The sequence below is a fragment of the Crinia signifera genome, chromosome 4 (assembly GCF_055691185.1).
Source record: "Crinia signifera chromosome 4, ASM5569118v1, whole genome shotgun sequence".
Lineage (NCBI taxonomy): Eukaryota > Metazoa > Chordata > Amphibia > Anura > Myobatrachidae > Crinia > Crinia signifera.
This window is the reverse complement of record NC_139220.1, coordinates 18,381,258-18,603,130: the sequence shown is the minus strand read 5'-3', so window position 1 is coordinate 18,603,130 and position 221,873 is coordinate 18,381,258. Positions and strand designations below refer to the sequence as shown.

The 221,873-nt window shown below is 45.7% G+C and overlaps 2 protein-coding genes and 1 long non-coding RNA gene across 8 annotated transcripts; 1 reads left to right on the top strand and 2 right to left on the bottom strand.

The window, feature by feature from the left end:
• Positions 1–11,743: 11,743 nt before the first annotated feature.
• On the bottom strand, positions 11,744–123,230 carry ATXN10 (ataxin 10). Of its 5 annotated transcripts, XM_083181296.1 has the most exons (13): positions 123,038–123,170; positions 119,179–119,266; positions 112,608–112,729; positions 109,692–109,877; positions 106,872–106,954; positions 77,806–77,902; positions 76,017–76,181; positions 58,687–58,767; positions 55,496–55,661; positions 54,293–54,401; positions 51,752–51,921; positions 34,209–34,272; positions 11,744–12,121 (listed from the first exon to the last, which is right to left on the bottom strand). In XM_083181296.1, exons 4-13 carry the CDS (start codon positions 109,871–109,873, stop codon positions 11,940–11,942), a joined length of 1,299 nt encoding a protein of 432 aa, XP_083037422.1. In that variant the 5' UTR covers positions 109,874–109,877; positions 112,608–112,729; positions 119,179–119,266; positions 123,038–123,170; the 3' UTR covers positions 11,744–11,939. The 5 variants fall into 5 exon arrangements, with proteins under 5 accessions (XP_083037422.1, XP_083037424.1, XP_083037419.1 ...); XM_083181298.1 differs by lacking the exon at positions 112,608–112,729; XM_083181293.1 differs by lacking the exons at positions 112,608–112,729; positions 119,179–119,266 and having other exon boundaries at positions 109,692–109,898; positions 123,038–123,227.
• On the top strand, positions 123,074–131,184 carry LOC146073815 (uncharacterized). Its single transcript, XR_014473315.1, has 3 exons — positions 123,074–123,473; positions 124,169–124,319; positions 131,017–131,184. It is a non-coding gene; the product is annotated as an uncharacterized LOC146073815 (long non-coding RNA).
• Positions 131,185–147,796: 16,612 nt separating this feature from the next.
• Positions 147,797–211,854, bottom strand: FBLN1 (fibulin 1). Of its 2 annotated transcripts, XM_083181290.1 has the most exons (17): positions 211,697–211,854; positions 190,487–190,595; positions 186,232–186,370; positions 181,913–182,066; positions 181,695–181,757; positions 180,027–180,128; positions 178,748–178,885; positions 177,147–177,284; positions 175,633–175,776; positions 175,191–175,319; positions 174,908–175,033; positions 171,880–171,999; positions 169,547–169,678; positions 166,229–166,352; positions 156,645–156,781; positions 156,223–156,357; positions 147,797–150,901 (listed from the first exon to the last, which is right to left on the bottom strand). In XM_083181290.1, exons 1-17 carry the CDS (start codon positions 211,752–211,754, stop codon positions 150,762–150,764), a joined length of 2,088 nt encoding a protein of 695 aa, XP_083037416.1. In that variant the 5' UTR covers positions 211,755–211,854; the 3' UTR covers positions 147,797–150,761. The 2 variants fall into 2 exon arrangements, with proteins under 2 accessions (XP_083037416.1, XP_083037418.1); XM_083181292.1 differs by lacking the exons at positions 147,797–150,901; positions 156,223–156,357; positions 156,645–156,781 and adding an exon at positions 160,259–160,703 and having other exon boundaries at positions 211,697–211,853.
• Between the last annotated feature and the right edge of the window lie 10,019 nt (positions 211,855–221,873).

The following is a 221,873-nucleotide window of genomic DNA, read 5'->3' as shown; positions in this document are numbered from 1 at the left end:
AACATGGCAACTGGATGCATGTCAACTTTTTCTATGTGTCAATCTTTTCACTGTTGACCAATAGTGGTCAACCAAATGGCCGCATACCTGGTTAGGAAATTGCGGGCTTCAAAGAGGAAAGCTAGATATGAAATTAAAACAGATAATTAACAAGTGCGGCAGATGGCACCCCCTTGCCCTTTTGCGCTGTGAGCGGTGCAATACACCGCACCACCCTACTTACAGCCCTGACTCTAACATAAAATAATAAGCGATAATACAAATATAACATGGAAACGTTTATAGAACTATTTTGCCTTCCAGTACACACACATTTTGGGATATCAAAAGCATTTAATAACATCCCCTTTCCAATGAAAAAGGCAAAATACCAGACCGCTAAACGGTTTGTATCACAGACCGCAGCAATAGGAAGGGTTAAACGGCGAGTCCTTGCATCTGGAAACGACAGACGATGCTGGAGATAAGATCCCGCCACAACTGTGCCTACCCATTATCATGACTCCCTAAAATCTCATTTTGGGAAGGGGGGGTGTCTATTAATCAAATAAATAGAAAATAGTCCAAGTGATATATGAATCCTACATAGCCTGGAATCTATATAGATGAGAGGAGACGACTCCCAGACGGAAGACATGGGGGAATGAAGGAGAGAGAGGCGATATTAGCATTCCGATGCCTGTGGCTGGACCACGGGGCTATTACTAGAAATTCTGCTCATGGCAAAATCACTGGGCTCCTCTTTTAAGGATCGGCGGAGCTTGCCAAGGGGTACATCTGGAGCGCAGAGCTGCCAGCCTCCCATGATAAGTATGATGAATCTGATGCTGGTGGCTGCATTACTATAGGATGATGACAGTCCTCTGCGTGTTCCCATAAAATATGCCTTCTGGTTACACGAGTTTCCAGTATGGAGGGGGGGGGGGTGTCTTGAACTTATTAGGTAATTCTATAGTGGCGGCGGAAGAGGGAGCCTGGTTTGGGCAGGGCGGGTGTGTTCTCCACAGCTACTGAAGAAGCACGGAAAGTGATGTAAATAAATATATGTTTATATACTGTGTGTGGGTGTATAGTCAGACATCATAAGTGTAATGTACAATTGTGAAGCCAGAAACAGCACTCTAGGAGCCAGGCAAGAGTTGTGACCCAGAGGATGTGTGGAAATATGCTAATTGAGCAGCCGTTTTGCATAGACACGCCCACCGGAGTCTTGGCAGCAGCCAGCAACTGTGTGCACCTTTGCAGCATCACCACGGATGTTCAGGAGTTCTATTTCACATGTGATGTTGCTATGGGAAACCAATCAGAATCTATTGCTTATTTATTTAGCACCCTTTAGACATCAATGGAGGGAAACCTATTCTACATCGGTCACAAACCATGGCCGATTTTAAAATCATCGATGGTCGATGTCCATCCCTAACGTGAGCCTCTGAATCGCCGAGTGGGTCTCTCCAACCACGCTCGCTGAGAAGTTAGCCACAGTCTGCCTACCACCGATGAGGCGGTGGAAGACCATCTGAGATCACCGCGGAGAAGAAAGCTCCGTCACCTACGACAATGACACAGTTGGAATAAAGAACCAACTTCAACAACTGGAAATATAACAAAGCAAAACTGACTGGAGCACCAGCGGGGTCCTTCAATGAATAGAGAATTCCTAAGGGGCATTAACTAGGTTGTACCTGCGGGTTTACACATTCCTTGAGCTGCCAGCGTAGACGCTTGTGCCCCCCAGCAGCTCGTTCCCATGGCGGACACAATAAAAGCTATCATTTATAAGGAGAAATGACCAAGGCTAGCAGAGTTCAGGAGACCGCGGACTTCAGACACAACTGAGACTGTGTATAATGGAGCGCACCTGTTGGCCGATCCCAACAATGGTCTAACTGGGACGTTTAAATGTGATGGACGGGGGATGTAGAAATACAAACAAAAGCCTGTTCTAAGCTCATTACTTGGAGCTGCCGCTCAGTGTGACTGGTTAACACTGACCTCTGTCCTGCAGGGAGACGGGGGCCTAGGACTTATCCTGCAGGAGTGTTGTGCTGAATGCTGCCGCTGCCGCCGCCGCGATAAGCACTTCTATAGCCGAGGTGTCAGATGTAATCATCCCGCCACAAAGCGAAGTGCTGTAATAAAATAGTAATGGCATGAATATAAATAAAAATAGTGGTAGCTGGGAATCGGCGTTCTTGTGCACTGTGATAAATACGTCTCAAGCAGGGAGATACAAAGATTCCATAATATTTATGGCTAAGGGGGTTATGTACTAAGGGCCTAATTGAGAACCTGTTTGTTGGGATGCTAATTTGCATAGCCCTGTGATCAGGTGTACGCCGCTCCGCCAGAGTGAAGTCCCACCGCGTGCAAGCCTGCGAACTGCTTAGCAGGGCTGGTGAAAATATTGCCGGCCTGCAATTAGCTACAAATCCATTATCAAGCTCACTATCTAATGATTCCCCAGTGTGCGCAGTCTGTGCGTAGCCCAGGACTTACACAGTAGCTGCGAATACGGCTGATCGGGGGCGGAGCTGATGTCACATGACTTCCCCTCACACACCTGGCCACGCCCAGATAACAGCCGTGCACCATATAAGGATTCCCAAGTATGCGCAGTCTGTGCGTAGCCCAGGACTTACACAGCAGCTGCGAATCCGGCTGATCAGGGGCGGAGCTGATGTCACATGACTTCCCCTCACACACCTGGCCACGCCCAGATAACAGCCGTGCACCATATAATGATTCCCAAGTGTGCGCAGTCTGTGCGTAGCCCAGGACTTACTCGGCAGCTGCAATAGGGTCAGGCTGATCGGGGGCGGAGCTGATGTCACATGACTTCCCCTCACACACCTGGCCACGCCTGCGTATTCCCTGACACTCCCAGATAACAGCCGTGCACCATATAGTGATTCCCCACTGTGCGCAGTCTGTGCGTAGCCTAGGACTTAAGGCCCCCATACACTAGGGCGACTTGTCCTTAGGACAAGTCGCCCCCGACTTCCCCCTGAGCTTCCCCGGCTGCTCCCCGGGGGAGCTTGATTAGACTGGCACTTGATGTGCCATTTTTTACATGTGATAAATCGTCTCGATTTATCACATGTAAAAAAACCCGGGGAGCAGGGGGGGGGGGGGGGGCTGGGGACTCTGTGTCCCCCGCTGCTGGGGACGCTGCGGGGGACAGCGTCTGTGTCCCCCCAGCGTCTGTGCGGCGAGGCGGTAGAGGGAGCAGGGGGGCTGGGGACGCTGCGGGTGACACGTCTGTGTCCCCCCAGCGTCTGTGCAGCGAGGCGGTAGAGGGAGCTGGGGACGCTGCGGGGGACACGTCTGTGTCCCCCCAGCGTCTGTGCGGCGAGGCGGGAGCAGGGGGGCTGGGGACGCTGCGGGTGACACGTCTGTGTCCCCCCAGCGTCTGTGCGGCGAGGCGGTAGAGGGAGCGGGGGTGGCTGGGGACGCTGCCGGGGACACAGGCGGCATAGAGCCGGGCAGGGGGAGCCGGCGGGAGCTGTCAATGGTAGAAAAAAAAAGCCTATACAATGAATGGGCTGCCTGTGATTGGCTGAGCGCTCTCTCAGCCAATTGCTGACTGGCTGAGAGAGCGCTCAGCCAATCACAGGCTGCCCATGCATTGTATGGGCTTTTTTTTTTTTTATTCAATACTGACAGCTCCCGCCGTCTCCCCCTGCGCGGCTCTATGCCGCCTGTGTCCCCCGCAGCGTCCCCAGCCCCCCCTGCTCCCTCTACCGCCGCACTAGGTCCCAAGTCGGGTGGTCGGACGTGCAGCAGGTCCGACCACCCGACGCAGATCCGATGCGCACGGGACCGCGCATCGGATCTGAGGGGACATCCAAACTAGCCGATTTTGGTCCGATTTCTGCCAGATCCGACTGATCTGGCAGAAATCTGACCAAAATCGGCTAGTGTATGGGGGCCTTTACTCGGCAGCTGCGATAGGATCAGCCTGATCGGGGGCGGAGCTGATGTCACATGACTTCCCCTCACACACCTGGGCAAGAATGGGCTTTCCCTGATACACCTAGAAAACAGCCAGTTACCAACCACAAATGCCGACTTCCTGTCAATCAACTTGCCTATGACCAGTGATATAAAAAAGTAGCAAGCTTTTATTGCAGGATGGCCTCGCGCAGTCTATCGATAATTTGCAGCTGTGTGCTAAGGGGCCAAATGCACTAGGCTTCAAAAGTGATAAAATGGAGAGCGATAAACAGCCAGCCAATCAGCTCCCACCTGCCATGTCACAGACTGTGTTTAAAAAATGTCAGGCAGGAGCTGATTGGCTGGTTGTTTATCGCTCTCCATTTTATCACTTTTGAAGCTTAGTGCATCTGGCCCCAGGTCTGATTTAGACCCAAAGAGAGATAAAGTACCATCCAATGGGATTCTAACTGTCATATTATAGGGGGTGCGGATCATGAGGTAGAGTGCAATTAGGTCAACACGCACAAGGATGGGAAAAAAAAAGGTAAACACAGAAATGGTCAACGCGGAAACGTTTAGAACAGATGATCAGAACAGGGCTAGACTGCTCTACAATCATAGCACATGCACACTCTAAGGGATCAACCAATCAGAGCATTAGATCACTGGCAGAGTTCAGCCAGCCAATCATAGCATCAGATAGTCCATCAGGCTTGTGTGTCTGGTTACTATAAAGGTTGTGTGAGATGTCAGAGGACAGGAGTTATAGCTGAAATGGCCTATGAGGAATTCCCAGCCTAATAAGGCTGTAAGAGGTGTATATAACACAGGGTGGTCTCCAAAAATGACTCCAGGCACCTGGTTTTTGGAAGTCATGTCTACTGTTATAAAGGTTGCGCCTCTTCCTGGGCTCCGGAAACGATTCTTCCGGCTTTTACGCCTTCACCTCTTAATACTACATTATTTTGTCCATCCCTGGATTTAACGAATGAACTGCAAATGTGTTGGCTATTTTCCCACCAGAACCATGGACAGCTCTACATACCAGGTTGGCCCGGGCTAAAATGTATTTACAGAGAGATGTGTGTGGTGTGGGCCGATTCAGTCCTGCTCGCACAGGTTCGAATTGGGCCCATCGTCCCCAAAGGTGGGGGAGTGTGCATGCGCCTACTGTAAGTGTTACTGAGCATGTGCAGACCGCTGCAGCGAGCTCGCAGCCTGATTGACAGGCAGAGGGTGTTCTGGGAAAAGTCATTTGATGTTGAGCAACCGTTGAAGGATCTTCCCTCTGTGCAGGCGCTTGCGAGCTGATGTGTAAGCGTGCGCATCCGAAGATTCGCGGTGTGCGTTCGCTGGGGCTCCGAATATAAGCAGCTTAGCGAGCAGGTGCGAATGTACAATGGGCCTGATTCAGACTCGATCGCTGGTCTGCCAGTCCGCAGACCGAAGGATCATCGAACAACTGCGCATGGGCACGGTACCCAGTGTGTGCGTATGCGGGGTCCCCCTGCAAAGTGAAGCAAGCGAGGGCTTCCCATCACTGGCCGTTCACAAGGTAACGGACAGCCGTCAGACGTTTATGGGCGGCACGCCAGCGTTTTCTATCAGTGCCTCGGAAAATGCAGGCGCCGCCCATCTGTTGGGAGGGTGGCTGACATCAGCGGCGGCCTCCATCTCCCCATGGACACCGCAGCGCTGTGTAAGTCTAGACATACTTGGCGGCAGAGAACAGGGGGAAAAGCATTAGATGGTTAACGGTAGTGAATGTTTTTTTCCCGGTGTGCTCAACTGCGAACGTATTCGCAACCGCGCACAGGGGCGGGGGGAGATTGTGGCGGGGTGGTCATGTCTAGTGTCTGATTGTGTCTCCGAAACACTGCAATCTGTTGGCAGCGAGTGAAACTACATCTCTTTCTCTCTCACACACATGCACAAATACAGAGGCAATCCCAAGGTAGCAGACTAGCTTTCGAAGCATTGGCTTACAAGTACTGTATATCTTTACAAACTGCAAATACTGCGAGATGCCTCATCGTTTTATGAACAAGAGGTCTGTCTCCCCCTCTGACTAGATTGTCATCTCCTTGGAGCAGGGCCCTCATCCCTCCTGTTCTCACAGCCCTCTCTCTTCCCCAGCGACTGTCTATACTCGCAGCTCTTCCCATAATCATTCATCTCTGCCAGCAGCCATCCCCGGTAGTACGCAGACACCTCCTCTGTTGCCCTACATCTCAGCTGTGTTGAGAATTGTCACCTGGGCTCTGTTTTAGATTTTCCACTTAGCGTAATGTTTGTGTTCTCTGTATTGTTCTACTGTGCGTCCTATGTACGGCGCTGCCAACCCCTTGTGGCGCGTTATAAATAAAATGTAGTAATAACAAAAACCAGTTAACAATTAGCTTTCATGTGATGAGTGCAAGCAAAACAATGAAAACAAAGCTTTGATTGGTTGCTACGATTTTACTGCAGCATTTGTCCAATTTTATTTCAGCACTGTTTTCTAGATGGTTCTCATTGGCATACATTTATTTTCACAGTCCTGAAGGACTGAGAATACGTTGATGTTGCTACAGTACGTTCTCCTTTGAGGCTTCGATAAGGCCTCCTTTTAATAGGGGTGAAGTAGTAATCCTTTAGCATGTAAAGCAAGCATTGAAGGCTAGAGCAGTATAGTATTGGGGGGGGGGGGCAGTTGTTCTGTAGTGGATTAACCGGAGAGTGGCTCTAAAGCCACTCAAAATAATCAGCATGTTTGTAACGAGAAAGGCCGACATTTTTTCGTTTAGAGAACCCTGAATGCTATTCCTTTCTATGCCGTAGTGGAAGAAAACAGTCGCTTTAAGTGCAGTTATCTAACGTACATGTCTGTGGGATGCTCACCGTACCGTGGCCAATCTGTCATCAATACAGACAATACTTCTGGTATGCTTCTAAATGACATCTCGATATGGAATTGATGGTCCAGAATGCTTAAAACTAGGTAATCCATATAGAGTTTTTCATCAAAATTCCAAAAATGGCCAATGTACAGTTAAAAAGGACCTTGCTCCAGTTTTTCCTCAATTCCCCTCCTGACTTCCCCCATAATTTATTTGCAATACCCCTCGATTCATTTAAACACGAGTCCACTTGGGGAGGGAGGAAGTGTGGATATAGGCTACAATTACAGCTCCCTCAGGCTCGTAGATTTAGGGTAATTCAAATTCCAGAAGTGCGGGGCAGAATCGGACCAAGAAGGGGGCAAGTTGTGATACCCTTCTCGAAGTTAAGCAAATTGTACCCATAGGGCCTTATTTAGTTGGGAGTATGTCAGTTTTTCGGGGTGTACTGTACACAGTTCCTGAAGAGGTCAGATGCCTCTCTATTGAGCCCTTGTAATTGGCCATTTGTGTGTTGAACCCTACAGCAGACTGTACTAAATGGCCAGTGACCAAGGTACCTGAAGCAGCTTCTGGTTCCATATTGTCCCACCCGATTACTACGATCTGCAAATGAAGGAATCTTAGCGGCGCCTAGAATCTCCCCATATTCATCTGGAGGTCGAGTTTTAGCCAATGCGGCTCTGTCTTTAGGCAGCCAGCTTCCCCGCACAGTGCGAGAAACCCCCACTTTAGAATCCTTTCAACACAGACTCAAGAATTTCCTGTTGAACATTTTTTAAATTTTTCCTTTAGTATCTCCCTGCTCTTTGTATTCTATAAAAGCATTTCTGTACTTTATTGTTCCTGTACTGTATTACATTCATTCTATCCGTTAAGCACATTGAGTTTTATTGGAGAAAAAGCGCTATATAAATAAATGTTTTTGAAATATTAACCCTTGTGCAGAGCATCTCTTTGGCATGACACCTGCACGCTTGTGGCCGTCGTTATCAGCGCACAATTCTATTAGCCCTATCTCAGGTGCAAAGATCCATCTGAACACAGGCGCTTAGGAAATGTACAGGCAAATCCGCGTAGCCCGCAAGTCCATGGAAAGATGGAACCTGACTCAGAAGGTGGAACTGCTGTATATGTCTTATGGACGGTATGCACTAGGCCGAAGGATCCATCCAATTTGACTATTGGTAGGTGTATTATTAATATTATCGATATTTATATGCTCCACAAGGGTTCCGCAGCACCTAAAAATACATTAATGAGCAAAAAACAAATAATGACTTGCAGTGCAAGACAATTCTAGGACAAGTACATGGTAAGAAAAGAGTTGTAGGGGGGACATGACACTGAAGCAATATTTTTGGTGGCAGAGATATAGGGGGATAGTCAATGCAGGGTTATGACTGTTTGGCTGGCCCGACATCCGTGACTCTGTCCCGTTCTCGGCCGGCTCGAGACAGAATTGGCAGACGGGCTTCAATGTCCCGCCTGCAGAGAAGGGGGTGTGGCCGCATGAAGCTTCCGGCAATTGTATCGCTGCGGCGGGGTGCTCGTCAATTCCCGGCAGAACACGGCCGACGGCTTGTGAAGTCGAGGATGTTCTGCCGAGATTCCCTGTTTAATGCGGTCGGGGAAAACAGCATTGAATAGGGCCCGGCCGCTCTTTCCCCCTTTGGGAATAGCGACAGGATATTGAATATCCCCAAATACTAACAAAAGCACATGAGGAGAGAGGACCCTGCTTGTGAGAGCTTACATTCTAAAGGGGGAGACAGACACTTACCAATCGTCTGCCCAACGTGCCGTGCCTGACATCACAAATGTGTTTACATGTGCCCACCCAGTTGTGATGTCAGTCAACAGCGGCCTCTGCTGGAAGTGTAAGGTCGGCAGTGTTTGATCACCACACTTCAGTCCAAAAATATTTTGAGAAACACATATCAACCTTTCCATGTGTCATCTTTTAACTATGTCGACCTATTAAACGTCTACCTATTGAGTATTGACCTACCATCCAGATACCTTCTCAAAGGTCTAGTGCGAACCGGGGATACAAACAGAAGTTTGCACCTAAATTGCCAAAAATTCTAAACAGCATCTGCCGCCTTTATAATACATGTGATGTAGTTATATAAGTAAACAGAATTCACCTGCGATACAATTATAGTAACACGTTGTATCTTCAGCATTGTGCTCTTTGGCCGGTAAAAGGTTTTAAGTTGAAAATATTTCTCTGGCTCAAATTAGCAAAATCCCTGATAACAGCGGTTTAAAACTTCTGGAGTTTAAAGGTGGAAACAAAGGGCCTGTTTCAGGTCGAATTCCCGCCCCCTCCCGCATCCCCTCGCTAGCATGCAAGGGTATGTGTAAGAGAACAGCCAAAGGAGAAAGAAAGAAATTATTCGATGGTCACCCACTGTCTGATGGGGTCTGAATTAGGCCCTCTGAAGTCATTACATATTCTCTGTCCATCTGTGAGGATAGCAAAGGAAAAGGATTACAGCAGCTTCTAAGGTAAACAAGACAGGTTACAGACATTATAGGCCAGGGATACAATACGTGTATATTTCAGAAGCGCTCAATGCAGAGAAACGTGGAGAATTTCCCCGCTCCTTTTATTCCACGGTACATTCCGTACAGCTTGGGTTCACAAACAATATCAAAAATGAAGAGGCAAGGGACTCCGTACTTCAGTGTCTCTTGAATTAATGAACTGGAAATGAGTTTTGTCAATGTTTTGGGAAGGCAGCGAGAATGAAAAGAAAGCCACAGAATTAATCACAGTGAGAAACGAGTACTTCAGTGACCCGCGGGGCCCTGAAAATGCTTGTCTGGGAAATTCTTAAAGAAAAACAGGCGTTATAGGCGACTCCCCAGTCCAAAAGAGGTTTAAACTTAAGCCTGGCCTCACACAGAGCTGGTGTATACTAGAACATAGTTTCTCAGCTATTGTACATGCAGTAATCTGGGTACCGTGGACAGATCTCCAACCTACATCAACCAGTTCTAAATAACAAAAACTAGTCTTTAATAAATTAGAGCACAATAAAACCTATTTAAAAATAAAGTGCCTCACCTATTAGAGCAACAATCCCAAAATTAGTTGTCTACAAATATTAGCATTTTACATTTTTCCTTGGTTTGTTTCTTCAGGCAGCTAGCTATGAAAGATTTATAGTTCTGAACATCGTCATGGCTACCACAGTTACATGTAGTGAACAAAGAGGCTTTAAGACCACACCTCTGAACTTAGCTGTCCTCTTGGTGTACTGTAACCCTCTTTAGGAAGCTATTTAATATTTATAGTTCTGAATATCGTCATGGCTACCACAGTTAGATGCAGTCAACAAAGAGGCATTAAGCCCCATACACACTAGCCAATATGTTCTATGAGCGATATCGACAGTGTCCACAATATTGAGCATACACACTGAAGGACATCGGTGAATGATATCATTCAGTGACATCACTGTGACCCGCTAAACATGCAGCCAAAATTGACCTGCATGTTCAGCCGACAGGGGGGATATTGACTGTACACACTAGACAATTTTGTTTTAATCGATATCGTTCAGAAGGGCCCTTCTGAGCGATATCTTTGGTATCTTTTATAATCTTGTCTAGTGTATACGTGGTTTTAGATCACTCCTCTGAACTTGGCTTTGTCCTCTTGGTGTACGGTTTACCCTCCCTCCCCCTCTAATATTATATTCCAAGTTCATATTACCACCTTTACCCTGGAGAGATTTTGAAAAGGAGATCATTTCTATTTGAAAATGAAACAGTTTATGTGGGATTGTGGCTTTTAATAAACAAAGAATGTGACAAACACCAGAAATGTCAATTACACTTTTGTATGTTTGAATATTTTTCACATTAAATGTATTGTGAGACCTGACTTTCTAACACTGCTTTCCCAAATTTGCAAAACTGCATTATCTGTTACTCAGTAACCCAACACATAATGCCTTAAGGAGATCTGTCTCATCACAGTGGAAATGGTTTACAGGGAGCTACAGAGCACAAGGCAAGACCGGACAGGCCTTGTGTATTAAAAAATATGTAAGTTCAATACGGGCAGGTTTGTCTGATTTTCTCCACTGATCCGATCAGTTGGCCCAGTGCTTCCCAAATGTTCTTGTACCATGGTGCCATAGAGTATCGCCATTTTTTTTTTTTTCAAAGCTCTCCTAGGCCAAAAGTTTTGTCATGAGTAATTCAGGAATATTATTAAATTACACTGTGATGATGGACTTGGTCGCACTTGTTTGTCTACATACTCTGGTATTGCCTATGACACTGGTCACAAATCATTTGATTTGAGACTGGAAGGCCAACCCATGTCAGCACTGCAACCCTGGCACCCCGCAGCAAAAATTGTCTTAAGTGCCTAACCCTTCCTACCTGCCGACTATCCCTAACCTTCCTACACCGCACCCTAACTTCCTCTTCTAAGTGCCTAACTAACCCTCCAGCCTAGCCCTCTTTTACCCCCCTCTCCCCGGCCTAACCCTAACCTTGCCCCCCACCCCTACAGCCCAACTGGAAGTATCCCTCTAGTACCTTAACCTCTCTCCCCTGGCCTAATGCTAACCCCCCCCCCCCCCATACCTATGTTTGTGATGGAGGAAGACGAGATTCCAACATCAGAATTTTCAATGATGTCAGGATACCAGCGTAGGTCTTGTAGTCACAAGTTAGGCTGCTGGTGTGGGTATTCTGACTGCAGGCATCCAGTCCACCTGGATATTAACCACATCCCGAATAATTACGTAGAATGCAGTGTCATTTGTTTTTGTTTTACAAAAAGTCTTGTACTGCAGTGAGACCGGTCACAAATGAATGCTGGAATCAGAATTTATTCACTCTAGAGACTAGGAGGAACTCTCCAGCCATTGGTCAGCTGCAGAATGAATAGCCAGATGGAGGCAGTTGCTAGGCAACAATTTTAGCAACTATATATATTTTAATTCGATTCATTTTAGAGCTTACATAGGCTCTACTATCATCACATCCAGGATCTGATCATGTATTAACGTCCACGTACAGGAAAGAATGTGTCTGCTTCATCCGATGAGCAGGAAACCACCCACGTAATGTTCTGCCTGGATGTTTGTTACATCACTTTTTCTTGAGAGATCTCAGAATCAGTTTGGAATCCCGTTCCTCGACGTGCAACCCCATACTCTCCAGTTGCGAGGTGTCGGCAAGACCTTGCCGCTCCATGCTGGCGATCAGTTCCTGATTTCTCTCGTTCTGTTCCGTGAGGTTCCTAATGGCGTAAACCGCCCACTGGTTTAGGACTGGAGTCCACATGGTTAAGGAATATACAGAGAGAAGAAAATACATATAGGCTACATTACATTCTCATAATTATCTTCCCCCCAGTTAGGAAGCAAACTATTGGGACAATAGTATTTATCACATCAATAAAATAAAAAAAAAAGGAGAGATTTGTGTATAAAAATCTATTTAGAAGCTACTGGAGGGTTGTAAACTTAGCCAATTAGGGGTCAGCAATAGGCCACTATGATGGCTTTTTAAATACCAGCGAGGGTACCCTACATCATACCATGTGCATATTAACTCGCAGCTAGTGGTGGCTTTACAGGAGGGGCTACAGCTCCGTTTAAAATCAAATAGGGAAGCCACGCCAACTGCCACTCCAAGCGGATTCACTGCCAGTTGGCTCTCCCATTTGAATTTTGAATTGCGCTGCAGCCTCTCTGAATCCATTTCCTGTCAGTCAAGCTCTGGTCACTCCGCGTTTACAATCTATACGCATTTTCTGTCCCTCTTCAGGCTCGCGTATGAGCAATCATTCGATAATCGCTCCATTTGCAAATACTATAAATTAGCGATCAAGTCTGAATCGATCCCAACATATGGTTTCTGAACTTTTTTTTTTTTTTTTTAAAGCAAGGGCGTTCTTAATGGGCAAACCACACAATTCACATAATAATCATTTTGAAATTCAAGGAAAACCAAAGCAGTGATTTTTATTTTCTTTTGAATTGAATTGAATGTAGATGTGGATGGAATGTCCATCGGTAGTATAACCTCCGGTCGGAAGTGGTGGAACCTCACCGTCACGTGAGAACATGGCAAACGCAGCAAAATGTCAAAGGATGGCGAGGGTAGGATTCGGTGCACACTATTGTTAATCTACCCGCAACCTGCGTAGTTTCCATAGCAGGGTGAGAAACTGTTCAACTGTAAAGGGAAGATGTTGGAAACACGCAGTGATGTCACACCAGTCATAACGAACAAACGGCTAAATCGCCCTAACAAACTGCTACGGAAAGTCCCAGTTTAGGTTTACGTTATAATTCAAACAGCAAACGGAAAAAGGATGTTAGCTGTAAATGAAAGAAATGAATTTAAATCATCACTGGCTGGACAACACCCTCCCCCCCATCCTAGGAAAAGAAAACTAAACGCGCCTAAGGGTAAAAAAGTAATGTATAATTAAGATTTCAACCATTCTTCTACTGAAATGTGAACACATAGTAACATGTTGAAACAATGCGTGCCGGGTTGGCGTGAGCATGGGGTGTCGCTAGCAAGGTGCTGGCTTTTCCTTGCTGCAAGAAGTTCAGAATTGTTAAAGGATTAAATGTTTATAAAATTACAGATACGTTGTCTGTGTTCTCGGCTCGTTAAGCCTTCAGCGACACACAGCACCTGACTCATCCGTGTGCTCCGAGATTTTTATTTTTTTAAACCGGTAAAAATGTGATTTGTGATCAGCAAAACAATTATTTGTGGAGGTAGATTTACAGTTTGGTAGAATACGCACCCGGTGGCCTATATATATAAGAACGCGGGAAACCGGCATCGAGACAGCAAATTGTTGGTAAATTTCATATAAGGCGCTCAACGTACCTCCTGGCCACGGCAAATATCTTCCGTGCTATCCATTTTTGTTGGTCACGCAGTCTAAACGCCTGATTGCAAGGCAATGTGTGCGCCACAAGCGACCACCTCTCAGTGACTGGGATGCTGATAGCGGCAGCAGGAGGAAGCTCAATTTTATACATACACTGATCATCTGTCATTCACTGCACTGGTATTATAAGGAGACTGGAAGAGGACGCGCCAGTGTGACGCATACACCAAACTACTCGCGGTCACTTTGGTGTATGTCTCACAAGTGCAGTCACTATCCACAGCAATCACCCATGAATCACTGCACTTATAACACAACAGCAAACGCAAGAGGAAGCACCAGTGTGGAACGTACTCCAGTCAAATATCCTGTTGCCCGGGGGAAAAAAATTCCGGTTTTCCAGAAACCACCGTCCTCTGGGCAAGTGTCTCAAATTATGACAATAGCAATGAAATATATGATTACTAGAACTACTGACACATCATGCAGTGGAAGGGACAGAGCGGAGCTGCTTCACATGTCCCGTGTGGTAGCAGCTTCTTCTACCAAGTTTGCTGTGTGTGATTTGAGTTCTCAATCAGTGCACTGGACCAGAGAGCAGCTAAGAGATAGGAGCCTTACCATGAGGTGGGAGAACGTGAGCTTAGAAAGTGGTACTGGTTCTATTATGTTTGTGTATTTATTATGGTCAGTTTAACATTTTCCTTACCATTTATTTATAGTATAGAAATATTTGATACAAAATATACTATAGACCACCTATAGTGTTAGATCTCGATACTGTGGGGTAGATGTATGAAGCAGTGGTAATATAGGAGAAGTGATAAAGTGCCTGGTACTTTATCACCGGCCAATCAGCACCTAACTGTCCCTATTTAAACCCAGCCTGTAACTTAACAGTCAGGAGCTGATTGGCCGGTGATAAAGTACCAGGCACTTTATCACTTCTCCGCCCTTATCACTTTTTTATACATCTACCTCTGTATTTCATAAAGTATCCAGTATATAAAAAGACCAATGTCCAGGGTCGTTACTAGGAGGTAGATTTATTAAGCTCGGTGAAGTGATAGAGGGGGAAATTTACAAAATTTACTAATAGGTGTATTTGTATCCAGAAATACACTTATTTTTGACATTTACTATCCCGAAAATACGGCAAATAGTATTCGTATTGATAGCACATCAATATGAAAACGAATTGCTGTATTTTCGGGATAATAAATGTAAAAAATTAGTGTATTTCTGGATACAAATACACCTATTTTTTTTTACAAATTTCCTTAAGTAAATTTCCCCCAAAGTGTCTGGTTATTATCACTGGCCAATCAGCTCCTACCTGACATATTTCAAACCAAGCCTGTAACTTCACAGTTAGGAGCTCATTGGGCGGTGATAAAAACCAGACACTTTATCACTTCACCGAGCTTAATAAATCTGCTCTTAGGTTCTTCTACTGCTCCCCCGCAGTGTTCAGCAGAGAGGGAAATTTGGGACTGCAACTGGACTACAACTGGAAACTCCATCTAGAAATCCTGCTTTCACCGGCCACCGCTAAATTACATCTGATATTTCAGTGATGATCAATGTTCTTCTTAACATACTACATTGCCTTACCAAGCACAAGGCACACCCCTATTCTTATCCAGATTACAAAACGTCATATTTAATACAATTACGCCGGGCATTAACACTGTAATTAGAAGAAAGGGAATAGAAAGGGAAAAAACACAGAAGAGGGAGGATGAACACATAAAGAAACAGAAGCACAGTAAGACTTGGCTAGCGTTCCGCAGACATAGGGTCCTGATGTCCGTTAATTGACAGTGACTGCTCTACTCTGCTGTGTTCCGCTACCCGCCCAAGCTGTATGCTTTTTCCTATCATCACAGACTCATTTCCACGTCTTCACCAAAAGAATCCTTTAGTTTCACCATAGCCCTGGTCCTTCAGTAGTAACAAATACATTAAAACTATAAAGACTATTTTGGTTTCTGTGGGATGTGGGTGGAAGATGCCACCTACCACTGTTCATTTAACAAGAAAATAATGAATACAGTTGGGGGAAAGGAGCGGAAGGAATTGTAAAATATCCACACGTTGGTGCGTATAGGTAATAAGCGGAAACCATGGCCTTAACTGTGCAGAGTTTATTTATTCTCCCTGTACTTGCATGGGTTTCCTCCGGGTACTCCGGTTTCCTAGCACAGTCCAAAAATATACTGGTAGGCTAATTGGATCCCAACAAATTAACCCTAGAATGTCTGTGTGTACATGTGTTAGGGAAAATAGATTGTAAGCTCCACTGGCAGTGGCGTAACTAAAATTTTTGCGCCCCCCCCCCCCTGCCGATAATGACATCGCCGCCGCCCCCCCCCCCCCCCCCCCATAGCCCAAGTAGAAAAGTAAAACACCCCCCTTACCACTCCGCCGATTTTAAGGATGCTAGAGGAGGCCGCCACCTCCTCTAACATTCCTAAAAAACTGCTGTATGGGGGCAGCCATTTTTTTTGTCGTGTAATTTTTCATTAGAACTGCAGGATACGGAGCCAGGAGGATATCTGTGGTGCCGGACCTGGAATGCGGCGGCGCGGGCGGCTCTCAGCAGGTGCTAGGAGACTGCCTGCCCTGATGAGTCCCGGCGGCGCCCCGCTGGCACTTGCTCCCCCAAGCAACCGCGGTGGCTGCCGTATGGTAGTTACGCCACTGTCCACTGGGGCAGGGACTGATGTGAATGTTCAAATAATCTCTGTAAAGCGCTGTGGACTATGTGTGCGCTATATAAGAAACGGTACTTGTGTATTATCTGGGCGCCCGATTTTTTTCATCGCACCTTAAAATCGCGTTGTATCGCATCGCATACAATCATATTGCATACGATGCGATGCAACGAGATTTGACCCGATTTTTATATGTACAGGCACCCGGATGCCTGTTTCATATGTGAAATGGCCCCCAGACCCTATTTTTAATTGTATACCCACCCCGATGGCTAAATGCCCCCCATTGTTAACGCCACCCCACTATCAACGCCAACCCAAAGCGTGGCGAGCGGCGGCGGCGGTACGCGTCCTCCGACCTTTTCATACCCCCACTATCCACGTCGGTGTGGAGTTGATTCTATATAGTATGGCGAGCCCGAAGCGTGGCGAGCCCCGCGTGGGGACGCGAATTACATGTGAAGTAATATGCGTGCGCTCGCCTCGCTGCGCTCGCCACACTATATAGAATCAACTCCACGCCGATGTGGATAGTGGGGGTATGAAAAGGTCGGAGGACGCGTACCGCTCGCTGCGCCCAGATAATACACAAGTACCTAAGAAACTGTTAATAAATAATAAATATGGTGTTAAAGTGGGGAGTGATAAACAACCAATCAGCTCCTAACTGATGTTACAGGCTGGGTTTATAAAATTAAAGGAGCTGATTGGCTGGTTGTTTATCACTCTCCAGTTTATCACTTTTTAAAGCTTGATACATCAGGCCCTAAAGCTCCAACACCAGCATCCAAAAAGCTCGGGACCAGGAGCATTTCGGATAGGGGATTATTCCGGATGTCAGAATATCTTTTTTTCATACTCACCTGGTCCTCAGGTGTCCCCTGCGTCCATCTTTTGAGGCATGATACATTGCACCGGTGACCTCAGGATGTGTCATAACGTCACTGGCGCAATGCAACATTGGAACCAGGTATGCCTCTAAAGACGGACGCCACGGGACCAGGCAAGTAGAAAAAAAAAAAGGTTCCTAAGCCCTCGTATCCTGGTTATGATTTGTGTTCATTTAATGGGGAATTTGGACAAAGAACTCATTACATTGTCCATAACTTTGATTAACCAGTGGGGTTTTGTTTGCATGGTAAGCACAGTATCTTTCAAGGCCAATAATTACATCTCCATACATGATAAGAAAGGCATGTGTAGAGTATTTGGATTGGTCAGTGCATAATAAGCATGACTTCTCTAGATCAATGATCGGCCAAGTCTTGCCTCTACGTCTGGAGTACCAAATATCTAAACTTAAAAGGCAGGCGTAAAACGCGTCAGTCTCTTTCCATTTTGGTAACTGGGAGGCTGGCAATTTTTTAATAAAAAATGTACCTTTGCGTTTATCTTTTTAAAAGGTGATCAGATGACATACTGTACCTGGCTCTCATCAATGGGTCTAGCCTAGCCTATTTTTAGGACCCCAATACTGAACGATGCCATCGAAAACCCTGCAGGACAATAGAATGATATAAATAACTAATGCGGAGACACAATATGGGTTAACAGTGGTCCTTTCTGGTGCCGGCAGAATCTGCATTAATACTTGTATGGTCCAGAAAATAATTAGTGTCGTCTAGGATTTGGGAGAACCACACTATTAATCATTTTAGAGAGTTGGCAAAAAAAGACCAGGCCAAGTAACAAAAAAATAATCTAAAATACTATAACTCTTATTAAAAATGGCACGGACCTCTGCACCAACACCCACAGCCCTCTTTTAAAAATATCCAACGTTGTTTACCCTAATGAGATTTGAAACAGACAAGGGGGACCAGCGGGGGGCCGGGAGTGTTCCCCTTTAATTTCTGGTTTGCTTGGAGCTGGTAGATAAATTCGATATACATAATGGGAGAACAAAGATCTAAAAATACTGCCTGAACATTTTCCTCTCCCTCTAATTATTTTGTCTATTTATTCTGTTATTGTTGGATAAGCCTATTTGCTTAAAAAAAATAAAAATGAATATTTTCCTCACTTCGGAACCGTTGCCCCTTGTTATTGTGTGGTATGGACGCCCAACATTTCCTAGGAAATGTTACACGGTGTGATTTGTCCTATGTCGTTGTGGTTAAACTCATTTATTTTTCTCTTTGCTATAGTTTCCTGAAAAATTACTTTTAAAGCGGAAGTGTCACTCCTGGAAATGATAGGACGTTGGCGTCTTCCAGGTTATTAATACGAAGCAACTGTTGCGTTATAAAGGTGTTAAAAAAAAAAAACACCATAACTGCCTATAGATGACAATATTATAATAACGCCCCATCTCTATCGGGACTATAAACTTAAATTATATTCTAAAATAAACTGGCAGCATTGTAATCAGTCATATCACTATACATTGCTCATAATGCAATACACAGAGTAATTCCGGCTAAATTCTGATGTCATAAACTAAAAAACAACATCTGCTATATGAGTAATTGCTAATACGCAATTATCAAGGCTATAAGAGGTCACCTTGGATATTCTCCACTCTAAAATAAATCAGGGCGGAGTCTTAACTGAACACTGGCTGTTCAAATTCATGAGCGTACAATCAGTTCTGAATCGGGCCAAATAGTCCTACCCCCGGGGTTAATTATAAGGAAAGACGCCTGAGTGAAGGGGATCTATAGAGATGCTCTAGGGCACGGGTGTCAAACACAAGGCCCGCGGGCCAAATCCGGCCCGACAGACCTCGTCATGTGGCCCGCGCAGCAGCCGCCAGCCTTCATCTTTTATTCTCTTTTTTGAGAGGTTTTTTTTGCACTGCCGGCGGCCATGTTCCTGTGGTCTTTTAAGATGTCTGCGGCCACAGGAACATGGCCGCCAGCCTCCACGGCTACGTGGAGGAGGCCCCGGCAGCCTGTTCCCTCTTATCGAGGCAGTGGCAGACGCTGGGTGGGGACGTCATGACGATGACGCCTCCCACCCACGCATCTGCAGAGAGGAAGGAAGGCAGGCCGAGTCGGCGGGCCACAGCAGGACAGGCCGCGGCGCAGAGAGTGGAATTGAAATTACTGGAGCCGCAGCAGCAGTAAAGGAGCCTGAGGGATAAAATACAGTAAGTTACATAAAAAAACAATATATCTGGTGGTGGTGTCATGGCATTACTTTTATATTATACAGGGGGAGCAGCCTGTGGTGTCATTATTATTGTACAGGGGGAGCAGCCTGTGGTGTCATGACACCACAGGCTGCTCCCCCTGTATAATAATAATGCCATGACACCACAAGCTGCTCCCCCTGTATAATATAAAAGTAATGCCATGACACCACAGGCTGCTCCCTCTGTATAATAATAATGCAATGACACCACAGGCTGCTCCCCCTGTATAATAATTTGTGTCATGGCATTACTATTGTTATATTATACAGCGGGAGCAGCCTGTGCTGTCATTGCATTATTATTATACAGGGGGAGCAGCCTGTGCTGTCATTGCATTATTATTATACAGCGGGAGCAGCCTGTGGTGTCATTGCATTATTATTATACAGCGGGAGCAGCCTGTGGTGTCATTGCATTATTATTATACAGCGGGAGCAGCATGTGGTGTCATTGCATTATTATTATACAGCGGGAGCAGCCTGTGCTGTCATTGCATTATTATTATACAGCGGGAGCAGCCTGTGGTGTCATTGCATTATTATTATACAGCGGGAGCAGCCTGTGCTGTCATTGCATTATTATTATACAGCGGGAGCAGCCTGTGGTGTCATTGCATTATTATTATACAGCGGGAGCAGCCTGTGGTGTCATTGCATTATTATTATACAGTGGGAGCAGCCTGTGCTGTCATTGCATTATTATTATTATACAGCGGGAGCAGCATGTGGTGTCATTGCATTATTATTATACAGCGGGAGCAGCCTGTGGTGTCATTGCATTATTATTATACAGCGGGAGCAGCATGTGGTGTCATTGCATTATTATTATACAGCGGGAGCAGCCTGTGCTGTCATTGCATTATTATTATACAGCGGGAGCAGCCTGTGGTGTCATTGCATTATTATTATACAGCGGGAGCAGCCTGTGCTGTCATTGCATTATTATTATACAGCGGGAGCAGCCTGTGGTGTCATTGCATTATTATTATACAGCGGGAGCAGCCTGTGGTGTCATTGCATTATTATTATACAGTGGGAGCAGCCTGTGCTGTCATTGCATTATTATTATTATACAGCGGGAGCAGCCTGTGGTGTCATTGCATTATTATTATACAGCGGCCCTTTGAGGGTGACCAGAAGCTGATGCGGCCCCCGATGAATTTGAGTTTGACACCCCTGCTCTAGGGTGTCTGATAATATTCTTCCGATGTCCAATTTTATGTGTATATTATTCGTTATGACACACCGGGATAGTAGAACGAGGAGATGTAATAGAGACAGACCATCATACTATTTTGTATCTGACAATGAATGACCCGCAGACACGGAGAATAGAAGCCCATTGATAATAAAGTTTTTCTTCTTCCAACACCATCCAGTCTGTGTATCGTGTACACACACACACACAAACACACACTCTCTTATAGGTCATTGTGGCCAGTAAAGGTGCTTCTCAGCTATTGGCACACTTAGCGCGGCTCTGGTCAATGGGGTGTGATTGGGGAACACAGCCGGCACTCACCCTTTTGTAACTCGTGACTCTACCCGAATAAATGTGCGGAGAACAATTGGCTTGTACAGGGTTCTCACTGCCAGAGGGATTTGGAGTTACTGAAGTTCCATAACAAGTGGATTACAACGAGTTTAGCTTCCATATTATACACTGGGCTGCATTCAAGCACCGGCCCTCCACTTGACAAAGAGGTGAATGGTTTTTCTGTTGCTTGCCAGGGCCTTATCTGTTCACATGAAATGAAAGCTTGAAGGGATGGAGTTTGCGAATTGTATCCGTAACTAATACCTATCAACAATTCAAGGGGACCATCTCTCATGTGCACAAAGAGACGGCAGAGACCCCCGGCCGGCTATTATCTCCCCTCTCCATTGGGAAGATCCCAGCGGCATCAATGACTTACTGTGTGCCGTGTGACAATGCGGGGGGGGGGGGGGGGGGGGGGAGGAGAACGTTGCTTATTCTTAAAGTGCAAATAAAAAAATAATTGCTTTTACAGAGTAACGTATCAATGTGATTTCCATAGTTCTGGAAAACTGATGACAGCAGAGCTTTGGTCTATAGGTAAGGAGGCCGCTGGGCTTTCTAACGTTCTAATAAGCATCTGATAAGGGTGGGAGGTTTAGGGAAGGGAGGGAGAAAACATCCTAAAGAGGAGAGGTTGTCCATAGCAACTGTAGTCAGATTCAACTATTATTTATCGACACCCTTACCACCGCACTTGTCGGCTAAACCCTAATCCAACCCGGCATACTTTCAATTGGGATGCCAGCATAGTCACCGCCAGCAATGGGAGGATTGTGACGGTGCAGTTTCAACCACCGGCATCCCAACAGCATCCTAGAATCTGATTGGCTGATGTGGGCAATTTCTATCTTGGATCCACTTTAGGAGGTTTGATAAATCTTCACCCAAGTTAGAAAGTAAAATCCATTAAAAGCCATAAGCGAAATAAATACAGTCTACTATAATGAGAACACATGAGTGCATTGTGAATATAACAAATCGGTCTGATGTTAAGGGGGGTATTAAATTCCGGATTCTGACAGGAAGTAGACAGTATTCAATGTATCGACTGTCGAAAAGTCCTCAAATCGGCAAAAAGGGCCGTGGATTCAACAATCTGCAGATGTTTCCGACAAAACAGATTCAACTTGTTTTAAAGTCGGATCGGTTTTGTCGGAATCTGCCTTCAAAGCTGTCGGTAACGGCAGCATTGAACAGACGACCGCCACTATTCCCCCCCCCCTCCAGATGAAAATAGTGTCCGGGATTGAATTCTGCCCTGAAGGGTAAACATTAAAAAATTTTGAAAATAATATTTTAGAAATATAAAAACCTGAAATTGAATCGTGTACAAAGGTGCGTACACACTATGTGATATGTTAAACATACATTTATATATCACTCATTTTGCCCCTTGTGAGTGATATCATTTAAAATATCATCCAGTGTGTACGGTACCTGGCAGGGAACCGATGATGTCACTGAACAATATATGATGTAAGTTTTTTCTGGTCTCCTCACTAAATAAGTAAAATGAAAAAAAAAAAAAAAAAACTAGCTCCACCTGTAGATCTGTTAAAATGAGTCAGTAATTAATACACCTGTGTACCTGCTGGGTGACCTGGAAAATGTGAATTATTTGGGGTCCTGACAACCGAGTTTGAGAGACAATGGAATAATGCAGAGGCTTAGCTGTGGTTGCTGTGCAGGGTTATAATGCTGCTGGTGACCGATGTGCTGCAGCGACGGCTGTATGTGGGTAATTCTGTTATAGAGCGGTACATCGCATCTGCCGTACACACGGAAATACATCATTACATGTTGCACTGCCTGTGGAAATCGTCTCGTTGACTTTCATGGCATCCAATGGGAATATTCAATGAACAACAACAACAGATGGGTGGTACACACTATACGATGTGTACGATATATCGCTCCCATTTGTATCACACAATATACAGTATATTATGGTGTGCCCCTCTTATTGATCAGAGAATCCTGACTTCAGCGGAACATTTGCTGGGACCTTTGTAACCAGGAGCGGCGACACCAACGGAGAATGCACTAACTACAAGGTATGGGGAACAGAATCCAACAAGGGGGTCCATTGCCTGGGTACGAAACTGGCACCCCCTCTTCCCGTGAGGCTTTAGCTTCCATCCACACCCACTCTGGCCTCTGCTATCCACTTTTTTTTTTAACCCGCTTTTCAACATATTGTTATATTGCATCCAGCACCACCCGCAACGCCTTAATTAATCTGTGCAATTGAGCTGTATTAATGTCCCGTAACTGGTCTGTAATTACCGCTATCCCCTAATAAGATTGTCTTTTGAAAAACAAAACAGAGATTTAATCCGCACTAAGTAACCATGATCGGCCTCGTTCTAATCAATCCTTCATATGTCTCCGAGCCAACGATGTACTTACAACTGGCGGCTATTAGCGTGGTAGAGCCATAAACCCAAAGCGGCAACAACTGTTTCAGCCTCATTTGGTCACATCAGTGTTCACAAAGATACAACGATGGTTACAATGTAGATCAGGGGTGGCCAAACCGGTCCTCGAGATCTACCAACAGTCCAAGTTTTCCAGGTTACCTAGCTGGTGCACAGCTGTAGTCATTACTAACTGCCACATTTTCAAACCTGCTGCATTCATTCCTGCTATAGATCCACAGGTTGCCTGGAAAACATGCACCGTTGGTAGATCTTGAGGAGGTTTGGCCACCCCTGATGTAGTGAATTCTTTCCTGTATGTTGGCGGTGGCTGCACACAAACCACTCTAGACCACCACCAAAAAGCACCATTTATAAATCATTCTAGCAGCCTGTACCTTTCAAAGCCCGTGCAGTTCCTCTTCCCTGCTTGGGGCGTCACTCTCTGCTGTTGTGCTTTTAGCACAGGTTGATCTGTATTTCAGCAGATATACAGACCAAGCTGTGCTAGAAGCACAAAATCAGATATTTTGAAAAGGTGCAGGCTGCTAGAATAGACCACTATGGAAGAGCTGATATAATGTGCCTCGGGAGTGTAAGACACGCTACCCGTCTACTGTACATGATCAGGAAAGGTGCCCCTGAAACAAACAACTGCTTTGTCTAGTTCTTTTTTGGACTATCTGGGCACCCAGCTGCGTTGGTAAACAGTGCCAAGCACAATACATCTTTGCCATTGGAACGGCATTTTACAGATGTCAGGAATACACTGGCGAGGGGGAAAAGCCACATATAACAACGCTAAAGCCTCCCTGTTCTATGTAAATGAGTGCGGGACGTTTCCACTGCATAAAAATAGCACAGCAACTGTAGTGGTGCATCTCAGGGGACGGCTGGGAATCCAGTACAAATGATTTGGATCGGATTCTGTGTTTATCATCAGAAGACCCCCCCTAGTTCCACTCCTCTGGTTTTGTCTTGTAATAAAGTCAATTGGAGGATGAAAATGAAGTTTAATGAATAGCTAACAAGCGCCTTGCACTATGGACTTTCAGCCCAGCTTGTGGTTCCGTTTGAAAGTCAATTGGTGGCCTCAAAAAGGCTCTAGTGTATTGCTGTCCACATCACACAAATACCACGCATAATCTGGCTTGGCTAGAGGGTTGTTCCACCCCCCCTTTTCTTTCTTTCTCTGTGGCCAAAACAGAGACTGTGACTTTACAATTTGTTGTGTTCTAGCTGAAGAGGCTTTTTACAGCCTTACGTTGCCCACTCAATTAACAGGTGCTGAGTTATGGGATGTCAACTTACCTACGGTCACCATCCCAACCACCATTGGCTAACAATCAAAACACCAACATTCATTACGCGGACATGGTCAAAATGCCGGCACGGTCAAAATACTAAAACGTAATACGTCGACAGGTCAAAAAAGTCGACATGAGTATTTAAGGATTTCTACTTTGAAACCGACTTCTTCATACTTACCATCCCAGTTGACGTGGAGGGAGAATATAATAGTGGCACAGGCACACTTATAGGGTGCCCATATCGAAGTAGGTCACCATAGAAACCAGAAAAAAAAAGTAAAAAATAAAAAAAAATCAGGTCTACTTTTCGACCGGTTGACATTTTAAATGACCATCAGGCTTTTGACTGTAGGTAAACCATACTGAACCCTAGATTATTACTTTTAATAATCTTCATTTGTCCCTAGAAATAAAACAGATTATGCAATGGAAAACGCAGCAGCACTGTTTTTCGCACAGGCGACTACTACTGGGGTGATAAGTAACAGAATAAAGATCCCAGGAAAGTTGTTTCTCATAGAAGGACTAGGACAGGCTGGAAACCGCACTTTCGATTTTCTTTGAGGGAAAAAACAAATCATTGATAATAGGCAGCCATTCTCCTGGTTACCCATCGGCAATAGGAAAAGGCCACTTTACAACCGTGCTTTGCTATGTGGTGGGAACTAGCCCTAGTGTAACGGATTAAGGTACAGGATTACCAAATAGGCATAGTAGGCACCGGCCTATGGGCTCAGTTTAATCTGGTATGATGACTGTAAAGTCAATCAATCCATTGACCCCTTCAGTTGCAGTAAGGAGAACCCACAGTAGCAACAGCAAATGCGATTGGGTATTGGATGAATGTTCTGCAAGGGCTCCACATTCCAGTTCACCAGATTTTGCTAGTATTGAGGTCATACACGGATGTAGAGTCCCATAACAAAGACCAAGCTGAGGGTACTGCAGAAAAAACAGAATTATCTTGTATGGGGCTATCTAGATGTATATAGTCTATGATACTTTGGACTGCTGAAAATGTGGCCTTCAAATATTTTTACGTCCTAGTACGGATGGTGTAATGGTTAGCATTACTGCCTCACAGCGCTGAGGTCATGGGTTCCATTCCCACCATGGCCCGAACTGTGTGGACTTATATTCTCCCCGTGCTTGCGTGGGTTTCCTCCGGGTACTCCGGTTTCCTCCAACAAGCCAAAAATACACTGGTAGGTTATTTGGTTCCCAACAAAATAAACCCTAGAATGTCTGTGTGCGCGTGTACATGTGGTAGGGAATATAGATTGTAAGCTCCACTGGGGCAGGGACTGATGTGAGTGTTCAACTATACTCTGTATAGCGCTGCGGAATATGTGTGCGCTATATAAGAAACTGTTAATAAATAATAATAATAAATCATTATATTAATAAGATCACTGTATAGAACTTTCAGAAAATAACGCATTTTAAATAAGCAATAAATGTTTTTCTCCATCAAGTTCTACTTCTATTGTAAACAATGCATCAAAGCACACCCTTAACTTATTCAGAGCGGAAGCAGCCATTTTGAAGAAGGGGCCCGAACGCTTAGTCATTTGTAGTTTGTGACGTCACCATTTTCTTCCGGACCCAAAATGGGCGCTTCCGCTGTGTGGAGGCAACAGGAAGTTTACAAATGAAGAGGCATGGAAACCAGACAAGATGTTGGCAAACCTCATATGCATGTTCTTTGGCTTGTAAAATATACAACCACAGATCTTTGTAAACAAGATAGAAAGAATTGACCAAAAACTAGCTACGAACACATCGTGTGGGACAAGGTCCGGACTGCTGCCACGCAGGGGTTAATGAGAAGGCCTGCAGATGTGAGCTTACTTTCTGTTGGACAATGTATCCTACTTTCTGTTTTTACAGTGTGGTGACAGAAATGACATACATTAGACCTCCGTACACCTCTGAAGTGGTAAACCATGTTGCTGTAGAGCATGAAGATGTGGTGAGCAGACCACCCACATGGAATGCCAGTGGAACCACTGAGTGGGCATCACACATTAAGATATCTATATATTGAATCACACATTATAGTCCATCCGCATTTACAGGCCACGGACATTCCTTAGAACCGTGTTGAAGAACCAAGACTTATTATGAAAACATTTCCTGGCTATAACAGTTTTTAACCCACCACAACGTCCTCCAACACTCGCCAATGCCATCCAACGTTCTAAACACCTGCAGTGGAGGATAATATGTTCCTTGGAGTACAGAATGGAGCTCATAACATATTAAAAACACAGCGGCACAGCAACAGAGGCTACAGAAGAAGCTCCTGTAAATGGGCCTGTAGGGATCCTTGAAGCAAACTCTAGGGGAAAGGGTCTGAATGGGAACAGTGGACAAGTCAGGGCCTTGGGGCTGTTGTAGGGAGTGAACGCTTAGGAACAGATGGTGTGCGGACCATCCGGACGGATTTGTGACTGGTAATATTGGTTTATTGAGCGCTATGCAAGTTATGTCATCTCACCATGTTCCTAAGTAACTTCAAAGTTCTCTATGATGGCTGGGTGGACAGACATGAAATCAGGAGGGATGAGACAGATAATGATGCTGTAGAGGCCCAACTGGGTAAGAGCCAGCACCGGCGACTAGATAGGTACAGCGCAAGTCAAATCTTAATTAAGCAAACTTTAAGGAAAATGAACAGATAGTTATTGAGCGCTCACCTAGTGTGGGTGGTTATGTGCACTGTAACTGACATGAATTGTGAAGAAAGAATTTAATTTTAATAAAAATTAAATGCAAATTTACAGAAAGTGGTGAATACCTGGACGTGTTGACAGGTATGTACAGTCAGTCTGACCGGAGATGAGCCCCTTGGGGAATGAGGGTATCAACGGACCCCTTTAAACCATAAAGCCCTAAGGGTTTATGTCTCATAACAGGTAACTGTGCTGTGGCAAGTCAATAGTGTGCGTACAAAATGTACTAAAGTCAATGGGAGTGAGGCAGTGTAGCCTGAGATGAGCCCCTTGGGGAATGAGGGTATCAACAGACCCCTTTAAACCATAAAGTAAACCATGTGGGTTTATGTCTCATAACAGGTTAAAGCTGTGTAAAGTAAATGGGTGGGTGCACGGTAGCACTGATGTCAGTGGGAGTAGGATGGTGCACTCCTTATGGGGTGAAAGAAAAGTCTTGAATAATGTGGGGGAAATGAAGGTGGCAAGGAGCGGCGTCCCACTCATTTGCCTCTTTACCCTTAGAATGTCTGCAGAGCTGCGCAGTGGTATTGGAGGATGGTGTCTCACTGCAGAGATGTTCTGGGTGCTGCGCACCCACCGTGTGCGGTGCCGTGGATGTGGCCACGATAACAAGTACTGTGGATCTGTTACCGGCTGCACTCTGAATGTCCGGCTTCACAGATCATGTGTCCCGGACGCGACTTCCGAGTATCAGCGATCACGTGACCCGGAGTGACGTCACGGGGATCTGTGGGCTCAACTCTAGATGAGGAGACTATGCCTTAGTGGTGGGATGTCAGCGAGGAATGTCTTAGGGGTGTGCCCAACGCGTTTCAGCTTGTGAAGGCCTTTGTCAAGGGATTCAATGTCCCGCCTGCCGATCAACGAAAAGGGGGCGTGTCTGCATTAACGGCCATGGATTGTCGAGATTCGTCCGTGAACGCGACAATTCACAGCCGTTATCTGCAAAATGGGCCCAACAGCTTTTGAAGTCGAGCCCGTTCTGCTGATCTGACCCTTCAATGCTGTCAGGAAAGACAGCATTGAATAGGTGTCCGCTGCTATTCGAAAATAGCGGCTGGGACTGAATAGCCCCCTAAAACTTCGTCGGTCTTCACCTTGGTCACCTCCACCAGCGGAGTCTTAAATAAACAGTTAAGAAACGGACAGCGTTTCAGCTACAAGCCTGTGCTGGGCAAAAACTGGCTACACCAAGTGAAAACGAGAATCGGCCGTCACAGGGATGGTGCCAGTCTCTGGGGGACTGATGCTATTGTGTTTGCACTGTGTAGGGGCAAAACAGGTCCTATGAAAAGTATAATATGTGACCAAGGGCCTGAAAGTTTTTTTGCAGTTGAGCGATTATCTCCTGACTTTGCATGCATCATACCCCTCCATACCCTCCTGCAACGAGTCACAGCCGATCCCCCTTGAGCCGCCCGGGAAGCTATATATATCCCATGCGGTCCTTTTGGATGTAAAATATTTTATTTCATACAATTGTTGGAGTGTAATTTAGAACTTTATACAAAAAGACAGAAGCAAATGACTAAAAAGTCAACTAAAGCTTCTCTACGGCATATTTGAAATTTTCACCCGACAGGTAAAACCACACACTTGGTCTAATCAGTCGGTTCCAAAGCACTGCCTGTAGAGGGTCAAAGATCATCGATTTTAAGGATAAATCCTATGAAAATAGAGACATTATTCACTGTTAACCAGACATTCCACTGCACTGTCAAGAGAGTCAATTATTACTTCCCTACTCAACTATAGACAGCAGAAGGTAATACTACATCTGTGTCTGCAGTCATTTGAGCTGCAGTGACATCACTAGGCCTGCCCAGAGCTGGATTTTCCACAAGTCAACCTAGACGACTGCCTAGCGCCCAGGAGGTCGCAAGGGGCCACAAAGATATCATGGCCTTTCGAAACGTACCCAGAGGAGGGAAGCATGACATTATGACATCACATGGACCTGACCACACTCCCAAGTGTGTGGGCGTGCTAAAACAACTTTGCATCGCTGCGTGTCAACCAGAACAACCTCCTAAATCTGCCACTGGCCCCGCCCCAGTGTTTGTATCCACCCTGTTCATTTCGGTAAAGCATATCTGCCAAGTGGTCAGTCACTATCTTTTTTTATTCCCAGAAACATGCTCCGCCTTGCACGGAAGTGGAGTAAGTAAGAGAGTGCAACGGACGCTGTAATAAGTATGAAAACCCTCAGTTGTTACAAACACGTCACTGGCTGTAAAATGAAACCACATCTTAACGTACAGTAGCTATTTATGTGCAAAGTATACAACGAATATCGTCTGGGGCGATGCGTTAGGATTCTGTTGTAGGTCGGAAAGAAGAAAAGACCGAATGAAAGAAAAACTATTATCCGCGCCTTTTTTCGTGGATCTCTTTCCACGTAATCCTACTTTTTTTTCTGCTATGGTCTGCAATCTTAGGGCCAAAATGTAACTGGATTAAAAGAAAAAGAGAAAAAAAAATAAAAAATAAGAAATAAATAAAATGGGTCCTCATATTGTCTTTCCTGGCATGGCACGAAAACAAAATGCCATTGTTGTAGACCAGAGCAACTGAATTTGGATTTGTTTGAGCTGAAGGTTTTCCTAAACCACAATTATACGGGCAGCTGCCAGGCATCCAGAAGGATCCTCATACAGGCTTTTCCAGATTTTCACAGAGTAAAAAAAAAAAAAGGGAAAGTATCCGAAAATGTGTTTATATCTTTATTCTATATATTCCTGCTCGTTATATAAACAGTAGTCCTGGATGATAACATCCACCGTGACCGCGGGGAAGGGAACAGCCAAACCCAAAGGCAGGTGATGCCAGGCTCCGATGCCGGCGTTTGGTGGGTTGACGTACTCGTGCATGCATGGCGATTTGCCTTAAAGGAGAATTCCCCCCCCTCGAGAATGTAAAATGTAGTTTAGGGTGAAGTTCACAAAGCGATAATAAAATACAGTTCGGTACTTGTTTCCTAGCACGGCCACACCGATTTGTATCGGGGTGATCGTGTCGAAAAAATCGCGTTCGTTGCATCGCATGCGATGCGACCGACGCAATCGACCCGATTTTTACATTGAATCAAATGTGAATAGGGCCCCTGGGACCCTATTTTACATTGGATTCAATGTAAAGTATTCCCCAGACCGCCAATTTTACCCCCTCAATGGCACCCCACGATTGACGCCAACCCGAAGCGTGGCGAGAACAGCGAGCCCGCGAGGGGCGGCAGTGCGCGTCCTCCGACCTTTTCATACCCCTACTATCCACGTCGGCGTGGAGTCGAGAATATAAAGTGTGGCGAGCGCAGCGAGCCACCGAGCCCGAAGCGTGGCGAGCCCCGCGAGGGGACGCGTATAACTTCACAGGCATACGCGTGCGCTCGCCACGCTTCGGGCTCGGTGGCTCACTGCGCTCGCCACACTTTATATTCTCGACTCCACGCCGACGTGGATAGTAGGGGTATGAAAAGGTCGGAGGACGCGTACCGCTGCGCTCGCCACGCTTCGGGTTGGCGTCAATCGTGGGGTGACGCTCACAATGGGGTTGCGTAACCCATGACGGGGCCATATACAATGTGAAATGGGTCATATTAGCCCATTTCACATTGTTTCCTATGTAAAATGGACTTAATCAAGTCCATCTCATCTTGTGCCATTATAATGGCACAAGACAGACGCGATGCTCCCGATTTCAATGTTAAAAATATTTTAACATTGAAGCCTATGGCAAAATCGCGTCCATCGTGTCGGGGGCCATGTTAATGCACGCGACCGACGCGATGCCCCCGATTTTGCCTTTGCCGGCAAAATGGACCTAATTTCAAAGGAAATCGGGTCCATCGCGTCCATCGTGTACCTTAACTTTAAGGTACACGATGGATGCGATTGTGGCCGTGCTAAAAAACAAGTACCTACAGTTCTACTTACCGGCAGTGTGACAATCATCCAATCCGATCGCATGCAAGTGAAGGGTACGGCCCTTTGGGATGATTGCTGTGACCGAGGTACAACAATACTCTGCATGTTCTCAGGATTTACTTAACTGCCACTAAACCGAAACGTTACATTTTTCATTAAGACCAAGGGGATTATTCAGACCTGATGGCACAGCTGCGATTTTGTAGAGCGGGCGATCATCAATAGACTGCAGATCGTATTTCACATGCGCGAGGCCACACACAAAGAGATTGACAGGAAGCTGGCATTTGGGGTGGTGACTGGCCATGTTCTGGGAGTGTCCGGTAAAGCGCAGGCGCGCCCAGCCATTCGGAAGGATGATCTGTGACATCAGCTCCAGTCTGGTACCAATCCCTTAGTGCTTTGAACTCCATATATAAAAATTCAGATGGTCAACAAATTGTTATTTTCATTTCTTCTTGTATGCAACATCCAACGAGAGGTAACGGGTGGGACGAACCCAAGCATACACTTACCCGGACATCAAGCCAAAGATACCTTTATACACTTGGAGCAGTTAGTTTACCAGTGAGTATGGAACGCATCCATTCATGATCACTAGGCTTAACAGTTGGTGACCCCTGGATGCATGTAAAGAAACCTTTACACATACATCTTTTTATATGATGCGTGAGTGAGGGTACGCATTGTGGTACCCACCCTCTTGTGATGCTCATTTTTGTAGACTGTCTACATATTGTTATTTCTCATTTTTGACATGCAACATCCACTCGAGTGTTATACGCAGGTGACGGACCCTTAATGGATCCAGCTGCATGCCCGGCTCTTCATCGCCCCCGGTCTACTTCACGTGACAGGTGCAGGAAATAGGTTACGGATGCCGTGTAGTATACAGGTGCAGGAAATAGGCTACGGATGCCGTACAGTACACAGGTGCAGGAAATAGGCTACAAATGCCGTGCAGTACACAGGTGCAGGAAATACGCTACGGATGCCGTGCAGTACACAGGTGCAGGAAATAGGCTACAAATGCCGTGCAGTACACAGGAGCAGGAAATAGGCTACAAATGCCGTGCAGTACACAGGTGCAGGAAATAGGATACAAATGCCGTGCAGTACACAGGTGCAGGAAATACGCTACGGATGCCGTGCAGTACACAGGTGCAGGAAATAGGCTACGGATGCCGTGCAGTACACAGGAGCAGGAAATAGGCTACAAATGCCGTGCAGTACACAGGTGCAGGAAATAGGCTACAAATGCCGTGCAGTACACAGGTGCAGGAAATACGCTACGGATGCCGTGCAGTACACAGGTGCAGGAAATAGGCTACGGATGCCGTGCAGTACACAGGTGCAGGAAATAGGCTACAAATGCCGTGCAGTACACAGGAGCAGGAAATAGGCTACGGATGCCGTGCAGTACACAGGTGCAGGAAATACGCTACGGATGCCGTGCAGTACACAGGTGCAGGAAATAGGCTACAAATGCCGTGCAGTACACAGGAGCAGGAAATAGGCTACGGATGCCGTGCAGTACACAGGAGCAGGAAATAGGCTACGGATGCCGTGCAGTACACAGGTGCAGGAAATACGCTACGGATGCCGTGCAGTACACAGGTGCAGGAAATACGCTACGGATGCCGTGCAGTACACAGGTGCAGGAAATACGCTACGGATGCCGTGCAGTACACGGGTGCAGGAAATACGCTACGGATGCCGTGCAGTACACAGGAGCAGGAAATACGCTACGGATGCCGTGCAGTACACAGGTGCAGGAAATACGCTACGGATGCCGTGCAGTACACAGGTGCAGGAAATACGCTACAGATGCCGTGCAGTACACAGGTGCAGGAAATAGGCTACGGATGCGGTGCAGTACACAGGTGCAGGAAATACTCTACGGATGCTGTGCAGTACACAGGTGCAGGAAATACGCTACGGATGCTGTGCAGTACACAGGTGCAGGAAATACTCTACGGATGCTGTGCAGTACACAGGTGCAGGAAATACGCTACGGATGCGGTGCAGTACACAGGTGCAGGAAATACGCTACGGATGCCGTGCAGTACACAGGTGCAGGAAATACGCTACTGACGCCATGCAGTACACAGGTGCAGGAAATACGCTGCGGATGCCGTGCAGTACACAGGTGCAGGAAATACGCTACGGATGCTGTGCAGTACACAGGTGCAGGAAATACGCTACGGATGCTGTGCAGTACACAGGTGCAGGAAATACTCTACGGATGCTGTGCAGTACACAGGTGCAGGAAATACGCTACGGATGCGGTGCAGTACACAGGTGCAGGAAATACGCTACGGATGCCGTGCAGTACACAGGTGCAGGAAATACGCTACTGACGCCATGCAGTACACAGGTGCAGGAAATACGCTGCGGATGCCGTGCAGTACACAGGTGCAGGAAATACGCTACGGATGCTGTGCAGTACACAGGTGCAGGAAATACGCTACGGATGCTGTGCAGTACACAGGTGCAGGAAATACGCTACGGATGCCGTGCAATACACAGATGCAGGGAAATCCAGCATTGTCCTGCACATGCCAGCCTACTGCTTCATGTGAACGGGAGAGCTGCTATATGCGATACTGAGGTCACTAGAGGGTAAGTTACCTTTAACGTCTGGCACAGATCACAATGTACCATTGTCTGCTGCCAATCATTGCTCTGATGTGTAACAGTCATACACTGAATGAAGGATACACGGATTGTTGTCATCAATGCTGCAGTTATCCAGGATGAGGGGGATCCCTTCTAGCCGATAAATCTGCAGGAATACACAGAAATCAGACAAGTCAGACATCTACAGACCAGGACGATGGTACTTTCCTATCAGCAACAGATCTATGGTAAAACATTCTGCTGAAACGTCAGTTGTCAGTAGAGATGGAAAACCCACAGGGATCCTCATGGTTCTACGAATTTCGATTGCATCTACACCAATGACCAAAAAGGCAAAATTGCAGTGGAGAAATCAGGTTTATTTCTGGAACTATTTGGATCAGTTGCCCGAAGCAATGGTGTTTAATAGGAGTCATTTAATCATAGATGGCACTCCTCATTAGGACAGTGCCCTGCCGGATACAGGTACAAGACAATACAGTCATTTGGGGTATTCTGATAGATCTCTGTCCCTGGGTATGAAGGCTGGGTACACATCATAAAAACAAACTGGCGTTGTGCCAACAGAGCGTGTATTTGGTAAGATAAACACACAATTAGATGCTCAATATGTCGAGCCAGACATCACAACTGAGAGGGCATTTAAGCGTGCAAACACCTCCCCCCCCCCCCCCCCACACACACACACACAAACACTCACTCAGGCTCCCAATTGGCTGTGAATAATCACAAAGCCTCTCAGTGGACAGAGGATAGGCCGATCTTCTCAGAGCAATAGTCCGTCAGTAACTACATTGCATTTCGCTTAATTTTATTTGCTCAATTTTGACCAACGCAGCAGTTGCGGACCTTGGTGCCACTTCGATTCATCCATTAACTAGAATCTATGACATAGCAGTTGATTTAGGATTTTTCTTTTGGTAAACATGCATTAAGGGTGCGCCCCCCATACAGGGCTGCTGCGTTTTAATACATTCCTCCTTTTCATTTCACATGTACAATCAAGTTCATTAAAAAAGGGGGACGGATTGTATCTGGTTGGTCAAGAATCCAAGCTTGATTGGAAACACTCTGTCAATGTCACTCTATAAACAGCCAGTGACCTGTTTCTCCGTACCCCTCCATAGCGACAGACATCTGAGGTTCTTCAATCACCTGAGGCACAGCGAACGTTTACTTATAGAAAGCTGGGAAGTGACTTCTCAAGTGTTGTCCAAATACCTGAACGAGGGATTGCCATCCTCCCAAAAATGTGAAGTGCGCAGAGCATTGTATGAAAAGTCACCTCCACCCTTCGCTCAGCGGTGAACAATCCCGGCCCTTATACAGGCGTTTCAAGTGCTACACATATTTTCAATTAGCTCGGAGATTGGTTTCTGCACAACGGTTATTAGGCTGCTCCACTTTCAAGACTGTTTGAAAATAGTGCAAAAGAACACTCCTTGCATTATAATCTAGGTATTGGTTCACTAAGGGGTCAGGCAGGGGTATACCGCTTAGGGGGGTATTCAATATGGGATTCCCGGGCCGTTTTCGCCCAGCTCCACAGAGACTCAACATCTGGTATTTAACATTCTGGCTGCCGAGTGTCAGAAAGTGGGAGTGTCTGCGAAAACGGCCAACAGATTGTCGTAAAAGGGCTGTGAATTCAAAAATCCGCAGCCGTTTCCGTCAAACCGCATTCGACTTCTTTTAAAGTCTGAGCTGTTTCGTCAGAATCCGCCTTCACTGCTGTAGGAAATGGCAGCACTGAATATGCCGTTGCCGATGGAAATAGCGTCTAACATTGAATACCCCCAAAATAAATTAAAACGAAGACATTTCAGGAATTGCTGTTGTCCCTTTCACTCGCCGTCAATAAAAATATCAGTTGCCAAACGAGTTACATTTCGGTGATCGGCGAAACGCGTGTAGGCTAATTACTTGGAAGTACGTCAGTGGTTCTCAAACTTGGTCCTCGGGATACCACACATGCTATGTTTTCCAAGCCGTCGTCAGGTGCACTGTATAACACCAACTGTCGCATTTTAAAAATCCACAGGTGACCTGGAAAACATGACCTGTGTGTGCGGTCCTGAGGTCAGAGTTTGACAACTTGTGGTCTACACAATAACAATAACGTACTGAAGTGAATAGAGATTCCACCAATGAAATCTGGTGAGAGCAACTACGGACTAGATTACTCTTTTGAGTGCTAAAAGAGGTCATAACAGAAAGTGAAAGCACAATTATTGCAGGGACACTGATGTTTCATACTTGCTGGATATGGAGAGAGGGAACTGTGAAAACAGAGATTGGAGGTAGGAACAGCTAGGGACTGGGGGTGCGTGTGGAGAGTTTGTGGACTAAAAACGGTCACCGCTCAAAGTGAAAGGAAAAACGGTCACCGCTCAAAGTGAAAGGAAAAACGGTCACCGCTCAAGGTGAAAGGAAAAACGGTCACCGCTCAAAGTGAAAGGAAAAACGGTCACCGCTCAAAGTGAAAGGAAAAACGGTCACCGCTCAAAGTGAAAGGAAAAACGGTCACCGCTCAAAGTGAAAGGAAAACCGGTCACCGCTCAAAGCGAAAGTGAAAACGGTCACCGCTCAAAGTGAAAGTACATTGCAGAAGCCATGATTTTGACAGGCTTTTAGCTAGTATAAAAATAAAAAGTAAAATACCTATGTTAGCATTAACGATTGCATAGTGCGCCTGCATCCTCCCTTTCTGCATCTCTCTCTCTGATCCAGAAATAACGATGACTTCATAAATCCACATCCCTCATAACGCCTTGAGAGTAACCTCAAGCAGCTCCCAAGACCTGAGATATCATTCTGACACTGCACACTTGATCAGCTTTAAGAGTAGCGGTTGTCTGCGCACAGCGCAGGCAGCCATTTTGCCGGCTCCTCCCATAAGTATGAGAACCCAGCTCATCAATTACACTAGGGACGAGTGACATCACTGAGGCACTTTGCCTCATATCTGTATAAGTGATGTCACTAGAACCTAGTGACACGATAGGCTTAACGGCGCTTCCGCCATTAAAAAGGTGTGCAAGACGCAAAAGAAGCCATTTTCCCAGTGTCTTTTAATGTTGATTTTTTTTTTTTATCATTTTGATCAGCCGTGCCTGTCCTGCAACCTTGATGGATGGGTGCTGCCAAGGAAAATATGCTATTGATAATATAGAACAAATATTATTTTTATTACGCTCGCAGCTTAGAAGATTAAATTAGCTGCATTAAGCACATTCATTCCTACAGCCAAAAGCACACGTCGTTGTACAGACTTGCTCTCCAGAATAGTAGCAGCGAGCGGGGCCCTGCGCTGTCAATCTGCAGTGCAAACACGATGAAAGGACGTCTCCTGCCCCTGTGATGTGCAGCCCGTCACACGCAGCAATCTCAAATTAGGCAATCTGCTATTTATTTAGAAATTCTAGAGCAAATCGGCTTCCGCTCCACCCTGGGACTCCTCTCCCGGCCAGAAGGGCGCTTCAGCAGCAATCCAGTATGATGGATGATGCAGTTGGGTGGTGGGAGGACAGTGGACCTGGAGCATAGCGCCGGGGTGGTTAAATATTCCACAGCTGCGCTGTCACGTCTTGGCAGAAGCGGTGGAGGTTTAGAGAGAGGGCACCGATCCATTAGGCCTCGGGATACGAGAATCAAGAAGTGCCCGACTGCCAAAGCCCAACACTGCGTGTATCCTTAGCAGCTTAAAATGCTGACGGATGTGATCAGCTCGAGCTCGCGTCTGTATTGTCAGACTATTTTAGGTTTTTCTTAACCCCCCCACCGTTGAGTTCAACAGGCCTGAGGGGGGATACTGTGCGGCCATCGCCTTTTATATTATAGATAAATGTTGCTCGCTTTGCGGTCATGAGAAATTTGTGATGTTACTGCCCATTAAGTGCCTTCGCCTATGGTATTTTTGGCAGCCATCGTAGAGTAATCAACCACCAAAAAAGATACCCTTGTGGTCTTCGATTAAAAGTTTATTATTTCTGCACGCCATACTTCGGAGTCTACCTCACCTTAATGATCAGCAGTTATTGCAACTTACCGATAACGCTGAGACAGCTTAACGCTAGATCACAACCACGATTCTGAGCCCAACATTGAAGCATCAAGTTCACCAACAGCAGCTCTATAATTCCCACCCATTGATCCACCGCCGACTGAATTTACATGTCACCCACTATGAAACGACAGGGATTTAGAACATTTTTGTCATTTGCAAGAACATTATATCCTTGTAGAAGAATAACAACTAGCGGACGTGTCCTATAGGCAGAAGGTTTTGCTGGGAGGAACATTTTATCCTTTTATTTCACCCCCTTAGGAGTCGAATTTTGAAAATCGCTGCTTAGTGGGAGGCTGCAAATAACGGTCACAGCTTCGGCAGGTCACATGCTCCAGGCCACCCGGCAGGTGCACAGGGACAGTTCACAAATGGGCACATTTTCCAGAGCACAATGGTGATGCATTATGAATACCAGGCAAATCCGGAACGGAGAATCCAATTATTTTTCTGCAAAGCTTTCATATGGCGTGGCGGGAGAATAAAATAGTGTGTTGAGCCATGCGAGGGGAAGAGGTACACTTTTACGGTGTCCACGTCAAATATTGGCTGTCAACCTTGCCATTGTCGACCTAATGCCTTTGTCAACCTTACAACCCCGTCAACCTTAGCCATGTCTACATATTTCAGATGTCGACCTTAAGTCTGTAGACCTTCAGTGATCGACCCAATGCATGTCGACCTAAACTGGCTCAACCCAATGACCCATAACCATAAAGACATACACGCAGCAAACCTAAACCAACACACCGTATTAGCACACATCCCCCTATACACTTGGCATTAGAATACTGTACAATGGTAACAACAAGTGACATTTGCATGACTGGATAAAACTAATTAGTAATCAGTCACCTTACAAGCTTTCACGGGTACGGTATAACGTACCGAAAGTCGTATAACTTCCAACGGTCATTTCCCCGACATTGGAATTCCGTCATTGATGCCCATTGCGTGCTCACCACCTATTCTCTACTCCCTCTATGGAGGCTGTGGACCCCCACGAAGAAAAATAACCTGTGTATGTCGGGCTCCCGACAGCCGGGATTCTGATGTCAGAGGAACGACCATTTTAATCCCGACTGTCGACCACTTAGGTCGACAGTCGTTAGGTCGACATGGTACAAGGTCGACATGGTTTTTTATCCGAATGTTGACACAGTCGACATGGACACAGTTGGAAGTCAACCGCAGCCCCTCGCATCACTCGCTACGCTTGCGATACTTTGGGCACACTATTTTATTCTCCCACCACGCCCTACTGGATGGTAGGGCATGAAATACCGCCTGTCGGCACATGTCGGCTCAAAAAAAACTGTAAAAAAAAAAATAACCATGTCGACCTTCCGACCTGTCAACCTAACCCATGTCGATCCAACGCTGTGTCGACCTAAAACCATGTCGACATTTACCCATGTCGACCTAGACACCTGTCGACCCAATGGTGTCGACCTAATGACTGTCGACAATACGACCGTATCCCTTTCTGGTAGCCCTACCCACAGAATCTACTCCTTCCCCCAAATAACACTTGAGTATGGTGAACCGCTGGGATTTAACATTTTAGTACTACTGCGGAATGATTAGCGGAACTGGCCTACACTCACTTTGGGCCGACCGCCCAATTCTGCGCCTGGTCTCGCTGCGGGCAGCTCTCCTTTGTGGCTAACGCACAGAAACTTGGTTCCATGCATCGCTTATTACCGGGACAGGTTTGCGGGATAGGGGTTGTGTTTAAACGGCTGTTTCTTTAACGGCGCTGTCCTTTAGATAGATATTATATGACAACAGGGGTGGGGGGATATTAACGATACACAGACACGTTAACGATATTGAGCACACACGCTCGACCATATGCGCAATATACGTTTATCGATATCGGTATCATGCAGATCATTAACAATATTCTGGGGTTTTCCCAGCAATAATGAGATTCCAAAATTCCCATCCACACAGAATGGTCATAGCTCACGAGAGCCGGAATTCCCGAAGCAAACATCCGTAAGACATCGTACCACATGTTTACCAGCGTCGCTAAGCAACGTCCACCCCAGTATCCTCCGCTGAGGCCAAGGAGCAACACATGGTCTTATCTCAGCTGGAGAGATTCCTCCAAGGAAGACTAAACTTCCTAAAAGTGAGCAGCAGTAAATCTTCTGCCGGCTTGCCGAGATTAAATCTGTGCGATATGTAAGGGAATCATCTTTCTCAATTCCTGCGGTGATTTATGCGGTTAGCCAAGACATTTTTTGTCTCCAGATGATGGATAACTAATGGTGGGGGGGGTGGGGGGGGGGCAGAGGCAGCCGTTCTCCCCTCCCGATCACCCTGGGGCTCTCGCAGTAAGACGAGCTCCCACATGATCCCTCCGCATTTGGGAAAATGCCCCAAAGACATATATACAAGCTATTTTATCAATGTAACATTCAATTATTGCCAGCTCCATTTTTTACCAGCATGGCAGAATGTGAGTCAACGATTGTGGAGAGAACAGACGTACAGTAAAATAGAAGGAATTTATTCTCAGGGAGGATTCAAGGAGACAACCTGCTCCTCCCCCCCCCCCCCCCCCCCCCCCCCCCAGTGCCTACCCATAAGACCTGCTCCGGACACCGTGTAAGCTCTTCAGAAGTTTGTGAATTAGAAGTTGTCTACATCCACGAGCTCAACTCTATGACGGACGCCATGTCTGTGGTACGTGTAGGACAGGTACAGTATCAGTCAATGATGACATCCCCCCCCCAAGGACTAATTCTATGACCACTCTTAAGTAGTATATTCTGATCCCATCCCAGAGCTGGCTGCTGGCCCTCGCTCCTCCCAGCAGCCACGTGTATACATGGAGGGGGATACTGCTGAGAGTTGAAGACTGGGTGTCTTGTTTCAGCTATGAAGCTATCAGCGAACACTTTTTTTTTATTTACCCTGCTACAGTACTGTATACTGTATATTGATGATATGGTATACTAGACTAAGGGGGGAGGGGGGGGTATGCAATCCCAGATCACAGCTGTTGACCCCTCCTGATAGCCGTCGTCCAGGCGGGATTCAATGTCCCGCCTGCCGACCAGTGAAAAAGGGGGCGTGTCCGCATAAATGGCCATGGACAGAAAGTGCCCAACAGCTTTTAAAGTCTGTCTCGTTCTGGAGATTGCAAAAAATATGACTGAGTTACGTACGATTCATATCTCTCCAGATGTTGTATGAATAAAATAAACACACACACAGAAAATTGCTAATCCCAAATTAAAACAACACTAGCAGAGTCCCCCGTGAAATACAACTGTGTACAACAATCTATACTGAGAAGTCCTGCATATTTAAAAGATACCGCTAAATTCAAATTATGTCGAAAAATCTGTGGAACCAAATTTAAGATTCTCAGGTTAAAAAATCTTTAAGAAAACCAGCTGTGAAAGGAGACTTTCCTTTAATGCACGTCGGCGTGATGATTGGTCTGTCTGCACTTTGTTACCCCGCGTGGATTAGATATTGTTAGCGAGTCGATTTCAGATCCTCCATTCGAAAAGCAAGTCGTGCAACACAAACCGTATGAATGAAAGTGCAAATAAAGTGAAATTGACAGCACAGACAAACACACACACACACACACACACACACACACACACACACACTGGTTTCTGCACCTCTCAGATCTTCAGACACAGATTCCTTTTCTTTCCTCATGTACTGTTATAAAGCAGAGCGCCAGCGCCTCCTTTGGGCAGTATGAGTAATGGACCAAGAGTGAGGGCCAGAAATCAAGGTCTCTTTATAAAATCTATGGGGGGCCGTCCACTGAGGTGCAAATGGGGCCCTGGGAGCCGTTCTCTCACTGCAAATGTCGATTCCAAACCTGTGTATATTTCTTAGATAGAATTAGCGTTGTTTTTGTGCGCACTCATCGAGCAGGTGGACAGTTACAGTATATCTTTATTCCAACGTATAAATGTCAGAAATCAGGTCCTGGTTCCAAAAAGAAGGGCAAGGACAGGAGAGCCCAGCGCGCGCGGACGCGACAGGGAGAGCCCAGCGCGCGCGGACGCGACAGGGAGAGCCCAGCGCGCGCGGACGCGACAGGGAGAGCCCAGCGCGCGCGGACGCGACAGGGAGAGCCCAGCGCGCGCGGACGCGACAGGGAGAGCCCAGCGCGCGCGGACGCGACAGGGAGAGCCCAGCGCGCACGGACGCGACAGGGAGAGCACAGAGTGTGCGGATGAGAGAGGGAGAGTACAGCAGGTGCAGATGCGACAGGGAGAGTACAGCAGGTGCAGATGCGACAGGGAGAGTTCAGCAGGTGCAGATGCGACAGGGAGAGTTCAGCAGGTGCAGATGCGACAGGGAGAGTTCAGCAGGTACAGATGCGACAGGGAGAGTACAGCAGGTGCAGATGCGACAGGGAGAGTTCAGCAGGTGCAGATGCGACAGGGAGAGTACAGCAGGTGCAGATGCGACAGGGAGAGTACAGCAGGTGCAGATGCGACAGGGAGAGTACAGCAGGTGCAGATGCGACAGGGAGAGTTCAGTAGGTGCAGATGCGACAGGGAGAGTTCAGCAGGTGCAGATGCGACAGGGAGAGTACAGCAGGTGCAGATGCGATGGTACAGGGGTTACGGTCAATTTCCCGGCAGTCAAAATCCCGACGCCGGAATCCCGAAACGTTCTCCCTCCGTGGGTGTCCACGACACCCATAGAGGGAGAATAAATTAGCGTGCTGAGCCTGCAAGGGGGGGGGGGTGTATTTCGGCATCGGGATTTTGACCGTCGGGATTCCGACCGAGTACAGCACGTGCAGATGCGATGGTAGAGTACAGAGGAATTTTGCACTGTACAGATGAGAAGTAATAGTGGGTATTCCAATGCTGTACAAACTTGTATAGAAGCACCCGAAATACCCCAAAATGCAGTACAAACTTTGATTTGATGAAAACACTGCGCTTGGGATTTCGCTTCACCTGCCCCATGCGCCGGATTATCATGGGGTAATTCGCACAGGTCCGAATTCGACTATTCCTCGATGGTGGGGAACGGCGCATGCACGATAATGCGCATGTGCAAATCCCTGCAACAAGTTTTTCACGCCAAGTTCTTCACTCGCCAGGGCGTTCTCAAAATGATTAACAGCCAGGGGGCGATCTCTGAGCCCAGCGTTCCAGTGGGCGGACAGAAGAGGTCACATGACGTCAGCACCCGCCCCCAATTCGCCCATCATCGTGCAGTATAAAAGTCCTGGCTTCCTGTTATACGCGAACAGAGGAAAAATCATTTGATGGTAAGTGACCATCGAATGATTTTTCCCCTGTGCGGGCGCATGCGAGATATGTAAGCGTACACATTCGTTCGCAGCATAGCACGTGAATCGCACACAAAAATATCTTCTCCTCCTTGGGGGGGGGGGGGGGGGTGTCAGAAGCAGATCAAGACTTTTGAGAGAACTTTTCAGATCTCTGCTTAATGTTCCTGCCCCTAATTATCATCCAGCAGGTAATCAGGGGATTAAGCCTCCCCCTTTGATGTACAGATGTTCCCTAGTCCGATCCTGCTCAGAATGTGCCCGCACTCCCTCACGCAGGACTCTTTAACCCCCGAGTAGCTGCTTCAGGCGTCCGGCCTATCGCATCAGACCTAGCGACTGGGTTACATAGAAGTTCAGCAGCAAATGCTGCAGAGTAAATCAGAAGCATTAGATGAATTAAGTGACCTTAATGCAACATAAGCTTTGTAAAGGACTTGGATAAGTGCAGTTATCCCGCAGGCAGTGGGCTGCTCAATGATGACGATAGCGTCAGGTTTCAGCAAAATATCACACAACGTAATAAAACAGAATTTACTGCAAGGAAACAATAGTGACTGACCCAATGACCATTTATGGTCTATTCATATATAAGTAGTGATTGCAGGTCATTAAGATGCGGCTGCTCCTGACCGCTCTATCATCCTGCCCTGCATTGTTATATACCCCCTCTATCATCCTGCCCTGCATTGTTATATGCTCCCTCTATCACCCAGCTCTGCATTGTTATATGCCCCCTCTATCATCCTGCCCTGCATTGTTATATGCCCCCTCTATCATCCTGCCCTGCATTGTTATATGCTCCCTCTATCACCCAGCTCTGCATTGTTATATGCCCCCTCTATCATCATGCCCTGCATTGTTATATGCTCCCTCTATCACCCGGCTCTGCATTGTTATATGCCCCCTCTATCATCCTGCCCTGCATTGTTATATGCTCCCTCTATCACCCGACTCTGCATTGGTATATGCCCCCTCTATCATCCTGCCCTGCATTGTTATATGCTCCCTCTATCACCCAGCTCTGCATTGTTATATGCCCCCTCTATCATCCTGCCCTGCATTGTTATATGCCCCCTCTATCATCCTGCCCTGCATTGTTATATGCCCCCTCTATCATCCTGCCCTGCATTGTTATATGCCCCCTCTATCATCCTGCCCTGCATTGTTATATGCCCCCTCTATCACCCGGCTCTGCATTGTTATATGCTCCCTCTATCATCCTGCCCTGCATTGTTATATGCCCCCTCTATCATCCTGCCCTGCATTGTTATATGCCCCCTCTATCATCCTGCCCTGCATTGTTATATGCCCCCTCTATCATCCTGCCCTGCATTGTTATATGCCCCCTCTATCATCCTGCCCTGCATTGTTATATGCCCCCTCTATCATCCTGCCCTGCATTGTTATATGCCCCCTCTATCATCCTGCCCTGCATTGTTATATGCCCCCTCTATCATCCTGCCCTGCATTGATATATGCCCCCTCTATCATCCTGCCCTGCATTGTTATATGCCCCCTCTATCATCCTGCCCTGCATTGTTATATGCCCCCTCTATCATCCTGCCCTGCATTGTTATATGCCCCTCTATGATCCTGCCCTGCATTGTTATATGCCCCCTCTATCATCATGCCCTGCATTGTTATATGCTCCCTCTATCACCCGGTTCTGCATTGTTATATGCCCCCTCTATCATCCTGCCCTGCATTGTTATATGCTCCCTCTATCACCCGGCTCTGCATTGTTATATGCTCCCTCTGCCTTTGTTATTTTTGCTGACAGCAGCACATCCCCGCCTCACTGACAGCAGCCCATCCCCGCCTCACTGACAGCAGCACATCCCCGCCTCACTGACAGCAGCACATCCCCGCCGCACTGACAGCAGCACACTCCCGCCTCACTGACAGCAGCACATCCCGCCTCACTGACAGCAGCACACTCCCACCTCACTGACAGCAGCACATCCCGCCTCACTGACAGCAGCACACTCCCACCTCACTGACAGCAGCACACCCCCCGCCTCACAGACAGCAGCACACTCCCTGCCTCACAGACAGCAGCACATCCCCGCCTCACAGACAGCAGCACATCCCCGCCTCACAGACAGCAGCACATCCCCGCCTCACAGACAGCAGCACATCCCCGCCTCACAGACAGCAGCACATCCCCGCCTCACAGACAGGATTATTCACAATAATACCAGAAAACCTATGAAACCTTGCTTCTATTGTCAATGCTATTCTTTTAATTATATCTTATGTTTTTCCCAAGTGTACTCCCATTTATCCATTTGCACTATGTATAATGACAGTTAGGAGCTTTCTCCTGGGCTCAGTACATCTCCTACCATGTCTGTTAGAATCTTCCAGTCGTAGATTCAAAAATGTGCGCACAGTGAAAACATGGTGCTGGCATAACCACCAATTAGAGGTTTGCTTTCATTTTCTAAACTGCAATAGAAAAACGACAACTAGGATCTGATTGGTCCCACCTGGCAACACCTCAGTTTTGAAGAGTGATTTACACGGACAGTCTGCAGCGAGAGATCACAGCGTTGAACATGAATCGATAACCTCAGCGCCAGAATGTATTCACCGCCGGTCTTCAGAAATAGAAACGCTCTTTAGAAGATTTCTATTTTCACCGACTTGTCTGATACCAGAGCAACAGATGAGGTAAGATTTATTAATACTAACCCAAAATTATATATAAAAAAAGTGAAACATGCTAAATCTTGCAGAAGACAATCTGGCAGAATGCATCTTACACCGTCGCTGCAAAACTTGTGCAGGAAACGAGAAGAGACACGAGACAAAAGGTGTGATTCACGCTGGACCGTAGCGCACACAGCTCCAGGGTACAAATGTTTCCGGGCTTCTGTAAACCTGGCAGACACGCTCTCATCTCTGATTCATTCATTCTTCCACCCCTGTAGAGATGCTTCCGTGACCGGCAACGTCATTTATCATGAGAGACTGGGTTGTAATGGCAAGTGAGGGGTTTCTGGGAAAAGCTACAGGCGGGGTGAATTTCAGGGAGGGCTATGCGGAATGGCCCCTCCGTCTGAGCTCTAACTGGGACCCAAAAGGAGACTCGATAAAGGACGCTGACACTTTACAACGTGAAAGCATTCTGCCCAATCAAAGGGCAACTAGACACGATACAGATGTCTGTAAACAGCATCATCTTCAATCTCTACATGCAAAAGCAGCCAGTACTTACCCTGCATGTAAAAAATTGGGAATGATCCGTTGGCATAGCGAATTCATAGGACTATCAAAATATCTAGAATCGGTTATAATAATATTATAATGTGGTGTGGCTCCAAATTCATTACATGGCTAAAATGCTATGCCATCAACCAATAGTGACAGTATTAGTAGGTGACGCAATGTGGTCCAGGTACTGAGCCCTCCTGAGGACCCCTTTTTATGTTCTACTAAAAATAAGTAGCATATGGTCTGTTTGGGGTAAACTGTGAATGCGAAGGTCCAAACACAGGAGATCAGAGTCCTGGGGTGGTGGATTGGGGAGGATTGCGAATGCCATTACCCATTGGAGTACATGGTCACAATCATGGGACCAGCCGGAGATGACCTGAACTTTGAAAAAAACAAATCACATTGGTCCCCACAGGTAACAAAAATAATATACATTCGCCCGCATATAAAAACAAGTAAACTCTAACTCTGGTGGCATGCTTGAGAACAGCTCAAGGCAAACAAGTGTGCCAGAGCACAGTGGCTAAAAAACGCTGATTTAGAAGATGAGTAAACTGTGGTTGGCACTTGTGTAATTTCACGGCGCCACTTATGTAGTCAGCGTAGTGTCCCTGTCAGCATCAGCGCAGCCAGTGTAGTCAGCGTAGTGTCTGCGACTGTGTGTACGTTTGCGGCTAACCGGAGCTTACACAGTTAGCGTAGTCAGTTAGCGTAGTCAGTCAGCGTTACGCAGTTAGCGTAGTCAGTCAGCGTTACGCAGTTAGCGTAGTCAGTCAGCGTAGTCAGTCAGCGTTAAGCAGTTAGCGTAGTCAGTCAGCGTTAAGCAGTTAGCGTAGTCAGTCAGCCTTAAGCAGTTAGCGTAGTCAGTCAGCGCAGTCAGTCAGTCCTAAGCAGTTAGCGTAGTCAGTCAGCGTTAAGCAGTTAGCGTAGTCAGTCAGCGTTAAGCAGTTAGCGTAGTCAGTCAGCGTTAAGCAGTTAGCGTAGTCAGTCAGCGTTAAGCAGTTAGCGTAGTCAGTCAGCGTTAAGCAGTTAGCGTAGTCAGTCAGCGCAGTCAGTCAGCCTTAAGCAGTTAGCGTAGTCAGTCAGCGTTAAGCAGTTAGCGTAGTCAGTCAGCGTTAAGCAGTTAGCGTAGTCAGTCAGCCTTAAGCAGTTAGCGTAGTCAGTCAGCCTTAAGCAGTTAGCGTAGTCAGTCAGCGCAGTCAGTCAGCGTTACGCAGTTAGCGCAGTCAGTCAGCGTTAAGCAGTTAGCGTAGTCAGTCAGCGTTAAGCAGTTAGCGTAGTCAGTCAGCGTTAAGCAGTTAGCGTAGTCAGTCAGCGTTAAGCAGTTAGCGTAGTCAGTCAGCGTTAAGCAGTTAGCGTAGTCAGTCAGCGTTAAGCAGTTAGCGTAGTCAGTCAGCGTTAAGCAGTTAGCGTAGTCAGTCAGCGTTAAGCAGTCAGCGTTAAGCAGTTAGCGTAGTCAGTCAGCGCAGTCAGTCAGCGTTAAGCAGTTAGCGTAGTCAGTCAGCGCAGTCAGTCAGCCTTAAGCAGTTAGCGTAGTCAGTCAGCGTTAAGCAGTTAGCGTAGTCAGTCAGCGTTAAGCAGTTAGCGTAGTCAGTCAGCGTTAAGCAGTTAGCGTAGTCAGTCAGCCTTAAGCAGTTAGCGTAGTCGTCAGTCAGCGCAGTCAGTCAGCGTTACGCAGTTAGCTTAGTCAGTCAGCGTTAAGCAGTTAGCGTAGTCAGTCAGCGTAGTCAGTCAGCGTTAAGCAGTTAGCGTAGTCAGTCAGCGTTAAGCAGTTAGCGTAGTCAGTCAGCGTTAAGCAGTTAGCGTAGTCAGTCAGCGTTAAGCAGTTAGCGTAGTCAGGGATTACGTGTACCGCTGCGCTCGCCACGCTTCGGGTTGATGTGGACAATGGGGGTTTGAAATGGAGGCCTTTTCCAGTATGTAACATGGAGCACTGGCAAATGTGTCCTTTATTGTGCATGAGACGCACTTGCGCCCGCACCCCCTATTTGTGCGCGAGACGCACACATGACCAAACCCCTAACCCTGACCGTCTCCCTGAAGCGGACACGGGCAGGGTTGCCATACCCTGCCGCACAAATTACTGAGACACACTTGCGTATGAGACGCTCGTGCGTCCCAGGCAGATGGAGCGCCTCTCCGCCAGGGTAAGCCGGCGTCCGCCAGCGCAGGACATTTGGCGGTTACCGGCGCTGTATGAGAGGCGCTCACTAGGCTTGTCAGGGACCCAGGGGACAGAGCTGCAGCTCGCGGTGACAGTACGGTGACTACGCTGCCTGATGGGGACACTACGCAGGGCTGCTGCGGGGACACTACGCTGACTACTCTGATGCTGACAGGGACACTACGCTGACTATGTAGAGTAACGTGGCGCTGTGAGAATACCCTTTGGTCAATTAGATTAGAAACACTACTTAAGTAGGCTATGGCATTTTAACAATGCCACCGGTGTAACAACGTTAACGGACGTACCCTTGCCTTCCTGTACACTTGAACCGGTCTCCTCTGACCTCTCTCATTGGCCAGGTCTTTTCACCGAGCATCAGTCGCCTACGGGCTTCCGTGTGGTTCACATTGTGGTTTTAGTGACCTCTGTCCCTAGGCTCGGTTAAAGTTTAAAAATGCAACGTTCTATCAAACACCATTAAATTCTGTGTGGGACTCGGAGTTATGGAGACATTGGCCATGATCCAGAAAGTGCATTGCGAGCAATTGGAAGCTGCATCATGACAATGCACCAAGCCACACTAGTCAATGACTACCTGGTCCGGAATGGCATCGGAATGCTTCCCCAGCCCCCCCTCTACAGTCCTGATCTGGCCCTGGCTGATTTTTCCTGTTCCCCCGAGTGAAGACAGCCCTCAAAGGGCACCGCCGTGGGACCGTAGCAGAGGTCAAAGCGGCTTCCAAGCGCTGCTTGAAGGACGTTCCGGAAAAGGACTTCTAGAGCTACGTCCAAGCGTGGACAACTCATTGGCAGAAGAGTATCGACGCACAAGGGTTTTATTTTGAGGAATTTTAATTGTTTTTAGCGATATCTTCAATAAATATTTTTTTCCCGAATTTGGTCTTTTTATACAAACCCTGTATAGTATATTATATGGGGAGGGGGCTTATCCGGAAAAACCCAGAGACCCAGTATTTCCGGACACTAAATAAAATAAATACAGCTACGCTATGCCTTCGAGTCTGATTTTCCATCTTGTCAGGATATACAGAAATGCAGAGGATTACTGTCTATCACCAGAAATACCTATTCTACCTCCGCAGGCTCTGCAATATATACAGGGAAGTTTATATAGATAAATAGACTGGGGAGGATGGGGAGGGGGGGCATTTGTACATATAACTTTTTTCATTGCTTCATCATGAAATATTTGACTAATTGGGATGGGCTTCTGGTGCTCTTAGGGTCTTTGAAGGTCTAAGTGAACATCGGCGTAGGAGAGCACTCAGTATATTTACCTAATCTCTCCTGCCCCTCGAGCGCTTTTCAGCGGGATAGAAAACCCTTCACCGGTTTAAAGGGGCTTCGGATACAAACTCCCTTCAAGGAGACCGGCTGTGATATGATAAATCCCTGGCAAACAATTATGAAATTTGCCATCAAAAGACTTTGCTGTGTAGAGCAAACGTTGAATCAGTGTTTGCCTTCCGCAGAGAATTAGACTTTTCAGGTCAGTTTAGTTTGTGACCCAGCAGAAACGCTGGCAGGTATCCTAAGATAACAGGGCTACAGCCACCTGTGCCGGCGCTGTACAGGAAATCTCTACACCTGACTTACCTCAGGGATCTGCAGATGTGTCGCACTACAAATACCAATGTTCAGGAGGGGAGCTGTAGTAAAGCCATGGTAAGAGAGAAAGTAGATATACACCTTTTGTCATTTTGACGACTGTGCAAGATGAATGTCAGAAGCGGACTGGAGCGTTTTGGAAACTTCTTCCATTGATCGCTCTCCAAGTCCTGACGCATTTCCCCTTCTGTCAGCCAATGATAGTTCAGCACTGATGGGGCAGTAAATACCTTTAGACAAAGACAGACGAGGTCTCACCTTTGGGAATGACATCCCACCGAAACTTAGCAGCGGAAGGGGATCCACGAGACACGAAATGCGCCATCATATACCCTAAAATTGCCACCTTGACCTAATCTCAAGGTTTATCAGAGGGTAATGTTGGCAGGTGTGGTAAGTACCTTATAAATCACCTATTACCAGGGCTTGAAGTTGTCCATGAGAGGTGGTGGAACTCCTTTCCCCTAACACCGACCACCTCTCCCCCCCCACCTCCCCTCATTGGGTAGAGCCTAGGCTAGTGCCAAGGAATTTGTGCCCTACCTCCCATAAAGGGATAATGGTCCCACAAGGGGGAAGAGGTGTGGTCAAACAATAGTAACACCAATAAAAATTACAACACATTCATATTAAATCCCACAGTAGTGCCCCTTATACACATAATGTCCACAGTTGTGCTGCTTATACACATCTGTCTCAGTCACTCCAGCAGCTCACCGTCCATGTCCCTCAGCAGCTTTATGCCCTGTGTCCCTCCAGTAACTTCCCCTTCTTTTGAGTCCCTCCAGCCCCCTCTCACCCTTCGTCTTCAGCATGCATGGAGCCTTCTCCTCTTAGTGGCTCAGCGGCAGTGATGGCATGACATCACATACGCCGTGCCAGAAGAAAAAGCCACCGGGACAGGCTTTTCTGTTGGAATTACTGTTCAGGGCTGTGGTAGAGGGGGAACTCCGTTCCCCCTCACTTTAACCCCTGCCTATTACAGAGGGATCCAGCACTCAGACTAAGTTCTGCCCCGACACAATCAGCATATTCCCTTCATGCCAGGTAACCAACCCCCTACTCCTCTCTAGAAAGAGGTAATTATGACACCTGTGCTGCAGTACCCAATGCTACCTTCTGACTAATGGATACACCAAGCAGGGAATCAGATTGTAAATGAAGAGAAATGCTGCTAGATATAAATTTAGATACTGTAATATGTGTACTCCTAATAAAGCAGACATCGATCTAAATAACTCTCCTACCTTATCCTGATTTTCCTTATTTCGGTAGCACAGATTTGCAATCAGGCGAATGAGATGAGCTTTGAACCCCACGGCGGCGTGAGTCAGGTCCTCTCCGAGAGACGGGGTGTGAACGGAGGTGAAGACGTTCTTGCTTTGTTTTCCTGCCAGATGGGTAAGACGTAAAGTTTCTGGAGGAGGCAATTAGAAGATGACAATCAGCAGAAGGCACCTGCAGGAGATCACTGCACATATAACAAGTAACCAATACGCTGGGGGGCTGCGGGCCTATTGTTACCCGCTGCCGGCTGCCTCCACTTAATGCCGCCGCCGGTACCCGCCGCTGTGCCGCATCAGTCTGCGGTCCCGGTTCTCCCTGCTCATGAAAACTGACACTTAGAAAATGACTGCCCCCGTACTGCAGACCATTTTTGAGAATGCTAGAGGAGAGGCGCAGGCCTCCTCTAGAATCCTTAAAAACAGTCTGCCGTATGGGGGCAGCCATTTTCTATATGTCAGGTTTCATTACAAGGGAAGGGGGGGGTGCTGCCAAAATGTGCGGAGGGGGGAGCTTAATTAATAGTTACGCCACTGCATTCAGCCTGTAACTGGGATGATATACTGACTTTAAGCTCTCCCCATTAAGGGTTACTGGTGATAATGGTCTTGCATTTTGCACCATTAATATGTCAGTAGTTAATGTTTGCCCCTGTACTGTCTGATTGTCACTGAATGCCTTTCTGCCGTCTCATCTTGGATGTCCGCTCGCCACCTCAAACTGAACATTTCAAAAACTAACTATATTCCCCCAACCAATAGCAGTTACCGACCTGATATCTCTATCACTGTTGAGAACTTGAGGATCCACCCTACCCCACAAACTCGCTGCCTAAGGGTCATCATTGACTCTGAACTGAACCTTTGTCCCACACATTCCATCTGTCTCAAAATCATGTTCCATACATCTAACAAATATATCCCAAATATGCCCATACCTTACATAAGACACTGCTAACACTGTAATACTGTAATCTCCATGCTCCCATCATCCCCCGCAGTGATTACTGCAAAAGCCTCCTTACTGGTCTTCCCCAATACAGACTCTCACCACTACAGTCCAACATGAATGTAGCTGCGGGGCTGATATTCCTCACTAGATGTTCATCTTCTGCAAAACTGCTCTGTCAGTCCTGTATTCTACTTACACTCAAGGCCATACACCAAACTACACCAACATATCTCTTCTCTGATCTCAAAATATCTCCCTACTTGACCTCTCTTCACTCCTCACAAGACCTACTTCTCTCATCCACACACATTACCTGCTCCCACTCACAATTGCAGGACTTTATTTGGGCTGCACCTACTCTGTGGAATCCCCTCCCACATACAATAAAACTATCCTATAGTCTCCAAACCTTCTAGTGTTTCCTGAGAACTCACCTCTTCAGGAAGCGTATCATATTGCAGAACCATTCACATAACCTTCATAAACCTTTCCTTTCCAATCACATCCCCGCTGTACAGTCCACACATATCCTCACTTATTTTCCCTCTCATCTTTCCATCCTCCTGACCCCTGGCCAACATTGTTGGGTGAACAATCACCATATCATACAGCCCACCTATAAGCTTTGCAGTCTTGTGGCCCATTATGTAATAGGTGACACCTATCCTTGTGTGCAGTGCCTATTTCCCTATACAGTTTTAAGCTTACGAGCAGGGCCCTCCTACTGACCCTACAGAAGACACTCCCCTCCATCCGCTTCTACAGAAGAGACACTCCCCTCCATCCGCTTCTACAGAAGAGACACTCCCCTCCATCCGCTTCTACAGAAGAGACACTCCCCTCCATCCGCTTCTAGAGGAGAGACACTCCCCTCCATCCGCTTCTAGAGGAGAGACACTCCCCTCCATCCGCTTCTACAGAAGAGACACTCCCCTCCATCCCGTTCTACAGAAGACACTCCCCTCCATCCTGTTCTACAGAAGGCACTCCTCTCCATCCCGTTCTACAGAAGACACTCCCCTCCATCCCGTTCTACAGAAGACACTCCCCTCCATCCTGTTCTACAGAAGACACTCCTCTCCATCCCGTTCTACAGAAGACACTCCTCTCCATCCCGTTCTACAGAAGACACTCCTCTCCATCCCGTTCTACAGAAGACACTCCTCTCCATCCCGTTCTACAGAAGACACTCCCCTCCATCCGGTTCTACAGAAGACACTCCCCTCCATCCGATTCTACAGAAGACACTCCCCTCCATCCGGTTCTACAGAAGACACTCCCCTCCATCCGGGTCTACAGAAGACACACTCCCCTATATCTGGTTCTACAGAAGACGCTCCTGTCCATCTGGGGGCCATAATGAATGCAAGCCTAAGGACATATTTTACGATTTTCCAAATATTTCATTATACATATAATATGGAGATTCCTCTTCCCCCTCAAGATAACCAATAACGTCGGACGGTGACTATATGAACAGTGGGAGCCATATTATACAGTATAATGAAGAATTCACTGACATAAGGCGAGCCACACTTACTTACAGTACCTACCTACAACGGTGTCCAGTAAGCCGGGGCAGCTCTGCAAACAGGTGAGGTGCTCGTTGTCGGACGTCATCTCACATAAGAGATCCAGGAGTCGGATCCCAACCAAAGCCTCCTGCGGAAACACGACCCCTGTTAGGTGCGCGCTGAGGATGAAGGTGGAAATTTACCTAGATGGGAGGAGTTCTATTGAAGATGAGATGTTGCCCATAGCAACCAATCAGATTATCCTTCTTATTCATTTAGTACCTTCTAGAACAGTGATTTTCAATCTTTTTCAACTCGCGGCACACCAAACAAGATTTTAAAACTGCCAAGGCACATCATCCAACCACACATGGAAAACACATTGGCCCCCACGGGAAAAAAATCCAACCCATTGGCCCCCATATGAAAAAAAACAACCACATTGGTCCCCACAGGTAACAAAAATAAAATACATTGGCCCTCACATGAAAACAAGAGACCAGTGAATAACAGTTGAACTGGTGGTGGTGGCTGTAAGCAGGTGTGGACATCTGTAAGCTCTGGTGGAACACTTGAGAACAGCTCAAGGCACACTAGTACACCAGGGAAAAGTGGTTGAAAAACGCTGCTCTAGAAGATTATATATAGAATCTAATTGGTTGCTATGGGCAACATCCCCAAAATAGAACTCACATCTTTGTAAAGTCACCCTGAAGTCTCACATAGATCTTCGGTAGAGTGTGATGACCAGCAAAACACTGGAGGTAACATACTCAGGTATTTCTGGACACATAACAGTGCAGTAGAGAAATGATAGACACAATCTGATTGGTTGCTATGGGAAACATCAACTTTTTTTCAATTTTAGAAGCTTTAGTAAATTTATTCCAGAATGGTTACCAAGTGCGTGCAATTTGGATGCCCCGGACATTGCGGTCGTAAAACAAGGGATAAAAATGTAACGTTGTCCAGGTTATTGAATGAGAGCCAGGCCATGGAACACAAACGTACATGACAAAATCATGTCCCCCACCTTGGTCATATCACAAATCAGTCTTGTACTGAGGCATATGTCAGATCATCTTATGAACAGTGTGGAACCATTGGAAGACTCTGACTTGTTAATAAGGGGGGCAGGAAGGAGAGGCTACAAATGATTAGGCACGGACAGTACAAGCTGGAAACGGAAGTTATGTTACGTTTACTCCTACAGCTGCCAATCAGATCTCCACGTCAGGTTACCTGCTGGTCGCAGTCCCCGGGACCGGCCAGTTTCAGCACAGATCGGCACTGGTCCTGGAAGCGGTCGCTCAGAAACTCTGCGATCCTCTGCAGACTCATCACTTCCGCCTCAGACAGAGGACTCTTCTCAGTCACTTTAGCCAGGATAAGCTCCAAAAGAACCACCCTGCGGATACCAACACAGACCTCAGTAGTAGCTACCATCATATAAGTGCTCAATGTGTACTAAGCCAAACCGCTCTCAGTGTCCAGCCAGAATATAGGATTCAGCATAATATACTGGGCGACATATTGTGTGGTGGCGAGGACAGCGCTGCAATGATACACGAGGAGTGGCGGGATCCTGGTGGGACTTCCTCCCTTTAGTACCCATTGCATATTAGTCTTTATTCTAGAAAGGTGATGCTTAAAAAGCTAGAAGTAAAACACTGCCGCTAAATACCGATAATGTATAATGCACCCGTACATTATAAGGATATAAGTAACCAAGGGATTTTATGACCGTTTAGAGAACACGAGGACACAGACAAACGCTTCATGTAATAAACACTTTGTATGTATAAAATAATAGTGTTCTGCTGTGATTCCGTGCACGTGGGTCCATCCGTACAATGGGAAATGCAGTCTCTCTGGTCACTATCCAGCTCCATAATGGGCAATGCGGTTTGTCAGACAGCTACCTACGGGCAATGCTTTCGCTCAGGTAATGGCCTAACTATATAATGGGAAATGCATTCTCTCAGATTGCTACCTAGCTGTATAATGGCCAATGCTTTTGCTCAGGTTGCGGCCCAACTATATAATGGGCAATGCATTCTCTCAGATGGCAGCCTAACTGTATAACAGGCAATGCTTTCTCTTATAATGCTACCTAACTGTATAATGGCCAATTTGTTCAGATGGCTACATAGCTGTATAATGGGCAATGCTTTCTCTCAGGCGGCTACCTAACTGTATAATGGGTAATGCTTTTGCTAAGCTAGCTGCCTAACTGTATAATGGGCAATGCTTTCTCTCAGGATGCTACATAGCTGTATAATCGACAATGCTTTCTCTAAGGATGCTACCTAACTGTATAATGGGCAATGCTTTCTCTCAGGATACTACCTAACTGTATAATGGGCAATGCTTTCTCTCAGGATACTACCTAACTGTATAATGGGCAATGCTTTCTCTCAGGATACTACCTAACTGTATAATGGGCAATGCTTTCTCTCAGGATACTACCTAACTGTATAATGGACAATGCTTTCTCTCAGGATGCTACCTAACTGTATAACGGGCAATGCTTTCTCTCAGGATACTACCTAACTGTATAACGGGCAATGCTCAGGATGCTACCTAACTGTATAATGGGCAAGGCTTTCTCTCAGATGGCAGCCTAACTATAAAATGGGCAACGTTTTCGCTCAGATGGTTACCTAGCTGTATAATGGGCAATGCTTTCTCTCAGGATGCTACCTAAATATATAATGGGCAATGCTTTCTCTCAGATGGCTACATAGCTGTATAATGGGCAATGCTTTCTCTCAGGATACTACCTAACTGTATAATGGGCAATGCTTTCTCTCAGGATGCTACCTAAATATATAATGGGCAATGCTTTCTCTCAGATGGCTACATAGCTGTATAATGGGCAATGCTTTCTCTCAGGATGCTACCTAGCTGTATAATGGGCAATGCTTTCTCTCAGTATGCTACCTAGCTGTATAATGGGCAATGCTTTCTCTCAGGATGCTACCTAGCTGTATAATGGGCAATGCTTTCTCTCAGGATACTACCTAACTGTATAATGGGCAATGCTTTCTCTCAGGATGCTACCTAGCTGTATAATGGGCAATGCTTTCTCTCAGGATACTACCTAACTGTATAATGGGCAATGCTTTCTCTCAGGATGCTACCTAGCTGTATAATGGGCAATGCTTTCTCTCAGGATACTACCTAACTGTATAATGGGCAATGCTTTCTCTCAGGATGCTACCTAACTGTATAATGGGCAATGCTTTCTCTCAGGCGGCTACCTAACTGTATAATGGGCAATGCTTTCTCTCAGGCTACCTAACTGTATAATGGGCAATGCTTTCTCTCAGGATGCTACCTAACTGTATAATGGGCAATGCTTTCCCTCAGGATGCTACCTAACTGTATAATGGGCAATGCTCAGGATGCTACCTAACTGTATAATGGGCAATGCTTTCTCTCAGGATGCTACCTAACTGTATAATGGGCAATGCTTTCTCTCAGGATGCTACCTAACTGTATAATGGGCAATGCTTTCTCTCAGGATGCTACCTAACTGTATAATGGGCAATGCTTTCTCTCAGGATGCTACCTAACTGTATAATGGGCAATGCTTTCTCTCAGGCTACCTAACTGTATAATGGGCAAAGCTTTCTCTAAGGATGCTACCTAACTGTATAATGGGCAATGCTTTCTCTCAGATGGTTACCTAGCTGTATAATGGGCAAAGCTTTCTCTCAGGATGCTAACTAACTGTATAATGGGCAATGCTTTCTCTCAGATGGCAGCCTAATTATATAATGGCCAATGCTTTCTCTCAGGAGGCTACCTAACTATATAATGGGCAATGCTTGATCTCATTAAGCTTTCTTTCAGCAACTAAGTCTTTACAGTTTCCTGCCTCACCAGTGCTGGAGTAGGTATTTGAGGAGACATTACCCAAACCTAATGGGACCATGGAAGAACCCCCATCTTTCTTTTCATATATTTGTATTTCAGAAACGGTGAATGTTCTCTTTAACACATACCGTACATTTGTTCATAGCCATGTTACTTATAATTGTTCTGCACTAGCTTTTCGATTTTTTTAAAGACTTCTGCAGAATTCCGAGTACGGACAATCTGGAAATATTAACATTCCGGTATTTGCAAGCACTTCAATTCGCTTCGGCCCAAGCCGTCAGGAAAGGGGGAATTGTACTTTAACTCCGCTAAGACTCCTCTACAGTTATGGTGCCAACCTGGCTCCTGTGATCTGACATACATAGATGCCAGCTTGTGGTTGAGAAATAAATGTTAACCAACCAATTTAAAACCATTACAGACATGGAAACATGTATTTAAGGAATCTGTGCCAGCTTCGAAACCACACTGTTTTTAAACCATGCCAAAAAGGGTGCACATTGTGGGATGCTGAACGTACACAGTCAGATTGGCTAATGCGGGATTACCTGTCGGAATGGCTCTGCACGGCAAACATTTGCTTTATCATCTCCGGGCACCTCAGGAAGCGGTCGGTTACAATCAAGTGTCTAAAAGAGGAAACAGTTTGGCTTAATGCAACAGCAACGGATCTGCTTAATAAATCATATTCTAGGTTAAAGCAACACTTTGAGATACATTACTGATTTTTAAAGGGTGGTGTGCGATATTTAACCCTAAAGGTCCATACACACTGGGCGACTATGCCCAGCGTGTATGGACAGCGATGATGACTATCACCGGGCCATACACACTGGGCGGCTTTGAGCTGAAAGCTGCTCAAACCTGCTGTTTTGAGCGACTTTCAGCTCAAAGTCGCCCAGTGTGTATGGGCCTTTAGACCAGAATTCGCTTCACAGTCGCCGGGTTACATCGATTTTTAGGCAGGGATATGGAAGCTTCCCTGCCTGCGCCGGACACTGTGAGGGAGAAGGAGGGCTGGCGTGGACACAGGCAGCAGAAGCTGCCACCCCGGGAGAGCTGGCAGGGTAGGCGGTTGGGGGGAGCGCTGCGCTGGTCCCGCTCGTGCATATGTAATGAGTGGGACAAGTGCAGTGAATAGCTAATGAGCGAATCCCTGCCCCCCCCTGCTGACGTCATGTAAAAAAAAAAATATTTTTATATAGATTAATGTGATTCAAGTACATGAATCCAAATAACATGTCCCTTCACATAATAAAAGTACTGATTTTGAATCACAGTGAAAACCCCTTTGAAATACATCAGCAAATTGCAGTGAGCATGAAACGGACAAAAGGTTGCTATGGGTTACAACACCTTGTTGCACCATGTTTCCAAATCTTCTATAAATATGCGATGTGGAATTTTTTGCTCAAAAAAGGAAGGATCTTTGGATACTGTATTTCTACCAATGTCAATGGTAACGATAACAATTTTATTTATATAGCGCATTTTCTCCAATAGGACTCAAGCCGCTCAACGGATAGAATGAATGCAATACAGTACAGGAACAATAAAGTAGAGAAAAGCTTTTCATAGACTGTACTTATTTAAGTGCTTGAGTAAACAGGAACGTCTTGAGTCTGTTTCTGAAGGATTCTACAGTGGAGGTCTCTCTGTACCACTGTTGTGATGCAGTGATTGGTGGAGGATATTAGATTGTAAAAACCACTGCATCTGGGGATTATATGAATAAGTAAACTATCTACTGCAAAGTGATGAACAACAAAGTTGGCGTATTATAAATTAGGGCTAATGACAAACCGCCCGATTCAGTGGTACTTTAAACATTGTACTTTAAACATTGTGAAGTGGTTTGTAGTAGAAGTAAAAGTCCACCAGTATCCAGGAGAACCAGCCGACCTAAATAGCAAGGGTTATTCAGAGGTGGACGATCCCAAATCAGCTGTTTACCAGCAGCTCCCGGTCATCTAGGACAGATCTGTAATGCTGCCAACGCTCCCTGGCTTGTAAAAACTTGGCTTTAAACCTATGCTATATAAAGTGATGTCATTTTCCAGTGCGTTACCTTATGTGTTTGTATACAGCGTTGTCATGGTTTGCCGTTACAGCTATATATACATACAGACACACACAATATGGCGTCTTCCTTCACCGCAGCCACCTGATTTACTAAAAACTTCTCTGAACAAAAATATTTTCTGTAGCGGTATAACGGCAACAATGGAAGCGGGAAACCGTTGCATATATATGGAAACCGTGATGGATGGGGTTGGGATCATTTGGTCTACAGCATGATGGTCGACAGCCATTAGGTCGACACCATTAGGTTGACATGGGAAAAGGTCGACATGGTGAAAGGACGACATCGTGAAAGGACGACATGGGGAAAGGTCGACACAAGCATTAGGTCGACAGTATCTAGGTCAATAGTCAAAAGGTCGAAATGGGGTTTTCCATCCGAATGTCGACACAGTCGACATGGACACAGTTGGCAGTGCACCACATCCGCTCGGCACACTATTTTATTCTCCCACCATGCCCTAGTGGATGGTAGGGCATGAAATACCGCCTGTCGGCACGTCGGCTCAAAAAAACCAGTGAAAAACCCCATGTCGACCTAACGACTATCAACCTAGACACTGTCGACCTAATGTTTGTGTCGACCTAATGCCATGTCGACCATCATGCTGTAGACCAGGGGTGGCCAACCGGTCAGAGTTAAAGAGCCCAAAAATATATGTAGTCAAGCTAAAGAGCCAACAACATGCGCACGCCTTCACCAAAAAAGGGGCGTGGTCTATTTGGACCCCTTGGGTGGTATGCCCGGACATTTTCCGGGCTCAGCTGCGCTGCCGCAGCGGGCTGTCCCGGAAACTTTCTGGGCATACCACTAATATACCACCTGTAGATCCCCCCTCCGTCGCACGCACGCACACACACACACACACAGCCCCGGTCTCACCATCACCTTTACTCCGGCATACGCCGGAGCTCCCCTGACCCGGCCACCATGCCGCCAGCTGCCACTCATTTTACAGCAGCAGTGACGTCGGCAGCAGGATCGGGTATGTTCGGCGCGGCTCAGGGGGACTCGGGAGCGCTCATGCACCTGAGTCCTCCCGAGACGCCGCAAACATCCCCCAGCCTGCCGCCGACATCACTGCTGAATGTGACAGGCGGATAAGGCAGAGGGGACAGCGGCGGCAGGGAAGCTCCGGCGTAAAAACGTTGGAGCGAAGATGAGTGGGGGGGGGGGGGCTTCCAACATCCTGTGGTGGGTTTTGCTGGGGCAGGACAAACCAGCCCTGGTAGGTTTGTCCTGCCCCAACAAAACCTACCACTCAAGGGGTTAATGTAGGAGAGGGGAGTGGGAGCAGGAGCCACACTTTAACAGGAGTAGAGCCGCATGCGGTTCGAGAGCCGCGGGTTGGCCACCCCTGCTGAAGATCAAATGACCGCATCCAATTGTAAGCTATTGGAATTCGGCGGTGTGTGCAGTCTGAGGGAATTGTCTCAGCAAAGAGAGGCAATTGCTTTTGAGAGCCGTGAGTAAGAGGTATGGGGTTTATTTTTGGAGATTTTTTGTTATAGCCGCAAAAAAAAAAAAAAAACTTTTAGAAAGTGCTCAGCACTTTTCGGCAAATGTTCATCTTAAGGCCGATTGTGTCTGCTGCAAAAACTTTACTTTGTAAATATATCACAGTATGTACTGTACTTCCATTCAAACATGTTCCATTGTTTTGACGAGCTGGGAACTAGTATGGCCGTATTCAATGAGAATATTCGCCGTGTTCCGGAGCCTCGCTGTCCCCCCTATTCAACGTCGTAGGGGCTCGCTGCCCCTGACGGCGAGTGTGAACCCCTGCGGCGGAGCCTGAGGACGGTGACAGGCAGGAAGATGGAAGTCTCCCTGCCTGCCCCAGAACGTATGTGGGGGGGAGGTGGGCTCCCAGGAGCCAGGCAGCACAGGCTGCCCCCCAGGAGAGCCAACAGGGGACCAGGTATTCACTGCACCCAATCGTGCATATGTAATGATCGGGTGCAGTGAATATATGAATATCTAATGAGCAGCTCTCGGCCCCCTGCTGGCTATGTGTAAAAAAAAAAAGTGTTTTTTTTTTAAATTAAATATATATTCATGTGCTATAAGCACATGAATAAAAATAGCATGCCCCTTCTCAGAAAAAAAATTCCTGATTTTTTGACACCAAATGTAAAACAACAACAACTTTATTTTAAAAGTTCACTTTCCACTTCACCATGAAAAGATGGCGATTTGCTACACGGCGAAAATCACTTAGAAAGACGGCGAGAAGTGCACGTTGAAAAGGGAGATTCACTTTCTGACCCAAAAAAATCACCTTCCAACGTGAAAATAGCACAAATTCGCTGTGAAACAGGGCAAATTATCCTCATTGAATACTGCCCGTAGAATATATTACACTAACCACTCCATCCATACATAATACCAGTCTATGGCAGGTGAGGCAGTGCCTCACCTGGCTACCTTTTCGGCACATGTGTATAATGCCGACATGTACACCATGGCCCATATATTGTGTGCGAATCTGGCTCTGGTACTTGCCTCAGCCATTTACCTCACCGCACGTCCCTGCATAATACTGATAAATTAGATGAAGGTCTTCAAGTCAACAAATCTATATGTAAAAGTCTAACTACTCCTCACCTTCATAAAAGGTGAAGTACCGCCAGTGACCACTCGACAGAACAAATTACTACTTTGTGTGCTAAAAGTGGTCATAACAGAAAGTGAAAACAAATTTTGCAGGGACACTGGTCTGTTTCAAACTTGCTGGTTTGGAGAGAGGGAGCTGTGAAGACAGAGATTTGGAGGTAGGGGCAGATAGGTAGTGTTCCCGCTAGGCTGTTTTAGCGGGGCGCTGCGCCCTGCCCGATTTTTCAAGGGCAAAATGCGCCCTGCCCCTCTGGCAGCTCCCCGCTAAAACAGCCTGCCTCCTCCTCCTATCGTGATATCGGGGAAGCCCGGTGCCGCAGTATATAGCGGTGCCCGACGCTTCCCCGGCAGCGGAGAGCCTTCGGTGCGTCCAGGCCTGCCCCCTTCAATGACAATGCTGGCCGGGCCTGCCCCTTTTCGTCATGACGCGGCCCGGGCCCGCCCCTTTTCGTCACGAAGTGGCCCGCGCCCGCCCCTTTTCGTCACGACGCGGCCCGTGCCCGTCCCTTTTGTGACGTAGGCGGCACGGGACCGCCCAGAACAGTGACGACGGCGGGCCCGGTCAGCCCCCTTGACGATGCCCCCCGTGCAGCGGCGCCCTGCCTGCCCCGGTTCCTAGAAGGAACACTAGATAGGGACTGGGGATGGGGAGGAGAGTTTGTGGGATAAAAACTGTAAAAAAAAGAAATAAAAAAAAAAGGAGTAATTTGGGCCTCTAGTGGTACTTCACCTCATAGTTAATAAACATATCAATTGATTAGGTGTCTAAATACTAGAAAAATAACCATTGTAGACTCATTCATGCCGGATGCACTGCGGCATTTATAAAATTGCAATGACACATTTTAAAAAACATTACCATGGTCCCCACTTCTCAAGCAAAAACAAAAAGCAGACAGGTTGCACGTATTTCACATCACGGGTCAAATGTAATAGGGTTTGAGAATCAGAAAGTGAGAGATTTTGGGAGAGTTTCTCCATTTTTTTTAAAGCGCCAATCATTTACACATCCCTAACAATTCTGATTATTTGCTGAAGAAAGGATATGGAGGGTAGGCCAATATTCAAAAAAAATATGGCACCACGCAGTGAGCAACTAATTTTACTGATTGAAAGGCGATGTTTTGGCATTGGAGGAAAGGCTACGAAATTGTTCTCTAGCCTTCACAGCTTAATATAAGGATACTTTTAGTGACTACGTCCAATACCAAATGACGTCCCCTGGAATAACTACCTGCAGCTTAAAAGCACCGGTGACCCCTATAGGGAATGGAAGTAACTATGAAGTGGTGACATATTACGCCAAGGGGGAAAAAAGGAGTAAAAATGTGCTACAACCCTCAACACAAATAATATGCTAAATATATATATTCCTCGCAAAAAGCTAAATAACCATTAGCTGTATTACTGGTTCCTCTAAAGCTGCATAAGTTTTGTATTTACCTCAATCCCTAAACGTCACTCACTGTAAACCTTTTACAAAACCCGGACTTAGCATCGTAAATGGTTATACAGCCAGTTTGAGAGCGTAAGCTCTTAAGCCCGGCTGAACAAACGAGAAGTACAGAGCGAGAAAGAAATACTTACGATTTAGACATTTGTGGGGCTAATAAACTTCTAGCAATGTTAGGAGACAAATAATAACACGTTTTTCCGCCTCCTCTTCATGACGCGAGACATGTCTGCGCTATTTCATCATGAACAAAAGGCGAGTGTACAGTAACCTCCAGCCTCGGGGATGGCTAAGTATTCAATGCAAGCTGGGGCTGCATGTCTCACAGAAAAGAGGAAAACAGACTATATATAAATATTACGCGTGCCGATGGTTCGTCAGAGAGAGATGAAAGATTTCCATAACCTGTAGGAGAACAGCGCCACACTGTGACCTCAGTGGTAGAACGTTTGCATTAAAAAGGATATTTGAGATTAAAAACATCCGCCACACCAGTGGGCATTTAAATCTGTTTAGATTCAAATTTAAATGCCCACTGGTGGATTTTAAATTTAAATTAATGGAAAAACAGTCAATCCACCTAAATCAGGGTCCATCTTGGCCTATTGCAGATGCCACTGACTCAGAGAGGCCAAAAAGGACAACTGTGTCAATCTGATGAACCGGTCTGGCTTCAAGAGGTCAAGACAATGATTTTATCAAGTCTCAACTGGACCATTTTTGGGCAGGTTTGTAAATCTGGTTCGCAGTGTTTTATGGGTCCATGGCTGACTGATTTTTAACAGATGGCAGGCATACTTGATGACTTCTCCTGCATGAAGTCCAGGAGAGGTCTGCAAGCCAATGGTCCATGTGCAGTGGAGGATATGTGGTGTCCACGATGAAGCGTTTCACCGCGATTCCCCACCAGGACTGCCGCCCACTTTACTGGGAATCAAGGACTCCCAGGTATCCAAAAGAACCTCATGGGAATTCAGGAACCACACAGACATTTTGGGAGAGTAGGTTGATGTATGATGTATAGTACAATTTCACTATACATAAAAAGTTGGGTCAGAAGGTTTTCAGGTAAAAAGTCATCCGGTTTCCAAAAATTATAATGTTGCGTAGAATGTGGATTCACCTGGTCACAGTCCAGTACGGGCACCGACACCTTTTCTTCAGTTATAAATACTCTAGTCTATTAATGACAATGGAGTTGAAGCATCAACTTCTCTATTTGACGTCTATGCTGGAGAAGTTGACCAGTGGAGAAGTTGGCCGCAACAACCAATCAACTTTGATGTAGCATTTACCAAATACATTCTATAAAACGAAAGTGGATTGGTTGCTACTTCTCTTCTTGTCCTCTTCTCTGCGACTTGATAGATCAAGTCCAACGGCAACATCTTACATACCGGGCAAGGAGCATGGCCACTTTGGGAGAAGAACTAAGCCTTGGAGATATAGTGATATAGAGTACAGAGATAAAGTACCATCCAAATCGGATCCCAACGTCTATGTTACCGACTTTTTTTGAAAAGTTTCAGTTGATTGGCTGGTACTTTATATATCTCGCCACTTCATCACAGTCCAAGGCTTAGGACATCGGCCCCTGTGTTTGTAGAAAACTTTTTGACATCCTCAATAACGGAACATGGGTTAAGAGCTGCCTAACATTAGATATTCCTAACCTGCGTGACATGGCCCGCCCCCGATTCAGAACCACCGGGGACTTCCCTCATAACTTCGAATGTCAGGGGAGGAACATGCCATATTCTATACGGATCAAATTCCAAAAGTCTACCCTTTTTTACGGTACATGTGAATGTATTTATTGTTCTGGAATGACATGAACAAGCTGATGAATCAAAAAGTGCAATCTGTTTTAAAGCAAACGTTTTATTTTGTGGCTAAACAAGCAACGAGTAGACAAAGCCATTTGTGGGTGAGTTTAGCTGAAGTACAGGCACGGGTTCCAGATGCTGCCGATAAGCCGCCCTGTAACTGTGATTTACAGCACCAGGATCCATATTTGCTTCATAGAGAAATAATAGGTCCAACCGCTTATGGGGTTTCTAGTAGCTTTGAACTCAGTTTTGGCTATGAACGACTAGTGGAGAAGTATAATTAAAATACAGAGCTCCTCTATTATAAAGATCGACCCATCCATGACAATGAGAAGACTTGTGTAAATCTTTCGGGGCCCCACATCCTGGCTTAACCCTGTTTTTGCCTAAAACGCAGATAATAAAAACATAATTTTTTTTTTAGTGTAGTTGTTGTTGCACTTTGTTCTTACTGATGTTAGCGTGCGTGGCAAGTGACGTACAGTATACTAGAAATCTGTACATAACATGAAGGTAATATAATGCCAGTCACAGGTTTATATAATACAGGTCGGGTCTCCCTTATCCGTGTATTACAAAAAAAACGGTACTCTTTACCTAGAAGGGCGCCAGCGATGTTGATCGTGGGCATCGTGAGGTAAAAAATCGCGTCGGTCGCGTCGTATGCGGGCTAAAGATGCCCGGACGCGACGCGACCAACGCGATGTCCACGATTTCCCCATTGAAAACCATGTTAAACATGGACATCGCGTCGGTCGCGTGATGCCCACGATTTGCCATAGGAATCAATGTTAAAAGGCCCGATGGACACGATTTTCATGTTAAATGGCTGAATGGACCCGATTTTACCATAGGAAACAATGTTAAATGGGCCTTAGAGCCCAAATAGTTACCCTGAACTCTGAAATGGCCCCCCCAAGATCAACGTCAACCCGAAGCGTGGCGAGCGCAGCGAGCCCGCGAGGGGCGGCGGTACGCGTCCTCCGACCTTTTCATACCCCCACTATCCACGTCGGCGTGGAGTTGAGAATAGAATAGTGTGGCGAGCGCAGCGAGCCACCGAGCCCGAAGCGTGGCGAGCCCCGCGAGGGGACGCGGATACCTTCACAGGTAAACGCGTCCCTTCGCGGGCTTCACAGGTGTCCGCGTCGCCATGGACACCTGTGAAGCCCGCGAGGGGACGCGTATAGCTGTGAAGGTATCCGCGTCCCCTCGCCACGCTTCGGGCTCGGTGGCTCGCTGCGCTCGCCACACTATTCTATTCTCAACTCCACGCCGACGAAGATAGTAGGGCATGAAAAGGTCGGCGGACGCGTACCGCCGCCCCTCGCGGGCTCGCTGCGCTCGCCACGCTTCGGGTTGACGTTGATCGTGGGGTGGCGTAAACAATTGGGGGGGCCATTTCAGAGTTCAGGGTAACTATTTGGGCTCTAAGGCCCATTTAACATTGTTTCCTATGGCCACATTGGGTCCATTGAGGCATTTAACAGTAAAATCGCGTCGGTCGGGCCATTTAACATTGATTCCTATGGGAAATCGGGTGCATCGCGTCGCGGGCATCGCGGGTACATTTATGGCCGGCCGCGACGCGACCGAAGCGATTTCCATGTTTAACATGGGTTTCAATGGGAAATCGCGGGCATCGCGTCGGTCGCGTCGCGGCCAGACATAAATGTACCCGCGATCACCACGACGGGCGCCCTTCTAGGTAAAGAGTACCAAAAAAACAAAATATTCCGAAAACCGTGGTTTTTCAGAATATTTCAGGGTTTGTTTTTTTTGTTGTTTTTTTTCCGCCCCCCCTTTTTTTTAATATATATATTTACCTCATCCCCTGCTGTCCACGGCGGCCTCCGCGATACTCTCCAGTGGCATCTCCGGTTCCAGGGGTGCATTCAGCGAGTGCGTCGGACAAGCATGGTTTTGCCTCGTAAATGATTGCCGCTTTAAAATAACATCCAAGATATATATATCTATATCTCTATATCTATACTGTATATCTTAATGCTGGTGGTATTGCCTTAAACTTCCCAGACCTTGAGGCCTGTTGGCTGATGACATCATTGAAATCGACCCGACATTTACTCCCCGCACCAAGTCCTTCGTCCAATCCAGTAGTCTCTTTGCAACTTTGATAATATCTATCCAATCCTCTTTCTCTGCATGTTACCAAGACCTCTCTCTGGTAATCCTATCCCCATCCGCTCACCATTCCCACCAGAAAACAATTCAAGTTCCTTACCCACACCTAGAAAATACTCTTGTACTCTCTATGACCAATGACCACAGCCTCACCTTTTGGGACACGTTTCTCAATCATTTTTTTACTAAAATAACTTGAAAACTGAGGTTTTCACTCACTCATCGTATTATTTAACTTCTACTCATTTTTAGAGGCAGACCTTCTAAACGAACGCCGATTCCAGATGATGTTAGCGCAGGATTTCCTCCATACTACTGCTGATGGAACTACCTTTTGCCACTTTGCTGCCTGGTTCCATAGCAGACTGTTCCCTCCTCTTCTCCACCCCTTTGGTCTGCACTTGGCCAATCCTAAAACGAATACCTTCCCCTAACACAGCCTTCCATGCCCCCCAAAATGCACATTATAGTGTTCATGCTAGCACCCTGCACATGTCACATCCTGTTCAGTTCCTCCGTCCTGCCTCGGGTATCGATCTATGCTCGGGTGATTCTAGCCCACTGTGGTCTGTATCTAAGCACTGAGATACAGACCCGAGTGGGCTAGAAGCTGGATTGAACACTCGATTAGGAGGAGATATACACATAGCAGAAACAAATGCCCCCCCCCCCTCCCTGCTGCACACAGCATGCGAGACGATGAAAAGAGAAATGGTCGCCGGTGTATTAAGGCTTCTCGACACATTAGGTTTTGCCTACAACCTACGGCCACCACTATGCACTTTACAGATCCTCCAGTGAAACAAGCCGTTCTCCCACCAACATTTAACGGGATGGTGATACATTTGAAAACTTGGATAACTGTCGCTCATTCAACAATGTTATTTACAATCTCCACACACACAGATGCAAGCAGAGTAAACAGGCTTCTGATTAAGACCAAAGAGAAGATGACAGACTAAGGGGACTCATTGTGTCCATTTACCCCCGGACAAGCCAGCACTTGATTTTTAGGCTTGGGTCCAGTTCGGTATAATACAGCCATTGTGCCCGTCTCAACTTCAGATAATGCCCGAGAGGAGTCAGTGGGATCTACAACTGTGCGGCGTTCTCGCCAAGTACACAGAGAACGGACCAATGTTTTCCTGGCTCCCACAAGGAGGAACTTGGAGAGCAATCTCTCCGATCCGTCAGACAAGCACCCTTCCTCGTCCTTTCTTTCTGTGTATGGAGTGGGAGGAATTTCTCCTGAGCGAGCCATTCATTCCGTGAATCACTCCACTTATATGAGATTAATTCTCCTTTCTATCTCGGTTAAAGCATTTCGCAGGACCGGCTGGAGGTCTCAGTCGTAAGATGGTTAAAGCCACATTCTTGTAAAACAAATGACCTCCCAAATAAAATAAGTAGCAGTAACAGGAATGAATGGCAGGAATTACACTTGTATGCAGAGAAACATCTGTTCCATCTAAAACAACCCAACAAACCTTTGAAAGGCTTCTCCCTGTAAGCCGATGTTTTTCTCTGTTTGGGCATCTGAGCTGGCACAGTGTCAACAACAGCATAATGCGCCGTATGTTAGAAGAGGGGCCGGACATTGGCCGATACAAGGACGGACTGTAAACAAGCTGGGAACAGGCATCTATATAAATGTGTATAATACGCTTCAGGTTTACAATCTATGAGCCGGCTCGCCTAAATCTACAGAAACCTCAAACAGCCAGTTAATACGCTGCAATTGCTTTAGATTGACAGGCGAACATTAAAAGGTGGTAATGGGACAAAGACAACGACAATGGACCTCTGACTGCAGAGTTTACACATAGCAAAACTTCTGTCAAAACGCAACTAGTATTGCCACTATGGTGGCCAATCCCGGGATCGAGATCTGGGGAATCCCGGGATTTGGCCCCAAAATCACTGAGGTTCGAATCCTGGGATTTCGGGATTAGACTGCGCATGCACAGTCTAATGCCGGGCAGCGTCTCAATACCTAATCAGACGCTGCCCGGCTTCTCCCTTCGCCGGCATGCGGCTCTGCGCAGCGCGACTTGATGTCAGTAGTCACGCTGCGCAGGCCGAAGAGCTCCACCGCCACTCCCGGACCCATGATTCACGGCCGCACCACTCCATCTCCACTGCTCACCGCCTCCTGACCACACAGCCTGTCTCGCTCCCGCACACCGCCTGCCCGACTCTGCCGCACCACCGGGGACATTTTTTTTAATTTTTTTTAAAGGAAGCCAGTGCTGGGATCCCGGAAATCCTGGGATTGAGCATTTTTCAATCCCGGTATTGAAAAATTTCCCCGGATTAGATAACATCGGATTATGCTTACCGATAATTCCTTTTCTTCTTAGAGACCATGGCAGCCTACACATTGGGATATCTTTCCCTTCCTCGTAGTTAGACAGGTTACTTTTTTCCAGACCCCTCCCTCTTGGGTATAAATCCCTGCTCCTCCCCTCTCCTGGTGTTTTTTCGAGTGTCTCCTTCCGCTCTGGGAAAAAAGAAACATAAGGGAGGGCAAATAACGGCTGCCATGGTCTCTAAGAAGAAAAGGAATTATCGGTAAGCATAATCCGATGTTTTCTTCTACGATCCCATGGCAGCCTACACATTGGGAAATACCAAAGCTAAAAATACAAGGGAGGGCCAATTTCAAGTTCTTGTAATGATTTTAATCATCTATTACACTATGTAGAACTTTTCCTCCGAATCGAGGAGCAGACACATTAAGCTCATAGTGTCTTGAAAATGTATGACTTGAGGACCAAGTAGCAGCGTCACATAACTCCTTGATCGACGCCTTCGCCTTCAAAGCCCATGATGTAGCAGTGGCCCTGGTGGAGTGTGCCTTGATGATCGTCGGGACTTCTTTTCCTTCCAATTTATACACAAACGAGATGATTTCCCTTATCCATCTTGCGATAGTCTGCTTGGAAGGCGTAAGTCCTTTCCTGGCCCCGTCCGGGATTACAAATAAACTTTTCACTTTCCTGAACTCTTCTGTTCTTTCTAAGTATGTCGTAATACTTCTTTCCACATCTAAATTATGTAAGGCCTCTTCTTCCTTGTCCTTGGGTTCAGGATAGAAAGTTGGCAGCAAAACCTCCTGGTTGAGATGGAACTCGGAAACAATTTTTGGGAGAAAATGTGGGTTGGTTCTTAGAACAATCCTGTCTGCTAGAATCTTCAGATAGGGTTCTTCCGCCCAGAGAGCTTGCAGCTCGCTCACTCTTCTTGCTGACGTGATAGCAACCAGAAACACAGTTTTCCAGGTCAAGTATTTCTGGGAAATTTCCCCTAATGGTTCAAACGGAGACTTCATCAATGCTTTCAGCAACAGATTCAGGTCCCAAGAGGCCACAAGAGCCCTTATTGGAGGTCTCATTCTCTTTATTGCGTTACAAAATCTGATGACAAGTTGTTCCTCCGCCAGCTTCCTTTCTAATAGAATACTTAAGGCTGAGATCTGTACCTTCAACGTCGAGTTGGCCAAGCCATCCATAAACCCTTTGTGTAGGAATAGTAAAACTTCAGAAGTTGGGACTTCCCGTATAGATTCTTTCGAACCTCTCCAATTAATAAAAGTACGCCATACTCTGTAATAGGCCGTTGAAGATACTTTCTTTCTTGCTTGGAGCAAAAGCGTGATTACTTGTTCCGAGAGACCCTTTTGTCTCAAATGGCTCCTTTCAATCTCCACGCCGTCAAAGCTAAGGCTGCTGGATTTGGGTGCCACATCCGCCCTTGCAATAGAAGGTCTGGAGTTATTGGTAGGGTCCACGGCGCTTGTACTGCTAGCCTCAGTACCGTCGCAAACCAGGCCCTTCTGGGCCAGAATGGAAGGATAATTATCACTTGAACTCCGTCGTCCATGATCTTCTTTAGTACTTTGGGAATCAAGGGGAACGGGGGAAATACATAACCCAGTCTGCATGTCCATTGTATGGAAAAGGCGTCCACCGCTGAGGTCTGTGGCAGACAAAACCTTGAACAGTAAGTCTTCACCTTTCTGTTCAGATGGGTGGCCATGAGGTCTACTTCGGGTGTGCCGAACCGATCGGTCACCTCTTTGAATATTCTCCTGTTCAGCTCCCATTCTCCCGGGAGAACCTCGTTCCGGCTGAGGAAGTCTGCTAGGAGATTCTGTTTTCCCGGTACATAAATGGCTGTGATCGAATCCAAATTCTCCTCTGCCCAGGTTAGAATTTTCGCAACCACTTCCATGATAGACTTGCTTCTGGTACCACCCTGGTGGTTTATATATGCTACCACAGAGGTATTGTCGGAGAAGACCCTCAAGTGTGTTCTCTTGAGTCTCTGAGAAAAAGCCCTCACCGCTCTCCAGACCGCCTCGGCTTCTCTCCAATTTGACGACCTCACGCTCTCTTCTTTTGACCATACCCCTTGTGTCGTTTCCCCCTCGCAGTGGGCCCCCCAACCTAACTGGCTCGCGTCGGTGGTGACTACCCGAAACCTCGGTGACTGTAGGGGAGTTGCTTGGTCTTTGAACATACTGCTTGCCCACCAGGAAAGAGACTTCTTTACCCTTAATGACAGGTTTACTTTCTGAAACTTGTTTGTGTTTTTCTTCAGAAAAGGAAGAATTGTCCATTGGAATGTTCTCATTCTCCATTGGGACAACGGAACAACCCCTATGGTGGAGGACATCATCCCTAATAAACTGAGACATCTTTGTAATGAGGTTGTCTTTGATTTGATCAAGGAAAGGGAAAGGTCTTTGATCTTCCCACATCTCTCTTCTGACAGGGAAATCTGAAATTTTACCGAATCTATGATAACCCCGAGGAACTTGATCCTTTGAGTGGGTTTCAATTGGCTCTTCTGTAGGTTCAATATCCAACCATGCGTCTGCAGGAAATTGACCACTAGTTGTAGGTTTTCGCATAGCACTTGCTTGGATGATGCTGCAATGAGAATGTCGTCCAGATAAGGCCAGAGAAGAACACCCTTCTTTCTTAAGACTGCTATTAATGTAACAAGCACCTTCGTGAACACTCTCGGGGAGGAGGCGAGCCCAAAGGGTAGGCATGTGAATTGGTAATGTTTTTGTTTTATAGCGAACCTGAGGAACATCCGATGTTGAGGGTGAATCGGTATATGATAGTAGGCGTCCTTCAGATCGAGGGATACCATAAAATCCCCTTTTCTTATGCCTGCTGTTATAGATTTCATTGTTTCCATGCGAAATTTCTTCACCTCCAGGTATTGATTTAACTGTCTTAGGTCTATAATGGTCCTGAACCCCCCCGTGCTCTTTTCTACCAGGAACAGATTGGAATACATTCCCTTCTCCTTCTGGTCTTCTGGAACATGTTCTATGGCTTTGATAGCCAGGAGATTGTTTACAATCTTTCTCAATTCTCTCTCTTCTAATGCAGATCTTGGTTTCCTTGACCGTATGAAATAATTGTTTCTGGGAATTCGGCTGAATTCCAACAAATAACCGTCTCGGACTATTCTTCGAACCCAACTGTCCTGGATTACTGTATCCCAAACTTGTGGGAATTGCAACAATCGGGCTCCCACTGGGGGCATACTTTGATTGTCATTGCCTTCCGGACCTCCTATAGTTTTGGCGAAAGGACTGCCTGGAGTTCGCAAAGGTGCCTCTCTGACTATATGGCCTACCAGGCCTATAAGACTTGGCTTCTCTAAACATCTGTTTTGGGTTCCCTGGACATGGGAATTTATTCTTCTTATCTTGAGGGAGTTTCAGAGACTTCCCACCTGTCAATCTGTGTATCAGAGCTTCTAGCTTGGTGCCGAACAGAAAGGACCCCTCAAAGGGCAAGGAAACCAGACGATTTTTGGAATTTGAGTCTGCCGACCAGGATCGTAACCATAATGCCCTCCTAGTCGCTACACCTGCTGACATTGCTCTTGCTGCGAATGAGGTTACATCTATGGTCGCCTCACACAGGAATTCCACCGATTTCTGAATGACCTCTAGATTTTTCAGTATATACTGTCTTGAAATCTTTTCTTCAATATCTGTATGAAGCGCATTACACCACATTCTTAAAGCTCTGGCCACCGAGGCTAAGGCAACCCCTGTCTTAAGGGATACTGCCGTAGAGAGATGCAGCTTCTTTAGGGAACCCTCCATCCTTCGATCCATAGGATCCTTGAATGAGGCCCCATCCTCAAGGGGCAGCGTTGTGCGGGATGTCACCTCCGCTACTGCCGCGTCTATTTTTGGAATCTCACACCATTTAAGGAATTCCTCCTCTTTTATAGGGTACATTTTGTCTATTCGAAAAAGTCTCCCCTGTTTCTTATCAAGGTTTGACCATTCCTTCGCAATAGTATCCTTCATAATACGATGTACAGGAAAAAAACGACCCTTCTTGGATCTATCGTCAAACAATAAATCTGCCCCCTCAGCGGGCGTAACAGTCTCTTTCACCTTCATAGACTTGTAAATATGTTTTAAAATATATTCGACTGTGTCAAAGTTGAATGCCCTGACATCCTCTTTAATTTCTCCGGGCTCATCAGAGGAATTATTTGCATCACCATCATCAGAAGAATTGTTTAAATCATATGCGAGTCCTGCTTGGTCTCTAGATCTCTTAGCCCCTTGGCTCTCCACAAATTATTCTTTGGATACAAAGGATTGCCTCATCCAATCCATAAGGTCTTTCAACATTTTAGCATGACTATCCTGTGATTCTGTCTGAGGCTCACACTCTTCACATATAGTTTTGCCCAAAGCTGCATCTATAATTTTATCACAGGCCATGCACTTTACAGTAGTATTCTTCTTTTTTGTTTTTTTCTTAGCTCCAGTAGGCACACTAAGACAACAAGAAAATAGGAAAGCCTATTACTAACACTGAAATAAAATTCCTATACTGCCTCAAGAAAATAAAACACAGGCTCACCTCACAGGGGCACTATCATCTCTAATGGGGGAAGGCAGCTCCATTTCAACAGCATCAGACATCTGTATGAACAAAGCCCATCAATAATCCGGCCAGTATGTAAGCAATGTAAGGTAAAAACTCCCAGTGTCCTACCATTCCGCCGTCTTCACCTGGATAAACGCTGCTGCACTGCCTCAGAAATGACAGTCTCTGGCAGCCTTTTAAACCCCATAGCAGAGCGCGCTGGGAAGCGTGCAGACGCTATACCGGAAACCGGAAGTGCCCGTCTCGGCGCCAAGGATTCTGGGAAACGTAGTCCTGAGCCCCCCGCCGAACCCGGAAGTGCGCGCAAGCGCTATGCTTCCTGGATTCTGTAGTCCCGCGACTGCCTGTAATGGGGGACTCTGGCGCGCCGGCTGCTGCTTACTGCGTCCACGCTGCTAGGTGCTTTGAATGAGAAGCGGAGACTTACAGAAAACCATGCTCCCATTTGCTCCGCAGCCCACATGGACAGAAACTCTTACAGAGCCACGCTTCCATGCTGCAACCACCCAGAGTGACCTCCTGATTCTAAAGGTGAGCCCAAAGTAAAGTAACCTCCTGCCTCTAACTAAACAAGGAGACAGGAAAAAAAGACACCAGGAGAGGGGAGGAGCAGGGATTTATACCCAAGAGGGAGGGGTCTGGAAAAAAAGTAACCTGTCTAACTACGAGGAAGGGGAAGATATCCCAATGTGTAGGCTGCCATGGGATCGAAGAAGAAAGATAGATAGATAGATAGATATATAGAGGACGGTGAGCTCCTATGGAGCTTGCTTTATAAATGGCAACACAATTATGAAAGATCTGAAGTACATACAACCATTCAACGTCTGGCCGCTTGCTGTAGGCAGTGATGGTGCTTAATGCAACGCTGAGGTTTGCTTGATCCTCGAAGTCGGCCATTTTGTCGTCTCCCATACAAGTGAACAACACCATGGAGCTGTAAGCAGACACTTTGTCATCGTCATGCATCAGACAGTTCCTGCAACAGAAAACCAACAAAGAGTTTGTTAACACACATTTTCATCTGATGCGGATTTATGCCGGTGTGTTTCCATGTGGGAGGAGCCGACGCATCCAAATGTGCCATACTATATGCAAATTAGGCTTTATGTGACACTTGCTCCTGGCTACTATGGCTGCAAAGAGGCGACAAGACAGACTGTGTACTTGCCCGTTAGTTTCACAGTCAACAAACTAGTTAAAAGCCCATCAAAATGACTTTGAGCTGTGACAGTTTTTAGTCCACAAACTCTCCACCCCACCCCCAGTCCCTATCTGCTCCTACCTACAATCTCTGTCCTCACAGCTCCCTCTCTCCATATCCAGCAAGTTTGAAACAAATCAGTGTCCCTGCAAAAATTGCTTTCACTTTCTTTTAGAACACAAAGGAGTAAAGAGGCCTCTAGTGGTCAGTGGCAGTACTTCACATCATAGAGGTGAGGAGTAGTTAGCCTTTTATATATTTAGATATGAAGGTTATTTTAATCCCCAAGCCATGACTGACTGCAAGTCTGTTCATACTTGGACAATATCCGAGAAGACTCCTTCCACCCACCAATATGAAGACCACACTGTGCAGAGCTCTTAAACACAGGCCACTCCCCGGAAAGACTTTCTCAAACAGCTAAAGGGGCCTGTATGGCATCAACTCCAAGCCTCAATAGAATTAGGCAACTTACTAAGGAAGGGGCTTAGAGTAGACCTTTTTAATGCAATCCTGGAAGGACGCACCATCTCGCCACCACGAAAGATAATGGCCTCATTAACGCACCCTGATCGAGTCAGATTCAGCACTTGTTGCCTGGTGGCAGATAGTACCAGAAACTCCAACCAACTCCATGAAACTCCCAACTCGGTTAGCGTCCTTGGATACAGTGAAGGCTTCCAACACTTTTCACTTTATACTTCATGTTCTCTAAAATGTCCTAGATTCAATGGCCTTAAACAGCTTTTGCTCCTTCCTACCTTTTTCTTTTATCAGTATGTACAATTAAGACTTTACTAAAACTCCTTTGCCATTTCCGTTCAATATCCCACCCCACGTTGACGTCATTGTGCAAAGATATTTTACTAGTACATATGCGGCCATGGAACTACCATGAACTTGGCTTGGAAGTAAAATATTGTGGAGACTCTCCAGCCAGAGGAGTGGGAGAAAATCTGTGAACGAGTAGGACAACGATGTGTGTCCGAATCAATGAAGGGAAATTAGCCTCTTTGGCGGTGGAACGTGGTGCCACCACGCCTACAAAACTGTAACAGCAGGGGTATCATCGGGCTGGCGATAGCCGGATCAGAATGAGAACTGCATAATAGGGTAAAACACACTCATTTTTGTTTTTTTGCATGTTTTTTTGTAATAATAAAGGGGATTTATTTATAACCTACACCCGCTGCATTGTCTGAGTGCCCAAAACCGCAGTATGGTACAAATAATGCTTATGGTTGTAAGAATTCGTTCTGGGTTATCTCCGAACATAGGAACTGAATAAATCTTATCAATGAAGAGCAGTTGGATTACAAATTGTGCCCGCCACAAAATTGCTAACTATAAGACAGGGGATTTAGTGCATAAGATGGAAAAGCAGCTGGTTCATACTTACAGGAAGAGATGCGGAAAAGCATGCTTCCAAATACTATTCTGGGAACCCTGGTTCCCTCCTGCAACATTGCCAAGGAACTGAAGGCCGCAGCGGAAAGCTGAAGATGCAAAGAGAAAAATGTATTTCATTACAAATAATAAAATAAAAAAACATATATAAAATCTTATTATATTCTATAATAAAGAGGCAGACGATTTATAAGCAGAGAATAATTCTGGGTCAAACTGGATGGAGTTGCAACAGTACCCATGAGATCAGCTGACTTATAACCCTTTCAGACCGCAAATGCCGGGTCTCCAAGCACTGCCTCCTCCATAGTGTGAATGGGACTGGGGGTTTGCCCCTTTACACTGCACCTCAGGTCAGAGCCGTGTTCAACCCTAGTCATGACCAGGGTTGCTTGACTGAGGAAATGGTTCTGTGGCACTTTCAGACCGCAGATCAACCTGGGATACTTTGTCAATAACCCGGGTTGATTTGGTAGTCTGAAAGGGGTATTAGTAGAATGGCAACATCAAAGGATTACAAGAACGCAGTTAAAACCACTAAGTAGTCAGAAGAATGCTCACAAAAATACGACAGTGCCGATCTTGGCAGCATGGATCCAATGTAGTGTCATGATGTGAGGAGGGGAATGGAGGCAGCAGGAAGCCACAGACTGAGAGTTATATAGTGGGAGGAGCAGGGTCCCCAGCAGCATAGAGTATATCAGGAGATGAGTGATGTGTCAGTGAGGACAGGACAGCCTGTGACAGGGGCATTACTATTATGTGAGGAGGGGAATGGAGGTGGTAGGAAATCAGAGTGGCGTTCCAGGTCGGTCTTTGTAAACCACAATCTCCCTCCCCAATCAGCTGGCCAAAAGAGTCTAAATAGATCTCATTTGATCTATCCTATTTTGTTCTACTTGTATAAAGAAGCTTAGCGCAAGACATACTAGGCCTGCAGTGAGCAAGTGGAATTATCCCATGATAAAAAGCATTGCAAGCTGAAGAGGGAGTGCAACTGGCGGCGCCCGCCATGACAGCGAATAAGCAGCCGACCTGGAGAAGTGTGGGGGAACTGCATGTTCAGTCAAACGTATCCTTCCATCGAGCAATCTGATCATTTTGTAAGTGGGTAGTTTTAATTTTAAATATATATAAAAAAAAAAAGTACAGTGTGTGGTAGAACAGCCTATCTTTATCCTGCTGGTAAACCACGGCAGAAATTATATGTGGAAGCAAGCCTTTACAGAACAGGAATATGTATTTAATGGGCAATAATCCCATTAAAAACAAATTGTGCACAGAGGCATAATTGCTATAAACAAGTAACTACTTTACCTCAGACCCCAGATCGCACTTTTGACAGAATGCAACAGATACCAGGTTTCTATATTTAATCTTGAAAATTAAAAAGTCCAAAAAAGAAAAGAAAACCCCAAAAGACAAATAAGCAGCGCTTTGTAGGAATAAACTGTCGCAAGGAAATCTGAGAGAATGCTCAGATTTTGAAAATGTAGTGGTCATTTGCAGGTCTATGGTGGTAGCGCATGTAGTGATTCCACGGCACAGCATGGAAAGAGTTTGGTATTTTCTTTTTGTGAGCAAATACAGGTAAGGTCATCAGATAAAGCCCTGAATGCCACAGTGTTACAGCAGATAGAGCCAGGTACAGACGGGGAGCTGGGCAATGCCACAGTCCCTCAGACGGGGAGCTGGGCAATGCCACAGTCCATCAGACGGGGAGCTGGGCATTGCCACAGTCCATCAGACGGGGAGCTGGGCATTGCCACAGTCCATCAGACGGGGAGCTGGGCAATGCCACAGTCCATCAGACGGGGAGCTGGGCAATGCCACAGTCCATCAGACGGGGAGCTGGGCAATGCCACAGTCCATCAGACGGGGAGCTGGGCAATGCCACAGTCCATCAGACGGGGAGCTGGGCATTGCCACAGTCCATCAGACGGGGAGCTGGGCAATGCCACAGTCCATCAGACGGGGAGCTGGGCAATGCCACAGTCCATCAGACGGGGAGCTGGGCAATGCCACAGTCCATCAGACGGGGAGCTGGGCAATGCCACAGTCCATCAGACGGGGAGCTGGGCAATGCCACAGTCCATCAGACGGGGAGCTGGGCAATGCCACAGTCCATCAGACGGGGAGCTGGGCAATGCCACAGTCCATCAGACGGGGAGCTGGGCAATGCCACAGTCCCTCAGACGGGGAGCTGCACAATGCCACAGTCCATAAGACAGGGAGCTGCACAATGCCACAGTCCATAAGACAGGGAGCTGCACAAGGCCACAGCCCATTAGACAAGCAACCCTGATTCATCAAAAACGGGATGAATATTATTTTACAAGGGATTTGCGAAATTACTATTTATTGCTTTTTTAAAATTAAAACAAGTTTAATTAATTCTGCATATCTGTTAAGCCAGGCTAGGATTCGATTTGGTGCCCCACGCAATAATGAAAGACCCACTACATTTTATTTGAAGCGTATTACGGTACTGCTAACGTGCCCATCCAGTCTCCCAGATACGGAACGTGCAGATATTATGCGCAGGGCAGGAAGTTGTAGCTGCTCTGCCAACAGACTGGTCACTGGCCTTTTATGTAGGCCATGGTGGCACTTTAAAACCTCAGCGCTTAGTGGACTCAGCATCTATAGTTTGACTACTGTACAGGATACAATTGGAGGAATTCTAAGTCTAAGCCACCTTTATACTTTTGTTTCGAACACACTGATCATCAACATAACGTGTTTAACCATGGATGCATTAAAAACATGTGTTAGAATGCACCGACCAAAACACACACGTGATTTCAATGCAGCTGCCACCAGTTAAATAGACCACAAAGCTGAGGATGTGACAGGACTGTAGCCGCTCTCAGATCTGCTGTTGTCACAGCTTAATGTGCCAAGAAGGTCAAAGCCCAACTGTTGCAGTTAGTATGCAATGAATAGTCTAGTCCTCATTCTAGATATAAAATGATACTCCATGGAAGATCTGTATAAAAAATAGGATTCCTTGCTCTCTCATTAGATTACCAATCCCTAATCAGGCAGGTTATCTTGACTCCTGACGATTCAGTCTCCAGTAGATGGCGCAACAAGACAAATACTACAAACAATGGTTACGCACTACATGAGTATATATATCACGGTCGCTGGTCATACAACCTTTGGATGTTGGGTTAAGTAGAAATGGATTTTTGATCTTAAAAAAGAGATTTGTTTGATTAAGTGAATTTATATTGGACTAATCAGCACAATATTAAAACGGCACTGTCGTCTTTTGCAAATTGAATTGCGCTGAGCAGTAACAGACCTGTGAGTAAATTCACAGGCAAAGTGTAGTCTTCATTAACTCTGCAAGTTAAATGCAAAAAACCAGAGAGAGAAAATAATGTCATAATATTGTACAGTAGTTAACATTTCAGCACTAAGCAAAATTGTCCAGGAAACCCCAAAAACCAGCAAGAATATGTCAGAAAGGGCTGCCACCCACTGTGAACATACAAATGATGTACTGCCGACCGGCGGTACGGAACTCTGAGCGACCGACATGGGGAACCCATAATTTATATGAAACCCACCAACACTGACACTTACATGAAGCTATTACACTGCCCATCACGCCTCATAAAGGAAAATCACAGGCTTCACCTCAACTGTATACCTTGTAGGAGTAGATATAAAGGTTTCTAAGCCTGGGCAGCTTAAGATATTTATCGACGTGTGGTATCCACCCACGCGAAGGAAGCATTTATAGCATTTAGAGTACTTTCCACGTTTCCATAGAAAACCCTCAGCAGAGTAAAAATTACAACCACGTTCCCCACAAGGTCATGTGATCGTAAAATGTCTTGAGTTCACTAAAGGTATAGAGGTGACTGTAAATAGCCTGATCCCTGCTTCAGATGTTAAAACTGGCCCGAGCAGAACACTAGAAACATAACTTATACAAGTAAAAACGTTCAAATAAAAACAATGAACGTAGAACATTATTTACTAGCTCTGTATTTCATAAGCCAAACGAGCGGCCAGCCCCAGATTTTCATGGGAGTGATTTTGCATCTACTACAACCTATTTTCGATTTCCCTCTTGGCATAAAGGCGATGCAATTTTTTATTATTTTGAACTAAAGAGCTCCTCATAACGAGACGTGTTGACGCCACAACAGATACATTTACTATGGGTGGGCACCTTGTATACACTCACGCCGGCCAGCAACGCATGCGCCTTTGATCGCGCCGCGCAATAGTGGAGCCAATTAAAGAGAAATTGGCGGACCTAACATCATCACTGCTTAGCTCCTTTTTGTCAGATTAATCTCCATACCACTTCTGATCAGCAGCCACCAGCCTTGGGGAGCGGGCAAAGGGACAGTAGGGATGGTAGCTGAGGCGGAGTAACCGATAGGGAGAAAGGGGGGGGGGGTCAAAGGAACACACAGGGGAGGGAAGGGGATAGAGGCACAATTGTGGAAGCATTGGTTAGAGGCATTCATTGGGACAGGGGCAGTGGTAACATGAGATGGAGAGAGGATTGGTGCACAAGGGGGGTTATTCTAGTCCATTCTTTCTGACAAAATCCTTCTTAGATGGACAAAACCATGTGCACTGCGGGTGGGGCAGATGTAACTTGTGCAGAGAGAATTAGATTTGGGTGGGGTTTTTCTTCAAAGTGAGATCTATATTGAAGTGTAAAATCATGCAGTCAGTATTTTCCCTGCACAGAAACAAAATAACTCACCCAAATCTAATTCTCTCTGCACATGTTACATCTGCCCCCCTGCAGTGCACATGGTTTTGTCCATCTAAGAAGGATTTTGTCAGAAAGAATGAACTAGAATAAACCCCATAGAGAGGTAGGTGGCAGAGGCACTCATGAGGATGGGGGGTCAGAAGAACACTTGGGGAGGTAGGGGGTACAGGCACTTGTTATAAAGACTTTTGCATATTACGGATTACTCATGGAAGCAGGTGGAGGAGCATTACAGAGAGATGGGGACAGGACATATGTGATGATTGGAGAGTCTGAGTTAGTATTAATGCAGCAAATTGTTTTAAGACAACTTATTTTTAAATATAATTAACACAATTTTACGTAGCAGTCACTTATGTTTTCGTTGCATAACTTCGATTGCATTGTTTTGTGCAGTGATGTGATCTGCCTGAGGAAGGCGTTATCAGTATATAGTGGCGCCTATCAGGGGTTTGCTAGTCTGGAATAAATGGAGATCGGCTTCTTCATTGCCCAACTAGATGACTTCTATACTTGTAATCATCTCACTTGGATTTTGCAATTTGTTTTTGTGACATTCTTAAATGTCCCTTTGGAATCTATTTACTAAGCAGTGAAAAAAAGATAAAAGTGTGAAGAGACAAAGGGTTTGATTCTGCAAGACTTGCTAAGCAGCTGTTGTTTAACCCCCCCTATATATAGTGCTGGGCAGCAGCACTATAATGGCGTTTACAATTGTTAACATTGTTAACGCAGGGGGTGCAGTGGCGGCAAGCAGTCATCTATGGAGGGGCAACAAGCATATATATATATATATATACACACACACATACATACACACACACACACACAATATATTCACACACACACACACACACACACACACACACACATGTACTGTGAAGTAATAATAAAGAGGCTATGCGCGGAACCAGCCACCAGCCCACTGAATCTGGCATGTAAGGATCGGGTTTCTGAAGCGGTGACCTCATTCCGTGCAGTGGAAATCTTACAATGAATCCCAGCTTGGGACGACCAGACTGCACATGTAGAATTGTTGTCCACCCCTCTGTGTTTTTATAATGTGTTATAAATAGCCCTTTATAAAAGTCATCGGTATCTGGAGGGTAGAAATAACATTTATCTTTCTCTACCTCTAAAACATTGGACAAGATCTGACTTTCCAGCCACTGACCAATCTGGCAAACGAGCATGAAGATACTCCTTAAATTCAAAGAATTTAGGAGGATTTTAGGTCTGAAAACAAAATTCCTGGTGATGGAGTTTTTGGAATAAGCTTTTCCACTTCTATTTCCTTCTGTATACCGCTGAGATTTTTTTATTTACCAATAAGAGACAAAATGCCCCTAAAATACACCGTGTGTGAGCCTATCAACTGGATCCTTTTCCCAACTTTGTCCTGACTTTGAAACGGGCCCCAAAGAAGATCTCTCCGAGAACAATGTGACCTGTTTTAGCCACATTGCCTAAAACAGGTCACACACTGCCCCCCTCCCGCTCCACCAAACTCATCCCCAACTGCCTCGTACTCAAACTGCCACAGAAGATGGCAATATTCACAATGTTGATATTATGTCATGCCGACAGTCAATCTTATCGGTTGCTATATACAACTTCTCCACTCCTTAAGATACCATGATACAGTACATGTGTTTGTTTAAATTACACGGTGTATAAATGATTAATAAGTAGTTTGTGTGAGTTATGGGTTATTCTGTGAACCATACTTCAAAATTGCCCCCCATTCGTACTTTAATATAGATTGTACTATAATTTCGCCAAAGCAATTAAAAGGATGACCTCAACAATGATTTTATCTTTAAATGCGTGAATAACTCCACCCCTCCCGCCTTCCCCCACCAACGTGCCAATATAACAAATTGTGACACCGTCGTTCTAACACGTAGCCGGCTTTACCCTGTCTTGGTGGGCAATGATTTTTTTCCAAGACTCAAAATACAGAATAATTCCCGCCCCACTCAAATGATAAAGTGTATTGGTCAGCACTACAACCGAATGGGATTGGTACTAAATCGGAATCCCGGCGTTCAAAATCCCGATGCCGAAATCCCGACAAGGGGGGGGGGTGTGTGGATCGCCCCTTGTGGGCCCAGTGCCTCGCTACGCTGGGCACACTAATTTATTCTCCCTCTAAGAGTGTCGTGGACACCCATGGAGGAAGAAAGTGTCGGGATTTCGGCCGTCGGGATTTTGAACGCCGGAATTCCGACCGCCGGGATTCTAACTGCATCCCCAACCGAATAGCACATCTGGAAACATTGTTGCTGATTCTGTTACACTGTGCATGTGTCACAGTAGCAGGAATGAGGTGGGCGTTCCCATCTAAAGGGGGAATGCCGCTAGGAGGCGTGGCTTGGAAACTTGAACTTTCGCATATTTAACCCTGACCTATAGGAGCTTATATCGAATACGATTTAAAAATAAAAAAAAAGGGAGAAGAACAAAACTCTGATTTTCTTTCTTTATTTTTTGCAGTCATTAAGAGGTAAAACGGCCGAGCCGGGCCAAGAGGCCAAAAACAACATCAATAACTCAAATGAATAAACATTACAAAAAAAAAAAATGCATGGTTAAACTTATATTACGTTTTCAGGAGTATAATATATTTGTCACACTCCCATAATTATTTCCTGAAAAAATAATAACATAAATACTCCTCTGACAGAGTAATTACAGCCTTGTCTTCAGAAGCGGCAGAGCGGACCTGGCTTCGTACGCAGCAATTCTTTAAAATGAGGAAAATAATATACTGCATAAAACAAAGAGAGCACAGAATATAAAATCAGCAGTGGATATATACATACAAATATATTATTTCACAGGAGCGGGAATATAAAAGTGCGAAACGTGTACTTGTCTATTCTTGGCAACCGGTATGGTACGGCGGAATCTGTATAATAAATCAGGACAGGAAGCTCACCCGATAGGCAGCGCTAAAGCGGACAACGTGGAAGGCGTTGGCAAAAATGATTACGTGCAAAGCTGAAGTCTTTAGAAGTAGCGCCAGACTAACCGAACGCTCAAGAGTTCATAGGGAGTCCAGCCGATTGCAGAGAATTTCGGATCCCGCAGTGATTAAACGTTTCAGAAGTCATCAGTTCACAGCGGATCATTTTCCAACGTCTTCGTCGTCATCGTGTAGGTCCTCAGTCCTGCCTCGCATCACTGCTCCAGTTTGGTATACACTGGTTAAAATACATTTCTGAATATTCCTAAAACACGGATAGATTATACCTAGGGCCGGCTGTAATGTCATTTGCCAGCTGAACGCTGACTTTTTTTTTGAAAGGGGCAATCACTTACAAGGCAAAACCGTGCCTTGTAAATGACTGCCCCTTTAAAAAAAATAAAAAACGCAAAGTCCAGACAGCATTGTACAGTGCCGCTGGAATCACACCGGCATTACATCCGTCTTCTTTTTTTATGATGGACAGAACATATTTCTAACATGTTATTTTACTTAAACTGCAAGAATGGGGAGACACAGGGGTCTTTACTACTAAGGCGTTTTAGCCAGAGAAGCAAATGTGACAGAGGGGGTCACACACACTTCCAATTATCATAGGAGTAAAGTTGCGTATATACAAAAAGTGATAGATCGGATGCTTGAGCGGCGGACCCACCAAATCCTCCGCTCTGTTGTCGTTTCCAGAATGTGTGTGAGCGATATATAAATAACGGATAATAAATAAGAATGAAATAATAACTAAGAATATAAGAAACAAAAACTCCAGTTTCCTCCCACAATCCAAAAATATACTGGCAGGTTAATTGACTGCCTACAAAAAAATGAACCCTAGAATATGTGTGTGTGTGCGCGCGTGTACATGTGGTAGGGAATATAGATTGTAAGCTCCACCGGGGCAGGGACTGATGTGAGTGTTCAAACATTCTCAGTAAAGCGCTGAGGAATATGTGTGCACTATATAATAAACTGTTAATAAATGAGAAAAAAAATAGGGATGCATGTAAATGAATAAAGAACATTGGAATTAATAGATATTTCTGTATCACAAGAATTCTCCTATATGTAATTTCCTACTATAACACAGAAGGCCATCTTTATTTTGTCCAACGCCAGATAAGGAGCACTTAAACAACTATCGGGCAGATGTGCTAAGCCTGGTGAAGAGATAAAGCGGGAAGTGATATAGCAGAAGCCAAATCAGTTAGGAGCTGATGGGCTGCTGTGTTAACAGAAACAACTTTAGCACTTCACCAGGCTTAATACATCTGCCCCAATGACCGGACTATCAATTAAAATGTCTTAACGGATGGAATCCTGTTTGAGCCAAGATAAATGTTTTCTTTTTTGAAAAGTATATTTATTGGGTTTTTCATACTTTACAATAAATTCAACATAAATACAAATGTCATATCCACAGAACGTACGTTACATTTAAGCAAGTCTCAGTATACATACAAATATGGGTACTTATGTAGTATCTGGGCTGCCGATTTTTTGATTGTATGCCTTAAGTTAAGGCATACAATCAGATGCGATGCGATGCGATATCGCATCGCATCGCATGCGACCATCGGATGCGATGACCCGATTTTTCCATAGGAATCAATGTTAAAATGGACTGAGTCCATTTTAACATGGAATTCAATGGGAAAAAGGGGTCCTTTTCATACCCCTACTATCCAAGTGGGCATGGAGTTGGATATAAACCTGTGGCGAGCGTAGCGAGCCACCGAGCCCGAAGCGTGGCGAGCGAAGCGAGCCCCGCGAGGGGCCGGTATTCTGTGTCCCCTCGCGGGGCTCGCTACGCTCGCCACGCTTCGGGCTCGGTGGCTCGCTACGCTCGCCACAGGTTTATATCCAACTCCATGCCCACTTGGATAGTAGGGGTATGAAAAGGACCCCTTTTTCCCATTGAATTCCATGTTAAAATGGACTCAGTCCATTTTAACATTGATTCCTATGGAAAAATCGGGTCATCGCATCGCATCGATGGTCGCATGCGATGCGATGCGATGTGCCCGATTCGACCCGATTTAGAAATCGGCAGCCCAGATACTACATAAGTACCCAAATATGTCTTTAAACTTGAACTTTTCTTGGTATACCGGAAGTTTAGGAGGTGATGAGTGAACGATGAGGTTAGATGTAAATGCGTTTAAGTCCGCTCACACGTTAAGAAAATGAGGTTCCATGGGAGAACAACCAGCATTCCCCCACGCATTTCGTAGAAGATTCCGTTGTTTTTCAAACATTGACTGTCATAACGTTAATGTGGTTTCTCATTTTAACTGATTAACTCAAAACGTGGATAAGACTAGCTCAAACTTCTAAATAAGGGAGGGGGGGGGGAAGGTGGGGTGAGGGGGGGGGGGAGAGGGTTATGAGGGGGGGGGGGGGGGGGGGATTAGAGAATGAGTGAGACACTCCTGATACATTGTCTATGAGAAGTCTATGCATCTTAGCAACAATAGTCATAATATTATGTTACCAACACATGTTTAGCTTAGCCAATAGGAGGGGGGGGGGGGGGGGGAGAGAAAGGTTAGCCGGGCTAAGGGGCATATGATTGTCTTCAACTCTAGTTCACAACTCTGCCTGTGTAATAGTGTATGTCCAAAGCATTCAACAAGTTGTCTTGATCGACTTGTGGTTTTGTATGAATGTAAAGCTCCCACTTTCGCAGGAATGTGGTGGAAATCGATTGGCTAGAGTGTATGGAGTTATATCTATCAAATGCCATATAACTATTCAGTAATTCTTCCACCTCGGCTAACGTAGGGGTATGGCGAGTTGTCCATGCCTTTAAAATGGCCTTTTTTGCCGCAGTAAAGAGGATTGTGAGGAATGGGATTAGGTGATTCTGGGAGGGGGGAATTTCCCATTTCTCAAAATTGAGGAATAGGATCGGGGCAGGTAGGAGGCTTAGTTTCAATGAGAAGTTTTTTTCCACAAAATACAATATTTTAAACCACAACTTTTTTATATGTCCGCAGGTCCAGAAATTGTGGGCAAAAGTAGCCGAGTGGTAACCACATTTTAAACATTTGCCTGTTTCGTCGGTTACAAAATGACTTCTCTGTTTCTGCGACATATAAGCTCTGTGGACTACCCGAAAATGAACCTCCTGCAGAGTGGATGATTGGAGGATTCCCATCGAGGACTCATAATGTTGAAAAATATCTGCGTTTTGTGTCAATGGGAAATCCCGCAGCCATGCGTCTTTTATTTTGTCCTGTAAGGTTAATAAAGTGCTGTTCTGGAGAACTTTGTATATCATTTTTGGTTTGAAAGATACATTGTAAATCTTGTCTGCCCAGGAATGCAGGAGGGATCGGGGGGCCTCAACAATATTTTGTGGGGATAAAGAGGTCACAAAATGCTGTAGTTGGATTATTGAGAAAAGAGCATTGGGGGGGGAGATCATATTGGTCTCTTAATACAGAGAAGGGGAGGATTTTACCCCCAGGATCAAACACCTGCGATATCAACTTCAGTCCCTTGTTTTGTAAACGTTTAAAGGTAGGATTATTGATTCCCATTGGGAACAAGGGGTTTCCACATATGGGCATCCATTCTGAAACGGAGGGGTCTATGCCTGACTTGTTGCACACCGTGTGCCAAGCTTCGTGGATGTCTCTAAACAAGGGGTTTTGGTAAATATGAGGTGGGATCTGTTTTTTCCTTAGGTGGATGAGTGCAGCTGGTGAGTAAGGATGTAGGAGGGCACTGTCCAGGTCCAAGAGGGAGTAAGCATCTATTTCTCTCATCCATCCTACCGCGAAGCGGGCTAGTAAAGAGTTGGTGTAATTGCGTATGTCTGGAAGGCCAAGTCCCCCATCAGCTCGTGGTTGTTGTAATTTGGCCAAGGAGATTCTCGGTTTCTTATTTCCCCAAATGAATTTAGTGCATGCTTGGGTCAGTATCTTACAATCTGCTTGATTAATTTTAATGGGGAGCATCTGCATTGGGTACATTAGTCTAGGGAAGATTACTGACTTTACCACCTCTACTCTTCCCAGGAGGGACAGAGGGAGGGTTTTCCAGTTGGTGAGGGTGTCTATTATCTTAGTGGTTACTGGGGGGAAATTACGTTTATATAGGTCAGATAGTTTACAAGGTATTTGAATGCCCAGATACTTGATTTGTGTATGTTGTATTTTTATGGCTTGGAGGTCAGTGTTTATCGAGAAGTTTGGGGGAGGTCCCCGAATGGGTAGAAGTTCCGATTTATCTATGTTTACTTTGTAACCTGAGAATGTGCCGAAGTCTAGTAGGATCTGGAATATTACCGGGATGGCATGTTGAGGGTGTGATATGAATAAGAGCATGTCATCCGCAAACAGAGACACGCGTAAGTCTATGTTGCGAATTTGGATGCCCTGGTATTCTGGGGAGTCTCTGAGTGTGACTGCAAGGGGTTCTAATGCAAGGGCAAATAAAAGGGGGGACAGGGGGCATCCCTGCCTTGTTCCTCGTAGGATAGGAAAGGGATTTGACAAAAGGCCATTGCATAGAATACTAGAGGAAGCTCCTCTGTAGAGGGAAAACACGCAGTCTATAAATTTCTCCGGGATTGAAAAACGTCTCAGTGTGTTATGGAGGTGATTCCAGTGCACCATGTCGAAGGCCTTTTCCGCGTCCAGCGATAGTATTGCTCTGGGGGGCCCCGACATGGTGCCCTGGGATGCAAATATAGCGGACAGGACTCTTCTTATGTTTGTGACCGAGTTTCGCCCCATCACAAAGCCAGTCTGATCTCTGTGTATCAGTTTAGGGAGTATTTGTTTAAGGCGTTCAGCTAAAATTTTCATAAGTAACTTATAATCGATGTTAAGGAGCGATATTGGCCTGTATGAGCTCGGTAAGGACAGATCTCTCCCTGGCTTTGGGATTACGCGTAGTGTGGCGGAATTGAAATAATCCGGGACTGAATTGGAGGATAAGATCTTATTAAACACTTTGGTAAGGGTCGGAATTAGTTTTGGTGCTAATAATCTATAATATTCTGGCGTCAGGCCATCTGGGCCCGGTGCTTTACCCAGTTTAATATTTGTTAGGGCTCTAGAGACTTCCTCTTGGGTGATCTCTTTGACCAGGCTTTCTGAGTCAGTGTCTGTTACCTGGGGCAGAGTTAGGTTCTCCCAGAATTTGGCGGATTTAGTGTAGTCCGACATGGGATCTGAGTATAGGGCTGTGTAATATTCACAAAGAACTTGTGCAGTTTGGGCGTTAGATGAGGACAGAGAGCCATCTGATTTGCGAAGGGGGCGAATAGTGGCTGGGGGTCTCTGGCCCCGGAGAAGGGAGGAGAGTAATTTGCTGGACTTATTTCCATATTTGTGAAAGCGTGACTTTTTGTTGAAGGAGTACAACATTTGTGCTTTTTCTATTGTACCTTCGTAAGAAGCTTTAACAGCTAGATATTTGGCTTTCGTGGAGGGTGAGGGGGAGCTCCTAAAGTTCCGGAAAGCGTCAGCAAGGGAGATTTGAGCAGTCAGTTGCTCCTGCCTTGTTTTCTTTTTTAAATAGGCCATATGGGAGATCAGTTCTCCCCTTATGGTGGCCTTTGAGGCCTGCCAGAACAGTAGGGGATCAGCCTCAGCCGTTTCGTCATTATTTTTGGCGTAATTATCCCATGCTTTTTTAACTTGTTCTCTAAGGTGGGCTGAGGAAGCTAATGCTGGTGGACATCTCCAGGACATGGAGGAGGGCTGTTTTTTGGAAAGGTGCAATTTTAGGTACTTGTGAGTTATCCGGGCTCCCGATTTCTAAATCGGGTCGGATCGGGCACATCGCATCGCATCGCATGCGACCATCGGATGCGATGCGATGCGATGACCCGATTTTTCCATAGGAATCAATGTTAAAATGGACTGAGTCCATTTTAACATGGAATTCAATGGGAAAAAGGGGTCCTTTTCATACCCCTACTATCCAAGTGGGCATGGAGTTGGATATAAACCTGTGGCGAGCGTAGCGAGCCACCGAGCCCGAAGCGTGGCGAGCGTAGCGAGCCCCGCGAGGGGACACAGAATACTGTCCGCTCGCCACGCTTCGGGCTCGGTGGCTCGCTACGCTCGCCACAGGTTTATATCCAACTCCATGCCCACTTGGATAGTAGGGGTATGAAAAGGACCCCTTTTTCCCATTGAATTCCATGTTAAAATGGACTCAGTCAATTTTAACATTGATTCCTATGGAAAAATCGGGTCGTCGCATCCGATGGTCGCATGCGATGCGATGCGATATCGCATCGCATCGCATCTGATTGTATGCCTTAACTTAAGGCATACAATCAAAAAATCGGGAGCCCGGATAACTCACAAGTACCCAATTTTATATAGACTACAGCATGATCAGAAATCACTACTGGGGCCATTTCGGCTTGTTCTACTTTGGGGAGGAGATAGTGGGAGATAAGGACGTAATCTATTCGGGACATTCTCCCTGTGGCTGCTGAAAGGCAAAAAAAATTAAGCTCGGTTGGGTGGAGAGTTCTCCATGTGTCCAGCAAGTGTAATTGCTCACACAGTTCCGGAATGCCTAATTTGGGGAGTTTCCGGTGGAAGGCTGTATGGCCTTGTCTGTCTAATTGGTTAGAGGATGCCAGGTTCATATCCCCACCGAAGATTATAGGGAGATGGGAGAATGGGGCCAGAATGGTTATTAGTTTCCTAAAGAAAGGGGGGGAGTATTGGTTAGGGGCGTAAACATTCATGCAAACCAGTTCTTGCTGGTCATATTTTATGTGACACAATAAATAGCGACCCTGTGGGTCAACAATTTCTTTGACCACTTCTATATCCAGGTGATTCTTGGCTAGAATTAATACACCCCTTGCTTTTGACGAGTATGACGCTGAAGCTAGGAGCTTCCATCTTAACATGTTCAGCTTAACTACCTCTGGAGGCATAAGGTGGGATTCTTGTATGAACACCAAGTCCATCTTTAGTTTGTTTAGATAGACAAGGATCCTCTTTCTCTTAACCGGCGAGTTAATCCCTCCTACGTTCCAACTGGCAACGTTAAGTGCCATATTTTACATCAAGAGGGGGATAGTCCCAGGCTGCGCATGACTCAACATTGGTACATATAAATTCTGACTTTCTAGTGCCATCAAACTCTCTCTCTGGGGGGTGCGAGGGAATGGGGAAAGGGGGGTCACAAAAAAACTTAACATAAAATAATCATATATCTAATTAGCCATAGTGGCAAACTTCCGTCTCTCATATAGAGAGAATAACACATCTATTAAATATAATCGCGGTAGGCTCCTGTGCCTCCCGGCCCTAGTAGCTAACAAGTAAAGAAAGAAACCAGCGCAACATTAGTGTACCGCATTGGTGTACAGTCCCAGGATTCCATTTTCACTTGGGATGGGGAGGGGGGTCTTGAAACAGTTCTGTACTTTCAGCAGGAGTCCTGGTTAACCAAGTCACAGGGTATCTCTTCTGTGTAGAAGATCGATGCTGCATTATAATGGGGGGAAAACCTTCCACAGTAAGTTCAGTGGGCATGTAAAGAAAACATAGGTGGGGAGTAATCAACCCTTAACCATAATTAAGGAGTCAGTCACAATCGGACATGTGGTCCGTCTGCTGCCCGGCGCCATGTTCCTCCATGAGGTACTGCTCAGCGTCACGTGCTCTTAGGAAGTCCTTATGTGAAGCTCCATCAAATATTCTCAGTCTCGCAGGATAGAGAAGTGCAAATTTTCTCTCCATCTTAATTAGGCGTGCACAAACTGGGGAAAACTCCCTTCTTTGCTTGGACAATTCCGCGGTATAGTCCTGGAAGATAAGAATGGGGTGTCCCTCCCAGGTGAGATCCCTGGTCCTGCGTGATGTGGACCATATTAACTCCTTATGGAGATAGTTAAGAGTCTTGAATATGACCGTTCTCGGTTTGGAGTCTCCCTGTGTTCTCAGGGGTCCCAGTCTATGGGCACGCTCTATGACCATGTCATTACAGCGGTCTTGTATGCCTAAGATCTCAGGTAGTTTTATTTTAATAAATTGTGCCAAGTCAGGGCCCTTAATCGACTCCAGCAGCCCCACAATCCTTAGGTTTTGTCTCCTGGACCTATTCTCTAGATCTTGTACCTTATTATAGAGGTATAGGAGGTCCCTGGATTGCTGTTTAACGATAGGTTTCAGGTCTGCCATATCTTTAAAGCACTCTCCCACCCTGCATTCAGCCTCAACCACCCTTTGCTGCAGTTGAGCAATCTGCTTGTTAATAGTCTCTGTCTGCTCCAACATCAACGGAGCCATTGCTGCTCTTATTGCACATATCATATCCCCATACGTGACGGGGTCGTCCGCATGGGGGATTACCTTGTCCAGGCGAGGAGGAGAAGGTGGTCGGGTCTCTGGTGTGGGAGTATCAGATGCGGAGGTAGGAGAAGCCTTCTGTCTCTGTGGCAGGGGAGAAAGCTGTGGGGCTGCGGTGCGCGTCTTTTCGGCGCTCAGCGCCATCTTGGTAGTGGCAGGCGGCGTGGGTTTCACTCTGCTGGTGCGGGCTCTGGAACCGGGCATCCCCTCCATAAACTTATCCATGCAGGTCTGGGGGTCTCCTGGGAGAGAAGGTGGATAGCGCTGCTGTAAGTAGAGGCTGAATCAGCCTTGTAACGGGTGTAAGGGCCGGTCTGGCAGCGGAGCTTCTCTCACACGCAGCTTCACATCCCGCTGCCGGAACCGGAAGTCGATAAATGTTTTCTGCTGGTAATAGTCATGGAGGTGAAAGACACAGGTCAGGTTTGGGATTTTAAGGTTGGTGGATTTCCAAAATATAGAGGGCACCATACATCCACCCTTAAGCTAGACTAGTGGAACTAAAGTACTTCCAGGAGGGGTGTGGGTATACAACCGAATTCTATAAAACCCAACGATCCTAGTACTAGCATAGAGTGCGGTGCCACGTTGTACGCATTTCACACATATCTTCACTTGCGCCAGAAGCTGTACAACAGGGCGCGGTTATGTAGGAGGGCGTGCCGACGGAATTGTGGGTCAGTGCAGAACAGAGGTTAGGGGAGGTTACACCAGAGGAAAGTCACATGATTCGTGTGTGGTCAAATAGTGGGTGATGATGAAGAGGATGGCAGCCAGTACTCGCTCGGGATTGGCTGTTTACGTTATGTTTGTTGCATAACGGAGCACTATGCAAAGCTGTCCTCAATGCCGCTCATCTGCTGGTATAACCAGCAGATGAACAGCTTTCCCGGCGATGAGCGATGCTGCGCACTCCCGCATCATCGCCGGCCATACACACTGGGCGGCTTTGAGCTGAAAGCCGCTCATACCTGCTGTTTTGAGTGGCTTTCTGCTCAAAGTCGCCCAGTGTGTATGGGCCTTAAGAGGAAGAACTTCACCAACTATAAAACATTTTTCAGTTCCGTACCAAACACTATAAAATACAGACATTTGTACTCCATAACCCTGGCAGACAAGGTTAGTGAGATCACTGCGGGTTATATAAATACAGTACAAGAAAGGACAACAGAGACCACGTAGGCTTACAGACAGATGAGAGGAGGAAGATAAAAGGTGTAAGTGGTCAGCGTCCTGGGCAGGCTAAAGCGACGCAGATTTCTCTCTCCTCTTAATGACCAGCTATAGATCCTTTTTCAGTGCAAGTCCGCTCTGAGAGATTACTTGTTTCGAGGTGCAATCGGGCAATTTTTATCTGCGAGTTACATGATGTAATGCGATGGTTGGAAGAGGACGGGAAGAAGAGAGACCAGCATTTTTCAGTTGCCATGAAGACACTGGTGTGTCAACTTATGGCGACGCACATCTACAAAAGCTCTAAATACAGCTAATTGGACTGTATGTTCAGATGACAGATCATTAACCCCTTCCTGACAGAGCCAGTTTTTGCGTTCCTGACAGAGCCCTTTTTTTCAAATCTGACATGTATCACTTAAGTGGGGATAACTTTTTTTTGCTTTTACTTATCCCAGTGATTTTGAGATTGTTTTTTCGTGACACATTGTACTTCAAATTAGTGGTAAATTTGGGTCGATACAGTCTGTGTTTTTTTGTGAAAAATACCAAAATGTCGTAAAAAAATGGAAAATTTAGCAATTTGCAAAATGTTAAATTTTCTGCTTGTGAGACAAATAATCATACCACTCAAAATAGTTAATAACTAACATAGACCATATGTCTACTTTATGTTGACATCATTATTTCAACTTCCTTTTAATTTTTTTGGACACTAGGAGGCTTACAATATGAATAGCAAATTCTCAAATTTTCAAGAAAATTTCAAACACTGATTTTTTTAGGGACCAGTTCAGTTCTGATGTGACTTTGAGGGACTTGTATGTGAGACACCCCCATAAATGATACCATTTCAAAAACTGCACCCCTCACAGTATTCAAAACAGCATTTTGGAAGTTTGTTAACCCTTTAGGTGTTTCACAGGAATTAAAACAAAGTGTAGGTGAAATTTCAAAATTTCATTTTTTTTGCAGATTTGCAATTTGAATACATTTTTCTAAGGAACACAGTACATTTTACTAGAGAAATGTGACTAAAAATTGATTCCCCCAATTCTTTTGTTTTCATAAATATCCTATATGTGGCCCTAGTGTGCACGTTGACCAAACCACAGGCTTCATAATAGAAGGAGCACCTACTTGATTTTGGAGCCTCCTTTTTTATGAGATTATTTTTTAGGCACCATGTAGGTTTCTAGGCACCATAAGATGCTAAAAGTTAGGAACCCCCCCACAAGTGACCCCATTTTGCAAACTACACCCCTCAGGGAATTCATCTAGGGGTATAGTGTACATTTCAAACCCCCAGGGGTTTCACCAATTTTGATACAACTGGGCAGTGAAAATGAAAAATTACATTTTTTTTACACAAAAATGCAGTTCTGGCTCAAAATTTTTCATTTTCAGAAGGTATGAAGGAGAAAAAGCACCCCAAAATCTGTGCCCCAATTTCTCCCGAGTACGGCAATGCCTCACATGTGACCAAAAAATACCAGTTGGGTGCATGGCAGGACTCAGAAGGGAAGGAGTGATTTTTGGATTTTGCAGCACAGATTTTGGTGGAATGAATGGTGGGTGCTATGTTGCACCAATACAGTGGAACCCCCCCACAAGTCACCCCATTTTGCAAAGTACACCCCTCAGGGAATTCATCTAGGGGTATAGTGTACATTTCAAACCCCCAGGGGTTTCACCAATTTTGATACAAGTGGGCAGTGAAAATGAAAAATTACATTTTTTTACACAAAAATGCAGTTCTGGCTCAAAATTTTTCATTTTCAGAAGGTATGAAGGAGAAAAAGCACCCCAAAATATGTGCCCCAATTTCTCCCGAGTACGGCAATGCCTCACATGTGACCAAAAAATACCAGTTGGGTGCATGGCAGGACTCAGAAGGGAAGGAGTGATTTTTGGATTTTGCAGCTCAGATTCTGGTGGAATTTTGGTGGGTGCTAGGTCGCATTAGCAAGACCCCCCAAGCACCAATACAGTGGAACCCCCCCACAAGTGACCCCATTTTGCAAACTACACCCCTCAGGGAATTCATCTAGGGGTATAGTGTACATTTCAAACCCCCAGGGGTTTCACCAATTTTGATACAACTGGGCAGTGAAAATGAAAAATTACATTTTTTTACACAAAAATGCAGTTCTGGCTCAAAATTTTTCATTTTCAGAAGGTATGAAGGAGAAAAAGCACCCCAAAATCTGTGCCCCAATTTCTCCCGAGTACGGCAATGCCTCACATGTGACCAAAAAATACCAGTTGGGTGCATGGCAGGACTCAGAAGGGAAGGAGTGATTTTTGGATTTTGCAGCACAGATTTTGGTGGAATGAATGGTGGGTGCTATGTTGCACCAATACAGTGGAACCCCCCCACAAGTCACCCCATTTTGCAAAGTACACCCCTCAGGGAATTCATCTAGGGGTATAGTGTACATTTCAAACCCCCAGGGGTTTCACCAATTTTGATACAACTGGGCAGTGAAAATGAAAAATTACATTTTTTTTACACAAAAATGCAGTTCTGGCTCAAAATTTTTCATTTTCAGAAGGTATGAAGGAGAAAAAGCACCCCAAAATCTGTGCCCCAATTTCTCCCGAGTACGGCAATGCCTCACATGTGACCAAAAAATACCAGTTGGGTGCATGGCAGGACTCAGAAGGGAAGGAGTGATTTTTGGATTTTGCAGCTCAGATTCTGGTGGAATTTTGGTGGGTGCTATGTCGCATTAGCAAGACCCCCCAAGCACCAATACAGTGGAACCCCCCCACAAGTGACCCCATTTTGCAAACTACACCCCTCAGGGAATTCATCTAGGGGTATAGTGTACATTTCAAACCCCCAGGGGTTTCACCAATTTTGATACAACTGGGCAGTGAAAATGAAAAATTACATTTTTTTACACAAAAATGCAGTTCTGGCTCAAAATTTTTCATTTTCAGAAGGTATGAAGGAGAAAAAGCACCCCAAAATCTGTGCCCCAATTTCTCCCGAGTACGGCAATGCCTCACATGTGACCAAAAAATACCAGTTGGGTGCATGGCAGGACTCAGAAGGGAAGGAGTGATTTTTGGATTTTGCAGCTCAGATTCTGGTGGAATTTTGGTGGGTGCTATGTCGCATTAGCAAGACCCCCCAAGCACCAATACAGTGGAACCCCCCCACAAGTGACCCCATTTTGCAAACTACACCCCTCAGGGAATTCATCTAGGGGTATAGTGTACATTTCAAACCCCCAGGGGTTTCACCAATTTTGATACAAGTGGGCAGTGAAAATGAAAAATTACATTTTTTTACACAAAAATGCAGTTCTGGCTCAAAATTTTTCATTTTCAGAAGGTATGAAGGAGAAAAAGCACCCCAAAATCTGTGCCCCAATTTCTCCCGAGTACGGCAATGCCTCACATGTGACCAAAAAATACCAGTTGGGTGCATGGCAGGACTCAGAAGGGAAGGAGTGATTTTTGGATTTTGCAGCACAGATTTTGGTGGAATGAATGGTGGGTGCTATGTTGCACCAATACAGTGGAACCCCCCCACAAGTCACCCCATTTTGCAAACTACACCCCTCAGGGAATTGATCTAGGGGTATAGTGTACATTTCAAACCCCCAGAGGTTTCACCAATTTTGATACAAGTGGGCAGTGAAAATGAAAAATTAAATTTTTTTACACAAAAATGCAGTTCTGGCTCAAAATTTTTCATTTTCAGAAGGAATGAAGGAGACAAAGCACCCCAAAATGTGCCCCAATTTCTCCCGAGTACGGCAATGCCTCATGTGTGACCAAAAAGTGGCAGGACTCAGAAGGGAAGGAGTGATATTTGGATTTTGCAGCACAAATTCTGGTGGAATGATGGTGGGTGCTATGTCGCATTAGCAAGACCCCCAAAGCACCAATACAGTGGAACCCCCCCACAAGTGACCCCATTTTACAAACTACACCCCTCAGGGAATTCATCTAGGGGTATAGTGTACATTTCAAACCCCCAGGGGTTTCACCAATTTTGATACAACTGGGCAGTGAAAATGAAAAATTACATTTTTTTTACACAAAAATGCAGTTCTGGCTCAAAATTTTTCATTTTCATAAGGTATGAAGGAGAAAAAGCACCCCAAAATCTGTGCCCCAATTTCTCCCGAGTATGGCAATGCCTCATATGTGACCAAAAAATACCAGTTGGGTGCATGGCAGGACTCAGAAGGGAAGGAGTGATTTTTGGATTTTGCAGCTCAGATTCTGGTGGAATGTTGGTGGGTGCTATGTGGCATTAGCAAGACCCCCGAAGCACGGTGAAATGATGAACCTAATAATCCATAGATGTGTGGTATATTTTAAAACACTCCTTTATACATAGGCCGGGTTTGTTGGGGCAAGTTTCACAGTGGAAAATAGTTTCCTTTCTTATTCCCTTTTTATAGCAAACTTTGCACCTTTTTTGTGTCCTGCCCTTTCTTGCAGTGGAGGGGATTTCGTTCGGAAAATGCTGCCCTGGTACAATACGGGGGCCAGTACTAGAAGTACTGGGGCCCTCTGCCTGCTGGTTCCCAAATACTAGGCCCTTTATGACTTCCTCTTGAAAGTGCATAAATATCCCCCTCTGGCCGGTAGAACGGAATAGCACGTAAGCGTTATACAGTGCCATCTGGATGATATACACGGCCAGCTTCTTGTACCAGATTTTTGTTTTCCGCAGGGCACTGTACGGCTTCAGTACCTGATCTGAAAGATCCACTCCGCCCATGTACCTATTGTAATCCAGGATACAATTAGGTTTTGAGGTGTGGGTACTGGTACCTCGTACAGGGACGGAGGTGGTACTGTCTCCGTGAATTGTTGTCAGTATAAGGACATCCCTCTTGTCCTTATATTTGACCAACAACATATTTTCGGTGCATATTCCCCTGCTTTCACCCCTTCTCATTACTTGGGCAATGTGCGTTTTTGGGAGGCCTCTTTGGTTCTTGCGCACAGTACCGCAAGCTGCTGTACCTCTTGAACCAAGGGCCTTAAACAGGGGGATGCTAGTGTAAAAGTTATCCACATAGAGGTTATAACCTTTATCCAGGAAGGGGTGCACTAAATCCCAGACAATTTTTCCACTAACACCTACGAGGGAGGGGGGGCATTCTGGCGGTTCAATTCTTGAATCCTTCCCTTCATATACCCTAAACCTGTGAGTGTACCCTGAGGTGCTTTCACACAGCTTATACATTTTTATGCCATACCTTGCCCTCTTACTGGGAAGGTACTGGCGGAATTTAACCCTTCCTTTAAAATGTATAAGGGACTCGTCTATGCAAATGAATTTATCTGGGATGTACATCTCTTCAAATTTGGCACTGAAATGATCAATGACCGGCCTGACTTTGAATAGCCGGTCAAAGGTGGGATCATCTCTGGGTGGGCACTGTGCATTATCGTTGTAATGCAAAAATTTAAGGATCGTCTCAAATCGAGCCCGGGGCATGGCCATACGGTAAAATGGGGTGCTGTACAGAACATCTGTACTCCAATATTGCCTAATTTCTGGCTTTTTTACTATGCCCATATGAAACACCAGACCCCAAAACGTCATCATCTCTACTGCATCTACAGGGGTCCACCTAGCAAATGATGACGTGGGGTTTTGAGCAATAAACTGCTGGGCATATAAATTAGTTTGGTCCACCATTAAATTTATAAAATCATCAGAGAAAAATAATTTGAAAAGGTCAATTTCTCTGAGACCTGTGGAATCAAATTGGATTCCTGGCATGGCCAAAAACTCAGGAACCTGGGGCTCAAAATTGTCTGGTGGTGGGGTCCATACGAGATCAATTATTGGGGGGGGGTCTTAGCTGCTCTACGGGGGCGTCTTTGAGGGGGTCCCTCATCACCAGAGGAGGAAGAGGAGCTTAAGGCGAATCCTTCAAATTCCCCGCTTGCATCACTGGCTGTGTCAGAGTCAGAAGCAAGCATGGCATATGCCTCCTCCACTGAATACATTCTTCTGGATGACTGGGATGACATTTGGGATGACATTTGGGATGCCATTTTTATTTTTGTGTTACTGGTAGTGAAATGTTTCAACACGTGTATAGTGTAGGGGGGGGTACAAACTTTATTTCAACCAGGGGGGTATGTAGTGTGTAGTGTGTATGTAGTGCAGAAAAAAAAAAATACTTTATAAAAAAAAAAAAAAAAAAAATGAAGGGGTTAAAAAAAAAAAAAAAAAATTGAAGGGGTTAAAAAGAAAAAAAAAAAAAAGGTCCTGCGCCAAAAATTGAGCACAGATGTTGGTCAGTAACGTCCGTCACTGAACAGCGCTCAAAGGCAACAGGAATTTGATCAAAAAAAAAAAAAAAATAGATCAACCCTGTGCCGAAGAAGATGATCAGTGATGTACGTCACTGATCAGCGCACAGCGGCCACAGGACACCCCCAAAATCACAGTGTGTGTAAAAAATAAAAATTAAAAAAAGACCCCACAGCACACACAAAAAAAAAAAGGTGATCAGTGATGCGACACTGATTACCAGTGAGGGGCAGCAGGTGCACAACCTTTGGTGCAACTGACAGTGCAACTGGCAGGTATATAAAAAAAAAAAAAACCTCTGCACCCCTAAAAAGTTGCTGATCACCTCAGATATAGTGATCAGCACAAAAGGCGGGGGCAGCAGACACAAAATTTAGCACTCTCTATCACTCTCTGTCACTATCTCTCTCTATCTCTCACTATCTATCACTCTATGACACTGCAGCAGCAGCACTGACAGTTATATATATGAAAAATAACCCCTGCACCCCCAAAAAGTTGCTGGGGGTGCACAAAAGGGGGGCAGCAGACACAAAATATAGCAGTCTCTATCACTCTCTGTCACTATCTCTCTCTATCTCTCTATCTCTCACTATCTATCACTCTATGACACTGCAGCAGCAGCACTGACAGGTATATATATATATATAAAAAATACCCTGCGCCCCCAAAAAGTTGCTGATCAGTTAATTTATACTGATCAGCACAAAAGGGGGGGCAGCAGTCAGTTATATAAAAAAATATATAGCACGATCTGTCACTATCTCTCTATCTCTCTCTCTCTATCTCTCTCTCTATAACTCTATTACACTGCAGCAGCACAAAATATAGCACTCTCTGTCACTAGGCCTCTCTATCTCTCTCTCTCTATCTCTCTCTCTCTCTAACTCGATGACACTGCAGCAGCACAACACAGCACAACACAGCACAGGATGTCACAAGATGAAGCAAGATCCCAAGCAGTGATCAGGTAAGTATTGAGCAAGGTTCTGGTCAGTAAATGGCGACAGCTGGGCACGGTGACCGCACTGCACGCTATTCCAGACCGGAATGGCGTCTGCAGTGTAGTCCCCGTTAGTTTAAACCCCCCTCCATGGCTGTGATTGGTCCGTCGGTCCGACGGACCAATCACGGCCTTTGGGGGCGGGGTGAGGTGGGGTGACACCAGTGTCACCCTTACACCCCGCGGTGATTGGTGCTGTACTTTACAGCACCAATCACCTCCGATCCCGTGTCACCGGCGAACGTTATTCGCCGGTGACACAGAAAACGCTGTAATTGGCTGTTCACACTGAACAGCCAATCACAGCGATCGCCGACGGGGGGGCTGCATCGCAGCCCCCCCTGGGCATGCAGGGACATGTCTGCTGTCAGGGACAGCAGACATCGTCCCTCTGTCACTGCGTCTCTAGACGCAGTGACAGTTAGAAGTCATGACGTATATATACGTCATGTGTCGGGAAGTACTTCCCGGCCATGACGTATATATACGTCAAATGTCGGGAAGGGGTTAATAACCAGCGGGAGCGCACATTGTTAACGATACAGTGGGTACACTCTAAACGATAAGCATGATAATATAATTAACATATCATTCAAAATGATCTGATAGTTTGAAAACACAGCTTCATTTAGTTTCAGCGCATGGTGCGAATACCGAAGATATCGCTAACAATATATATTGGTAATCGTCTAGTGTATAAGCTAAATGTCATTAACGATACCCCCCCACCCACCCCATTGTCTGTAGATGCAGCTCAATGTTGACTATATATAGTCAATGATGCAAGTACGGAGAGAGGAGGGGGGGGGGTTAGACACTGACCAACATCGCTCAGTTTATACGTGCTATATCGTCTGCTCATGGCATCACCAATATAGTTTACAATATAGGCTGTGCCCGAATCGGCCATTGTGTACCCACCGTAACGGCGGCATTCAATGTCGGGCGTAATTTCCGACAAGGGAAATAGCAACCGCCACCTGTTCAATGCCGACGTTTCCGACAGAATTGACGGCGGATTTCGACAAAACCGAGCAAACAAGTCGGATCTGTTTTGTCGGAAACAGACGCGGATTGTCGAATTCACGGCCGCTTCTCTACAATCCACGGCTGTTTTCCCCTGACACGCCCACTTTTTGACACTCGACTATCACCGTCTCCATGGTAACAGTCCTACTAAGCCTTGGACGGAGATACACTGGACAGATATTTAAGTACCAGCCAATCAGCCTAACTGCCATTTTTCAAAACCAGCCTGTGACATGGCAGTTAGGGGCTGATTGAACGGTACTTTACCGCTTTATCTCAACGCAAGGCTTCGTAAATCGACCCCTTGATCACTGTGCTGCAGAAACCTCCGGACGACATCATGCAAACGGGGAACTGGATGACACATTTAACTTAAACCGAGCTATTAGCATGGAGGAGCATTGGGAAGCTGGTTTTAATTTCCTATAGCTAATAAATCACTGTCTATTTAATGACAATGCTGCCCCTTCCTTCAGTGGAATATATACTTGCTGGAGACCGCAGTGCTAGATGTTGTGCCAGCATTTCCCAGCATCTCACGCCCTATAGCACATACAGCGCTGAGCCCTCACCGGCAATTACTAGGCCACAAGAACTCACAATTCTGTGTAATCGTTTGCTCTGCTTGCAGTCCGTCCTGCGCCATTTCCCCGTGGTAATACCGGTCGCTAGGTGCAATGGCATTACCGTAACTAACAAGAGGGGCCCGAAATATACAAACCCTGGTTTCATTTCGGTAAGTTACTTGGAAGTACAAAAGGCCTCTCTCTCTCTCTCTGTAATATATTACACAAGAAAGAGGTCTTCATGGATGCAGCAAAAGCTATCCACAAATTGTAGGTTTAATCACAATGATGACACACACACACAGTGTATCCACTGCTGTCGATCTGCATAATAAACCTCAAAATCAGGAAACAAAAAAAACATGCATACACAATATTTATAGTAGCTGATTGCAGCTATAGGAAAATCGCTTCTAAATGACTCACAAAACGAGACCAGTCATTCTCCGCTGTGGAAAACTGCAGCTGACAGGCTGCCAGTGACTATGGGCAGAGTGCCTCCTATACACTGGGCAATGTCAGCCTGCCTGGGATGCTTTCGGTTATGATGTGGGAGAGGATAGAAGAAACTACAGCCAATCACATTGCCGCAAGGTTTAAAGAAGCACAGAGAATGGTATGCTAATGTTTTAGGGAGAGAGACTGTGGCAGTGATGAGAGGAGAGGAATGGAGGCAGCAGGAAGAAACAGTCTGAGAGTTATATAGTGGGAGGAACAGGGTCCCCAGCAGCACAGAATATATCAGGAAATGAGTGATGTGTCAGTGAGGACAGGGCTGCATGTGACGGGCTGTGACATGACGTGAATAGGGGAATTGAGGCAGTAGGAAGAAACAGATGCGGTTATATATATTGAAAGGAGCAGGGTCCCCCAGTAGCACAAATTACAGTACATCAGTAAACGAGCGATGTGTGGGTCCAATTGCACTGGAAAAAGATGTGTGATGCGATCAGAGTAGATGATTATTTAAATGCTTCTGATAGAAAGATGTTCCAGAAGAGGGTTATTATCCCAAAAAACGCAGATTAACAAGATACAGCAGCTTATGATAAACACCAAGTGTCCTGTCAAATAGACACTCAAAAGTTGTGACAATTTGTGCAAAGATAAAAACGGTGAAACCATATAGCGCTACCCTTGTATGTTTGATAAAATCACATAACTTATATTGAAGGGATGATCCAAAGATTTTTCACGGTTCTCTGGGCACCTGAAATGATAGTACAGGTCGAGTATCCCGTATCCGAATTATTCCGAAATACGGACATTCCAGAAAGTGAAAAAAAAATTTTTTTTTGCTAAAAACTCACTGGGGACATTTTTAACAGCACTACTGAGGACATGATATGTAACTGGCACTATATATGTACAAGAAAATGATTGCTTGGCATTCAAATTCAGTGCTGAGATAGTACACACATTTTGTTTCACGTTTTGAAACCTTGTTTTTTGAACAAATAAAATATATTTGTGTGTATTTTATGTGGTAATAAAATATATTTGTGTGTATATTATGTGTTTATACAGCATAAATGCAAGATACTTCAAAATACATCATTGAAATATTAAAATATTCCGAAATACGGAATAATCCGTTATCCAAAATTCTCCTGGTCCCGAGCATTTTGGATACGGGATACTCAACCTGTAATGATATCCCCTGATCCCAATTGAATGGGATTTTTTGGAGGTCGGGGTATATCACCAAAAACAGCTCATTGTGCAGTATCCAAAATGAACATAATTTTTTTATTTATACACAGGAAACTCACAAGAATAATTGAAAAAAAAGGCATATAATCACATCCTTATGGCACGGCTGCAGAAACGTCCATCCAGTCAGATCCAGGACTTTAGTTGTTCTGATAGAGGGTCCAGGCACCGGTATCCCCAGTCCTCAGCAAGCCCAGAATCACTGGAGGGTCGCAGCTCTGCCACAGGGTATTTACAGCATGTATCACACTTAATGCATTTCAGACTCCTTTGTCCTTCGTCAGAAGTGTGAAGCATGCTGGTATAGGAAGTCCTTATATCCCCCAGCCAGTTACAAATGCACTAACCCCATTGGTGGTTCAAAATTGTTAACATGTGTCCGCAATTCTCAAGGCGTCCTGGCCGCGATTACCGGAAGTAGCGGTCCGCGTCACTTCCGCCCGCACCTCCGTGCGTACCGCTACTTCCGGTAATCACGGCCAGGACGCTTTGAGAACTATGTTTCATTTAGATTATTGCGGACACATGTTAACAATTTTGAACCACCAATGGGGTTAGTGCATTTGTAACTGGCTGGGGGATATAAGGACTTCCTATACCAGCATGCTTCACACTTCTGACGAAGGACAAAGGAGTCTGAAATGCATTAAGTGTGATACATGCTGTAAATACCCTGTGGCAGAGCTGCGACCCTCCAGTGATTCTGGGCTTGCTGAGGACTGGGGATACCGGTGCCTGGACCCTCTATCAGAACAACTAAAGTCCTGGATCTGACTGGATGGACGTTTCTGCAGCCGTGCCATAAGGATGTGATTATATGCCTTTTTTTTCAATTATTCTTGTGAGTTTCCTGTGTATAAATAAAAAATTTATGTTCATTTTGGATACTGCACAATGAGCTGTTTTTGGTGATATACCCCGACCTCCAAAAAATCCCATTCAATTGGGATCAGGGGATATCATTACTATCATTTCAGGTGCCCAGAGAACCGTGAAAAATCTTTGGATCATCCCTTCAATATAAGTTATGTGATTTTATCAAACATACAAGGGTAGCGCTATATGGTTTCACCGTTTTTATCTGATAGAAAGATTACACAATTGCATATGTTGGCAGTGTACCCTTTGCAATTAAACATAATTCCCTCATTCACCAAAATCTGCAATCACTAAAACAATGATGAACTTGAAGATTGCGTACCCATTAAACAGGACTCCTGCGATGTTTCGGAACTACTGATGATGTGCAGAAGAGACACAGACTCCTCGATCAATCCCACGTTTCTGTTATAAAGGATTTAAAAAACAAAGTATATAACATTTCATATAAAGTTTTTATTGCATTTATCTATTATCCATTCATACAATTATCCCCCCTATCAACTATGGATGATTCCATTATTAACCCAACAGACGCATTGCGGTGCTTAGCATTTGGGCCAGCCAATGAGAGCGGCAGATAGAAGTCGTACACTAGCGGACACACCCGATTACTGTAAGTGTGAACAGGAACACAAAAAGGGGTGTAAGACCTCATATCACTACAGAGTATATTGTATGGAGACACTATTTCTACCAGTTTAAACCATTATCAATTTTACAATTAAAGGGGATTTCTAGACCCCCCCCCCAAATATGTCCATGCTATGGCACAAATATAAAAAAAGGTGGGAGGTGGAACATAAGTAAGTGTCACTAATCTGTGCCCTCTGGTTATGGTATAGAACAGGGGTGGCCAAACCTGTCCTCAAGATCTACCAACGGTGCATGTTTTCCAGGCAACCTTGGATCTATAGTAGGAATGAATGCAGCAGGTTTGAAAATGTGACAGTTAGTAATGACTACAGCTGTGCACCAGCTAGGTGGTCTGGGAAATGTGACAGTTAGTAATGACTACAGCTGTGCACCAGCTAGGTGGTCTGGGAAATGTGACAGTTGGTAATGACTACAGCTGTGCACCAGCTAGGTGATCTGGGAAATGTGACAGTTAGTAATGACTACAGCTGTGCACCAGCTAGGTAACCTGGAAAACGTGGACCGTTGGTAGATCTCGAGCACCGGTTAGATAGGACAGTCATTACGTTGGCCTCAGATGGTCAACACGTTGACATGCCAATAGTTTCCAAAAATGTCGACACAATTAGTGCAATGCGTGCGCTCGCTTCTGGTTATGTATATCCAGCAAGTGCACTGGAATTGTGGCAATGCGTTGCTTCATAACCCCCCCCCCCCACACACACACACACACACATCACTGCCAGGTTGACTACTCCGCATCAAACATTCCAAAACAAAATTGTGATGGAAAGGAGCGGTTTCCCCCCAGGTACTTTGGCTGCGCCCCTCCCCTCGGATTACCTCATTTCACCCCAATAAAACCTGGAGGAGGTCTCCTGATTGGTTGACGTCAGATCTCTTCCAATCAGGATCTGACAGTCATATTGAATCTGTGTGTCAGATAACTGTAACTTCACATGAATGCTCCTCAATAAAGAGCCTCAGCTTCAGGTGGTCAGTCGGATGGTCTCCCCCATAGACCATTTCCTGTATGTACTGAGCACCAGTTTCTCCAGTCCTTGCCGTGGCATCTGCTCAGCAGCTCCCTAAGCTCTGTGGTAAGTTTATGCAAGCTTTCCCTACCTAATTAAAGGGAGAGCATTCAGCCCCACACAGTGAAACCGCACGAACATACAAGTATTTTACACAGGGCACTGCGTGCCAAGCACCGAGAGCACACATTGTGCTGGCTCAGGGCTTTCCTTTAACCTGTACAGTATCAGGGACAAGCGGTTCCCCTCAGGGAAACAACCTTACAGCAGCAGATTCTGTGACGTTTTATAATGAGGCTTCCGACAGCACCGGGACGGCCGCAGAATCTCAGCAGAACAGGTGGTAGAACAATACAAGTGTCTTCAAACTTGATCTGCCAGCGGCTACTCAGGCCTGTCTGTGATCAATGTATTTGGGGGTTTCAAACTTTTTTTATAACTGAAAGAATACTTTCTTTGAGCTGTGACAGTTTTTTAGCCCACAAACTCCCCACCCCAAGTTCTTATCTGCTCCTACCTCCAATCTCTGTCTTCGCAGCTCCCTCTCTACATATCCAGCAAGTTCAAAACAGATCAGTGTCCCTGTAAAAATTGTTTTCACTTTCTGATAGGACATCTTTTAGCATACAAAAGGAGTAATTTGGTCTGTTGAGTGGCCTCTAGGGGTCACTGGCAGTACTTCACCTGAGGCGAGGTATAGTTAAGCCTTTTATATATTATAGATAGTAATAATTTTCTAATTTCTTCATGGCCATTTATTGCATAATAGACATTTAGGGGGGTATTCAATTACCCGCAGCCATCTCCTGTGGGGGGAGGCGGCTGCGGGGACCTATTCAATGCCGTCTTCCCCGACAGCATTGAACAGGGGATCTCGGCAGAATGAGCCCGTCTTCACAAGCAGTCGGACTCGTTGTGCCGAGAACGGTTGGGAAGTGACGAGCCTCTTCCCAGCCGCAGCTCGCGGCCATGCCCCTTCTTGTACCACTGCAGACGGGACATTGAATCCCGTCTGCTTTTTCTCAGTCGAGAACGGGACAGGGTCATGGCTGTCACGCCAGCTCGACAGCCATGGTCCATGATTGAATACCCCCTTAATGGGCCCCTGATGGAGCTATTCAATTGTTTTGCCAACACGGCATTACTTTTTCACTTACTGCGCTCAAATGCACCAGGTTTAGGCTGACCTGTGCAGAGTCCTGGTTAGCACAAAATTTATGTTCACCAGCGCAGCAGGACAGAGGTAGAAGTCCTGCAATTGGGTCCAATTGGCAAAACAATTGAATAGCTTTATAGGGTGCCCAAAAAAACAATTGAATTCCTACCTCACCGCTAGTGTCACCCCTGTTGATTGATTGGTTGTTCATCCATAGCTAACAAAGCAATTAATTAAGTGTGAAACATCACCCCTCCAGAACAAAATTAAAAAAAAACTTGTGTCTTGCTATGAAGAGTTGCCATCTAGCACCTACCTGCTCGTATCCTGATTTTGGGTGCACTGCACGCAGGCATTTCTTAGGCATCGGAAGCATTCCGCCAGCATCTCAAACCAACGCCCTAAACAAGGGTCATTGGCTCCAATTTGTGCCCGAACCTCCTGTGATCCTCTAGATAATATCGTTAAGATCAGCTTAAATATCCGCTCATCGGCCATCTCTCTGCAACAGAACACAACAGTACTAGTTAGCTGGATTATTAAAAAAGTCAGTCACTGGGATTGTAGCGTATATTGTCAGAAGTCCCAAGGCAATAAGGTAGAACACCCAACCTCACAGACCGGGGTAAGATAAGGTCTTATACACCATCAGCTGCTGAACTACAAGCTGGCTGAGCATCATGGGAAAGGACAGGGCACCAATGCTTCTGTGCCTTGGCAGCTCTACAAACCCAGCACATAGCCACAAAGAACAAATGTATACATTTACTCCGGACGTATCTGGAAGGACGCCACAATACGGATTATGTGAAGGGATATGGTGAGCTTGCAATCATTGTTAGCCGCCTGTACAGAAAAGGAGGACACATTTTAGGGATATACGCAACCGGAGATAATTGTATGACTACATCTGGCAGTCGTGTACTCACAACACAAATTCAAGATAGAATTACCCTTATCCCAGGTGCAGGCAAATGATTAAATGAACCACCCACATGTCTATTATTAGTCAGATGTAACTAATGAAGTACAACCAACACTCCATGCCTTATGGATTTTCTTAGTCAGACCTATTTCAGCGTTCTTATGATCATTATTATTATTATTGTTTATTGTAGCGCCACTAATTAAACAGCGCTGCTCTGATAATACTGTAATGAACAGGTGATATAAACATATTGGTCTTGGATGGCCTACGGCTATGTAGCGCTTCCTGCAACAAATGTATTTGTGGCCTAAAACTATTTTCTACTCTGATCCTTCATTCTATCTGAAAGAATGCCCACTGCAGTTGTTCGGGGATCACCTAAAAAAAAAAAACTGACACTTTTTTTTTTTTAAATGTAGCACAGCTGAAGTGACCAACATGCTGCCACCCAGCTGTGGTAGAACTACACATCCCAGCATGCCTTGCCACAGTTTTAGCATTCCCTAATACAGGGGCAGCCAGACTTTTGGACTCTGATCAACTCCAGTAACTGAAAAGCTTCAGTGATCTACCCAAGCAGGCACATCTGTGTCGTCAGTCCCGTCCCCCCCCAAAAAAACAGGAGTGTTTGCCATCCCCTCACTTCAAGTGGTGTAGTGACTGTCCTGACAAAATCACACACTGGACTCCACAGGAAAAAATAAAAATGCACATTAGCTCCCACAGTAAATAAATGAATTGGCTCCCACAGAAAAAAAAAAAAAAAACTAAAACAAATACACTGTGCCCCACAATGGGGGAAATTCAATAAGATGGGAGTTCCATTTCTAAATCGGACATTGCTATGGGCAACCAATCTGATACTATCGATGATCTTCTAGAAGGTGCTAAATAAATAAATAAGTAAATTTTTGATTGGTTGCCCATAGCAACATCCTATGTGAAATATAACTCCCACCTTAGTAAACTTTCCCTATTGTGTCTGCAGATGCCTCCACACTTACAGTACCAGCCTTTATAAAAGTCCAGGGTAGCGGCGTCAGCTGCATTGCAACCCATATGGGCAAGACACCATCAAGGCTTCCCGCTGGCCCCCTCCCCCTTTAAATCCAGCCTCATTGGCGCAATGGAGGCAGTTTCCTGTCACTGCCTCAGCCAATGAGAATCAGCCTGATCTGCTATGCTGTCACGGTGGCAGCTGTCAGAGACAGTTAGCTATGATCAGTTTTTATAATGGTCTTTTGTGATATGTAGAAAGCGAACAGATGACGACTATCGATTATACTATAAGTAATATCAGGGGAAGCCCCAGTTTAGATTGACTGTATCACGTCCCATGCAGATGTTTCAGAGCAGTAGGTGGTTCTAGCCCTGATACTTATCCCGCTATGCCATGGTATACATCAATGCTGAAAATATGCCACCCTAGTCTGACAGTGTAACGCAACCGCACAGCAGCAGCGCAGCAAGATGGAGAAAGCATATGGCACAGCTTAAATCATATTTATAGACCGAACATTATAAAAATATATACAAGTACTTAGAAAAAGGAAAATTAAGTTGTTTTTTTTTCACCTGAGCATCGAGCCCAAAACCCCCGCATTTCGGAGGCAGCTCTGCTGAAACACTCTAACGATGAAGGCATTCGTGGTGAGCCACTGCCCGGCAAGCAACACTCAATTATTTCAAACAAGTTAAACAGAAAGGAAACATTGCCCAATAAAAAGTATATAGAAATAAGCAGTAAGCTACTATGCAGCAAAGAGTAATTGCTCTTCTGTGCCAGATATAATGCCATCGCTGAGTTTATTATAGGACACACTATACTAGCTTGCTGATGAAATATCGTAGACTGGACCGCTCTGAAATATTTCCAAATAAATGACGCAACGTGGACTAAATCCAGCAAGATTAACCAGTCGTTCACATGAAGGAATTCTGAGCGAAGGGAAGAGATGGGTGAGCGGGAAACAAGACTTTTATATATACAGGTAAACCACATTTTGCAGGGTTCGCCTACACAAATCCACGGTAACTACGGTCCCCTTTTAACAATGACCAACAAGTGCTTAAAATATTATGGAGTCAATTTCAGTCAGGCGGACTGCAAATAGTGAGTATTATGGTATATACGGGTATGTTCATTGTCGGGTGCATTGCCCGTTTGCCGTCAGCTCGCCAGGCGGATTCTCTTACGCCAGGCCAATCATCCACCTATTCAGAATGATTCATTTGCGGAACGCCTCCTGGAGAGAAAAATACTAATGAGGCGGAAAAGGAGCGTGTACTACTTCATCTTCTCACCTCAACTGTGTTTGTAGCGTGCTTCTCCACCATTTTCATTACCTGCAACACCGACAGGTGCTCCTATGTTTTGCTGAACTTTGGTTTTTGTGCACGGTTAGTGAACAAGCTTTTGGGAGTGACTGTAAAATGAGGGAACAGAATCCTATGTAAAAATATGTATCAACTGGGTAAAACACTGCAACATGGGTAGAGTGGGGGGGGGGGGGGATGAAAAAAAAAGAAACTAAATATTTTCATGTGGCCAATAAAAACATAAAAATAAATATTTACAAACAAATTGGCAATAAATGACATAGATCCATGAAAAAAAAAAAATTAAGGTACTTGTTTCCTAGCACGGCCACACCGATCATGATCGTGGGCATCGTTAGTAAAAATCGGGGGCATCGCGGCCATCGCATGCACTAAAAAATTGGGTGCGATGGTACTGACGTGATGCCCGCGATTTCCCATAGGGAACAATGTTAAATGCCTCAATTTACCCACGATGCCCCCGATTTCCCATAGGAAACAATGTTAAATGGCTCAATTTACCCAAATCATCATAGGGATGTCCCCCCAAAAGTAGTTTACGCCACCCCACGATCAACGTGAACCCGAAGCGTGGCGAGCGCAGCACGCGTCCTCCGACCTTTTCATACCCCCACTATCCACGTCGGCGTGGAGTTGAGAATAGAATAGTGTGCCGAGCGCAGCGAGCCACCGAGCCCGAAGCGTGGCGAGCCCCGCGGATACCTGTGAAGCCCGCGAAGGGACGCGTTTACCTGTGAAGGTATCCGCGTCCGCTCGCCACGCTTCGGGCTCGGTGACTCGCTGCGCTCGCCACACTATTCTATACTCCACGCCGACGTGGATAGTGGGGGTATGAAAAGGTCGGAGGACGCGTACCGCCGCCCCTCGCCACGCTTCGGGTTCACGTTGATCGTGGGGTGGCGTAAAACTACTTTTGGGGGGACATTTCACTGTTCAGGGGTGTTTTGGGGGTTCCCTATGATGATTTGGTGAAATTGAGGCATTTAACATTGTTTCCTATGGGAAATCGGGGGTATCGTGGGTAAATTGAGGCATTTAACATTGTTTCCTATGGGAAATCGGGGGCATCGCGTCTGGACCATTTAAGCCTTTTTTAGCCGCCTACGACGCGATTTTGACTTTTTTCAATGCATTTCAATGGGAAAATCGGGGGCATCGCGTCGGTCACGTCGCAGACCACTAAAAATTACACCCGATGCCCGCGATTGTGGCCGTGCTAGGAAACAAGTACCAAAATTAATGTTAGACTAGTCCAGACAAAAAAAATAAAAAATGTAAAGTTCAGGTTGTGTAGAGTCTGACTGAAAATGGGGCACGCGGCAGTGGGGACCAGCTCCATCGCTTCTGGGGGGGGGGGGGGGGGCGTGAACGTCCCCTGGTGATGGAATTGCCAACCCCTGGCTAAATGACCTCCGCTCCATCTGTAGCACTCTTTCTCCAATAGGACTCAAGGCGCTTACCAGATAAATGTAATACAGTAGAAGAACAATGAAGTACAGAAAAGCTTTCCCGAAATGATACTTAAGGGAATTATGGAAGTGCTTGAGTAAAAAGGAAAAAGTCTTGATTCTGTTTTTGAGGAATTCTAGAGTGGGGGCCTCTTGAACTGTGCGGGGAAGTGAACTCCATAGAGGCAGAGCCGCATGCAGAGATGAGGAGTAAATGGGGAGTAGAATGTGTTGCTATGGGCAGCATCCCCACTTCTAAAAAAAAAAAAAACCTCACTTTAGTACCTTGACTGGACTCACAACTCTCTGAAATGGAACTTTGGTTGCCCAAATACAAGAAGACCATTCCACACTCCAGGTATGGGAGGCCCTACCAGTCTCGAAGCGGACCTCTACCACCAACACCAATGGTGGTTTTCCAGAGATATTCAAGGGTCATTTATAAGGCAACAGGGGGAATCCTAAGACAGAGAACCCAACTGACTTGTATTTGCATGGGATCACATTGGAAGATGGCATCCTGGAAGTTAAACCTTCTACAATATAAGAAAATGATAGCTGAATATATTGAAAACACTCTTTTTCAGTAGAACGTCATTAATGTGGAATATCAGGTCATCTTTACGGATTGGTCATAAAAGATAACCATATAGTTAATACTTTAGTACATTACACATCCTAGACCAAAAATGGAACAATAACAATTTGTTTATGAACAATACTGTTTTCCTCTATATTAGTTACAGAAGACATTATACCGCCCATAACACATTCTTTCCCATGGCTTTGAGCTTCTATAATACCCCTTTCACACCGCCCACTCGGCAATTACCAGGCATTTTTCAGTGCCGGGTCATTTTGCCGGGTGCAGTCTGACCCCAATTCACACCACCAGCAAACTACCGGGCTAAAGCTTTGCTAAAAATCCCGGGTTTTTCTTCAGTGTGAAAGGGTCTTAAATCCCGGGTCACCAAGCCTGGTCAAGAGCAGGGTCGGCAACCCAGAATTTAAGAAACGAGTTGACCTTTTCACACCAAAGGAAAAACCCGGGTTTTTCAGCAACTTCCCCGGTTGAAAAGCTTTAACCTGGTAATTTGCTTCTTGGTGTGAAATGGGTATAAAGGAACTTTGCCATTTATTAACCCTAGAATTGACACATATATCACGTGGTTTTACACACAAATACTCTATAGCAGAGTTTTTAAAAGTATTACAGTACAGGTTTTGAGGATATCCATGTTTGAGCACAGGTGACAACTAGAATCTCAGTCAGGTTTCATGTAGTCAAGCACGGAGAGCCTTAAAACTTGTAATGGCGGAGTTTGGTAAGCTCTGCTCAACGGATCGCATGTAGCGTTAATAATAATAATGTTATTTATATAGCACTTTCCTCCTAATAGGACTCACTGTGCTTGCATTAGCTTGTATCTCCTCGCTCGCTGCCATATTTAAAAAAATTCTGTCACCAGACAAGTGACCGATTTGGGTTTTGCGTATTATACACGTTTGTGACAAAGAGAAGAGTAGAACTGACAGGTGGCGCTCAGGTGGTAACTATGTATAGAGGGTGATAGACCTCAGGTGAAAATAAAACGTATATACAATAAAAGAGGGTTATACAAAACCAAATGGGACTTCTCAATATCGCACAGAGTTTGAGAAGCGTGGATGATTTCAATTGTTCCACAAATGAATTCTCCCCTATTGAATATAAATGGGAAAAACAATAGGGAGAGACATGGTGCAAATCATTATGGTAAAAAAGGATTTAATACATTAGATACACTCACAAGGTGTTGCAGATAAAATGGCGTGTAACAAAGAATCCAAGGCAATGCAGCAAACAGTTATTGTAAACAATGTCCGGTTTCCCTGTGTATACCCACTACACACACAGGTAGATATCCTATATGTGAGAACGCATTGAGTAATCAAGTGGAACGCAGCCAGCAGTATGTTGGAACGCATAGCCACATTGATAGGTGTTTAGCGCGCTCACTTCCGGCAGTTGGACCGCATGAAGTGACGCATTTCCGGTGTATGGAACGCACCACCATCTTTGTTTCACACGGAACCCGGATATTGGACGCCGAATAGCGGCAGCTGTAATGTATTGTTTTAATGGCAAGGGGTATATATATGCCCACTTGGGGACTTTACAAACACGCTTCTGAAGAAGGAACATAGACTTCCGAAACACGTTAAGCGTGTCCCGTTCATGCTTGGACATTGGATCTCTGGGTAGCAGCATCTACACCGCAGGAAGACCCTGGACTGAGCCCCCCTTGATTCCGGACCAAGGGACCCTGGACAGGACTCCTCTCCCGATTAACATCACTGTGTTTGCTGCATTGCCTTGGATTCTTTGTTACACGCCATTTTATCTGCAACACCTTGTGAGTGTATCTAATGTATTAAATCCTTTTTTACCATAATGATTTGCACCATGTCTCTCCCTATTGTTTTTCCCATTTATATTCAATAGGGGAGAATTCATTTGTGGAACAATTGAAATCATCCACGCTTCTCAAACTCTGTGTGATATTGAGAAGTCCCATTTGGTTTTGTATAACACTCTTTTATTGTATATACGTTTTATTTTCACCTGAGGTCTATCACCCTCTATACATAGTTACCACCTGAGCGCCACCTGTCAGTTATACTCTTCTCTTTGTCACAATTGTCTATTTGAGTAGTTAGAGGTGTATCTACTCTGTGGTTCTGTATGGTAGCTGCACTGAGGTTTAACTGCGCATTCACACAGCTTAAACTACTGCATTTCTACTTATACACGTTGTTGCCACCTTCAGAATACATAGCTCAACAGACCTTTGGCTACAAAAGGACATTTTTTTTATAACACAGAAGCTCAGTAGATTACATCCATCCCTCTCCTTTTATAGACCACAGAGCTGACCATTGTCAGAGCAATGCCAGATAGTTACCGCTGAACATTATACATACGGCTGACTTAAGCTTTTTCCCTCCAAGAGCCATGAAGATTGCCGAATTTTAATAGAACTATTTTCATTTTTGTGTTTAGTCGGAATGATAGCGAGCTATAAAAAGAGACTCATTCCTCCAAAACATCATTAAGTCGCGCTATTTGCAGAACGCCGCAGTATGACATAATCCCGTATAATCCCGGTATTACCATGTACAGAACATCATTACTCACGTCAGCCGTTGTACACAGCATGGAAGACGCAGAGCAACTTGTCTATAGGTAGCCATTCTAAATCACACTATATGTCAAAATGTTGACATACACAGTGTCGATACTAGTAAAGTTGACAGGAAGTTGACATATTATTTTAAAGTTAGGGTTATGGGGCCTACACGCATATCAATTTATGGGCATTCTCTAACCTATCATACTAGATCACTTAGAAAATGCCCCTATATCACTCCGTGTGTAGGGGGGCAAAGAAAAGATCTTCTGCACAACAGGACAATTATATTATGTATAAATTATCAATTTGGGAGTGCAGTTATGGTTTGATTTAGTTTACGCGCAGTTATATTTTATAATATAAAATCCTATTGTAAACTTTTGACATTCACAACAGTTAGACCATGTAGACATTATGCTGTTGAAATTCTGACTGTCGACATAATACATCACACCTTTCAAATGATCAGACTATGCACTATAAATAATTAATAATATTGTTATTACATTTGTGACCAGAACTTATTTTGTTTTTAATTGCTTGATAACATAAAAATATGTCCTTGCCAAGGGCAAAAAATTTAAAAAAAGTAATTAACTTTTTGAGCACCAACTGTGAGAGATCCTCAAAATTTCCACTAAAAATGCCAGCGCCGCTCACAGCGACTGCTCTTTTTTTGGGGTGCAATATTTGCCTAACCTTCAATTAATTGACTTAGCTGTCGTTGTATTTATTTTGAGTATCTCTCACCGCAACGTTGCCGCTCGAAGGGTTCAAATATCTACGTCACCTCCCACTGGTGAGATTGGGGGCGGGGTGGGGCGGGGAGCGGATAGGGATGGAGCAGCAAGTGTTGCTGGGGGGGGGGGGGGTTGTGAAAGGAGAGAGGGGCGGAGACTTGGGTGACCTGTATATGCCAATTAGGCCACTTTACAGCTGACAAGAGCATCACACACAGGCTATTACAGACAACTATAGTCCATGATATAAAACCGTTGAAGACTAGTGCATAGCCTCTGTAGGCTGCAAATCAGAAGTAATGATAGCCTTGAGAAAACCAGATTTCATATGTATAAAACATGAACAATGAAAACTTTATACTTAAAAAGTTTGCCGTAGCCCGTCTCCCAACTGAAGCCTGAGAGTGGAGGATACGGCTAAGCTATGTACGTGCACACACCCTAAGGGATCTGGGGTTAAGAGACTAATTTCAGTGAGCAGAACTGTTCCTTATCCCTCTCCAGCTCTGGTTTACCACATGGGAGAGGCTGAATACTGACACAGCTGTAGCGAACGCGGAGCTACGACACGGCCGGCCAAACAAATATAAATATGCTGGCAAGCTCAGCGGGGCAGATGGCAGGAAATGTGGAGCGATCATAAGATACTTATTAAGGGAACAACGGATAAGGTCAGGACAAGCTAGGCAGCCACAGGTTGGAAAGTGCAACGACGGAACAGCAGAGAGTCTGCACACGTAACCTTAGCGAGGACACTGAAACAGGAGAGAATGATTTGCTGGTGTTACCAAATTACTTGGTTATTGCTGTACCGAATGCAGGCTAACGGGGGAACAAAGAAACGCAAGGGGCGTCAATAGTACCCAGATTATCTTTAAAAGCATCTCTAATGTTTGCTGGGAAAGACAAATGTAAAACCGCAACAGTCACATTTTAGGGCAGGCATGTCCAAACGATGGGCCTCCAGCTGTTGTTAAACTGCAAGTCCCATCATGCCTTGCCACAGTTTTGCTATCAGGGAATGCTAAAACTATTGCAAGGCATGCTGGGATATGTGGTTTCACAACAGCTGGAGGGCCATAGTTTTTACATGCCTGCTTTAGGGAATATTGTGATAACTACTGTATAATAATGTATTCCTATAGATTGTAAGCTTGCAGCAGGGCCCTCTTACCTTCATGTCTGTCTGTGGTTACTCAGTTTGTTCTATCACTGTCTACAACTGTAAACGGCTACGGAAGCTGCTGCGCTATATAAAGAGACTGTAAATAATAAATAAATAAAATACATTTATATAGCGCTCTTTCGTTCCATTAATAAGGAACACAAGGCAGGTCCCATATTAGTTGATGGTGGAAGTTAAAGTAGCAATGATTTATGTACTGCACGGGTGCTGGGATGTACATTGACTTCTACGGTAGCCCCAGGCACCCAATCAGATGCACCAAAAATGAGTGATTCAGAAAACCATGGCTGTTATGGATCACAGCAGCTGGAGTAGTGAAGCACGGGGCAGCTTTCCTGGAGGAACTTTCCTTTTTTTTTGGTATGATTTTGGCTGGTCAAGATAGGTTCTACAACATACTCCTGGACAGTATCCCCACTGATGAACACAGATGACAGATTACTTAATAATTAGCTATCTGCTGCACAGCACACTAGTGCAAAAAGTTTGCACAAGCTTTGCTTAAATGAGAAAGAAGTGTGTGTGTGTGGGGGGGGGGGGGGGGGGGGTACTATGGATGGGATCCTTGATTTAAAGGCAAGGTAATACATAATGTTGCACCTTTGCGGTAAGAAAAGATCAGCCACAAGCAAATGACCCCTTATGAATCAAGAACCCGGCAAACATTGATGTGCTCAGCTCAATAATGCGATAATTTAATGTAGAATGATAAAATCAGTGGTGTCAAACTCATGGCCCTCCAGCTGTTGTGGAACTAAACATCCCACCATGCCCCGTCATAGATTTTATAGAATGGATTGCTAAAACTGTGGCAGGGCATGCTGGGATGTGTAGTTCCACAACAGCTGGAGGTCCACGAGTTTGCCACCACTGTTGTAAATAAAATAAAGTAGCCTCCTGTAACCAACACAATGAGGAAGCATGTGTTCACCATTTTTTAGTTTAACTCTTGTCATGTGACCAGCTCAGCCAATGGCCAGCCTTTCCTCTTACAGTCAAGCTACTTAAACCTGCTCAGTGCCATACCTTTGTCTTACCTGCCTGCCTAGATCTATCCCTGGGATTCTGTGCATTGTCTAGCATTGCCATGGGCGTCAGTGTACTTCCTGGTGCCTTGTACATTCCAGAACTACGAAGTATATTCTTAATGGCAGCTGATCTCTTGGTGTCTCACAGTTCTTCCGGTACATTCTCCTTTACAGCCGACTTACAGGTGCCTTATGCCTCACAGTACGTTCCCCATTATAGCTTGCTTCCTGATGCCATGTGCCTCACAGTATTGGAGATGTATTAACATATATTTAACATTTTGTAATTATCGGGTCCCCTTCCTCCTGCAATACCATGGAGAAGTGGGCACCCTTTTCCCCCTAATGCATCATTATCTAGTTCAGGCCTGTCCAAACTGTGGCCCTCCAGCGGTTGTGAAACTACACATCCCAGCATGCCTTGTCATAGTTTTAGCATTCCCTAATAGCAAAATGTGGCAAGGCATGATGGGACTTGTGGTTTCACAACAGCTGGAGGGCCACAGTTTGGTCATGCCTGATCTAGTTACTCGTAATCTGTCAACACATCTGTCCTCTGGGCCGAAGGCTGTGTGGACTCTTTTTCCCATAGAAAATGAAGAGAGAAAAAAACGCGTCTTGACTTTAATGTAAGGTTTTGGGACAAGATACTTGAGCGCAGATAAATACCAAGGATAAAAGTAAAGAAGGCCCATACACACTGGGTGACTTTGAGCTGAAAGTCGCTCAAAACAGCAGGTTTGAGCGGCTTTCAGCTCAAAGCCGCCCAGTATGTATGCCCCAGCGATGAGTGGCGAGTGCTGCTGTGCGCTCCCGCATAACATCGCCGGGAAAGCGGCTCATCTGCTGGTAATACCAGCAGATGAGCGGCTTTGAATAGCTCTGTGCTATGCAAAGCCGTCCTCCCCCCTCTGTCGGCACCGGGCAGGGGGAAAGCCGCTCAGTGTGTATGCACTGAGCGGCTTTCCCCCTCAGCGGTGATTGTCATCATCGCTGTCCGTACATGCTGAGCATAGTCACCCAGTGTGTATGGACCTTAAGTATCGATATACTGCGTAACAAATGAAACAATTTCATAGGAAAGGTGCCAGCCCATTCACCTACCAAGCTGCTAATGAGTGGGTAAAATTGTCAGATTTGTTTATTGGCGGCAGAAGCCGTATGAAATTTTCTATTGAGCTTTAACACCATCAGCAGAATTGATAAACCGATGCTCATTAAATCTGCACCAAGGTCTATTTCAGGCAGCATAATCAGACACACTAAGGGCTGTTTCACACAGTACGGTTCCTGCCGCACGGTGAAATCCCGTACGGCCAGGGAGCCGTGCCGCACTCAGCAGTTGTGAATGGACACTATTGTGTCCATTCACACGGGACGGCCACGGCCCGGCCGCACGGCTGCAGCCGGATCCCCCCACTGGAAGGGACGGCTGCCGGGCTGTGGCCATCCCTGCCATTATAAAATTCTGAGTGCGGCGCGGCTCCCTGACCGTACGGGATTTCACCGTGCGGCAGGAACCGTACTGTGTGAAACAGCCCTTAAGGAAGGAGTTCTACATATGGCATTGGAAGCATCGCCCCTAACTGAATTGGCAACATTGGGGATGATTCAGACCTGATCACACAGCTGCTCATTTTTGGAGCGCTGCAATCAAATTGCATTGCACGGCTTGTGAAAATATTGCAGGCCTGCGAACAGCTGGAAATCCATTCACAAACTGCTCACCATCAAATGATTTTTCCAATGCGCAGTCGGCGGCTGCGCTAGAAACAGGCCGATCAGGGCCGGAGCGGAGGCCACATAACTTCCCCTGAAATGCCTGGCCATGCCTACATTTTCCCTGACACTCCCAGAAAAAGGACAGTTATCACCCCCAAACGCCGGCTTCCTGTCAATCACCTGGCGTACAGCCTAAAAAAAAGTAGCAGATTTATTGCAGGACGGTATCGGGCCTGCATACTGTTTCATATGCATACACAGACTATTGACAATCGCCGGCCTGTGAATTTACAGCTGTGCAATCGGGTCTGAAACAGGCACATGGTCTGAGACACCTGGAAACACAAATGTTGCTTGTTTAATGTATAATGAAGCCTATCTTGACAAGAATTCTCATGACAGTCGCCAATAGTCATCAAAAAAGGTGTTATTCCCTGGGCAGCGGGCCAAGCGGCGGCTTGAGGGGAGTAGGTGAAGGGTCTCTGCAGAGGTCTGGTCATCTGCATGAAATCTGCTGAAAATGGCCCTCTAAAAGTGGCAAATCCCTTGGAGGAGACTGATGTTAGAGGTCCTCCTGGACGAGCGAAGTGGAGTGGAGCGAGCCACCGTGCCTGAAGCGTGGCAAGCGAAGCGAGCCCGCGAGGGTCCGTTTGGGACCCTTCTCCCGACCTTGCTCCTCCTCTCTCCACCCCCTCTCCTCCCCTGTGACATCAGAAGGTCCTTTAGCCCACTACAATTTAGACCTACACGGCGGCTGTCACAGTGAAAACTGAGCTCAAGTATGGAATTTCAAAGCACCTCTGCTCACCGTGTAATTTGCCGTGCTGCCTGTCGCCATTAAGCTCAGTTATCACTAGGACATCCTTCCCTCATTTTACCGCCTCTGCCATTCCATAGCATGAAGAGAGCCCTGGCAGCCATACTTGAATGCCTTACAAAGCCATATACCCCAAACCTCTCTTGCCTATGGGGCAGTCCAAACAATAAACCTGTTTCTCACCAGCTGTTGCATTACTAAAGGTCCCAGTAGCGAGGCATGCTGCGCTGAGCGTTGTAGTTCCACAGCAGCAGAGTATGGAGTAAGTAGGAGGACTCACCTGTACAGCTGCTGCCTGAACAGCTCGGTGAGCCGCTGCACCCCATCTGTCCCGGCTTCCCCCCGCTCCAGATCTTCCCTCACCCATCTTTCTATCTCTGTGCACACTTCTGTCAGGCGATCCATGGGCGCCGCCATCTTGCCAGAAAGCCCGCCCGTCCGCTGTCATAGTAACCGGGCCGAGGTAGAGGAAGTCCGCGGCTTATTGGAGAACGGGATCAAGAGACAAGGGATGGGATTGGGTGGATAGGGGGCGGGCTCTGATAGGATGTGCAGTGTGTCTGTCCCACTGTCTGTCATACTGTAAGGAGCAAATACACGTGGCTGTGTGTTGTGTATACTACTCTGCTAGCAGAGGATCCCGTCCCGTGTAGCTGGCCTGAGCGGACATGATAACATGATGTAGTGATCTGCAAACTGCACAGCCTTCTATCCATGTACACACATAGTTACAATGATGTGCTGTGAATTTGTGTGTGTGCATACCTCCCAACATGACCCTCTCCAGGAGGGACACAATGCTCTGTTCCTGGACTTCCCCCTGAATATATAATTGCCATCACCTGTGTTGAACCTGGTTAATTGATAAGAAAGGCGTTTCATCACAGGTGATGGCAATCATACTTTCAAGGGAAGTCCAGAAACAGAGCATTCTGTCCCTCCTGGAGAGGGTAATGTTGGGAGAGGTGTGTGTGTGTTCCTGTAGTAGCCATTGCAATCTTCCGATCCAATGCGCACGTTACCCTGGATCTGAATCAGAACTTTAACACACGCAATTTGAAGCTTTTTACACAATTTATTGGCCCAATGCATCAAAATTGGTTGAAAAGGGCCCAAATCGCCCCAGTGTATGTCTACCTTAAAAGACTAAAAGATTGTGCTATTTGGAACTGCCCCATACCTGCAAATCACAGGCATTTTCCAGTCTTGGGATGGGGCCTAATGACAACAGTCACCCAAAGTGCTGTGAGTGAGCCAGAGATGCGTCACTGTTAGGGATTGGCTGCTATTAATGAGGCAGTGATGCGATTATGTCAGTGAGACGGTGATGTGACGCTGTCAGCAAGTCAGGGATGCACTGCTGTCAGTGAGGCGAGCATACCTCCCAACTGTCCTGGTTACATTTTTGCAGCTGTGGCGGCATTACCAGCGGCTTTGTGAGTCTCCGAGAATAGACGCTGTGCGCATGTGCAGAGCAGCGGTGATCTCTGGCTCCCGCCCACGAGACATTGCCAGCCGCGAGAGAAACAGCGGAACAGTCTCCAAATAGCGGCACTTGGAAGGTATGCTATTATCAGGGGCGGATTGGGACTTGAGCGGGGGGGGGGGGGATGTGTGGGCGTATGTACTGCGCGGGGGGGCTGGAAGCGGTATGTAATGCGCGTGGGGGGTGGCAGTATGTAATGCGGGGGGGGGGGTGTGCCGGTATGTAATGTGCGCGGAGGGGTGGCTCACCTGCTGTTTCTTTCTGAAGGCCCAGGGAGGTGCTGTGCTGCTTGAAGGCCCTGGGAGGTGCTGTGCGCAGCAGCCTCCCGCGGCCATTTTGGATTTGGGCAAAGTGCTGCGGCCACAGCCCAGGGGGGAGCACGACCGGCCCCTTTTTAAAGAGTTTTGGGCCGGCCCACTGGGAAATGGCCCGGTTTCCCGGTGGGCCAATCCGCCCCTGGCTATCATGCAATAGATACCACCTATCCTTGTGTTTAAATGCCTATATCCCTTTAGATTGTAAGCTTGCGAGCAGGGCCCTCCTACCATTTTCACTGTCTGTAACTGTACAGGGTTTTTATCCCTATTTCCAATTGTAAAGAGCAACGGAATTTGCTTTGCTGTATAAGAAACTGTTAATACATAATAATAATAATAATAATAAGATGGCATGTTGCTATGGCAACCAATTACCGGTATATTGTATCTACTGTATCTTCTAAAAGTTCGTAAATAAATAAGAAGATTCTGATTGGGCAAACTCCCACCTTAGTAAAACCCAGAAGAGTGCCTATACTGCACCACCGGAACATCAGAGATTTAGTCTTCGTATGTATTTTAATTAAGCAGCAATATAAAATACCACATGAAAACACTGGAAAGGGCATCAAGATGGAAGTCTGATCTATTCTGTGCAATAATGAAATATCTGTAATCTTTCTGTCGCTGAAAGGCTTTCAGTGTTTTTCCAGTGCTGACTTGATAATTGCTCCTAACCCAAATCTGGGGGATTTTCCCTGTGACTCCATTGCATTTATCTCTCACCCCATCTCACCTTTAGAATAAAACAAAAAAAGCCCTGTGATAATGTTAGATATTTCAGCAAAGTGCAATTAATCTCTGGAGACGCTCGCTGTGGTGCAGCCTATTGAAGGTGGTGTGGGATTGACTGACAGCCCTTAAGGCTGTTTCTGTAGCTCCTGTCAGATCTCTACTCATTGTCGCCCTTGTGGTTTAAGCCATTTCTGCAGAGCAGGTGTTGAGTTTCTCTAATACTCATTTTGGGAAGAAGGGGGGGGGGGGGGGGGGGGGGTGGTCTGCCTTACTATTGTTTACTATAAACACATCACGGCCCGTTCTGCGATAGACTTCAGACACCATAGTCACTGCAATGGCTGGCCTATGAGTGTTAAGGTGCATACACACTGGGCGATTTTGCGCTCAAGGTAGCTCAGTTTTCCCGTTTTGAGCTAGTTTTACCTCAAAATCTTGTATGTGTATGGCTGCTGCCATCCGTCGGCCTGTTTTACCAACTTTCACTTTCCACGGTCTCCACGTTTTATACTCCCCATAAAAATGCTGTCCGTTTCCCTGAGAACGTAGGCGGGCCGATACCTGATTGGGGCTGGCTGCTGACATCACATGACATCAGCAACGCCCTGATTCGTCCATCTTCCTTGGAAATAAAAGCAGGGTTGCCGACCCTCCCGGAATTACCGGGAGGATCCCGAAAATCGGGTCCTCCTCCTGGCCCCCCGGAAAGGTGGGCAGCCCTCCCGGATTCCGGGGGACCCCCACGCCACCCCCGATTGCGGGGTCTTCCCCCATACGTTTGGATTGAATTGCATCAATTCCCGGGTCTCAGAGGAGGGGGCGGAGCCAAAATCGCGTCATTTTAGCCCCGCCCCCTCCACGCAGATCCGTGAATTGGGGGGTTTTATCATCATGGGGCGGGGCTTAATGATGTAAAGCTCAAGACCCGCCCCCCGACCTGCAGCTGGAAGTCTCCTCTCCGGGCTTCTCCCGGAGAGGAGACAGAAAAAGTCGGCAACCCTGAATAAAAGCCAGTTTAGATTGACTTTTATTTGCGAACAGGGAAAAAGTCATTCAATGTCATTTTCCTAGAGAGACACTACTCAAAATAAAAACATAAAAATAGAAATTAACAGCTGCCTTCCTAGGGACATCCCTAGCACGCATGCAGCGGCAGCCATTTTATTAGTGATATTTGCAGCTGTGCATGCCAACGTAGAGTTGAGTATAGTTAAATGGGTGCAGGTTGTGTAGTGTGTGGGCCCCGCTGGACAAGGGGCCCGTGTGCACTGCACATTTGCACCCATTATAGATACATCAGTGGGTGGCAGCCATCTTTTGTACTGCACTGGTACACAGCAGCCTGCCTCACAGCTGTTTCAGACCACAAAAATGGCTGATATACCACAAAATGGCTGATATACCTCACATAGTGGCTCAGTGACATCGCTTAGTGATTTAATAGACTGTATTCTCATAAATATTGATCCAACCACAGAATGGCTGCCTGCCTGCGCAGTGTCAATACTGTTCAGTGGCCAGACAAACAGATGAATTCTTGAGGCTGACTGGTATATGCATTCTTACCCACAAGTACTTCATTACTCCCCGGAGGGTCTAATGACTAGATACACGTCTTACTTCCTCCACTTTAAATTATAAGATGACAGGCCGTTAGAGTTTCTGGGAATACCTGTCTGCACCATAAGTGCCAAACTTTTACAAAGTACATTACAGAGCATGTACAGTCACTATGATATTCCAAAAATGTTTGAGAAAAAACACTTCTAAAACACTTAGCTGACTTTTTCTAAAGATACTTGACTATCAAATAGAACAAAAGAAATACCAATGAGTTACTAGCATCTGTAGTGACATCTAGTGGAGAATCTGGCGATAGCAATTTTAAGGTAGACCTAGAAAAGCAGTCCAAATCATCATACTGTATGTTATTTCTAAAAGGGGGATTTTTTGGGGGGTGAGGCTCCCTTTTTCTCCCTTCATACTTAACCAAAATCGATAAATAAGGTGCCATTTGAAAGATTCCGTTCTCCCCTCCTGACAAATTATTCATTTACAATTGCACATTGTACTGTTTGTTTACAAATCGACCTTAATTACGGTGTTTGGGTGCCACATACTTCCTCATCGGAATTTTGCGTGTCCCCATGCATCGCATAACATGAGGAAACAATACAACCATTATAACGTGTGAAATCAGTGAAAACATTTTTAGATTTCACAATCTTCAGCTCCCCACCCATTGATGCTCTGCCTCTTCCCCCCACAGCTTCCACATAGTTAAGGCCCTATGGGGGGATGCACTAACATCTGCCACCCCACATCACCCTACTCCACCAGCGACTGCATTCTGAATAATCGCATATGAACTAACATATGTGATTTTTAACGCAAAGTACAGCACTTGCGATAAGAGCTGTCCTTCGCGATGAGGCTCCAGTGCTGGACGTTCGGGTCTGAGAACCTGGAGTCCCTCTGCACATGCACAGAGAGAGATGGACCGGCAGCGGGGCACGCTAGGAGGATGGATCCCTCACGCAGCGCTGCGGAGAGAAGACACAGGCATACCTCCCAACTTCTGTCCGTATGAAATAGGGCCACTCGCGCGGCGAAGCCGCGCGAGCGTCCGAAAAGGGGGTGGGGCGTATGCAAATGAGGGCGCGGCTTATGCTAATTAGCCGCGATCTCATTTTCATACGAGAATAGACGCTGTGCGCATGCGCACAGCGTCTATTCTACTAGATTGGGGGTCTCCCAACTGCCACCCCCCGCAGCGGGACAATGCCTGCCGTGGGTGGGACAGCGGGACAGGACCCGAAAATCGGGACTGTCCCTCTAAAATCGTGACAGTTGGGAGGTATGCACAGGCTTCTATAGTGGTGCCCCAGTTTGCGGGTTTTAGTGCATTTGAAAATGCCGTAAAAACCCTGAAAACTCTTTTTTTCATGCGATTGCGGGGATCAATGGCATGAAAAGCTCCTAAATACCCCATTCTCACTGCCGCAAAAACCCGGGTTACAAGCAGTAATTTCCCGTGTTCTGTCTCAGTGTGAAAGGGTGTTAGAGAAATTCCCGGGTGTAATGCCCCGGGAATTACACACAGGTTTTTTGCAGGGTTATTCCTGGGTAATACACAGGTGTATGGCAGTGTGAACAGGCTAGACCTGGGTTTTTCTCATAAGATACAAAAAAGCAAGTTCATTGCATTGCTCAAAGCTGCTTTTTAAACAGCCAATCAAAGATACTTTTTTAAACAGCCAATCAAAGCTGCTCTTAGATTCCACACACTTGTTGGTAGGCAGTGTGAACAGGGCAGACACAGGAATTTCCCAGGTCTAAGGTGCAGTATGAATGGGGTCTGTAGAGCTGAACTGATCTGTGCCCCTGCAAAAACCCGGGTTTTTGCAGGGGCGGCAATGAGAACGCAGCATCAATGACAGTAGGTCTGATGCGATGCGTGATCCTCTGTGCGTCGCACCTGCCGCAGCAGTGATCTGTTGGATCGAATCCGACGCGTGCAGGCTTTGCTGGGATTGCATGCGATATATCATATGCGAAAGGACTCTGTATGATATATCGCATGCAATCCTGCCACCTAAGAAGCTCAAGGGGGATTGCGGGCCTACGTCTCCACTCGAAGAATGGGGCCTTTACAATAAAATACAGAAGAAAATATAATTTTAACCCTGTGAGTGCCAAAAGAATTTGTCAAAATAGGTGTGAAACTTGCCGAGCAAACATTTTCATTCATCATAATGACCTTTAGTGTTACCTTATATAGGAAATATAATGTTTTTTTTTTCTTTACATAACATTTTTAAAATTTGAATTAATATAACAAATGTGAACGACGCCGGGATTTTTAGCCGATATTTTTCACATCTCCCACAGAGATGCTGCCACTCAATGGGTTAAGCACCTGACTGGCCAAACAGCAGCATGCGTTGGGATGAGGAGAGTTGCAGCAGCTGCTGTTTCCAGGTAATGGTGGCCCCACCTCCATTGGACCTGGGCTCAGGTAATTAGCAGCCCTCCCTTCTCGGCTCCACTGTCTGGCTTGTTATATTTCTGTGAATAGAAGTTTTTTTCCTGCATCTTCCACCGTTACTTCACGGGATACCATCGGCTGGGTGATTTTAGTTTTATCACTCAGTCAGATGGGACTTCGGATAGCAAATATTTGTCTGGAATTGCAAGCATCCAGACTAGAACATTGATTACAATCTACATCAGTCTGATATAGAAATGAGCTTAAACAACCATGATATATGTACTTTTGTGTGTTTCAGAGACACTGGCTTCCTCCCGGAGGGAACAGCCAAGTTCCTCTGAAGGGGGAGTGGAAGAGACAGTTGGGGGGGTTATGAGATTGCATTAACGTAGCCCCGCCTCTGGTTTTTAATCACCATATTACAGGCATTGTAAAGCGAGGGGCGGGACTACGAGGATACAATTTAGCATGAATTGCATCATTGTCCCACCTCTTCCTCCGTCTGAGCGGATGAAGATGGGGGGGGGGGGGGGGGGAAGCTGTATTGAGGATTCGGTATGAAATCCCGACGGTCAAAATCCCGAATGGGTCAAAATAACGACAAGGACAAAATCCCGACAAGGTCAAAATCCCGCTATTTAAAATCCCAAAAAGGACAAAATCCCGACATTTAAAATCCCAACAAGGTAAAAATACCGACATATAGAATGTACAGGTGAAACCGTCAACATGACTTTCGGTCGACAGGTCGCGAGGTCGACATAGTTTTTTTTACCCGAATGTCGACACAGTCGACATGGACACAGTTGGAAGTGAACCGCAACCCCTCAGCAGAACACATGTACAACAGAGTATTTTCACGGTAGACCTGTGGAAATGATGTGATCTGTACTTATATCACTGCTATGATTTATGTGGACACTGATGTGTGACCTGGGGCTATTAAATCTGTTGCTTAGAGTTCTATGGATCCAATTTTATTATTATTGTTATTAAAGATGGGGACAAAAGTCTTCACCTTATGTACCAATCTTTTCAGAATTCGTCCCCGGTGGTTTATGACATTCTCCAATGCAGTTGGGATCTAACTTGTAGACAGCCATTTTCGTTACTGCTGTCCCTTAACATTTTTGAATATAGAAAGTTAAATTTTGTTTAAAATTAACAGTCTGTGGCAATACGGACTCTTAATAATCTTCAGATAAGCGTTAAGGAGATTATTGATCACAATCGGCAATTTTTAATGCGGATGTGATCAATATTTTTCTTGTGTGTAATCAATTAATATATTTATTGGTTTGTACCCAGCCTACTGTTGAAAAATCAGACTTATTACCACGGGAACCAGTTGATAAATAGGTTATGCCAGTAGTTCTCAAACTTGGTCCTCAGGACCTTACATAGGCCATGTTTTCCAGATCACCCAGCAAGTGGGCTGCGTGTGAGACAAGTGTCACATTTTAAAATCCACTGGTGACCTGGAAAACATGAACTGTGTGGGATCCCGAGGACCATGTATGAGAAGCTGGGATTACTGTTATTACCACATTTCCATGTTTCCATTATGTATTTTTTTATATTTCGGAAAACTTCTACAGTAAGGCTTACAGGACTATGAAGAAAATTGCCTCTTAGGATGGTATTTTTACACCCCTTTCAGTAAATGATATTTTGTAATAAGAATGACAATGCCTGCAGGAAAAAAGTCTAAATTGTCAGTTTGCTTTCAGCCTTCTGATGAAACCAGCCGGTACACGCTCTGTGCGAGCCAGTGAGCATGGGAAGGAATGTGTGCGAGAACTGACAGCGGAGACCAAGGGAAAGGAAAAAATTGTCTGGATCCCCAAGAACTTCCAAAAACTGATCATCGATGGTTTAATTAATGAGGCTTCAATACACCGATGCTCCCTTTCACATTTTAATAAAAAGAAAATGTAAAAAAATGTGGTGTTTCCATTGATTGCCTAAAATAAGAAATACAGTGTTGCTAATTAGCCAGGCTGCCCCTCGCCCATCCTCTGGAGTATAGCTGTGGCTGCTGGTGCCATCATTCTGGTGGTATCTCTGGAATATGCTGGATATCTCTGGAAACTGTTTGCTCTCTAGTAACCGGTACCAAATATCACTGGGAAGATGGCGCTGGCCAGGGAAGCACTTCCTGATTAAGTGAAGTATCAAGTGGGTGCCCTCCATGCACCATTCCACCACCACCTCCACCACCCCCCCCTTCTCATGTTTTTATTTTTATTTTTTTAGATTCTTTAAAATTAATGGGCATAGTCACACTCAATTTTAGGCCACAGCCCTACTTTACCGTAATCTCTCTCTCTCTCTCTCTCTTGCTCTCTCTCTCCCTCTCTCTGCAAATCAGGAACTCAACAGAATATCAATTTAGGAAATTATTTTTACTTGGTTAGCCTGTGAGCTAATACATTACACCAGGGGTGGGGAAACTCCGTAAACGGCCCCTGTAGCCAGTTTGTCCGGCCCACCCTCCCGCCTGCCCAGGAGACAAGGAAGGGGGAGTTCTCGCCTGAGGTGGTAACACGGGCGGGAGCGAGTTCTCGCAAAAGGCGCCCAGCACTCTTCACGCTGTTGTTCAGCGGCAGCCAAAGCACGGTGCTAATGTAACCACTCGGGGGGAAGCAGGGTACTTTTTAAGATGCTAATTTTTATATGGCCCCCAAAGGATTTTATCATTTTCCAAATGGTCCTTGGTAGAAAACAGGTTCCCCACCCCTGCTTTACCCCCTGTGTTATTATGACACAACAGGAGTTTTGTGAACAGGAAATACCTACCTTAAGTCATACAGTTTTGCTCTTGTTACGGCTCCACATTGCATCTCAAATCATACTTGCCTACCCTCCCGGAATGGCCGGGAGGGTTCCGCAAATCGGGTCCCCCTCCCGGTCCCCCGGGAAGGGGGGCAAGTCTCCCGCATTTCCCTACAGCCCCGGCTCCCCCTCTCCCCGCGGTCTAAAAACTATGACTTTTGCGGGTAGGGGGCGGGGCTAAATGACGCAATTCACGTCATTTTTAGCCCCTCCCCCCACCCACGGACCTGCAAATTGAGGCTTCAGCCCGTCATGGGGGCGGGGCTTGATGACATCACCCGTGCCCCGCCCCCAAAACGAAGCCTCTACCCGCCCCCTTTCACTCCTCTCCGGGCTTCTCCCGGAAAGGAGTATGCCAAAGTCGGCAAGTATGTCTCAAATAGAGAAGATAGAGGAACCAAAACATTTTACTTTTACTGCATTCTTACAAATGTTTACTTGTAGAATTATCAGCCAGTCTAGCCTAACTTACCATCTCTCTCTCTCTCTCTCTCTCTCTCTCTCTCTCTCTCTCTCTCTCTCTCTCTCTCGGAGAGTAACCAGTAGGAGTCAGTACGGACGGTGTAACTGTTAGCAATACTCCCTCATAGCACTGAGGTCATGGGACAATTCCCAGCAAGTCCCTAATTGTGTGGAGTTTGTATATTCTCCCCTTGCATGTGTGGGTCTTCTCCGGATTTATATTCTTTACTTGGGTGTGAGAAGCTGGCCATACAATGGGCGAATTACATTCGATTTGGGCTCTATTCGTGCGATTGCAGCTATCAAACGCACAAAAAGCATATAAATCTCATGTCAGATGCATGTCACGAGAGCAGGTCCGATGTGAGGTCCAGTGTGCAGTGCACCAAAGCATGCTACTCGCACCAGCTGCAGCATTGATCTGTTAGATCGCATCCGAGTCGGGTAGGCTTGGTTGGGATCGCATGTGATATATCATATGCGAAAGGCCGCACACTGTTTTGCATGCGATCCTGCCGCCTGGGAAGGTCCCGGGCAACTCAAGGGGGGATTGCGGGTGACTTCTCCTCTCGGAGAAGTCGTCCTAGTGTATGGGGGCCATAAGTGTTTGCATGTACATGGGCAGACCAGATGGGCCAAGTGGTTCTTATCTCCCTTCACATTCCAAATATGTGGCATCTGCACGTGGGACAAATTATATATGGTTAATGTGTGACAAACTATGTTATTGCTGTTATTACAAATATTAATTTCAAATATAACTGGAAAGCTTGTCTACAAACAAAAAATATTTAACCACCAGACGTTTACACTTTTTAATGATTTAATTAGGACAAAAACATATTTAAAACTTATCCAATAAAATTTGTAAAATATATAAATATATATATAAAGTATACTGTATATTTTTTCAGATATCGGATCATTGTTACATCACAACTTTGATTTAGAGGTACACATTATGGGGCTATGGGGGGGGGGGGTCATTTACAATTCCTGGATGACTACTCCCGTGTTGTCGCCGGGTGGAAGTTCTTGATGTGCTTACTGATTAGCAGTGATCAGCAGCACAGGTGACTCTGGGGGGGGGATTCAGGGAGGCAGTGGGGACGTGAGGTCCCTCTGTGAGTGGTGGCACCTGGAAGATTATCTACCGGCAGACGACCACTTTGCGCTTCCGACTGGTGGCATTGTTTGCGACCAGTTCAGGTAGAGCACAGACCGGTGTGCACAAGTGATGCAACCACGCCAGGCAAGTGGCAGGGCCATCTTAACATTAGGAAGGGCCCCTGGGCAACCTAGTTCACTGGACCCCCCCCCCCCCCCCCCAAATTAGTTTACCCAGGAGCCCACAGTCACCTCCCCAACCCTCACCTCTCTGGCTCCGTGCGGCAGCCAGTCAGCTTCCGGCGTAATGTCCCTTACACATAATTCCCCTCGTAGTGCCCCTTAAACATTGCCCATATTACTGCCCCTTACAGAATTCCCATTCCCATACTGATTCCATATAAGAGGAGAGACCTCATTGCCACGTCCCTCTATCCCCACCACAAACACCCTGTCCCCCAACATACACCCCATAACCCTCTATCCCCACCACAAACACCCTGTTCCACCCACAGACCCCCTATAAAGCTTTACTCACATATACACCCTAGTCCCCCTGTTTGTGCCACATTCACTCCCTATTCCTCTACACCACTCCCAATTACACACCCTACTCTTTCACTGTCCCCAACATACCCATACCATCCAACACCAGGGTGGTGAGTCTGGACCTCTTTTAGGTTTGTTATACTGGAGCTCGAGCATGGTGCCCCTTCTGATGGCCACAACTTACCAGCACATTGGGAGCCGGGTGGGCGGGATGATGATGTTAGCTGCGGCGGCTGTGATGGCTGTCACGAGAGGGGAGCAGTGCCGCGGATCGCCCCTGCGCGCGACATCTGACAGTGGGGACCCCCCAGCTGTCCGCTGCCCAGGCGCTCCCAGTCCCCGCTGTAACAGTGCACTAGTGTGTGCTGCTGCGCCTGCTATTTAAGATTCACATATCCCGCTGGACTGCGCTAGCCAATAGGCGCTCGCGGTCCAGCAGCCACCAGTTGATTGGCTGCTGGACCGCAAGCGCCTATTGGCTGGCGGTCCAGAGGGAGACGTGAATTTTAAATAGCATCACGTCTCCCGCACACAGCGAGCCACGGTGGGAGCTAGTGGGGGAGATGGAGCGGGCGAGCTGGCGGTGCTGGGACGGCTCCGGCGCCAGGATAGCTTCCATCGCCCGGAGCTGGTGCTCCACCGGCACCACCCTCGCTACGCCTCTGCCGCCACCGCCCTGATCCCCCTGCCCGGATCCCCCAGCGAGGGTGAGCGGATTCCCGGACCCCGGCCACCATCTTTCCCATTGGGCTGGGCCGGGGGCCCCTAGGTCCTAGGGCCCCCGGGCAACTGCCCATCGTGCCCAATGGGAAAGAAGGCACTGGCAAGTGGTTAAAGACGAACATTGGCCCTTATTCAGATCTGATAGCAGTACAGTTTTGTTCTCAAAATGGGCAAGACCATGTGCACTGCAGGTGGGGCAGATGTAACATGTGCGGAGAGAGTTAAACTTGGGTGGGGTGTGTTGAAACTGATAACTAAATTGAAGTGTAAATATAATGCAGCCAGTATTTACCCTGCACAGAAACAAAATAACTCACACAAATCTAACTCTCTCTGCACATGTTACATCTGGCCCACCTGCAGTGCAGCATGGTTTTGCCCATTTTGAGAAAAAAATTGTACTGCGATCAGATCTGAATAAGGGCCAATGTGTGTTACAGATGTAATTGAAATAAACAAATACTATATATATATATATATATACACCTTGAAAAAGGGCTGAACAGTGAACCTGAAATGCATTGGTGAGGAGGAGGGGACACATCTGATGGTGAGACCATTTGCTATTTTCATCTAGCAAACACCTTTTTCCTGTTCCGGATGCAGGAGTAGAGTATGAAATTTCTGGTCCCACACGTCAGTGTGCAACTTTTAATATAGTTTTATTGTCTGCTTTTATTCTGAATATGTACCTGAAATAAAATATCTTTTGTACGGAGCATCTTGGTTGATTACATCCTCTAATACTGGAGAAAGAAAAAAAGACCAAAGAAACCTTTTGGTGAAAATAGGGCCTCTTATTGGGTTGCAGGACAGAGAAAGAAACCAGGAAGTTGCTGGGCTCATGTGAGGAGAGGAGCTCATGAGGAGAGCAGAGAGAGCGAAGATGACAGCACTGATGGTCAGAGACTGACTGAGCACACAAAAGGAAGGACTCGGTTTCCGAATACTGCGCAAATAAAAGTGTTACTCTTTTTTGAACCACTCTGAGACTCCTGCCTCCAATACTCTACGACATAGAAGCAGCAGCACCATCCAAGCGGCAACACCGATTTTAACTGACTGTACGTGTAAAGGAACATTGTCTATTATCGCCACTGTTGTCTGGATATCTGGCCGTATTTGGCCATGCCATGCCCCTGATGAAGTCTTGTAGACGAAACGCGTTGGGCTTCTAATAAAGAACTACTTTTTACGTTCGAGGTCTTCGGTGTTAATTTGAAGCATACGAAAACTCAGTTGGAATGAATAAAAGTGACCGCAGGATCGCACATACTTGGGACTATTAGTCTGTGGCTAGGTGGTACTACTTGAGCGCACTCTGGACACCCCCCATTTGTGTATCTTATCCTTTGTCTCTCACTAACAGGAGAGTCGCTCCAGAGGTGCAGCTGGTCGAAAGACCGATTTTAGCGCAATTCCCTGGACCATATTGTTATATATATATATATTATCCCCATATTTAAGTATGCAGACAATAACCCTCTAATATATCCCAACCTCATAGCTATATTCTCAATGGCTTGTTCCGTCTCCGCAATGTAATACAAGAGGCGCGCGCCATTAATATGTTTTGTTTGCGTCCAAAAATCTCTCTCTTATAATAGCTGGGATTTTCTTACAATTTTAAGTACTGTTTTCCTTTACCCACAAAGAAGTTGTTAAACTTGGCTGTGAACAAACACTGTAGATGTGTGCAGCTAATACTCCGAAAACCTCAATGCTCTCTGGAATGTTAGTTGAAAATGACGTTTAAAAAAAAATAAAAATAATAATAATCGAATGTTTTTGTTGAGTAAATAGTTTGTCACGTTCTGTCTGAATTCAGAGACAGGAAACAACTATGGACTTAGCGGTACAATTATTCCCTGAGTTTGTGGTGCTTGTGCAATTCTTCCGTCTGAAAATATAGAAATTGCATGAAGAGAACGTAAGAATAAAATTATATTTAAGGGAAAGTAGTCATTTAATGTATGCATTTATGTTGTTGTTGTTGTAAACCATATTTATTAATATTTCATCATGTGAGTTCATTAAACACACACATGGTCACGGCAACAATTAAATCTGGAAAGACGTTCTCTAGATATTAATTGTGCATATAATACGTCTATGTAGTAAATCCTAAATGTATTAACGATTGTACAGATGATTGTCTTTTAGAGGTTTATATATTTTTTGTTTGTAGGATATGATATTAATCCTTTGAGTGCCAAGTCAATTTGTCAAAATAGGTGTGAAAATTGCCAAGCGAACATTTTTATTCATCATAATGACCTGTAATGTTACCTTATATAGGAAATATACATTTAAATTTTTTTTTTACACATTTTTTCATTTGAATTTATATAACAAATGTAAGAGACGCTGGGATTTTTAGCGTATATTTTGCAGAGACGTTGGCATTTAAAGAATAGAAATGTGATAAAGTAATAAACTATCTGTTTGGACAGCGCTTCTTATGGAAAGTATTGATTATTATGTTAATAATATGAGGTCTAAAAAAAACTAAAACATTTTGGATCCTTCTATACCTATTGTACATGTAATGTTTTTTTTTTTTTTTTATCATTGTGGTGGAAAAAACATAATAGGCCTTTGGTCTGCTGTCGGCAAATGTCTGGGTTATCAACATAATTCCGGCGGCATTTCCTGAATTGTTTGCAGGCTTTATACATTGCACCGTTATTTCTTTCTTTGTAAAGCAGTTCGTTATCAAACAAAAAAACAAAAATGCTCTAAAATGTCACTTCTAATATTTTTCAATAAAAATCTGAATTTTCTTTCAATTTATTTTTAGGTGGCACAGATCAGCTATTTTAATCTGAGATGGACAGAGTTTTATGTTAATAACACCAAGATGTCACATTTATTTTTGAAGGGGGGCATTGGTTAACCATTGCATGCTGGCCCCTTCACTGCTGCAAGAGCATCCACTATTTTGAATATATTTATTATTGTTTTATTCATTTTGAATTTATTTGCACATTTTCTATTAATCATTATAGCTCAAAATTTGTGGGGTGCATTTGCGTTATCTCTCATAACTACTTTTTTTTTTTTTTTTTTGTGGCATGAGAGGAAAGTGCAACATTATAAATTTCACACTTTTTGGCAGATGTATTAAGCCTGGAGAAGAGATAAGAAAATGGAGATAAAGTGGAAGGAGATGAAGCAGCAGCCAATCAACTCCCAACTGTCATTTTCAAACACAGTTGATTGGCTGGTGCTTTATCTCCTTTCACTTTATCTCTACTTTATTTCCAGTTTATCTCTTCTCCAGGCTTAATACATCTGCCCCTTTGCATTCAAAAATTCAGGATGAAATGAACATTGTGTCATTTTGAAAACACTGCATTTTTTTTTCTCCACTCCCTTGAATTTAAGTGAATCTGGTTTGAAAATCGATTGCAAAACAGTAGTATTAACATTTCCCCCTATGTGTAATTTCCAAAAAGTGTGGTTTCTCAAAAAATATAACAATAATAAAAATAATAATATCTTTACATATCCGTTATTATTAGTTCAAGGTTTAGAATTTCTGGAGAAATTTAAACAGACGTCTGCTTAAATTATATATCTTTTTTAAAATTGACAGAAAGTTCTTTGAATTTTTATTTTTTTGCTATTTTTCATATAAATTTGCAGGCTGGTATTTGTAGTTCAGTAACAAATACCTGAAGGTTAATCCAATACTGTACAGAGATAAAGGGAGACTCCAGTGAATGTATAAATGTTGTGACCCCAGCATCAACAATCTAGAGCCATCTTCTGCACTCGCCCTGTGCTGTTTATTTGGTCCGTGCTGTTACATATCTCGCCAGTCACTGCTAATCCCTGTCAGAACATGACCATCACAATGAAGAGGTCACAGCTCAGGTTGAGCGGGAAAGGAAATCGCAGTGATGACTGCTGACAGAAAGGTGATAGGCCTGTTGTTGGGGCTACAAACTCCTTGTTTGCAGTCCAGAACTAATCTTTAAGCCTTGGGATCATTTACACCATGAAGAGGCTTCAGTCTCATTCACAAATATTTTCTTATGTTCAGACGGCCTGACCCTTAGGGAATTTGTTCATCGTGTCTATTTTTTCTTTTCTTTTTTTTTTCTTCTCGGTATACAAACTACTGTAGATGTCAGGAATCGGTTCAGAAGATGGCAGCTCTAGAAAAAGCTATGATCACACCTTCTAGTGAAGGACTCTAACAAAAGAACTGGCCAGACACGAACAAAATAACTATGGCTAAGGGTGGTATAGGTGGCTTTGTGGATAGTCTCTGGGGTTGGTATCTCCTGTCGATGAGTCCACGAGAAACCAAAATGTGAATTTGGTTTTAGGGATGACAAAAGTATCACTCATGGCCCACTCAAGAGTGTCTAGGAAACAAGGTAGACCTGCCACCTGTAAACCATGATGGCATCATAGGACACTTGCGCATGGTAATTAGGTCATTAAAGTTCCTGGTAGAGGGAGCAACGGTGACCCAGATTACGTGCCATCTTACATGGACAATAGTCAGTATTGGATTCTATGTCAGTTTAGTAATAAACAATACCTTTATGATGCATTCTTTCCTTGCTTTATATGTTGTAAAGCAAACGGACCTAATAGTAGATATCTGCTGCGTTTCTTGAAATCATAAAACAAGGTTACGACAGAGATGACTTTATTGGCAAACCCACCAAAAAAAATTTTTCTCCTCTCCTTTTTGCCTTTCTAAGAATCAAAGAATAAACAATCTTGTTGAAATCTCTTAGTCGGAGGTTCCTGCGTCCAAACCTATTTTTGGTTTATTCCTCCTTAATGATAGGCAATTAGCCTGTAACTCTATATTCTGATCTGCATTCCTTTCTGGGTCAACGAACCAAAATGTTGTCTCCAACTGGTTCAAGGTCGTGCAATCAACAGACTCCGAAGAGACACCATCATGGTTTCCGAGGCTCAGGCAGGGATTTTAATGACGACACACTGGAAAAACCTAGTTAGGTTTTATGTGGCTTGGCCGGCCGATGTGCTGAAAAGAGGAGGGGCTCGTTTTGTCCCAACAAAATCTAACAAAATCCAAGGCCTGTCCTAGGCATTAAATAGGGTTTAAGATGGAAGGTTTGTGGTGAGCGCAATGACCTGATAAATGAGAGATCATTGCTCAAGGATTTCTAGATCCTGCTCTTCCGGCTGATACACCACCGCCTGTTGGGTTCAGTTTTTAATGGAAGACTCGTGTTTCAGCTAGAGTTGGATTTTTAATATCTGATGCTGCAAACTGAATCTGCAATATTAAAGGCATTCATATGCTTGTATCGAGCATTTTCCATGCAAGTTCTCTTCTCCGTTCACGCTTGTCAATATACAATATCTTACCAGTGGCAAACGCAGAATTTTCAGAAGGGGGTTTCCAGAGGGGCGGAGCAAAGCACGGAGATGGACACTTAGGTGACCCAGTATATGCCGGGTCAGTTAAAGTATTATAGATAGACCAAATGTATATAAATATTAATAATAATAATAATACAAATATATATATATATATATATATATATATACATACATATACATACATACATATATACATACAGGGGCGTCAACAGCCGTGTAGACCCCTGGGCTTAGCAATGTATTGGGGCCCCTACCGATCCTCCAGCGGTAGGGGTAGGGAAAGCTTTGATGTCCTGTGGGTGGTAGGGGGTATTATATCAACCGCTCAGCATGTAGGGCCTGGATCAGTAATTCCACTAATTACCCCTTTCCTGCACAGATGGTGGGAGATAAGGTAGGAGATGGGGCATTGGGCTGAATGAAGGGGCCCTGATACATAACTTCCAGGGTGGTAGAGGATGTTTAATACACAGAGTAGGGGTGTATGGTGGAGTGGGCCTATTATTCATAATTTTCTGGTGGGAGGACAGCTTGCTTGACTGCAGATATCTCAAGTTCCCGGAAATAGATTTATTTGATTTTAATGGAATTAAAAACTAGAGAATATTGGGGACTAGGGATCAGAGTTCAGGAGGCAGAGCAATCTGCCCACGAGTATATAATACTACATACCAGGTGTGTGGAGCAAAGGGGGAGAGTCCCAGCTTTTGGAATATAGCCTCAGAAAAACTCTATGTCAGACAGAACCTGAAATATCTGACTGGGAATAACAATTAACAGGCTTAGATGGGGACCACTGCTTTGATGTCAGATATCTCCGGTTCCCAAGGGCCGATTTTTACAGTTCTTATATTCCTGGAAAGAGGGGACCCTCAGCTTTCAGCTGAGGGCCCTTAGACTCCTGGGGGGTTTCTGGGTACTCAGAAACCCCCCCTGCATGCGCTACTGCTTACCTACGGTGTATGCAGGACAGCCTTGCAGTGTCTGCTTATTTCCTGAAACACTCCGGTCCTGGCTGTTCACAGTTAAGTAAATACATCATAACTGAAGATTGTTCATAGCGTGCGATTCTCCATTATTGTTACTTGGCAAATGAATCAATGAAAAAATGAAGTGAAAGTAACAAAATAATACTAAACAAAAAGTAAATACTGTATGTATAATCAGATCTCTGCATATTGCTTATCCCACCCAGTGTGACTCATGGAGTGTGCCCAAGATGGCTGCCTCATCAGGTATTTTCATGGCTCGATTGGACAGTCCACAGAACTGAGGATTCTGTCTACATCTTGGCCCTGATTCTGGTCTGATCGCGCCCTTGCACGTTCACACAAGGGAGCGATGTCTAGCTACTGCGCATGCGCATAAACTGTTATCGGCATATGCAGCCATTTTGTGCAAGCGGGAGTGGTGAATTGATTATTTCGGCGGCCAGTTCGCTCATAGCGGTGCGGGCGGAGAGTGTGGGTCAGTGGCCATGGGTAGGCGCCGATGGGAATGCCCAGCGTTTCATGGGCACTCTCATGAAAATGCTGGGTGTTCCCATTGGAATCTGCTGGTAATGTCAACTGCCCGCCCTCTTCCCGACTGGTTCAATTCACTGCCACGCTTTGGGACATTTTACCGTTCCCAATCAGAGTCCACATGGATTGTATGAAAAAGTCCCAAAAATACCTACCAAACAGGGGAAGGGCCAGGATCAACCATAGAGTTGTACTGGAAATGTGACAGGCATTGCTAGATGATGACTGGGCGGTGGTTACTCAGACCCACTGGTCATCTTATTGGCCCTGGCCTTAGTGGTTATGTAAATGCCTCATCTCTTACGCATGGCTGTATTCGAGGGGGTGATACCAGCATTAGTATACCAGCATTAGTATATATAGTCACAGACAGTGCTGCCGAGAGGTCTGCCCGGGCACCCTTAAAATATTTGGGGCATGGCCTAATCTTGGGAGGCATGGCCATGTTCCCATTTTTTTTTTTTACTACTGCCAATCACGGGGACAGGGAGCCTCTCAACCACATCAGTGTGAGCGGGCAAGTAAACACCGCTCCACTAAACGCACGCCCCCTACCATTCGAATCCCCACATCATGCTTACACATCCCCACAAGTACGCTTACACATCGACTTGCATGCGGACGTACAGAGGAAAAATCATTCAGTGGTCGCTCACCATTGAATGATTTGTCCACTCTTCGCGCATACAAGTAAACCTGGACTTTTGTCCTGCATGGTGATGGACGAAATGGGGGCGGGCACAGACGTCATGTGACATCATCCACCCGGCCCAAACAGGCAGGTTTTTGTGGGCATGCCTTTAAAATGCTGGGTGGACACCACATTCGCGCTCCCCCATCATTGAAAATGGGTCGAATTTGCTGCTCATCGAGCAATGAGTACCCGCTCCCCCCCTCCTCTCGGCGGCCGCTGTCACAGGCGTTACTACAGCAAGGGATGCTAATATGCTCTACAGATGTGCACTTTGGTTCTCCAGAAATCTGAATTCACATATTTTGTGGATCCGAACCAAACCAAAACTTGGTCCAAATTCCCTGCGGAGATCTCATCCAAACCAGGTCCCGGTTAGAATCTTACTGTAGTTCTGAATTCAGATTTTAAATCTGAATATCAGGTTTTGGATTGAAACAAATACATGGTTTTTTTATCTGTGTATGGCAATTTTTAGCAAATTTTGTGAATTATAATTATCAAATTTGTTACCGATTTTTAACCAAGCCGAAATCAGAATCCAACCAAAACACTTGTAGGTGGTTTTGCTGACTCCAAAATCAAAACGCGACGATGAGTTGGATCCAAAAACAAAACACGGTGGTCCGCCCACAGCTGTAATGCAGTCGCAGTGGCGTGCGACTCAGACCAGACTCTTTTTTTTTTTTGCATGATATTTTTTATTAGAATTAGATTACAAATGAAAGGTTACAACAATGGGAACATTTTCTATTTCGTTTTTAGACCAGACTCTTATGTGTTCAGCTGTGTATACACGGTGAGAGTTTGTGTTCGATTTTGACTAAAATTTTATTGAAATCAAATGGTTTTCAGCCGCATTTGATGCTGAGACGGCGCTCTCCCATTTAGTGTGAATCGAACATTGAAATAGATTGTACCTTCAGGACTATATAGTATAGATATGTGTTTGGCTTGTCCGATTTGATCCCGATTTGATCCCAGTCGAATTGGGATCTAATCGCAAGCAACATCGCACCGTGTGTACACACCATTACTCAGGGACATTCCAATGTTCTGCCCTCGCCAGTTCAGAGATCCGAGTAAAGGGGTGTACACACGGTGCAATGTACTTTCGGTACTTGTTTCCTAGCGCGGCGCCACCGACTTTAATTGTATGCCATCGGGTCGGAAAAGTCGGGTCGCTCGGATCGCATGCGATGCGACGCGACCGACCCCATTTTTACATTGGATCCAATGTTAAATGGTCCCTGATACCCGATTTTACATTGGACCCAATGTTAAATGCCCCCCAGACCTCATTTTTAATTGTATACCCACCCTAATGGTCAATTATATGTCAAATGCCCCCCCCCCCATTGTTAACGCCACCCCACTATGAACGCCAACACGAAGCGTGGCAAGCGCAGCGAGCCCGTGAGGGGTGGCGGTACGCGTCCTCCGACCTTTTCATACCGCCACGCTTCGGGTTGGCGTTCATCGTGGGGTGGCGTTAACAATGGGGGGGCATTTGACATACAAATTACCCATCAGGGCGGGTATACAATCTAAAATCGAGTATGGGGGGCCATTTAACATTGGTTACTATGTAAAATCGGGTCCATCGCATTGGTTGCTTTGCATGCCATTATAATGGCATGCGATGGACCCGATTTTAAACGGGCATTTAACATTACATACAATGTTAAATCGGGTCGGTCACATTGGTCGCATCGCATGCCATTATAATGGCAGTCGATGCGACCGATTTTTTAATTTTCGGGAAAGCTCTTAAAAAGCCCGAAAACGGGTCGGTCGGGTCCCATTGCATACCTTAAGTTAAGGTATGCGATGGGACCCGACGGGCGCCGTGCTAGGAAACAAGTACTGTACTTTCTATTCAATCGAATCAGGATTAAATTGCACGGTGCCATGTGCACAATCGATTTAAACTATATAGTACATATCTGTACTATATGGTCTTGCCTGCAAAGTCTTTCTATCCGATTCCGATGTTGTGTGGCCGCGCATCGGGATAGAATCAAAATCGTACGCATTTGAATTCCATTCAATTGTGCTTACATGATCAAAATCGGATAGAAAAATAGATGACATCGAACCATGTGTACACCACATAAGCTGTGTAAGTTGCTGTATATAATATATATATTTATTCGTACAGGTTGAGTATCCTGTATCCGTGCATCCCTTATCCGAATTATTCCAAAAACCGTGTTTGGAATCATTCAAATATTTTTTTAACCCCCCTAACCCTCTTTTCATACTTACCAAGTCCCCGGGCGTCCACAGCAGGCCTCCGGCATCTTCTCCAGGGTCTCCAGCGGTCCCAGGAATGCATTGCGCGAGTGTGCGCGCGCGCCGGTGACGTCAGAGAAGATGCCGGAGACCTGCTGTGGACGCCCGGGGACTGCGTGGATGCCGAGGGAACACCGGACACCATCAGGGGACAGGTAAGTATGCCTAAAAAAAATTATTCCAAAAACCGAAAAATTCCCCTATCCGGAATGCTCGTGGTCCCGAGCATTTTGGATAGGGGATACTCAACCTGTATATAGTTTAAGCTGTCAGTGGACGACCCCGATGACTTCTTGACCCTGATCCTGGAAGCCATGGTTGCACTTTGGGTTCTTACAAGCCATCAATTTTCCAGTGGAACCTATTTTTATCTCCGGCTTATATATAACATAAATGCAGCCACAGCGAGAGAAACCTTAAACCTTTGGGTTTGCGTGTAGAGTAAATGCATATTTCTAACTACAATAGTGTTATACAGTATGTGCTTAGTCACGCTACCCGCGTACCTCTTTCATCAGCATCAATACAACTGTGGGCACTCTGGCTGCGAAAATACGGACGGGATCATTTATATGTAAGATGGAAAAAACGGTTAATCCCGCCCACATCTGGCAGGGCTGCAATAGGCTGGATATTTACTGATTGGTTGTTAGTTTATCTCTCTCCACTGTATCATCACTCTAGTGCATCTCTCTGAACCCCAGGGAGAGATAAAATTCTTATAAAGAAAGTACTAGCCAATCAGCTCAAATACTGCACCCGTTTTTGAATACTAACCACTCCGGAGTCCCGAGATGAAGGTAGCAACTGCCATTGTTTCAGAGTTCCGCACATGCCCAGTAGAGTCTGAGCCCTCTAGAGCTCAGACTTTACTGCACTGTGTACTAGTGCAGTGGTGGCTGGAGAGAGGGGGGGGGACCTGAACGGAGGAGGCTGCACACAAGCATCCTCCTCTGTTAAAGCGCCTCTGAATCAGCCCCTAACTGCCAGGTTACATACTATGAAAAATACCAGTTAGGAGCTGATTGGCTGGTACTTTATCTCTGACGGTTTTATCTACCTCCAAGCTTTAATAAATACCGCCCCATAGTGTTTTTATCATTGTATTTATTAATACAATCTGTGTTTATTATATATTTTGTATATATTCAGTTCTATAGGGCTTTATCGCCTTCACTCTGGATGTCAGACTTGGGCCAGTTTAATATAAATAAATTAAAAAAAATGTGACATCAGCTGCCCACCCCCAGCACACCTCCTCCTGCTGGGCGTTCCCATGGGCGGCACCCGACTCCACTACCCCACGCTCCCAGCCCGCATTGGACTGTGTGAAAGGATCGCGACTATGCAAGTCACCGAGTCCGTTCGCCGAGGGACCCTCCACATTTGCATAAATCCTAATGCGCATGTGCAGAAAAAAAGCGCGGGGGAGCAAATAAACCAGAATGACCCCCAAAATGTGAAGAGAGTTAGATTTGGGTGTAGTGGGATTTCAACTGAAATCTAAATTGCAGTGTAAAAAATTAAGCTGTATCGCATCTGTGGGCTACATGCAAAAGCAGCCAGTATTTACCCTGCACAGAAAAAAAATATATAAATTTATATGCTCCCCTTGCAAAGAAACATGGTTTGCTCCAGACCAAAATGACCCATTGTACAGAAAAATGTATACTATAGGAGAACTGCATTGGGATGTGTAAGGAAAGGTCTAGCCTGTACGAATCCCGTTTACACATATATCACAGCGTTTCTTTTGCAGCTTAATATAAGTGTCGAGGTGTTCTGTGAGTCTTGCGGCCTACAAAGGCGCGTCAGAGGCGCAGCAGTCCCTTGCAGCCATTTTGGTCTGTACAGTGACTGCAGAGCCCCTGGAATATGGAGAGAGAGAGGCCGCGGTGCTTTGTAGGGCCTGTGCTGACTTTATTGGCAGAAACGGATTTCCGGTCATGGAGAGTGGGTTTTGAAAAACCTGGAAACAGGGTTGGATTGGCCCACAGGGGTACAGGGGAAACCCCTGGTGGGTCCCACTGTCTGTGGGCCTACCTCCTCCTTAAAATAACCAGTTCCAGATTGTGATCTTGAATTATACAATTATACTGCAAAGGTCTATGGTTTATTTTCTAGAGGGTATTGTAGTGATTAATCTGGAACATTATCATGCATGCACTGTCAGTGTTTACTATATATGATCACACCCTTCAGGAGACTAGCCACACCTCTGAACATGGGCTCCGCTGGGCCCTTCATGCCCCAGTCCAATACTGCCTGGAAAGCCCCTCTTGGCGCACTCTTGTTTAGTAAAAAGCTGTAAGCAACGTTGACGTGAAGACATGAATTAGCACAAAGTTTGGGGCAGATTTTTTACTTTCTTCAAGTCAATGTTATTGTGGTCCAAGGGCCCTGTTCAGGCCCATTCGCAGGCCTGCAAATTTGCAGCCATACTGATTATCGAATAGGCACGCATGCTTTGCCACTGATGGCTTTTCATCGTTGGCCGCAACCATGATGATTGACAGCCGGCCAGCGTTTAGGGGCGGGCCCCCCAGATGTTTTGTAGAAAATGCAGGCGGAACCCTGGAATTGGGAGGGAGGACCTCTGACGTCAACTCCATCTCCGGATCCACACATCTTCATCTCAGAGTCAGATAAGTATTTGGCTACACGGCAGTTGCACACGCAGGGGGGGGGGGGGGGGGGGGGGGGAATCCATTCGATGATAAGTGTTTGCAACTCGATTTTCCTCTATTTGCAGGGTTGCGATCGCATTTGCAGCCATGCTCAGGGGCGGTCTTACACTCTGGCGTGGCGGAGTTTATCTGATCGCTGGGCTCCGAAGATTCGCAGCCCACGATCAGATCTGAATCGGTCCCCAAGCTCTGTGATTGCGCAATAAAAAACGTAATGGCCAATCAGTAATTTAAAAAACAAACATGCATTTATCAAAAGAAATTATAATCCAGCATTTTGCCAGTTTCTTTATTCCAAAGAACACTTTTATTAAAATATGGAAAAACATCAGTGAAGAGACCAAAACAGTTGCAAGAAACAATTAGATTAATGTGAGCTGCTTAACGATCTGACACATTTTTATAATGGCGCAATTGATTGTTATTTAAAAGAGAAAATCCTTATAAATAAAAAAAATGGAATCTGTATTTGTTCTGTTTCTCCAATTGTGTGAAATACCCTTTACTATACTTCTACAGTACCTAGAAGAGGTCTGTCTCCAGCAATAACGATACTGCCACCTTATGGCTACAAGTGGTACTTCACCCCATCAAAGTAAGCCTTATATGATAACATGGTACAAATACATATCGTGCTACAAGGCGGGGCAGATTGTGAAGGACATTTGTGCTGAGGGAATTTTTATCACATCCAACCATGACAACATTAAAGGAGCTGTCAAATGAATATGTCTGAGTGACACCACTGTAGTTTATTCTTGTGATCACTTGTCACGAATGATAAATAGTGCTACAGCCAATCAGCTTCTTACTGTCATATTTCAAGCACATAACAGTTAGGAGCTGATTGGCTGGAACGTTATCATTCGTACGAAGTGATAACAGAAATATCACTTGTTGCTAAATCTGCCCCTTCATCAATTAGGCCACACCCTTATTACAAAAACTGCCCAACTTGCAGCCCCAATGACTCAAATGAATTGGATATTTTATTATGCGGCCAGTTGCACTGGTTGTACCATGTTAATAAATAAGCCTTCCAATGATGTGTCTTTGCTTCCTGCACACTGCCATAAATGACCTAGCAGCTTGGCGTTCAATACAATACAATAAGCATCAGTGAATATATATGTAGAAGCACAGATAGATCCACTTTAAAAAATTCCTGTGAGCAGAGTATAGGGACAGAAAATCCTCTTCACACTAACCGCAACATAATATTCATACACCATATTATACAACCATTCTTCTGATTGTCACTGAGCTAACGAACAAAAACAGGACTACCATATACCTATACATATCTGCAATTAAAATAAGCCCTTTCCCTTTAAATCCTCGCCAATCGCCATACATATAGTTGTATCTAATGCGCTTTATAAATGGCATTGGGTAAAAAGGGATAATAATTTGGAAGGATGCTCTATCTCCCCTACAGAGATCTCTAGTATGGCCATCAAGGGTTTGATTTTGAAATCCATTTGCGCTAAGTTTTTTTTAGGTGCACAAACTGCGTCTGTATTTATAGTTAAGCATATATATTATACCAGCAACCCCATATGCATGGTGAGAAGGGGGTTAGGGGGAGTCACAAATAAGTTCAGTACCATAGAGGCGTAGAGATAAAGGTCTACCATGCACCTTAGACATTTAAGGCCAAATGTAACAGCCTGTGATTTGCGGGAATTGGCGCGATTCCGGAAACATAGTCATTAGATTTAAAGCGATTAGTTTAAAGGCAAAAACATTTTTTTTTTGTTTGTTTTTAAACTAATTTTTGCTTTAATTCGATTAATTTTCTCTCAAATAGCGCCAACTCCCGCAAAATTACAGCCTTGTGTTTTATGGTAATAAATACGGGTTTGTTTGTTTTTTTAAGAAGATAATTTGCAAAGTTCGATTATGCTCATTTTACTATATTTACAAAAAAATCCAACAATTTTTGGAGTCACGAGCTACTTGTGTATAAAAAAATACACAAGTAGCTTGTGACTCCAAACATTGTTGGACGTTTACAAAATTGAACCCAGGATAGAGCATTGATTCCGGTACTAAACTACCGGTGTCTTCTACAGAGCCGGCTCTACCATTAGGAAGCTTTAGGCAGATGCATCGGGAATCAAGATCTAGGAGTGCGGTGGAATTCGAAGATGCCACCTCCAAACTTTCACTAGAGGGGCTGGTAAGTTGGTGGCAGTGTGGGGTTCGGTGGGGCAGAAGGTTGCAGTTCTGCCTAGGGTGCTGAGAAGCCTTGCACTGGCTCTGGTCTTATTGCTGTTATGGCTATAGGGATCAACGATCCCAAGGCCACTGGCCTTTAATGTCTTGCTGGCCAAGTTGCCGACGTCAATGTAGCTCTTTGTTGCCCTGTGTATCAATATGGAATATGTTATCTATGCAGGAACGTGTCTACGAATAAAGAAGGAAATTTGGCAGCAGTCCGCCTTTGTTCCCAAAAATTTTCAAAAATTTTGTCAAAAACAAGCTGAAAAACAAAAACAAAGGACGAACAAGCGATAACCACAAAATAGTATTTGCTAGTGAAATCAGTGCATGGCGTGATGCTCATTACTTAATATGCAGCTATACATATATATATATATATATATATATATATCACTAATGCAAGATGACTTAACAACGCTTTCCAATTTACATTGAGCCAAGGGTACATGCAGCACGCTGCTATCACAGTAATTTGCACTGCACTAGTTTTAGCTAAAATCTAATTGGCTGTCATTAAAAGCATCGGCTTGCGCTGCATAATAACTACATCTTAATGGATTTATATAATGCACAGGTGATGTCAATATATGAATAAACCCCCTGTAAATAAGTCACTGTTTCTACAATCATTGTAATTCACAGTAGGGAGTGCATTACATTACGCTCTATATTAAACCCAATACTTTCCTCTTCTGTCTATAGCGGGCGCGTTATAGTTTATTACTAAGGACAAAAACCTATTGTTAGAAGTACATGTCCACGGACCAACTCCTATTAAACAATGATGTTATGCAATTAGGTCTTTACAGAATGAACAATTAAACTGTCATCCAATAAAAAGCCTTCGACGGCCACTTGTAGCCACCAGACCCACAGTTGGATCCATGAGAGGTTGAACATTTGGTTTGTACCGTTGAGAGAAATCAGGCTTTAGTAGATTAGACAGACCAGAGTAATGAATATGCCTGGTGGCGATACAAGACGCAGGGTTATGACATCATCTAGAACCAGAATTCTGAAACAAAGATGTTGACGTTGACAATGTTTCGGTGAGAGATCACTCCGCCCAGAACGTAGTTCATCTCCAGCTTCAGGGTGGTGTGGAACGGACCAACAATGGGCTTCACTTGACGGACAACACCTGGGCAAAGAGAGGGGGTAGTTAGAGATAAAGAGAATTTTGGAACCATCCAAAGAAATCTGAACCACAATTTTCCAACTGTCCAATCTCTCACATGGGTCTCTAACGCGCATCCGGTGACTGATATATCTGCAGATATATCAGCACATCGTGCTGTGTGTATGGACGGTCCACGGAACACCCGTACACCTTTTTGGGGGGACTGATGTCACATCTAGAGTACTGTGTTCAGTCCTGGAGGCCATATCTCCAGAAGCAAATAAATACATTATAGACTGTACAAAGAAGGGCAGCTACATCACAAAACGTACCAGGAAAGACTAAAAGATCTTAATATGTATAGTTTAGAGCAAAGAAGGGGAAGGGGGGACATGATAGAAACTTTCAAATATATCAAGGGTTTTAACAAGGTACAGGTGGGAGACATTCTTCACAGAAAGAGGAGCAGCAGAACACGAGGACATGCACTGACACTAGAGGGAGGAAGATTCAGGGGAAATCTGAGGAAGAATTACTTCACAGAAAGGGTAGTGGATAAGTGGAATAGCCTCCCATCAGAGGTGGTAGAGGCAAATACAGTAGTACAATTTAAACATGCTTGGGATTGGCATATTGATATCCTTACAAAGAAATAAGGATCAAATATGGTTTGAGGTAACATGTTTAAAAAAGGGGCAGACTAGATGGGCCGAGTGGTTCTTGTCTGCCGTCAATTCTATTTCTGCAGCTAATTGGAGTGGCTAACTGCTAATGTGTATAGCTTGCCTATCAGGAACTCAGTCGGTGACTCAATCTATGTTCCAGCCTATACCAAGCATTAGATGGCTCACGGATGGTCAACAATCATTAAGTCAACACCAACAGGACGAAATGCACTAGATCGTAATTAACAAAAGTTCAACATGCGCTAGGGTCAACATTGATAAAAGGTTGAAATTGGAAATGGTCGTCACACAGTTTTCTCGATTTTTGGTTGGACTTTTTTCCTGCTTTACCATCCATGTGCAACCCGACTGGGAACAATCAAGCGTACATGGAAAAGGTCAACACAAAAAAAGGTCCATACCAGTTTTTTTTTTCTTTTTGTGGGGGAACAAAAATTGTTAAATTTAACAATCTTTGGCTATGATTGGTGCAAGTGTAGACCCCACAGGATCACTTTCACTTTCCGAATCATGGTCCACGGTTTTGGCATATGAAGCAAAAGTCAAAATGATCAAAACTTTGTGTTGACCATTGTGATGTCAAACTTTTGGACCTATCAATCTTTTGTACCTGTCGACCATGAACACAGTCAACCTTTTACGTGTCAACATTATGGCTATGTTGACCTTTTGACCACGTCGATCTATGAAATGCCAATCATATGGGGTCAACCTTTTGACAGTCTAGCTAGACACAGTCTATCTATACATTGGAACCCCTCTTCCAGAATACGTCAAGGGGTGGCAGACGGAACGGTGCTGTGCCAGTCTGCAGAAAGGTTTATGAACCAAGAGTTAGTAATACCCCTTTTACACCAAAAATCCCAGATCCGACCCAGCATTTGGAAGAAGGATCCAAGCCGGGGTCGGATCCGGGATTTACTCCATTTACACTTCGGTGCCCACCCGCAGTGTAGACGGAGGCGGCGCTTGGAGATGACATCATCTCCAAGCGCCGGGACTGCGGTGATCCCCGCCGGATACACGATCGCCGTGCTGGGGGCAGCCCAGCACCAAGGTAAGCTGCTGGGCTACCCCCAGCCCCCATGCACCCCCCCCCCCCCCCAGCCGTCGTCCGGGAGGTGAATGGATGCCGCACACAGGCATCCATTCACCTCCTCTGCTGCTGCCACCGCTGCTGTCTGCAGTGTATAGCAGACAGCAGCGCAGGCTGTCCGTTCCCCCCCGTCCAACCTGCGGACGCTGCGGTCCGCAGGTTGTACGTCCCCCATTGATGTAAAAGGGAGCCGGGTCACCCAACCCGGTGTACTCACTTACACCGCCCTCTACCCAGGTCCTGGCCGTGTTCTACCCACGTCAGGACCTGGGAAGAAGTCCAGTGTAAAGGGACATGGCGTGATACGTTTACACCGCCTCTGACCTGGGTCTGACCCGCCGAAGACCCGGTGTTTTGAGGCGGTGTAAAAGGGGTATAATACGCAGAACCTTGGTCAATACTTGTATCTATACTGTAAGAGAACAAGCCCGCAAGCCCTCATAGTCATCCTTTCCCGTTACACATTGTTCACCCCATTGCTATTAATTTGGTATATTATGTTTTTTTTTTTTCTGTAATTATTTGGATTTCTGGAAGAATATTGGCAGAGTACGGCTGGAACTTATTGTCCCACAGTGTAATCGAGTGCCAGAAATTTGTTTCAGCCTGGTCTACACAATTACATGGTGCTACTGACAGCTCCTCAGAACACAGCCTTTACTTCAAGGAAATTGGCTGTTCCCAGGCAGCTAATTCCCAGTGTCAGCCGTCCGCGCATATTTACACGCTGCTAATAACGCCTGGCTGTTTTTCTTGTATCTATAACACAACTTAAAGAAAACCTCAATGAATTTGAAGATTTATTCCAAAACCCATTGCAGACATCCCTGAGTTCACAGGCAAAACATGTACAGAAGTCGGATTGAAAGGGGGGGTCGGCTTAAATGTGAGTGAGGTTTGGGCGCGTTACAGGCGCTGCAACCTGAGTGAGATGTTGCACTAACCTCAGACGGCGTAGACTTATCTTTGGGGTTTTGGCATGTGTGAGAAGGCTACAGAACCCGCCTGCTCTTGGCCTTTAGGCAAACCCAAAGTTCTTTAAACTGACAAAGACTCAGCGGTATCTGGAATCATTCAATCTCAAATAGGTTTAACAATGTCTGGCATTAATGCGTTTGGAATCAAACATCTGGTTCTCCATCCAACGGAGACTCAGCTCTGTGGGCAAATCTCCTGTTGTAGCTTTCCCGGCTGTTTGATAAACGTGTAAGCGCCTCTATCACCTACAGGTCGCTGATAAGTAGTAATTACATATAATGTACTAAGCTTCAAAATGTGATCAAGTACCTGCCAATCCGCTCCTAACTGCCAGGTTACAGGCTGGGTTACTCGTGGTGATAATGCAGTAGCCAATCAGCTCATAACTGTTGAGTTACGGCGCATGTTTGAAAAATGGCAGTTGGGGGCCATATGTCTGCTGTATTCACACCTTTATCGCTTCTCCAGGCACACACGACGGAGTCTACTGCGACGGCTGTGGGGGGAGAAGGAAGCCACTGATGATGTCAGCAGCCCTCCCTCCCAAACGGCCATGGAATGCCTGTGTTTAACGGGACTCTCCCGTAAAATGTTGCCTTGGTGAGCCCAAACGCCAGCAGGATTTGCACGAGCGGCTTGCACCTGATCACAAAGTAACGTGCACACGTGCGGTCATTCCATTATTTGCGAATCCACAGCACTGCGAATTAAATCGAATCGGGCCCCAATCCCGGAATGCGGTTCATTCCGAAGGTGCGATGGGCAACACGATTTTCAAGTCAGCGTTGGCCATGGAAGCCTATGGGCTTCTTTCGCAGTTCTATGTAGGGATGGCCATCGACCATCGATTGTTTATGAGCGATGTCGAATAGTCAGGGCCGGCGCCACCACTAGGCAGGTCTAGGCATTTGCCTAGGGCGCCGGCCACTGGAGGGCATCAGTTCGCCTGTCGCCCCCCGTGCAAAGGGGGTCTCTGCCGGCGTCTGACAGAAGCCTGCAGTGGTGTCCTTGCCGCGCGGGTACCTCCTGCGGCGCTGAGTACAAAGCTTAAGCTGGCGGCGGTGGGGGGTCCCTTCAGTGAGTAAGAAATCACTAGCGCTATGTGGCGGCGCGGGAAGCGCTTCTGTTTTGAAAACACTGGCCGCACGGCGCACGCTGATTGGCTGAGATTCAGCCAATCAGCGTGCGCCGTGCGGCCGGTGTTTTCAAAACAGAAGCGCTTCCTGCGCCGCCGCATAGCGCTAGTGATTTCTTATTCACTGAAGGGACCCCCCCACCGCCGCCAGCTTTATACTCAGCGCCGCAGGAGGTACCCGCGCGGCAAGGACACCACTGCAGGGCTGGCTCCTGTCAGACGCCAGCCTGGACCCCCCTGTCCGCTCCCCAGACGGCGCAACAGGTACCCCGGCACCGGGGCGCCCCCACCCTGACTCGCCTGGGGCGCTCCGGTGCCTTGCACCGGCCCTGCGAATAGTTGTGACATCAATTAGAGTGAACCGGATGGTTTCCCACCATCGGTGTCAGGCTTAACTGAATAGTTTCGTTTTTATTTTTTCATGAAGGTGCCGGAACATGGAGCATAGCCCCGCCCTCAACACCCATGAAGCCCCGCCCCCGTATTTTGTTTGGCGCATAGGCCAATCTATCAAAGCAAATGGATCACCATCGATATGTAAAAACATCGATGGTCATCCATTGCATACTTATACACCGTCGATGGCCGACTGCACTTTTGCCGTCGATGTCAACCATCAATGGCAAAGGCAACGATGGCCATCTCTTATTTCCTGGATCATGTGACCAGAAATACCAGCAATGCAGCAGGGGATTATGGGGGCTTGTACTGAATGAAGACATCACAGTGCTGGTCCTGATCTCTCACTTGCAGCCACGTTACCGATAGTAACCTGCTGTCAGCACTTGCTAGGCCGGAGAAGTTGCACCTTCTCATCCTCTGTGTAGCCAAAACATGAACACTGCCCAGGGGAAGCCATTAGGTCAACTGAAAGTTGTATTCCTACAAACAGGCCACTGTACAAAGAGACACAGCCCCTTGTGTGGGCTGCCCTGAGGTCAAAGGTCGAGGAGCTTACAAAGCAGGAACCAATAAGCTGCAATAATTTAGGGGACGTTGTACTGTAAATTATAATGATATTACAAGTCACCCAATAATTCTGACTAAGCCGCCACACCACCTGCATGTTGCACTGGCTAAACAGTAGTAATTCAGCGATCTAACCAGAAGTAGCTTTACAGTGGGGCATAAAGGGCTTGCTGGGCATTGTAGTGCATCAGGTGCAGAATGCAGTAGGATGCAAAGGAGGCGTGGCCATGGCAGATTGGGGGCATTTCTCAATATATGAGTGGCGTGGCCTAATGTGTCTCACAGTACGATAAGTGTATACAACGCATGTCCAAACTATGGCCCTCCTGCTGTTGTGAAACTACACGTCCCAGCATGCCTTGCCACAGTTACGCTATTAGAGAATGCGAAAAATATGGCAATGAATGCTGGGATGTGTAGTTTCACAACAGCTGGAGGGCCACAGTTTGGACATGCCTGGTATATACAGAGCACTTACCAACGATCATGCCGTCCACGTAACGTTTCTGGATGTCAAAGGAATCTCTCACATTGCCCTCGGTGATTTGAAATATGATGTCCGGTTGAGGGCCAGGTGAATACGCCGGGGTTATAGCGCGGAGAAAGATAATTTCTGCAGGGAATACAAAAACAAGAAATATACATTATAGCATGCAAATGCAAATACAAATACGGTCCCAAACATCTGTGTGATTGGGTGTGGGAGCTGCCATGAATGAGAATTGGTGCTAAAGCCAATTGGCTCCTAACTGTCATTTTTTCAAACATGGCAGTTAGAAGGTGATTGGCTGGAGAATTTTTAATCTTTCGGAATATCACTTGTTGTTAAATCTGCCCCTCTATTAGGAGTGAATAGCGCCTCGCGGCTACCTAAATGTTTGTTGTCGCCGGCAAGCTTACCTTCTGGGCGGCTGAATTCCCGGAACGTGGGCAGAGAGATGACCGTGTTTGATATCGTATGGACGGGATCCGTGATGCAGTTTAAGTCGTTCGGCCGGCAAGATTTGATACAGCGGCTTGTGTCCGATCTCTCATATCTATAAATACGGGATGGCAGAACGGTATATATCCAGTGCACCAAAATACACAATATTTACCAGCAATATAAACTCTGCAATGCTCAACTGGCGGAACGGGAGAGTCAGCCAAATATTCTCACTAACCGCTGCCACCAATGGAGTCTATTCTATAACAGTTTTCATTCATTTGCGCCTACCGGGCCTCGTTCCGTATTGCCCGTACAGTAATATGAACTCATCTCCAGATATAAACAGAATGGTAATGCAACTATATCCGTGTTCTGAGGGGTAATTCAGACCTGGTCGCTAGGCTGCATATATTCCCACCCCGCCACATGTGCTAACAAGTCTGAAACAGCCCCTGAGTTGTATGCATCTAGGCCACAGGTTCTCAAACTCGGTCCTCGGGACCCGATAGAGTGCATGTTTTGCAGGTCTCCTCATGCTGGGCCAGATTCTCTAAGCTTTAAAAGTGATAAAAGGGAGAGTGATAAACAGCCAGCCAATCAGCTCCTACCTGTCATGTCACAGACTGTGTTTGAAAAATGTCAGGCAGAAGCTGATTGGTTGGTTGTTTATCACTCTCCATTTTATCAGTTTTGAAGCACCTGGCCCGGAATCACAAGTGAAATAATTAGCTCCACTTGTGGATCTTTTAAATGAGTAATGAATGCACCTGCCGGGTGACCCGGAAAACATGAACTGTGTGGGGTCCTGAGGACCGAGTTTGAGAAGCCCTGATCTAGGCAATCGCACCTCCACCGCCTAACAGACCGCCAAAGTAGCCGCCATCATTATCGTGGGCACTTAGATGAACTGCATGGTGGGCGCAGAAGATCTGAATTTGGGCCCACATTGCACTCCCACGACTCTGAATACCAAAGAGAACTCTGGCTACACGCCCATGACAGAGTCGCAGATAGTTTCTACTGCGTATCGCCAAGCTGCCACCCAGAAATGCCCATTTAGTGGCTGCAGAGAAACCACACAACATTTGCAGTGTTGCGTTAGGAGACTGTGGGCAGTGATTCGCACACATTTGTGACTGCGGCTAGAGGGGCCGCAGTCACACTTGTGGGCGAATCAGGCGTAACATACGAGGGTTTACTGTATAGAATGAGTTGTGCCCAGACCTTTTAATAATAGGGAACATTTTCAATTTAAACGTGTGAGGTGCAAGCTTGACCTACAGCCGGTTGGTTGCCTGCCAAGGGTTCTTACACCACCAGCATAACATCCACTGTGCAAACATAGTTATACCTGTTGAAAGTGAAGTGCACTACTCTTTGGACTCCATATTGCTGCTCCTCCAGGGAAGCTTCAGGCCCTGTACCAAGATGGCCACCAGAATTATGTCATGAGAGGCTTGAAAACCAGATGATTTAAGAGGCATATAAATGGAGTGTGCTACAGTATCCACCTAGACTAGAATGTCATCCAGTGCTATCGCCCATATGGAATTAAATTCAACAAAGAAAATGTCTGTTTATTAGACCAACAACATCATCTTGTGAAGCTTCCCCCAGAATCCCTTGCAGCAGGACATTTATCGCTTCGCCAACACTGCTCAAAGGGCCTCATTCAGATATGGACGCAGTAGCACATCTTTGTATGCAGTGGCTGTTCTCAAATATGCAAATGCTGCCGGAGACTTCTTATGTGAAAAGACGCTTCTGTGATCCTCTGCTGGGAGTACATAAGCCAGTGGAGGGAAATTTACTAAGATGGGAGTTGTATTTCAGATGGGATATTAGTACTATGGGCAACCAATCAGATACTATCTATTATCTTCTAGAAGCTACTAAATAAATAAGAAGTCGATTCTGATTGGTTGCCCATAGCAAAATCTCATATGAAATAAAACTCCCATGTTAGTAAATTTCCCCCCACTGGAGTAACTCTTAGGTGACTCAAGATGGCTGAAAAGTTCACAGTTGCGGAGTCAGTGAAGCTGCATCAGAATAAGTAAACACTGGCCACAGCACACCTCAAAAAGAGTGCCGACATGCCTCCGTTTTTAAGAAAGTTGCCCGTCGCCGCTCCATCCATGCTCCCAAAATGGCCACCACTTGCCAGTACTCTAACCGTGCTTATGTCAGCCATGCCTTGCCAACATCACTAAATGTTCATCAATTCTATGCATGTTTGTTACGGTTGTTTTTATCGATTCATTTAAAAAAGGAAGAAAACCTTTGGAAAACACATTTTATTTTTGAAAAACACATAGAAAAAAATATATGAGGCTTTCATTGTACTTTGTACAGTCTTCTGTTAGATGTAAGAATGTATTGCCAAACTCAGTGGAACAAGCAGGCGTACGTCAGTCATGCAGTAACCTGAGGCCGCGCTCTCAGGACTGCAACATGTATGCAAATAGGAAACAAATTACTATGGTTATTAATATTATTAACTAGCCATTTTTACATTATTTATATTTGTATTTGGAATAATTACAAAAGCTATTATTTGTTCTTGGAAATGTCGGCAGAGAAAGCATCACCACCTCATCGCAAAATGTCTGCCCACAGTTCTGGGAACAAGCATGAGTGGCAGCCATTTTAGCATTTCTCTGATCTCGCTTGTTAAGTGTTATATAAAAAGAAAATAGTGTTATTATTGGTGTTTGTGTCAGTAAAATATTAAGGTGTTATCACAGAAAGAATATATCATGGGAGTTCTTGCCCTGTCTATATATTCTTTCATTTAATAAACCCTGTCATTAAGACAAAATGGCTGCTGTTCAAAGCCTTGATTGACTGGATATCAGAATTGCAAATGAAAAAGTGAAACTAAATAATACACGTTAAAGCAACAATCCCATTTTTTTTTTTAAGTGTTTTGTCTTAAATATACATTACTGTGGCAGGCTATAATAATTGGCTTAGCAATTACATTTTAACCCAATTACCTTTACCTATAGTTTTGTCTTTTGACTGCTATTAATGAGTAAAAAATCTTCAGATTTTCTAGTGTTATTGGCTGTCATGGCAATATAATCATGGCATATGATGTAGTGAGCAGAGACACTCTGATATGCTCCTCTGAGCTCTGGTTTTATTAGGACATCTTTCCCCTCCTTCTTCTCCACATGCCAACAGTACACATGACAACAGTCTCAAAGCCTGTATCATCATAGCAAACTGACTGATGTCTGTGATCACAGAGTTCTGTGTCTGGTAACTATCCAACACGTTGGGATTCTGGGCCCTGCCGTCCAGCATCTCCCCACCACATTCTGACCCTTTTTTACCCATATTTGTTTTCCCTCCAGGGAGGTACAGAAAAGGAGATAATGATCTGAAGGAGGATAGCTCAAAGCTATGACTATAAGATAAATTCTTATAATGTACTATACAAAGAAAAAACCTTTCAATGTGGGATTGTTGCTTTAATTATTTCACAATTATAATAATTTTTAAGCAAAGTGCATGCAAGTGAATGAATTACAATAACATTGATAGCCGCCCTTCCCGAATACCCAAGCCACACCAAGAGCAGCATGCAACAAGGAAAACTTTATTCAATCTAACAAAACAAAAAAACAAAAGAACAACAGTAATGAAGATGAGCCCCAGAGCGCACATTGGATCAAAGCTCTGCCGTGACAAAGACGTGTAGTTTGGCTATAAACGTGTTCAAGGTCCCGTGTCGAATGAGATTCATCTGGATAGTTAGGAGGAAGTCCTGGGGTTCCGTGATTGGATGCTGGATGGCCACAAGGCCACTGTGGGAGTTCACATTTTTGGTGACGAAATAACCCTTCTCGTTTCCGCTGGTGATGGACAGCTGAATGTTATCGCCAGCGAGGGCATGGGATGGGCCCATGCGGAAAATATCGGTGGGGACTGGGACGTTGGTGGGGAAAGATAGGTGGTGATAGGTTATTCTCAGGGGCTGGCTCTGGCACTCATTGTCAAAACAAGGCAAGCGCTCACAGCGGCTGCAAGAAAAGTGAGAGACAAGACAACAGAAGAATTAGTGCGCGTGCAGCGAGCGTGTCAGCGGAGCAGAAGAGACTACAAGTCGGGTGCAGAGCACCAGCTTTCAAGGACTATGGAACCAAAACTCCAGCCAACAGAATAATTTTAATGGTGAACTCAACTACCCCCAACCAGCAGAACTACAGGGTCCCTTGCTAGTCAGTCCTGGTGACATTGAGCACCAACATCCCACCAACGCCTGCTGTTTAAGCTGTGGGCCCTGTGGTTCCACTACGTCAGTCAAATGATGTATCTTCTGGAGATTACCACCTGTCACCTACAAACAGAGGGAATGGCCATTGTGTGTAAAATATCCACAAAAATAACGTATCTATTCACTAGGAACCATAATATTCACAATGTGCCTTGGCGGCATCACTGGCTCCTTCTGAATTGATAAGCCGCAGCATAAAGAATATGGCTTCAATCTACAAAATGGCCGCCTCAACTTTACGTAGGTACCAAGTGCTCTCTTCATCAGGGTTTCAGGGCTATGTTTGAGGGAACACCGGGTTATTTATGATAACGTGCTGGTAGTAGACCTTGAAAACTGGAGTTGTATTTGCAGGTGCAGCCCCAGCGACATACAAACTACAAAGCAGGTAGCCAGCATACAAGAAAACATTTCAGTGCCATAAACAAATATAAAGATGGCCAGCTGTCTCTTCTGTGTTACCTCAGCCATCCAGGACTGTCTGAGGATGGCACGGGATTATAAGAGCAGTGACTTATCAACACTTGAAGCATCATATATTCATTATACTGCTATTATTAACCCATGACCAAAGTGCATCGGTGAGTTATATAGAGGCAGCCATTTTGTGGGCAACGTTCGGAAGAATGCAGCCTATCAAAGTGCCTGTTGTCTCAGTGCCACTAAGGGGGAAATATATATCAAAGACCAGAGGAGGTGTTGCCCATAGCAACCAATCAAGCTATCATAGATAGACTGCATTTCCATGAATATTAGTTAGGCTGACAAAGCGGGTGATTCAGATTGTTTTACAAAAGCAAACTCCTTCTTTAATGGACAAAATCGTGCTGCGCTGCAGGTGGGGCTGATGTAACATGTGCAGAGAGAGTTACATTTGGATAAGTTATTTTATTTCTGTGCAGGGTAAATACTGGCTGCTTTATTTTTATACTGCCATTTAGATTTCAGTTTATACACAGCCCACCCAAATGTAACTCTCTCTGCACATCTGCCCCACCTGCAGTGCACATGCAAACCAACCTGAATCACCCCCAAAATGTCCATTTCCTCTGCATGTAGGTGAGCAGCCTACAACACATTATTAAAAATTATTATATGACCATATTATAAAATAAATTCACTGCAATTGAATCGAAATATAAATGTATAATTTGTGATTTAATTATTATAATTTTATTTTATTTTCATTTCACTTTTTTGTTTTTATCGGTTTTGTGTATAATTCTGCTCTGTGGAAAGCTTTCAAGCTCAGGCTAATTTTAACACATAACGCAAGAAATGTCGCCATCTGCTGGCTGTAAATATGCACGCACAACATATGAAAGGAAAGGTAGTATAATTATAACATTAGATATAATCAAATCTGAGCTATCTCCTTAAAAAAAAATAAAGCACAAGATATTTTTTTTATTAAAATTAACATATCCAATATATATTAATGTGATGTCATGAGAAATTACAATCAATATAAACATTGTACTCTCACAGCACTAAGGTAATACCACTTTCACATCGCCGACACGTTTTAAAAACCGGTATTTAAAACGGTAATTAAAACGGGTCAGAGCCTTAACATTGCCACAGATTACCGTTTTAAATACCGGTTTATACCCCTTTCACATCGCACTTTTAAAACGGTAAATTGCCATTTTTTTTTCCCTTTTTAAAACGTTTAAGCCTGCACTGTGAATGCATAGCATTGTACACATTCACATTGCACAAAAAACGGCAAGGAACCGTGTAGGACTCTGCTTTTTACACGGTTCGAAATGCCAGTTAACTTTAAACGGTAAATCGGCTGTGGTGCATTCACAGTGCAGGCTTAAACGTTTTAAAAAGGGAAAAAAACGGCAATTTACCGTTTTAAAAGTGCGATGTGAAAGGGGTATTAATTGATTCCATATAATTATTTTTCAATGTGTAAAAGGTAAACATTAACACCTGTCCCCACTACAGTGGTGGCAGCCATTTCGTGGGCTGCAATAGGAGGTGCCTGGAAGGTCAGGAAGGTCTATTCCACCCAATGCCTCTGAAGCCTCTGCAACCCCTGGTGCCTGCACTCTGCACTCAGAAGAGCATGCTCGTGTCTGGGGCAATAATTTGCCATGATGTAGTGTAATAACCATTTAAATCATCTGACACAAGGGGTGGGGGGGATTTATCAAAGCTTAGCCAATCAGCTTCTGTCACCGGTTTGACTCCATTTTCTCTCTCTCTCTCCAAGCTTTAATACATATGCCCCTGAGGTGGAACCAGCAATAGGTGTCCATTGTGTATCGGATAATTGTGGATTGGACACTTCTAGATAAAAAGGGCTTATTCTGAGCTGTATACAATTGCAAATGTGGGTGGATCTCCCCATTTTTAGCAAAGTGCGCGTGCGTCACGGCATATGAAATTGACAGATATTACAAGCGATTCTGATTTGCTGGAATGAGCATTTCATTACCAGCTGACGAGGGCTAATACATAGGTCCGCCAACATTAAATGAAGTTCAGGCGGCAGAATGCTCTATGTATGGGTGCCGGATGTCATTACCCGACGTCAGAATCCCGACTTTTACAACCTTGACACTCGGGATCCTGACGCCCACCGGCTATTCTCCCTCGTGGGGGTCTCACACCGTGGTGAGCGCAGCGAGCCACTGTGACCGCAGCATGGTGAGCGCAGGGAGCCCGCAAGGCGCTTCATTTCGTTCCCCCGCTGTTTGAGTAAGGGCAGTCGGGATCCCGACTGTATGTGTGCTATATCACACCCCAACAGTATATATGTATTTTATTCCTGTATGTATGTATGTACGGTACTTATGTATTATCTGGGCTCCCATGTTAAATGCACCCCATTTTTTCATACCCCTACTATCCAATTACGCATGGAGTTGATTTTATATAGTGTGGCGAGTGCAGCGAGCCACCGTGCCCGAAGCGTGGCGAGCGCAGCGAGCCCAGCGAGGGGACGCGGTCTCATTAGAAAAACGGGAGCCCAGATATTACATAAGTACCATATGTACAATATAGCCCCCCCCCCTCTCGCGCCATGTTCGTATGCACGGGCTCCGATCCGATGTTTAACATTTACATCCATCCGCAGGCTGCGGGGGAACACCCACATCATTCGATGGTCGCCTACCATCGAATGATGTGGAAGGCACACTCACATCTAAAGTTACTCTGAGGTAACCTTAGGTGTGCGTGCGCGTTCAGAAGGAAGTGGGTGGTCAGCTGACATCCGGTGATGTCAGCTGTCCGCCACGGCGCCCACGTCACCAGGCGATTACCATGGGAACACCCAGCGGTTTCAAGAGAGTGCCCATGAAACGCTGGGCGATCCCATGGGCACGACTATCCACTGCCACCACACACATCATTATAAAATAAGTGTAAAGTAACCTAAATAGCCACCCACGGCAATGATAAATGATATCCTAAGTGCTCTCCAAGTTTTACCAACCTCCAGCGCTGTGTTTGAAAAATGCCAGTTAGGAGCTGACCATTTATCATTTGTAACGAGCAATAACTAGATTAACATTCGCTGTTACATCTGCCCCATAGATACATCTGGAAGCCAGTCAGTGTCACCCTAAAGCAGGTATGTCCAACGTTGGCCCTCCAGATGTTGTGAAACTACACATCCCAGCATGCTTTGCCACCGTTTTGCTAATAGAGAATGCTAAAACTATTGCAAAGCATGCTGGGATGTGTAGTTTCAAAACATCTGGAGGGCCAACGTTAGACATGCCTGCCCTAAAGTGTCACCCTAAAAAGTGCTTGGGTCACAGATAGAAATAACTTATACATCAAAGTTGATGGTAAAGGGGACAACGCCATTACCAGGAGGAGTCAGTCAGGAGGAAAGGGTAAATAAAACACTGAGGGGTCGATTAAGTAAAACTTCTAAAAATAAAAAGAGATGATGTTGGCCCCAGCAGCCAATCAGATTCTGTCTATCGTTATCTAGGACGCTATAGTAAAATGATAGACGGCATCTGATTGGTTGCTAGGGGTAACATCCCCTCTATTCATTTTTAGAAGCGGTAGTAAATGTACCCCTAAAACGACAATATAAAGCGAAGGATCCACCACTCATATAGTAACATAAATAATTACTGTAATGATGTCGCTGAAAATGTAAAAATGAAAGGGTCTGATTCAGCTTTGTTAGTAACGCAAAAAAAAAAAAAGGACACAATGGGCGAAACCATGCTGCACTGCAGGGGGGTCAGATGTAACAGGAGCAGAGAGAGTTCAGTTTGGGTGAGTTTTTGTGCAGGGTAAATACTGGCTGCTTTATTTTTATATTGTACTGTCATTTAGATTTGAGTTTGAATACACCCCCCACCCAGATCTAACTCTCTTCACCTGTTACATCTGCCCCACCTGCAGTGCAGCATGGTTTTGCCCAATTGTGTACTTTTATTACTGTGCTAACTGAATTGGGCCCATAATCCACTAAACTCCTCCATACAGTCCCCATACTGATCATAATACACTCTCCATAAATATGTCTACAGTTCCATATTCATAAATATTAAATGTAACATCATGACAAGCAACGGCACCAAGAGAAGGGGGGGGGGTACTCTTTACCCGGGCCCGGGTCAGATGGAGGGGGGGGGGTGCAGGTCATGCTACCTCCCTCCCCTGTTGTAGAGAGCCGGGCACAGGGAGAGAGAGAACTAACTGCTGCTATAGCAGCCTCTCTCCACAGCCCAGCACACGCTGCTCAGTGCTGTGTGCTGGGCTGAGGAGAGAGGCAGCTGCAACGGCAGCCTGCTCTCTCTCCCTGAGCGATCCCACCAGCACCCTGCCACCTGCCCACCGGTTTAGGACACCGGTGCCTCTGCTAAGGTTTTTTTTTACCATGCCCCTTCCATTGGCCACACCCCCCTTAATTTTCCAGGGCCCAGCAGAACTGTCGGCACCCATGATGACAAGCGGGTATAATAGTGGTTGAACTGGGTGCACTGTAATGAGATCTGAGACTGGGGGAGATGTATCAAGCCTTCTGAAGAAATCACGTTACCTGTAGCGACCAATCAACACCTCCCTGTCGTTTATGTAGAGCATTATATAGAATGTAATTCTAAAACATATAAAGGGATGGCTAGAAGATTGCCATGGGAAACGCCTCCACCTGTGCGCTTTCCAAGGTTTGATACATCTCCCCCACAGTGTTAATGTCTACAATGAAACATACACAGGACAGACATCACTGTGACAATAATAAAACATGTATATAAATGTACAGGAGACAGATTTGGCAGCACTTACGTTTCGCCAGCTTTGCGATAGTTCTTTGGGCATTCGAATGCCAGGCATTTGAACCCTCCCTGGATGTTAAAGCAGGTCTCGGAGCCGCTGCAGTTATGTGTCCCCGTCACACATTCATCCACATCTACAAAACAGATAAAGCGTTACCCGGAGAATCCAGATCATTACTACATGGAAATGTTATCTTGCAGAGAGGATTCCCGCACCAGAGTAAATAGATATCTATTGGACTGCCCTTACTCCGTTTTTTTACATATGTGGGATTAATACTCTTTAATTATGATACAAAGGTGCTACCCTTTACTTGGAATATAGTTCGCACACACACAAGAAAAGAAAGTATTGTAGGGTGCACTGGGCGTCCTATACAATGATTATAAAATATAACTTTTAATGAGTTCAAAGATAAAAAGGTGAAATATTAAAATATATTTAACAGATGTGAGAAAAAAAGGAATAAGTATATTAAAAGAAAAAGGGCCACTGTCTCTATTGAAACCTTTATTTTCAGGGATATGTGTCCCTGTGTGTTATTGTGTATTTATACAAATACAGAGAGCTTTTATTAAACTTTATTTCTCTATATGTACCGTAGGCACACACTGTGCGATTCCTATGTAGTTAATAGTGACTGATTTAATTTGTCAGTCCTATTTGATATTTTTACACTTTATATATAGTGCTTTTCAATTTTACCAGGTAGTTTTAAGTGTGCCTTTTCAGGGGTAATATAACCCCTAAATAATAGTTCTCCCTGCGCTTCCTAGTCCCCCTGTAATCAGTGGCTTTTAATTGCCGCGCCGTCCCTCAGTTTTTAATATTGCGGCTGTTATGTAATGCGGAGTTAATCCCTGCCACACTGTTTCAATTCTGCCGGCCTGTCAGTTGGTACTGACACCGCTCTCCACCTCTCGCTGCTCGTTCTGTGCTCGTGCCAGGTAGCAGGGGGGACCCTCGTCTAGGTAATCTCTAGGCTAATACAATCGTACACAATTCTAAGGTTCTTATAATATATTACTGACACATTACACAGTTTTTCACAGAGGCAGTGGCCCTATGAGCCAACGATCGTTTCACCGTAAAAATCTCAAATAGGACTGACAAATTAAATCAGTCACTATTAACTACATAGGAATCGCACAGTGTGTGCCTAATAGAAGTAACATCTCCCAAAACTATTTGTGCAATCATACAAAGTGTACAATCACACAAAGGAATACATTAATTTCCTGTTAAAGAAGGTTACAAAAGTAACATCTCTTGGATACAGAGGAATAACTTTGTGAAATTTGATACATAAAAACAATAACACAATAAGAAAGAATACGGTATACATATAGAGAAATAAAGTTTAATAAAAGCTCTCTGTATCTGTATAAATACACAATAACACACAGGGACACATATCCCTGAAAATAAAGGTTTCAATAGAGACAGTGGCCCTTTTTCTTTTAATACACTTATTCCTTTTTTTCTCACATCTGTTGAAAATATTTTAATATTTCACCTTTTTATCTTTGAACTTATTAAAAGTTATATTTTATAATCATTGTATAGGACGTCCAGTGCACCCTACAATACTTTATTTTCTTGTGTGTGTGTGTGTCATTACTACATGGAAATGGCCTGTTATACTGGAGGTGACAACACAGGGGGGGGGGTTCAGGTCTGACCGCTGCGCTGTTCATTTGCAGATCAGATATACGCCGCCCAGACAGATTGAAATCCCATCCTGTGCAGGCCTGTGAAAATAATAGGGTGTTAGAATCAGAAAGCAAGAGATTTTGGGAGAGTTGTCCCATTTTTTTAAAGCGGCAATCATTGACACCAGGTTGATTTTGCCATGTAAATGATCGCCGCTTTAAAAAAATGGGATAACTCTCCCAAAATCTTTCACTTGCTGATTCTAACACCCTGTTACAATTGTCCCATAATGTCTTATTGGTGGAATTCTTTTGATCCGCAGCAGCACTACAAAAGCCGGGCACAGTATCTACTGGCTCTATTCAGTCACAATGGGTGTACCCCCATCAATGGGATGGGTATGGATCAATAGGTCTACAGCAAGTAGGTCAACAAGCATTGGGTCGACACCATTAGGTCGGCATGGGGAAAGGTCAACATGGGTCTAGGTCGACATGGGTCTAGGTCGTCAGGTCAGTAGGTCGACACAAATATTAGGTCGACATGGGCAAGGTCGGCAGTCAAAAGGTCAACATGGGGGTTTTCACTGTTTTTGATCCGAACGTTGACACAGTCGACTTGGACACAGGTTAAAGTGCACCGCATCTCTGATTTATTCTCCCACCACACCGTAGTGGATGGTAGGGCATGAAATACCTCCTGTCGGCACATGTCGGCTCAAAAAACTGTGAAAAACCCCATGTCGACCTTTTGGCTGTCGACGTTGCCCAAGTCGACATAATGCTTGTGTCGACCTAATGACCTGTCAACCTAAACCCATGTCGACCTAGACCCATGCCGACCTAATGGTGTCGACCATGCTGTAGACCTAATGACCGTATCACCAGTGGTATTAAAGTTTTTTTCAAATGTGGAGATCACCTCCATCCAAAAAAATAAAAACAATCAATCTGATATTAAAAGCGCAATTCTGTTACTGTTCACAATGGAGGAAGTGGAGGTTACTGTGAAATAAAATTATTTTAGTAAATACAGTAACTACACTCTGATGCATCTCATCGCCCCCTAGTGGCATGACAGCAGTATTTCAGGTTTTACTTTTGCTGCAAATTATATTTGGATGTGATCAAACAAAATATATATATTTTTTTTAATACTAAATATAAGAGGATTTAGAGCTCCCACAAGCATTGATTACTAGGCATAGACAGGAAAATAATCCTGCTTTTTTAATTAGTAAGAATTTTGCTTTGTACAGCACGGTCATGTATTTTAAAAAAGGAACCCCATTTTTGAAGCTTACCTGACTTTCATTTACCAATCTGTGATATTTGTTCCAAAATAGACTAACTGATGCGGCTCATTGTAAAATAACTCTGATGAAGTTGTGATTTTTTCCCCCACTACGAAACGCGTCAGTACACTACTTTGGACTCCAGCATCCTCAGTTTACTTATCAGACACTTATTTTGGTGGGTGGTTTGGAGAAAAGAAAGAGGAAGCAGTAAACGGGACCCACGGGGGTCCAAACTACCCAACGCTAAATTCTGAGGACCAATCGTCTAACAGCAGCTAATGGCTGCAGCTGGTTACAGGGTAATTAACCCTTTTTCAGCCATAGTTAAATGCGTGTGTTTCATTAATCCTCTATAAGATGAGGCAGTTGGCACCTACCTTGACAGTTTCGGCCGTTAGGAGCCAGGGTGTATCCGGTGAGAGGACAAGTGCACCGGAAGCTTCCGGGAACATTGTTGCATCGATAAGAACAAATATGTCCGCCAGTTGGCAAAGCGCATTCATCTATGTCTACAGAGACAAAGGGAAAATGAATCAATATATAATAGAAAACCCAGTAATGTTCCATGATGCATACCGATACTGATGGTGTTACATACAGAATATAAGCATGCCGTATATCATTTTAATCAGCAGAGTCTGCTTGTGCCTCCCATTCACACAGTGACGACAGATGCTGATGCAGTTACACGGGAGCTGTCAGCTCAGTCATGCCGGGCATCTCCTGCTGCGTGTCGTATTGAGGAGAGATGTACGAGGACACAGCTGAGCGGCTGACTGACGCAGCGTTATCAGAAAACAGATGTTTGTATACATTATAAAAGAACAGTCTATCATACTATTTCTTATGCTGGCATTTAAAACATTTGTCTTTGATGCAATCAGGTTGGACATTAGATACATATAAGGGCAGATGTATGAAGCAGTGATAAGGGAGGAGAGGTGAGCCAGAGGAGAAGTGGCCCGTGGCAACCAATCAACACTGAAGTAACATTTGTAATTTGCATAATATAAAATGATACAGAGCAGATGATTGGTTGCCATGGGCCACTCCTCCACTGACTCACTTCTCCATTATCACTGCTTCATACATCTACCCCATAGTTTCTAATGTTACTATAATACCCGACACAGTGGTTCTAAGCCTTCGCTAGCGTTCTGTCAGGGTTCCATTGTGTTCCGCCTTTTTTAAATACTTCTTCTTGTATTCTGTGCAATCACAGCAGAGAAAGCTGCAGTGGGATCCAAGTTATAATAACTGGAACTAATTCCAAATCGGTATCTGGATGTTATACAGATGTATACAGTCTTCTCTTTCCCATGATTTTAAGAATAACTATTTGTACGCATAAAGGGCCTGATTCAGGGATGGACGCAGTAGCTCAGTCATTGAGGAAGTTGTACAATGCCAGGGCTGGTCCTCGAGATCTTCCAACAGGTCACAATTCTCAGACCACCTAGCTGGTGCACAGGTGTAGTCATTGCTAACTGTCACATTCCCCAGACCACCTTGCTGGTGCATAGGTGCAGTCATTACTAACTGTCACATTCCCCAGGCCACCTAGCTGGGGCACAGGTGCAGTCATTGCTAACTGTCACATTCCCCAGACCACCTTGCTGGTGCATAGGTGCAGTCATTACTAACTGTCACATTCCCCAGACCACCTAGATGGTGCACAGGTGCGGTCATTACTAACTGTCACATTCCCCAGACAACCTAGCTGGTGCACAGGTGCAGTCATTACTAACTTTCACATTATCCATACCACCTAGCTGGTGTACAGGTGTAGTTATTACTAAGTGTCACACTTCCCAGACCACCTAACTAGTGCACAGGTGCAGTCATTACTAACTGTCACATTTACCAGACCATCTAGCTAGTGCACAGGTGCAGTCATTGCTAACAGTCACATTTCCCAGATCACCTTGCTGGTGCACAGGTGTAGTCATTACTAACTGTCACATTTACTAGATCACCTTGCTGGTACACAGGTGCAGTCATTACTAACTGTCACATTTTCTAGATCACCTAGCTGGTGCACAGATGCAGTCATTACTAACTATCACATTTCTCAGACCACTTAGCTGGTGCACAGGTGCAGTCATTTCTAACTGCCACATTTCTCCAGATCACCTAGCTGGTGCACAGGTGCAGTCATTGCTAACAGTCACATTTCCCAGACCACCTAGCTGGTGCACAGGTGCAGTCATTACTAACTGTCACATTTCCCAGACCACCTAGCTGGTGCACAGGTGCAGTCATTACTAACTGTCACATTTCCCAGACCACCTAGCTGGTGCACAGGTGCAGTCATTACTAACTGTCACATTTTCAAACATGTGCTGCATTCATTCCTAACCGACACATTCTACAGATCCACAGGTGGCCTGGAAAACATGGGCTGTTGGTAAATCTTGAGGACTGGTTTGGCCACCCCTGCCTTTGAGAATGAGAAAGTGAAGAGAGATAAAGTACCAGCCAATGGGTTCCTAACTTCCATGTTACAGGCTGTGCTTGAAAAATGAGAAGCTAGTTGGTTGATACTGTACTTTATCTCTCTTCAATGCTTAAAGCTGGGTACACACTGAATGATATGTGATGTCGCAGGTTATTAGTGCTGTGAGGTGGTGGTGGTGTGGGGGGGGGGAGCGCTAACTGAACTGCAGTCGCCAGACCCAGATACACGTCACTGTACAGCACCGTATCTCACCTTCACACGTGATGCCATCCACGTCACTCAGCTGGTAGCCACGGCGACAGTAACACTGGTACGAGCCGTAGACGTTGGCGCATTCCTGGCTGCAGGGGTTGCTGTCGCATTCGTCCACATCTAAACATAACCATTGTGGTTGGGTTATCCTCAGGTGTTTCATTAGCATTTCATCACATTACACAATGCAAAGATCATACACACCAGGCACCAATGGTGTATAGTGCATTTGTGGTGCTGGGAGTATTTACACATTACACTCCTTAATAACATCGCCAGCACATCAAACAGTGGCAGAACTTGTGGGTTGTGGGCCCAGGTGCAAAAATATAACTTGGGCCCCGTCCTCCACCACAACTCAAGTTCACAATATGTAACCTGGCAGTGGGTAATGGGGAAAGGCAGAGAGTGACAGGAAGAGGCAGAGGGAGGCAGAGTGTGACAGGGAGAGGCAGAGTGTGACAGGGAGAGGCAGAGGGAGGCAGAGTGTGATAGGTAGAGGCAGAGTGTGACAGGGAGAGGCAGAGGGTGACAGGGAGAGGCAGAGGGTGACAGGGAGAGGCAGAGCGAGGCAGAGGGTGACAGGCAGAAGCAGAGAATGCCAGAGGGTTAGAGGGAGAGTCAGAGCATGGCAGAGGGTGACAAGGAGAAGCTGAGCGAAGCAGAGGGTGACAGGGAGAGGCAGAGGGTTATAGGGACAGGCAGAGTGAGGTAAAGGGTGACAGGGAGAGGCAGAGTGAGGTAAAGGGTGGCAGAGTGAGGTAAAGGGTGACAGGGATAGGCAGAGCGAGGCAGAGGGTGACAGAGAGAGGCAGAGCGAGGCAGAGGGTGACAGGGAGAGGCAGAGCACGGCAGAGGGTGACAGGGAAGAATTATGCCCATTAAAAAAATAATTTTTTAAATAGTATATTAATGTATATTGTGTCATTTGGAGCAGTGTACTACATTAGAACCAGTGGTATTTAGCCTATAAAGCCATGTAAATCATGTTCAATGTGTATCCTAACTGCATTGCACTTCTACCCTGCAGCCTGGTGTAGCTGAAAGCATGTCAGTGATCAATCAGAGCACCTGTAAAGATCTCCCTTGTGAAAGCAAAGTGGGTGTGTCACTTGGCTGTCAGTTTGGGAGCGGTAGGGGGACTATAAGGTATAAAAGTTTGTCTGTGCCATTTATCTGTATGGCCAATACCGGGAAAGCTGGCCAGTGACTAATATATACAGTATATATAGCTAACCAAGCCTGCCGGCACACACAGAATTAATCAGCCAGCCCCAGTGCCCAAAGAACAAGTAATGCAGAGATCCACAAATAGCGGCACTCCAGAGACATTTTTTTGCAAAAGATAAAGGTGTGTATTAAAGCAAGCTTTCGTGGTATAGCCCCCTTTGTCAGGACACAAAACCTACAGCCTTAGGTTTTGTGTCCTGGCGTCGGGCATTACACCCTGAAAGCTTGCTTTAAAGGGTTCCTGAGCGAAGCAGAGGGTGACAGGGAGAGGCAGAGGGTTATAGGGACAGGCAGAGTGAGGTAAAGGGTGACAGGGAGAGGCAGAGTGAGGTAAAGGGTGGCAGAGTGAGGTAAAGGGTGACAGGGATAGGCAGAGCGAGGCAGAGGGTGACAGAGAGAGGCAGAGCGAGGCAGAGGGTGACAGGGAGAGGCAGAGCACGGCAGAGGGTGACAGGGAAGAATTATGCCCATTAAAAAAATAATTTTTTAAATAGTATATTAATGTATATTGTGTCATTTGGAGCAGTGTACTACATTAGAACCAGTGGTATTTAGCCTATAAAGCCATGTAAATCATGTTCAATGTGTATCCTAACTGCATTGCACTTCTACCCTGCAGCCTGGTGTAGCTGAAAGCATGTCAGTGATCAATAAGAGCACCTGTAAAGATCTCCCTTGTGAAAGCAAAGTGGGTGTGTCACTTGGCTGTCAGTTTGGGAGCGGTAGGGGGACTATAAGGTATAAAAGTTTGTCTGTGCCATTTATCTGTATGGCCAATACCGGGAAAGCTGGCCAGTGACTAATATATACAGTATATATAGCTAACCAAGCCTGCCGGCACACACAGAATTAATCAGCCAGCCCCAGTGCCCAAAGAACAAGTAATGCAGAGATCCACAAATAGCGGCACTCCAGAGACATTTTTTTGCAAAAGATAAAGGTGTGTATTAAAGCAAGCTTTCGTGGTATAGCCCCCTTTGTCAGGACACAAAACCTACAGCCTTAGGTTTTGTGTCCTGGCGTCGGGCATTACACCCTGAAAGCTTGCTTTAAAGGGTTCCTGTCACCCCCATCAAGGACCCCAAACTAACCCCCATGTCTACTAGTACAGAGTACAGCAACGCAGAATCCGCTTTTCAAACTAAAAAAAAACTTTTCATTACCGTGTATCATCCATTCGCGCTGTTGCCTTCATTAGCATAATCTGGAGATGTCCGTCCCAATGTGGGCTAACGGACACTCCCATATGCTGATTTCTCAGCCCCCTTCAGGGAAACTTGAGCGCAGCTGCGAGATCTCAGCAAAGGGGAGGGGGAGAAGGAGGAAGGGGGCTGAGAAAGCATCACAGGGCCGTGATGCTTAGCACACAGGGGGAAGGACGTTTTTGCAGAATTTGACTCGATCCCTAGCAACGGACTCAGCTCCCCTTGGATACAGGGGACGCTGGAAGGATTTCAAGCCGTTCTGGTGAGTAAAATAGCGCTTAAAAAAAAAAAAAAAAAACACAGCACAGCTTACATAGACCTATACTACATAGCCTAGGGGTTAGTTGGGGGTAGTAAAAGGGGGTGACAGGTATCCTTTAATACACACCCACATTACAGTGGGTGTAATAGTGTGGTTCTCTAGTGTAGTATGTCCCTGCTCTCCCTGCTGTTATGGTCCGTTCTCTCTGCCCTGGGTCACTCTGCGAGTGTGTGTATGACTCCGCCCAGCGTTATACACACACTCACAGATTGACAGTTCTGGGCTATTATATAAGATATATATATTTTCTCAGAGGAAGTGGACATTTTACCATCGCAGGTCCTGCCATCCGAGTCTAGCTTGAAACCGGTAGTACAGCTGCAGAAGAAGGAACCGGCTGTGTTTTCACACTTGTGGGCGCAGACACGTCCAGAGTATCCCCGGCACTCATTAATGTCTGAAATAAGAAGGATTTATGGACAGAGATGGGAAGGTGATCTAGAACGTTACACAGATAGTCTATGATTGGCAGGCAGGAAGTGGCTCATACAGACAGGAAGTGGCTCATACAGACAGGAAGTGGCTGATAGAGACAGGAAGTGGCTCATACTCACCAACACATGATCTGCTCAGGGGCTCGAAGTGGTAGCCTGCCCGGCACTCACACCGATATGAACCGGCTACATTCAGGCACATGTGACCCTCTCCGCAGGGGTTCTGGATGCTGGAACACTCGTTTATATCTAGAGAGTTAAAGAGAGATTCGTACTTCACAGGATAGAGGGGGAGATGTATCAAGACTTGGAGAGCGATAAAGTACCATCCAATCAGATATTACCGTTTTTCTACCACAACCTGCAATATAACAGTTGATTGGCTAGTACTTTATCTCTCTACACTTTTTTTTTCTCTCCAAGATTTGATAAATCTCCCCAGATTTTATATTACTTATGTTTACATCCCAGAAGGGAGCGGTGTCTATAAAACCCCTTTTGGCACAGCTACGCCCAATTATGTAAAGAAATCCATCTTTATCGGCATTGTCACGATACCCACCTTCACATTTTGTACCGTCGGCGCTGAGGTGGTAGCCCCGGCCACAATTCACAACGTGGCGTTGGCATGTGTAGGACCCTTCCGTGTTAATACAGGTCTGGCCCTGAGGACAGGGTGCGTTGATGCTGAGACATTCGTTGATATCTGAGACAGAAGAAAGAGATCAGAGTCTTCTGGGGCCTACACACACAGGAAGATGTGTCGCTAGGGTGGCCTGGATCGGGATCTGGACACAAAATTACCTGGATTTCAATCCCGGAATTGGAGTTTCCAAACCTCAGGATTTGGGGATTAGACTGCGCATGCACAGTCTAATGCCGGGCAGCGTCTGAGCACCCACTCAGATGCTGCCTGGCTTCTCCCGTCCCCGGATTTGCGTCCTGCGCATTGTGGCATGGCCAGAGGTCACGCTGCGCATACCACACAGCCGCTCTGCCCAACCCTGGCTGCCTCGCTCCCACCTGCCCACCTTGCTCTCAGGTGACTATCGACTATCCCCCAGCGATTAATAAACGGCGTGCTGGTAAAATTGTATAATCGCCGGGCGATAGTGAAATGGCCTGATCTCGCTACGCATGTAGGCCTCATTACAGTAAATATTTTAGAATGTGTCAAAGGAAATAGACGTACTCATTGTTACAGTTTTTTCCCTGTAAATTTATATAATTCTTAGCAAAAAATATACCATAATCACAAACTAAGACTAAGCAAAACTTCATAAAGTTATATGTTAAAACAATATAATCAATCAAATAATCAAGTAATTCTTACCCCCTCTTTGAGAGGGGGTAATAATGGGGCGTGTAGTCTACATGGTGGTGTCCAAGAAGACAAACATGGCTGCTTCTACCATAACAAGCATCTCTGTAAATGTGGGAGGAAACCAGAACACCTGAAGGAAACCTACGGAAACACAGTGAAAACGTACAAACTCCACACAGGGGCTGTGGTGCAAATTGAACCCAATACCTAAGTCAGGGCTGGGCAACACCGGCCCTCCAGATGTTAATGAACTACACATCCCAGGATGCTTTGCATTAGTTTTGCTATGTGGCCATGCTGAAACTGATGCAAGGCATGCTGGGATGTGTAGTTAATCAACATCTGGAGGGCCGGTGTTGCCCAGCCCTGACCTAAGTGCTGTTACGGGGAAAGCTAACTGCTATTCCAGCCATGTTTTCCACACAAACCACCAAACAATAAATGCTAATAAACTGTCCATTACAATGATAACAAGGCCTACTTAAACAAAGACCGGCACGCACTGTGGATGCACAATATCTTAAGCGATCATTGGCAGCCATTTTATTATCATGGTAGAGGTTGAGACATGTAGATATGCACAAGAGGGATGCATTATATAATTAAAGATGACAGAAAACATTGTCAATTGGTTTGTGGCGTTTCTGTGGTAAAAATAACTGAGGCTGCGTACATCTTGGGTTTATTTGTTTTACAACCAATTGTCTAGTTGTTATTGGAAGGCGGGTGGTCACCAGTCGGCTGAATCTTACCAATGCAGTTGCCCAGGGCATCCTGTATAAAGCCAGTGCTACACTGCAGCTTGGGGCGGCAGCGGAAGGATCCGGGTGTGTTCTGGCAGTTGAAGGTGGGCAGGCAGTTGTGGGTTCCTGACGTGCACTCATCAATGTCTGCAAATATAAAATAATATTAAAATTACCGGCAATGTGCCCAGTTTCAGTGACGACTGCAGATGACATGTCACAGCGTAGGCAGCCATTTTGTTGGAGGCAGAAATTTTAATAAGAATGAAGCCTAGAATTTACTAAAGCTTCTAAAAATGATGAGGTGATGTTGCCCGTAGCAACCACTCAGTTTCTGACTCATTTTCTATGAAGCAATAGAGAAATGATAGTTAAATTCTGGTTGCTATGGGCAACATCACCTTTTACATTTTTAGAAGCTTTACTAAATGTATCCTTTTTTTTCCCCACAAACAACTTTATTCATATACTTACATAGTTACACATAACAGGAGTAGAGCCTGCCCTCTCTAATTGTGTGGCTGAGAGAAAGTGATAAACCAGACCCAGACCACGGTATTAAGATAATTATTTGAGATATGACTTAACAGACACATATTTTATTATTATTTTGTTATTATTATTATTCTTTTTTTTAATAAACTACATAAGAAACATTGTAGTTTTATTTTGGTAAAACTTTAAAACGTTATATTTATATATTCAAGACAGGTGTAAGCTGGGTGTTTATCAACTAGAGAGCACCATGATACATAAGAACAGTTTCCCATACGCGTTCCGACGCAGCACAGGTTTGCTAATTCACAGGCCCTGCTTGCCTGCTTACAGTCTATAGCAGTGGTGGCCACACCTGTCCTGGAGATCTACCAACAGTCCGTGTATTCCAGACACACCTGTGGATCTGTAGAATGTGTTGGTTAGGATTGAATGCAGCACATGTTTGAAAATGTGACAGTTAGTAATGACTGCACCTGTGCCCTAGCTATGTGGTCTGGGAATGTGACAGTTAGTAATGACTGCACCTGTGCCCTAGCTATGTGGTCTGGGAATGCGACAGTTATTAATGACTGCACCTGTGCCCTAGCTACAGGTATGTGGTGTGGGAATGTGAGTTAGTAATGACTTCACCAGTGCACCAGCTAGAGGATCTGGGGAATGTGACAGTTAGTAATGACTACACCTGTGAACCAGCTATGTGGTCTGGGAATGTGACAGTTAGTAATGACTGCACCTGTGCACCAGCTAGGTGGTCTGGGAAATGTGACAGTAAGTAATGACTGCACATGTGCACCAGCTAGGTGGTCTGGGAAATGTTACAGTTAGTAATTACTTGCACTTGTGCACCAGCTAGGTGGTCTGGGAAACGTGACAGTTAGTAACGACTACAGCTCTGCACCAGCTAGGTGGTCTGGAAATTGAGGACTGTTGGTACAGTAGATCTCAAGGACCGGTTTGGCCACCCTTGGTCTATAGGGACCTACCCCACCCCAGCTGCCTCCTGAGATTCACGCCTCCTGGGGTGCAGCACTAATCTATATTATAGCATTTACCGCATTATAACTTATTATAGTGCAGTGCTCCTCGCCCCCTACGGCACAGACTCACCGTACCTTTACAGCTGTTATCATCAGTCAGTTCGTATCCGGTACCGCAGTTGATCTCTCTCTGACAGCGGAAGGATCCCAACTGATTGATGCAGATCTGTCCCACCTTACAGTTGTGCGTTCCCGAGATACATTCATTTATATCTGGACAAAGACAAATAAGCTGATTAACAAAAATCAAAGTGCACTCGAAAGATACTAAAACGCAAGTGACAAAAACAGACATATGTATATAACCTATAGCTTACAAGGTAAGTGTATGTATGGTATAGGAAGGTTACTCTCCACACCCCCTGCTGGTAGTGTAAGTACATAGAGTACATCACACTAGTAGAAACAACAGTTCACATTGGAACCATCCATGTTCTTGAGCTCATGTTTAAAACCAATGTTTTTTTAAAATTTTTTAAAAACATTGGTACTACCAGAGCCGGATTAAGTGGACTCTGAAGGAGACACTGTACCCCAGGCTCCCTTCTGCCTCGACCCAGAGCACACTGACATCACTGGCTCTCCCTCTTGTGAGGCAGCAGAAGGAAGAATCAGGAATCCAGAATGCTAGGAAAATACAGTAGCACAGAGCTTCCCGACCATTGCAAAGAGGGGTGTGTGAGAGTGCTCCCAGCTAAGACAGCAAAAAACGTATTCATATGATTTATGTCAGTGGTTCTCAAACTCGGTCCTCAGGACCCCACACAGTTCACGTTTACCAGGTCAACCGGCAGGTGCGCTCATTACTTGCTGACACATTTTAAAAGAGCCACAGGTGGAGCCAATTTTTTCACCTGATTCTGTGAGGAGACCTGCAAAACATGCACTGTGTGGACCGACTTTGAGAACCTGTGATTTATGTTTTTATGTATGTCTTGTTCAGTTCCTGTGTCTTCCCTTTACATTGGGCCTAATTCGGCATAAATCTGAGACGTTGCAGATGACTGCGAATAGATAGGCGCTGCACAGACAGAGAGTAACCGCCCCATCCAAATTTGCTTCCACTAATCTGCGACCGTAAGAGGTCAGCGCTGATGTGTCAGACCCTCCCCAAAACCGCCCCGGGCACACTTGCATTTTTTTCTTCTGGTTTACGATCCACACGCATTTTAATTTGCTTATTCCCCTGGCGCATGCTCAGTGCGTACAGTATACATGCACAGTTGTTCGATAATCGCTCGATTTGTGAATTCTATCATTAGCAATCCATCCTGAATTAGGCCCATTGCCCGGTTACAAAGCGGCTGGTGTTTGGCATCGGAGTTGCTGATGTGCCTGGTTATAAACCTCTTACCTTCGCAGGTGATCCCGTCTGGCTGCAGCTTGTATCCGGCGTAACAGGAGCAGATGACGCTGCTGCCGATATCTCTGCACTGCTGCGTACAGGGGCCGCCACCTGGGAACGGGAGAACTCACTACATAGTCACCGGTCTCATTCATCGTTCCTATATCACACACTTTCAGAGGTAATAGAAGATGCTACAAACCCCACATCCATCGCTGTGTTATTGGCATATACAATAAACCGGCGTCAAGTATCCTGTCAATTCTTTGCAATATACCTGTCACCATAACAAGGGATGAGGAACACAGGGCCTGAAGCAACTGGGGAAAACCATGCTGCGCTGCAGGGGGGCAGATGTAAGGTGTACTCGCAGCCTGACTAACAGCACACCTATACCTAATGTACTCCAAAACAATATTGTGCTGCAGATGGGGCAGATGTAAAATGTGCAATCACAGCCTGACTAACAGCACACCTATACCAAATGTACAACAAAACAATACGGCGCTGCAGATGGGGCAAATATAACATGTGCACTCACAGCCTGAATAACAGCACACCTATACTGAATGTACACATAAAACTGTGCTGCAGATGGGGCAGATGTAACATGTGCAATAACAGCACACCTATAATGAATGTACACCAAAACAATACTGCATTGCAGATGGGGCAGATGTAACATGCACACTCACGGCCTGAATAACAGCACACCTCTTTCTAAAGTACCAAAACCAACTGCCCTGCTTTGAAAAATGTTTGGGTGTCACTTTAAATCAGGCATGTCCAACCTGTGGCCCTCCAGATGTGCTAAAACTACACATCCCAGCATGCCTTGCTACAATTTGCCTATTAGGGAATGCTAGAATGATGGCAATGCATGCTGGGATGTGTAGTTTTAGCACATCTGGAGGGCCGCAGGTTGGACATGCCTGCTTTAAATTGAGACCTGGAGACAGATTTCTGACAAGTACTTGAACGATTTAAGGCTGTAACTGGGAGGTTCAGTTCTACTGTACCCGAAGAACGATTTTATAACAAAAAAAAGTCACTAAAACGAGCAATTCCTCAATTAATGCAGCTATGTTTAAAAATCTATTTGTCGTACATCAATAATATTTTACATTTTGATTGTTATGTTTTCTAGATTGTAAGTAATGGCATCTGAACTAATTGATTGAAAGTGATGACATCAGAACTCATTGATTGAAAGTGATGACATCAGAACTCATTGATTGAAAGTGATAACATAAGAAGTTTTTCATTGTAGCTGATGACATCAGAACAAATTGATTGCAAGTGATGACATCAGAACTCATTGATTGTAAACGATGACATTAGAACATGTGTATAAAAATATTGAGTATAATAATATCACTACACAGCATGAGGTCAGTAGGAGAAAGGCAGAGGGAAAATTTACTAAGATGCGTATTCTATTTCACATGTGGTGTTGCTATTGGTAACCAAGCAGAATCTACTTCTCATTTATTTAGCACCTTCTAGAAGATAATAGCTAGTATCTGATTGGTTACCCATAGCAACATCACATGTGAAACAGAATTCCCACCTTAGTAAATTCCCCCCCAGAATGTCATGTAATTAGGACACACACAGGACAATTCCTATGTAACACCCCCCAGGCTGGTACAATCTCCCCATCCCTTCCTCTCTCACCTCTGCAGCGGTCGTTCAGGTAGGGGTCTTCAACACCAGAGCGGGGGATCAAAGTGTTGCTGGCTGGGGGGAAATTAAAAAAATAAATGATTCTTCGGCTGTCACCTGCAAAGGCAAAGCGAGTACCAGTATGATTCTTGGACTGGTTCTGTCGTACTGGTTTTGTTTCGAATCATATTTGCCCAAGTACTGCAAAGTATTTTCTGTTTCTATTGTACCTTCATCATGGTTGGGGCTATCCGGCCCCTCCTGTCCTTTCACACAGCAAGCTCTGAAGACAAGACTGCACTGGTAACCCAGGAACATGATCTGCTCGCAGTTCTGACCCTGTGCCTGCGCCATCCTTCCCAGCAGGCAGCAGTTGCAGCACCGCTGTGAAAAGAAATGATGTGAACATGAAATCACTAAGTCTCCGAAACATGATGGATTTCTAAAACAATATATTTTATATGGTCCTTCTGTGAACATACCCAACTGTGCTTCAAAGCATGCCTTCTTTCATATGTACACTAGATGGCAGTGTTGCTTCTGACATGCAGTTATACAGTATAGGTTTGTGCAGAATGTTACTGAATGTCACCTATAACTGGCTTCATGTGTCCACTAGATGGCAGTGTTACAGCTGAAGCGAAAATATACTGTACTAATAAGCCTGCTCAAAACAAAAGCTTGGAAAGCTAGTCTGCTAACGTCTTTGTTTGCGCATGTGTGAAAAAGAGATGTAGTTTCCCTCTCTGCCAGCAGATGGCAGTGTTTCGGAAACTCACAGGCACTAGATTATATATATATATATATATATATATATATATATATATATATATATATATAGTGATGGAGAGATTGTTCAACGTTTTGGATACAGTTACTGTATACGCAGTATCAGTGTTTGTAAGTTATTTACTTCTAGATTTAATATGACCCTTTTTTTCTGAATATTTCCTTATAGGCAAATTATTGTATATGGACGAATACACCATTCGTACATAGGTTAGAATTTTGTATGCACACAATTATCCTGTAACAAACCTGGCTGCAACCAGTGGCGTAACTAATAATTGTGCGCCCCCCTGCCGAAAATGCAGGGGGGCGCCCCCCCCCAAAAAAACAAAACAAAACAAGCAGCGTGGAGCCGTGGCGCGCGGGGGGGGGGGGGGGGGGGAGAGGGAGGGAAGGGGATTAAGGGGAGAGAGCGTGTGTGTGTGTATGTGTGTGTTTGTGTGCGTGTGTGTTTTACCTTGGGCCGCATCCGTCCGCGCCGGGTCCCGGCTCTCCCGGCTACTGCTGCTAACGAAAGTGACACTTGGAAAATGGCTGCCCCCATACAGCAGACGAAAAACTGTCTGCGGTATGGGGGCAGCCATTTTCCAAGTGTCACTTTTTGTATCAGTGAGAGAGCAGCGCTGCGGCAATAGCCGGGAGAGCTGGGACCCACACACACAGACAGGCAGGCAGGCAGACAGTGACTGTCGTCCCGCAGCCCCCCGGCGCCCACATACCCTCAGCGCCTCCCCGCCACGGCGGGGGCTGCGGGACGGTAGTTACGCCAGTGGCTGCAACGAATGCAAGAGGAGAAAATACAGTTATGTTTTTGCATGCAGGGAAAATACTGGCTTCTTTTGCATGTAGCTCACAAATGCTAGAAAGCTTTATTTTTACATTGCCATTTACAATCTAGCTAGGACACGCCCCTTCCCGGCTACATACCTCTCTGTACGAGGTAAATCCGGTGAATTGCTGTGCAATATTTTTTTTATTTTTTTTTATTTTTTTTTACATTTTCCCTAACTCTGAATTGGAAGTTCTGAATTAGAGGTTCCCAAACTCATGGCACACTAATAGTCCAGGGTTTTAGCACTGTTTATCTGTTCTTGGTGACAGGTGACTTAATTAGTACCTCAGTCAGTCTGATTTAACTATCTCTGCTGCGCCCAGGATTCACAAAGAATCTGCATTTGGGAACCTCTGACCAAAGTTTTGGTAACATTAGATACATGTGAAATTCCTGGGAGGTGTGCCAAGATGTACTGCAGTCTGTTACTTTGTAACTCCACCAGGGATAAATAATGTTATCTACAGGTATAATGTATATAAAAGTCTAACTACTCATCTCTGAGGTGAAGTACCAGGACTGACCACTGGGGGCTACTCGATGGTCCAAATGACTCCTTAACAGAAAGTGAAAGCAAAATGATCTGTTGCAAACTTCCTGTATATGGAGAGAGGGAGCTGTGAAGACAGAGATTGGAGGTAGGAGCAGGTGTGGACTTTTGACAGGCTTTTAACTAGTAACACTATTTGTCCCTTGTGGATGGATGTCTCACGATAGGAAATACTAATACCCCTTTACACCAGCCCTGCAGACCTGGGTCTTTGCATGGGAGAGCTCAAAATCCTAGGTCGGCAGGTGGTGTAAAAAGGTCTAGCCTGGTCATCCACCCGACAAGAGCTCGGGGTTTACCACGACTTCAACCCGGATCGCTGTGCAGTGTAAACGGTTAACTCGGGTCGAAGCAACCTGGGACCCGTTCGCTGCAATGGAAAAGCTGACACTGAGAGATGCTCTCATATCCCCATCTCAGGCCCCCTCATTATGCCAGGTAGGGAAGCCGGTGTAAAAGGGTCTAAAGCCGGGTCGTACCTGGCTTGGAGCCGAGTCCTAAATCCCGGGCTGATGTCCCCTCAGTCTCATGAGTAACTTAAAGTATAAATGTGGTAAAACTGAAGTGTGATGGGCGGACTACCTTGGTGCATTTGGTAAAGATCTGCTTCATCACTAGGGTACATGTAACAGTGAGTACAGCTGTACTTACTATCTACCGCAAACCACCACCACTGTGTATGTAACTGGGATGTTCATAGTTAGAGCCATCTGCTGGCGCACACACATCATTTCCAGCATAACCAATAAGATATTAATATGCCCGTACTGTATTTATACTACACCCAGTTTTCAGCCACTGACTAATAAACTGTATAGAGCAATGCAGCACTCCCCCCATCACATATAGGATTGTGGGGTGACACTTAATGAGATGCAAAAATGTGATTTTTGCGATTTTTTTTCCCCGCCAAACAAACGGCCAAAATGTTATATTTGCATATTTAATGAGATGCGAAAAACTGCAAAAATCACTGATTTTGCTGCGAAATTGCACATTCAGAAAGTGCGATTTTTAGTCGTGCTGGAACTCGCATCCAGACGTTTTCCCATTATAAAGTATACAAATCGCATATTTAATGAGATGCGAAAACGGGAAAATGTTACTAAAATTCGCCACACATGCAGACCAGGTTCTGGCAGGCGAATTTGCATGGTCCTGTCTTAAAAAATGTGTAAATGTTAATTATTTTTTTTTTTAAATGGCGTGAGGTCCCTCCTCCTGAGCATAACCAGAGCCGGGCTCATTGAGCCGGACCTGTTTTCAAAATATGGGGGTTCCCCGTATTTTTGGAACCGGGTCAGGCTCAATGAGCCTGAGGCTGGTTCTGCTCAGGAGGGGGGACCTCACGCCATTTTTTTTTTTAACACAAATTCGCATTTTTCCTCAAATTCGCACATTTTCATGACTAAAAATCGCACATTTTAATGACTAAAAATCGCACATTATCGCACCATATCGCACTTTTTTACCCGGAATACGCACCTCATTATATATGTGAATTCGCTGCAAATATTGCTATTTTAAAAAGTTGCGATAATGGGCGAATTTAAAAATGACTAAAAAATCGCATCCTATTAAATGTCACCCGTGATCTATTGCATTTTTTCATGTAGAACATGTGTTTAATTTAGTTACAGTCTGCAGCTGTACATGTGATAGCCACGGGTAATAGTCTACAGGAGGATTACCTTGTACCTTTATTAATAAGAAACAAGAGACAATATTTCTTGCTACGCAGATGACAGGAGCTGATAGCCGGCAGCTATTCTACAGTAGCTTATAAATAACATGGACAAGTCTTTTTAAGTTTCTGGAGGTGACACAGGGTTCCTCAACAGGGCGTGTATGCACATTAACTAAGCACTGCTTAAACTCTAGCCAAACAGTATATTATAAAGGGGTAGAAGTCATTGGGTCAGACCATCCTGTAGCCAATCAGAGCGTTACCCCATTCACCAGGCAGACCATTCTGTAGCCAATGAGAGCATTAGACCATTCACAGGGCCAGACCATCTTGTAACCAATGAGAGCGTTAGACCATTCACAGGGCCACACCATCCTGCAGCCAAATAGAGACAGCCCTTTCAGAGGACTAGAGATTAGAGATTTAGACCATTCAGCATCAAATTGGTGAACTGTAGGTGGGAGAAGGAGGGGGTGCATATTTATTTATATCCCTATCACCACAGAAATAGACAAAATGCTCAAAGGTTTGGGGTGCAAGGCTGTCTGCCACAGTAAAGCATAAGTAGCAAGTAGCTGAGACTATCCACCAAGGAGCAGTTCGTTAGAGTGTTTTATTGTTACTGTTTTATTAGCTGTCATCCCATGAAACAAATGTATGTTTGTATTAATCCTAGTACAACTCAACTCACCGTCACAAACCTGGCTTCACAGCTGGACTTATTCTCCTGGTCGCTGATGTCACAAGCGTCTTTCTCGTTTGCAATGGTGATGCCCGCGGTACAGTGTAGTTCCTCCAGCTGGTTTATGCAGCATTGCTCTTGGGTTATTCTAAGACAACACATTGAAGTCAGTATTTGATAGACAGTTTAGGCAAATTAGTTTTCATCTGCCATCCTCTCACATGGTTAAATTGGCTACAGATGCAGTGTGGTGATCCGATAACACAGTTATCAACTTGTGCACATGCAGATACTTTTATAGAGGCATGTAAACAAATCATACACCTGAAGTATAAACTGTCTGCTCAGACATGTGATGTTATGTAGATAGATAAGTCATGCACAATAACACATCGTTAAGAGATAGCTTGTACTGTAGTAATAATCCATTTAACCACTATACATATCAACCAAAGACACTGGCTGCTTCTATGTTCTGTTGTTAAGAAGTCTGTGTCAGAAAATATCTCCCATCTCACATAGCTTCAGCTTGGATAGACTTTTGGAATTTGAATTTAATTTTAGGTGGATACCCCAAGGCCAAGCTACCTTATATCCTATTTGTACATGGGGAATAGTTTCTCTGTAGTTCAGGAACATGTGGCTCAGGGACTGGCATGCGGGATAACCTCCTGGCTGTGTCTGGCTCTATGCTGCTACTGAATAACAGACCCCTGGTTTTCCTGCCGGCCCCTCTCATGTCTCTGGCATTAATTCCCAGGGGCACACCATAAAAGAAAGGGACGGTTTCCTAGCTCAGTCTGCTAAGAAGTCTCCGCTTCCTACACGTGTGCACAGTTGCTGTTTAGCTAAAGGCTGAGAAAGACTCTTTTTATTACGTGCCAGAGCGCTAGGAGCAAAGTCAGAAACCTCCAGATGACAGACTCGCTTTCTCTCTATACTGTTATATTGGTGAGAAATGTTTAATCAGATTCAGGGATTTATGTAGATCAGTCAGTCATGTCAGAGATAGAAATAACTCTGAGCCGGTAAGGAGAGTTCCCCAATCCCGCAGCCGGGAGCAAAGAGGATTCTCTCTGGTGGAATTATCATCTCTGCATTCTAACGAGGATCTGTAGCGGATTTGAGATATAATTCAGTTTGTATTGGATCAGGAAGCACATAGAAGTAAATGGATTATCTCCATCCTTGGAATTGTATCTCAGTTCATTTCACTGTATTAATAGTGTATTATGTTTTACTATAATTTATTTATGTGGCTTCACAAGGGTTCCGCAGCGCCTAACAGAAAACGTAAATGAGCTAAAATGTAGAATCTACAAACCCAATAAGAGCAGGGTTCTAATTCTATTGTATTTTGATAACAGCTTATGGGGGAGATCTGTCTTCTCAGCACTAGGGATGGCAATCCCGGGGAATTTTTTTTTTTTTTTTTAAATCCTGTAGGGCGCTACACATTGTATGCTGGTCATCAGGCGGTGCTCCACACTGTATGCTGCCATTGTAGGGCGCTACACATTGTATGCTGGTCATCAGGCGGTGCTCCACACTGTATGCTGCCATTGTAGGGCGCTACACATTGTATGTTGGTCAGTAGGCGGTGCTTCACACTGTATGCTGCCATTGTAGGGCGCTACACATTGTATGTTGGTCAGTAGGTGGTGCTCCACACTGTATGCTGCCATTGTAGAGCGCTACACATTGTATGCTGGTCATCAGGCGGTGCTCCACACTGTATGCTGCCATTGTAGAGCGCTACACATTGTATGCTGGTCAGTAGGTGGTGCTCCGCACTGTATGCTGCCATTGTAGAGCGCTACACATTGTATGTTGGTCATCAGACAGTGCTTCACACTGTTTGCTGCCATTGTAGAGCGCTACAAATTGTATGCTGGTCATCAGGCGGTGCTCCACACTGTATGCTGCCATTGTAGAGCGCTACACATTGTATGCTGGTCATCAGGTGGTGCTACACACTGTATGCTGCCATTGTTGGGCGCTACACATTGTATGCTGGTCATCATGTGGTGCTCCACACTGTATGCTGCCATTGTTGGGCGCTACACATTGTATACAGGACATCAGACGGTGCAACACATTGCATGATGGCCAGCTTAGGGTGCTCTATATTGTATGCTGGACACTATAGGGTGTATGCAATAATATAGGGTGTATTCTGGCCATCAGAGGATGCTCCACATTGTCTACTAGCCACCATAGGTTGCTCCTCATTGTATGCTGGCCACCAGAGGATTCTCAACATTGTTTTATGACCACCATAGGGCACACCACATTGTATGTAGGCCACAATATACATATTATGCTGGCGATCAGAGGATGCCCCACATTGTATGCTGGACACCAATGGGCGCACCACATTGTATGCTGGCCACTATAGCTTGCACCATATTGTATGCTGGCCATCAGAGGATGCTTCACATTGTATGCTGGTGCCATAGGGCGCTACACATTGTCAATCATAGGGTGGTCCACATCATACACTGGTCATCAGAGGATGCTCCACATTGTATGCTGGCCACCATAGTAGGTAATGCATGGTGCACTGGTCATCAGCAGGTCCTCTGCATTTACAATGACCATCAGGAAGAGCGATGCATTGTATACTGGGCATCAAGCTTGACGTTGGGTTGCCTGGAACATGGTTTACGGAAGGGGGAGATCTGCTTAGTATGCTGGACTTTCTGGGACATATTTAAATGTTTTCAGTTCACCCAGGGTGAGCATAGTTGCAGTAGGTGGGGGAAGGAAGGGGGCGAGTGGTATTTTGGTATCTTCTAAATCTGCCTTGGTCTTCATCTTCTGTAACGGAATAAGTCCTGTTTATACGCAGGTACATGAGTTCTAGGTGACGTTCTCTCTCTATAACACTATTACCACCGCTTATAGTCGGGTCTGTATAACATGTTGTGTAATTCCTGGGACTTTGTATTGGTTTGTTTGTTCTTACGCAGTTCTCCTCTATACGAAATTGTTGTATGATTGTCTCTACCGATTCAAGTGCTCGGCTGAAAGTTATAATTTATTGTGACACGTTTGTGAACAGCTGCAGCCTGTAAATTGTAACTCGCATTCCCCTGTCACTGACTTGCGCCAGTCCCCTTCATAGTGAGCAGGGAGGGCTTTTTTAGATGAGTGCTTTTTGGCAGAATGTCCTCTTACTACATTACATTACTCAACATGACAAGAACAATCCGCTCTGAAAGTACTGGAGGCAATGGGACGGTTGCCCAGGGTGCATAAACCCCTCTGCGAAACGCATGTGTGGCCGTGTAAACTGCGCGTGCATGCAGAACACCAGGAAACGGTGCATGCGTGATTCTCAGCCTGTCAGAAAAACCTGCGGCTTAGTCTGAAAACTCTGATAAAGGCCCTTCAGTAACAAGTTGTTCATAATGTATCAACTATTTATTGGACTATTAATCTGTATCACATTCTTTTGTCAAATCTGCAAGTTTGGTTACGTGTTGTTTTCTTTTATACCTGGTGCGTTTCATTTAAGCATCAGTGAGTTCTACAGACTGTTCTAACTCAAAGAACTACATAACCCATCATGCCTTGCTCCATTGCCTGAAGTTCAATCAAGTTAGGAGAGCAGGAAGCTCTTACCAGTCATAAATATGTACTGCATATACAAAAGAGCTTCAAGGAAATGGCGCAAGGTACAAAGCGTACATTATTAATTACAGCTTAGATTTATAGCAACACTAAATAATATATAATTACCCACGATCATTGATGGCTAGTAATTGCTTCGCCCGGGGCTATCCTATTAGCCCTGCCGAGCCAGCATGAACTCTGGTTTATCAGGGATTTTGTGTTACCTGCCTGAGGCAGGTAAACCATAATCCCAAATAAGTGTTGGCTCTTTGGGGATGCGGCCGCTAAAACACACGCACGTTTCAACGAACCTGTGTTTTTTACGGAAGTTCTAATTGGATACCCCTTAAAATTATATGAGTGAATCATTGGGGAAAAATCATTAAAGATTCTCGTTTTCACTACCAATGTCTCATTGCATGTTATTGGATTCCCGCCTAGGAATGAGCAGATTCTTATTATGTGTTGGCTTCCATTTGACCGGTTGGCATTAAGCCGCTCACAAAGCAGTGAACCTAGCAAGTGGTGTCGAATCACCCCCCTTTGTTTTACATATGTTCAATTTTATGATTTACCTAGAACAAGATTTACACTATTTCAGGTGTAACGGTCTGCAGCATAATTACTGTGCACCCTGGGTACTCACTTGCACTGCTTGGATTCGGAGATAACGGGCAGGCTGGCACACTCCTTCTTTTGCGATGCCCACTCGTACCCGCTGGTACAGCATGCGTCATCCGTTACCTGGGCAGCAGCTGGGGAGACAACACAGGGTTCCAGTTACAGCCAGCACATAAGAGTAGGAAGCAATGTTATCACCTGCCGGCTGCCATGGATACTCAACTGACATTTTTTAAACAAGTGACAGTTAGGAGCTGAACATATGACAGGAGCTGATTGGATGGAGCACCATTTATCATACACAATGGGGGAAATGTCCTAAGATGGGAGTTCTATTTAACATGGGATGTTGCTATTGGCAACCAATCTGAATCCACTTCTTATTTTTTTTTAGCACCTTCTAGAAGATAATACTTAGTATCTGATTGGTTGCCCATAGCAACATCCCATTACACGTCCGCTCGCATGTGGTCGCACAGAGGAAAAAAAATCTTTCAATGGTCACTTAACATCGATTGATATTTCCTCCCTTCGCAGATAAAAAAAAGTCTATACTTCCTTTTATCCTACACGGTGATGGCCAAAATGGGGGCGGGCTCTGACGTCATGTGACATGAGCCGGTGGTCCCGAGCTTGGAGCGGCACCTCTGCATTATAACGGGCCTGCCCACCATTTTTTGGACACGCCCATGAAACGCTGGGAGGGCCTGTCGGAAAAAAGGTCCCCGCAAGAGGGAGGTGGGTGGCGCAGTGACACGAGATGCCTTAGCCAGCCCATGCTGGGGTTCAGGATTGTCAGTCCTGAAATGTAGGAACAAGCAAAGATAAAAAGGAAATAGCAGCGCTTATAAAAATGAGCACAATTATTTAAAAATCAATTGGACTGATTTTACAATAATACATTTTAGTTAAGAAAAATACCAGAAAAAAAAACAATTAGTATTGCATATGCATACAGTGAAAAACAACTCTCTCTGCACATGTTACATCAGCCCCACCGGCAGCACAGCATGGCTTTGTCCACTAAAGAAGTCTGATTTTTTGCAAACCAACCTGAAAAACCCCCTTGGAGTGGTTGGGGAGACCAGTAAATGAAGCCATACGACAGGATTCCAGCCAAAGAGCCCCGGGAATGTTAACTCAAATCATCAGGAATAACAAAAAAAAAATTAAATAACCAAAAACAAACTTTTCTAAGTTAAACGTTAAGATTTGAAGTGATTTAATTATTTTAATTGTTTTGATTTTTTTTTTTTTTTTTTATCCCTGCTCCAAATCCCGAAGGAACGACTCAGCGGGTTCTGACAATGGCAATCTATTTAATGAGCAGCAAACGTTTCACAATTCTGTATTTACTAGATTCTAACGAGGACCAACTTCTGGGAAGTGAGGGGACTGCGAGGCAGACAGACAAATACAACAACATAAATCAGACAATGGGCATTATTCTGGTTCACTCGCAAAGGCAAATTCCTTCTCAAATGGGCACAACCATGTGCAATGCAGGGGGGCAGATGTAACGTGTGCAGAGAGAATTAGATTTGGGTGTTATTTCGTTTCTGTGCAGGGTAAATACTGGCTGCTTTATTCTTACACTGCAATATAGATCTCACTTTGAAGTAAAACCCCACCCAAATCTAATTCTCTCTGCACAAGTAACATCTACCCCACCTGCAGTGCACATGGTTTTGTCCATTTGAGAAGGAACTTTCCTTTGCGAGTGAACCAGAAAAAGGTCCAATATATATAAGGGTTCGGAGAATGTGGACCCCCAATTTGTGTAGCGCGTACTGTTCGAAGTGGCGGCACCAGGTGCCGTATTGGGTATGGGTCATAGGGTCGACTCAATAAAGGATGACACAAGCATTCGGTCGACAATGGGATGGTTGACAGTCAAAAGGCAACATGGACAGCGTCCCCTCAGTCATACCACAAGAAAAGCCTGTGTTTGTCCCTCTGTACATTATTCTGTAGGAGCCTTGACAGGCTCCGCGCTGCCTCTGATTAACAACCCTCCCATGACAAGGCTGCTGCTGCTGTCCTGCATGGGCCTGAGAAGCATATGATGAGCTCCACCAAGCAGAGCTCAGCACAAGCCTTAGTCAACTCCCAGTAATGCACTGCAGTGTGCCTTGGCTCCCAATGCTCAGCACCATTAATCATTGTCACATTGGCAGATAGGTGAAGCTGCTGCACTACCCTCACTGCCATGCACCAAACCTTTAGCTAAAAAACAAAAATACATGCCAACCACAGGGGGCCCCTGTGCCCTCCCCCCACCCTTTAATCCAGCCCTGCCTATAACAGAAATGACTTTCTTCCCATCTGGTTACTGAGTACAGCGGAGCGTGCTGGGATATGTTAGTGGAATATTCTTTCTCGTGACAAATAAAAGTTTGAGCAGCCTGTGAGACCGTTACAGATCCTGAGCAATGGAGTGTGTGCAGGGGCTTCTGGGTGCTAGGCATAGCGCTGGAGTGTGTGCAGGGGCTTCTGGGTGCTAGGCATAGCGCCGGAGTGTGTGCAGGGGCTTCTGGGTGCTAGGCATAGCGCTGGAGTGTGTGCAGGGGCTTCTGGGTGCTAGGGATAGCGCTGGAGTGTGTGCAGGGGCTTCTGGGTGCTAGGAATAGCGCTAGAGTGTGTGCAGGGGCTTCTGGGTAGTAGGCATAGCGCCGGAGTGTGTGCAGGGGCTTCTGGGTGCTAGGCATAGTGCTGGCTGTACGGCCGTTTGGCAGGAAAACCGAACACGTAATCCGTCATCTCTAATACCGAGCCTGAGCTTCTATTAACATAAAACATTCACTTCCAATAAATAAACCGAACGTTCTATTGGCACTTAGTAAATAGATGCTTTCCAGCTTTAAAACAAATAAAACTGCTTTTATTGCGGTAGATATTTTAAAGCATTTAGAGAGAGAGAAAGTTTTTGGTACTTGTGTATTATCACGGCACCCCCGATATTTAGTCGCATGATTTTTCATAGCATCGCATCGCATGCCATACACCCGATGCACTGAGATGCGATGCGATTTAAGCCCCCTATGCGATGTTAAATTGTATAAGCACCCTAATGGGTGGTTACAATGTTAAATGCACCCCTACGCCACCCCCCAGTATAAACGTGAACCCGAAGCGCGGCGAGCACAGCGAGCCCGTGAGGGGCGGCGGTACGCGTCCTCCGACCTTTTCATACCCCCACTATCCACGTCGGCGTGAAGTTGATTCTATAAAGTGTGGCGAGCGCAGCGAGCCACCGAGCCCTGCGAGGGGACGCGTATACCTGTTAAGTTATGCGCGTCCCCTCGGGGGGCGCACTGTGCTCGCCATGCTTCGGGCTCGATGGCTCGCTGCGCTCGCCACACTTTATAGAATCAACTCCACGCCGACGTGGATAGTGGGGGTATGAAAAGGTCGGAGGACGCGTACCGCCGCCCCTCGCGGGCTCGCGCTCGCCACGCTTCGGGTTCACGTTCATAGTGGGGGTGCATTTAACATTGTAAGAACCCACTAGGCTGCTTATACAAGTTATAATCGCGTCCCATCGCATTGTATGCCATATACAATGCCATACAATTTTAAAATTGTATGACATTGGGGAACATCGCGCGATATTGCATCGCATCGCATACCATCGCATGCCTTATGGTCTGCGATGCGATGGGCACCGTGATACTACACAAGTACCACGGGTTTTTTTTATTTAGCTTTATGACCTACGCTTTGGAGAGAGATAACGTGGTAGTCAATCGGCTCCCAACTGCCATGTTCCAGACTGTTTGAAAAATGACAGTTGTTAGCCGATTGGCTAGTACTTTATCTCTCTCTGCTTTATCTCTTATAAAGCTTTTGATAAATCATATAAAAAAAACATATTTGATGCTCCTGAGAAGAAGATAAGCTTTATTTGCACCATAACTGTCTATAGCAGCCTACCAGCCTTCCTCAGAAAAATGGGGGGCTGACAGTTTTTTGAGGGGGGTTCATAGTTTTTCCAACTTTATTTACTATACATATAAGATATTGGGAGCCTCGTGGGCAACGGTGGTCACACAACATGACATATACAATATCCCCCCCCCCCACCACCACTTCCAAACATCTTGTGTTTACTAATTTTGTGTTGACCATGGTCATGTTGACACTTTGAATGTGTCGGCATGCTGACCTCAACCACTGCCAGACTTTCATGTGTTGACACTATTCCACACTTGGGCGTGTCCACAGATTTTACACTCAGGGTACACTCCAAAGCACCTGACGTAATATTGCATTACCCAGCCTCTTCTCAGCACTGGGAGCAATGTCCGCCTGCCCTGGACACACATATAACAGGAAGTCACAGGTGCTGCTAATCAGCCAAACCTTCATCACACCAGTTTAGAAAACCTGGACTGGATCAAATTTTCCTGATGCTGCTCTTAAACCTGGACTGGATGTTCCACATTACCCTCATATGGAAATATGCTGTATCTGCCACACTGTATATATATGTGTATCGGTGTGGGTGGTAAGGTCCAGAGTGTCATGGTAGACAGCCAATTGGTGGTTACCAAAAGGTCGATATCCACTAGGTCAACACAAGCAAAAAGTTGACATGCACTAGGTTGCAGAAGGTCGACATGCACCAGGTTGACACAAGCAAACAGTCAACATGGAAATGCCAACATTTTAAAAGGTCGACGTCAAGTCGTCGTCGTCCCCCCCCCCCCCCAAAAATCACGAAAAAAGTTCAACTTTTTTTATGTGTCGACATTTGCCATGTTCACCTTTTTGTCAATGTTCATCTAGGGCATGTTGACACTGTAGATCAGGCATGTCCAAACTGTGGCCCTCCAGCTGTTGTGAAACTACACATCCCAGCATGCCTTGCCATAGTTTTAGCATTCGCTAATAGCAAAACTATGGCAAGGCATGATGGGACTTGTAGTTTCACAACAACTGGATGGTCATAGTTTGGACATGCCTGCTGTAGATCTATTATCCAGATATATATACACATATATTATTTTTTTTTACATGGTACCACACAACACATTACAAAAATAGAAGACTAAAAAGTAAGTCATTAGCCTAGTAATATCAAAACCTTTATCTAGGATGGCATGTCCCATTCCCAAGAGCTTGCAATCTAAATGCACCTAAACTGTCCATCTTTAGCTGATCCCTAGGTCCAAATAATGATCCGCCGCGTCATATAACAGAGCAGTGTCCCCTGGTTTGGATGCGGTGGAATCCACACCTCCATCAGCCAGGAAGGTGTTTGCTCAGCTAAGCAGACGCTATAAAGCAATATACTGAATGAGAGTAATGAATGTCTCAGTAGAACACCCCTTAAAAGTGTCATAAAATAGAGATTCTTGTTTCCATGCGATGGTTCCGCAGTGACGGGGAGCGGAGAGCCAGGATGATGACATCGGCCTTCGGCTGCCCAGATCTCCAGCTGGAAGGGAAACATTGTCCGGGGCTGTGAAATTTTACTAGATGTCTCATGTTGGCGATGGTATTACGCATGTGCTGCCATTGCTCTGCTGTGTGTAACGTGTTACTCCTGCACCGTCAGGCGACTTTTCTCAGCCGTCCTTGTTTTTCTTTTCCGAACTCATGTTAGGTTCTGTTTCTGCTGCGCCCTCAGGCGATATAGTCTTCTATCTGCACCTGCCTGTTCAGCTGCCTGTACTACGGGGATTATTCTGGTTCACTCGCAAAGGCAAATTCACTCTCTAATGGACAAAACCATGCTGCACTGCAGATGCGGCAGATGTAACATGTACAGAGAGAGTTAGATTTGGGTGGGGTTTGTACTGATATCTATATTGCAGTGTAAAAAAAAAACCCAGCCTATATATATCCTGCATGGAAACAATATAACACCCATATCTAACTCTCTCTGCACATGTTACATCTGCCGCATCTGCAGTGCAGCATGGCTTTGTCCATTAGAGATTGAATTTGCCTTTGCGAGTGAACCAGAATAACCCCCTACATGTATAGCTAATTTGTACCTTCTGTAGACATCTGCCCTGTCTATAAGGAGTTAAGCTGCCCATACACTAGCTGATTTTGGTCCGATTTCGGCCAGATCAGTCGGATCTGGCCGAAATCGGACCAAAATCGGCTAGTTTTGATGCCCCCTCAGATCCGATGCGCGGTCCCGTGCGCATTGGATCTGCGTCGGGTGGTCGGACCTGCTGCACGTCCGATCACCCGACTTGGGACCTAGTCTGTAGTGGTAGTGGGGCGGTCTGGGTGGGCGGCAAGTGCAGGGTCCGGGGCGGCTCTGCAGAAACACTGCGCTGGTCAGCGGCGGCAGTGTTTTGAAAACAATTCAAACGATAGGCCTGCCGCTGATTGGCTGAGGGAGAGAGCACTCCCAGCCAACAACGAGGTCGCTGATTGGTTGAGAGCACATCCTCTCTCAGCGGCCAGCCTATAGTTTGAATTGTTTTCAAAACACTGCCGCCGCTGACCGCACGGTCTCCGCAGTGGCCATCCAGCCGGACACTGCGGAGACTCCTGCACGCCCTGGACCCCATCCAGCTCGGACTCCAGACCCCCTGCAGCTCCCCGGGAATTTACATGGGATAAATCGCATGCAATTTATTTATGTGAAAAATGGCACATCAAGTGCCAAATCGTAGTCAGCTCTCCCGGGGAGCTGCCGGAAGAGCTCAGAGGACATTAGGTCCAACTTGTCTTGCAAACAAGTCGGCCTAATGTATGGGGGCCCTAACAGTTAAAGGGTAATTTCACCCCAAACTTAAAACTCACGTACGGGAACTTCCAAGATTTGAAGATGCACAATCATGGGAGGGAAAAATTCTGCAGATCACTCAAACAAATCTTTAATGTATGGGCAAAGGGCCTGATTCAACCCTGGCCATAGACCCGCGATTTTGCCGATTATCCAACAACTGCTCGACTTAATGAACCCCAAACCCAAGGGGAGAGATGTACCAAGCTTTAAAAAGAGATTTAGGTGAAAAGTTCTTCCAAAAGCAACCAATACCCCTTTCACACTCGCAGAGACGGGTCATACCCGGGAATGTGTTCCCGGATGCTTCCCGGGACTCTACACGGGAATGTACCCTTTCACACTGCACTCAGACCTGGGATCGACCCAGGACAGCCCCATTCACACTGATCCCTGGGAAATCCCTGCAAATACATATGCATGTTATTAAAAATGGACTCCAGGGCTCTGAAAGATGACATCAGCATTTGTGAGCCCAAGAAAGCTCCAATCAGCAGCTTTTTTAAAGTCCCGTGTACCCGATCCCGGGTACGGGACCATTCACACTGACCGCATCCCGGGTCGATTTCGGAATTTACCCAGGTCAGGACCTGAATATAAATCCTGGGATGTTCATCCCGGGATATTCTTTCAAGACCCTTTCACACTGAGCTAAATCCCGAGTTGATGCGCGTTCAATGTGCAAAAACCCGGGATATTTTTGCAAGTGTGAAAGGGGTACAACCAGCTTCAAATTGTCATTTCAAAGACTTTCCTAGATAAATGACAGTTAGGAGCTGATTGGTAACTTTGGCCAACTACTCCACTTCCCCTAACTCCAAGGCATAATACATCTCTCCCATAAAGGAAAATGTATCCTTCAAGGCTTAGCACAAATGCTACATAATTGTTATATAAAAAAGGCGTCAATAATGGATGAAAAGCTGATTGGTTGCCGGCGCCATGTGATAACACAAGCACCGAGCGATGGGACTAAGGTCTAGGACGGCACTGTAGGCAACGTGGGAGGCCCGTCTGGATGGGATACGGTCACTAGGTCTACAAGCATTAGGTCGACACCACTAGGTCGACATGTATGAAGGTCGACATGACTGAAGGTGGACATGTTTCAGGTTGACAGGGTCATTAGGTCGACATGGGGAAGGTCGACAGTCAAAAGGTTTACATGGGGTTTTTTACTTTTTTTGAGCCGACATGTGCCGACAGGCGGTATTTCATGCCCTACCATCCACTAGGGCATGGTGGGAGAATAAAATAGTGTGCTGAGCATAGCGAGGCACCGTGCCCGAAGCATGACATGCCATGCGAGGGGAAGCTGTGCTACATTTCAGTGCCCATGTTGACTGTGTCGACACTCGAAACAAAAAAAAAGGAAAAAACACCATGTCGACCTTCCCCATGCTGACACAATGCTTGTGTCGACCTAATAACCCTGTTGACCTAACCCATGTTCACCGTCAGTCATGTCGACCTTCCTGCATGTTGACCTTCCTGCATGTCGACATTCATGCATGTCGACCTAGTGGTGTCAACCTAATGCGTGTCGAACTGATGCTTGTCTATCCAATGATCCATACCCGTCTGGATGTGACCAGGGGTGCTGACAGCTTTGCCGAGCCCCAGTACTGGGAGGAGGCGTCGCCAATGCAGGGAGGTGTGGCCAGACTCCCTCATTAGAAGATATTTAAAATGCTGGAAAATGTGTGGCCTCAACGAATCCGCAAGCGCCTCAAGGGGGAGTGCCGGTGCCAAATCCAGTAATCTGTGATGGCAGGTGGAAACACTCCCATCTTGGGGGGGGGGGGGTTCCTCTGGGCCCCACCAAAAGGCCTAGGTACCCCTCTCTCTCGGCAATATTGGATGTGACCCAATCATTCTGCAATCAGCAATTCTGTGGCCTGTTAGTGCATCTGGCAGGTGACTGTGGGGGAGATGTATCGAACCTGTGAGAGAGATAAAGTGGAGCCATTGCCTATAGCAACCAACGAGCTTCTAGCTTTCATTTATCTAGCACGATCTATGAAATGACTGAATTTGAGTTGGTTAACGTGGGCAACCTCTCCACTTCGTAACTCTGGAAAGTTTGATACATCTCCCCCCACCGACCTGATCATTGCTTCAAGTCGTCCTCTTCCGAGTCCGCGCAATACACCTGGTTCTCGTTACGAGCGGCAGCAGAGGTGAAATCCGCACGCAGGATCCCCGAGCTGATAAAATCGTCCAGACAGAAGAGAAACCCTCAGCCCAGAGAGAAAGAATAAATGAGTTTTGTAGCTGTTTTCAGTCAAGGAATCAATCAGACACGGAGAATAACAATATTGTATAATCAGTCGGACCGCGGGCCAAACACGCAGCCAGCGCTGCGAGAACGGATTCCACATTGTTATTCTATCCGTGCCAAGTCCCCTTTCCTCCTAAATGAAGCGTTTTAAAGCCAGATTTCAGACACAAATCACGACTTCTTGAAAATAAACAACTGTTTGGCCGAAACTTTGGTTTCGCCCAATTTTCCGAAGACCGCATGACATTGACACAAAAAAAGTGAAAAACTTTGATTGGGTTGACCTTCTGCAGTCGGCCTAATGACTGTGGACCTATATTGTCTGTGAGCTATACCACCCCCTTGTGGCCACAGTATCTAATGGCATCTTTAGATGAACACGTTTACGCACAGAGGGACCTTAGATCCCTCTCCAGAAGACTAATCTCCCTGCATGCAATGCAGGCTGTGATAATAAGATTTTATGGAGCAGATTTTTCAAAGCCTGGAGTGAGATAAACTGCGGCATCTTAATGCCATGTTACAGGCTGTGTTGGTAGTTTATCTTTCTACTACACTTTATCTCTCTCTACAAGCTTTGATACAGATGCCGCTATACATTATGTGACATTTGACTACAATTGGTAAATAGGCCTTATCTCCGTGGCCAGCACATGACAGCGAGAGTCTCATTGGTGACGTGATCTGCAGGAGAGTTTGCACACACGTCTGTGGCACATTTTATTCTTCTCACATGAAAGGGACGTTACCTTAGGGATGGACTCCAGCACTACGGCTAATTGGGGAAAGGTGGATTTAGTAAAATCTTCAAATCCGGACATCCACCCTCATTGACTACCTAATCCTCTGACATTCCCAGCTGTGGTCCTCAGCTGGTTCCCCCATGCAGTCTGCATCCTGTTGTATATAGTGCTATGGCAGGGCTGGGCAACACCAGCCCTCCGGATGTTAATGAACTACACATCCCAGGATGCCTTGCATCAGTTTCAGCATGGCTACATAGCAAAACTAATGCAAAGCATCCTGGGATGTGTAGTTCATTAACATCTGGAGGGCCAGTGTTGCCCAGCCCTGTCTATGGCATACCTCCCAACTTTTGAAGTTCCCGAAAAAGGGGCGCGGCCTCAAGAAATGGGGGCGTGGCCTCGCGGGGTGACGCGAACTCCGGCCACGCCCCGTTTTAGCTGAATAGACGCTGTGCGAAAAGCGTGACAGTTGGGAGGTATGCTATGGTAATGAATGAAAGGGTCGTCAGTTTCTAGATCAGGGATGGGGAACCTTTGACCATCCAGCTGTTGCTGAACTACACATCCCAGCATGCTCTGCAACAGTTTTAGCATGGCCAAATAGTAAAACTTTACCAGGGCATGCTGGGATGTGTAGTTCAACAACAGTTGGAGGGCCAAAGGTTCCCCATCCCTGGTCTAGATAAAAAAGTCAATAGGTTGACACCAAAAGGTCGGCATACACAAGATTGACATTGACAAAAGGTTGACATGTTAAAGGTTGACAAATTAAATGGTCAACATGTGTTTTTCAGGTGGGTGTTTTGTGTCAATTTATTGATTTATTACCAGTTACTGATATAGCGCACACACAGGACCTTGGGGGCGATTCTCTAAAGCAGAAATGCGGTAAAAACCCCGTTATCGAGGTTTTAGCGAATTTCGGTATGCTGTATGGCCCCTCCGCAGTGGCAGCGCTGCAGAGGGAATCGCCAGCAAATGCTGGCGATTACCTGTTGAAGCCTATGGGCTTCTTACCGCAGCGCTGTTTGAGGGATCCATCACGGATCCCTCCCGGCATGCCCTGCGGCCGGCGCGTCACAGACCCGGAAGTCCAGTGCCGGCATCGCATTGCAAGGGACAGCTCTTATCGCAAGAGCTGTCCCATGGGTTAATAACCGCATATGTTACAGCGTATGCCGTTATTAAGAATGCGGTGGCCGGCGAAGGGGGGGGGGGGGGCGATAATGTGCAGTGGATGTTACAACATCCCGCCCCTTATTCTGGTCCATGCATGCACAGGGTGCGAGCAGCCACAGCGCACAGAGAGTTAGCCGGGCGCTCGCACCCACCATTGCAGGTGGGGGGAGGCGGTGGGTAGTCGCACCCATGGGAACGCCCAGCGTTGGGTGGATGACGCGTGTGCCAGGGATGTCAGCTGCCCGCCATGTTCCCCTCCAGGACACACACAAGGCTAAGACATCTGAGCGTGTCTTCGGTTTGTGTACGGTTTGTGTCTTACAGTTCCCAATCAGAGTCGACATCGATGCTAAAGTATGAAAACAAATGAAAATAATTCATGTTGACTCTTTCACGTTTCGACCATTGCCACGCTTACCCTGTGCATGGGTTGGCCTTTTTTTGTCAATGTCGACCCTGTGCGTGTCAACATTTTTGTCAATGTCGACTTTGTGAGTGTCAACATTTTGACTTCGAACTAGACTGTCGACCAGATCCTCAGGATACCGGTGTGATTTGGGGGAAAGATATCAAACCTTCTAAAGAGGAAGGTGTAAAGTTGCCAATAGCAACCAATGATATTCTAGTAAACATTTTATAGAATGTACTGTATAAATGACAGCTAAGAGCGGATTGGCTGTGCAACATCTCCCACCTCAATCTGTAGGAAGCTTCCTGACCACACCGTTCATCCATCTGTTCTATACAAACTTCAATATGAGCCCATCTATTATCCTGGCTGGGCTGCGCTGCTGACAGCCCCACTAATTCTATCCCCCTAAATCCGGAGCCTCTTATTTACACACACTCACCAGACCTCAGTGCTTTTGCCTTTGATCACATATTTTAGAAACCTCCCATTGTCCCAAACCTCCGCCATTACCAAAGATGAAATGACAAGTGTTCCTTTGAACCTGTGTTCAGGAATAACAAATCGTCAGCACCTGAGTAACATTTAACGCTTCATTGACTCAGTCCTGGCCCAGAATAAACGCTGGATGATCTACAAAGAGCCCAGGATGGGGAATGCACTGAAAATCCCAGACTATCAGCCAATCACAGCAATTCAAAATAAGTTCTTAAGTGTGGGGACAAGGCATAGATGTGTGTGTGTGTGTGTGTGTGGGTGTGTGTGTGTGGGGGGGGGGGGTCGGTCAAAATCAAAATGACATTTCACTGAAATAATTATGCTGTTTTCATCAGCGACCAACGATTTTGGCTGAAAATTGCAAGCTATTCTGTCTCATTCTGTCTCTACCTCATTTTGACTAGAAATCACTGGTCGCTGGTGCACAGGTGTAGTCAGGTGCTGCACAAGTGTAGTCAGGTGCTGCACAGGTGTAGTCAGGTGCTGCACAGTGCATTGTGCACCAGCGACCTGCAATTTTTTAGCCAAAATTTGCCAACATTTTTAGTTTTGTTTGCTTAACCCTTTGAGTGCCAAGTAAATTTGTGAAAATTGTCAAGCACAGATTGTTATTCACCATAGTGACCTGTAATGTTTCCCTTATACAGGAAATATAATCTTTTTTTTTTACACAACATTATTTATTTGAATTTATATAACAAATGTGAGCGACGCTGGGATTTTTAGCGGATATTTAGCACAAGGCGACGCATATGGCATGGCCGATATACACAAGATTGACACAAGGAAGATAAATTCATTTTGGGGAAGAGGTACAAACAATGGCAACTTTACTGAACGATGAGCTTTGCAGGCAGAATTACTAGCAACATCATATAAAATACGATTATGTTTATAAATTGACGTCTTTGTATTTACATAAAACAGTTGCAATAGTGAACTCAATAAACTCTTCAATATGACAGCTCTGTATAATAGAGAGTTACTGCAGGACCTGACTGTGCGTAACACAATGCATACTCCATCAGATCATGAACTTTGGATGTCACCTAAATGGAGAAAGCTGATGTCTGTACGCTGATGATGATGTCATCGTGTCAGCCTCTCGGAGGTCCCATGTGAAGATCTGGGATAGTAATCTCATTTCTGGCTCTTTTACAGTTTATCCTCAATCCAGAAACCCTCCTGTACGACGGCTTCATATAATATCACAGTCTCGCTATAAATAATAATTGCTGGTGTGTGTGTGTGTGTGTGTGTGTGTGTGGGGGACGACGACGACATAGACAGCCAATCAGCATTATGCAATAGGGCCCTTTTGGAAACAAAGGGGACAATGGTTATATAGTGAGTGATTGACAAATTCAATATAAGCACCCAGGTAAAAATCAGATCTAGGCTGCGAAGCTGCTGTGCAATTCAGGTGTGGCATGGAATATTGTTATGTACTAATACTGTAGCTCCACGTTACCCCATGCAACCATTTGTTAAAAATCAATGTACCCATTATATACTGCGGGAGGCGTACTGTGCATCCATGGAACACCTAAAGGCGTTATCTCAGGGTTGCCTACTTTTAAAGTCTCCTCGCTGGGAGAAGCCCAGAGAGGAGACTGTCAGCCGCACTTTGGGGGCGTGGCCTGATGTAGATGTCATCAAGCCCCGCCCCCGACACTGATGCACCAATTTGCGGGTCTTTGAGGAGGAGGATGGGCTAAATTACGCAATTTCAAGGGAGCCCTGTCCCCTCCCCTGAAAAGCCACGATTCGCAGTAATTTATCGCTGCGACCAAGGAGATTCAGGGGGTGCCGCCGGTATCTGGGATTGTTGCCCACTTTTCCAGGGAGCCGAGAGGGGGACCCGATGTTCGGGAGCCTCCCGGCCATTCTGGGAGGGTAGGCAACCCTGCTTTATGTACTAAGCCTTTGAGAGATAATAAGTGGAAAGAGATAAAGGGGCAAATTCAGGATCTCGCAGTGTGATCCGAATTCAGCCTCAGCCTTGACGGTCAGAGTTTATACATGCATATTTCTTACACACTCGCCGGGCCGTTCCCACATCCCCTCGTATGGTACCAAAGGGATTCGGCGGCAGGGGGCCATTCGGCGGGGCGGCATCTCAGTGCTTGGTGAGCAGAGATTTTCGCTGCTTACTGAGCCAACCAGAATCAGCACCATGATACAAGCTGTGTTTAAAAAATGATTAAGGAGCAGATTGGTTGGTGCACAGACTCTCTGTTCCCTAAGTACCATCCAATCAGCTCCTCTCATTTATTTTCAAACACATAAGCTGATTAGTTAGGGCTTTATATCTCTCCACGTTATCTCTCTCCGCCTTATCTCTGTCCAAGCTTTGATAAATCCCCTCAAGAACATGTAACAGCCAGCCGTCCGGTGTGGATGCTGCCTGCCGATCCAGTGTCACTGATACCCAGTAAAAGGGAGTTTTTAGCTGTTTAATGAATAATTCATTTATGCAGCTTATAAATGACTTCAATAGCACAAACACTAGTAATAAACTTTCCAAGTTCTACCGTGTGTCACAGTGCCTGGCACAGCTGCGTCCTGCTGTGTGACACAGTGGTTGGTACACCTGTATCCTGCTGTGTGACACAGTGGTTGGTACACCTGCATCCTACCCTGTGACACAGTGGTTGGTACACCTGCATCCTGCCCTGTGACACAGTGGTTGGCACAGCTGCGTCCTGCTGTGTGACACAGTGGTTGGTACACCTGTATCCTGCTGTGTGACACAGTGGTTGGTACACCTGCATCCTACCCTGTGACACAGTGGTTGGTACACCTGCATCCTGCCCTGTGACACAGTGGTTGGCACAGGTGCTTTCTGCTGTGTGACACAGTGGTTGGTACACCTGTATCCTGCTGTGTGACACACTGGTTGGTACACCTGCATCCTGCCCTGTGACACAGTGGTTGGCACAGGTGCATTCTGCTGTGTGACACAGTGGTTGGTACACCTGTATCCTGCTGTGTGACACAGTGGTTGGTACACCTGTATCCTGCTGTGTGACACAGTGGTTGGTACACCTGCATCCTGCCCTGTGACACAGTGGTTGGCACAGGTGCATCCTGCTGTGTGACACAGTGGTTGGTACACCTGCAAATCTCAGATAAACGCCAGCATTAGCTAATCGAGTAGATAACACTGGTCAACACTCCGTAAATAGTCTTTTATTTTTGAGTCTCTAGGGTAATTTGAGGGCGCTGATTCTGAATCTGCCATTAGTTTTTCCAGACTGGCTCTATTTTCTTTAGATAATTGGGTACCCAATGAACTACAGTAATACGTGTATTACATTCTGTACATGCAGTTTAGCATTCAGAAGTTACTACAAATCTCTTCAAATGAAACTCAATATACTCATAATGAATATTTATTTAATGAAACAACATATAAACATGGTAAACATTTGACATTTATTGCTTTAAAAAACGCTGCTTGTATGATTTTCTTTTATAAGAGTGATCTTCACAGTCACGGATAAGACCCCCACAGTAGTCAGCCATCATATTCCTGTCCCATCTACCCTGGTACCTTTCCTCCTGGTACCTTTGCACCATATTTGGGCCCTTATTTTGATTCGTGCGGTACGGCCCGCGTGCGGCCGTACCGCCGATGTTTTTCTTCTGCACATGCGCAGAGGTCAATCTGCGCATGTGCAGCCCCCTTCGCCGCAGACGGATTTCGTCCGCCGCAAAGGGGGCGTATAGGGGCGTGAGGGGCTTCATCCCCTCATTTCCCTATGTGTACGCCCCGCGTTTCATGGGCGTTCCCATGCAAACGCGGGGCGTACGCATGGTAATGAGGGCATGACGCCACTCATGGGGGCGGAAAGCTGACGTCGGCGGATGTCAGCTTTCAGCCCCCATACAAGCTACCACACGGACGATTGTCCGTGTGGTCTCAGCTTGCGGGAGCTGCCGCGGCGTGCGGCCCTGCCTTCGATGGTCGTCGACCATCGAATGCAGGGGGCAGCTCCCACCATGGTGGAGGCGTACGCCTCCACCATTTTCGTGCGGATCGCCAGCCGTCCGTGTACGGACGGCCGTGGCGATCCGTAGTGTGGGCGGGGATACGTCTGGTGCGGTCGGAGCCGCATATGCGGCTCGACCGCACCAACCAGAATAAGGGCCATGGATCTGATTTATTTCAGTATTACTGGAGTTATCTAGTCTGGCCTACTTTTAAAGTCTCACAGACTGTCAGCAGCATGTCGGGGGAGGGGCCTGATGTAGCGGGACGTGCAGTAGCTCCGCCTTTATCCACTCTATTAGTAAATACAGCAGAAGCCACTGTATATACATTTGCCCATGATGTCATAATAACAACCGGTCAATTCCCTTTTAACAGAAGTAGATACATTTTATTTATGAAAAAATGACTAATAATAAATGCAATCATGATATACTATGTATCCAGTTTATATTTACACCAACACAGCTAGAACAGATGTACTAAGCCTTGAAAAGTGGTAAAGTGGAGAGATAATGTATCAGCGAACCAGCTCCTAACTGTCATTTTTTAAACACTGCATGTAACATAGCAGTTGGAGCCTAGAAGTCCTATAAGGTGTATATGGGGCGATGAACGCCAGGCGCTTAAAGCAAAGACACAAAGGCTTGTAATAAAACGCTTTGGGAAAGCCGTTTCTACTTACTACATGGGGGTTCCCTGCTCCCTAAATCTGTCTGTCTTTGAAGATAAAGTGACTTCAGCTGTCTCCTGGTGCCAGAGGCAGGAGAAATGTGTCATAACAACGGCCCAAGAGAGCCCCTTGCGCCTGACTTTTACACACTCTGTAAAAGGGACTTTGAAGTGAGGACAGGATGTAAACAGACACTTAACCCTGCCTTTAATTTTCACTCAGATAACCACCCCATGTCAGCGGTGATGGGACAGTCAGCAGGGGACACTTCTAACACCCCCTCCTGAACACATACTGACTAATTGTAATTATATAGGGAGAAAGAGTATGATCAATGGGGAGAAAAAAAGATTAAATGAAGCTTAATTATAGGTAAACACGCGCCATCTTACCTCTATGTGTTTGTTTGATGTGTGTAATTGGTGTGACAGGACCACAAGGCACGCTCTCAAAACACGCCAGTAGGCCATTACTACAGAAGAACAGGCTTCTGGGTAATGGTCAAAAGCTTGGGTACATAGGGACGCCTTTAAGGAGCCATGATGATGTGAGTTCATTGTGTTTTTAGGATTATGTACTAAACTTTGGTGAGAGATAAAGTGGGCGGAGATACAGTAACATAAAATCAGCCCCTAACTGTCATTTTTAAAGCAAACTGTAATCTGGCAGTCAGGCGCTGATTGTATAGTATTTTATCTCCGTCCACTCTCTCTCCAAGGCGTAATACCGTACCTCCCAACTGTCCTGCTTTCCACAGGTACTTCCCGTTTCTTGTGGATGCTCCCGCGTTTCGCCCACGGCCGGCAGTGTCTCGCTGCGGAGAGGGCATTTGGGAGTCGTCCCCCCCCCCCCCGTCACCCATGAACAGATGCTGTGCTCACATGCACAGCATCTATTCATGCCCACACACTTTTCCTCCCTTATCACTGCTTCATACATCTACCTCTGAGTGCTAGACACATCCGGATCCAGCCTGCGGAGTGCGACTATGACACACAAAATTTTACCTCTGCGCCTGACATAGACAGACCACTGAATCAGGCCACAACTGTTCATAGAGCTTACAATCTAAATAAGGGTATACGTGTGACATTATACAGCATCACAAAGCTGTATAATGTCCCACACCGCTCATGTTTATCACAATCAGCACAATCTTCTGTCTGGCTTCTCCCAGGATAGTCCCGCTATGTGCAACGGGAAACCATTAATTCATGGAAACACCCATATCATCTATTTTACCACCTATGAATGGTTTCTTATCTTGATAAAGGAAAACTGCTCCGTGAATACAATTACTGTCATATCCAAGGGTCACGCAACAATAGGAGGTAAAAGGTGTGATGAGAAAATATGGGTAATGTATTTGTGAAAAGTTGCAGGGGGCGTGTGCACTGGGTACGGGCAGAGCAGGGGGCATGTCCACTGGGTACGGGCAGAGCAGGGGGCGTAACCACAAAAATGTATCATCGCACTACACAATGCCCAGATTACAGTCATTGTGTGGGTAGGGGGCGGGGCCAATATGACACCTGAATTGAACAGTTGGCGCTCCCGGCTGCAGGAGGGCTGTGTGCGGGAGCGATGTGCACAATATGTCGGTCCAATCCACTGAGCCGGACGATATATATCTTCTAGTGTGTACCCAGCTTGAGGAAGAAGAGGACAAACGGTTTCCCATATCAACCAATCAGATTCTAGCTTATAATTGTATGTACTGGATGATAGCTAGAACCACTAGTTCTCTTTCCAAGATTTGATAAATCTCTGCAGTGGGGTGTGGTATTGCTCACAGACATTGGGCCTGATTCTGGTTCACTCGCATAAAAGCCAATTCTCTCTCTAATGGAAAAAAACATGCTGCGCTGCAGGTGGGGCAGATGTAACTTGTGCAGAGAGAGTTAGATTTGGGTGGGATTTTACATCAAAGTGAGATCTATATTGCAGTGTAAAAATAAAGCAGTCAGCATTTACCCTGCACAGAAACAACATAACTCACCCAAATCTAACTCTCTCTGCACAAGTTACGTCACGGTTTTGTCCATTAGAGAGAGAATTTGCTTTTGTGAGTGAACCAGAATCAGGCCCAATGTCTAGTCGACAGACAATAAGTCAACCACAAGGTCAACAATGGAAAACAATGGGAAAAGGTTGACATAAGCAAGATGTCGACATGGAAAAGATCAACATGAGTTTTTCACTTGTTCACTTTCCTTGGTGTCCACAGCTGAGCAGATGGAGCCCAAATTAGTGTAGTGCGTCCCCTTGCTTCAGTCGCCGTACTTTAGGCCAGTTTACCGTTCCCATTCGGTAAAGTATAAAAAAGTCCATGTCGACCTTTTCATGTGTTGACTATGCTATGCCGACCTATTGATTGTGTTTACCTTTTGATCATGTCGACCATATGCTATTGACCTAGCCAACCTAGCCAGGTTTGTAGGCAGAGGGAGTCCGGCGGTCGTGCGAGTGGCATTTTTTTTTAAAGGGGTAATCATTTACCAGGCACGGGTTCACCTTGTAAACGAATGGCACTTTAACGGCCGCCTGACTCGCACCGCCTTAAGGGGGTTATTCAGGACGGGGCAGCATATACTTGTTTGCTACGCTGCGAACAAGTCTGAATCAGGCCTTTAATCAAATCTGTCAGTCATCCCGAAGCCACAGCGATGCAGGTGAGAGCTGGCCCACAGCCATTCATCCCGTGTCACCAGCGACGCCAAACCTTTACTGACAGTCATATTTATTTATTTATTATTAACAGTTTCTTATATAGCGCACACATATTCCGCAGCGCTGTACAGAGTATAGTTGAAAATTCACATCAGTCCCTGTCCCGGTGAACGAGAACAGAGCTGACCCTAAACAATTTGCTACCCTAGGCAAGATTTTGGCTGGTGTCCCTAGCACATTATTTATTTATTACCAGTTATTTATATAGCGAACACATATTCCGCAGCGCTGTACAGAGAATATTTGAACACTAGGTGATTCATGTACACGCACACACAGACATTCTAGGGTTAATTTTGTTAGGAGCCAATTAACCTACCAGTATATTTTTGGATTGTGGGAGGAAACCAGAGTACCCGGAGGAAACCCACGCAGGCATGGGGAGAATATACAAACTCTGCACAGTTAGGGCCATGGTGGGGATAGAACCCATGACCTCAGCGCTGTGAGGCAGTAATGTAACCATTACACCATCCGTACTGCCCCGTATATATAACACATGGTGGGGATAGAACCCATGACCTCAGCGCTGTGAGGCAGTAATGCTAACCATTACACCGTTCGTACTGCCCTGTATATATAACACATGGTGGGGATAGAACCCATGACCTCAGTGCTGTGAGGCAGTAATGTAACCATTACACCATCCGTACTGCCCTGTATATATAACACATGGTGGGGATAGAACCCATGACCTCAGCGCTGTGATGCAGTAATGTAACCATTACACCATCCGTACTGTCCCGTATATATAACACATGGTGGGGATAGAACCCATGACCTCAGCGCTGTGAGGCAGTAATGCTAACCATTACACTGTCCGTACTGCCCCGTATATATAACACATGGTGGGGATAGAACCCATGACCTCAGCGCTGTGAGGCAGTAATGTAACCATTACACTATCCGTACTGCCCTGTATATATAACACATGGTGGGGATAGAACCCATGACCTTAGTGCTGTGAGGCAGTAATGCTAACCATTACACTGTCCGTACTGCCCCGTATATATAACACATGGTGGGGATAGAACCCATGACCTCAGCGCTGTGAGGCAGTAATGCTAACCATTACACTATCCGTACTGCCCTGTATATATAACACATGGTGGGGATAGAACCCATGACCTTAGCGCTGTGAGGCAGTAATGCTAACCACTACACCATCCATACTCATATAATACACAACACATATACTGTAAATATACATTTACTGACCACCAAACCTGTACTGACAGTCATATAATACACAACACATATACTGTACATATACATTTACTGACCACCAAACCTTTACTGACAATTTGTGTCATTCAAAAACTTGCATTGAAAAGTGAAACAATGACATTTATGTAGCAGGGAGTCCAGATACAGGAAATTGGGGCTTATTACCCGAACTAGCGCTGTAATATGTCGCATTTAGTGTGTCGCAGATTTTTTTCTGACTTTTTACATTTCTTTCTTACTAAAAAAGCAAAAATGTGACTTATATTGTTACCATCTGTCGGCTACATTTAAGGGCAGTTGGCAACTTTTGAGCCTGCCTCATCTTATCATGTTACCAGCACACAGAGGGGGCTTATTATCCGTAAGGGCGTAAGAAAGGAGATGGGAACACAACTATGAAGAGTTTCATACCAGCGAATATATATTTGAAATTCCCTCCCAATAAGTGAGGCAGCGACAGAGCAGCAAAGGGTCAGATCACCGGGGACCCCAGCAAAGGGTCAGATCAATAGGGGGTCCAGCCCCCTGCAGAATAAATAACAGATAAATGGACTTATAATGAGCTGCCAGGGAAGACCTCACATCTATGTACTTACAAAGGGCACAAAGGATTCTAGAACAATATGTCCCAATTTATCTATGTTCCCTCTGCAGCACATTGCATAAAATCCCTAATAGTAACCCCCCCCCCAAAGGACAGTTGCCCCCCTCCCCGCCTGGCACAATTGCCCCCCCCCCACAACTCACCACTGTGATAGAGCAGGGGCAGCAGGCTCAGTAGCAGCATCCTTACTGGTAGACTCATCCTCACACAGTGCAGGGGACCTGAGGGAGAGGGAGATCCGAATGAGCTGGCTGCTGTGGAGGGTGGGGAGGAGGAGCACAGAGACCAGAGGAAGGGACAGCCCTTCTCTCCCAAAAATCCCTTTCTTCCCTGAGTACAGCAGCAGACAGACAGACAGGAGGGGGTCTGGAGGATGTGGAGGGGGGGGGGACAGATCTGGATTCTACCTGATTTGTTTTGTCTCTCCGCACTTCCATTTTCTGCTCTTTCCAAACACACAAAAAAGTTACAAAAGTGAATAAAAAGTAAATTTAGGGAATAGATAATGTAGGAAACCAACAGCTGCCTTCAGTCTGCCTGGTGTTCCCGGACCCCCTGTCCCACCGACAGCTGTGGCGGAGACATTGGGGAAGTTTGTGGAGTTTTGGTGTCAGCTCTGCCCAGTGCTCCCAGAAGTGGGAACGGGGACTCCCAGGTGGCCTGACGTTAGCCCGGGCTATAAAATCTCCCCCATGCCGCCTTGTACTGTAGGTCTCAGCAAGGTTACACATGTATACACAGCTATGCCAGGGTTACTTTGGGTTTTAATAAAAATGCATATTTTGTGATACCCCTGGGCAGGGGCAGATCCAGGAAAAATTACAGGGGAAGCATGTGCCCGTGTGCCCCCCCTGAATCCGCCACTGCCCCTGGGCTGGGAATCGGTCATTGGGTCGACCCATATTAGTGGACATGCATTGGGTGGACCACAGAAGGTCGGCATGGCTGCGGCACACTATTCTATTCTCCCGCCCCGCCCTAGTGGATGACAGAGCATGAAATCCCACCTGTCGGCACATGTACGTGCAAAAACAACAGGAAAAACTCATGTCAACATTTTCACTGTCGACCTAGCCATTGTCGACCTAATGCTTCCAACCCTGTCAACCTTAGTCATGTCGACATAATATGGCTCGACCAAATGACCGTATAATCCTGGGCCCGGTGCTAGGGTTACACTAGGGATGGCTATCGGAATCCGATGGTTGGCTACCATTGATTTTTCTGATCAGGTAGAAAAGATTTCTCTATTCAGTGCCAGGATTGCGCTGGTTACAGCCATCAGAAATTGGGATGCGCGGGACAAACATTTTGGATGGATCGGTGCCGCTAGCTGATTGCAGCTGGTGCACTGGGTGGCAGCCAGGCCGAGACAGCGCAGGCGGCATTTAACATATAGAGATCATGGGCCGGGAGCCAATCAGGAGCCGTCGCTGTGGTGGCTCCTGATTGGCTGCCATTCCACAAGTTCTGATTGGCTCAGTGTTTGAAATTCTGCCATCAATTTCTCTGCCTCCGATTAACCTGTATTTGAAAAGAACAGGAGCTTTGGGGTCTATGGGAAGAGAGATAAAGGGGTTTATGTACTAAGCCTTGAGTAGAGATAAAGTGGATAGTACCAATCAACAGAGGCGTAACTATAGCACCGCAGCCCCCGCGGCCGCGGGGGGGGGCGCTGTGCATGTGTGGGCGCCGGGGGGCTGTGGTGCTATAGTTAGCCCCCTCCCGTCAGCCCATCTGCCCCCCGCCAATCCGCCGCCCGCAGCCTTACCTGTCTTGCTGGTCCCATCCCGGCTCCCTTGCTGGCTTCATCCTTCTCTGAAACTGTCTGCTGTATGGGGGCGGATATTTTGTATTGGTCCGTCTCACTAGCAGAAGAATGAAGCCAGCAAGGGAGCCGGGACGGGACCAGCAAGACAGGTAAGGCTGCGGGCGGGGGGTGCGGCGGGTGACAGATGGGCGGACGGGAGGGGGCTAACTATAGCACCACAGCCCCCCGCGCCCACACATGCACAGCGCCCCCCCGCGGCCGTGGGGGCTGCGGTGCTATAGTTACGCCTCTGTTGATTAACGGCGGGGGGGGCGCCCAATTCATAGTTACGCCACTGCCAATCAACCAGCTCCTGACATTTTTTCAAACCCAGCCTGTAACATGGCAGTTAGGATCTCTTCCTCTCTAAGACTTAGTACATAGGCCTCTTTATCTCTCTCTACTTTAGCCACACACCCCCAACTTATTCTGGAAAGGAAGAGTGACAGTCGTGTAACCCGAAAGGCATGTCCCCGAAATTAAGGTGGCATGTACTCACAGCTAGGGGTGTGGACGCATGACAAATGTATCTAGCATAATCTTTGAAATGACAGTTGGGGGCTGATGTGCTTAATCTGGTTACACACTGAGCAAAACGCAGGGCAGCCGAGAGGAATGCTGGGCCCCGGTTTGGGGGCATGGCCTAAGTTTGGGAGGTGAGACCACCTCCTGCATTCAGGCCACGCCCCCAAAATGTTTACAGGAGGGTGAAAGAAAACTCTAAACTCAGCAGCAGCAGCACACACCTACAGCATGTGCTGTGCTGACAGTAGGCTCAGCATGAGCACACACGCTGTCAGTGAGATGCTCATGCTGAGCCTGCTATCAGCACAGCACATGCTGTAGAAGTGTGTGCTGCTGTTGCTACCAGGGAGGGACGGAGGGGGAAGGGAGGGGTCGGACCAGGGCCCCTGCATGGCCCCTCCAGCAAGCCTGGGCCCGGGTAATTAGTACCTGCTCCCCCCCCCCCTCTCGGCTGCCCTGGCAATACTGTAAAGCAAGAATGCGGTAAAAACCCCGTTATGCGCACGGTGGTTGGGCCTATGGGCTTTTTAACGTGAACTACGCCGCCCCGAACGGACCCCCGCCGCCTCGCGCCGACACCCCCCCCCCTCACCTGCTGTATCCAGGCAGCACAGTGTGTGCTGCCTGGCCCTGTGACCTCCTCCCTGCACTGTATCCTCTTCCGGGTGCAGGGAGGAGGAGGAGAGGCCACCCGGCAGCAGCAGGCCCGGGTAAGGGAGGGAGGGGGGAGCCGCCGGCAAGCAGCACATTGCCGGCAAGATCGCAAAGGACAGCTCTTAACGCAAGAGCTGTCCTTTGCCATAATTATCGCATATGTTACAGCATATGCGATAATTAGGTGTGCGGTAGCCGGCGATGTGCGGCGGAGCTGGGGTGCAGATGTTACAGCATCCCGCCCACGACATTGTATACTGGGCACACATCAGAGCAATGTTAATCAAGGATGTAACAATCACTGTTCTGTCTGTCCTTCATTAGCATACATGATATCTCTAGCGACATAGCCTGGTGGGCCGTGCAACGTGGCAGACTGGGTGGCACCATGAGCACCTGTGGGCACCTACAATTAAGCGTATATAGACGATCCAACCATTATGCTGTTCCGATTTAGGGGGAAATTACATATTGTGCTGACATCGTCCGTGTATGTACCCCGCTTAAGCCTTGGAGAGAGACAAAGTGGTGAGAGATAAACTACCAGGCAGCTCTAACTGTCATTTTTCAAACCCAGGGCCAGATATACTAAGCTTCAAAAAGTGATACAATGATGCACCGCCAACCAATCAGCTCCCAACTGTCATATTACAGGCAGTGTTTAAAAATGACAGTTTGGGGCTGATGGGCTGGTACTTTATCTCTCTCCTCTTTAACACTTTTTGAAGCTTAGTACATCTGGGCCACAGCCTGCAACACGTGGGGCCCGGCAGAAATGCGCATGGGCAAACCCCGACCATCGGGGCAGGGTCCGAATTCAAGAGACTTTGGGGCCCATTTATCAAGTAATATTTGCGGCTAAATCCTGAAAACACCCGTTTTTCGGGGGTTAACCGCAAATATTAAGTATCACCTAAATGTATTAAATCCGATCCCTGCTGCGATCCCCCCTGCAGCGCCGCCGGCCGCATCCCCCATAGGTTTCTATGGGGGGATGCGAAGCTGCCCGATGTATCAACATCGGGCAGCCTGGCATCGCAGCCCTGGGCTATCGCCATTCTAATGTGGCGATAGCCCATTGTAGCCTATGGCTACATATCGCACTGCCCGAGCAGCAGTGCGGTCAGCGGGGTCGCGTAGGGCAGGGCGTAACCGCGCATGCGGCTTCCGGCTCTGGGTATCGCAGGGACAGGCTCCTTTCGGAGCCCTGTCCCTGCACCACAAAACTACATACATTCAGGTGATATGATTGCATTTTACAATGCGATCCTGGGCGGTAATATTCCGCCCAGATCGCATTGTAAATGCGATATTGATAAATGGGCCCCTTTGGGAGAGTTTTCCCATTTTTATAAAAGGTGGTATAACACACCGACAGTCGGGATTCCGACAGTCATTAGCCCGACGTCGGAATCCCGACTGGCCGGACTCAGACAGCGGGGGGAGCGCAACAAAGCCCCTTGCGGGCACAGTGTCTCACTGCGCTTGCCACCTATTTTATTCTCCATCTATGGGGGTTGTGGACCCCCATGACTGAGAATACCCGCTGCCCATGTGTCAGTCTTTTAGCAGTCGGGATTCTGACATCGGGGTAATGACTGTCGGAATCCCAACTGCCGGTGAGTCCTCCAGCACCCGTTCTGGTTTACTCCTTTCGTGTTGGTCTGAGAGGAGCATTTCTAGTATATCCCGGGCTATGACTCATAGCTGCATCATGTAAATGTCTGCTATAAAATCCAGCTTTGTGGGGGGCATCTTTTTACTCATTTGCCCCATACATGACTGCAGGCGGAGGAAAAATAATTCTAAGCCTCAACCCACACTTAGCCTGAGATGTGTCTGTTTTGTCTCCCAGGTTGATGCTACCTCTTTACTCTCTGTGACCCTGGAAGAAGAACATATTTCACTACTGTGAGGACTGAATGTGCAAATGCTCAGGCTGCTGGCTTGGCAGCAAGATTTAATTCACTCAAGCTGTTACCATGTGGTGTGCGGGTGATCTCAGCGGTGCCCTCGGCAGAAAGGCATCAGCGTGGAAGTTACTACCATCGTGCCCAGAGGCCGGAGATTTCTATCTGCGTTTGGGAGACGTGTTGATCTTTTCTCTCACTCGGAGTTCCGCTGTTCACTCTTGAGTCCTCTGTAAGGGTCTGATTCACGTTAGCTGCTTAGCGAGCCATCTAACGCCACCTGCTGGGCAAGCGAATGCCTGCCCCCCGCCGCTATGAGAACATCCCGCCGCATTGCGAATGGACGTTCAGCTAACTCATTCGATGGTTACTGACCATCAAATGATTTTTCCCCTGTTTGCAAATATAAGGCTGTCTTGACTGACCGATATTTCCGGCATCCGGTCAGAGAACAGGGCAGGTGGCATGGGGACGACCCCGCAGTTTCCTGGGCGCACCCACAGTTTCATGGGCACGCCCAGGAAATGCTGGGCGTCCACCATGCGACAGCCCCCTGCCCGCCTAGATCCCGCCCCCTCCACCCCCCCTGTGCAAGTTGCCGAAGGCATCTGCGAGAACATCAGTCCCCAGTGCAAATACACCAGACAAACCTGTATCAGGCCTTAAGTAAGGGGCCTATATAATAAGCCTTGGAGTGAGACAAAGTGGTGAGAGATAAAGTACCAGACAGCCAGCTCCTAACTGCCATTTATCAAACACAGCCTGTAACATACCACTTAGGAGCTGTTTGGCTGCTAGTTTATCTCTCTCCAATGCTTAGTAACATAAATCCAAAGTGCCCCAATTTTCATGGGACAGTCCCAATGGCGGGATGTTCTAACATCCGCTGCCCTGCATCGCCCCCCTCCGCCGGGCTTCGCATTGTTAATGATCGCATATGCGCTAACATATGCGATTATTAACACAAGGGACAGCTCTTGCGATAAGAGCTGTCCCTTGTGATGTCGCTCTGGCGCTGGACTTCGTCTGAGGCCCGGGAGTCCGTCTGCACATGCGCAGAGCGCCGGGTCCGGACGCAGGGCATGCTGGGAGGGATCCTTGACGGATCCCTCACACAGTGCTGCGGTAAGAAGCCCATCGGCTTCTGCAGGGAATCGCCAGCTTTTGCTGGCAATTCCCTCCGCAGCGCTGCCACTGCGGAGGGACAACAGAGAATACAGAATTGCGGTAAAAACCCGATAATGGGGTTTTTATGGCATTTCTGCTTTAGAGAATCCCGCCCCCAGTCTTTTGCAACTGTCCCACTCGCAGGCAGCAGTGTCCTGCAGTGGGTACGGGGGGGGGGGGAGCAGTTGGAGGACCATCTAACACTTGCTGCTCTGCTTAGTGTCTACCCACGGGAGACAGAGGGACTGTTGGGGGCATACCGGAGTGCCCCAGGTGGGGGGGTTCGATTGCTCCGATTCGGCCGCTGTACACGGGGGGGGGGGGGGGTAGCCGCTGCAAACTGCCGCCCTCCAGTGGCCGGCAAATGCCTAGAGCTGCCTAGTGGTGGCGCCGGCCCTGACGCCGTCACAGTGACAGCAAACATGAGGCGTGGCTTGCAGGCGTGGAATTTCCATGAAACCATGTCCCATTTTTCTGAGGTCATGATCCCTTTTTTGGAAGCGTAGCGAAGCCACGCGCAGGAGTCCCGACTTGTTATTATATAATGTTCTCCAGCTCTTCCAGCAATACACTACTCCAAACATCTCCTTAGACTACTGTTGGCACCCACTGGTGACTATATTGGTGACCTCTTCAGGGAACACCCTAGGAGGGTGACAGTAATTTATCTTCTGACCCCTTTGCCATGTTTGGGATTTGCGCTGGTCACCTTCCAACGTCACTATCAATTGTTCTCATACAAATTATACCTGGCCTTTTTTATCCCCCTCTCTTATGTCTAATGTCAAAGAAAATGCGCATGTGCCAATCCCCGCATCGAGCACCTTGGGCGAAAGTTTAAAACTCCGGGGCACTCGCTGCTTCATTTTTCTGGGGTGGACACCTGGGGATTCATGAGGGTGCCCACAAAAACAATGGGCGCACCCATAGAATAGCCGGCCGGGCCACAGGGAACGCAGGCGTTTGTCAGCCTGCTCGTGGTGGGGGGGGGGGGGGCGCGGATGACGTCACATGATGTCAGAGCCCACCACATATTCATATAACATCGTACAGCCAAAAAGTAAGTCCTGGGTTACCTTACTGCTGGAGGAAGAGTCATTCGATGGTGACCATCGGATGATTTTTTCCCTCTGTGCTGGCACTTCCGTAAATCTCGTCAAATGTTGCAACTACAGAATCCCATCTCTATTCAGCAGTTCCCAGAAACTCGATGCTCCTTGTAAAAGTGGAATATAATGGCGTCGTATAATCTCCTGTCAGCCACTTTCTGCCTGTAGGTTTTTATAATCCCTGCACTCACTGCTTCGGAGCGTTGGAAATGTGCAATACAGTCTCCAGATGGCTGTAATTGGCAACAGGCACCATTTATCATATTGGGTTACTAGCCCTTGTAGGAGCGAGGGCCTCATGTACACTGTGTTTGCCTGCAAAATGTAGGGGGGGAATTCTGTTGTGTGCAGGATACCAGTATTTCTTCTCATCTAACGCACCCTCCAACTGTACCGTTTCAGCAGGTACAGTGCAGTTTTTTTAAACAGGGGATGTACCGTTTCTTCCGGTCCGGTGCATTGTCTGTAGTCTATACCAGCACTGCAGTGACACGCATTCCCTCGGAATGGGGGGGGGGGGGGGGGGGGGGGCACCGAAGCAGTGCTGGCTAGTTACCCCTCTGCACTTTCATTCTAGGGTTAATTTTGTTGGGAGCCAATTATCCTACCAGTATATTTTTGGGATTGTGGGAGGAAACCGGAGTACCCGGAGGAAACCCACACAAGTACGGGGAGAATATACAAACTCCGCACAGTTAGAGCCATGGTGGGAATGGAACCCATGACATAGAAACATAGAAACATAGAATTTGAAGGCAGATAAGAACCACTTGGCCCATCTAGTCTGCCCCTTTTTTTTAAACATGTTACCTCAAACCATATTTGATCCTTATTTTTTTGTAAGGATATCAATATGCTTATCCCAAGCATGTTTAAATTGTACTACTGTATTTGCGTCTACCACCTCTGTTGGGAGGCTATTCCACTTATCTACTACTCTTTCTGTGAAAAAATTCTTCCTCGCATTTCCCCTGAATCTTCCTCCCTCTAGTTTCAGTGCATGTCCTCGTGTTCTGTTGCTCCTCTTCCTGTGAAGAATGTCTCCCACCTGTACCTTGTTAAAGCCCTTGATATATTTGAAAGTTTCTATCATGTCCCCCCTTTCCCTTCTCTGCTCTAAAGTATACATATTAAGATATTTTAGTCTTTCCTGGTACGTTTTGTGATGTAGGCCATGCACCATTTTAGTTGCTCTTCTTTGTACAGTCTCTAATGTATTTATATCCTTCTGGAGATATGGCCTCCAGAACTGAACACAATACTCTAGGTGAGGTCGTACCAATGACCTATACAGTGGCATTATTACTTCTTTCTTTCTACTGCTGATACCTCTCCCTATGCAACCAAGCATCTGACTTGCCTTCTTCATTGCTTTGTTACATTGCCTACCTGCTTTTAAGTCCTCTGAAATAGTGACACCTAGATCCCTCTCTTCCTCAGTAGTTTCCATTATAGTGCCATTTATACTATATTGAGTCTTTGGATTTCTGAGACCCAAGTGCATGATTTTGCATTTTTTGGCATTAAACTGTAGTTGCCATTCTCTTGACCATTTCTCTAATCTGCCTAGATCCTCAATCATTTGTTTTACCCCTCCTGGTGTGTCTACCCTGTTGCATACCTTTGTGTCATCTGCAAAAAGGCACATTTTACCCTCAATTCCATTTGCAATATCACCAATAAAGATATTAAAAAGCACCGGTCCAAGTACAGATCCCTGGGGTACTCCACTTGTAACCTTTCCCTCCTTTGACTGTACTCCGTTTACTACAACTCTCTGTTTTCTGTCCTGCAACCACGCTCTTATCCATTCAACTATCTTAGAATCCAATCCCAAGCTTTCAAGTTTATTTAACAGTCTGCGATGTGGGACAGTGTCAAAAGCTTTACTAAAGTCTAGATAAACTACATCTACAGCCCCACCTTGATCTATTACTTTAGTCACCCAGTCAAAAAAGTAAATAAGATTTGTTTGACATGATCTTCCCCCAGTAAACCCATGCTGTTTTGGATCCTGTAAATTGCTGGTTTTGAGATATTCTACAACTCTTTGTTTTAAGAGTGTTTCCATCAATTTCCCTACTACTGATGTAAGGCTCACTGGTCGATAGTTGCTTACCTCTTCCTTGCTTCCACTTTTGTGCAGTGGGACTACATTCGCTGTTTTCCAGTCCTCTGGGATTACTCCAGTAGCTAGTGACTGGTTGAATAATTCTGTTATTGGTTTTACCAGCTCCCCTTTAAGCTCTTTTAGTATCCTTGGATGTATCCCATCTGGCCCCATTGATTTATCCACTTTCAGTTTTGAGAGTTCTGTGAGGACTTTCTCCTCTGTAAATGTACTTGTCTCTCCCTCAGTTTTCTGACTATACTTGCAACTTAACTGTGGCCCCTTCCCCTCTCTTTCAGCAGTGAATACTGAGCAGAAATAATTATTAATATTATCTGCTATTACATTGTCCCCCTCAAGAAAACTTCCACTCTCTGTCTTCAGTCTAATTATTCCACTCAGTGCTGTGAGGCAGTAATGCTAACCATTACACCATCCATCACGGACGGATATGGCAAAAGCTTTGCTGTGTGCGCATACACAGAATTCTTTCTCGATCCTTTCCATAAGGCATACCTGGCCGCCCACGGGAGACACCTTGAAGGTGTGTCTGTCTCCTATAACCCCATAGATGCTGATTTGGGGATTCAGAAGTCTTTGGCTCCAAACGAGAAATGATGCGATGAAAAACTTTTTGGAATCCCGTCACTTGGTCAGAGAGCTACAATAAAAAATAACTGTTGGTCACGTGTCCTGCAGGATGAAGAGACAGCCGACGATCCTGGACCCTTTATTAGCGCAATTAAAAGAAATCGATCAGACATATTCAGGGAGGGTTGGCTGCAAAAATACTATATGCAGGAGACACACATGGAAGTATTTAAAATTGAGAAAAAGCTATAACCATATACAGGTACTATCAAGGACCACAAAGAACCTGGTCTACAGGTGCCAACAAAGTACCACATACTTGTCCAAGACTAGGTATTGACCTCAATCTTAGTGTGTGTGTGTGTTTTATTTTGTAGCAAAAATTGGTACTTGTGTAGTATCACGGCGCCCATCGCATGGCATACTATAAGGCATGTGATGGTA

Coding starts and splice junctions, on each gene's coding strand:
- ATXN10 (XM_083181293.1), bottom strand. CDS start 123,174: ATGGCGGCGCCCATGGATCGCCTGACAGAAGTGTGCACAGAGATAGAA. Junction 106,955..109,691: donor CAAAATCAGGATACGAGCAG/GTAGGTGCTAGA, acceptor CCTTTATAACAG/AAACGTGGGATTGATCGAGG. Junction 54,402..55,495: donor CCGGGGACTGCGACCAGCAG/GTAACCTGACGT, acceptor GTGTTTCCGCAG/GAGGCTTTGGTTGGGATCCG.
- FBLN1 (XM_083181290.1), bottom strand. CDS start 211,754: ATGAGTCTACCAGTAAGGATGCTGCTACTGAGCCTGCTGCCCCTGCTC. Junction 175,034..175,190: donor CCTGAGCAGATCATGTGTTG/GTGAGTATGAGC, acceptor TTCTTATTTCAG/ACATTAATGAGTGCCGGGGA. Junction 156,782..166,228: donor TATCGCAAAGCTGGCGAAAC/GTAAGTGCTGCC, acceptor CCGTATTTATAG/ATATGAGAGATCGGACACAA.